This window comes from Periplaneta americana, chromosome 7, assembly GCF_040183065.1.
Source record: "Periplaneta americana isolate PAMFEO1 chromosome 7, P.americana_PAMFEO1_priV1, whole genome shotgun sequence".
NCBI lineage: Eukaryota > Metazoa > Arthropoda > Insecta > Blattodea > Blattidae > Periplaneta > Periplaneta americana.
Genome location: NC_091123.1, coordinates 168,379,214 through 168,667,571, shown reverse-complemented (window position 1 = coordinate 168,667,571; position 288,358 = coordinate 168,379,214). Strand labels below are relative to the sequence as shown.

Here is a 288,358-nt window from a genome sequence, read left to right as displayed (position 1 = left end):
AAAATTTTTATTTTAAAAAATTTTGAAATTCTTTTTGAATTTTTTAAATTTTTTTAAACTTTTTCAATTTTGAAAAAAACATTTAAATTTTTATTCTTTTACTGAATTTTTTTAAATTTTGACGAATTTTTAAAATTCTGTAATTTTTTCAAATTTTTTTTGAACTTGAAAATTTTTTAAAATTTCGAATTTCTTTTTAATTTTGAAAAATTTTGAAAATCGTTGAAAATTTTGAAATTTTTTTGATTTCGAAAAATTTTGAATTTTGTAATATTTTTTAAAAATTTAAATATTTTTTAATTTTTTAAAATACAAAAATTTTTGTAATTTTTTTTTAATTTTCTGAAAAATTTTAAAATGTTTTTTAATTTTGAAAAATTTTGAAATTTTATTGGAATTTTGGAAATTGTGAAAATTTTTTTATATTTTGTAATAATTCTGAATATTAAATTTTTTGTATTTTGAAAATTTGTGAAAATTTTGATATTTTTTTAATTTTAAATTTTTTGAAATTATTTTTTTTGAATTTTGAAAAATTTGGAAATTTTCAAATGCTTTTGAATTTCGAAAACTTTTGAAAATTTTAGATAATTTTCAATTTTTTGAAGTGAATCAGTGAAATAATCTGAGGGTGAATTAGAAGTGACTGAGAAGTGAATCATGAGTGAAGAAGGGGTGACATGGGAGTGAATCAGGTTTGATTTAGAAGGTAATTGGGAATGAGTGGGATTGAACCATGAGTGCCTCAAAAGTGAATCAGGAGTGACTCTCAAGTGAATTAGGAGTGACTAGTGAGTGAATAAGGAGAGACTCGATTTAGGAGTGGCTCCCGAGTGAATCAGGGGTGAATCGTAACTCTTGAGTGAATCGCGAGTGAATCGGGAGTGACTCGAAGTAACTTCTTAGTGAAACAGGAGTGTATCGGGAGCGAATAAGTAGTGAATCGCTAGTGACTCGGGAGTGAATCAGGTTTGGCTTGGGAGTGAATCAGGAGTGACTTGGGAATATAACTGGAGTGACTCGGGAGTGTATCAGTATTGACTCGGGAGTGACTCTTGAATGATTCAGGAGAGACTTGGGAGTGACTATGGATTCACTCGGGATTGAATGGGGAGTGACTGGGAAATTATCGTTAAACACTCGGGAGTGAATGGTGAGTGACTGGGGAATTAACAGAAATGACTCCGGAGTGAATCTGGAGTGGCTAGTGTGCCAATTAAGAGTGACTCTGGAGTGAAGCGTAAGTGAATTGTGAGTGAATCAGGAGTGACTCGGGTCTGAACCAGGAGTGACTCGGCTCTGTACCAGGTGTGACCCGGGTATGAACCAGGAGTGACTTGAGTCTGAACCGGAGTGACTCGGGTCTGAACCAGGCGTGCCTCGGGTTTGAATCAGGAGTGTCTTAGGAATTCAGAAGTGACTCGTGAGTGAATAAAAAGTGACTGGTGAGTAAATAAGGAGTGACTGGGAGTTTATTAGAAGTGGCTCGGCAGTGAATCAGTAGTAACTGGGGAGTGTATCGGGAGTGACTGGAATGTGGCAGAAGTGACTCGGGAGTGAATCAGGAGCGACTCGTGTGTGAATCAGGAGTGACCTAGCAGTGACTCGGGAGCGAATCAGGAGTGACTGTTGAGCGACTCAGGAGTAATTGGGAGTTTATCAGGGGTGACTCGGGAGTGAATCAGGACTGTTTGGGGAGTATATTATGAGTGACTGGGGAATGTATCGGGAGTGACTAGGGTGTGAATCAGGAGTGACTAGGGAGTGAATCAGTGACCCGGGTGTGAATCAGGAGTGCCTCGCAGTGAATCAGGACTGTCTCGGATTTGAATCAGGAGTTATTCGGGAATGACTCGAGAGATTTGGCAGTTATTTGGGAATGAATCAAGGGTATGGAGTGATTCTGGAATGATTAGGGAGTTTGTTACATGGGAGTGACTCGAGAGTGAATTGGAAGTGACACGGCATTGGACCGAGAGTGATTCGTGAGCGACTCGGGAATAAATCGAGAGTGAATCTTGAGCGACACAAATGCCTCGGGAGTGACTCTTATTTTATAAAACTTAAATATTTTGAAATTTTCAATTTTTGAAATTTGAAAAATTTTGATATTTTTTTTTAATTTTTAGTAAATCTTAAACATTTTTCAGTTTTTATGTTTTTTTTTAATTTTAAATTTTAAATTTTTTTTATTTTTTTTTTAATTTTTAAATATTCCGAAATTTTGAAATGCTTTTGAATTTCGAAAAATTTTGCAAATTTTAGACAATTTTGAATTTTTTGAAATGAATCAGTGAAATAATGAGTGTCTGGGGATTGAAAAAGTGACTGGGCAGTGAATCAAGAGTGACTGGGGAGCGAATCAGGGGTGACTTGGGAGTGAATCAGGTTTGTTTTTAGAGCTAATCGGGAGTGACTGGTGTGAACCATGAGTGTCTTGGGAGTAAATCAAGAGTGACTAGCAAGTGAATCAGGAGTGACAGGTGTGTGAATCGGGAGTGACTCTTGAGTGAATCGGGAGTGAATCAGGAGTGATTAGGGAGCGACTTTCGAGTGAATCAGGAGTGACTAGGAAGTGAATCTGGAACGACTCGGTGGTTAATAAGGAGTGACTGGTTCAAGAGTGACGAGTGTGTTTCGGGAGTGACTGGGAGGGAATCAGGAGTGCATCAGGAGTGGCTGGTGATTGTATCAGGAGTGAATCGTGTGTGAATCAGGAGTGAACCAGAAGTGACTCGGAAGTCAAACAGGAGTGACTAGGGAGTGAATCGGGAGTGCATCAGTGACTGGTGAGTGATTCAAGAGTGACTGGGGAGTGAATTAGGAGTGAATCAAGAGTGAGTAGGGCGTGAACAGGGAGTATGGAGTGAGTTGGGAGTGAATCAGATATGTCTCGGGAGCGAATCAGGAGGAACTCGGGAGTGATTCGGGAGAGAATAATGAGTAACGCCAGAGTGAACCAGAAGTGACTTAGGAGTTTATCAGGAGTGAGTCAGGAGTCAACTAGGAGTGACTGGGTGAATAAGGAGTGACTGAGGAGTGAATGGAGTGACTCTGGTGTGAACTAGGAATGACTTGGGTTGACTCGAGTGAGTCAGGATTGAGTCGAGTAACTAGGGATTAGGGAGTGAGTCGGTAGTGAATCAGGAGTGACTGGTGAGTGAATAAGGAGTGAGTCAGTAGTGGCTGGTGATTGGATCAGGAGTGAATCGTGTGTGAATCAGGAGTGAACCAGAAGTGACCCGGGAGTGAACCAGGAGTGACTAAGGTGTGTATTAGGAGTGAATGTGGAGTGAATCAGTGACCGGTGAGTGAATCACGAGTGAATGAAAAGTGAATTAGGAATGAATCAAGGGTGACTCCTGAGTGAACGGGGAGTGAATATGAAGTGAGTCTGGAGTGAATCAAGAGGAACTCGGGAGTCATTCGGGAGAGAATGAGTAACGCCAGAGTGAACCAGGACTGACTTGGGAGTGTATCAGGAGTGACTCAGGAGTCAACTAGGAGTGACTGGGTGAATAAGGAGTGACTGAGGAGTGAATGGAGTGACTGGAGTGAACCAGGAGTGACTTGGGTTGACTCGAGTGAGTCAGGATTGAGTCGAGAGTGACTAGGGATTCAGGAGTGACTAGGTAGTGAATCAGGTGTGACTGGTGAGTGAATAAGGAATGACTGGGACTTTATCAGAAGTGATATGTGATCCAATTATGGATGAATTACGTATGTAATCCAAATCTGTATGGAATACATGTGTAATGCAATTGTAGATGGATTACATATGTAATCCAAATCTGTGTGGATTACACATGTAATCTGATTATGGATGGACTACATATGTGATCCTATAATGGATGGATTACAAATGTAATCCAAATCTTTGTGGATTACATATGTGATCCAATTATGGATGAATTACATATGTAATCCAATTATGGATGGATTACATACGTAATCCAAATCAGTGTGGATTACATATGTGATCCAATTTTGGATGGATTACATTATGGATGGATTACATACGTAATCCAAATGTGTGGATTACATATGTACTCCAATTATGGATGGATTACATACGTAATGCAAATCTGTGTGGAATACATGTGTAATCCAATTATGGATGGATTACAAATGTAATCCAAATCTGTGTGGATTACAAATGTAATCCTATTATGGAGGGATTACATGTGATCCAATTATGGATGGATTACATACGTAATCCAAATCTCTGTGGAGTACATGTGTAATCTAATTATGGATGGATTACACATGTAATTCAAATCTTTGTGGATTGCATATGTGATCCAATTATGGATGGATTACATATGTAATCCAAATCTATGTGGAATATATATGTAATCCAATTATGGATGGATTACATACGTAATCCAAATCTGTGTGGATTACATACGTAATCGAATTATGGATGGATTACATGTGATCAAAATACGTGGATTATATATGTGATCCAATTATGGATTGATTGCGAATGTAATCCAAATTTGTGTGGAATACATGTGTAATCGAATTATGGATGGATTACATATGTGATCCAAATACGTGGATTATTTGTGATATAATTATGGATGGATTACATACGTAATCCAAATCTTTGTGAATTACTTATGTAATCCAATTATGGGCGGATTAAATGGATGAATTACATGAGGGGCTGAAAACGAACGTGGACCAAGTCCACCAGTGGTCAGTTTGTGGATTAATGCAATCTCGGCAGACGATAACTTATTCATTCCCGTAACAAAGTCCGTAACTCATTCGTTACTCCACGGATAGCATTACATGGAATGTGAAGGTTGCTGAGCGTGACCCGGGAACCTCAACGCTCAATATCTCAGAACTATTGCAGATGGTTGTGAACCCCTCACATGTTATCCAACTTAAAAACAAAACTTTGAAGGAAAGCGTGAATTTTGAATTTTTTTGAATATTGAAAACTTCTGAAATTTTTAGGAATTTTGAAAAATCTTTGCAAAATTGGTAAATTTTATGAAAATTTGAAATTATTTGAAAATTTTTGAAAATTTTGAATTTTTTTATTTTGAAAAATTTGGTATTTTTTTTAAATTTTGAAAATCTTTGAAAATTTTGAAATTTCTTTGAATTTTTTAAAATTCTGAAATTTTTTTAAATTGAAGGAGTGACGAAGTGACTGGGGAGTAAACCTGGAGTGACTGAGTGGGAGTGTATAATTATTGACTTGGGAGTGAATAAAGAGTGCCCGGTGAGTGAATCAGGAGTGACTTGAGTGAATCAGGAGTGACTTGAGTGAATCAGAAGTGACTCGGGAGTGAATAAGGAGTGACTGTAGGGATTCAGGAGTGACTCGGCAGTGAATAAGGAGCGACTGGTGAGTTAATCGAGAGTGACTGGTGTTTCGGGAGTGACTGAGGAGGGAGTTAATCGAGAGTGACTCGGGAGTGTATCAGGAGTGGCTGGTTATTGATTCAGGAGTGAATCGTGTGCGAATCAGGAGTGAACCAGATGTGACTCCGTTGTGAACCGGGAGTGACTAGGGAGTAAATTAGGAGTGAATCTGGAGTGCATCAGTGACTGGTGAGTGAATCAAGAGTGACTGGGGAGTGCAGCATGACTGAACAGGGAGTGAATAAGAGTGACTCGGGAGTGAGTCGGAAGTGATTAAAGTGTGACGTGGGAGTGAACCAGGAGTGGCTAGGGAGTGTATGAAGAGTGACGCATGAGTGAACTAGGAGTGACTAGGTGAATAAGGAGTGACTTATTGGTGACAGAGTAGTGACCCAGGAGTGACTGGAGCGAATCAGGTATGGAATCAGAAGTGAATCAAGAGTGACTGGCTGAATCAGGTGTGACTGGAAGTGTATAATTAGTGAACTGGGAGTGAATCAGGAATGACTTGGGAGTTAATCAGGAGCGAATCTGGAGTGTATCTGGAGTGACTCGTGATTGAATCAGGAGTGACTCGGAACTTACCAGGAGTGAATCGGGAGCGAATCAGGAATGACTGGGACTGTATCAGGAATGACTCGGATGTGAATCAGGAGTGATTCGTGAGCGAAACAGGAATGAACCGTAACTGACTAGTGAGTGAATCAGGAGTGACCTTATGGAATCAGGAGTGACTGGTGAGTGTATCTAATTTTAATTCTTTTACTTTAATTTATTTTAGTTTATTTTAATGTAATTTAATTTATTTTATTTTATATACATGTTGTCCTTTAATTTCATATAACGGGTTTATTTTTATTCATTTACTTTTTATTTATTATTTCTTATTTATTTATTTATATATATTTATTTATGATTTTGTTTCAAGATTTCTTTTTCGTATCAGGTGCCCGATCATCAATTTGTACTTTTTTTGTTTCACTGATTACTTCGTCTAGTCTGTATGTCTTTTAATGACACTTCACCACTTGCCATCTGCACCAGCATGTGAAGAACTGCTACGAGAGCTCTGAATGAAGAGGACTCCATAAGTGAAAGCTTCTACAATACTGATGCCATGGTAAATAAGGAATGGATGCGAGCAGAATATGAACTGAGGCACGTAGTGATCCATGGTTTCCACCATCGCATCTGCACCAGGAAGTCTTTCCACCAGGCCTGCCATGAATGTATATGTGTACCGTGTAGTGAACAGTGTGACACTTACCATGCCTTGGAATGTAACAAGAGATCAGTATCGCTGATTCACTTCTGTACAGACTGGATTCACTGCAGTGAAGAGTGTGACACTCAGTGTATATCTAGACTAGAGTCATATGGACTTTTGCCCATTGGGCGCTTTACATTTTATTAGTGAGAGAAAGAGAAAATCATCGAAATGATAGCCGTCCAAATCTTGGATTTAAAATATCGGCATCCGAATCAGTTCAAATGAACAAAAAAGTAAATGTACATTAATGTAAAAAAATACATATGAAATTTTAAAAAAGAATATTCTTGTGACAAGATATGGTAGCTATAAAAACGATAAAAATTTATTGAAAATAAATAATATACATTGAATATTATAAAGATGAATAGAGATGGTCATTGATGATGTTCAATGAAGATTTTAAAATGGTTGATGCAATTGTCTGAAGAGTCTTATCAGGAACCTTTAATTTTCTGAGGATCTCCAATGTAATTTTGGGAATTGTTCCTCGCGCACCAAACATAAGTCCAATGACATTCCAATCTTGAATATTATATTTATGACTGAGATCATCACAGCATGGAAGGTAAATAGTGCGTTTCTCTTCATGTACCTGCTTTGGTTGATCTTCATTAATTTCGAACCTTACAGTGGGGTCAAGAATGAGACCAGTTTTTTTATCTCGGTCAATTATTAAGATGTCAGCACGCCGTGTAGATCCTTCCGTATTCACCATGTTCCCTTAATCTGTTCGCAATATTGAGCGGACTGTGTTATGTCTGTCAATTCGCAGTAATTCCCCCTGAGGGCAGAAACCTAGCACGTGGGGTAACGTTTCATGCTCATTGCATCTCCTGCAATGAGTATTGCCAAGGCTTCTATTGGGGGATATCTAACTGCGATGACATTGGTGCTCATTTTAATGGCCTTGGTCCATTGGCCACAAGACAGACTTTTCTTATTGCTAATCCAGGTGTTACCTTTTTTCCAATAAGAATCACTGCCAAGAGCAATTCACTCACTGCAAAGGATGAAAAATGCACAGCTGAAGAGAACAAGTCTACAAAAACGTGCAACAGATTTTCTCTATTTTAATGGTGATTATTAGTACACATGCAGGGCTGCTACATCGAAAAGGACAGGTCTCTGAGCCCCTTCGTTCACCTTGAGTAGAGAAAATTCTGTTCTCGAAGGTCAAATTGATCGTTTTTTAGAAACTTTGCCGGACAATACCGTTCATACGCCTGGGAGCAAAGAGTAGTGCTTCACAATACAGATACAGATCGTGCAGCTCTATCCGCGGCACTAACCAGCTTTGTTCTCACTACACATATGGCAGAGTTATGGTGGCGAGAATGATAGCGGAATAGTAGTTAAAGCCATGGTATTTTTTCTTCATAATCAGTTTGTCTTCGACATTCCCATTTTGATGATATGGTGTCCGAAGTAAGTCAAGGGGGATTAAAAGAATAAATCCAGTTCCTCGATATGACCACTATTGTCGAAAATAATGCACATACTGAGGAACTGGATGGGGAAATGTATTCCCCCTTGATTCACTTCTTTCAAGATAGCATCAAAATGGCAATCGCGAACACTTTCTGATTCTCGAGACATTCCACCGACATTCTTGCTGCCATAACTCCGCAGTACTTGTAGTTAGAACAAAGCCGATGAGTGCGTTGAATACAGTTCGTCGAACTCCATCTTGAGTATAAAGGACAACTCTCTATCCCTGCGCGTTTGGATGGGAGAGGCCGCCAAAATTAAAAAAAATGGCCATTTTCACCTTCCAAATCAGACTTTTTTCTACACAAGGAGAACGAAGCGGCTCAGAGGTCCGCCATTTTAACTGTAGCATCCCCGCATCTTCCCTAATAATAACCGCTAAAATCCAGCAAATCCGTCGCACTTTTTTCTAGCTTTTATTTTAGGGATACCTAAAATATCTGAGTCTCTAATTCCAGAAATAATGGCCATACCGAGGAACTGGATGCGGCCCTGTATTCCCTCTTGCCATACTTCTTACACAATAGCATCATAATGGCAATCGCGAACACTTTCTGATTCTGGAGACATTCCGCCGACATTCTTGCCGCCATAACTCCGCGGTACTTGTAGTTAGAACAAAGCCGATGAGTGCGTTGAATACAATTCGTCGAACTCCATCTTGAGTTTAAGGACAACTCTCTATCACCGCGCATTTGGACGGGACAGGCCGGCAAATTTTCAAAAAATGGCCATTTTGACCTTCCAAAACAGACTTTTTTCTACACAAGGAGAACAAAGCGGCTCAGAGGTCCGCCCTTTTAACTGTAGCATCCCCGCATCTTCCCTAATAATCACCGCTAAAATCCAGCAAATCGGTCGCACTTTTTTCTAGCCTTAATTTTTGCGTTCCTAAAATATTTGAGTCTCTAATTCCGGAAATAATGGCCATACCGAGGAACTGGATGCGGCCCTGTAATCCCCCTTGACATACTTCTTACACGATAGCATCAAAATGGCAATCGCAAACACTTTCTGATTTTCGAGAAAAAAACCACAATTCCGCCGACATTCTTGCCGCCATAACTCCGCAGTACTTGTACCTAGAACAAAGCCGCTGAGTGCGTTGAATACAGTTTGTCGAACTCCATCTTCAGTATAAAGCACAACTCTCTATCCCCGCGCGTTTGGACGGGAGAGGCCGGCAAAATTTAAAAAAATGGCCATTTTGACCTTCCAAAACAGACTTCTTTCTACACAAGGAGAACTATGCGGCTCAGAGGTCCGCCTTTTTAACTGTAGCATCCCCGCATCTTCCCTAATAATCACCGCTAAAATCCAGCAAATCCGTCGCACTTTTTTCTAGCCTTTATTTTAGGGGTACCTAAAATATTTGAGTCTCTAATTCCGGAAATAATGACCATACCGAGGAACTGGATGCGGCCCTGTATTCCCCCTTGACATACTTCTTACACGATAGCATAAAAATGGCAATCGCGAACAATTTCTGATTTTCGAGAAAAGAACGGGAAGGGGAACCACCATTCCGCCGACATTCTTGCCGCCATAACTCCGCAGTACTTGTAGTTAGAACAAAGCCGATTAGTGCGTTGAATACAGTTCGTCGAACTCCATCTTGAGTATAAAGGACAACTCTCTATCCCCGCACGTTTGGACGGGAGAGGCCGGCAAAATTTAAAAAAATTGCCATTTTGACCTTCCAAAACAGACTTTTTTCTACACAAGGAGAACGAAGCGGCTCAGAGGTCAGCCCTTTTAACTCTAGCATCCCCGCATCTTCCCTAATAATCACCGCTAAAATCCAGCAAATCCGTCGCACTTTTTTCTAGCCTTAATTTTTGGGTACCTAAAATATTTGAGTCTCTAATTCCGGAAATAATGGCCATACTGAGGAACTGGATGCGGCCCTGTATTCCCCCTTGACATACTTCTTACACGATAGCATCAAAATGGCAATCGCGAACACTTTCTGATTTTCGAGAAAAAACCACCATTGCGCCGACATTCTTGCCACCATAATTCCGCAGTACTTGTATTTAGAACAAAGCCGATGAGTGCGTTGAATACAGTTTGTCGAACTCCATCTTGAGTATAAAGGACAACTCTCTATCCCCGCGCGTTTGGACGGGAGATTCCGGCAAAACTTCAAAAAATAGCCATTTTGAAATTCCAAAACAGACTTTTTTCTACACAAGGAGAACGAAGCGGCTCAGAGGTCCGCCCTTTTAACTGTAGCATCCCCACATCTTCCATAATAATCACCGCTAAAATCCAGGAAATCCGTCGCACTTTTTTCCAGCCTTTATTTTAGGGGTACCTAAAATATTTGAGTCCCTAATTCCGGAAATAATGGCCATACCGAGGAACTGCATGCGGCCCTGTATTCTCCCTTGACATACTTCCTACACGATAGCATCAAAATGGCAATCGCGAACACTTTTTGATTTTCGAGAAAAAAAGGGGAAGAGGAACCACCATTCCGCCGACATTCTTGCCGCCATAACTCCGCAGTACTTTTAGTTAGCACAAAGCCGATTAGTGCGTTGAATACAGTTCGTCGAACTCCATCTTCAGTATAAAGGACAACTCTCTATCCCCGCGCGTTTGGACGGGAGAGGCCGGCAAAATTAAAAAAAATGGCCATTTTGACCTTCCAAAACAGACTCTTTTCTACACAAGGAGAACGAAGCGGCTCAGAGGTCCGCCCTTTTAACTGTAGCATTCCTAATAATCACCGCTAAAATCCAGCAAATCCGTCGCACTTTGTTCTAGCCTTAATTTTTGGGTACCGGTACCTAAAATATTTGAGTCTCTAATTCCGGAAATAATGGCCATACCGAGGAACTGAATGCGGCCCTGTATTCCCCCTTGACATACTTCTTACACGATAGCATCAAAATGGCAATCGCGAACAATTTCTGATTTTCGAGAAAAGAACGGGAAGGGGAACCACCATTCCGCCGACATTCTTGCCGCCATAACTCCGCAGTACTTGTAGTTAGAACAAAGCCGATTAGTGCGTTGAATACAGTTCGTCGAACTCCATCTTGAGTATAAAGGACAACTCTCTAACGCTGCGCATTTGGACGGGAGAGGCCGGCAAATTTTCAAAAAATGGCCATTTTGACCTTCCAAAACAGACTTTTTTCTACACAAGGAGAACGAAGCGGCTAAGAGGTCCGCCCATTTAACTGTAGCATCCCCGCATCTTCCCTAATAATCACCGCTAAAATCCAGCAAATCCGTCGCACTTTTTTCTAGCCTTAATTTTTGCGTACCTAAAATATTTGAGTCTCTAATTCCGGAAATAATGGCCATACCGAGGAACTGGATGCGGCCCTGTATTCCCCCTTGACAAACTTTTTACACGATAGCATCAAAATGGCAATCGCAAACACTTTCTGATTTTCGAGAAAAACAGGGGAAGGAGAACCACCATTCCGCCGACATTTTTGCCGCCATAACTCCGCAGTACTTGTAGTTAGCACAAAGCCGATTAGTGCGTTGAATACAGTTCGTCGAACTCCATCTTCAGTATAAAGGACAACTCTCTATCCCCGCGCGTTTGGACGGGAGAGGCCGGCAAAATTTCAAAAAATGGCCATTTTGACCTTCCAAAACAGACTTTTTTCTACACAATGAGAACGAAGCGGCTCAGAGGTCCGCCCTTTTAACTGTAGCATCCCTAATAATCACCGCTAAAATCCAGCAAATCCGTCGCACTTTTTTCTAGCCTTAATTTTTGGGTACCGGTACCTAAAATATTTGAGTCTCTAATTCCGGAAATAATGGCCATACCGAGGAACTGGATGCGGCCCTGTATTCCCCCTTGACATACTTCTTACACGATAGCATCAAAATGGCAATCGCAAACACTTTCTGATTTTCGAGAAAAACAGGGGAAGGAGAACCACCATTCCGCCGACATTCTTGCCGCCATAACTCCGCAGTACTTGTAGTTAGAACAAAGCCGATTAGTGCGTTGAATACAGTTCGTCGAACTCCATCTTCAGTATAAAGGACAACTCTCTATCCCCGCACGTTTGGACGGGAGAGGCCGGCAAAATTTAAAAAAATGGCCATTTTGACCTTCCAAAACAGACTTTTTTCTACACAAGGAGAACGAAGCGGCTCAGAGGTCCGCCCTTTTAACTGTAGCATCCCTAATAACCACCGCTAAAATCCAGCAAATCCGTCGCACTTTTTTCTAGCCTTAATTTTTGGGTACCTAAAATATTTGAGTCTCTAATTCCGGAAATAATGGCCATACCGAGGAACTGGATGCGGCCCTGTATTCCCCCTTGACATACTTCTTACACGATAGCATCAAAATGGCAATCGCGAACACTTTCTGATTTTCGAGAAAAAAACCACCATTGCGCCGACATTCTTGCCGCCATAACTCCGCAGTACTTGTATTTAGAACAAAGCCGATGAGTGCGTTGAATACAGTTTGTTGAACTCCATCTTCAGTATAAAGGACAACTCTCTATCCCCGCGCGTTTGGACGGGAGAGGCCGGCAAAATTAAAAAAAATGGCCATTTTGACCTTCCAAAACAGACTTTCTTCTACACAAGGAGAACTAAGTGGCTCAGAGGTCCGCCCTTTTAACTCTAGCATCCCCGCATCTTCCCTAATAATCACCGCTAAAATCCAGCAAATCCGTCGCACTTTTTTCTAGCCTTAATTTTTGCGTACTTAAAATATTTCAGTCTCTAATTCCGGAAATAATGGCCATACCGAGGAACTGGATGCGGCCCTGTATTCCCCCTTGACAAACTTCTTACACGATAGCATCAAAATGGCAATCGCAAACACTTTTTGATTTTCGAGAAGAAAAGGGGAAGGGGAACCACCATTCCGCCGACATTCTTGCCGCCATAACTCCGCAGTACTTGTAGTTAGAACAAAGCCGATGAGTGCGTTGATTACAGTTTGTCGAACTCCATCTTGAGTATAAAGGACAACTCTCTATCCCCGCGTGTTTGGACGGGAGAGGCCGGCAAAATTAAAAAAAAATGGCCATTTTGACCTTCCAAAACAGACTTTTTTCTACACAAGGAGAACGAAGCGTCTCAGAGGTCCGCCCTTTTAGCTGTAGCTTCCCTAATAATCACCGCTAAAATCCAGCAAATCCGTCGCACTTTTTTCTAGCCTTAATTTTTGGGTACCTAAAATATTTGAGTCTCTAATTCCGGAAATAATGGCCATACCGAGGAAGTGGATGCGGCCCTGTATTCCCCCTTGACATACTTCTTACACGATAGCATCAAAATGATATTCGCGAACACTTTCTGATTTTCGAGAAAAAAAGGGGAAGGGTTTAAACCACCATTCCGCCGACATTCTTGCCGCCATATCTCCGCAGTACTTGTAGTTAAAGCAAAGCCGATGAGTGCGTTGAATACAGCTCGTCATACTCTATCTTCAGTATAAAGGATAACTCTCTATCCCCGCGCGTTTGGACTGGAGAGGCCGGCAAAATAAAAAAAAATGGTCAAGTAGGTCAAATAGGTCAAATACAGGTCAAATAGTTCAAATACAGGTCAACTAGGTCAAATAGAGTTCAAATTGGTAAATAGGAAAATAAATAGATAAATAAATAAATAAATAAACAAATGAAAAAACGTAAAAATAATTGAAGAAAATTGTTTCAAATAAATTTTCAATAGAAATAATTTTCAAAAAAAAATTTTGGAAAAAAAAAATACTTTGAAAAAGAGTTTAAAAAAAATTTAAAAGATGTTTAAAAATATGTCTTCAAACAAAAATTTCTAAAACAAATATTCAAAAAATTTAAAGATTTTCAGAAAAATAGAAAAAAAATGTTTCAAAAAAATTTTTTTTTTATTGAAAAAAAAAATTCAAAGAAATTTTAAAAAATTTAAAAAGAATTAAAGAATAAATTTGAAAAACTTTTTCAAAAAAATTTTGAAAAAAAATTCTGAAATAATTATTTTGAAAAAAAAAAGTTCAAAGAAAATTTTTAAAAATATTTTCCCAAAAAAAAAATTCGAAAAAAATTTTAAAAAGTTTTCAAAAATAAAAATTATCAAAAAATATTTGAAACAATTACAAGAAATTTAAAAAAAAAAATTTCAAAAAGAAAAATGAAAGGGAACAATTTCATAACATTTAAAATAAAATTTAAAATTGAATTTAAAAATGTAAAAACAAAAAAATGGAAAGAATTAAAAAAATTATTAACAAAAAATTTTCCAAAAATTTTTCAAAAATTTTTTTTTTTAGATTTGAAAAAAAATTTCAAATATTTCGTCTTAAAAAAGTGTATTTATTTATCTATTTATTTTCCTATTTTCCTATATACCTATTTGACCTCTATTTGCCCTATTTGACCTATTTCACCTCTATTTGGACTATTTAACATCTATTTGACATATTTCACCTCTATTTGACCTATTTGATCTATCTGACCTCTATTTGACTTATCTGACCTCTATTTGTACTATCTGACCTCTATTTGACCTATCTGAACTCTATTTCAGTTATATTTGACCTATTTGACATTTATTTGACCTATTTGACTTCTATTTCAACTCTATTTGACCTATTTGACTTCTATTTGACCTATGTGACATCAATATGACCTATTTCACCTATTTGACCTCTAACTGACCTATTTCACCTCTATTTGACCTATTTGACCTCTCTTTGACCTATGTGACCTCTATTCCACCTATTTGACCTATCTGACCTCTATTTGACCTATTTGACCTCTATCTGACCTCTTTGAAATCTATTTGGATTATGTGACCTCTATTTGACACATTTGACCTCTATTTGACCTACATTAGACCTATTTGACCTATTTCTCCTCTATTTGACCTCTCTCTGACCTATTTGACCTATCTGACTTCTATTTGAACTATCTGAACTCTATTCCACCTAATTGACCTATTTGACCTCTAATTGACCTATTGACCTCCAATTGACCTATGTGACCTCTATTTGACCTATTTGATCTATCTGACCTCTATTTGAACTATATGACCTCTATTTGATCAATGTGACCTCTGTTTGACCTATCTGACCTATATTTTACCAATTTCACCTCCATTTGACCTATTTGATTTATCTGACCTCTATTTAACCTATCTGACCTCTATTTGACCTATCTGACCTCTATTTAACCTATCTGACCTCTATTTGACCTATCTGACCTCTATTTGACCTATCTGACCTATATGACCTATATTTGACCTATTGGAACTATTTAACCTCTATTTAACCTATTTGACCTCTATTTCACCTATTTGACTTCTATTTGACCTGTCTTTGACATATTTCAACTCTACTTGACCTATTTGACCTATTTGACCTCCATTTGACCTCTATTTCACCTATTTGACCTCTATTTCAACTACTTGACCCTTGTTTTACCTATTTGAACTATTCACCTATTCAGCTATCTATTTATTTATCAGTACCTGCTACATTACAAAGAAATCCACATTATAATTAAAAGTTCATTAGACACTCACGCAGTTAGATGAACACACAACCCTCATGAATATAGCTTAACTCACGTAGTACGTATTTCCGTGAAATTAACACACAGCGATAATGTCTGCTAGTCCCTATTGAACATTAGTAGCTTCGTTTTCCCTTTTATCTCCAAATCGTCTGGACAGCCGACTGGTCTAAAGCGTTATCCAAAAGTGTCACTGCGTGGGTTTCGTTCACAACTTCAGCAGGTCGATTCCTACCCTCAGCAAAGTCATAATAATAAAATCAGGGTAGACACTGTGAGCAGGGGAGGACAGAGGACGATGCCGGAAACAAGAACGAAGTTCTAAACTTGCTTCACAGATGCCGCTGGCAACCTGATTCTTTTTAAAAAATTTACTAACCAGAACAACTTTGGTCCTTAAGAATCTACAAGGCACATCAAAGAAAATTTCAAATACAGCAATAGTTGACAACAACATTCCAATAAATATACAATTCGTTCATAATATAAAATCTCAAATACAAAATTTGCTAAGTCTTCCCGTCAAACATGATATTGCTCAAACTTCGTCCACAGAAGTAAAAACTATAATCTTCGAAAGTAAACAAAAGAAATCACCTGGACCAGATAAAATCACAACTGAAATGTTAGCTCACCTTCCGCAATTGGCCCTTACACATCTTACAAAAATTTATAACGAATGCTTGCAACATAAATATTTTCCTGGATCCTGGAAACATGCTCATATTGTTACATTTCCTAAACCGAAAAAGAACCCAACAATTCCTAAAAACAGACGGCCTATTAGTCTGCTAAGTATTCCCGGAAAAATTTTAGAAAAAATCATTGCAAGACGTCTACTTCCTCTTCTTCAGACACCATCAAGAACTCATCACCAGCAGTTCGGTTTTAAGAAACATCATTCCACAGCTCATCAGTTAAAAATAATCACTACTCACATCAAAGATCATTTTCACACAGATCAGCAAAGAATGGCAGTTTTTCTCGACATCGCTCAAGCTTTTGATACAGTCTGGCACTCTGGTCTTCTCCATGAACTACAAGTACTCACCATAGACGACGGACTTATACATATAATTCACAGTTTGATAAAATGGAAAATGAACTTTCAGCAGTTCAAAATATTCACTCAGGAGTTCCACAAGGTTCCATAATTGCACCACAACTTTATTCTGTCTATGTTCACGACATGCCACGCTCTGCTAATTGTAAATTAGGATTATATGCAGACGATACTGTGTATTACACAAGTGACTTCAACATCAACAATGCCCACATCAAGTTACAAAAACAACTCAATGCTCTAGAAACGTGGCTTACAAATTGGAGAGTAAGAGTAAATATTGAAAAAACACAAGCTATCATATTCACCCATAGGAAACCTAAAAAACCAGATTGCCTTCGTCTCTTCTCAGAAAACATTGACTACAAGAATGAAGTTAAATATCTAGGAGTGATTCTCGACAAACGTCTGCGCTACAGTGAACATGTAGAATATGCAAGAAACAAAGCTCTGGCCAGATTTATTCACTTATACCCACTGATTAGATCCCCGTATCTCAACCTTCCCCTCAAAGTAAGGCTTTATACATCCGTCATAAGACCAGTGATGACATATGGTTGTGAAGTTTGGAATTCCGCTCATCCAAGAATCATCAGAAGACTACATGCGATCCAACGATCAGTCTGCTTAAAAGTCATTGGTGCTGACTACACCACATCAAATGCACAGCTCCAAGAGATGTTAGAGATTGAATCATTTTATGATTTCATCAAAAGAATTTCAAATAACTTTTCTCGAAAGTTGCTGTATCATCCTAACCCTCTCATTCGAGCTCTGGCTACCTCACGCGAAATTTGATTAATTAAATGCCTTCAGAAAAGAATAACTAAGTTGGAACTAAAAATCATTTTAATATCTGCTTATATTACTTTAAAGTAAAAGCCTTCTTTATATATAAGGCTGAAACTTATGTACAAATCAACATCATGACAATAAAAAAAAAAATTTTTACCAAGGCTTTTAATTTAAAACCACCATTCCACCGACATTCTTGCCGCCATAACTCTGCAGTACATGTAGTTAGAACAAAGCCGATGAGTGCGTTGAATACAGCTCGTCGAACTCTATCTTGAGTATAAAGGACAACTCTCTATCCCCGTGCATTTGGACGGGAGAGGCTGGCAAATTTTAAAAAAATGGGCATTTTGTCCTTCCAAAACCGAACTTCTCTACACAATTAGAACGGAGCAGCTCAGAGGCCCACCCTTTTAACTGTAGCATCCCTGCATGTTCACTAATAATCACTGCTACAATCGAGCAAATCCGTCGCACTTTTTTCTAGCCTTATTTTTTGGGTACCTAAAATATTTCGGTCTCTAATTCTGGAAATGATGGCCATAGCGAGGAACTGGATGCGGTCCTGTATTCCCCCTTGACATACTTCTTACACTGTAGCATCAAAATGGGAATCGCAAACACAAGCCGATTTTCGAAAAGAAAAAATGGAAACTCCTCCGCCGACATTCTTACCACCATAACTCCGCAGTACGTGTACTGAGAACAAAGCCGATGAGTGCGTTGAATACAGCTCGTCGAACTCTATCTTCAGTATAAAGGATAACTCTCTATCCCCGCGCGTTTGGACGGGAGAGGCTGGCAAAATTTCAAAAAATGGTCATTTTGACCTTCCAAAAGAGACTTTTTTCTACACAAGGAGAACGAAGCGGCTCAGAGGTCCGCCCTTTTAACTGTAGCATCCCCGCATCTTCCCTAATAATCACCGCTAAAATCCAGCAAATGCGTCGCACTTTTTTCTAGCCTTATTTTTTGGGTACCTAAAAGCTGGCTGTAAAATCATCATCATTACTATTATTATTATTATTATTATTATTATTATTATTATTATTACTATTATTATTATTATTATTATTACGTTTTATCCTAATTATTTTGTAATGAAATAGATATTAACATACTTCTAAATGTGATATAAGCCTAAATCTGCACTGTAAATATTTTGTAATAAAATAGATATTGACGTAATTTAAAGTATAATATAGGCGTAAGCCTACATCTAAGTACATATTTTCTGTCCAGTTTTTTCGAACAATGTCCTCCTTTTTGAAGCTTTGCGTCCTCTTTCTTATCGATGTGAATCTGGTCACCCTATCTATAAGCCTATCCACTTTAATATTTATTATTATTTTTGCATTGATGTCCTTTGAATTTATTAATTTTGGATAGTGGTGTCAGTGTTATAATTTATTTATCTTAGGTTATGGTATACCTATATATCAATTTGTTGTATTAGATTTATTTTATTATTTATTTTTATTATTATCAACGTATACCTGGAATTTGCAAGTGTAGCCTACTTATCCTAACAAAAAACAAGGAAAGAGTGTGCCGTCGTGGTGCCACGGTTTTGCCCTGTGGCAAAAAAAAAATCTTAATGTTAAATACTTACACTAAACAATTACAAACTAAACACTCCTAACTGAATGTCCATATTCTGCCAGCAAAGGGCTAATGGACACAAAGCTATAATTGTGTAATACAACTGACGACCACGACAAAGCGCGGAAGGGGCCTAATGGGAGGGCGGAGGGCTTAAAACTAACTTAAGACTATAAAAAAATAAGTTTCCACAGGGTATCACCGTGACTTAAGTCTAGAGCCCTATGCGATTACTATCGGTGCCGCAGCGGAGAACTACTACCGGTGACACAGTAATTGCCCAACCAATCTAGGGTCGGATTGGAAGGGCACACTTATGCCATGCTATGGCGTGCAGACCCACTACGGCTGCCGGGTTCAGGTTGACACGGACGGCACCAATACTCACTGTTTCAGATGAGAGGGTTGACTGGCACAGGATCAGAAGGGCAAACACAGCGGCAACTTCGCTCCACTTTTCGTTCGTGTACACAACACCAAGTTCATGAATGCCACTCGACTTGAGTACCGTCACAGTCTGCATCAGTGATGTAGCATTAGCTGAAAAGTTAATGACATTAAATATCAATAATTCAGCAATATCTTTATTACCTGTACTTTCAATCTAGTGCCAAGGAGTACCACTTCATAGCTTTTATCTACATCAGAACTAAGTACCACCACAGTCTAGTATATACAATCGCGAAGCTTGGGGTGATTTTATGAATTTCTCGCGATAGTTGCTAGCTGCTTGGAGCGCTGTGTGTACTAGGAACAATAGACTGTGTCACTGCCATCATGATCTAATACAGGCCGTAACCAATCACGAAGGGCGGCGTTTCAACCATATAAATTAATTGGAATGCATAAAAAGTAACATATATTTCTCTAAAATGTAGTGTAATTGCATTAATAAAATTGAAAACAATGATTAGGAGACACTTCAGACATAATTCCTTGCGAGTTAAGGTGTAATATTATTTTTGGTGTGAAAATTACGTTGTTCATATTTGTAATAGACCTACCTGCCGTTATTTCGATTAAATATTGCGAAATTCTTATACATTCATTTATGCACGATTCAATAATTTTCAGTTGCACAGCACGAATATTTAGATATGTTGAAATTATAGGTTATGTTTACTGTACCAGTTGCCCCTTTCTGTCTAATTTTAGTGGTCTCCAATGCCCTGCCATTCATATGGAAATATTATAGTTTATGTTTACTATATCTTATATTTCTAAATTCGCAATTATACATTATAATTAAGCATAATGTCATGTATGATACTCCGCACATTCAATTTGTCTGTATTTTAATACTACAATTGAGTACTGAATTATTGTATTTATCTCCTACCTAAGAGACGAAGTAACAATCGTACGTACACTAATTTCATAAGAGTGGTATGATAAATTTTCTGTCTTTATCAAGGAAGGTACATGTGCTATATTAAAATCACTATATAAATTATTTTTTATTAAACCTCAAAATAGCTTCCATTCTAAACTTAAAATGTTGATGCAAAAAGATTATGTTAACATGTAAAATTCTCTTCACATTAAAATAACACAGTTTTGTAATTATTTCTGCAACATATTATGCAACAAGAAGTAAACGGAACTTATGGACACATTACACTGAATAAAACTTAGCAATGATTCGCAATAAAGTTATAATAATTCACTGAGCTCCATACACTGAAATAGAAAACCCGAACATACATTACGGCCTGGTCTAGATCGAAAAGGCATTGACTGTGCTGTATTTCGCATTGTTGTGAAAAGTTGTGTAAACTGTGAAATGTTTGTTATCGGTTGTAATAACTGTAAATGGCTAAAATACAATAATTTGAATAATAATATGGGACAAGGAGACGTTTGTTGCACTATAAATTCTAAGAAAAAGAGGTCAGAGTTATCCTTCCGAAAGATCCAGGAAGGTGAGTTTATAAAATATAATATATACTTTATGAAAATAATATATAAACCTTATGTACTTCGTATTTCAATAGTGGAAGGAAGGTGTTAATTTTTCAAAAGAATACGATATCAAAAGCACAATACATTTTATCGTCTGCTAGGGAAGGAGTCTGTGATGAGGCGATTGTAGCGATCCTGGTGGCTAGCAACTATCTATGGATGCATATTTCAACTGTCTATGTTTGCATATTTAGTAAGTATTGAGCTTCATAACTGTATATACTAAACTGTGGTACCACTATTCTGATGCACTTGAATTGTTAGGGCAAACATCTAAAACTAAACAGTCTTTAACATTCTCCCCAACTGCGAATGGTTCCATTCTGTCAGCAATATATTTTGAAATGCATAGCTGGCATGAACCAGTTTTTGTGCTGCTCACTATCTTGTGCGATTTTTTTCAGTATTTTGCCTTTATGTAATTTCTAACAACTACTTTCTATCGTTCCCTCTAATAGATAACAGATCCTTATGTTGATTAGAATTACATTACACTAATCATTAAATTTATTAGTAAACGATCATTTAACGTGGCTAAATATTAACTCATGTTACTTCCGTAATTTATTACATGTTTATTTTATTAGAGTTGCAATAATTCTACAGAAATGACATTTCATAAATATTCGTAATACCTACAATTACACTTTTTCCATACATCTTGGTATGCTTCGTATTGATGTGTCGTCTGATGTTAAAATGTGCAATAAAGCAAACTGCTACACAACATATCAAACAAAACACTTTTTCATTTTGTTCAACACAAAAATAACCCAAGTCCCATTCCTTACTGAAAGATTATTTTCTGTCAGTGCCATACTCCTTAGGTAACCTAGTACATCACTGATTGCTTCAAAACTATGTAATATTATATAAACAGTACATGTAGCGGGGTGAGTTTGAGAGAGTGGTAAGAAGGGGTAACGGAGGGAAAATATTTTATGCACTCATTGAGTACCAGCTTGCAGTCGCTGGTCTGGCATCTCAGTTCTGAAAACAAGAAATGTCACGTTATTTTAATTTCTTTAATACAACTATGACCAAATAAAGAAATTACGTAAAATCTGAAGAAGGAATTCCGAACTGGCTATACCAACAGCTTTGCACTGAATGGGACTTAACGACAGCTTAAGCTTTAACTCTTTATTTTACTTCGGAATATTTATGATAGGAACTTTGTGTTAAATATTATTCACGTACCTTGTTAACATGTTTCGACTTATTTTCGGTCATCTTCGGAACTGGTCGTTGTTGGTCTTGGCGCCTCTTGTTTCCTGTGTGGGTGCGTTCGCAGTGTAGAGTCAAAGAGTGTGTGTGTTTTGAAATTGAGTTGTGTGTTGAGAATATCGTTGGGGTGTGTTTTCGTGTGTCTGTATATTTCATATTGTTCTAGTGTGTTGAGTTTCTGGCTTTTTGGTTGGATGTGCAGTATTTCCATGTCTGTGTTGATGTCTCTGTAGGTGTGGTTGGCATTTGTGATGTGTTCTGCATATGTGGAGGTGTTTTGTAATTTTGTTATGGCTGTGATGTGTTCTTTGTAACGTGTTTGAAATGATCTGCCTGTCTGTCCTATGTAGAAGTTGCTGCAGGTGTTACATTTGAGTTTGTATACGCCTGTGTGGTTGTATTTGTTTGTTTGTGTGTTGAGATGTTTTTGTAGAGTGTTATTTGTTCTGTATGCGATGATGTAGTTCAATTTCTTGAATGAGGTTGCAATTTTATGTGTGTTTTTCTTTCGTATGTTAGTGTGATGTATTTTTTGTGTTCTTGAATAATATTTAACACAAGAAAGTTCCTATCATAAATATTCCGAAGTGATATAGTGTTAAAAGTTGTGTAATCAAGATGTAACTTTATTTTATTCCACTTTTCTTTTTACATCTATGAAATAATATTGAATTCCTTAACTTCTGCATTATACAGAAGCTTCCAATGAAGAATATGCATCATATTTCAAAGCAGTCCTTCGCAAATTGATTTTCATAATATATTACATAAGATTTTCTCAGTTTTTTCTGAAATTCTTGCTCGAAATTTATACCTGGCTCGAAGGACAAAAGCATTCTTAACATTTCATCACAACATTCAACTTCATAATATTCACTGCAAAGTTAAGCTTGCTGTTCATACTAAGACGAGTTTTTACGAAGACAAATTCCCTGATGAGTACCTACGTGAATCAATATTTATCACAATTTCACAGAAAACTCTATTAAAAAAAAACTTACAATCAGTGCATTTGGAATCTCAACGCTGAGCAATCAGATGACATCATGATGTTCTGAATTTCAGCAATGACGTCATTGATGCTCCAGAGCTGTAGCAGAACTTGCATCAGCATGCAGAGGTGGTGGCAGTATCCATCAGTGAATGTGATGAGTTCTTGTGAAGGACTGGAATTGGCAGACAAACGACATTGTACTCTCTTGTGCCCTGCTGTGTTTGTAATGAACACAACATAAAAGAATATGTTAATGGCTTATGAACAAACATGTCAACGGACCAGTTATTACTACTGGTTCAAGAAATAAATTGTTTGTGCTCTCTTTTCTTTGAGTGAAATGACACTATGAACATTTCGCTACATCTTCCTACCATAGCACATACAACAACTCCTACTCCTATGATAGCCTTTGAACCTTCCAAAAGTTTTGTTACGCCTACTATTTTGTTGCAGCATGACGTCCACAGGTCCAGTGACGTTCGGAATACGGTACAGACTTATTCTACAATATCTAATCAATATGTTTTTTCCTACCATACCCCATCCACATGTAATCCTAACTTGCAACAACATGCCCGTTTTCCTTCAATGTTTATCAAACTCAAACTCCTATGTTTCATTTTCATAATATGCTTCATCATCTCGTTTTTCTTAACATGCCTTACAAGCATTTTCTCCTAAAATGACAAATGAAACTTATTCTATAATGCCCAATTGATATGTTTTTCCCTACCATACCTCTTCAGCATGCATTCCTAAGTTGCCACAGCAGGACCTTTTTCCTACAATGTTTTATCAAGCTCTAACTATTGTCCTTATTTTCATAATATGTCTCATCAGCACGTTTTTCTTAACATGCGTCACAAGCATTTTCTCCTAATGTGACAAATTATATTTAACCTACAATCTATAGGTTTTTTCCCTACCATACCTATTCAGTGTGTATTCCTAACTTGCCTCAACAGGACCTTTTTTCTACTATAACACAGGCATTGCAAAACGTCACAAATTCATGAGGCAATATAAATACTACCCGCTACACACAAAGTGAAGACAAGGAGTGGGGAGCATCGGTCGCAGTAAGCTAGACAGCAGAGGCGGTTTGTGATCGCCACTACCTTCCGTGTTCATAACTAAGAGAAAGAATGAACGCATATGTTTTTAGGATTATAACTTACTATTTTTATCTGCATTACCAGTATATTATTTTTTTTATTACAATATTTCCATTCGGTAAGATCTCAAAATTAGAGGTTGCCTCATAAGTAGCTAATTGTGCACGAAGGCTGACATCTGTTAAGCATGTCCTTATTTTTTATTTAAGTATGTTTAATTTAAAAAAAAACTGTACACAAATATACGTAGAACCAAACATAGCTGCGACTGTGGCACAAATGATCTAAGACATGGATATTTAGAGTCAATATTTTTAAATACTGTAGGCCGCATCTAAACCAACAGAATCCTTATGCTGGCTTTTCACAACAGTGTCAGCAACCTCACATTGTAAGTCTGGTTGTAGCTTCAGAATGGGTGCGTTAAAACAATCTGCAAATAGAGAGCTATCATTTTCCATTTGGTCGACCTGGTTGGCAAGTTGGTATAGCGCTGGCCTTCTATGCCCAAGGTTGCGGGTTCGATCCCGGGCCAGGTCGATGGCATTTAAGTGTGCTTAAATGTAACAGGCTCATGTCAGTAGATTTACTGGCATGTAAAAGAACTCCTGCGGGACAAAATTCCGGCACATCCGGCGATGCTGATATAACCACTGCAGTTGCGAGCGTCGTTAAATAAAACATAACATAACATTTTCCATTTGTTTAAAATCATAAAATTTTCTCTAAATTCTGAAAGTAATGCTTCTTCCAGGATGTTGCAGTATTTATCTATTCTTGAAAAAGAAACATTTGAAAGTGACTTCAGAGCAGCGGCGGGTTTCGCTAATATTTTACCAGAACACAGCATGGCAGTAGTAATTCCAGCTGAATTAAGATCAAGACAAGTTATAGCAAATGACGAACATTTTTCCTTTTATATTAATTTTACTATTCATTACGACTAAGATGGTGATGCCCGCTTGCTATACTGTAGATAGTACAAATAATTCGTACTGAAAAATAACAGGTATAGTCGACATCAGCAGCCTGCAGTGTCTATGGGAGAGGAGTCAGCTACATCACTCTACTCCCTGGTAACCATGACAACAGCAGTTCAACCAATAAGATAGCTGGTTAGCAGAGTGTTTAAACTTGACTAGAACATGTAAGGGGAGCCGAATTTGGAGACGTCCTACCCACCGCTGACAACTGTACTGCTTACAGTATCAGCTGTATTGGGAAGCTCTCTCTCTTCCTCTCTTCTTGGTTTTAGAAATTCAAGTCACGTGCTGTTAGTTTTCTCTCCCTGTGTAGAAAAAACTTATGTTGTTAGATTTATCTCTTGTTTGCAGGTGTTCCTGTTATTTTTTTCTTTTGTGTTACGAGATTTAATCATTAATACAGTATTTTAAATATATCGAAAGTTTAGAAACAAATCCAGATTTGTCTCTAGCTTCTTCTAGTAGCAGTTGTTCAGTATGTTGTGACCTAATTGATCGGTTTGAGAAGAAAGAGGATTGTAGAGTTGATTTGTTGTAAAATTAGACTATGTAATAGGTTCGAATCAATTTTGTTGCTATCTCGTTACTCTTGAAATATTGCTTTTCTTGTTCGTTTTATGTAGCAAAGAGTAACGTTCTTAAATTCATTATGACCTAAAAATACCTAATTCGTAGGTTAGGACTTAAAATGTCCTAAAGAGAGGCAATGTTTACCAAGCCGTTGTAATATATTAACAGTATGTTGTTTATTTTTTTTTTCCCCCCGTAAAATCATATAAATTCCTAAACAAAAGATTTAAAATCCTAAAACATAAATTGAAAACCTAATTTTAGTTTCTTAAAACCTATAAATTCTGTGCTTAGTGATGAGGTACATCACAGGCCTCATATTTTTATATTCTCATCAGTCACGTCTTGGCCTCCTCAACTTTCAAACCTATCGTCCACTACTGCTTCAGACAAGAAAATTGATGAAACTCATTTTCTTTCAATTGCACTTTCCAAAACATTTATCATCATGGAAAAAGATTTCACCGCGTCATACATGTCAACTATGTTCTGACCACGTCCTTGAAGTGGGCAGTTTAGTTTGGTCAGCTGTTCAGAAACAGGCCTCTCTGTTATGAATGCCAACTCACTATTCAGACAGTAGCCTGCTGGATAGCAGAATGAGCCACTGCTGACAACACTAGAGGAAGGGGTTCAGCACGGAGAGGGGTGTTGTCATGTGGAACTTAAGTCAGAATTCAGGCGCTGTTTCACGAAACAAAATTGTGCGATACCTGCTATAACAAATCAACATCTTTGGGATATGTCGTGTTTTCTCGGCCATGTATAGCAAATGTTCCCGCTGTTTCTCTCGGCCGACCAGGGACAAGTCCTCCCACTACTGCAACTGCTTGCATACCACTTCACTAGTGGGAAGAAACTGTGTGATAATGAAGGAAAGACAATCTACAGTTTAAGGAAATGGTGTGCAAGTGGCAAAGGAAATTGAAAAGAAAAAGGATGTAGAGGGGTGGGGGGGGAGGGATGAGAGAAGAACATACTTCTATAAATAATGTGTAAACAGAACAAATGAAAATAATGAAGTGATGTAAGAATTAAGAGACGTCAGGGTTAAGGTTTTGGAGATTTGTGAAGGCAAGGAAAGAAGAAGAGGGGGGGGGGGGTTAAGGAAGTAAAGAAGAAATTGAAATGTACTGCAAAGTGAAAAAACAGTGAAGAGTTATTAATGGTAAATTATGTGAGTGAAAAAGAAAACGTAGAAAGAAATGTAAAAAGAAATGAATACGAGAAAAAGGTAGGAGTAGAAGTAGTAAATACAGTGGCATCAAAAACTTTTCCCTTACATTTTTATTGTACCTTGTTTTTGACTATACCATGCAGGCTTTGCTTAATCGTAACTTTTAGTTGCCATGGTAATATTTTACACTGCAAGGTACAATCAGGACACAGTTAAAAATGCAACGAAAAAGTTTTTGAAAAAAATAAAATATGGTTTATTTAACGACGTTCGCAACTGCAGAGGTTATATCAGTGTCACCGGTGTGCCAGAATTTTGTCCCGCAGGAGTTCTTTTACATGCCAGTATTAAATCTACTGAAATGACTCTGTCGCATTTAAACACACTTAAATGCAATCGACCTGGACCGGGATCGAATCCGCAATCTCGAACACAGAAGACCAGTGCTATACCGACTACACTACCGAGGCCCACAAAAAAATTTTTGATGTCACTTTATAAAGGGAGAGTATAAGTTATATATATATATATATATATATATATATATATATATATATATCCCATAAATATATATAGGCCTATTAGAAGTAGTAGTAGAGATAGCCTCTACGATACAAAGGAAGTTTCCGAAAACCTTCAACATCGGAACCGCTCAGCATAAAAGAAATGCTTATAAAACCGTATTTTTTCTTTATTTTTAAAGCTAGAAAAATTATAGTATTAAGGGCTAAACTAGTGCTGAAGTAGTTTCCTTCGTACTCTTACTCCGCTATACACCTTGCATATATGAATGTGCGACAGGGTAGGTTTGGTTAGTTTATATGCCTTGCATATACTATCAACTGCATTTCCGTAAAAAAGAAACCTATAAATTCAACAATTTTCACTTCCGAAATCACTAGAACTACCTCCGCGCTAGTACTACCAAAGTAAGTTTGCGAAAACCTTCGACAACATTGGAATGACGCTCAGCATAAAAAAAATGCTCACAAAAAAGTAATTTTCTTTATTTTTAACTGACAGTCTTTGTATATAATTACCTAAAATAGCGCTAAACTAGTGCTAAAGTAGTTTCCTCCGTACTCGTACTCCGCTATTTTGGAATAGACACCGACGTACTTAAACTGCCAACATAGAAAACAAAAAATCACACTCAATCGCTTTCACCTTCATCTTGATGGGATAATAAAAGCCTAAACTAACCTAACCTAAGTGCGTCGGTATCTATTCCAAAATCGGCGGAATCCGCTTTTCTTCAGTGTAATAATGTGGTGGAATTCTATATATAATATTTTACAGCGAACGGGAAGATGATTACTCTCCAGTTCACGAATATTTTATCGTTTTTAACCTCTTTTACCAACTTTAAGACTTACAAGACCTAAGCGGAGTTAAAAGAAAAATTACGTTAAAACATATTTATTAACACATTTCTCGGTTTCATGATGAAATTTATAAGGAGGTGCCGGAACGCCGCACTGCTCGACATGAGACATGCTAAAGAAGCCTTTAGTCTGTACAACAAATATTACTTCACCTATTTCCTAGTTTTCAAATTCTGCGTCAACAGAGCCTTGATGGCAGATATATCATCAATCTTGTCACAAAAACATTAATTTTTACATTTATTACATACCTGCAAAACTAACGCCGCCACATCTTCATAAAACGCCAATGTAGCCAACATAACAATGCAGTGTTGCCAGGTTTTTACGAAAGAAAATCCCTCAGATGGGCTGAAAAATCCCCCAAATTTAGAAAATAAATCCCTCTTGGGGTGTATGGTCTAAACTCCAAAATGTTCATTTTAAAAACTAAATAAATAATAAATTAGAACAAGACAATGCTCCTAATGAGTATCACAGTGCAACAGAGTACTCACTCTCGGATCGGCATTTTATTGATGATCCTCTTCACGTTCTTCTTCTTCTTCCTCTTCTTCAGCAACCGGCAGCCCAGCTATTTTGTTCTCTCTTTAATCCTTGCTGTAGGCTACATATTTTCATTGGACAGTTACAACATTTCGTCGGTGATTGGATAGTTGTAACACTTTTTGTTCATGTTGCTCATGTCAAGTCACCCGCACTAGAGACGACACTGTTTTTGCTGATAGTTTATTTCTTTTCTTCGTTTTTATGTCGCTTGGGGCTATTAACTGTCTGCCCCGGCAGGCTCTGGGGCTATTCCCTGTCTGCCCAAGCAGGCTCTGGGGCTATTCCCTGTCTGCCCCGGCAGGCTTGGGGCTATTCCCTGTCTGCCCCGGCAGGCTCTGCGGCTATTCCCTGTCTGCCCCGGCAGGCTCTGGGGCTATTCCCTGTCTGCCTGGCAGGCTTCGGGCTATTCCCCTACTGCCCCGGCAGCCTCTGGGGCTATTCCCTGTCTGCCCCGGCAGGCTTGGGTCTATTCCCTGTCTGCTCAGGCGGGCTTGGGACTATTCCCTGTCTGCCCCGGCAGGCTCTGGGGCTATTCCCTGTCTGCCCCAGCAGGCTCTGAGGCTATTCCCTGTCTGCCCCGACAGGCTTGGGGCTATTCCCTGTCAGCCCGGGCAGACTTGGGGCTATTCCCTGTCTGCCCCGGCAGGCTCTGGGGCTATTCCCTGTCTGCCCCAGCAAGCTCTGAGGCTATTCCCTGTCTGCCCGGACAGGATTGGGGCTATTCCCTGTCAGCCCCGGCAGGCTTGGGGCTATTCCCTGTCTGCCCCAGCAGGCTTGGGGCTATTCCCTGTCTGCCCCGGCAGGCTCTGGGGCTATTCCCTGTCTGCCCCGGCAGGCTCTGGGGCTATTCCCTGTCTGCCTGGCAGGCTTGGGGCTATTCCCTGTCTGCCCCGGCAGCCTCTGGGGTTACTCCCTGTCTGCCCCGGCAGGTTTGGGCTATTCCCTGTCTGCACCAGAAGGCTCTGGGGCTATTCCCTCTCTGCCCCGGCAGGCTCTGGGGCTATTCCCTGTCTGCCCCAGCAAGCTTGGGGCTATTCCCTGTCTGCCCCGGCAGGCTCTGCGGCTATTCCCTGTCTGCCCCGGCAGGCTTTGGGCTATTCCCTGTCTGCCCCGGCTGGCTCTGGGGCTATTCCCTGCCTGCCCCAGCAGGCTATGGGGCCATTCCCTGTCTGCCCTGGCAGGCTCTGGGGCTATTACCTGTCTGCCCAGGCAGGCTCTGGGGCTATTCCCTGTCTGCCCCGGCAGGCTTGGGGCTATTCATTGTCTGCCCCGGCAGGCTCAGGGGCTATTCCTGTCTGCCCCGGCAGCCTCTGGTGCTATTCCCTGTCTGCCCAGGGAGGCTCTGGGGCTATTCCCTGTCTGCCCCGGCAGGCTTGGGGCTATTCCCTGTCTGCCCCGGCAGCCTTGGGGCTATTCCCTGTCTGCCCCGGCAGGCTCTGGGGCTATTTCTGTCTGCCCCGGCAGGCTCTGGGGCTATTCCCTGTCTGCCCCGGCAGGCTCTGGGGCTATTCCCTGTCTCCCCCGGCAGGCTTGGGGCTATTCCCTGTCTACCCCAGCAGGCTTGGGGCTATTCCCTGTCTGCCCCGGCAGGCTCTGGGGCTATTCCCTGTCTGCCCCGGCAGGATCTGGGGCTATACCCTGTCTGCCCCGGCAGGCTTGGGCCTATTCCATTACTGCCCCGGCAGGCTTGGGGATATTCCCTCTCTGCCCCGGCAGGCTTGGGGCTATTCCCTGTCTGATCTGGCAGGCTTGGGGCTATTCCCTCTCTGCCCCGGCAGACTATGGGGCTATTCCCTGCCTGCCCCGGCAGGTTCTGAGGCTAATCCCTGTCTGCTACGACAGGCTTGGGGCTATTCCCTGTCTACCCCGGCAGGCTTGGGGCTATTCCCTGCCTGCCCCGGCAAGCTTGGGGCTGTTCCCTGTCTGCCCCGGCAGGCTCTGGGGCTATTCCCTGCATGCCCCGGCAGGCTCTGGGGCTATTCCCTGTCTCCCCTGGCAGGCTTTGGGGCTATTCCCTGTCTGCCCCGAAAGGCTCTGGGGCTAATCCCTGTCTGCCCCGGCAGGCTTGGGGCTATTCCCTGTCTGCCCCGGCAGGCTTGGAGCTATTCCCTGTCTGCCCCGGCAGGCTATGGGCTATTCCTGTCTGCCCCGGCAGGCTCTGAGGCTATTACTTGACTGCCCCGGCAGGCTCTGGGGCTATTCCCTGTCTCCCCCGGCATGCTTGGGGCTATTCGCTGTCTGCCCCGGCAGACTTGGGGCTATTCCCTGTCTGCCCCGGCAGGCTCTGGGGCTATTCCCTGTCTGCTCCGCCAGGCTCTGGGGCTATTCCCTGTCTGCCCCGGCAGGCTTGCGGCTATTCCCTGTCTGCCCCGGCAGGCTTGGGGCTATTCCCTGTCTGCCCCGGCAGGCTTGGAGCTATTCTCTGTCTGCCCCGATAGGCTTGGGGCTATTCCCTGTCTGCCCCGGAGGGCTCTGGGGCTATTCCCTGTCGCCCCGGCAGACTCTGGGGCTATTCCCTATCTGCCCCGGCAGGCACTGGGGCTATTCCCTGTCTGCCCCGGCAGGCTTGGGGCTATTCCCTGTCTGCCCCAGCAGGCTTGGGGCTATTCCCTGTCTGCCCGGCAGGCTCTGGGGCTATTCCCTGTCTGCCCCGGCAGCCTCTGGGGCTATTCCCTGCCTGCCCCGGCAGACTCTCGGGCCATTCCCTGTCTGCCCTGGCAGGCTCTGGGGCTATTACCTGTCTGCTCCGGCAGGCTCTGGGGCTATTCCCTGTCTGCCCCGGCAGGCTTGGGGCTATTCCCTGTCTGCCCCGGCAGGCTCAAAGCCTATTTCTGTCTGCCCCGGCAGGCTCTGGGGCTATTCCCTGTCTGCCCCGGCCGGCTCTGGGGCTATTCCCTGTCTGCCCCGGCAGGCTTGGGGCTATTCCCTGTCTGCCCCGGCAGGCTTGGGGCTATTCCCTGTCTGCCCCGGCAGGCTCTGGGGCTATTTCTGTCTGCCCCGGCAGGCTCTGGGACTATTCCCTGTCTGCCCCGGCAGGCTCTGGGGCTATTCCCCGTCTCCCAGGGCAGGCTTGGGGCTATTCCCTGTCTGCCCCAGCGGGCTTGGGGCTATTCCCTGTCTGCCCCGGCAGGCTCTGGGGCTATTCCCTGTCTGCCCCGGCAGGATCTGGGGCTATTCCCTGTCTGCCCCGGCAGGCCTGGGCCTATTCCCTGTCTGCCCCGGCAGGCTTGGGGATATTCCCTGTCAGCCCCGGCAGGCTTGGGGCTATTCCGTGTCTGCCCCGGCAGGCTTGGGGCTATTTCCTCTCTGCCCCGGCAGTCTCTGGGGCTATTCCCTGTCTGCCCCGACAGGCTTGGGGCTATTCCCTGTCTGTCCCGGCAGGCTTGGGGCTATTCCCTGTCTGCCCCGGCAAGCTTGGGGCTATTCCCTGTCTGCCCCAGCAGGCTCTGGGGCTATTCCCTGTCTGCCCCGGCAGGCTTGGGGATATTCCCTGTCTGCCCCGGCAGGCTCTGGGGCTATTCCCTGTCTGCCCCGGCAGGCTCTGGGGCTATTCCCTGTCTGCCCGGCAGGCTTGGGGCTATTCCCTGTCTGCCCCGGCAGGCTCTGGGGCTATTAACCTGTCTGCCCCGGCAAGCTTGGGGCTATACCCTGCCTGCCCCGGCAGGCTCTGCGGGTATTCCCTGTCAGCCCCAGCAGGCTTGGGGCTATTCCCTGTCTGCCCCGGCATTCTCTGGGGCTATTCCCTGTCTGCCCCGGCAGGCTTGGGGCTATTCCCTGTCTGCCACGGCAGGCTCTCGGGCTATTCCCTGACTGACCCGGCAGGCTCAGGAGCTATTGATTGTCTGCCTTGGCAGGCTCTGGGGCTATTCCCTGTCTGCCTCGGCAGGCTCTGAGGCTATTCCCTCTCTGCCCCGGCAGGCTTGGGACTATTCCCTGTCTGCCCCGGCAGGCTCTGGGGCTATTCCCTCTCTGCCCCGGCAGACTTGGGGCTATTCCCTGTCTGCCCCAGCAGGCTTGGAGCTATTCCTTGTCTGCCCCGGCAGGATCTGGGGCTATTCCTGCCTGCCCCGGCAGGCTCCGAGGCTATTCCTTGTCTGCCCCGGCAGGCTCTGGGGCTATTCCCTGTCTCCCCAGGCAGGCTTGGGGCTATTCCCTGTCTGACCCGGCAGGATTGGGGCTATTCCCTGTCTGCCCCGGCAGGCTCTGGGGCTATTCCCTGTCTGCTCTGGCAGGCTCTGGGGCTATTCCCTGTCTGCCCCGGCAGGATCTGGGGCTATTCCCTGTCTGTCCCGGCAGTCTTGGGGCTATTCCCTGTCTGCCCCAGCAGGCTTGGGGCTATTCCCTATCTGCCCCGGCAGGCTTGGAGCTATTCCCTTCTGCCCCGGCAGGCTTGGGGCTATTCCCTGTCTGCCCGAGCAGCCTCTGGGGCTATTTCCTGTCTCCCCAGCAGACTCTGGGGCTATTCCCTATCTGCCCCGGCAGGCTCTGGGGCTATTCCCCGTCTGCCCCGGCAGGCTTTGGGCTATTCCCTGTCTGCCCCGGCAGGCTTGGGGCTATTCCCTGTCTGCCCCGGCTGGCTCTGGGGCTATTCCCTGTCTGCCCCGGCAGGCTTGGGACTATTCCCTGTCTGCCTCGATAGGCTCAGGGGCTATTCCCTGTCTGCTCCGGAAGGCTCTGCGGCTATTCCCTGTCTGCTCCCACAGGCTTGGGGCTATTCCCTGTCTGACCCGGCAGGATTGGGGCTATTCCCTGTCTGCCCCGGCAGGCTCTGGGGCTATTCCCTGTCTGCTCTGGCAGGCTCTGGGGCTATTCCCTGTCTGCTCCGGCAGGCTCTGGGGCTATTCCCTGTCTGTCCCGGCAGTCTTGGGGCTATTCCCTGTCTGCCCCAGCAGGCTTGGGGCTATTCCCTATCTGCCCCGGCAGGCTTGGAGCTATTCCCTTCTGCCCCGGCAGGCTTGGGGCTATTCCCTGTCTGCCCGAGCAGCCTCTGGGGCTATTTCCTGTCTCCCCGGCAGACTCTGGTGCTATTCCCTATCTGCCCCGGCAGGCTCTGGGGCTATTCCCTGTCTGCCCCGGCAGGCTTGGGGCTATTCCCTGTCTGCCCGGCAGGCTTGGGGCTATTCCCTGTCTGCCCCGGCAGGCTCTGTGGCTATTCCGTCTGCCCCGGCAGGCTTGGGACTATTCCCTGTCTGCCTCGATAGGCTCTGGGGCTATTCCCTGTCTGCTCCGGAAGGCTCTGCGGCTATTCCCTGTCTGCTCCCACAGGCTTGGGGCTATTCCCTCTCTGTCCCAGCAGGCTTGGGGCTATTCCCTGTCTGCCCCGGCAGACTCTGGGGATATTCCCTGTCTGCCCCGGCAGACTCTGGAGCTATTCCCTGTCAGCCCCGGCAGCATCTGGTGCTATTCCCTATCTGCTCCGGCAGCCTCTGGGGCTATTCCCTATCTGCCCCGGCAGCCTGTGGGGCTATTCCCTGTCTGCCCCGGCAGGCTCTAGGCCTATTCCCTGTCAGCCCCGGCAGCATCTGGGCCTATTCCCTGCTTGCCCGGCAGCCTCTGGGGCTATTCCCTATCTGGACCGGCAGCCCCTGGGGCTATTCCCTGTCAACACCGGCAGGCTCTGGGGCTATTCACTGTCTGCCCCCGCAGGCTCTGGGGCTATTCACTGTCAGCCCCAGCAGGCTTTGGGGCTATTCCCTGTCTTCCCCGGCAGCCTCTGGGGCTATTCACTGTCAGCCCCGGCAGGCTCCGGGGCTATTCCCTGTCTGCCCCGGCAGGCTCTGGGGCTATTCACTGTCAGCCCCGGCAGGCTAAGGGGCTACTCCCTGTCTGCCCAACAGCCACTGGGGCTATTCCATGTCAGCCCCGGCAGCCTCTGGGGCTATTCCCTGTCTGCCCCGGCAACCTCTGGGGCTATTCCCTGTCTGCCCCGGTAGGCTCTGGGGCTATTCCCTCTCAGCCCCGGCAGCATTTGGGGCTGTTCCCTGTCTGGCCCGGCAGCCTCTGGGGCTATTCCCTGTCAGCCCCGGCAGGCTCTGGGGCTATTTCCTGTCTGCCCCGGGAAGCTCCGGGGCCATTCCCTGTCTGCCCCGGCAGCATCTGGGGCTATTCCCTGTCTGCCCCGGCAGACTCTGGGGCTATTCTCTGTCAGCCCCGGCAGGCTCTAGGGCTATTCCTGTCTGCCCCGGCAGGCTCTGGGGCTATTCCCTGTCAGCCCCGGCACGCTTGGGGCTATTCCCTGTATGCCCCGGCAGGCTTGGGGCTATTCCCTGTCTGCCCCGGCAGGCTCTGGGGCTATTCCTGTCTGCCCCAGCAGGCTCTGGGCCTATTCCCTGTCTGCTCCGGCAGGGTCTGGCGCTATTCCCTGTCTGCCCCGGTAGGCTTGGGGCTATTCCCTGTCTGCCCCCGCTGGCTTGGGGCTATTCCCCGTCTGCCCCGGTAGGCTCTGGGGCTATTCCTGTCTGCTCCGGCAGGCTCTGGGGCTATTCCCTGTCTGCCCCGTCAGGCTCTGGGGCTATTCCCTGTGTCCCCCGGCAGACTTGGGGCTATTCCCTGTCTGCCCTGGCAGGCTTGGGGCTATTCCCTGTCTGCCCCTGCAGGCTCTGGAGCTATTCCCTGTCTGCCCCACCAGCTCTGGGGCTATTCCCTGTCTGCCCCGGCACGCTTGGGCCTATTCCCTGTCTGCCCCGGCAGGCTTGGGGCTATTCCCTGTCTGCCCTGGCAGGCTTGGAGCTATTCCCTGTCTGACCCGGCAAGTTTGAGGTTATTCCCTCTCTCCCCGGCAGGCTCTGGGGCTATTCCCTGTCTGCCCCGGCAGGCTCTGGGGCTATTTCCTGCCCGCCCCGGCAGGTTCTGAGGCTATTCCCTGTCTGCCCCGACAGGCTTGGGGCTATTCCCTGTCTGCCCCGGCAGGCTTGGGGCTATTCCCTGTCTGCCCCGGCAGGCTCTGGGGCTATTCCCTGTCTGCCCCGGCAGGCTTGGGGCTATTCCATGTCTGCCCCGGCAGGCTCTGGGGCTATTACCTCTCTGCCCCAGCAGGCTCTGGGGCTATTCCCTGTCTGCCCCGGCAGGTTCTGGGGCTATTCCCTGTCTGCCCCGGCAAGCTTGAGGCTATTCCCTGTCTGCCCCGGCAGGCACTGGGGCTATTCCCTGTCTGCCCCGGCAGGCTTGGGGCTATTCCCTGTCTGCCCAGGCAGGCCCTGGAGCTATTCCCTGCCTGCCCCGGTAGGCTCTGGGGCTATTCCCTGTCTGCCCTGGCAGGTTCTGGGGCTATTCCCTGTCTGCCCCGGCAGGCTCTGGGGCTATTCCCTGTCTGCCCCGGCAAGCTCTGGGGCTATTTCCTGTCTGCCCGTCAGGCTCTGGGGCTATTCCCTATCTGCCCCGGCAGGCTCTGGGTCTATTCCCTGTCTGCCCCCGCAGGCTTGGGGCTATTCCCTGTCTGCCCCGGCAGGCTTGGGGCTATTCCCTGTCTGCCCCGGCAGGCTCTGGGGCTATTCCCTGTCTGCCCCGGCAGGCTCTGGGGCTATTCCCTGTCTGCCCCGGCAGCCTCTGGGGCTAACCCTATCTGCCCCAGCAGCCTCTGGGGCTATTCCCTGTCTTCCCCGGCAGGCTATAGGCCTATTCCCTGTCTGCCCCGGCAGCATCTGGGCCTATTCCCTGTCTACGCCGTCAGCCTTTGGGGCTAATCTCTATCTGCCCCGGCAGGCTCTGGGGCTATTCACTGTCTGCCCCGGAGGGCTCTGGGGCTATTCACTGTCAGCCCCGGCAGGCTCAGGGGCTATTCCCTGACTGCCCCTGCAGCCTCTGGGGCTATTACCTGTCAGCCCCGGCAGGCACTGGGGCTATTCCCTGTCTGACCCGGCAGCCTCTGGGACTATTCCCTGTCAGCCCCAGCAGGCTCTGGAGCTATTCCCTGTCTGCCCCGGGAAGCTCTGGGGCTATTCCCTGTCACCCCCGGCAGCATCTGGGGCTATTCCCTGTCTGCACCGGAAGGTTCTGAGGCTATTCCCTGTCTGCTCCGACAGGCTTGGGGCTATTCCCTGTCTGCCCCGGCAGGCTTGGGGCTATTACCTGTCTGACCCGGAAGGCTTGGGGCTATTCCCTGTCTGCCCCCGCAGGCTCTGGGGCTATTCCCTGTCTGCCCCAGCAGCCTCTGAGGCAATTCCCTGTCTGCCCCGGCAGGCTTTGAGGCTATTCCCTGTCTGCCCCGGCAGCCTCTGGGACTATTCCCTGTCTGCCCCGGCAACCTCTGGGGCTATTCCCTGTCTGCTCCGATAGGCTCTTGGGCTATTCCCTCTCAGCCCCGGCAGCATCTGGGGCTATTCCCTGTCTGGCCGGGCAGCATCTGGGGCTATTCCCTGTCAGCCCCGGCAGGCTCTGGGGCTATTCCCTGTCTGCCCCGGGAAGCTCCGGGGCCATTCCCTGTCTGCCCCGGCAGCATCTGGGGCTATTCCCTGTCTGCCCGGCAGAATCTGGGGCTATTCTCTGTCAGCCCCGGCAGGCTCTCGGGCTATTTCTGTCTGCCCCGGCAGGCTCTGGGGCTATTCCCTGTATGCCCCGGCACGCTTGGGGCTATTCCCTGTATGCCCCGGCAGGCCTGGGGCTATTCCCTGTCTGCCCCGGCAGGCTCTGGGGCTATTTCCTGTCTGCCCGTCAGGCTCTGGGGCTATTCCCTATCTGCCCCGGCAGGCTCTGGGGCTATTCCCTGTCTGCCCCGGCAGGCTTGGGGCTATTCCCTGTCTGCCCCGGCAGGCTTGGGGCTATTCCCTGTCTGCCCTGGCAAGCTATAGGCCTATTCCCTGTCAGCCCCGGCAGCATCTGGGCCTATTCCCTGTCTACGCCGTCAGCCTTTGGGGCTAATCTCTATCGGCCCCGGCAGGCTCTGGGGCTATTCACTGTCAGCCCCGGCAGGCTCTGGGGCTATTCCCTGTCTGCCCGGCAGCCTCTGGGGCTATTCACTGTCAGCCCCGGCAGGCTCAGGGGCTATTCCCTGTCTTCCCTTGCAGCCTCTGGGGCTATTCCCTGTCAGCCCCAGCAGGCTCTGGAGCTATTCCCTGTCTGCCCCGGGAAGCTCTGGGGCTATTCCCTGTCACCCCCCGCAGCATCTGGGGCTATTCCCTGTCTGCCCCAGCAGGCTCTGGGGCTATTCGCTGTCTGCCCCGGCATGATTGGGGCTATTCCCTGTCTGCCCCGGCAGGCTCTGCGGCTATCCCCTGTCTGCTCCGGCAGGCTTGGGGCTATTCCCTGTCTGCCCCGGCAGGCTTGGGGCTATTCCCTGTCAGCCCCGGCAGCCTCTGGGACTATTCCCTGTCTGCCCCGGCAACCTCTGGGGCTATTCCCTGTCTGCTCCGATAGGCTCTGTGGCTATTCACTGTCAGCCCCGGCAGGCTAAGGGGCTATTCCTTGTCTGCCCCGGCAGCCTCTGGGGCTATTCTCTGTCAGCCCCGGCAGCCTCAGGGGCTATTCCCTGTCTGCCCCGGCAACCTCTGGGGCTATTCCCTGTCTGCCCCGGTAGACTCTGGGGCTTTTCCCTCTCAGCCCCGGGAGCATCTGGGGCTATTCCCTGTCTGGCCCGGCAGCATCTGGGGCTATTCCCTGTCAGCCCCGGCAGGCTCTGGGGCTATTCCCTGTCTGCCCCGGGAAGCTCCGGGGCCATTCCCTGTCTGCCCCGGCAGCATCTGGGGCTATTCCCTGTATGCCCCGGCAGGCTTGGGGCTCTTCCCTGTCTGCCCCGGCAGGCTCTGGGGCTATTCCTGTCTGACCCAGCAGGCTCTGGGCCTATTCCCTGTCTGCTCCGGCAGGGTCTGGCGCTATTCTCTGTCTGCCCCGGTAGGCTTGGGGCTATTCCCTGTCTGCCCCGGCAGGCTTGGGGCTATTCCCTGTTTGCCCCGGCAGGCTCTGGGGCTATTCCTGTCTGCTCCGGCAGGCTCTGGGGCTATTCCCTGTCTGCCCCGGCAGGCTCTGGGGCTATTACCTGTCTCCCCCGGCAGACTTGGGGCTATTCCCTGTCTGCCCTGGCAGGCTTGGGGCTATTCCCTGTCTGCCCCGGCAGGCTCTGGAGCTATTCCCTGTCTGCCCCGGCAGGCTCTGGGGCTATTCCCTGTCTGCCCCGGCAGGCTTGGGCCTATTCCCTGTCTGCCCCGGCAGGCTTGGGGCTATTCCCTGTCTACCCTGGCAGGCTTGGAGCTATTCCCTGTCTGACCCGGCAAGCTTGGGGCTATTCCCTCTCTGCCCCGGCAGGCTCTGGGGCTATTCCCTGTCTGCCCCGGCAGGCTCTGGGGCTATTCCCTGTCTGCCCCGGCAGGCTTGGGGCTATTCCCTGTCTGCCCCGCCAGGCTTGGGGCTATTCCCTTTCTGCTCCGGAAGGCTCTGTGGCTATTCCCTGCCTGCTCCGACAGGCTTGGGGCTATTCCCTGTCTGCCCCGGCAGGCTTGGGGCTATTCCCTGTTTGCCCTGGCAGGCTTGGGGCTATTCCCTGTCTGCCCCGGCAGGCTCTGGGGCTATTCCCTGTCTGCCCCAGCAGCCTCTGGGGCAATTCCCTGTCTGCCCCGGCAGGCTCTGGGGCTATTCGCTGTCTGCCCCAGCAGACTCTGGGGATATTCCCTGTCTGCCCCGGCAGGCTCTGGAGCTATTTCCTGTCAGCCCCGGCAGCATCTGGGGCTATTCCCTGTCTGCCCCGGCAGCCTCTGGGGCTATTCCCTATCTGCCCCGGCAGCCTGTGGGGCTATTCCCTGTCTGCCCCGGCAGGCTCTAGGCCTATTCCCTGTCAGCCCCGGCAGCATCTGGGCCTATTCCCTGTCTGCGCCGGCAGCCTCTGGGGCTATTCCCTATCTGCCCCGGCAGCCTCTGTGGCTATTCCCTGTCAACACCGACAGGCTCTGCGGCTATTCTCTGTCTGCCCCGGCAGGCTCTGGGGCTATTCACTGTCAGCCCCGGCAGGCTCTGGAGCTATTCCCTGTCTGCCCCGGCAGCCTCTGGGGCTATTCACTGTCAGCCCCGGCAGGCTCTGGGGCTATTCCCTGTCTGCCCCGGCAGGCTCTGGGGCTATTCCCTGTCTGCCCCAGCAGCCTCTGGGGCAATTCCCTATCTGCCCCGGCAGGCTCTGGGGCTATTCCCTGTCTGCCCCGGCAAGCTCTGGGGCTATTTCCTGTCTGCCCGTCAGGCTCTGGGGCTATTCCCTATCTGCCCCGGCAGGCTCTGGGTCTATTCCCTGTCTGCCCCCGCAGGCTTGGGGCTATTCCCTGTCTGCCCCGGCAGGCTTGGGGCTATTCCCTGTCTGCCCCGGCAGGCTCTGGGGCTATTCCCTGTCTGCCCCGGCAGGCTCTGGGGCTATTCCCTGTCTGCCCCGGCAGCCTCTGGGGCTAACCCTATCTGCCCCAGCAGCCTCTGGGGCTATTCCCTGTCTTCCCCGGCAGGCTATAGGCCTATTCCCTGTCAGCCCCGGCAGCATCTGGGCCTATTCCCTGTCTACGCTGTCAGCCTTTGGGGCTAATCTCTATCTGCCCCGGCAGGCTCTGGGGCTATTCACTGTCAGCCCCGGCAGGCTCTGGGGCTATTCCCTGTCTGCCCCGGCAGCCTCTGGGGCTATTCACTGTCAGCCCCGGCAGGCTCTGGGGCTATTCCCTGTCTGCCCCGGAGGGCTCTGGGGCTATTCACTGTCAGCCCCGGCAGGCTCAGGGGCTATTCCCTGACTGCCCCTGCAGCCTCTGGGGCTATTACCTGTCAGCCCCGGCAGGCACTGGGGCTATTCCCTGTCTGCCCCGGCAGCCTCTGGGGCTATTCCCTGTCTGCCCCGGCAGGCTCTGGGGCTATTCCCTGACAGCCCCGGCAGCATCTGGGGCTATTCCCTGTCTGACCCGGCAGCCTCTGGGACTATTCCCTGTCAGGCCCAGCAGGCTCTGGAGCTATTCCCTGTCTGCCCCGGGAAGCTCTGGGGCTATTCCCTGTCACCCCCGGCAGCATCTGGGGCTATTCCCTGTCTGCACCGGAAGGTTCTGAGGCTATTCCCTGTCTGCTCCGACAGGCTTGGGGCTATTCCCTGTCTGCCCCGGCAGGCTTGGGGCTATTACCTGTCTGACCCGGAAGGCTTGGGGCTATTCCCTGTCTGCCCCCGCAGGCTCTGGGGCTATTCCCTGTCTGCCCCAGCAGCCTCTGAGGCAATTCCCTGTCTGCCCCGGCAGGCTTTGAGGCTATTCCCTGTCTGCCCCGGCAGCCTCTGGGACTATTCCCTGTCTGCCCCGGCAACCTCTGGGGCTATTCCCTGTCTGCTCCGATAGGCTCTGGGGCTATTCCCTCTCAGCCCCGGCAGCATCTGGGGCTATTCCCTGTCTGGCCGGGCAGCATCTGGGGCTATTCCCTGTCAGCCCCGGCAGGCTCTGGGGCTATTCCCTGTCTGCCCCGGGAAGCTCCGGGGCCATTCCCTGTCTGCCCCGGCAGCATCTGGGGCTATTCCCTGTCTGCCCGGCAGACTCTGGGGCTATTCTCTGTCAGCCCCGGCAGGCTCTCGGGCTATTTCTGTCTGCCCCGGCAGGCTCTGGGGCTATTCCCTGTCTGCCCCGGCACGCTTGGGGCTATTCCCTGTATGCCCCGGCAGGCCTGGGGCTATTCCCTGTCTGCCCCGGCAGGCTCTGGGGCTATTTCCTGTCTGCCCGTCAGGCTCTGGGGCTATTCCCTATCTGCCCCGGCAGGCTCTGGGGCTATTCCCTGTCTGCCCCGGCAGGCTTGGGGCTATTCCCTGTCTGACCCGGCAGGATTGGGGCTATTCCCTGTCTGCCCCGGCAGGCTCTGGGGCTATTCCCTGTCTGCTCTGGCAGGCTCTGGGGCTATTCCCTGTCTGCTCCGGCAGGCTCTGGGGCTATTCCCTGTCTGTCCCGGCAGTCTTGGGGCTATTCCCTGTCTGCCCCAGCAGGCTTGGGGCTATTCCCTATCTGCCCCGGCAGGCTTGGAGCTATTCCCTTCTGCCCCGGCAGGCTTGGGGCTAATCCCTGTCTGCCCGAGCAGCCTCTGGGGCTATTTCCTGTCTCCCCGGCAGACTCTGGTGCTATTCCCTATCTGCCCCGGCAGGCTCTGGGGCTATTCCCTGTCTGCCCCGGCAGGCTTGGGGCTATTCCCTGTCTGCCCGGCAGGCTTGGGGCTATTCCCTGTCTGCCCCGGCAGGCTCTGTGGCTATTCCGTCTGCCTCGGCAGGCTTGGGACTATTCCCTGTCTGCCTCGATAGGCTCTGGGGCTATTCCCTGTCTGCTCCGGAAGGCTCTGCGGCTATTCCCTGTCTGCTCCCACAGGCTTGGGGCTATTCCCTCTCTGTCCCAGCAGGCTTGGGGCTATTCCCTGTCTGCCCCGGCAGACTCTGGGGATATTCCCTGTCTGCCCCGGCAGACTCTGGAGCTATTCCCTGTCAGCCCCGGCAGCATCTGGTGCTATTCCCTATCTGCTCCGGCAGCCTCTGGGGCTATTCCCTATCTGCCCCGGCAGCCTGTGGGGCTATTCCCTGTCTGCCCCGGCAGGCTCTAGGCCTATTCCCTGTCAGCCCCGGCAGCATCTGGGCCTATTCCCTGCTTGCCCGGCAGCCTCTGGGGCTATTCCCTATCTGGACCGGCAGCCACTGGGGCTATTCCCTGTCAACACCGGCAGGCTCTGGGGCTATTCACTGTCTGCCCCCGCAGGCTCTGGGGCTATTCACTGTCAGCCCCAGCAGGCTTTGGGGCTATTCCCTGTCTTCCCCGGCAGCCTCTGGGGCTATTCACTGTCAGCCCCGGCAGGCTCCGGGGCTATTCCCTGTCTGCCCCGGCAGGCTCTGGGGCTATTCACTGTCAGCCCCGGCAGGCTAAGGGGCTACTCCCTGTCTGCCCAACAGCCACTGGGGCTATTCCATGTCAGCCCCGGCAGCCTCTGGGGCTATTCCCTGTCTGCCCCGGCAACCTCTGGGGCTATTCCCTGTCTGCCTCGGTAGGCTCTGGGGCTATTCCCTCTCAGCCCCGGCAGCATTTGGGGCTGTTCCCTGTCTGGCCCGGCAGCCTCTGGGGCTATTCCCTGTCAGCCCCGGCAGGCTCTGGGGCTATTTCCTGTCTGCCCCGGGAAGCTCCGGGGCCATTCCCTGTCTGCCCCGGCAGCATCTGGGGCTATTCCCTGTCTGCCCCGGCAGACTCTGGGGCTATTCTCTGTCAGCCCCGGCAGGCTCTAGGGCTATTCCTGTCTGCCCCGGCAGGCTCTGGGGCTATTCCCTGTCAGCCCCGGCACGCTTGGGGCTATTCCCTGTATGCCCCGGCAGGCTTGGGGCTATTCCCTGTCTGCCCCGGCAGGCTCTGGGGCTATTCCTGTCTGCCCCAGCAGACTCTGGGCCTATTCCCTGTCTGCTCCGGCAGGGTCTGGCGCTATTCCCTGTCTGCCCCGGTAGGCTTGGGGCTATTCCCTGTCTGCCCCCGCTGGCTTGGGGCTATTCCCCGTCTGCCCCGGTAGGCTCTGGGGCTATTCCTGTCTGCTCCGGCAGGCTCTGGGGCTATTCCCTGTCTGCCCCGTCAGGCTCTGGGGCTATTCCCTGTGTCCCCCGGCAGACTTGGGGCTATTCCCTGTCTGCCCTGGCAGGCTTGGGGCTATTCCCTGTCTGCCCCTGCAGGCTCTGGAGCTATTCCCTGTCTGCCCCACCAGCTCTGGGGCTATTCCCTGTCTGCCCCGGCACGCTTGGGCCTATTCCCTGTCTGCCCCGGCAGGCTTGGGGCTATTCCCTGTCTGCCCTGGCAGGCTTGGAGCTATTCCCTGTCTGACCCGGCAAGTTTGAGGTTATTCCCTCTCTCCCCGGCAGGCTCTGGGGCTATTCCCTGTCTGCCCCGGCAGGCTCTGGGGCTATTTCCTGCCCGCCCCGGCAGGTTCTGAGGCTATTCCCTGTCTGCCCCGACAGGCTTGGGGCTATTCCCTGTCTGCCCCGGCAGGCTTGGGGCTATTCCCTGTCTGCCCCGGCAGGCTCTGGGGCTATTCCCTGTCTGCCCCGGCAGGCTTGGGGCTATTCCATGTCTGCCCCGGCAGGCTCTGGGGCTATTACCTCTCTGCCCCAGCAGGCTCTGGGGCTATTCCCTGTCTGCCCCGGCAGGCTCTGGGGCTATTCCCTGTCTGCCCCGGCAAGCTTGAGGCTATTCCCTGTCTGCCCCGGCAGGCACTGGGGCTATTCCCTGTCTGCCCCGGCAGGCTTGGGGATATTCCCTGTCTGCCCAGGCAGGCCCTGGAGCTATTCCCTGCCTGCCCCGGTAGGCTCTGGGGCTATTCCCTGTCTGCCCTGGCAGGTTCTGGGGCTATTCCCTGTCTGCCCCGGCAGGCTCTGGGGCTATTCCCTGTCTGCCCCGGCAAGCTCTGGGGCTATTTCCTGTCTGCCCGTCAGGCTCTGGGGCTATTCCCTATCTGCCCCGGTAGGCTCTGGGTCTATTCCCTGTCTGCCCCCGCAGGCTTGGGGCTATTCCCTGTCTGCCCCGGCAGGCTTGGGGCTATTCCCTGTCTGCCCCGGCAGGCTCTGGGGCTATTCCCTGTCTGCCCCGGCAGGCTCTGGGGCTATTCCCTGTCTGCCCCGGCAGCCTCTGGGGCTAACCCTATCTGCCCCAGCAGCCTCTGGGGCTATTCCCTGTCTTCCCCGGCAGGCTATAGGCCTATTCCCTGTCTGCCCCGGCAGCATCTGGGCCTATTCCCTGTCTACGCCGTCAGCCTTTGGGGCTAATCTCTATCTGCCCCGGCAGGCTCTGGGGCTATTCACTGTCAGCCCCGGCAGGCTCTGGGGCTATTCCCTGTCTGCCCCGGCAGCCTCTGGGGCTATTCACTGTCAGCCCCGGCAGGCTCTGGGGCTATTCCCTGTCTGCCCCGGAGGGCTCTGGGGCTATTCACTGTCAGCCCCGGCAGGCTCAGGGGCTATTCCCTGACTGCCCCTGCAGCCTCTGGGGCTATTACCTGTCAGCCCCGGCAGGCACTGGGGCTATTCCCTGTCTGCCCCGGCAGCCTCTGGGGCTATTCCCTGTCTGCCCCGGCAGGCTCTGGGGCTATTCCCTGACAGCCCCGGCAGCATCTGGGGCTATTCCCTGTCTGACCCGGCAGCCTCTGGGACTATTCCCTGTCAGCCCCAGCAGGCTCTGGAGCTATTCCCTGTCTGCCCCGGGAAGCTCTGGGGCTATTCCCTGTCACCCCCGGCAGCATCTGGGGCTATTCCCTGTCTGCACCGGAAGGTTCTGAGGCTATTCCCTGTCTGCTCCGACAGGCTTGGGGCTATTCCCTGTCTGCCCCGGCAGGCTTGGGGCTATTACCTGTCTGACCCGGAAGGCTTGGGGCTATTCCCTGTCTGCCCCCGCAGGCTCTGGGGCTATTCCCTGTCTGCCCCAGCAGCCTCTGAGGCAATTCCCTGTCTGCCCCGGCAGGCTTTGAGGCTATTCCCTGTCTGCCCCGGCAGCCTCTGGGACTATTCCCTGTCTGCCCCGGCAACCTCTGGGGCTATTCCCTGTCTGCTCCGATAGGCTCTTGGGCTATTCCCTCTCAGCCCCGGCAGCATCTGGGGCTATTCCCTGTCTGGCCGGGCAGCATCTGGGGCTATTCCCTGTCAGCCCCGGCAGGCTCTGGGGCTATTCCCTGTCTGCCCCGGGAAGCTCCGGGGCCATTCCCTGTCTGCCCCGGCAGCATCTGGGGCTATTCCCTGTCTGCCCGGCAGAATCTGGGGCTATTCTCTGTCAGCCCCGGCAGGCTCTCGGGCTATTTCTGTCTGCCCCGGCAGGCTCTGGGGCTATTCCCTGTATGCCCCGGCACGCTTGGGGCTATTCCCTGTATGCCCCGGCAGGCCTGGGGCTATTCCCTGTCTGCCCCGGCAGGCTCTGGGGCTATTTCCTGTCTGCCCGTCAGGCTCTGGGGCTATTCCCTATCTGCCCCGGCAGGCTCTGGGGCTATTCCCTGTCTGCCCCGGCAGGCTTGGGGCTATTCCCTGTCTGCCCCGGCAGGCTTGGGGCTATTCCCTGTCTGCCCTGGCAAGCTATAGGCCTATTCCCTGTCAGCCCCGGCAGCATCTGGGCCTATTCCCTGTCTACGCCGTCAGCCTTTGGGGCTAATCTCTATCGGCCCCGGCAGGCTCTGGGGCTATTCACTGTCAGCCCCGGCAGGCTCTGGGGCTATTCCCTGTCTGCCCGGCAGCCTCTGGGGCTATTCACTGTCAGCCCCGGCAGGCTCAGGGGCTATTCCCTGTCTTCCCTTGCAGCCTCTGGGGCTATTCCCTGTCAGCCCCAGCAGGCTCTGGAGCTATTCCCTGTCTGCCCCGGGAAGCTCTGGGGCTATTCCCTGTCACCCCCCACAGCATCTGGGGCTCACCCCCCACAGCATCTGGGGCTATTCCCTGTCTGCCCCAGCAGGCTCTGGGGCTATTCGCTGTCTGCCCCGGCATGATTGGGGCTATTCCCTGTCTGCCCCGGCAGGCTCTGCGGCTATCCCCTGTCTGCTCCGGCAGGCTTGGGGCTATTCCCTGTCTGCCCCGGCAGGCTTGGGGCTATTCCCTGTCAGCCCCGGCAGCCTCTGGGACTATTCCCTGTCTGCCCCGGCAACCTCTGGGGCTATTCCCTGTCTGCTCCGATAGGCTCTGTGGCTATTCACTGTCAGCCCCGGCAGGCTAAGGGGCTATTCCTTGTCTGCCCCGGCAGCCTCTGGGGCTATTCTCTGTCAGCCCCGGCAGCCTCAGGGGCTATTCCCTGTCTGCCCCGGCAACCTCTGGGGCTATTCCCTGTCTGCCCCGGTAGACTCTGGGGCTTTTCCCTCTCAGCCCCGGGAGCATCTGGGGCTATTCCCTGTCTGGCCCGGCAGCATCTGGGGCTATTCCCTGTCAGCCCCGGCAGGCTCTGGGGCTATTCCCTGTCTGCCCCGGGAAGCTCCGGGGCCATTCCCTGTCTGCCCCGGCAGCATCTGGGGCTATTCCCTGTATGCCCCGGCAGGCTTGGGGCTCTTCCCTGTCTGCCCCGGCAGGCTCTGGGGCTATTCCTGTCTGACCCAGCAGGCTCTGGGCCTATTCCCTGTCTGCTCCGGCAGGGTCTGGCGCTATTCTCTGTCTGCCCCGGTAGGCTTGGGGCTATTCCCTGTCTGCCCCGGCAGGCTTGGGGCTATTCCCTGTTTGCCCCGGCAGGCTCTGGGGCTATTCCTGTCTGCTCCGGCAGGCTCTGGGGCTATTCCCTGTCTGCCCCGGCAGGCTCTGGGGCTATTACCTGTCTCCCCCGGCAGACTTGGGGCTATTCCCTGTCTGCCCTGGCAGGCTTGGGGCTATTCCCTGTCTGCCCCGGCAGGCTCTGGAGCTATTCCCTGTCTGCCCCGGCAGGCTCTGGGGCTATTCCCTGTCTGCCCCGGCAGGCTTGGGCCTATTCCCTGTCTGGCCCTGCAGGCTTGGGGCTATTCCCTGTCTACCCTGGCAGGCTTGGAGCTATTCCCTGTCTGACCCGGCAAGCTTGGGGCTATTCCCTCTCTGCCCCGGCAGGCTCTGGGGCTATTCCCTGTCTGCCCCGGCAGGCTCTGGGGCTATTCCCTGTCTGCCCCGGCAGGCTTGGGGCTATTCCCTGTCTGCCCCGCCAGGCTTGGGGCTATTCCCTTTCTGCTCCGGAAGGCTCTGAGGCTATTCCCTGCCTGCTCCGACAGGCTTGGGGCTATTCCCTGTCTGCCCCGGCAGGCTTGGGGCTATTCCCTGTTTGCCCTGGCAGGCTTGGGGCTATTCCCTGTCTGCCCCGGCAGGCTCTGGGGCTATTCCCTGTCTGCCCCAGCAGCCTCTGGGGCAATTCCCTGTCTGCCCCGGCAGGCTCTGGGGCTATTCGCTGTCTGCCCCAGCAGACTCTGGGGATATTCCCTGTCTGCCCCGGCAGGCTCTGGAGCTATTTCCTGTCAGCCCCGGCAGCATCTGGGGCTATTCCCTGTCTGCCCCGGCAGCCTCTGGGGCTATTCCCTATCTGCCCCGGCAGCCTGTGGGGCTATTCCCTGTCTGCCCCAGCAGGCTCTAGGCCTATTCCCTGTCAGCCCCGGCAGCATCTGGGCCTATTCCCTGTCTGCGCCGGCAGCCTCTGGGGCTATTCCCTATCTGCCCCGGCAGCCTCTGTGGCTATTCCCTGTCAACACCGACAGGCTCTGCGGCTATTCTCTGTCTGCCCCGGCAGGCTCTGGGGCTATTCACTGTCAGCCCCGGCAGGCTCTGGAGCTATTCCCTGTCTGCCCCGGCAGCCTCTGGGGCTATTCACTGTCAGCCCCGGCAGGCTCTGGGGCTATTCCCTGTCTGCCCCGGCAGGCTCTGGGGCTATTCCCTGTCTGCCCCAGCAGCCTCTGGGGCAATTCCCTATCTGCCCCGGCAGGCTCTGGGGCTATTCCCTGTCTGCCCCGGCAAGCTCTGGGGCTATTTCCTGTCTGCCCGTCAGGCTCTGGGGCTATTCCCTATCTGCCCCGGCAGGCTCTGGGTCTATTCCCTGTCTGCCCCCGCAGGCTTGGGGCTATTCCCTGTCTGCCCCGGCAGGCTTGGGGCTATTCCCTGTCTGCCCCGGCAGGCTCTGGGGCTATTCCCTGTCTGCCCCGGCAGGCTCTGGGGCTATTCCCTGTCTGCCCCGGCAGCCTCTGGGGCTAACCCTATCTGCCCCAGCAGCCTCTGGGGCTATTCCCTGTCTTCCCCGGCAGGCTATAGGCCTATTCCCTGTCAGCCCCGGCAGCATCTGGGCCTATTCCCTGTCTACGCCGTCAGCCTTTGGGGCTAATCTCTATCTGCCCCGGCAGGCTCTGGGGCTATTCACTGTCAGCCCCGGCAGGCTCTGGGGCTATTCCCTGTCTGCCCCGGCAGCCTCTGGGGCTATTCACTGTCAGCCCCGGCAGGCTCTGGGGCTATTCCCTGTCTGCCCCGGAGGGCTCTGGGGCTATTCACTGTCAGCCCCGGCAGGCTCAGGGGCTATTCCCTGACTGCCCCTGCAGCCTCTGGGGCTATTACCTGTCAGCCCCGGCAGGCACTGGGGCTATTCCCTGTCTGCCCCGGCAGCCTCTGGGGCTATTCCCTGTCTGCCCCGGCAGGCTCTGGGGCTATTCCCTGACAGCCCCGGCAGCATCTGGGGCTATTCCCTGTCTGACCCGGCAGCCTCTGGGACTATTCCCTGTCAGCCCCAGCAGGCTCTGGAGCTATTCCCTGTCTGCCCCGGGAAGCTCTGGGGCTATTCCCTGTCACCCCCGGCAGCATCTGGGGCTATTCCCTGTCTGCACCGGAAGGTTCTGAGGCTATTCCCTGTCTGCTCCGACAGGCTTGGGGCTATTCCCTGTCTGCCCCGGCAGGCTTGGGGCTATTACCTGTCTGACCCGGAAGGCTTGGGGCTATTCCCTGTCTGCCCCCGCAGGCTCTGGGGCTATTCCCTGTCTGCCCCAGCAGCCTCTGAGGCAATTCCCTGTCTGCCCCGGCAGGCTTTGAGGCTATTCCCTGTCTGCCCCGGCAGCCTCTGGGACTATTCCCTGTCTGCCCCGGCAACCTCTGGGGCTATTCCCTGTCTGCTCCGATAGGCTCTGGGGCTATTCCCTCTCAGCCCCGGCAGCATCTGGGGCTATTCCCTGTCTGGCCGGGCAGCATCTGGGGCTATTCCCTGTCAGCCCCGGCAGGCTCTGGGGCTATTCCCTGTCTGCCCCGGGAAGCTCCGGGGCCATTCCCTGTCTGCCCCGGCAGCATCTGGGGCTATTCCCTGTCTGCCCGGCAGACTCTGGGGCTATTCTCTGTCAGCCCCGGCAGGCTCTCGGGCTATTTCTGTCTGCCCCGGCAGGCTCTGGGGCTATTCCCTGTCTGCCCCGGCACGCTTGGGGCTATTCCCTGTATGCCCCGGCAGGCCTGGGGCTATTCCCTGTCTGCCCCGGCAGGCTCTGGGGCTATTTCCTGTCTGCCCGTCAGGCTCTGGGGCTATTCCCTATCTGCCCCGGCAGGCTCTGGGGCTATTCCCTGTCTGCCCCGGCAGGCTTGGGGCTATTCCCTGTCTGCCCCGGCAGGCTTGGGGCTATTCCCTGTCTGCCCTGGCAAGCTATAGGCCTATTCCCTGTCAGCCCCGGCAGCATCTGGGCCTATTCCCTGTCTACGCCGTCAGCCTTTGGGGCTAATCTCTATCGGCCCCGGCAGGCTCTGGGGCTATTCACTGTCAGCCCCGGCAGGCTCTGGGGCTATTCCCTGTCTGCCCGGCAGCCTCTGGGGCTATTCACTGTCAGCCCCGGCAGGCTCAGGGGCTATTCCCTGTCTTCCCTTGCAGCCTCTGGGGCTATTCCCTGTCAGCCCCAGCAGGCTCTGGAGCTATTCCCTGTCTGCCCCGGGAAGCTCTGGGGCTATTCCCTGTCACCCCCCGCAGCATCTGGGGCTATTCCCTGTCTGCCCCAGCAGGCTCTGGGGCTATTCGCTGTCTGCCCCGGCATGATTGGGGCTATTCCCTGTCTGCCCCGGCAGGCTCTGCGGCTATCCCCTGTCTGCTCCGGCAGGCTTGGGGCTATTCCCTGTCTGCCCCGGCAGGCTTGGGGCTATTCCCTGTCAGCCCCGGCAGCCTCTGGGACTATTCCCTGTCTGCCCCGGCAACCTCTGGGGCTATTCCCTGTCTGCTCCGATAGGCTCTGTGGCTATTCACTGTCAGCCCCTGCAGGCTAAGGGGCTATTCCGTGTCTGCCCCGGCAGCCTCTGGGGCTATTCTCTGTCAGCCCCGGCAGCCTCAGGGGCTATTCCCTGTCTGCGCCGGCAGCCTCTGGGGCTATTCCCTATCTGCCCCGGCAGCCTCTGTGGCTATTCCCTGTCAACACCGACAGGCTCTGCGGCTATTCTCTGTCTGCCCCGGCAGGCTCTGGGGCTATTCACTGTCAGCCCCGGCAGGCTCTGGGGCTATTCCCTGTCTGCCCCGGCAGCCTCTGGGGCTATTCACTGTCAGCCCCGGCAGGCTTGGGGCTATTCCCTGTCTGCCCCGGCAGGCTCTGGGGCTATTCCCTGTCTGCCCCAGCAGCCTCTGGGGCAATTCCCTGTCTGCCCCGGCAGGCTCTGGGGCTATTCGCTGTCTGCCCCAGCAGACTCTGGGGATATTCCCTGTCTGCCCCGGCAGGCTCTGGAGCTATTTCCTGTCAGCCCCGGCAGCATCTGGGGCTATTCCCTGTCTGCCCCGGCAGCCTCTGGGGCTATTCCCTATCTGCCCCGGCAGCCTGTGGGGCTATTCCCTGTCTGCCCCGGCAGGCTCTAGGCCTATTCCCTGTCAGCCCCGGCAGCATCTGGGCCTATTCCCTGTCTGCGCCGGCAGCCTCTGGGGCTATTCCCTATCTGCCCCGGCAGCCTCTGTGGCTATTCCCTGTCAACACCGACAGGCTCTGCGGCTATTCTCTGTCTGCCCCGGCAGGCTCTGGGGCTATTCACTGTCAGCCCCGGCAGGCTCTGGGGCTATTCCCTGTCTGCCCCGGCAGCCTCTGGGGCTATTCACTGTCAGCCCCGGCAGGCTCTGGGGCTATTCCCTGTCTGCCCCGGCAGGCTCTGGGGCTATTCACTGTCAGCCCCAGCAGGCTCAGGGGCTATTCCCTGTCTGCCCCGGCAGCCTCTGGGGCTATTCCCTGTCAGACCCGGCAGCCTCTGGGGCTATTCCCTGTCAGCCCCGGCAGCCTCTGGGGCTATTCCCTGTCTGCCCCGGCAGGCTCTGGGGCTATTCCCTGTCAGCCCCGGCAGCATCTGGGGCTATTCCCTGTCTGCCCCGGCAGCCTCTGGGGCTATTCCCTGTCAGCCCCGGCAGGCTCTGGGGCTATACCCTGTCTGCCCCGGGAACCTCCGGGGCCATTCCCTGTCAGCATCTGGGGCTATTCCCTGTCTGCCCCGGCAGCCTCTGGGGCTATTCCCTGTCAGCCCCGGCAGGCTCTGGGGCTATTCCCTGTCAGCCCCGGCAGGCTTGGGGCTAATCCCTGTCAGCTCCGTGAGGCTCAGGGTTACTCGCTGTCAGCCCCAGCAGGCTTGGGGCTACTCCCTGTCAGCCCCAGCAGGCTTGGGGCTAAAAGAATTTCCTGCTCTCCATAACGGCCACACGACCGACCTGTTTGTAGCATCTTCTTATCTATCTTGAAAACAGTATCTGCAATGACTGAAGAGTTTTGTTGGTCCCCCGGTTCACACACGCCTCTTTCAACACAGTGATTCTACACAAATCGTGGTGGCTTTTTGCTATGTTCTATTCTCTGTTTTAAGTGATATTACAGTTGTAACTTTGGTTTTTAACGTCATATACCAAGTGTTTACTTTTTATAACATGTTCCATTCGACCTACACGACCTGAAGATGCCAATCAAAATTGGCGAAAACGTTTGTTTTTAAATCTGTGTAAACGTTATTATAACATGTTTTATTGTGGTATGTTAAGTATTGATTGAAAGAACTCATTTTTCAATTAACATTGAACTTAACGGAACCAATATGCCTTTGAAATTAATATATAATAGAGTTTTCAGTGTTAAATCACTTATGTGCTTTTAATAAAAATTAAGAAACTCATTTTTTATCTGAAAAATAAAACTATTTTGAAAAATATTTAAAAAAATGAAAAAATTGGAAAGGTGAGTAAATCCTTACATTTTGTGTCATTCTGTCGAAAAAACCCTCAATCTCTTTTCGACCAAAAAATCCCTACGCTGAGGGATAAATCCCTTAACCTGACAACACTGTAACACTGTCGCCAACATATCGCTCTGCAATCTCGCTAACTTTTCAACAAAAAGTAGCTTAAATCTCTACAAAGTTTGTTTTAAAAAATCCCCAGAAATGTCGCTAAAAATTAATAATAAATATCACTATATAAAAATAAGAGAAACATACACATGTGGAGAAAAATATAATTTCGTCGTCACCTTCTGCCGAGTCTGGTTGTACTGTTGATGGCTGTGATGTTGAGATGGAAGGTGTGGGAACAGCTGATTGTGAATACCACAGTCTAGTATATAGTCATGAAGCTTGGGGATGATATTTTGCATTTCTCGCGATAGTTGCTAGCCGCTTGGAGCGCTGTGACTACTATACTTGTTTTTTTTAAGATGGGACATGACACTTAAGCGGCCGAGGTTGGAACTACAGTACCATGTTGCCAATATAGACTACCATGCTGCCAGCTGATGAAAGCTAGCAATTGACGTTAAAACATTCATTGACAATTGACGCGAAGGTAAGAAAACAATACAAAAATCGACAGAGAATCAAAGACGAAACGTACCAATGCTCACATTATGTGCACAATAAATGTCGCCAAGAGAGCTATTAAGCACTCGCCACGTGTGAACTGTAAGTTTGGCAACTCAACCGTTGTTACCATAGCAACAGGCCTACCAAGCTGTGTGACATTCAGTTGTTTTTCCGATTGCAATGCTCCTGTCATGTCCCATCTTTCAAAAAACCAAGTATATGAACAATAGACTGTGTCACTGCCATCATGATCTAATCAAGAGCATATATATATATATATATATATTATTACTAGTCCTCTTTGCCATAAGGCAGACCATGTGACTCGCTTAACCCAATCATGAAAGGCGGCGCTTGAACCATATAAATTAATTGGAATGCATAAAGAGTAACATATATTTCTCTAAAATGTAGTGTAATTGCATTAATAAAATTTAAAACAATGATTATGAGACACTTCAGACATAATTCCTTGCGAGTTAAGGTGTAATATTATTTTTGGTGTGAACATTACGTTGTTCGTATGTGTAATACCTGCTTTTATTTCGATTAAATATTGCGAAATTCTTGTACATTCATTTATGCACGATTCAGTCATTTTCAGTTGCACCACACGAATATTTAGATATGTTGAAATTATAGGTTATGTTTACTGTACCAGTTGCCACTTTCTGTCTAATTTTGGTGGTCTCCAATGCTTCGTAACTGTGCTGAAAACATGTCGCCATGTTCGTTGTTTTCCAACTAAACCTGTTTTTTCTATACTCTTAAGTTTCTAAGAAACAACAATTAAATGTCGAACTTTAGCTGTTTTGCACTTCTGGCTTAATTACCTTATTACGACATTTACTATTGTTAATGTAGGACTTTAGTTGTTTTCCACTCATGGTTTAGTCTTTTTTAACCATGAGTGTTGGTAACAGATGAAACAGCAGATGATTTTCCAATTTGAACTGAGAAAAGAGTGAGCTCTGTGTGAACACCAAGCATCACCGTAGCCACCACGGCACCAAGCTTGCTAGTCACCTTGGAATCCATCACGGAAACAAGCACCGTCTGAACCAGGCTATTCATCCACAATACAGTTCACTACTTTAATGACACTTCTGTTTTGATCAATAAAAATACGCTGTTTCCTTTCAAACAAAGCAGTACAAATTAAGAAATGCAGTAATAAATACTGTTTTAGCCCAGGAAGGAGTGCTTAGTAGTGTAGTGGTTAAGGCATTGTCCCGCATAAGGCAAACCTTCTAGCCATACAATGTCCTGGAATTCACTGAGCCTCTAACGAAAATGATCTTTGGGAGTAAAAACAGCCAGCACATAGGAGTGTCTAACAATGCCTTAATAGCCCACTATTCTGTGGATCTTCAAACGAATATCACTGTCCTGACAGTTCCCAAAAGAAAAACGTCGTGTTTAAATTATTTCAGTCCAAAGGAAATTACAAGTTTAACCCTGCAATGCTCCCCGGGGTGACACGTCACCTCAGATGACTTCATTTTCTTCTGTAGTTTAGTCTAATAATAGCTTGGGCTATTCAACGACAATAAAAGTTTCAATTACCTGTAGTGGAGGGAGGAAAGAAAAGTGATGAGCAGTCCAGGGTTAAAAGTCATTGTATACTTCGTGACAAAACATAAACTGGAAGGAAGGTCATAAATACAGCCATTAAACTACGGTTGAAGAGGGGAGAGTAAAATAAGGGATGAAGCATATGACCAAGGAAAAAATTATCGTGACAGCATTGTATGCAACATATTATAATAATGAATGTCGGTGGTTTCAAAGTAATGTTAAGGAAAGAGTAAATAATTAGGTTTCGACAAGAAATTGCAGAAACATAATACGGTACTTCATGTTTATTAACCACATACAAAGCAACAATATGAGTATCAAAGTCAAGGCACAACTTACACAACAGAGATTCGTACAATTCAATTACCAATATGTGGTATAACAAATAAGTTAAGCTGACAACAGCCATATGTGTAATACAGAGCACTGTTAGAAGTCTGGGACATTGTTAAAGTTTTGTTATTCGAGACAATAAGGTTCTTCGTTATTAAAGCCTGGTTATAGCAATTATGATTCTGTCAGACTGGTTTTTCTAATACTTTTAGCACTGCTGATATCGATCATTGATAATATGATGATTATGATTGTGGAGGAGGTGGTAATGGTAATGGTAGTGGTGGTGAGGAGGTGGTAGTGATGAGATGACACCATTATTCAAATAACGATAGTACTGGTTTTCCAGATTCAAACCTCAGCAAGTACAAGTGGAATATGTGGTAGACAAAGATGGTGTAACACCAGAATTTTTCGGCAACTTCCATTTCCCCCTCAATGTTCTCAATTCTCCATTATTCATGAAAGAAAGAGACAGCCAAAGTCTCGCTGTCACGTGGATGTGAAAGGATCACAAGGCAATAGAGGAGCTGAGATGGTGGTGGTGGTGACCCCTGAAGATGAAGAGAAAAGAAGGATAAAGAGTTAAGAACACAGTACTGGGGACAGTTTGAAAACTCACCAAGATTCTCGGAAAAAACTTTTATCTAAACGAAGCTGACATGGCTATAGCAAGAATAAATGCGATAGAGAAAGAAAATTCCATAAAACATAACAAAATCCATGAAATTGACTACATTATGTTTGAAGAACTTCTAAGAATTAACCTGCCTCAATTCAATGTACACTTAGCGTCAAAAAGAATGGGTCGGCCGACAATTTCTAAGTTCCAGAGACATAACGTTGCGCATGCTCGTCTCGTCAAAGCTGTAGTTCACCAGGTAACACATAATTAAACCATTTAAATTTGCTGTATTTCGTTTAAGAGTCTAAAATATGTAATAAAATCGAATTGCGGGTTCATTCTAGATACATCAGGGCCCTTGAAGAGTGAAATAATAATAAAATTGATAAATACAAAATCAACCGGAGCAAATATGAACAGGAAAACCACGTATTATGTCGAACCGATATTAACAGTCACAGTTGTTATGGCATTGGTCTATTGAACAAGTTGGTAGTAGTAGCTCAAGGTTCGAATCTCTCCCAATCTTCTTTTTTTATTACAAATTTGCCATCATATGTGTCTCACAAAGCTATAATTATGTGGCGATATCTCTTAGAATATGCCCAAACTCTAATAAATAATAAACCTCCCTCTCTCTTTCAAGCAATACTGCTATCTGTTAATACAACATTCTGTCTTGTCATTACACTTGAAGTTGGCACAGAAACAATAACTCATTGCCCTGGTTCGCATAGATTATTCTGCATATGCTACTCTCCGACAGTACTTCGATTGGAGAAATGTCATTTTCTCCTACCAGGTAATTGTCTCTAGTTGCATTCTGCGTATGCTACTCTCCGACAGGACTTCGATTGGAGAAATGTCATTTTCTCAGATGAGGTAATTGTCTCCAATAGCAACTATAGTACTGCCCTAGTTTATTGTATGAATGGCCACCGATACGATGAACGCTTCATGAGACGAATTATTAACATGTAGGGTTGCGTGAGGGTTGCGTGTTGAGGGTGGATGTCATACGATGGGGCAGGACTTCTGGAACACATCCACAGGCGATTTACGGCAGAAGTCTATGAACACATTTTGGCAAATGTAATGATCCCTTCTGCCCAAAAACGATATCCAGAAGGAACACTTTTCTTCCAGCAGGATAATCATCCGATACACACCGCCAACCGGATTCAAAGGTAGTTTACGAGGAGGCGTGATGTCGACCCAGTCGACTGGCCTCCAAATTTACCAGATATGAATCCGATTCAAAATTTGTGGGCTGCAGTCAAAAGGATCCTACGCTCTAATTGAGCAGAACAACCACCCATTTGGACACCTGAGTAATTGTGGGACAGAGTTCTAGATACGTGGGAGGAGATGGCCAAGAATTTAGACCTGTTCCATAATCTTGTGGACTCCATGCCGCGCAGAATGAGAGCAGTTGTTGACGCAGGTGGTTTGTGGACGAGATACTAGTCCCCACCACAGGCCTTGTTTTGTTAATATATTAAAAAATTGTTTTTGTTAATTTAATTATTTATTTGTGTTTGACATGCGTCCGGTTTTTTAGGATGTGAAACAAGTATTTTTGTTTATACAGACCAGGTCTCGCCTATTAATAGCCCACAGGTGATGGGCAATAATATTTTTACAAGGCAGGCATAACGAAGTTTGTTAACAAATACATTTCACATTTAAACTAATAAATTAAGTAAAAGTTAGAATAAAAAAAAAATAATAATTTTACCGTACCGGGAGGCGAACTCATAACGCCTCGTACGGACGTCAAACTTCTTACCACTGGGCCACACACTGCTCGTAAGGTTTACTACATTATAGACGGACGACTTTCAATGAAGAGACGCCACAGCAATGCCTTGCAGTGGGTTACGTTTACACGAGTGGACCGCGTGATAGAACTTAGCATTTCTATCGACCAAGAGTCGGCCCATTCTTTTTGCCGCTAAGTGTACAAGAGCTAAAAAATAATGAATACAACACTGAGAATAATATCAGAAGTTCTTCTAGAAAAGGAGCAAAATGGTTTCAGGTTTGGCTGTTCAACATGTTTATTTTACAGTAGATATTGGAAATGAGAAAAGAATTAATCTTGAAAGTCACACTGCATTTGTAGGCTTCGAGTATTTGGAGTAAAATGATGGTTAACAATGAAATAACAAGGATAAACATGCATATAAACTCCAAAATAATAAACATATAAAAGGGAAAAACAGAAGAAATATGTGTTTGGGAAGGTTGTAGGATGTCTCCAATCCCATTTAATATTAATTATTTAAATATTATCCAAAAATGGAAACAGCTAATAATCCAGGAATAAAACAAAATAAAGAAACAAGATTAAACGTTTTATTATATGGTGATGATATGGTTGTACTACAAAAAACCGAAAATTATTTAAATATTTTCTCCATTTTTCAAACCAAGTAGCAAAAAATCATTATTTTAAAATCTCAAAAGCTAAAACTAAAATGAAAGCTTTTCGGGGAAAAATGACAATAAGTAACAAATTTACAATATTGTTGATTGACCTTCGGAACAAGTCTCAAATTTTAAATATCTAGATTGCAAAATTAATACTCATTTTAAAAACTTGAAAGATATAAACATAAAATTATCTTAATTTCAGATCCATAGAAAAACACTAGGACCATTATCTGGAAGTGGGGCATGGATGACAACAATTAAAACTAAAAGCACAGCAAGGTGTTTTCTGAGAAGAACTAAAGGCTGCACAAATTAGAAATTACGAAATACGAAAAAAGTTAGGCCAGTTACACACAATGCCGAGAGATGTGTAATATGATCTGGAGAAAGAACTAAGGAAGAGATTAGTAAAGTGTTTTGTGTGGAGTGTAGCATTGTATGGGGCAGAAACATGAACATTACGACAAAGTGAAGAGAAGCCACTAGAAGCATTTGAAATGTGGATATGGAGAAGGATGGAGCTTGTGAAGGGATAGACAGAATAAGACACGAAGCTGTGTTGAAAAGAGTGGATGAAGAAAGAATGATGCTGAAACTGATCAGAAAGAGGAAAAGGAATTGTCTGGGTCACTGGCTGAGGAGAAACAGCCTACTGAAGGATGCACTGGAAGAAATGATGAACGGGAGAAGAGTTTGGGGCAAAAGATATCAGATGATAGACGACATTAAGATATATGGATCATATGAGGAGACAAAGAGGAAGGCAGAAAATAGAAAAGACTGGAGAATGCTGGGTTTGCAGTGAAAGACCTACCCTTGGACAGAATACTATGAATGAATGAATGTGTAATGTGACATGTGCACCGTGAAATCGAAAGCAGTGTTTTAAATGGAACGTCACACACTACAACGACTTTTCTCGCTCACTCCAAGCGAGGTCAACACATTCCTCACTCTGCTAGCCCAGCGAATTTTCAAGACACATTCAGCCTCTGCCAACAATCACGATCATACACAGAGATCAAGAAAACATTCTTCACCTGTTTCAAATTCATTATTTGGAAAACATTGCAAAATGTTTTCTATTATGTCAGCGGCTCATTGAAATTGTTCAGTGTCATATGACATACGAGACAATAACTACAAAAATACTGAATTAAAAGAAACAATCTGGACACAGATATCAATCGATTTAAACATCAGACATTATATTAGGCTTCTGATTTGCAACATACAATTGGCTATGAATGAAATTATGACTTTATTACTAGAAAATATAATATGATGATTTCATAATTAGATATTACTGTATGCTAGTCAACACGATAATTTATTAAGGATTTAGTATTCTTCATTGTACCCGCGATGCAGGGGTTGAATTACCTGAGTGAATATTGTTCCTGTTCATCAAAATGTGAACATTATCATTCCATACTATTTGCTGCATGCTAATGAATACAATGAGGGAATAACGTTGTTTCTCCAAAAAAGTTATACCAAAGAAGACACAATTTTCTTTTGCTTCACTGGCTTATGCGAAATATATATTGTGGTAAAAATGTAGCTTTAGTTTGCAGCCACAAATACTTTCAGGACAAAAATCTTTTGATACTTGTGTATTCCAATGCACTGTTATAGTCCCCCCCCTACACTTGTTACAAATGGGTAATACTCGATAGGTCCAAGATGCAATACTACAGAAACTGGCCATTTCCCTAGTAATTCGTCCTGGATCTCTCGCATGATATGTTAATAATTTTTTCAAATATTTTATATAATTGGTGTCATGAAAGAAACTCTATCGCCTCCTATACTATGGCCACTTAGTCATAGTTACTAAAGGCCGTGAAAAAAAAGAAAAAAAAAAAAAACAAATGAAAACGCATAGTTCACATTACACATTTCTCACCTCACTCGTCATTTCACATGATACAACTTGGTATAGTGTGTAACCAGCCTCACAGGAATTTCAGATTAATGATAAAATAGATCATTACCATAACTACGTCATGGATAATTAAAAACTACCAAAAGCCATGTGTAATTATTAACAATCAGGAAAGCAAAATGTGGGACAACTGGAGAGATGTAAGGACATGCTGTGATAACAAAACAGGTAGTCTGCCTATACCATGAAATGTAGAAGAAAAAGAAGTGAATAGAGTACCTATGGAGAACTTGATCTTTGTCCACAACATATTCCACTTGATTGTGGGCTCTTGTTTTGCATTGCTCGGCAACACACATGAAGTACACCGTGTTTCAAAATTATGTTAACAATTTCGGAAGATTATCATTAAGTTAATAATACAGTAACTTGGTGCATATAATTTAATAAACTCTCAAAGTTTTTATTGGCACACTATAAACACTCGAACCAGGAGCTCATTGTTAAATGGCACACATGAACACGATAGTCAAATTCTTGCCATACTCTCTCCAACACATCTGCAATTGCAGCAAGTCTTATGGTAAAGGTGACACATAAACTGCATCGTTCATATAATCCCAAAGAAATAAGGCACATGGTGTCAAGTCTGGTGACCTGGGAGGCCAAGGACAACAGACCAGATCTGCAGCGGCAGCAGTATGTCCAATGCAATGATGTGGTAGATGGTCAATTTTAAACATCTACGAAATAATAAAGAAGTCAGGAGATGCATTATTGTTAATGAATTTGTTTTCACAAGCTGCAGAATGCAAAACGATTTATGTTGTGGAGTTGCCATTTCCCAACAATGTCTCCCACGGCACCAGAAATAAACGTTTTCCAAAACTTAAAATTTGAAACTTGATTATTAAATGACTTGTACCATGTGAATTTCTCATGAATACTTACTTAATAAAAATCATATGAAAGTTTTACCATTATTTTGAAACATGGTGTATTTGACAATGGAAGTTTCTGTGTAATTAGTTGAAAATCAAGTTTCATTTTTACATAGCCTGTCCAGTGAATGGGGATTATAAAGAATGGACACTGAGCGAATTTTCCTGTGTTTTGTTTCTCTGTGCGCCAGCGTATAGTTCCACTTTCAAGCGCTAGAGGTTAGTGTAATCGAGCATATGCTAAGATAATAATTGAGAATAGAGTTGAGACACAGGATCCAAACATCGCCTACCTTATTGCATAATCCAGTAACGCTTTGCTTCAAATAAATTCAAGTTAACAGCTTTTCCTTATTTCTCAGTGACAAACTAGTTGTAATAATAATATTTTATATTTCAGATATCATAAATTATATTATAAAATAATATAATACATTATAATATTAAGTATCGAATTCGTTTAATATTTGTATATAATATAATATAGGTATATGGTTTTACTTCTCGTAAGAGTTTTGTTTTTCCATTTTCAGCGCTATCAAATCATTACATATTTTAATTGTTGTTGGGGTCAACGTCTCAACTCTCATTATAAAGGAACTCTACAGTCTAGACATTACAGTTAATGACGGATTTATTATTTTATGGATCCAATTTATTTTATTTGAGTACATAATGTACCTAGATGTATTAATTATATGTGTTATATTTCCGCTGTGTCGACTGCTAGCTGGTGTGATGTCAGCGCCAACTCTAGGGAGAAAGCAGAATCTCACGCTTTAGCTGGCTTGAAGGTCATTGAAATCAGTCCGGCTACATCAAAGGTACAGACGCGAAGTGTCCATTCTTTATAATCCCTATTCGCTGGCCTGTCCATATTATATTCTATGATGAATAAAGATGCCATCATTCTCAACATGTAGCTCTGCAGCACACATACTATACATCACTTGTCAATGTTAAGTAACTTGATTAGGGAAAACATAATTTCCAATGGCACTTCCATCGTTGCAATACTTTTGCCATAATCTATGCTGTATGTCACTGCAGACTTGTACAACATAGTAAGGCACAACATGTTTAAGGCAAGACAACTGAGAATAAGCTGTCACTACAGCACTTAATGTGTCTTTCAAGCTATAAACAATTGGAATATGAAAAAAATCATATTTGTATCATCAATATCCCCTGACACATACACGTAGTCCTTGTTGGCCGTAAGTCCAAATTGCCTGAGAATGACAATTTTTTTTTTTCAGATGAAAAGTAAAGCTGAGATTTCTGAGAGGAATATAGAATAGGGTCTGGGTTCGATCCCCAGCCAGGTCGTGATGGAATATGTAGTGGACAAGCAGAAGTTGCAGATGGTTCTTTCTGGGGTGCTCCCATTTCCCTCTATCATTCCACCTTCTCCTCATTTCATCTATCATTCTCTTGTGGATGAAGGGTTTCCGACGCTGATTGGAAGGCTTGGGGCTTCAGATCCTGGAGCTTATCAGGTACTCGTCTAGGGTTGGAACCTGCTCTGTCAGGGTTGAGGCAGGATGATCCACTTGTCAGCATCGGATTCACGAAGCCACTTGTCGGACTTGGTCAATCATCGCATATATAGGACAAAGCAAGTCTAACTGCGATGTCCAGTCAACCTCTACTGAGCCAGCAGCTGGCTGGTAAGGGTTGAACCTCCATTTGTACATACATTGCTGATGGCAAGTAACTATTGTGGATGATAGGAAACCTGCACCAATAAAGTAGATATTCATATATATGAGGTCTCGCCATCCTCATTGAAAAATCACGACTACTATTTTGTGTTGGTAGTCAACATGTATATTACCTAATAATTTGAGAAAAATTCGTTCCGGCACTGGGAATCGAACCCAGGACCTCTCAGCTCTACGCACTGAGTGCTCTTTCCAACTGAGTCATGCCAGGACACGAACCATGGTGCCGACCGACGACACAATGAGAACAGTTCAACCGGCATGGCTCAGTTGGAGAGAGCGCTCAGTGCGCAGAGCTGAGAGGTCCCGGGTTCGATTCCCAGTGCCGGAACGAATTTTTCTCAAACTATTAGGTAAAGTAATGAAAGTTGAAAACGACCTAAGTACTTCCCCAGGAATCTGAATTTCATGTTCCAATCATTTATAGCTCAGATATGTATACTTACCAACAGCTCTGTATGCTACGTCCTAACACAGGGACTCATACTTCTTTCTTCTCTTTTCTTAGTTCCCAATTCTTAACCTCAATGGACACTTGAGAGCAACAATAACAGAAGAAAAACAGAATGCTATTTTGCTGCAGTGATCCTGAAAAATAAATAAAAATTTAAGGTGTCTATTAGATAAATAAGACACATACTGCTCGACTGTGAGGAGGCTCCAGATATTTGGAACCTTTCCATTGGATAGTACGGAAGATCCTTACATGGAGATGAAAGTCCTGGAGCTTGGTAAAAACCCAGAACTGGAACCTCTATGAAAGGTAACAGGGTAGCACAATAAGCCTTGAGGCTGACATGAGAGAGTCAATAAGCTCTTAAATAACCACCACCATAACTGTCTTGTTGACGGCTAACATGGTACTCTTAGCTTGCTATTAAACACAACATTGTCATTATACATATAGTAGGATCGTTTTTTAGATCCACAGTTAAAGACAGAGGCTACCGCACGCTGAGTGGTTGCCTTTTGAAGTAAGACGGTCCCCTCAACCTTTTCTGTCCACTCGGGGATGGGGTAATCTCTGTTTCCGCTTTCTGAGGCAAACATAAATGTTGCCAATTCTCCCCTGAATGCTAACTGCAGTCTTTCTTAATATGTTCAAACAATTCACAAGTGTTTCTGTTCGCTGTTTGAAAGTCTTCTGTAATTTTATTATTATTATTATTATTATTATCATTATTATTATTATTTCGTGGAGTGTATTGTAAATTACTTAGCTTTTTTACAACCCCAAGATTGCAATGATATTTGAACAGCAATTTTAAAGACATAATTAACTTTATTAGGACAATAATATAACCCTCCCCAACCCCATACCCATCAAGGGAGTTATGTTGCATGAAATGAAATCAGCCATGCAGTAAGAAACATGCAATGGAGGAGCTCGCAGCCTCATATGGACACGTTGTGTTACAACTTCTTCCGTACCACTGTGTTCTAAATCCTTTGTAAATGTTAAATGTTATGTTTTATTTAATGACGCTCGGAACTGCCAAGGTTATATCAGTGTCGCTGGTGTGCCGGAATTTTATCCCGCAGGAGTTCTTTTACATGCCAATAAATCTACTAACATGAGCCTGTCGCATTTAAGCATATAAACGCCATCGACGTAGCCCGGGATCGAACCCGCAACCTCAGGCATAGAATGCCAGCACTATACCAACTGCGCCAACCAGGTCGACCTTTGGAAATGATCTGGCATGAACTGAAGTCTAATGTTAGGAAAAACAATATTACCCCGACTTGAGTCTAGTGCGCCAACTACTGCGTGATGGAGCTGCAACAATCGGTCCTCATAATTGGTCCTCCTGTGCTTAATATGCAATTAAAACGGACCAGAGAGAGTGACGACGAATAGAGGTCAGAGAAGCAAAATGTTGTCATATTTTATTACATAACATTTCAGATTTCGCTGCGGATTTAGACACGAAACACAAATTGATAATATTCTTTCGGTGTTGGTGTTATTATTATTATTATTATTATTATTATTATTATTATTATTATTGATATAGGCTAAGTATGAAAATATATTAGTTTGAAGAAGTTGACCGTACAATGGTTCTATAACGGATCTTTATACCACAGTAACTCAAAATTAACCATTCATTAATTCGTGATTGATTGAATGAAAGTACAATTTGTTGTACAGAAATAAATATACGATTGTTTCATACAATGTGGCGAAGTCAATGTAAAATGTGACAACTGCGTGCCTAGAAATTTCCGCACGCGTCCCTTAATGACCGGGGGTGGACTGTGTGGCCAAGTTCTTCTAGCAACAAAAGAGACCGACTGAGGATCCTTTGAAAAATCCTACTATACACCACTGCTAACGCTGTACATGCATTTCAATAAATTCACTTGCGATGAGAAGTGTGAGTGAGTCAATTCAAACACTTGCAGTGCCTTTGAAAGGAATTTCTAGGAATCATATTTTAATGGATATGAATGGTGTGTTGTAAGTAAGGTATGCACATGTTCTCACTATCTCATCAAAAAATTCCAACATCTTCATTTGACATAAGAAGCTGCTACTGTACAGCTGTCATCACCCATTGCAGAGCACTTGGCAACCTCAGTAATCCTAATCCCAACGCACTATGAAATGTGCATACATACACCCAGTTGGTAAGCTAAGACGGCCAAGCCACAATCCAGTTTTGTATCTCCACAGTTCTGAAACAGGCTTTTGTTTCTGCTAACATATTTAAAAAAACTTTTCCAATGTGCCACTTCAGCACACTGCACAAAAGTACAGAAAAATCTCCGTATCATCATTTCAAACTGTATTATGTCCAAGAACCAATTTTCTTCACAGGAAAAATGAAGAATTGAATTACCCGTAAACCAGACTAGTTTAAAAACATCATGTTACAACGCTTCAGATGTGTGTATAGGAACTTAAAAAAATTAAATCATTTCCTATTTATAGTTAACAATTTTATTTTTTTAATTGGGTTATTTTACAACGCTTTTTCAACATCTAGGTTATTTACCGTCTGAATGAAGGTGATAATGCTGATGAAATGAGTCCGGGTCCAGCACCGAAAGTTACACAGCATTTGCTCGTATTGGGTTGAGGGAAAACCCCGGAAAAAACCTCAACCAGGTAACTTGCCCCGACCGGGATTCGAACCTGGGCCACCTGGTTTCGCGGCCAGACGCGCTGACCATTACTCCATTAACAAAATTAAAGGGAATGTTTTGGACATAATTACATTACGATCCATATATGATATAGGTAATTGCGTCATCAGAAACCTATAATAAGACAACTACATAAAATAATGGATCATTATCATCACAATTAAATAGTAATATTACGTATTAATATCAAATGATAATTTAAAATTTTAAAATTTTGTTATACAGAATGTTCATAAAATATTTTCTACTGTCAAAAGCCTAGGTTCATGAAATTTCAACCTTCTTCAAATTATTCCAAAAGGAAATAACATTTCAATGGATACCTAGTCATTGTGGCATACCTGAAAACGAGGAAGTCGATAATATTGCGAAACAGGCAACATATTTGCAATCAAGACCTCTTCAAGTGATATCTCTATCCAGTGCCTTTGCTTCAGTAACGTCTCATTTCATAAGCTTATGGATCAACAATTGGCTCTCTTCTGACAAAGAAAAAATTTCACAGTCCGTTCAAAAGAAACCAAATGACCTGAAAATGTACAAAAACTTGCCCAGACATATATATTATTATAATGTACCGAAGTACATATGATATTTCCATGCAGATATTCTGCGTTATCATACGATAAAAGAGTAATGGAACGGAGAAAAATTCTCTCCGGCGCCGGGATTTGAACCCGGGTTTTCAGCTCTACGTGCTGACGCTTTATCCACTAAGCCACGTAGAGCTGAAAACCCGGGTTCAAATCCCGGCGCCGGAAAGAATTTTTCTCCATTCCATTACTCTTTCATTGTATGATAATGCAGAATATCTGCATGGAAATATCATATGTACTTCAGTACATTATAATAATATATATGATATGCGTAAATCACTTCGTGATTTAAGACGGTGCTTATTCCGTCGGATCCCGGCCAACTAGTCACTCATTACGAGTGCACCTCAGCACATGTGTGGATGTCGGTCCTAGGTTCATAGACATCTATGACGTAGTGCAGAGGGCGGCCACTAGAGGGAACCCAAGAGTTGGAACTTAATACTGAGACGATTCTTCCGACGCCGGGGTGGAATTCGGTGTGGCTTAGTGGATAAAGCGTCAGCACGTAGAGCTGAAAACCCAGGTTCAAATCCCGGCGCCGGAGAGAATTTTTCTAAGTTCCATTACTCTTTCATCGTATTGCCAAGACATGTTCAAACATTTTAACAAGAGCCAGAACAGGTCACATTGTCACACAATTGTTGTTGTTGTTGTTTTCTAATGCCAGGCGTTTGACAATAAAGTCATTTGACCTCTTGCACTCCAATATTTTTCAAAGATATTATCATGGTCAGCCACTGAAGCACAGATTTTGAGGTTGTGAAAATGGCAAGTTGTAGCCGATTTAAGTGAACACCATATTTTAACGTTTTGGTGGCTACTTCATTCACACACAACCCCCAGAATGTCTGGAGGACCACACCTGCTGTTGGTCGACGGGTCCATTGGACCTAGCTGGGAGATCTTGTTGATCACCAGCTTTCCCTCCTTAAGCCACTGGAGGACGATTTGTGCCACAGCAGGTCAGCACTAGGAACAGAAAAGTAGAAAGAGGAGGAAGGAAAGGGAAATGAACCCCTAGGCCTCGAATGTTCTGATGCCGTCGGGGTCGAAGAAAGTAAAAGTTCAGTCAGAGGACTGGATAGGAAAGGGTAAAGAGGGAATTAGGTATTGGATAGAGGAAAATTATACCAAATTCAGTCATTAACTCATCAAGCTGACCAGTGCTAATTGATGAGTAGCCCCTCTCTTTAGTTCAGCTTGTAAAATTACGCTTACTAACAGCTGCACCACGGGAAGGTAGGGATGGGACATTGGGTATTAGTCCAGGTTGGTTCCTTAAAACCTTCAATGGGAAGGATTAATGGCTCTCCCCCCTGTATCCGACAGATACCCGTTTGCAGCCTGTCACACAATTGTACCTACACCGATTTCACATTTCTGATAATCCTACTTGTTTGTGGTGTAATAATCATGATGAAGATCTGGAACACATTCTTCTATACTGTCCATCCATAAACCACAAAAGAAGTAAATTAAAATCATCAGTACCGGTTGCAGAAGACACAGCCCTGCAGTATATATTGACTACACCCCACCTCTGGCTACTAGCAACAGGCATCTATAATGAACACCGATCAAAATACCCCTCATTTTTCATGAAAAACATTCCATTACCCTTTCATCGTATGATGACGCAGAATATCTGCATGGAAATATCATATGTACTTCGGTACATTACAATAATATATATGATAAGTGTAAATCACTTCGTGATTTAAGACGGCACTTATTCCATCGGATCCCGGCCAACTAGTCACTCATAACGAGTGCACCTCAGCACATGTGTGGACTTCAGTCCTACGTTCATAGACACCTATGACATAGTGCAGAGGGAAGCCACTAGAGGGAACCCAAGAGTTGGAACTTAATCTGAGACGATTCTGCCCAGCGCCGGGATGGGTATCCAGTGTGGCTTGGTGGATAAAGCATCAGCACGTAGAGCTGAAAACCCGGGTTCAAATCCCGGCGCCGGAGAGAATTTTTCTCCGTTCCATTACTCTTTCATCGTAAGAACTGAAGACTACAGTGGACTATAGTGGACTTTATGTTGTCAGCAAACAGCTGCATACATTGATTCTTCCTCTGGCCAGTCAGTCACAACCCTCATCCTCACAGCCTGTAACCACACTTTTTGAATTCATGATATTAATATAGAAATTTGAGTCAATTATGCTCCTTCATTCATTCACAAATTGTTTACTTAATAGATCATTCACATCAGTCTTCTTTGCTCTGTGGTACCATAATTAGTGAGGCTTCAGGAACAAGACACATTGCTTTCCTTTTTGTAAGAATGGTTATGAATTTCTTTCATGGGTTATCACACCAATAGGTTGGCTCTATTTTTACCCTGTTACAGTTTCATATTTGATAGACTTTTGAACATAATTCGTTTTATTTCACTGATGCCATCAATCATTCTTAGAATATTCACTCAGTGTTTTGTAGTTCCTCATATTCCATTTTTTACTGAAAATTTGAAAACAATACATTCATAAATATTATGGTAATCTTTAGGTGTCAGCATTTCAAATTTTTTCGAAGGTGTTTTTCCAACTCAATACAATTGATCATGGACATAATACAATTTGATACACTTTACAGGACCGAATATGATTTCAAACAACATTCACTTGTTTTCACGCATTACAAATATGATTTAAAACGAAAAGCCTTCACAGCATTAAATATTGATTAAGAAACTACACGAAAATGTATGAAACTCAATTTTGTTCGCAGTGGACTTCATACAGCTTGAAATGATGCTCCTCATATTTACTGTCGCATTCCCGAAGGGAAACTTGATGAAAACCTTTTGCTCTTTTGTAGTTTTTGTGACTACACTCGTCTGGCATAATGCACAATATAATGAATAGGTATTGCATCATTATTAATACTGAAACATTTCACCTTACTTCTCAGCCGCCCCAGTAGACTAGTTGTTTCCAACTATGGAGGTCCCCTGTCCATAACTACTAATATTAATTTATCCCAAGAAAGTCCAATATCTACAGCCTGCTCAGTACCCTTCCTTGGAATGAGCTCTAACATCTCTTTTCTCATCTGGGAATTCATATCAAAACCTCTGATGAATACTGCTCTTGGTGTACCATTCTCTCCACGAAGGAATACATGTACAAGATGCGGATCTCTCTCTGAACACTGTCTCTGTATCTGTAACTTGCAAGAGCCACTGCGATCTGTGCCCAGCATTGACAATGATGCCCTTTGCCCAAAATGCTGCTGTAGATAATTGTATCAGAGGGTTACAGAAGTAAATAAGCGCGCACACGCGCGCACGCGAGCACGCACACACACGCACGCACACACACACACAGATATATAAAATAAGAAACAGTATATTCCTCGTCCAACCATTCATTCCAGTCCACAATTAATAGACTAATGATTATGCTACCTTTGCACGGTCAAAATACCGCAGCCCTTCAAAACCAATCAGTGGGCAGGTCATATTTCATATTAAATACAAGAAAAGATGTTTTTGATAAAATATATATAATTTGAACTGGTAATGGAAATTACGGAAAAACGGCTGAACGGATTTTAATAAATGACTCCTCATTTTGAAGCTTGGAACTCAAAGTTTTTCAGAAAAATAGTAGTTTTCAGTGAAATGTCTATTTTTCAATATAATTTTCCTATTTTCCAAAATCCATCTGTCGTCAATTTTGAGAACTAGCTAATTGCATTTCAGAATAAAGCAAAACACACACTACAGTAAACAATATTACACGAAGGCCATGATCTGCAAGAATGCTGACATATTTAGAGCTCAAATTAAATTGGTTATTAAAATCATAACTTACTAAAAATAATTTACAGGTTCGATTCTGTGGTGTGTAATTTTCTGGGTACAGCTGTGTATGGGATATTAAAAACTACAAAACTTGAGGTGGTTTGATGACATTATTACCATTAGAAATGAAATATTATTGTAGTTAATGCCATGATGTGACTATTTTTCATTAATTATACATATTAATGCTATATTGATGATATCAAAGTGAAACGTTTTGGGATTATATAAATAGATGTACCTAATGCAAGAACTTCAAATAGAACCCATTATGCAGTTCATCAGCAAATATCAACTTCAGTGGAAGGGTCATCTCGAACGAATGAATCGATGCAGAATTCCAAAAGCACTGCTTCATTACCATCCATATGGCAAAAGATCTCTAGGCCGTCCAAAGAAGAGATGGACTGAAAATTCTAGTTTGAGACCGTAACAGGCCACTTGGCCTAATACTTGTTAGGAAGATGATGATGATGATGATGATAAATAGATGTAGAGAATAACTTAAATTAGATTTTGATTTCTGTATTTTACTGAGTGGCAGCTATATAGTATATAAAGTACATGTTACTGAAAGCTATAAAACGTACGTAAGATAATAATATTATTAAAAATCAAATATTTTTATAGTTATGAATCAAGTGGGGTTGTGTCTTCTTCATATATTTTATGGCAGTGTGGTGTAGATATTTATATGCGTGGTTCTCTTCAGTATTGGCTCGAGAGAGATTATCTTTCATTATTATGGAAGCAAATAACTTTCTGAATGTCTGGTGTTCTTCATTGAAAATAAATCTGAAAAATGTTTATTTGAACTTCTTATGGGCTCAGTTTGCAGCATTTGCTGCACAAGCCACTAGTATGTGTATATATATATATATATATATATATATATATATATATATATATATATATATATATATATATTATGATGAACCCAATAAATTATAATCATAAATTTATCATAAAGCACAACAGAGCTGTTACGAAAAACAGAAAAATAGAAATTTGTTTTGTTTGTTCTGATTTTTACGTGTTTCATTAGTAAATAAATGTTCCTTATAATAGAAACAAGCAACTTACCTTCGAAGAATCTCGTCAAAAAATGGTTTCCAATTTCCATTCCAGCAAAGAAATAGAAGTTCGAAAGAGCAGACATCATGAAAAGAGGTGTAGCTATAAAGGCATGAAACCGTCTGATGTTCTGCGGTGTTGACAACAAAGATTTCTGCAAGAGATAAGAGAATGCTCTGGTTGAAATATAACCTTTGGATGACAGTCTTCCATTGCAGTTCAAATGACGCATGTTTAAAAATACCCCAATTGCCGACTTCCGTCCATATTACAATATGAGTTAACACAGAGCAGACAACATTCAACTTTAACTCTCCTCATGAATTGTCCTGCTTAATTTGTTTTATACCTGCTGTGTTCATATGCTACTTTTCACATTTTAGAAAAAGTACTTTTACTATAAAGCATATACAGTAGAACCCCGATTATCCGACACCCTATTAACCGATTGACGGATTATCCGACTGTCTTTCGCTCACTCTCCTTTTATTTTTATTTTTTTTTGCTACAGAAACATATGAACTACTGCTGTACGTTATATTAGTACGTATTTTATTTTTTTCTAGAGAGTGATATTACAACCATTTACTCTCCAGTTTGTCTACTGTTCGAGTTGTCGTACTGTACTACGTCTACATAACATGTATTCCATGAATGTCAAAAGAAAATTTTTGTGATAAGTATCGAAAAATGCATATAATTCAGTGATTTGGGGAAAGAGAAACTGTGGCTCATCTCGCATCAGAATACGAGACTGATGTTACAACCGTGCGCGATTTAATAAAAATTAAACATAAAGTGTATAGAGTATATAAATCTACAACATGAGACCTCTACTATTTCTATCTTTCCGCTTTCAGCCATTACAAGGAGTTTCCTTGCCCCTTAAAAACACGTCCTTGACAACCGAACTTAAATTAGTGAACTTCTGATCCACTACCTAGCATGTTAAAAACAAGAGTACGGAGGAAATTACGAAACTTCATGAATTATTCACTTTATTTACGAAAATATTTTATGGTACAGATTATCCGATTTTATTGATTGACCGTTCAGTCCACCCCCTTCATTACCATGGATAATAGAGGTTCTACTGTATTAAGTAATTTTCTGAATATGTTAATTCTCAGGAATGTTTTTCATCTCATCTTCAGCCTTCTTTGGCTAGATTGCCTGCTAATTGTTTTCAAAAATGTTGGTATGTGATAGTATCCATGAATGATGACCACCACCACCACCACCACTTCAATTTTCTGTTGATGGACTTTTGTCAGGGTACAACATTCGAAACATAGATGTCCATGACTTCATACAATTTCAGTTTTGTTTCGGGATAAGTATATTTAAGCATTCTTTTAATAAATCTACAAATTTGACTATAAACGTAAAAAAATCAATACCAAGTTCTCCCATTATGGGATCCGAAACGCACTTACAATGGTGGGATGTTAAAGCTCTCTCTTCAAGAGGAAATCAGCACTGATCAATCTCAGTCCCATGTGCTGGACCACCTTTCTTCCGGCTTGTAGAGTAACAACCTAACTACGATGCTTCTGACTATAAATGTATTTATCCAAAATAGATAATATAAAGTATACTGCAAGGATCATTTATTGATATATTCACAGTCCAAAATAATTAAAATGACGCTATTACTTTTCATTCAATAATTGTAGGATTCTAAAAAAACTGACGGACACAGTTGTCAATAAAATATGGCTTAAATCCCTAATTGTGGCAAGAAACAACCCAGGCTTTCATCTCACCATAACTTCCGAAAAAGTTCTGAGGATCAATCTGTTTCGTGAGAGTGAGTGTCACTGACTGACGTGTGTTAATGGGTGTCAGTTGATTGATGCTACATAACTCAACAATTCTCATAATATATCACTGCACTGCCTCACCTCACACAGCTGGTAGCGACGTGTTGAGCCTATGGCTTTGCAAATGATCTCAATACTGACGCCGGCGTAATTAAGGGCCGACCATATCAGCACGAACAGAAACACTTTGTGCCAAGCGTACACGAAGCTGAAACAGACGAGGGAAGCCAGCAATCTGCGTGCCAGACTGGGGCTAGCACCAAGAACGGGAACGTACATGTACCTGAAATACAAACACCACACGAAAACTCAACCTGATAAAGTTAATATGACATTGAAGGTACCTTCAGCAAAGGTATCAATCCATTCACATCATGCATTAAATGCCAGGACAAGCGTGCTTGAATACAATTCTCACAGGCCTACATGGTCACTGCATATTTCTGTAATTCTCTCTCGGCTTCATTTCCTCTTACCAAACGAGGTTTTACTCCACTGCACAGTGGATGAAAGCTTCTCAATCGAATAACAGGCATTTCCCATATTTATTCTGTGTTTAATTTCCTCCCAAGTGTCATTTATATTTGTTACTGTTGCTCCAAGATATTTGAATTTTTCAACCTCTTCAAAGGACAAATTTCCAATTTTTATACTTCCATTCAGTACTATATTCTGGTCACGAGACATAATCATATACTTTGTCTTTTCGGGATTTACTTCCAAACCTATCTCCTTACTTGCTTCAAGTAAAATCCCCGTGTTTTCCCTAATAGTTTGTGAATTTCCTCCTAACATATTCACGTCATCTGCATAGACAAGCAGCTGATGTAACCCGTTCAATTCCAAACCCTCTCTGTTATCCTGGACTTTGCTAACGGCATACTCTAGAGCAAAGTTAGAAAGTAAAGGTGATAGTGCATCTCCTTGCTTTAGCCCGCAGTGAATTGGAAACGCATCTGATAGAAACTGACCTATACGGACTCTGCTGTACATTTCACTGAAACACATTTTAATTAACTGAACTAGTTTCTTGGAATTACCAAATTCAATTACAATATTATATAAAACTTTTGTCTTAATGAAGTCATATGCCTTTTTGAAATCTATTCTCAGTTCTTCCTTGCTCATACTAAGTGTAAGGGAGGGGAGGGGAAATAATGTCCTAGAGATTCAAGAAAAAAGGATTGTACAGGTATAAGCAAATCTTTACACAGCAATCTTATTCTGCTTAAATGAACAGATGATGTGAAGGCAACATACTTGCGCAGGAAGAAGTAAAGTCCCTGGTCGAAGTGTCTCCACATGTCAGAGTAGAGGTGGATGCGGCTGATGCACTTGGGGTGGGCGGGGGCCTTGATCTGTTCTGCTCGTGCGACAGTACAGCTCAGCCCGTAAGTGACGACATACTTCAGTTGAAACATGATCCCCATGCTGAAGCCCATCCCGTAGTGCGCCCACACTCCAAGAATTCTAACATGCTAGAATACACAACAAAACATCTGAATTATTTCCAAGATGTGTGTTACGAAAAAAAGAAGGTGTATGCAAACTTTCAAGGGATTTACCATTCTTAACTCTATTTCAGACATTTAGCATAACATACATTTACAGGCTTACACATATAGTTGCAATAAAACCATTCATACCAAGGAAAACATGAAGCATAGCTGACGTCACTCTTATTTAACAGATGATCTTGCAGCCTGAAGTAATTTTGTATTTTTTTTATTCTCCAAGATGTTATTATCGAATGCCGGGCTTTGGCAAGGAAGCCATTAGCGCTCTTGCTCTCTGTGGTGGATCCAACAGGTAGAACTTCACAGGTCTGTAGATGTTCTGCAGTCATTCCTTCTTCTTTATGGCATAGAGAACAATTTGGATTCATGTAAATTCCTATTTTATGCAAGATAAATTCTTTGCATGTCTGACTGAAGATGATAAGATGATAACCTATTACATTCATACAGTCCTCTCTGTAGATTGAAAACTCAAAAAAGTTTCATATCCATTGTTCAAGAATTAAAACAGGAAATCAATATCCCGAATTTAAAAGAAAACTTACAAATTAAATCAAACCCTTTAACTCTATTACATATAGAATATAATCTAAATTTAACAGAAGAAATACTGAAATCAGAAGTAAATACTGAAATACTGAAACAATTGTCTTTAGAGACAATTAATATTAGGTACCCTCCACAAAACTGGCTTCATTTATACACCGACGGATCCTTGATCTCCAGAGAAAAGGTGCCGGTGCAGGTGTTACGTGCTGTCTCTTCTCACTTTATAGATCTCTTGGATATGGAACAACAAGTTTTGATGGAGAAATCATTGCAATAAGTGAAAGTCTCAGGAATCTTCTATGCCACATCAATAAATTTAAGAATGCAGTTATATTTTCAGACTCCAAATCAGCTATTCTATCAATCGTCTCTAAACACACACCTTCATCTCAAACAGCAGAAATAACTAAAATGCTCTCTCAATTAATATCACTCAATAAAAGAATTGTATTCCAATGGATACCATCCCATTGTGGAATCCTGGGAAATGAGAATGCAGATGCTTTAGCAAAGAAGGGCAGCACTGCTACTTACAGACCTGTTACTAAATCTACGTATTACTCTGTGAAAAGATTTATTAAATCTACATACTTAGACTTCGGCGGCCGGGTAGCTCAGTTGGTAGAGCAGCTGGCTACGGACTGGAAGGTCCGGGGTTCGATCCCAGGTGGTGACAGGATTTTTTCTCGTTGCCAAACTTTCAGAACGGTCCCGAGGTTCACTCAGCCTCCTATAAAATTGAGTACCGGGTCTTTCCCGGGGGTAAAAGGCGGTCAGAGCCTGGTGCTGACCACACCACCTCATTCTAGTGCCGAGGTCATGGAAAGCATGGGGCTCTACCTCCATGCCCCCCCAAGTGCCTTCATGGCATGTTACGGGGATACCTTTACCTTTACCTTTTACTTAGACTTCAACAAACAAAATTTGATAACACAATCTCAAGGGAAAAAATGGAACTCTCTGCATCAAAATCCACAGTTAATTCCCGATTTACCACGAAAATCGTCTGTAGCTGCATTTAGATTGGCAACAGGCCATGATTGTTTGGCCAAACACCTGCATAGAATTGGAATATATCAGTCCCCTAACTGCCCATTGTGCAACTCAAACCAAGAAATGGATTCGGAACACCTCAAAATCTGTGCTTCAGTGGCTGGCCGTGATAATATCTTTGAAAAATATTGGAGTGCAAGAGGTCAAATGACTTTATTGTCAAACGCCTGGCATTAGAAACCAACCAACATTCCTGTCGAAGGGCACAGAGGGTACACGCAATAAACTTAGAGGATTGATTTACTACATAACTGGCCACATAATACAATAAACATGTCAATCCACGCAGCAGGGGTGGTATTCACCAACTCGGGCACCAATTCTTCTATCTCCCCCAACTTGAAAGAAATTGTGAGACAAGGAAAAACACTATTCTTCACTAGCAATTTCAAGGTATTTTAGTATAATGATGCATGTAATTTCTGAAAAAAATACACGTAGTTTGTAATACTACTGCATGTCTGTGAACTTACAGCTACGCATGGTAATTAATGTAGTTGTGGACATATTGTCGATGTTATGTATGTACACAATATAAATACGGAGGCATATTAAATTTATATCTATATTAATCTAACGATAAATTAATTTCATTTGATGATCCGTGAATTTTTTCTCGAGTTGAAAGGGATCCGCGATAAAAAAAGTTTGAGAACCAACTGGTCCAGGAGAAATAACAGACTGCCGGCATGCCCAACCCACAATTCTGTTCTTAGAGATGAGTTTTGGAATGACTGTAGATCTCCATGCTTATAGCAAACACTTCTTCAAGTTGTCCTTTGCAGCCTGTTTGATTACATACTTCGGAAATCCGAAACAAGGTTCCAGGCCAGTAGATTGGCTGTACTGTACTTTATTAGTTCTGAAAATGGTTGCCGGGATAATTCTACATTCTTTGTCCTGATTTTTACTTCATGCAGACTCCATGAACCCAGAGCAGTCTGGCTATCAGAACAAATGTAGATATTCATGCCTCTACATTATCTGCATGCTGAGAGGCATAAACCTCTAGCCGTCAGTCTTACAGCAGTGTTTAACCCTCATTTTATCTTCAAATGAAATTTAAAAAAAAGTGAAAAAATTGCTTTTGAAATGTCATTCCTGTACACACCTTCAGGTCCATCTGCAGGGCACCGACATAGATGAAATGCAGGAACAGTTCCAGGAAGCACATCCACCACACGTATCGAAGGATGTTCAATAGAAAAATCTTCATGCGCTGCACAGTCCAAGGAGCATACGGCTTCAGAATCTGGATTAAATAAAACACAATATTTTAATCATAACATAACCTCTCTCACAGGCAGACAAGTATTACTGCTCAACTACCAGTTCCATATTAAATCATCATATTTATCTCATTGTAAGTCATCTTATCTTTCCTGGTTCACTTTAAAAAAAATTACTCCTTGGCTTACTTATTGGTTTCATTCATGCCAAGTCGGTAAAACAAGTGACTAACACTGCTGTTATTTTAGCTACAAAGGTTGGATAAAAAGTAATGGCAACTGTTCGATATTTCTGACATGGCTTTATTCACAGGGGTACAATATTTACGTACTTTCAATATAGTATCCCCCTTATTTATTACCTTTTTCCAAATGTTTGGAAGGCGTCATACACCATCAGCGCATCCATCTTTGTTGATGTTCTGTATTGACCGCCCTAAGGCACGGATAAGTTCATCTCTGGTATTGTACCGGGTCCCTCGCAGTGGTTCTTTCACTTTGGTGAAAAGATCATAATCGCACGGATCATATCGGGTGAGTACGGTGGATGTTCCAGAATATCCCATTGCCAGCAGCGCAAGAGGTCGACTCCTTGCATTGTCATAAAGAATGATGGGATTCTGTACCACTAAGTATTGTCATTGTCTCCTGAGTGCTGGACGAAGGTGGTGCTGCAGGAACCTGCAGTAGTAGTCCGCATTTACCATCTGGCTTGGAGGTACAGCGTGGTGCAGTATTACCCCATCAATGTCATACGCCACAATGAACATCTCCTTCACAGCACTTTGTGTAGGGCGCACTTTCTTTGGACGAGGAGAACCGGGGTGCTTCCATTCATTTGATTGGCGTTTCAAGTTTGGTTCATACGAGCGAGTCCAAGTTTCGTCCATAGCGACGATTCGTACCGGTCCAACAAGGCCTTCCTGGAACGCTTTAACCCATCACGCCACTGTGCGATATGGCAACGCTGCATCGCCACATGCTTCATGCAGTCCCTGAAAACATTCTTGTGCACTACGACCTCGTGCCATTTCAATTTTGATCCAGGAACGTTGCTCTAGTTTTGTAAACGTGGTCTTAGGGCGCTCGCACTATCCCTGTGAAAGTAAACGTTCTACACACTGCAGTAGATTGACAGAGTACTATCACTGCTGGCTGTAGTAACTCATCTAACAGTCCTTGTTCATGTCCACAGAGCTGGCAGCTCTCGAACGCACCATTGTCATGTGACAGCAGTGTTGCCATAACTTTTTATCCAACCCTTGTATTATTATTAATTGTAATTATTGTGTAATTAAGTTACCACTGCCACAGGAGTGTTTGCTCACTTGCAGTGTAAATAAATAAATAAATACATAATAACTTTACAAGCTTCAATATCTAGATCATAATTGCGTGTATAGAATCTTCGGATATATCAATAGGATGTGCACTATTGTGATTCTGTTTCTATTGTCATAACATGTTACATTATATGGCAGGATGATTAAGGCAATGATGAATCGTGGTATGTAAATTTTCTATTTGGCATTGTGAGAGGGAAACCATAAAAACTTCAATTAGATTGGCCAACCATAGAGTTTGAACCCACGACCTCCCGAATGTGAATCTAGTGTGTTACCACCGAGTCACTTGCTAGTATTATTAATTTTATCTTCGTCTTTGTTATCATCCAGTATGTTCAATAACTTACCCCAGCCTCGAACTCTTCAAAGAGCACTAGTGGTCCAAGGAACAACATGGGAAGATAGAAGCAGTAACCAAGCAGCAGTACCAACTCCGCAACACTAACGCTGACTTTGTTAGACATCAGTCTGTCCAGACAGAAGCTCTGACTGCGCATGTATATCCAAGCTGACGAGATCGTCAGCATGTAGTGTTGGTCGTAGAATAAGGACATCCAGTTCTGCAGAGTAAACAAATGTATGACTACCAGACCGTAAGATAGGAGTTCCCAACACAAGCCCTATCCCGTGCACATGTTTTTTGTTAAGTATTGATGCAGAGAGTTTATTAACAGCCCTGTAGCCTTAATCAGTTTCATTAGTTTATTCTCAATCACTTTCAGTGGTACTCACTGTTCGAGAATGATGGCACCAAACAATAAAATGAGGCTTAGTGAAATCACATTATGTATAAAGATGCAACAAAACCAATGTGAAATACAAACATTCCATGACGATTAATCCAACAATTACACACATCATATTCCAGAAGATTTAAATTAGGTTACATGAGGAGTAGTGTTTACTTCTTCTGTTGTATTTGGTTTGTGTTAGTGTAGGGCAGAGTGAGGTTGAGTTGAGCAGATTAGCTTTGATGACTGGATGCACTTGGAATGAATCTTCTAATATAATCACCAAGACTAACTCAGCCTCTCTCTGCTAACCTCACTATGTCAAGAGTTCATTTCTGAGATTCGGGCTTGTGTAAGACGGACTGCACTAACAACGTACATTTAACACATAAAATCCACAAAATACGACAAAATTCCGAAAGAAACACATTGAAGGGTATACGAGAAAAATGAACAATGTCACATTTCCATTAAAGGTGAGATAGTGATCTATATCAGTATATTACTGCAAAATTTATTGGTGTTTCTACTTGAAATGAAGGGAATGATGAGTGTACCCGTGGTTTCAATTTTCCTTTACCACTTTTGGTAAAAATAACACTAAAGTTCGTAGTAATACAGTGAATTAGATAATGACATCACCCTTAACACCATTGTGACATTGTTCGTTTTTCCCATGTACTCTTCATTTACTATTAGCATTACAAACGATCTGTAGTGGGATAAGATGGTGCGTAGGCACAGCAGCAAGCTTCAGTCAGACCAATAGGAAGGCCAAGATACTCATGCGGCAGTAATTCTTATATATCCCGCAGTAGGTAGTGAGTTGGGTTGCGTTCAAAGGCAACTCAGTGCGAAAAGCTACAAGTTAGTCACATGAATTGATTGGGTTTCAGCAAGAGGATATTCAATTCTGCCTTACAAAAAAATCGTTACAATTGTTTCACCAGGATCATTTTTACATTCACTAAACTGGTAAATTCTTTATGCTCGACCATGCCGAAATGTAGTAATTATACACCTGGTAGCAGCCCTTTAATGCATGTCATTAAAGTACACCTATTTATTAAAGTACAGGTTTTCGATTATTCTCGGATATGCAATCCAAAGACAACGAGGGAAACGTCACGGAGGCTGGAAATCCAATACTGTCGCAGAAGGTTATGTTCTGTTACTATAATAATTAGCGTTAATTGTAAATAATATTCAAATAAATTCAATTTGTCATCTCGTTTTTCAATTCTAAATCAATTTCCAGGTTATATCAAAATTAGTTCATGTTATTCTCTAGATTGGCGGCCGGGTAGCTCAGTTGGTAGAGCAGCTGGCTACAGACTGGAAGGTCCGGGGTTCGATCCCAGGTGGTAACAGGATTTTTCTCGTTGCCAAACTTTCAGAACGCCCCAAGGTTCACTCAGCCTTCTATAAAATTGAGTACCGAGTCTTTCCCGGAGGTAAAAGGCGGTCAGAGCGTGGTGCCGACCACACCACCTCATTCTAGTGCCGAGGTCATGGAAAGCATGGGGCTCTACCTCCATGCCCCCCCAAGTGCCTTCATGGCATGTTACGGGGATACCTTTACCTTTTACCTTTTTATTCTCTAGATTACATCAAGGTCAATGACATTATTGTTCCTCGGAAAAAATCAATACTTTCGCGTCTGCGCACATCTCACAATTTACGAGCTATGCACAAGGTCACTTCCGATCTTCAGTCAGATACGAATAAAATGAATACTTCTGAATAATTTCAAGTTAGAAATATGGTCGAGCATAAAAAGTCGTATGAAACTTCCCTATAATGGTAATTAAGACGCTCGTATGAAAATTATGAAACTCGCTTGCGCTCCTTTTATAAACAAACATACTCGCGTCTTAATTACTATCATTATAGGCTCGTTGCATAATGTACTATTATAGCTGCATTCGTTATAAAGGCAATCTTTTTACATTAAAAGTATAGGGAAAAGGCACAGACAAATACAAAAATTCGCAAAACTGAAAAATTCGTTACTCTGGCATTCATTATAACAAATTTTACTGTATTAAGAACTTTATAACGCCTGAAAACCTGTTACCTCTGAACTGAACTGGATGATAATCATGGTAAACCCACTGTATCATAATAATGTCTATGCCAGACTGTGATGGAGCATGAACTGGGCCTAGAGATATGGTCTAGACAATAGATTACCATTCTGAAGTCCATATTGTGCAGGACGAGAAGGAACAGTCCTGCGATGTATACCACAGTTCGACTGCGCAGTTGCAACAGCAAGTACATCAGGCAAGGTTCGGCTGCCAGGGACATCGTTGCTAACAAGCCAACGTGTTGAAGCAAGTACAGCATGGAAACTGTCAGGTACCATATGGGCAGCAGCTACAATCAAACAAGATAATAAGCATTATTGCTTTTATTAGTGAGCTCTTAAACTACAAACACCAATGAGTGACTGAGAACTCACTGCAGGGATGCTCTTAAAATGTATTGTTTCCAGTCGTTGAACAATGGCCTGAAGTATTAATACTTAAGTGTCACAGTTCTTCAGTTTCCTAATATAAACCTGGAGGTAATCTGTGTTCACAACGCCATTATTGTAAAAGGTGCAAGTCATTATTCTAATTATTCTATTGAGGTGTCCATTAAAACTACTTCTGCAATATTACAGTTATAAAATTACAAAAGTTATAAATTTATACACAGTGTGGCAAGTGGAAAATGTGACTGACGAATGAAATGGTGCTATACTAAAAGCCAGGTTATGAACCGACTAAACTGGAAGCAACGTTCTGTTGCTCTCTTTCTGAGCTCTGTTGCCACATAGTGGCGCGAGTTTCAAAGCGTGTTCAGTGTTTGTCACCGATATGTTTAAAATAACTGTCGTAGCTGTGTTTTCAATTACTAGGGTTGGATAAAAAGTAATGGCAACAGTTCGATATTTCTGACATGGCTTTATTCATAGGGGTACAACATTTACGTACCTTCTATATAGTCGCCCCCTTATTTATTACCTTTTGCCAAATGTTAGGAAGGCGTCGTACACCATCAGCGCATCCATCTTTGTTGATGTTCCGTATTGACCGCCCTAAAGCATGGATAAGTTCATCTCTGGTATTGTACCGGGTCCCTCGCAGTGGTTCTTTCACTTTGGTGAAAAGATCGTAATCGCATGGATCATATCGGGTGAGTACGGTGGATGTTCCAGTAGTCCGAGTTTTCCGTCTGCCTTGGAGGTACAGCATGGTGCAGTATTACCCCAACAATGTCATACGCCACAATGAACATCCCCTTCACAGCTCTTTGTGTAGGGCGCACTTTCTTCGGATGAGGAGAACTGGGATGCTTCCATTCATTTGACTGGCGTTTCAAGTTTGGTTCATACGAGTGAGTCCAGGTTTCGTCCATAACAACGATTCGTCCAAGAAAGTCGTCACCTTCCCTTTGGTACCGGTGCAACAAGGCCTTCCCGGAATGCTTTAACCCATCGTGCAACTGTGCGATATGGCAACGCTGCAACGTCACATGCTTCACGCAGTCCCTGAAAACATTCTTGTGCACTACGACCTCGTGCCAGTTCAAATTTTGATCCAGGAACATTGCTCTAGTTTTGTAAGGATGGTCTTAGGGCGCTCGCACTATCCCTATGAAAGTGAACATTCTACACACTGCAGTAGATTGACAGAGTACTGTCGCCGCTGGCTACACTAACTCATCTAGCTGGCAACTCTCGAACGCACCATCGTCACGTGACAGCAGTGTTGCCATTACTTTTTATCCAACCTATGTATTAATTTAATAAAGAATTATATAACGAATTCAAACATTTCAGTTAAACGAACGGACAACGATTCGATTCAAATAATAATAATTATAATACTAATGATAATAACGATAATAATATAGTATTATCTAATTTATATCAACATAATTATGGTAATTTTTATTTTATTTTCAGTCGTCGTTATAAATCGAATTAACTATTTGGCTATTTTTGTACATCGATAATAATTTAAATGGATATGATTTTAATTTTATATTTATACTGACTGAGTCATGTATATTCAATTATTATTATTATTATTATTATTATTATTAATTCTCATATATATCAACAAACTAATATACGAATTTATAAAAAAAATCATTTCTGTCTCTCCAGACTTAAAAATCCGCTTCCTTTTTGTATCGTAACATTCGGGAGAATTCAGTACTCTATTTCAAGTACTACTGTATATAGTTATCGATAACACTATCAATAATATTAGTAATTAAAATTACTGTTTTAAGAAAGCACCAGCTAGTGACGCTGGTACAAAATGAGACTCGTAATCCACGTGGTATTGCAAATGAACTGGGAAGTTTGGCTGCACTGTCTCAGTGATTCCATTGCCAGATTTTCGTTAACAGACGACATTTTCACGTGAGGTCCAATGAAAAGCTCCGTTCTCCTTCTCCCCTCCACCCCCCACACTCAACGTGTCATCGCTGCACAGGCTACCCCTCTAACCCGCACTTTCCTCTCACCAACGCTACTACTTCCTGTTTAGTCGGTTCATAACCTGGCTTTTAGCATAGCTGGTTGGGTTGCTTCCACAGTGCTGGAGCCACCATATGAGACTGAACTACAAAAGGAAGACTGCAACAAAGAGCGAAATTTAAAAGTTTGTGTTTAAATGGTTTGAATGATATGGAGATAATGTCTGCTTTGTATATGTGTTTTGGAAACAAATGCAACTTCCTGAATTGGTCTGAATTTTCTGTTCTTCCTCCTCTTTCCAGGATTACATTTAAAAACTTGTACTAGCATTCTGAGATATTCAGTTAAACATTTTTAAAGGTTTTACTTATGTGCACTTAAATTTTACACGGAGGAATTATTTAATAATCTTTCAACATGGAGGACCTGATATGTTTAAGGGTGCAACTGATAGAAATTTAAATTACAACAATACATGTAAGTTATTCTTTCCTGGTTTGACAATAATGTTCTTTTTTTCTTGTACAGAGGAGGACCCAAAGGCCTGCATCGCGCCAGAGGCTTATTGTGCCTACCACTCCTATTCTGTGAATGTCGAACGGCTGCGCTCTTGTACAAGTACAGCATGTCGCACCGTGAACTTAACCTGGGCTATTGCATGGATGATGATGATGATGTGAATTAATGCTGGCGAAATGAGTCCCAGGTCCAACGCCGAAAGTTACCCAGCAATTCTGCTTCAATTGGTTGAGGGAAAACCCCGGAAAAAAACCCAACCAGGATTTGAATCCGGCCTGCTCATTTCACAGTCGGACGTGCTAACCACTACTCCATAGCGGTGGACTACAATAATATATTACACATATTTCGCCATTAAAAACCTATCATACATTTCACATGCATTGAACTTTCACATTTTCAAAAAATTAATTAATCAGATTATGTCAGTTTATACAGTATCGGCAACATACTGAATTGTATCATTCGCAGAGCAGCACATATACCTCCTTGCAAGCATACCGCACAACCTCGGCCACCAGAAGATGAACGCACACCCAGGGAGCAGCAGTGCAGAGGAAGGGCGACCAAATGGCCCATTCAAAATCTGATACATCTTTCTTCTGATTGAGAAATGACCAACCAGGAGAGAAAATGCCGCCATTATTGTATTTGTAATCTGCAAAACAACAATACACAATCAATCACCAGTTTTAATAATGATTTATAAATGATACAAGATTTATGTTTGTATTTTTATTTCATATTTTAAATAAAGAAGAAAGGATACCATTCAAGTAGCTTTTCTTTTCATTTAATTTACTGTAACAAAAAAATATGTGAACACGTGATTTCTACCTTTGCTTGCAATAAATAAATTGGTCCTCAAATTTTGAGCAAGTGGTAGCATTTCTGACTACATGTTGAGTGGAAAAGGATTAGATTCTAGGCAAGCAAAAGACAATGAGCAATCAAGGAACTCGCTATTAGTGATATCTAGCATTGGTTCACAGTTCTCAATGACACAATGGGCCAAGGAACCCCCAACCTTGAAAAAAAAAAGTTGGTAAAGAGGTTAATTCATTCAGTGTTCTGCCCAAGGGTAAGTCTTTCACTGCAAACTCAGCTTTGTTCAATCTTTCCTATTTTCTGCCTTCCTCTTGTCTCCTCATATGATCCATATATCTCAATATCGTCTATCATCTGATATCTTCTTCTACCCCGAACTCTTCTCCCGTTCACCAGTACTTCCAGTGTATCCTTCATTAGTCAGTTTCTTCTCAGCCAGTGACTCAGTCAATTCCTTTTCCTCTTCCTGTTCAGTGTCAGCATTATTCTTTCTTCACCCACTCTTTCCAACACAGCTTCATTTCTTATTCTGTCTGTCCACTTCACATGTTCCATTCGTCCCCATATCTACATTTCAAATGCTTCTAGTCGCTTCTCTTCACTTCTCGTAATGTCCATGTTTCTGCCCCATAGAATGCCACACTCCATACAAAACACTTCACTAGTCTTTTCCTTAGTTATTTTTCCAGAGGTCCGCAGAAGATGCTCCTTTTTTCTATTAAAAGCTTCCTTGGCCATTCCTATCCTCCTTTTGACTTCCTGGCAGAAGCTCATGTTACTGCTTATACTATACCCCATGTATTTGAAGCTGTCCACTTGCTCTACTGCCTCATTTAAAATTCGAAAGTTTATCTTCTGCATTTAAGAGTCATAATTACAAAACTCCACAGTACAATCTATTCCTCGATTATATAAGGGAAGAGTGGCCGCCGCACTTATCAGAACAGACTATTTGACATATACATAAAATAGATAACAGCCTAGAGAAAAAAAATAACTCTACAACGTAAAAAAATACGTACATATATACAAACATTTTGTTTAGGATATAGGCCTAGCTCTTTTACTATGCTGTTACAATAGCAATGAATCAAATAAACATAGGAATATAACAAAATTAAAACATAAAATACAATATTACCAGGTTATCATTGAAACATTGGTACTTGTTTACTTTAGAGGCACCAATTTACTCATCCCCTCATCTAACCCACTCTAACCCTGTCACATTCCTCAGCCTCATGTCACCTAGTTATCCTCTCACAAACCTAACATTTAACTAGGGATCCCAGACGTCCCATTTCACCCAGGACAGTTCCACCAATGGATTGGTTCAGAAAACGAACTGGAACTCTCTTAAATCCCTTGGTGATTTGAACGTTAAGGAAATTCTACAGTAAGTTTTTCATTAATAAAGAACAGTGCATCTAAAAGTGTTGCAGCAAGATTGCAGCAAATTTTTGCCCACTTAAATAAGATAATCTTGACTTATAATAAAGATATTCAAGTGTTATTTACTAGGGCTAGGATTTTGATGAAATTGCATCTTTTTTTCTAGTAAGCCAGAAACATAGCTGCTTTAATATTTATGTGTCATATGATAAAATGAGTGTTTTAAGACATATTTGTTAGGGCATTTTTTGCCTGTTTCAACTCATAAGAGCATCTTTTGTTTTATTCGGTCTTTTTTTTTTTTTTTTTTGGCCATAAATCCCCCATTATTAATGTAAAATAATATTTCCTTTGATATTTTCTTTACATATTTTGTCCATTAATACTCATTATTTTGTATAATATTTTAATCGTTTTTCTACACAAATATTGCCATTTTAACATAGTACACCCCACGTAATGGATCAGTCCAACCACCCCTTCAATATACACTCCTCTATCCTGTTAATTCCGGATAAGAGAGGGCTTGTGGTAGACACACGGAAACTAAAAGTAAAGTAAATCCATGGCGCTACAGCCCATGAAGGGCCAAGACCGACCAGTTGACTGCTGACCTCACGTCCACATACCGACGCAGAGGTGAACGATCTTACATGGAAACTACATCAGGTAAAATAATTAATTAAAGTGTACCACTTACAAAAAATTATGTAAAATTTAATTTAATTAGTAGTCTAAATATTAAGCAGTACAAAACCTCTTTTCCTACTAAGCCAATTATGTAAGATCAATTCTTAGGGCATTTTTAAGGGCATTTTTGAAAGATTTTTAGGTCATAAATGCATTGTTTTCAGAACATTTTTTCATGATTTATAAGTCATCAAAATCGTAGCCCTAGTTATTACCCTTCTGCTTGAGCCTACCTGGCTCAAATGATCCCTTTGAGAGATTTTCTTCTCTCACATGAACAGTTTGTGGTCCAAAGAGGAAAACAAGCTTCTAGTAAATATCGTAAAGACAATTTTGTTGTTGAAAACATTTTACAAAGACCTTACTTGTCTGAAGTGTTTGGAATGGCATCTTCTTAATAGTTTGAAGTGTTCATTCTTCCGAGAAATAACACAGCCCTTCAGATACTGAAAGTGTGAGGAATCCCTAATTTAACTCGCAATATTTACGCACCAGAAGAGGGCAAAATACAGTGCGATATGTCAGACCTACCAGTGATAGGCCTTTGTGCCAAATACAGAGCCAATAAAGTAAGCAAATCAATTAAATGTATTAAGTCTACTTATCTACGTAATCTGCAGGAAATTTAAATTACAGGAGCTGGGAGAATACGAATGAGAACGAAACTTCTACAGTGACTCTGAGAGCACTGGGCCTATAAGCCAGGGGGCCCGGGTTCAAAACCAGCTCCACTCTGAATGTATAACTTGTGTTGGGCTAAGTTCGTGGCCAATACAACACAGGTTTTTTTTTCCGAATACTTCGGTTCCCAACAATCTTTCATCATGATTCATCACGAGTGTAATGTGGATTCCCCACCCATGGTGCACTCTGGGTAGTTTCTGACGAACTAAGTGGTCCACGCTTCTCGGCACAAGCGCCATCTATGGGCCTACTCGTAGTCAAGGTCCAGCCACTGGACAAAAAAATAATACATATCTTACAACATAAAATATTAAATTTATCGGCTACCAAATATCGAATTACTTCAGGTCAATGAGCGTTCGACTTTGCCCAAGAGGCAGTGCCCAGTATGGGCCGGTATGCACTACCATCTAAAATAAAAACTCGCTTTTACCATACCAGCAGAAAATATAGACTGGAAAACTTTCATTATGTTCAACTAGTCTTTAATACACTTTGAAATCCAGGATGTAAGATGTCTGAAACATTTGATTTTGATATTTGGCATAAACATAAGAGCTGGCATCTCATATTCTTTGCTTAAACACTTGTAAATTCGTTGTTTTATCGAAAACCATGATTTGCCACCCCAAGAATAGTTGTAATCTATTAATTTCAAGCTTGCAGACAGTCGTGATATTTCTAATGAATAGGCTTACTAACCTGATGGCACAGCGCCTCAAGGCTCAAGCCTCCAATGATAAGTAAATAAGGATCTAAATACCAAGTTCAGCTAAAATTACTATGTCTGTTGATTTTGTAGGATATGGTAGTAATCTGTGATGACATTATGAGAGATCTAACAATTCCAGGAGCTTAAAAGCATACTGTACTGTTAAGGTCTTAGAATCTATGGTACTCGCCAGAATTTTATTTATGTTGAGGAGGCATTCTCTGCTTCAAAACAGAAAGTTTTCACAGTAGGACAAAGATAGTTGACATAAACTCTAGTCAATTTGACAGAAGCTTGGCAGAAAACTTCATGCAGAGGCTTATCAATCCCATACAAACATCATACTTACATTCCCAATTTAAGATTAATACAAAATGGAAGACAGGTAAAAAAAAAAGAGATTGTTGAAAGATTTAACTTGTAGGCCTAAACACAAACATAACATAACCTGTAGTGATACATGCATCTCAAACTTGTATGAACATTTCTATATTGAATACAGGCGAAAGTACATTCAGGCCTTCGGGGATATACTGACTTCAATGTGAAACCACCAGAGCTTTGTAGTTTGTTATATATAATAGATTCTATTCAAATTTCGACTTCAGAATGCGAATGCGCATTAGTACAATGAACGATATCTGGACTAAGAAAAGAAATACTCTTCTTAGTAAAAGAAGTTCTAGGCTTTTGTCCCCAAAAATGTAGTGTCGGTATTTAATCCCTTGCCTTATGTGCAATTATTGTGGCTGGGATCTGGATGGAGGTCTGCATAGGCGACTGCATGCCGATGAAATAACCTTGAAAAAGAAGTGCAGTACGAGTCCTCATGGAGTCTATTCTAACTAAGAAGATTTCAACAGTACCCTCTGAAATTTTTTTCCAACTAATTACAGCACTGCCAAGAGGGTAACTATTTACTTTAGTGATATCGCAGTTCTTGACGTACCCATTGTGCCACAAGTGAAACCAACGGGTGAGGCTGGGAATAGGGGGTTTCGGGTGGGGAGAAACTTGAGATATCTACACAACAGTGAGGTGTTGCATCATTCACGTAGTGCATTGTGTTTGTGACATGGCATCATTTAACATATAGATAACTAACCTAACTTCAAAAGCATGGATGGAAGTTACACAGAAAGAAGTGGGAGAAATAATGAATACGAACGGTATCGCTAAAATAAAGAATTACGTAAACATATAACCACGAAGCACTAGATAACTCAAGTTTTTCTTTCCTTGGACATTACTTTAATTATATTGACAACACATGTCTCATTGCCACAAACATGGACATGACCAGCTTATGAGAGACTGCCAATTGACTTAACCTTTACCAAAAAGTTTATAAAGTACTCACAGTTCCCTGCCAAGTACACGTTATACAATGAATAAACAACTCCTGAAACCCAAATCACGAAATATGTCCATATTTCAAGTTTAGGTAAATCACAATACATTTTAAATTATCTACTACCGGCAAGATTTATCATCAACTTCACAATGTACCGCAACCATATAATGAAAGAAATAAAAGTACTGAGCCGAAATATTTTATGTCAATCATTTCCTTGTGCTCTTTCCCTTATCTCTTATCATAGAAATAACTCCACTCTACATTTCTTTAAAAACATACACACTATAACAATATCAAAACAAGGTTGGTAATGTTCGTATCTCCACGGTTGACTTGATGCTCGCTTCGCGAAGCATCAAATTGGCCGTGGTATCACATCACAGCTGCACATGGGTGTCAATATTGTCACTTCACAAATTATTTTTCACCAACGTTTGAACAATAAAATTTTCATATTTCACCAACTTCATTGCAGGGCGAAATTATTGTATGCAAATGTGAAAGCTCCTGTATATGTACCGTGTTTTTTCTTACTACAAACATACAAAAAGAATTAAAAAATTCACCAGAAATCCATTATAGAAAGGTTCACACTATTTAACGACCAACGATTTTGGCAAGGTGGATATTGTCATATCTGGCAACACTGATGCATTCTGAATAATCTCTTTTCGATCCGTGTGATTCGTCCGATGCGTGCGATTAGTGAACGCTTCGTGTTAAAGGCCACTTCCCAACGGTTTTATCTATGACACCAACTGAACAACTGTGAGCAGAGATCTAAGCGGAACAGTCAGCAGAGCGCAGCAGCCAGCAGGTTTGAGCTTTATGAACTGAACGGGTCGTGCAGAAAGGAAACCGAATCAAGTCATAAAGTGAACAAGAAAACCTATATTTTTATGTTGTATATTTTTGGGAGTGAAATTATTCAATTAAGGTTTCGAAGGCCAGCGCTGTAATACACTTTTGGATACCACATCAAATCCTAGACAATGGCTGATTGGGAAACAGTTACAATTCTTAGAAAAAAGCCTCCAAAGGCATCTGCAATGAAATCAGAACAGGTATGATTAGTCTCTTAACCTTAATGTTGTTGCACTTACATACATTGAGATAGGATATTCCTTGCCGAGTCAAATTATTCCATATATTAGTGATATGCAATTTGTCAGTCTTGATGCCTCTGGGAAAGTAACGACTTTAACCTTTATTTAAGTGTATTAACGATTGAAATTATTGCACATTATTTCAACAATTTATTTCAGGCCATCAATGCAGCTCGTCGCCAGGGTTTTCAAGTGGATACTCAGCAAAAGTGTAAGCGGACTCGGCCTAAGACTGAAATAATTTGATTATAATCAGTGCATTCAATTTTACCGGATATAAAAATCGTTGTAACATGTTAGCTACTTGCACAATTAAAAAAACACGTGAAAGACACATTATATGTTTTCCGAAGTAATCAAGATGTATAAAAAAATACTTTTCATAGATATTCCGGTGTTTTAATAATTGGAAATAAATCTAACACATCCTGTTGTAATGAACATGTAAAACGCTTCAACAATTAGCAGAGTTTACATGACACTGTTTTTTTCAGGGGGAGCTGCAACAAACAAGCAGCACGTCACCACAAAAAATACAGCCAAGCTGGACAGAGAGACCGAAGAACTGAAACATGATAAAATTCCGCTGGACCTTGGTCGAATGATTCAACAGGGACGTCAGTCGAAAGGATGGAGTCAGAAGGAACTGGCAACTGTAAGATTTGTATATACCGGTCTAGTGGTTGTCTCCATATTAGCTTGTCGATATTATCTAGAAACAGTCTCATTTTAAAACTTTTAACATTTTTTTTGGTTAAACTAGTGCTGAGTTTGTTCCTATGATTTCGGAAACACACCTTCAGCTGTCTCCTCTGTAATACCAACATAACTTGGTGACATTACGAAAGTTTTACGTTATGTACAATCTGCATATATGAATCTGTGACAGGTTAGGTTAGTTTAGGCTTTTATTATGCCTTGCATATACGCTGAACGAAAGCTGATTTTTTTTTTTTTTTTTACTTTTCTTATGTTGTCAGTAGTAAGGTAGTGTAATGGCGAATTTTCCCTTCCGAAATTATCGGAACAAACTCAGCGCTAGTTTCTCCCATTTTTTTTTTATTTATTTATAGAAAGTAAATGAGAAGCCGCAAGTCATCAATGATTATGAAGCTGGACGTGGAATTCCCAACCAGGTTGTTATTGGGAAGATTGAGAGAGCTATTGGTAAGTGTATTTCCCTGTTACAACAGTTGTTAGGTGGAAATATGTCACTTAATTGCAGATGTACTCCTCCTTACCCGATGACAACCTGAAAAAATTAATTTTTTTCATTTAGTCAACGAGATTTACACAGTATACTTCGTTCGTATGATATGAAAGCTAAAAATAGCCTGACAGTAGAGTGCTTTCAGAATAAGGCATATAAGATGGAGCTAGTTCAAGCCGGTCTCTGTCGACTAGCCAATCCTAGTGAGGCAGTCTTGCCTAGTAAAGTCCAAACAAAGTCTCTCTGACACGTCGCTTTTTCCTTTCTTGCGCGCCCCATATTTATACACAGGATTGTATTTTAAGCTGTGTCATTCGATAGAGATACGAAATCTGAATCTGGCAGTACAAGAACTGAATTCGTACGTCGCCTGGTTCGCATGTTATCGCTTCAAGACTAAACAATGATATTTCCAAGCCTTAACACCAAATGCTAGTGTGAAGTCTCTCGCTATAAACAGAGATAGATTTAGATTTTTTTCAAATTCAGAGATGGACTGTTTTCTGTGTGTACTGAAGAGCCTTTATTGAACAATAATAATTACGTACAGTAGCAATGTCTCTTGAAAGGATTCAGGTGGGTCTAGTGTTTCGTCTGTTACACGCAAAAGGAAAATTCTACACTCACAGGCGAAGGTGGGCTATGGTACGATTTTCACTTCTCATCGTAATATTACACACAGTGTAAGAAGAAATATCGCAAAAAGTATGAGGTAATTGGTTGATATTGTAAAGATCAACACCGTCTTCTCTTTTTCAATTATTAATTATAAGAAAGAGTATTAACATGCCTCCTTAAGAACAATGGGATGTTTTAAGATGAAGCAATAATTAATTACATTTCCAGGGGTGAGGGGGTAAGATTTACCCCCAGAAATTTATAGATGTAAATAGTACAGTTTTTACAGTCCTAAAATATTAGAGAGCTTTATAGTATAATTTTACCTTTCTTTGTGACCAAAATTTCAAGTTTATAATTTTTTATTATTTTAATGAGAAATGTTAAATGTTAAGTTTCATTTAATGACACTCGCAACTGCAGAGGTTATATCAGCGTCACCGGATGTGCCGGAATTTTGTCCCGCAGGAGTTCTTTTACATGCCAATAAATCTACTGACATGAGCCTGTCGCATTTAAGCACACTTAAATGCCATCGACCTGGCCCGGGATCGAACCCGCAACCTTTTTAATGAGATAAAAGAACTTCAAAGTCATTTTACTATAGTAACAAAAATAACAAAATTCGAACCACTGAGGCAATGACAGGAAATTAATGTTGTTTTTGTGTGTTCAAAACATCACAACAATGAATTGAACGGAGTTATGCAATAAGAGACCAACCACCAGAAACCTGTTTTCGAGATATTGACCATTGAAGTAAATCTGGTTATTTATTAAACATTTTACGCAAGAAGTATTGTAACACTCGTACTATTGAAAAAATAACACAATAATAAGAAAATGCTGATTTTTAATATAAGACCAGCAATTGATTTTTTATAAGTACTAGCTTTTGGTTTTTTATTTATCGATTGAAGTATCATTAATATTAAGCTGCTGTTATGTAGAGGTCTGTCGCTAAATTATTTCAAGAACACAAATGTGATATGTAATTATTTAAATTGGTAATAGTTGCGTGAAATAGAAGTACTTATAAGTTAGATTTACTTTTGCTTATCGTAGGCGTTATTATAGAATAGTTTTTAATTATAGTCCTAGGTTTATTGCATCTACTATTTATAGATTTACGTTTATTTCATTTACGTTTATTTTATTTTATTTCATGTAATTGTAATTACTGTATATTATATATCACTGCCACCGGGTGTATACCCAATTATAGTGTTAATAAATACATACATACAAGTTTTTTCAAAAGAAAATGACAAATGGAAAAGAACGGTAAGACCATACATTAATATATAGGCTACTCTTCACTTTGTTCTTATCAGAGGTGGGCATTTTGTAATTGATTACACAATTACTAAAGCTGTTATTTATCAGAAGTGCGAAGGAGGTAAAAATATGAGTTTTAACATCATGTTTTAATTTATTTTATTGTTTACTATAAGCTTTATCAAAATTAACATATAACATAATGCTTAATTGAAATAAATTTCATAATATGTAACTTTTTTTTTTCTTCTTCCGTAATTCAAATTTGCTCATTATTCAGCCTCTGTTCAAAGTTTTGATCTAAGGGTCTATTGGCTTTTGGACTGTGTGTCATTGTGGCGAATGAAAACAGTTTTAAGTTAATCTTGGAATGTACGCATCCTAGTTTTAAGTTAGTTGATAATATAGCATTGTTAATCTCCCCCCCCCCCCCATCACAATGATGGTAGGAATTGTCCTGAAAATTGCACAAGACAAAATTCTTACCTCTGCCCTGAAACAAATAAAGAATTCGTTAATTGTAGCAGTGCTGTAATGCCTGTTCACACCCACATCTATTTTAAATATATTCCACGAGTTCATAAGAGGCTAAGCTGCCATAATGTGCATGCACAACAGTACAGTGCTTTTTTTTTTACATCAAATCCTGTGTCTGCGTGTTTCTAAATAATATTATATGAGGTGAGGTATGCATTAATAATATTGGAAGCAGAGTCATTAATACTGATCATTGAAGGTGGCAAAGTGCTCATAATCCAGCAGATATGGGTCCATACTTCAGTGCTCTGAAGTGTAGAATAATTCTTTATTGATAACAGGCACTCGTGTTGTAGTGTAAATTAGTTACATATGTCTAATTATTGTATATATGACAGTGTAAATTAAGATACACATTTTTGCCCAACAGGAATAAAATTGCGTGGAAAGGATCGCGGCAAACCAACCCTGCCCCCTGGGACCAAGAAGTAAGCCCGTCCCTGGGGGCAAGAAACTCCAATGCACTCTGTCCTTCTAAAGATAAACGCTGAAATTGCAGTGCGATCTCCTCAAGATGAAAAGTCCGAATCCATTATCATCTTAACACAATGCTGCAACAGTACATTCTGAATGGTGGGAAAACAACATTTTGTTCGGAATATGTAATTTCAATTGCATGGACTAAGCCAAATTTTTTAATGGTTAGGTAAGAAATACTGTAGGATGTGTGCATTAAAATAAAATTAACAAAGAATGACAAGTTAAGTTTATTTCCAATGGATGTTACACATTGCAAACTAGGGAATTAAACAATAATGAACTGCGCGGGCTTTGAACATGATAGCATAACACTGGGAACAAAGGTGGGCAGTTAGAGTTTTTTTTTATGGGTTGTATTGTTATTTTAAACCTTACGGTTGAACACATTGTTTTTTCTTTATTTGTTCTGTTTTTGGGTAAATTGATTTTTAATGCACTGTTTGTAAAAAAAAAGGAAAAAAATTATTTCATGTAGTTATTAATAATTCATGCCTGTGTGTAAGGATTTCTGTATTATTAATTACATGGATATGGTTTCTTAATCACGAAATGAGTTTAATTTGTCGTATGTACCTTCATCTCTTACCTCTTAAGAATGTAAGTCTGAAAAGAAAAAGTCGGTAAATATGGTCTTGTGCATTTAACTTAGAATTCAGGAGGAAAGACTACAGACTACAGGTGTTAGTAAATGTATAGGTCTAAATTCGTAGTTCTATCAGAAATGTGATACAAGGTGTCTTAATACCACTCAAATTACAACAGCATCTTGTACCTTTACCATTAGGCCATACAGAAGCAGATTCTACGTGGAAAATTGTAGAAAAAATAATAAATACATCACAAAATAACAAAGGTACTAAAGAAATTATGTAAAACATGACAAGAATAAAATGATTAAAATCTTTATAAACTAATTAAATGTCCCATTTAAATGACATTAAACAAATGATATTGACTACCAATCCTGTATCCATTACTGTACTGTTACTGGCAGAACTTAGTCAAAGCATATGTGCAAAGTTGCTATGATATTTCCTTATACAAAATCCTTTCTTTCTTGTCCCATCTGTCAACTGATCAGAGTATCGGTTCAACAAGATGAAGTGAATCTAGTGGACAAAAAATTAAATATATACAGAATATTTTTACTTTTACAATTTTCTAAAAAAATTGGTAATTATCAAGACTGAATATGTATGTAAAAACAAACTTGTTATGAATATGCAATTAAAATTAATACACAATGTCCTGTAAAATGGAATCCACCTTTCAATCCTAATACCACAAATCAGTGCACATTGCTGCTACCCTCCCAACACATTCTGCCTCCTTCACATCATCATCTTCTGCCTCTCTGTTGGCAGCCGCCAGATACTTTCTTCACTGTCCTTTCACCTGCATTCATGTTACATATTCAAGCCACCTCAACCTGTTAGCTTTTATTTCAGATACTATATCTGGTTTTTATACCCTACATCTCTCGAAATTGCTGACATAAAACTCTTACCCTAAGTTTACTTTCACTTAATAAAATCCCAAAGTTATGGATCTATGCTTGGATGCATAACTAGCATTCTATTAATATTTCAACATTAAAATAAATTCCTTTTGTCCCATATTATGTTTTATAACTAATTTTTTGGTGTGTTAAGACTGATCACACACACACTTTCATAAATATAAATTGCAGGAATTTAAATCTGGGGACTTGTACCTTATAATCCTATCACACGGTTATCAAATACCTTTCTACTCTTGTCACTGAAAAATTTGAATTGTGACCGCATTGTTCCCCAAGAAATAGTCTGTAAGTTTTCTTTTCTTTTGCCAGCTTGCTGAAGAAAGAAGTCTATCAACATATCATTGATAATAATTATCTCCTCAGGGAACATCAGTCTGATTATTCTATACACACTGATCACAATTTTCACATACATTACTCATGAATGGCATACAGGACCAATTGAGGCATTCTCTGGAACAATAACTTAACTAGAAAATCTTGAATTTGAAATACAAAGCATCAGACATTCAAATGTTTCTAGAGGGCACTGTGTTTGTTAGAGGGGGAGGAATATTTTGTGAGTTGGGAAATATACAGCATATGCTGGAAACGTAAAAACGACGTAATGTGGGTTAAGTCATTAGTCCAGGAAATGCCTCAATAGTTCTGACTGTTAATGTAACTGCTGAAGTAAAATTATTGGAATTCGTCAGTATGAAATGCTATCTGCACCTAGTATCAGGAGTTGCTGAATCAGGTGCTTAATTTTAACAATTTTATAGTGGATTTTGATGTTCTTCATTGGATACTGACTTTCTCAGACCAGCTTCTTAATCTCGTCCAATGTTTCTGTAATTGTAATAAGCCATTTATTTTGTTGAGCATTCATCATGTTGCATATATTTTGATATTTACTTGCTAATATGCAATTCAGATATTTCCTATTAAATTTCTTTAGTGTCACTACCCACACTTCATGAAGTGCCACTTATACAGAATTCTCTGGCTTGTCCCAATAAGTCTAGGCTGATTCATGTCTACTGTGCAGTTTTTTTCATATCATACTACTCTCCAGTTCACGGGGCATTGTTGTTCAACAAACAGTGACAATATATTTGCTTTTTTTTGCTGCTATTGCAGCACCTAATGAAAGTGGTAAGATTATTTTCTTCAGCGAGACTTCACCTTTCTACTCTATTACATAATGTCCTATATGTTCATATTTACGTGTTCATTCTAGTAGTTAATTTGATCCAGTGGTGCTGAGAAGCCAATTGGCATTGCTATATAAAGAGACAGTTCTAGCAGCCTCCAAAAGAGTAGATAAATTGATGTTCTTTCCGCAGGTTATCTTGGTAGCTGAAAAAAAGATGTGCAGGGAGAGAGATACAATGCAACTTCGAAATACTGATTTTTCTTGGTGTGATATTTCGAATTTTTTAACTGCAATCCTCTCAATGTTTCAATATTTGTATTGCAATTAAAATATCCCCATTAAAGAAGCACATTATGTTGGTACTATGATTTAACTCATCTTGATATTTTCCTTTAATGCGCTGACAATTGCTGGGCAAACTGCTGGGATTATTTCTCCGATAGCCTGTTTTGAAATTCGCAAAAGGTATTGAAGGCTTGTAAACGAATCCCCTGTCACCAAGAATCGTAAAGTCAGTGCGAACCTAGAATATTTACATATACAATCAACAAAGAATAGTGTTTTACATGCTTTGTTAATTACACAATAACATTCTTCAAAGAATGAATTAATTTTAGTACAATAAATACTGTCCTATCTTGACTTGAGATTGGTTCTCGCATGTTGGTGGGTGATTTTTTTAAACCTTGGTCCAATTTTCATGAATAATTCTCCAGAATTGGTGGATATCATCCGAGTAGTCCTAAGGTTTTTATACTGGCCGCTTATTTCTTGAAAGTTTACAGCACTTAACAAATTACTCCTTAGCCGCTTCTTGTACAATTCCGTAGGTCTACGCTTCTTTCTGTTGAGAATGTATCCTATTACTACCAAAGCGCAAATAGCAGTTAGCAAAGCTTCCTCGTTTTCCATGGCCGTGCATCGTGCGAGATAGAATGAAGCTAGAAAGGTGTTCGAGGTTGCGCGCTGCTCAGATGGTTCGTATCGTGCGCACCGCTTGTTCAGAGTGCACAGTTTACTCCGTGCATTACATGTAATGCCGCGTTACTGCCGCAGGGCATCCTTGTATTCCGGGCCTTAGGTATTCACAGTTAGAAGAGGGAAATTTACAAGATCTGTGGTTGCCTATTAATATTAATAAGAAGATTGATTTGGTTTAAAATTTCTCATCCATGAAGATGGTGAGAGTTTTGTTTAGTTTAATTTCTATATAGAACACGGTTGAATGCTGAATTGAGTAATCCTAAGCAGGTATTGTCACTATTGTATGTTTGATGACAATGTCTTAAAATTTCTTAATTTTGTTTTATTTATTGTATTTCATTAATTATACTGTATTGTACATTTAAAATAATGAATTTATTTTCCATTTATTTGTTTTCTTGAGAAAATATAAAGATACATCTCCCATATCCTTTCCCACCACTACACACCAACATATATTTATATATTGTTATACTATACACACAAAACACGCTGTGTAGTAAAGTTGCATGATGGAGCTCCTGATGAAAGCTGCTCAATCAACCAGTCTTTGAAAGACGAAGAACAGATCTTCGTTAATGGACAATTTCGAACTGATGGAATTGCAAACATACCTAAAATAGTACCTGATGATATTTTTGTAACAGTACAACTGCTAAAGAAACTCCAGGTTCAAAAGAGAGGCAGCTACCAAGAAATTTGCATGGACAGTAATATATATTATCCTGATTATGAATGCTGTAAGCAGTTCTAAAACGTTGGAGATATTCAAATCCAAATACCCAGTGTTCATCTCAGAACTTAATCTGTCGCTGAAAAGTGATTTATACGAGAGTGACAATGTATTACTGGTACATATAACTAAAATTATTTTTTATTGGGTTATTTTACGACGCTGTATCAACATCTAGGTTATTTAGCGTCTGAATGATATGAAGGTGATAATGCCGGTGAAATGAGTCCAGGGTCCAGCACCGAAAGTTACCCAGCATTTCCTCGTATTGGATTGAGGGAAAACCCCGGAAAAAACCTCAACCGGGTAACTTGCCCCGACCGGGATTCAAACCCGGGCCACCTAGTTTCGCGGCCAGACGCGCTGACCGTTACTCCACAGGTGTGGACACTAAAATTATTACGACTTTACTGCGTACAAATAGTCGTTGCTTTAACCAATTATATTTTCTAAATAAACATTGTTTAGTCAACTGTCCGAAGACAGGTCTGAACCTCACAAGGCACCACTTATGAGGCAACTAGGCTAGGAGATAATGGGGTAGGGTGGTCAGTTCCTTTCCCCTCCATTGCATACATCAGGCTCGGTTCAAAATAGGGTGCGTCGAGTGAATAAACGGGTCTTAACTGAGGAAACATTAAATGAAATAGGTTTTCGATTAGAACGAAGCCCTCAGAAATCTTTGCGCAGATTAGCGTAGGAAGCAGAGGTGTCAAAAACCTCAGTTCAACCACACCACTAAATTGTTGAAGTTAAAATCGTACAAAATCCGTGTAGTGCATCACATAAGTGAAAGTGAACTACAGAAAGTGTCCGGGAATGTGCTGAAGCGATGTCGAGCAGCTTGAATGCCGAAGATCACCATTTCCAGCAATTACTACAATAAGGTAAGCCTTTTATTTCAGTATTATGAGTTTTTTGTCGCAATTTACGGTCACCGTTTGGCGGGAGACGGACGACCCGTATAGCATGTGGAGAGCGGACGTGTTGGCTCGAACGCGCTGTATTTACGCATAAAACTTGTGGCCAGACAGACTACAGCCTAATACAGATTTTTTTATTAAAGATATTACCAAGTTTAGCAAATTACTTATAGATAACTACGTCTTTGAGAGATATAGACCTATAGCCCTTCGTGCATTCTCAAGTACTTTCTCCGTTCATCAGGTTTACATCTGAGCTCTTGCAACAAATTAAGCCCGGTTCAGACGGTGCGTGTTTTTTTGCGCTGATGGGTAGCCTACTTGCTCATTTGGCGGAAGTAATGCGCTCTGGTGGCTCCTTGGATGGCTAGCTTGCTGGATTTCGAGGGTAGGTTCCTTGCTACTTTTCGTGATGGTTTGCACAGCGAATAGGGATTATAAAGAATGGACACTTCGCGTCGGTACCTTTGATGTAGCCGGACCGATTTCAATGGCCTTCAAGCCAGCTAGAGCGTCAGATTCTGCTTTCTTCCTAGAGTTGGCGCTGACATCACACCAGCTAGCAGTCGACACAGCGGAAATATAACACATATAATTAATACATCTAGGTACATTATGTACTCAAATAAAATAAATTGGATCCATAAAATAATAAATCCGTCATTAACTGTAATGTCTAGACTCTAGAGTTCCTTTATAATGAGAGTTCAGACGTTGACCCCAACAACAATTAAAATATGTAATGATTTGATAGCGCTGAAAATGGAAAAACAAAACTCTCACGAGAAGTAAAACCATATACCTATATTATATTATATTATAAAAATATTAAACGAATTTGATGCTTAATTTTATAATGTATTATACTATTTTATAATATAATTTATGATATCTGAAATATAAAATATTATTATTACAACTAGTTTGTCACTGAGAAATAAGGAAAAGCTGTTAACTTGAATTTATTTGAAGCAAAGCGTTACTGGATTATGCAATGAGGTAGGCGATGTTTGGATCCTGTGTCTCAACTCTATTCTCAATTATTATGTTAGCGTATGCTCGATTACACTACCTCTAGCGCTTGAAAGTGGAACTATCCGCTGGCGCACAGAAAAACAAAACAGGAAAATTCGCTCAGTGTCCATTCTTTATAATCCCTATTCGCTGGTTTGCAGGCTGGAACCAAAGATGATCATATAATATCACCACTGAAACCATGTCGCCATGTTCGTTGTTTTCCAACTAAACCTGTTTTTTTCTATATTCTTTGGTTTCTAAGAAACAACGATTAAATATCGGACTTTAGCTCTTTTGCACTTATGGCTTAATTACCTTATTACGACATTTACTACTGTTAATGTAGGACTTTAGTCGTTTTCCACTCACGGTTTAGTTTCTTTTTGACCATGAGTGTTGGCAACAAATGAAACAGCAGATTATTTTCCAATTTGAACTGTGAAAAGAGCCAGCTCCGTGTGAACTACCACCATCATCGTAGACAACACGGGAGCCAGCAAGTGAACACGCAGGGCAGTCATCAGCCCAGCCACCTCGGAATCCATCACAGAAACACGCACCGGCTGAACCGTTTATAATCCCTATTCGCTGGTCACATCTTGTGTATCTTAGTGGCAATGCTTAATGACGTCATACATCGTGACTGATGAAAGTTCATACGTGACATCAGCTGATTCAAAGATTACGTAGTAAATAATCACATGTAGTGAGAAGTAAACAAACATGAAGAGATGATGTTTATATTAAATTATTGTAGTTAACAATGTACTCATCATGGTTTAGTAATTTTACTATTTATTGTGATAATTTGTCGCTGTATTATGTTTGTACAATTTTGTTGTCATTCGTGGCAGTTTTTTTGACATGGTGGCTCCGCGATGTAGAACCAAAACACACTCAGGATGATGCTAAAGATGTATGTCGAGCATAAACTTACGCTATATTAATAATATTTAATATATATGTTGCATGTTTGAATTATACATCTGTGAAGTAGCTTGCAACAGATACAGATATTTATACTATTTACAATATCCCATAGGTCTATTTGATATTAGTAGACTGGACTGATTTGAAATTAATTTGTTACTTGATTCGTGATCAGTGTTTGCATTCTTAACTTTGATAGTAGTATTTAGTACATAATTTTGTATATTGCATGGTGGCTTGAGAATGGAGAACCTAAGACGCTGACATTGTAAGGAATGTAGGTCATATGAGGAGCAAATATCCAAAAGAGGCTTTGTCCTTCAAATAGAATTTGATGGTATGAACAAAAAATGTATTTTATTACCTTTCTAATTTCGGAATATGTATGAGGCCTATGTGTCTTTCTCATGTTAAATTTTAAATATTGCGGATAGAGCTTAGTGTTTTTTGGGAGTCCAGCTTGCTACTAAACGTGGCCCTACAATACAAGTTAAATACATCAGTGCGACACATTGACAGTAGACCTAACAAGTGACGAGGCCATGTGGAAAATTCAAAAGACAGAGGGAATAATAATTTGCATTTTATGAGAAAGAATGAACTATAGACCTACAACTGGCAAAACTCCGTTGTAGGAGGTTACTAAACCTTACCACTGCGCTGGAGGTGGAGTCTGGAGTTTCCCTCCATTAATCTGAACCATTGTCGCTACTGATTGACAAGTCATCTGATGCATCACTGCTATCAGTACGCGCTACTATTGGCTGACAATTAGGAAGTAGGAGGCGAATAGTATAGTGTGTCACTCTGTAAGATTGACGCATGAGCAGACCAATGGAGTTTTGTAAGTCATTGCTCTATAGTAAATTCTGTTCTATTAATGATGATAGCTATTATTATTCAATACAGTGTTTTTCAACAATTCTGATTTCTCTTTTAAACACATGTATACAGACGTTTTTATAGAAAAATCTTGGATTTCCTCAAAACATATTTCAAAAACACTTGTACTGGACAAAATCACCTGTAATGTAAACACTTGTTAGAGAATTTACATGGAAAGAGTTTTTTCATTACAGATTGACTACTTGACGAATTCGAAAATAGTAAAAAAAAAAAAAAAAATTACTAGTTTAGCTTATTGTAATTTCTTATAGTTTTATTAGGAATATATGTATATTCTGAGTGTTGCAAGTGTAAGTTATGTAAAAATCATTAATGGAAACATAGGCCTATATCCCAGTAATGCTTTACAACTCCTCTCTACACGTCATTTATTCCATTAATCTCCAACATATCCATGTAAATGTGCATTTCAGTTAAGTACGATATTGCAATCGGTTACAGAGCACGCAATGGAACGATTCTGAAAAAGAGAATGAAAATGAAAGCATCCTATTGAAAATCAAGATGTCCAGACAAAAAGCTATTGTAGATGAACTCTCAGCTGGACTGACAGAGGAGCAACTACAGCAAGAGAAAGAGTAATGTTTGCTTTATGTATCAAAGTACAAACTTAATTACATGAATGTTGCAACTGTCGAATTATATTTAATCAGTTAAATTTTCATCACTTCAGATATTTTGCTGAAAAAAAAATTATTTAGTAGCTTTGAAAACAAGCATAAAGTAAAATCTAATTTAGGGTTAAGTAATCAAGTATTAAGTTTAAAAAAGCACTGTCCTATACAAGATGGAAATTAAGTGCCACAAGGGAAGACCAGGGCGTATTGAAGGTGACAGAAATACCACACTAACACAACAGTTACAGAGATACTCCGTGAAGATCCTGCGGTCAGGGATATATCGATGAAATTAGAGTTCAGTGCAAGAAACGAATCATCAAAAGTGATTACAATAATCTGATGTACTGACAGGTAAGAAGGTTGGTCTTCAGCAGAATGCGTGACAAGTTCCCTGCATCCAAGAGAATGACTTTTATCAACTCTTAACTGCAAGACTTTTAGCAACTAATTACAAGTACGTAACCCTGGGACAAGTAAGAATCTTCTCAGTAGAATGCATAGCAAGCTCACTGGAAAAAACTAGCAGAAAAAGAACCAATTCTGTATCCAAAAGAATTACTTATAGGAATTGTAATTACCCTCAAATCAACGAATTACCTACAATTCTGCATCCTTAACGTACTGCATAGTAGCAGTAGTAGTAGTGGCTGTTGTAATGTGTAGTAGTAGTAGTAGTAGTAGTAGTAGTCAGTGGCGTAGCATGAAATTTTGAGCAGGGCTAACTCAAGTTGTCTTTCATGCAATATGAGAAAACGTATTACAAAAATACAGCCTTAAAATAAATAGTAGTCAATGTCAAGTCAGCAGTCGAAGATTGGTTGGAACCTCGTAAGTAACACCAATAAGGCATGGCCTCAAATGATACGTAGTAAAATATGATTTCACGGTTTACACATATCTCTTAACAAATAGACACGTATACGTATAACATTAGCTCACTCCCTGTCATACTTAGAGAAATCACAATATTAGTATCATTACGTAAGTATGCGTCTGTCTTTTGGTTGTGTCCTTCATTGACAGCAAGGGAGTCGGTCATTTGTTTTTTAAATCACACTTTTGTTCGTAAGTCGGTCTTGATAATACAATTGTCCTAAAAAATTCAAGTAAATTGGTGTCAGGAACTGTTATTTCGCTCATTATTTATTATATCAGCCACAATGCACACTAACACTTCAACTGAACACAACTGACGAAAAGGGATAACTCGGAAACTACTTATTTTCAATGTCAAAGCTAGCTTCTTGGCTTCTTGCGAGCCTTGAGAGCTTTAGGGTAGTTAGTTACAAAGGGATGGAAAATCTGCGGGGTGGATTACACAGAAGAAACCAGTCTGCTTGGAAGCTGGTGTGTGCAGACTTCTTGTTTACTGCTGCATCACAAATCATCCTGAGCTGCCGCATCACTATATTTAACGCGTAAATATAAACTCTATTAAAATTAATAAATAATTTTCTCCATAAACTGCAGGTTTATTATGAAATTATTATTAACTGGGGAAGCTAAGCTTTTTAGCTTACATTGACGCTACGCCACTGGTAGTAGTAGTAGTAGCAGAAGAAGAAACTAATATTAGTATATCTTTGTGAGTTCCTTTTTACACTTGAAATTCGCCATGGATTTTTACATTATAAATGTATTGGGGAGCTGATTTTCAAGAAATGTTTTGTAGCCCATCTGTGCTGCATCAAACCGTTATTCCTAGCAAACTGACACTTAAACAAACGAAAGAGAAATTTGGGAGGAAGAAATGATCGACAAGAATATGTTAATTTGAGCTTAAAATAGGACAGCATGATTCACAAAAATAGAATTGCAGTAGAGATAGATTCCTACCTTGTTTACGTTTTTTTTTTCTGATGTGATACATCTACAACGCCCTTGCCTTTACTTGCGGTATTCAGTATCCATCCTTTTTGAATGATTATTTTCATAATTACGAGAGCAAACATAAAAAACAATTTGCGAGTATACTAGTTGCAGCTCTTCAGTGTAATTATACCGATATTCGATTGTTGCAGGATGGAAAGGAAACAACTGGAAGCCATTTTTCAGTTGTTGAAGGAACAACAGGATAAGTTTCACGTGAGCTCCATGGAAGAAGTAGAGGACCAACTTCGATTGTATCGCTGATAATTGTATCACACATCTCTCCAGACAGAGTTTTAAACACTTTAAATACATGTCATAAAAAGGTTTTAATACATAATCAGTGTCTCCACAATTTGTATAAATGAATTTAATGTAAACATACGATTGCTAGTGATCTCAAGAATTACTTTGTTCTCTTGCAATGGTGTTGTTTTCAAAATTTCAACAAATGCATTAATCTTAAACACATCGTCATTTCTCGTAATATATTGTGCTCATAAAAACAAAGAAAACTGAAACTTTAACATTTAGGTTCGTTTACATTACAAAAGTACTCATTTAAATTCATGCAAGCTGGAAGGAAGAAGCAAGACTACTGCTGACTGACCAGCATATTTTTGCTACCATATAAAAGCCATAAAATATTACTGTAATACTATGACTATTTTTTAAAGAAACTAGTTTTATAAATCCTTTTGTAGTCTCTTTTGAACAAGACAATTTGGATGTTTCTCTATTAGCGAAATTTAGTTTGAAAATTAACAAAGAATTCAGATAACATATTCTTAAAATAAACTAAAAAAATCTGTGTACATAAGTATCAGTGTGTCTTCTATAGCACAATGTAAGTCTGACTTGATGCTGCATTATAACGTATTTGTATTGTCAGATAGTTCAACTCATGCTGTAGTGTCGTGGCCTAGGACTAGTGTTATGGAATGCGCGCTGGTTCGATCCACATGGGGAAGGAATTTTTTCATGAAATTCGGTCAGTGTATGGGACCAGTACCCACCCAGCATCATGATGAATTTGGGAAGCTACGATAGGTAGCGAAATTCGGTTCTGAAAGCCATCTGTAATGGCTGGTGGGATCAGCATGCTAACCACACGATACCTCCATTTTGGTTGAATGATCGTTCACCTCTGCTGAGGCATGTGGACGTGAGGCTGGTCGGCCATGGTCCCTTAATGGGATGTCGTGCCTCGGATTTATTTATTGCCAACACAATAGAGTTGCTGCAGTTACTCTTTTACTATCCAAAGAATAATTTAGATTTTGATTCTCTGCCAGAGCAAAAGAAGCAATTCTGTTGTTTTTGTATGTTTCACGTTGTATTAACATCACTGGCAATTTTAGTGTTGGTATGTTAGAAATGTAGTTAATTTCTTTACTTAAAATGAGATGACACTTAAGTAATTATAAATTAATTTGAATTTGGTCAAATATGTATTTGAAAAATTTGTGAATATGAAATTTCATTAAAGTATTAAAAAAATATAATCGTAAAAAGTGAAAAAAGAAATGAAGAAACAATAAAATCTATTTCAGTATCATTGATATTGAAAAAGTGGTTTTTGGCATTCTGTGTATTGCTGGAGTTTCTTCTAAGTGATGGACAGATTTCGCTCTTATTCGGAATTAAGTCAATTCAGTTAGGAATGATCTACATGTGATATAATCATTTTTACTAAAAACCTAAGTGATCTTTAAATAAAAATTAACATAAAATGGACTTATTTGAAATCGGCTTTTAACAATAATATGTTTGAAAATTTTGTTCCTCATATATAATCATATATGAAATGCTGTAGACATTATGTCCCCAAACCCCCTTTTTTGGAGAAATTAATTACTATTTACATAATTATAAACTTCAGACAACAAAAATCACAACAATGATTTCTGTACGAAATGCTTTCAAAATTAACATTAATTAGCAGTTGCAAAAGGAGTGCATTGTATTATATACTGGACTTTAAGATGTAAGAATACAAAGTCACATTGCTGTTCATAAAGTAATGAATTTAATTTATTCTTCGTCTTTTGCGACTAGTAATTAAGAAGAGACCGATAAGTTTTAATGTCAGTGTCATACCTGAATAAATACGTAGGTACTAATTTTCCTGGTTGCTGGCACCATAATTCCTCATTTATCAAACTTGGAGCACTAGAGAAGCAACTATATTTCCAGATTTTGTGTTGAAACTGTTTATCATTATTAAATGCAACGAATTCTCGTGACTGAACATCGTCTTTCATCTGGAAATCTAAGGGAAGTGATCACGTAACCTCTCAGATCTGAATGGATAATGAATGAGACAATAGTTCTGAAAAGTTATATCGTATTATAAAAAGGAAATGCACTGAGTGGCACAGATAAAAGTAGCCCGCCTCCTGTTTGAATGCAATATTGTGACTGCTTGAAATTCCATTATTGTATTCTATCATACCGTATCATAACGAAATGAGTAAACAACTATAATGGACAATTTTATACAATAAATTAGTTTTGACATTCATCCTGTCAGTATTTCATCAGTCGAATTACATGGTCTGTTCGCATTCTGCAAAATGACTTACTGGATACAAGAAAGAGTGGAAATTGTGGAAGCATATGTGAGAACAGGTTCGATTAAGAAAACTCGCGAAATTTTCAGGGACAAGTTTCTGGATAGAGGATAACTGGCAACGAGAGCAATTCAGAGTTTGGTTAGAAAGTAGCGCGCTACAGGATCTGTGCAAAATGCAAAAAGAGAAAGAGTTCCTTCAGTTCCCAAAGTTATTGAGGCTGGGTGTATCTGAACATGACTAGAGTGCACAGCTTGTATTGATGCTGCAGGGAGTCACTTTCAAATCATCTATAAAAAGTGAGTGCTTTTTAGCACTTTGCTTCTGTATTTACTCTATACTTACACGGGCTACTTTTATCTGCACCACCCTGTATAGAGCTCTTAGAGGATTTAAAATGAATTCTGTGGCATTTCCTCCAATTCTGAAAAACTATTTCTATTCTTGGTTGCTTCTCACCTGTATTTTTAATTCCAGTCATATTTGAAATATGCAACTTTATAACAAATAACATTTAATAAAATCATTATTTTATGAACTGGCTACCATATCTCCTGGCTTAGTTGCCTCATGAGTGTCACTTATGAATTTCCGAGTCTTCGAACTGCTGACTAAACATACATTCATTCAAACAGCGATCTGCAGTATAGAATTTACTGCTTATGTAAGAGGAATATAAATATTTCACTCCAAAAATATTTGAAATTCTGAAATAGTCACTTCTATAACATGCCTAACACTGTCAAGGTTGCAAAGTAACTTTAAATCTATGAACAGTATTATCATATTATGTAGAACGTTTATGTACACAACTAAAGCATGACTTGAACTGGACTAAGTGTAAACTCGTATGTGCATTGTATGGATTGAGAAGTGGTAAAAGTAACCCATGCCATCCTTTCTGCCTTAATATTACACTTTTACTAGTCCTTAATGTACAATAAGTATGTAATATTTGTGGGAAGAATATATATAAATATATATTTTATGTCTGTTTACTGCATTTTAAAAAAACATATATATACTGTAAATACAATAATAAGGAAATAAATTCATGTTACCATATCTCACTGGAATTGTTTCTCAGTCATATGCTTAGTGTTCACTTACTTACTTACTGGCTTTTAAGGAACCTGGAGGTTCATTGCCACCCTCACATAAGCCCACCATTGGTCCCTATCCTGAGCAAGATTAATCCAGTCTCTACCATCATATCCCACCTCCCTCAAATCCATTTGAATATTATCCTCCCATCTACGTCTCGGCCTCCCCAAAGGTCTTTTTCCCTCCGGCCTCCCAACTAACACTATATGCATTCCTGGATTCGCCCATACGTGCTACATGCCCTTCCCATCTCAAACGTCTGGATTTAATGTTCCTAATTATGTCAGGTGAAGAATACAATGCGTGCAGCTCTGCATTGTGTAACTTTCTCCATTCTCCTGTAACTTCATCCCGCTTAGCCCCAAATATTTTCCTAAGAATCTTATTCTCAAACACCCTTAATCTCTGTTCCTCTCTCAAAGTGAGAGTCCAAGTTTCACAACCATACAGAACAGCCAGTAATATAACTGTTTTATAAATTCTAACTTTCAGATTTTTTGACAGAAGACTGGATGATAAAAGCTTCTCAACCGAATAATAACACGCATTTCCCATATTTATTCTGCGTTTAATTTCCTCCCGAGTGTCATTTATATTTGTTACTGTTGCTCCAAGATATCTGAATTTTTCCACCTTTTCGAAGGATAAATTTCCAATTTTTATAGTTCCATTTCGTACAATATTCTGGTCACGAGACATAATCATATACTTAGTCTTTTCGGGATTTACTTTCAACCCTATCGCTTTATTTGCTTCAACTAGAATTCCCGCGTTTTCCCTAATCATTTGTGGATTTTCTCCTAGCATATTCACGTCATCCGCATGGACAAGCAGCTGATGTAACCCGTTCAATTCCAAACCCTCTCTGTTATCCTGGACTTTCCTAATGGCATACTCTAGAGCAAAGTTAATAAGTAAAGGCGATAGTGCATCTCCCTGCTTTAGCCCGCAGTGAATTGGAAAAGCATCAGATAGAAACTGGCCTATACGGACTCTGCTGTAGTGTTCACTAGTCTCATTATTTTATACAGTACTGTTTGGATCTGTGAGGACTGTCATGGGATCATTGATAGGGTGTTGTATCACGTGCACGAGTTGGAAGTTAATGAGCTAGAAGAGACGCATATGGAATCTATAAAATGTGGTTCACTGAGCTTTGGAAGACGAATCAGTTGAATGATATCATAAATACATTGACTAGTAAGGACAGATAACGTCAAGGTTAGAACATCAGTGCAGGCCAATTTAGTTCACAGCAATGCAGTACACACCAATCTTCATTTATGATACTGTATTACAAAGTGGGTAGGGGGAAGTGAGAAAAATCGGCTGTTTAAATAAAAGACGGCACATAAATCGCATTCTAATTGAAGATGACTACAACTAGGAATTTTAGGTGCAGTACCTTATTTTTTTTTTCTGCTATTAAATTGCCAAAATTCGCTTATCCTGCAAAGAAAACAATAAATAAACACACCTAACTGTGCTTTGGTTGCACCGTTCTGCACTTTACCGCTCTTTTTTTCACTCCTTTGCCACGTTTTATTCCTATAAAAATTAAACATGGAAAACCAAATATGTACGGCTTGACATGTTGTTTTCTAATGCCAGGCATTTGACAATAAAGTCATCTGACCTCTTGCACTCCAATATTTTTCAAAGATACTATCATGGCCAGCCACTGAAGCACAGATTTTGAGGTGTTCCAAATCCATTTCTTGGTTTGAGTTGCACAATGGGCAGTTAGGGGACTGCAAAAGGGTATCTGTCGGATACAGGGGGGAGAGCCATTAATCCTTTCCATTGAAGGCTTTAAGGAACCAACCTGGACAAATACCCAATGTCCCATCCCTACCTTCCCGTGGTGCAGCTGTTAGTAAGCATAATTTTACGAGCTGAACTAAAGGGAGGGGCTACTCATCAATTAGCACTGGTCAGCTTGATGAGTTAATGACTGAATTTGGTATAATTTTCCTCTATCCAATACCTAATTCCCTCTTTACCCTTACCTCTCCAGTTCTCTGAACTCTTACTTTCTTCGACCCCGACGGCATTAGAGCATTCGAGGCCTAGGGGTTCATTTCCCTTTCCTTCCTCCTCTTTCTACTTTTCTGTTCCTAGTGCTGACCTGCTATGGCACTAAAATCGTCCTCCAGTGGCTTAAGGAGGGAAAGCTGGTGATCAACAAGATCTCCCAGCTAGGTCCAATGGACCCGTCGACCAACAGCAGGTGTGGTCCTCCAGACATTCTGGGGGTTGTGTGTGAATGAAGTAGCCACCAAAACGTTAAAATATGGTGTTCACTTAAATCGGCTACAACTTGCCATTTTCACTCCAATATGAAATGAGTACCATTAAGGTAAAATTACAGCTTGACATGTGCTTCTATCTATAAACGCCATCCAGTCACCTCAATCAAGTCTCCTGCTTTAGGGTGGCACCACATTACTTTCACTTCAGTGCAGTTGTGTTTCGAATTACTTTGAGCCTCAATGAACTCCTGTTAGGCAAAAGGTCCACAAACTAATAAATTAGAAAAAATCTAACATTGCAATGGATCTGTATCACATTGTGGAACAGATGATAATGAGAATGCCTATATGTTGGGCCTTGCTAACCCGTGAACATAGGCCACTTAGACATGTTGGCAGAAAAGAGGTTCAAATCAAACAAAAAACTTCTGAATAATTTTCATGATTCAGTCAAATAAATCATAAAAAGTGAATAAAAATTACATCTGTAAAATAACAAGGATTCCTAATGGATGAAGATCATACATAATCCTTACACAATTTCAGAAGTATCACAAAAGCAACGGTTGCTACCTTTCATGTTATTACCAGTCATGTTACCAGCATCAAGCTGTACAGGAGGATTTGAAGATGGATTCAGATGTTGTCACCAATTACTGAGAAGGAAAATGATTTCACTGTCAAAGTTATACATACATTCATGCATACAGACGTGGACAAATTATTAGACTAAATTAAATATATGTGGAACAAAGCTGTATTTGTCGGCAGAAATGAACAAAAATGTATTTTGCACAGAAATAATGAACATAAAATTGAGTCTGAAGGTTACTAATATTTTGTGAACATTCCCTTATTCTTTATTAACACATTGGTTTTGTCAGGGATGCTGGAAACCAAAGCTTGACACTTTCTTTAAATATCAGCATCATTTAGCCAGATATCAGACAGTGCTTAAATGAGTCCATGTTTTGTTGTAAGCCTCTTTTTGTTCACTTTCTTCTACAGTATAGATCACAGATTTTCAATTTCGTTCATGTCCGGTCTTCTTGCAGGCCATGGGAGAATATCTTCTGCAGTATATAATTAAAACACCAGTAGTACCAACACAGCCAGACAAAATATACTTAACCATTAGAAAAATATACCAGAAGATGTAAACAATCATATTTACAACAACAGAGACTCTGTGAAATACACTGATAGTTGATATGACGAATTATATTATGTTTCCAAGAGAAATGTTTTAGTCTAATAATTTGTCCACGTCTCATTCATACATACATACACACTGTAAATATTATTTCACAAGTTTATTTTTATTTAGTTTTATTACACAAAATTCTTGTCAAGTTCCATCGCATTTTAAGTCTACAATAAGACCAACTGTGGAGTTATACATCAACGGAATAAAACTTCCAGTGAAAATAAAAATAGTTTACCTCTCAATCAGGTAATGTCATTAAACAGGCAATAATTAATATGATACATATTAAATATTTGTCAATAACTTACATGATTTGCATAAGAATTTCACAATTCTACTCCTTTAAATTTTGGCAACAAATTAAAATCAAAACAGATTGGTACTATACCTCAATATGTCCCACGAATGTGTAAGCATAAATACCATCATTCTAGTGTGATAGGATCACCTGATGAACAAACTGTCTGACGCTGGAAAAGATCCAGAGTGATAGCACTCAAGAACACGGGCATCGAATGCTGGTGCTTCAGATGCAGGTTGATGAACTCTTCAAGTGTCAGGGAATACGGAGTTTCAAGTAACTCAGGGCTTCCATTTACAAGCTGAAACATGAACAAGAGAAAATTATTTATAATGCAGTATTTTCTATATTCATTAATTACATTTTAATGAAACAGTATATTTAATTGCAATGTAGTACTAAACAAGAAATGATATGGTCCTACATACCTTGAACATGAGGAAGTCGTCTGGGGAGTCTGCATACATGCTAGACAGTCTGTATAAATTAGGTTTAATGCGGTCAATCCTGTAGCCTAACAGTATGTAGCACACTTCTCTGTACTCTTGGCTTGTAGATTTGAAAGCTTCTTTCAGTCTTTGCAGTTTTGTATCGTAAGATTTTATCTGTTCCCGTAACTCTGAAATATATACAGTAAATTGCTATAAGAATGTGTTATCAACTTGCATTACAGCTCTCTGGAATGCTGAAGTGAAATCAATTATTTGAATAGATTTAAATACATGCTAAAACATTTAAACACATATTGCTTCTCTTCCCACCTACTTCAATAACGGAGCCTCATCTTGTTTGCGCTGCAGAATGAGTCACACCCAAGTTACCAAGCCAAAAGGTTGCTTTTTGATGGCTTTTCGCAGTCAGTAGTTGTCTCCTTTAAGCCCAACACAACACAATGCATGGATTTTCCTTATTAATTGTCTGTAGGCTCAACACTAAACGACATTTCAAACAAGTTGAGAGGATGTGAAGGCATTTCTTTCCCCTTCTACTTGCCCTGAGTCCGTCAGTAACAGAACGGTAGCTGTTACCTCTTATACCTGGACCCCCCCAAGTTGTACACACAAGAAAATAAAATGTTAAATAAAGCACATAAGTGGATATACAATACAGTGACACACATGTTTGACGATTACATGTTTCAGTATATTTTGGTGTCGTTCTTACAATATTTTCAACTAATAATTAATTAAATTAAGGGATGCTAGTTTGTATTATGAAGTCAGGGGGAGTGATACAGTGCAGATTGTCCTGTTGTGTATGCTTAGAGTAGCAACTAGCGGTGAAGAAAACATTTATCTTCTGCTGTCAGTAGCTTTTTAATGTGCCAGTTGATATAAACAGCGATAAAATGAAATACAATCGCTTACTATAGATTACCGGTAAACATTTTCAATAATAGGAATTTTCACTATGTTCAAAGTCAATTATTCAAATGTTAGTAAGATAGACAGTAGCATCTTCCCCTTCACGGATAGTAAAGAGTGTGAGTAGAAGGGAAGGCCTAACCAAACTGAAATGGGGATTAGAGCATTAATCTTCCATTCAGACGGTACGGATTAGATTCCCGGCTGGGTTGTGGTGGACAAAGACACTGCAGAGGATTTTTCTCGGGGTACTCCCGTTTCCCTCTACACCTCCCTCTCAATTCGTCTATTGTGTGTAGTAGTTAAAAATAGATTGGGGTGAAGTCTTGGGGTACTACAGGTTTCCGATGCTGATACAGGAAGGGACTCACTGGGGCTTATCATCTGTGCATGCTATGCGACAAACAGTGTGCTGAATTATTAAAGAGAGAGAGAAAAAAAAAACTCATCCGGCCTTAATTAAGGATCACCACGAGGATCCGGAAATTAATAGCAAACAAATATAATTAATTAAATATGAATATTGTTATAAAAATAAAGTGTAATAATTAAGCACCATTGAGTATCAATTATAAAATAAAATCTTAGAAGATGACTATAAAATTATACTGATAAATAAAATATTTTATGTAAAATTAGCATATCCTTAATTAAGGCCTTCTGAGTAGTATAAATGAAATTGTATAATCTGCAGGGAATCTTTGAGAATCTGCGAGATGATTTTTTGAATTTCAAAAGATGATATTGATAATTGTTTTAAAAAATGATATGTAAATTTTGGTAAAGAACTCCGAGCACCAAAAAATAAACCTGTCACTGACCAATTGAAGAGAGGGATGTTATACTTGGCACTAAGGTAGGGAATACAAGGTTCATAAATGGCCCTCTTTTCCTGATCAACCTGATGAGCTTGGTTTAGATCTCTCTCCATGCGTATAGTTGGATCTATGATAATAGCCTTTTGTTGTTGCCTGTTTATTGCTATCATATCCGCTCTTCTGTGAGAGTCGTCTTCAGAAATGCAGTGGACCTCTTCATGAACTTCCCAACAGGAAGAAAACAGGTTCCACAGAAACATTGTACAAAGCTGAACACAACTGTTATGACATTTTTTTTTTTCAATAGATATGTTTCAATGAGAAAAATGCGTTGTTCTATTGTATATCTAAGTATGGTTAAAAATACATCTTTCTCAATACAATTCGATAGACTTGGAGGAAATAACTAACTGGGAAATTCAACACGGTGCCAATAAACCACATCTTGTCTCAAAAGAATGCCATTAACTTGGGTTTGACTCATTTTATAAATGTAAAGGTAGTTTTAAATCTAAACATTGCTATTGAAAAAGATATGCCAACAAAATGTTAAAAAAAAATTGTAAGAGCAACAGCACTTGTGCACACTGTATCAGCTTCCATTAGTATAACATGGGAGATTAAATAGTTACAGAAAACTATCAAGATCAATAATCATGATGAAGATCTTGAACACGTTCTTCTATACTGTCCATCCATAAACCACAAAAGAAGTAAATTAAAATCATCAGTACCAGTTGCAGAAGACACAGCCCTGCAGTATATATTGACTACACCCCAACTCTGGCTACTAGCAACAGGCATCTATAATGAACACCGATCAAAATACCCTCATTTCTAGTGAAAAAACAACAACTGAATAGACTAAAGTGGACTTTATGTTGTCAGCAAATAGCTGGATACATTAAGATTGATATATCGCAGTTTTTCTTAAAAATTTAATCTCTGCTGCTCTTATTCTCGATTTATATCAATTTATGTAACATTTATATGAATTTTTATAAAGGAAGATCAAAATTTTTTAAGTTTTCTATTTCATAATGTGAGCTTATACTACATTTGACACTAAAAGAATTAACTTTCAACAAAACAGTAAAAATCCATCCATGCATGTTCTCCATTGTGTTCAAGCGTGATATAAAATAATATACACTTCAAATACCTTTGACTTCTTGAGAACTGGAAGTAGCCAGACGGAAATTGACGGCCTCTGTTACATCCAGTGTCTGTCCCCCCTCCAGCACCCGCACTCTTTCTTGCAAACGTTCACACTCCTGCTTGAGTTGTGCCACCTCATCCTGCTGCTCCGCTTCCGCTTTTGCTGCTGGGTTCATCCTGCCATCGCATAAAATCTACTACAGCACACTCTAATAAAAACCACTTACTTGCCACATAACATAAAAGATGCGTTCGTACAGCTCATATTTCTGCCAGGAAAGCTACATTTTTTTTTCCCCTTTATACAACGGAGGGGCCTGAAGACTAGCACCCCCCCCCCCCCAAGGCTTGTTGTGTCTTGCCACTCCTTGAGTTAGGAATGACTGTTGAGTTCAAAGAGCCACTTTCTTCGTGGACATCATGACTGAGCTATCCCTCTCGTGGGTACTCACCTTGTCGTGGTGAGGGGCTTAAACTTGAGGTACCCCCAGAAGCTGCATTAACACCAATGCAGTCCCACTATATTTTTCAAAGTAAATTAAAATCATCAGTACCAGTTGCAGAAGACACAGCCCTGCAGTATATATTGACTACACCCCAACTCTGGCTACTAGCAACAGGCATCTATAATGAACACCGATCAAAATACCCTCATTTCTAGTGAAAAAACAACAACTGAATAGACTAAAGTGGACTTTATGTTGTCAGCAAACAGCTGGATACATTAAGAAGATTGATGACTGAGCTATGAAGTACCATCTTAGCCAAACCCCCACCAGAGAGGCCCTCTGCTCCTCTCAAAGTAAGCTACACCCGCCACTTGTATGTCAGTCACATGCCACACCATTTTGGGTGGATACTATTGAAATGAACAATGACAATGGAAATGAAAACCCTGAGGAACCACAACTCTGTCAACGTTGGGATTAAACCAAGGTTCGCGTCGCTCTGCCAGCTGGCTACTGAATACTGAACACTAAACGAAGTGCTCCAGCTTCTGCATCTTTTAATATGGAATATGAGCAAACTTACGACTCATAGCATATACAGAAAAGAAGCTCAAGGAAGTGAATTGTTAAAGAACTGGAGCAATACACACTAATGGCCAACTCACTGCACAAGATCCTAACTTGGTGACACTATTACTCTTTGCAATGGAGCATGGCAAATTCAAATTTATTTTGAGAGATTTGGTATACTTATGCAATGAAATGAAATTTCGGGAGGAGGGCACTATGAATCAGAAGTGCACCCTGAAAGCCCCGACAGGCTTGGGGCTACCACACTGCCAGCACCAGCAGGCTCGGGGCTACTCCCTGTCAGCCCCGGCAGGCTTGGGGCTACTCCCTGTCAGCCCTGGCACGCTTGGGGCTACTCCCTATCAGCCCCGACAGGCTTGGGACTATTCCCTGTCCGCCACGGGCAGGCTCTGGGGCTATTCCCTGTCAGCCCCGGACAGGCTCTGGGGCTATTCCCTGTCAGCCCCGACAGGCTTGGGGCTATTCCCTGTCAGCCCCGGGCAGGCTCCGGGGCTATTCCCTGTCAGCCCCGACAGGCTTGGGGCTATTCCCTGTCAGCCCCGGGAAGGCTCTGGGGCTATTCCCTGTCAGCCCCAGGCAGGGTCTGGGGCTATTCCCTGTCAGCCCCGGGCAGGCTCTGGGGCTATTCCCTGTCAGCCCTGGCAGGCTTGGGGCTATTCCCCGTCAGCCCCGGGCAGGCTCTAGGCTATTCCCTGTCAGCCCCGACAGGCTTGGGGCTATTACCTGTCAGCCCCGGGCAGGCTCTGGGGCTATTCCCTGTCACCCCCACAGGCTTGGGGCTATTCCCTGTCAGCCCTGGGCAGGCTCTGGGGCAATTCCCTGTCAGCCCCGGGCAGGCTCTGGGGCTATTCCATGTCAGCCCCGACAGGCTTGGGGCTATTCCCTGTCAGCCCCGGGCAGGCTCTGGGGCTATTCCCTGTCACCCGCACAGGCTTGGGGCTATTCCCTGTCAGCCCCGGGCAGGCTCTGGGGCTATTCCCTCTCAGCCCTGACAGGCTTCGGGCTATTCCCTGCCAGCCCCGGGCAGGCTCTGGGGCTATTCCCTGTCAGCCCCGACAGGCTTCGGGCTATTCCCTGCCAGCCCCGGCAGGCTTGGGGCTATTCCCTGTCAGCCCCGGGCAGGCTCTGGGGCTATTCCCTGTCAGCCCCGGGCAAGCTTGGGACTATTCCCTGTCAGCCCCGGCAGGCTATGAGGCTATTCCCTGTCAGCCCCGGCAGGCTATGAGGCTATTCCCTGTCAGCCCCGGGCAGGCACTGGGGCTATTCCCTGTCAGCCCCGGGCAGGCTCTGGGGCTATTCCCTGTCAGCCCCGGGCAGGCTCTGGGACTATTCCCTGTCAGCCCCGGGCAGGCTCTGGGGCTATTCCCTGTCAGCCCCGGGCAGGCTCTGGGGCTATTCCCTGTCAGCCCCGGGCAGGCTCTGAGGCTATTCCCTCTCAGCCCCGGCAGGATCTGGGGCTATTCCCTGTCAGCCCCAGGCAGGATCTGGGGCTATTCCCTGTCAGCCCCGGGCAGGCTCTGGGGCTATTCCCTGTCAGCCCCGGGCAGGCTCTGGGGCTATTCTCTGTCAGCCCCGGCAGGCTCTGGTGCTATTCCCTGTCAGCCCCGGGCAGGCTTTGGGGCTATACCCTGTCAGCCCCGGCAGGCTTGTGGCTACTCCCTGTCAGCCCCGGCATGCTTGGGGCTACTCCCTGTCAGCCCCAGCAGGCTTGGGGCTACTCCCTGTCAGCCCCGGCAGGCTTGGGGCTACTCCCTGTCAGCCCCGGCAGGCTTGGGGCTATCCCCCTGGCAGCCCTGGCAGGCACAGGGCTACTCGGACCTTTCACGACCTATTGCACTAACCGTGAAGCTATACAGTAAGGTTCGCTGCATACCCAGGTTTGAAGCCAGCAACTCCACTCCTCCCTAAGCCAGCCGGCATTTTGGGAATCTACAGACCGATAATGAAATGGAGAAATGTTGACAGAATGATGTAGATGCCTAATATGGGGAAATAGAAGGACCCGAGAAAACCCAACTGCTATCTTATCCGTCGCAAGTGTCACTATGGATTTTTCAATGAAAAATCTCAGATCTGACCAAGGTTCGAACCCAGACTGTCAACATGACATGTTGAATGTCTCGACTACTCAGCCAACACAAGACTTTCGGTATAGTTATATCAAACAACTGCTTTTTTATGAGTATGAGACAGTTAACATCTACTATTTGAATGTTAAGCAATGGTGGCTTCACCAGCAGATGTGTTACCTGAAGTGCAAAACCCTGGTCTTCAGAGGGTTAAAATCGCCCTTCAGTGCCCTCTGCTCCAGTTCTATTTCCAGCTCATCTCTGCGTTTTAACAATTCTTCCTTCTCTTTCTGGAGCATGTTTCTCTCTTCCTCCAATTTCATGATTCTTTCAGTAGTCTGCAAGCCCCCTGCAAGTTTTAACACAGCTAATTAATTAATCAATCAATCAGATGCTCAGAGCATTGGGTTTCCTCCATTTGGTCTCTAATATGCCAGGGAACATCTGTGATGTCATTAACACTCCTATCTGAAATGCTGTAGTATGTGGTGCTTGTCATACTTGAATCTTCTTCTCTACAAAGAACACATTTTGTTGATTCATAAATTCCAATTGTGAAGAAAACCCAATGTCTTCATGGAAAAGAAAGGAAGGATTTATTAAAGGAAAGTAAAGTTACTGAGCTCACAAATAAATTCAATTTTGGCAAGTATGCATTTTCTAGATTCACCGATAATAACATATTTGACTTGGTTAGAAACTATTTAGGTATTTTTGTATTTCTAAATTTAATAGTTTTGATGGTACGACAAAAGAATGCTATGAAATAAAATTAAGAAATGAAGGCTTACCAACGAGAGTGCTTGTATGAACTGTATAAGTATTTCTGTAACGAAAGAGGGATGGAAAATACTAGAATAAGAGAAGATTTAGATATGCTGGCTGCACATTGCAGATTGAAACGTGAAGTACAACTGAGGAACGTGAACAAATACTGATTGAAACTAAATTCTAGAATGAGTTGAGTCTTGTACAAAACTAAAAGCAAGTGCAAGATAAAACAAAATTTTTGTTTATTAAATACGTAAATTGTAGAAATTTTATTTAAATAATAGTATATCTTTGTGTAAAAATTATTATAAAGTGTGTAATGTAAGGGTTCAATTGATTACTTGTATTTACTTTGCCTGTGAACTATAATATAATAATTATCATATCTAGACTTCGTTGAATTGCCACACGCAGCATGCAATCAGGTTGCCGATGTACGGTAGTAAAGAGGAGGTGAGCGACCGCCCGGTCTCTTAGTATAAGCAGTTCATGTTAAGAGTTGTGACCGGTCCAAATAGATAGAGCAGCTACAGCTAATGTATACCTATGTAAGCACTTGTTTTTGCATTACTGTGGTTGGAATAGTCAAAGCTTAACATTTGTTCAGTGCAGACAAGAATTCAATCACACATACCACAATGAGAGTGTTGCTGTTCCAAGCAATTGCCCCTGGAATACCCTTACCCCCGCAGCCAGTCTTGATCCATTGGGGAACGTGGTTGGATGCTGTTAATTGTTATGCAGAATATTACGGCAAAATAATGGAGGTAATTGGTGCATTGGATAGTACAGACAGTTCCGCTGTTGCAGCTGTAAAATCATTGCCTTCTGAACAGCTATTAGAAGATATTCTGTTCATTGATTCTAATTTTAAAATCGTGTCCGAAAGCATTATCCTGTTAGAATCGTTTAAACTACAACTCTCAGAAGCCCTTAATATAGTGGATAAAGTATCACAAACCGTTATCCAAAATAACAATTCACTAATTTCAGAAAAAGTGAAATGTAAGTTGAGAAACATTATTGCAAAAAATTCTGCCTATCCACAACTTCGTATTATAAATGATGTACCATCAGGTCACGGCAAGACGTCTGAAGTTGGTGTACTAAAAAGTAGTAACTTTCCGTTCTTCAAATATGTACGTATTACATCGTGTGATGTTGAACATACATTTTCCCAATAGGCTATAAAAACTGTTTGAGTGACCATCGGAGGAGGTTCACTTTGCAGTCTCTCAAAATGTACGCAACTCTTCACTGCAATGCACATATTCAAAGATGATGTGAGTATCTTACATTAAATTTTAAGAGTTAATATATCTCACTATAAAATAATTGTGTATTTACTTGTTTAGACATTTCCTACTTCAATGATCATTCATTATATTTCTTGAATGCAGGATACAGGTTTTATTGTAACCGCAGTATACTGCTCAGTGTTTACATCAGAGGCATACTCGATCCGTTGCACGTCCCCTTCTCATACAGTCTATACCGCGTGCGTAGTAAACCTTACGATTCTCGTGGCAATTCCACGAAGTCTAATCATATCATATCATGGAAAAGAATACAAAGGAAATAACGATATTTTACCAATGGGAATAGCTTTATCCGAATTATTTGAAAAGGATGTAAAACGTATTAAAACTTCACATCATTACCTGAACCTTTTGATGCTTTCTCCAGGTCTGACTCCAACTTTTCAGCTAATTCGCGGTATCCTTCAACTGTTTTCTCCAGTGCTTCAATCCGTGACTTCTGCTGTTGCTGCTGGGAGGTCAGCAGTGCTGACGTGGACGTCACTGTTAATTCTTTCTCATAAAGGTCCAACTGTGACCGATAACTGTCACGTTCCTGCAATAAAACACATTATTATGAGCTCAAAAGAGCCAAGACCATGCAGTGAGGTTACCAGACTTCCTGTTTTCTGGAGACAGTTCCAAAAAATTTCATCCCTCGATTTAGCAGTGGCGGCTACTCCCTATGTGCTAACGTGCTGTAGCACGCCATAAAATTATCGTCGAAATAATATTGTTAAAGAAAACGCACATAATACAAATTTTACTTATAATAGTTAATTATTTTCGATAATTTGGTGCTATAGACTCAATGGAATCCATCCTTACTCTACATGCTAATTCCCAATTCAGTCCGGCTAGCAGTGTCTGCTCATGCGCAGAACAGCACTTCACCTCGCCCCTCCTTGATATTTTGTCCTGCTTTTCCACACAACCCCGTGCTCACTATTGTGCAGCGCGGTACGCTCTTCTTCGCTTTGTTTTGGTGAAACTTTCTCTCTTCCCTTCTATATTCTTTGGTTCATACAGTGCTACCTAGACAGCGCTAAAGATATAACTTTGAAATAAAGAAAATACGTTTTATATAAATGTTAAATGTTATGATTTATTTAACGACGCTCGCAACTGCAGAGGTTATATCAGCGTCGCCGGATGTGCCGGAATTTTGTCCTGCAGGGGTTCTTTTACATGCCAGTAAATCTACTGACATGAGCCTGTCGCATTTAAGCACACTTAAATGCCATCGACCTGGCCCGGGATCGAACCCGCAACCTTGGGCATGGAAGGCGAGCGCTGTACCAACTCGCCAACCAGGTCGACCGTTTTATATATGTAGCTTATTTTTGCTTTTTGTGTTTTTCATAAATATAATCATATTGAAATACATTTTTGAACGTTTGTGTAAACAGGTTTACTTTTATATAATCTCAGCAGATAGTTTGAGTTTATTATCTACGTGTTACGGGGTCTATGTTGGCATGCATTTTTGCGGGAGTCCGTTAAAATAGGGATTATTTTCCACTTTCAAAACAGTGTGTGCAGGTTTATGGGATTCATTGTAGTTATATCATGATGAACTCCATTGATTCATTACTCATAACTGCTTTCTCCAAGCAGCCATAGAAGTTTAAATTAGAATTAAAAATCTAGGTCGGCCAACACCAATATTGTGCAGAAAGTAAAGGATGGTAAAAACTCTGTGTACACTAGGACATGTAACAGAAGAGTTCATGACAACAGCGACTGGATATGTGGATGCGAAATACGAAATGCTCTGTTCTGCTTCCCTTGCCTCCTATTTAGTAGTGGTGATTCGTGTCAAAGATCTTGGTCTCTGAATGAATATATAAAGAAACATTCACACAGCAAGAAACATAAACTCGTTTGATCTTTGTACGATTGGCACTGCAAATATTGCAGTGCAGCTAATAGACCTTATCAAGAATCAGCACAGAAACATGAAAAAGTCGAAAAAATCGATATATTTTATCGAAAATAATTGACTGTATTAAATTTTGTGGGAAATTTGAACTAGCGCTACGTGGCCATGATGAGACGGAAATGTCAGATAATCTCGGTGTGTTCTGATAACCAGCGTGAACAGTGTAGTGAGAGAACACATTGAAAATAGCAAAGTGTTTAAAGGCAATTCTAAGTCGATTCAAAATGTCGACAGATGGATTTCACCTTAAAAAATTAGGAGAGTCTAAAAATATTTTTAGCACGCTATTATTTTCAGGTACGAGCCACCACTGGTCCCCAGATATTCCTGGATTTTCAGTGTTAATTATTATTATGGTTTAATGATCCTTGCACATTGCTGTGGATGAATTTTGGTAATGCGACTGTGCTGCTTTTTCATGATGCCGTAATCAAAACTGAAGATGAGGACATAGCTGTAGTCGAGTCTTCCATATTGTTATCAAGATTAATAGAAAAACTGAACTCCGGGGAAGAAGAGAAACTTATTCCATTGTCAATTTATTAAGCAACTTATGACATATTTCTTATTCCATAATAGAATTCTCAGTGTCTCTTGTGAATTCATGAAAATGCTGTTGAACATCCCGTTGCTGAATAACATTTGTATGGAATGTCAGCCAGCATATTGCTGAGATCTCCTCCACAAACAGAAAAATTTAAAGATGGTCAATCATTTTTCTTCAAAATAAATGTACATGGACTTGATCAAGATAAGATAATTTGTTTGATAAATTTTTTGCTTGAAGAAATATGTGACTTCAGAGAAAGTACGAAGCAAAGTGGAATGAAGACAACTCTATTTTTTGCTCAAAATGAATTGAGTCAAATTTTTAAAACTTTCTCTGAGAATATGCTTCCCTTTGCATAACTCTAGGAGTTGACTGAACTGTCTCTGAGTCTTCCTGATGGTCTTTGAGGGTTGTCATTCCTTAAGGAGATTTAAAAATAACTTAAAAGGCTGTGTACAAAAAGTAAATTAAAAAAAATACATTAAATTACTTAAGGTGACATGTATTTACTTAGCCTGATGAGCTATTCCCTTGGTTTGAATTGTAAATTAGTTTGAAATAGCTTGTAGACATGTTTAGTTTAATGTTGTTTTCTAATGCCAGGCATTTGACAATAAAGTCATTTGACCTCTTGCACTCCAATATTTTTCAAAGATATTATCATGACCAGCCACTGAAGCACAGATTTTGAGGTGTTCCGAATCCATTTCTTGGTTTGAGTTGCACAATGGGCAGTTAGGGAACTGATATATTAAAATTCTATGCAGGTGTTTGGCCAAACAATCATGGCCTGTTGCCAATCTAAATGCAGCTACAGACGATTTTCGTGGTAAATCGGGAATTAACTGTGGATTATGATGCAGAGAGTTCCATTTTTTCCCTTGAGATTGTCTTATCAAATTTTGTTTGTCGAAGTCTAAGTATGTAGATTTAATAAATCTTTTCACAGAGTAATACATAGATTTAGTAACAGGTCTGTAAGTAGCAGTGTTTAATGTAGTTCTGTTTGTAAGTATGAATAAGGGTGTAATAATTGTTTGTTTTATTTGAAGTGAGGTGAGTCAGTGAAGTTATGGTTTACAGTGGCAGTGAATAGTTTCGATCATTGATAATTTATAGTGTCAGTGAAATGTGTCGTAGTGCCAGTACAGTGAGTGAGATGAGAGTAAAGTTAAAGATTATTATCAGTACCATTGTGAAAATTATGTAGGGCCTATACATATGTAGGTTGTAATGGAAAATTAGGTTCACTTATTAATTACATTATTTTATGTATTATTATTATTAATTGTAATTATTGTGTATTAATTTTTATTATGTGTAATTAAGTTACCACTGTCACAGGGTGTTTGCCCACTTGCAGTGTAAATAAATAAATACGTACAAACATGAGTTTTTTCTTCAATGAACATGATGTGGACATCCCAAAATCCAGAATGAGTTTAGAAACTGTTCAAGCCATGCTTATTGTTTTAACCAATTTCAACATGACCTGGCAAGTATTTGCTGCAAAACTGAGACAAAGAAAAGACCTGCCTAATAAAATTCTGAAAAATACCAACAGTTTAAATAGTAGCTAAGTAAAATGAACGGGTAATTTGAGTGTGTAAAGAGAATGAGTATTTTATTTCTTTAGTATGAAAAAACAGTACAAATGAATGCCAAACTAACAGAATCGTTAAAAGTAGTTTTTCATATCTGTCTTCAGAAAATGTACAAAAAAATTTGTAACCATAAGTTACAGAAATGTAATGTAACTTACGCGTGAAACTAGCAAGAGTTTCTTCTGCAGACGCTTAATAAGGTTACTCTGTTGCTCTTGAACACCCTGTAGCTTTTCTATCTGCTTCGTAGCCTTTTCCAGTTCCATCTCAGTTCTGGATTTGCCATTCTGAGCTGCCTTCAACCTAAGCACATAAATGTGACATTGCGATAAACAAATAAGACACACACACACAAAATTAGGTCAGGAGATCAAGAGAACCACAAACTATTTGTAATAATTCTATCCCCAAATAGTGAGCTATTTGCATGGAAACATGACTACCAGTATGTGCTGTGACAAAAGCTACTTCAAAAAGAGCAAAATTATGTTATCTCTGTTACCTCGCCAAAAAAAAAAAAAAATGAATTAACAGTTTGCAGCATCACAACACTTTTTTAATGGGAAAGTAAAAATGTATTTCATAACCTAAGTTGGAAAGTTCAGATCAGAATGCTTTCCATCATCAACAGCACTTACTGAGAGTCGAGCTGTCCCTTGTCTGCGGTGAGTATCAGCTCCTTCTGCTGCAAAGTTTCAATCCTTATCCTCAACAATTCTGGTCCTGAAATTGCCTTTTCAGGCGGAGCTCCAACACAATGGTCTCGAGCAAGCCGATGCCACTGCTCTAGCAAGTTCTCCAGCTGGCCTTGCGTGGCCTGCAGCTGGGTCAGCTGCTGTTCACGCTCTTCATATCCTGCCTGACGCGATCGCAGATCCATCACCTCTTCTTCCAGTATAAGTTTGTTGTGCACAGCATCCCTGAAAACCAGTTTTCTGGTACAGAATGCAATATGAAGTGAAAACTGTACTTAAGTATTATAATCACACATAGCCCTGTTCAGTCTTAAAGCAGGTGTGAACTGTACCATCCAGTTGCCTGCCCATCTGTGAACATCAGACTACACAGTGGAAAATTCTTAATGCATTAACTTATACGGTTCTTTGATTTCATTGATAGCTAAAATTTGCTATTCCCTATTACCATTAGTAATACTGCTTTCACACATAGCTCCAATTTACTTAAACAGATGAAAATTTATTTGCAGGTTTAATGGGTCCGCATCACACAAATACAGGGTGTATCTAAATTGGTGTCAAATATTTCGGGGACATGTTCCTAACACCAAAACATTACAAAAAGTTCCTATGAACATTGGTCTCAAAATAATTTATTTCAGAGTTACAAGACAAAATTTAATGTTACAAAAATTGCTCGAAGTGGCTTCCTCCTGCTTCGATGTGTCCCCTAAACCTGCTCTGGCATACTCTGTTGAAAATTCCTGGAGTGTTTCGTATTTCGTGAAATCCATTTGGATACGCTCTCAGAATATCAACATTAAGTACAGGAGTTGCATAACCCAGGGACTTTAAATGTCCCCAGACGAAGAAATCCATTGGATTCAAATCAGGCGATCGAGCAGGCCATGCAATGAATCCCCTTCGACCAATACATCTTTGGGGAAATCGATCATTAAAAAAATTACGAACTATCAGACTGAAATGAGCTGGAGCAGCATCGTGTTAAAACACATTCGTTGGATGACGTCCAGAAGCACATCATCAATTAAATGATGCAAATCATTTCGTTCTGTTCACTCACAGAATACATTTTCTTCTGATTTCTTTGCTCTACAAAATACAAACGAACAAAAAACCATCAAACAATCAGTGGTCAATGAAGGGACAAATCCTTTAATAACACCCTAACGAATGGTTTTCAGACCCATGTTCTTATTAACTTTTTTAATTGTTTTGATGTTAAGAACACGTCCCCGAAATATTTGACACCAATTTAGATACACCCTGTATATACAAATTATTGTGGGTCGTCACTGTACTACGATGCAAGTGCGTTATTTGAATAGTTCAACAACAAATGATGTACTGTATTGGGAAGCAATAAAAGATTTTATGAAATTTTAATAATCAATTCGATAATGTAATCTTCCACTTTCCAATCTGCAAATTTCGAGCACCCAACTCGTACTTTGATAATAATAATATTTTAATTATTTAATTTGTTTAAGGAATTCGCCACTGTACCACATTATCTCCTGGCATAGTTACCTCATGGGTGATGCCTTATAAGGCTCCAACCAGTCTTCGCCTATCGACTAAACATTCAAATGGTATTATTTTGCTTCTGCAGCCATTATTTTATTTTTATTTAAAAATCTAGCCGTACTCACGTGCTTTGCTGCACTTATACCTGTCATATTTCCAAATACAGCTTTGTTATTGTTAGTTCATAATTCATTTATTGTCAATTATACATAGTTTCTTCTGAATTACTACTTTTAAGCTTGGTATTATGTTAGACCTAACAGCATCTGAAATAGAAGGTTGTTAGTCTCAGCTCAGTATAGATTCCGTTTAAGAAGTGTTGCTTCTAATAGCATGGATGGCACTGAGAATGTCAATTTGTGGAATGATTGCCAGTTTGAAGACGAATCCAGTTCCAGTTTAGATGAGATGATAGGAGAAAAAGCAGGACACTGGGAAAACAATCAGAAGAGGATGTTGCTAAAAACTGAAAATAGTTTTAAATTGTAAGTTTTTCATTCTATAACACTGTCAAAGTGTATGTCATATTACATTCCAGGTCTTAACAGATTCTGGCCAATATGGTAATTCGTAAATACTGAATGACAATAAAATTCGTCTGCCTAAAGGTGTATGGAGAAAAAATATGTCATAAGCAATACTTTTCTTTATCAAGAATACAGAAACCATGTTTCAAAAATCTTCTATTACATAATTTTTATTGTTCTAACACTTAGAAACTAGTCAGCCAGGTAATTTCCTAATGTTAACACAGTAAAGAAGTTATAAAGTTGCTTCAAATAACGTGTTATGTGTCCTTTCTCGTGTTAAATTTTACATTACTCGTTAACATGTTTCAGCCTGTTAACGAAACATGTTAATGAGGTAATGTAAAATTTAACACGAGAAAGGGCACATAACACGTTTTCCGAAGTGATATAGTGTTAAACATTGTGTAATCCAGATGTATTATAAAGTTAATCAGTGATTACATAATTTTTTTTAAATATTGCAATACTTCATAATTCGTGTAACAAAATAAAATAAAAGTTCAATCTTTTTAATTTGCTATTATTACTGCAAGTAGGCCTAGTCAATTGGAATTATTAATATCATTCTGGAAAAAAGATGACTAGAGAGACAGAAATGAAATAACTTACCTAAGATTCCTGTTCTCTTCTCTCAGAGACGTTACCTCACGCTCCAAACTGGGAAGTCGTGTAAGATTCTGTTGCTGCTTATCCAACAGCTCTCTTGCCTCCTTCCCTTTTTCTAACTCCAGTTCCAGCTCCTGCACAAAATAATATAAACATCAGTTATACTAATAGTGCATCATTTAATTTTAAAAGTGATCAAGTGCTGCATGAAAGTCCAAAATCAGCAAATTAAATATCTAATACTGTAACTGCTTTTAAGAAATGAAGTGAAGGCTCTAACCTTAAAATTACATGATTTAATTACTTTCAAATAATTACTTATCAATAAAACTTACTGGTATGAAACAAACGAAAAATTTGCAACTGATAGCCAAAATAACCGATCACAAACAATATGTTGTTGTTGTTTTCTAATGCCAGGCATTAGACCTCTTGCACTCCATCTTTTCAAAGATATTAGTGACAAACAATATAAAACAATAAGTACTTCTGTCTGATTTGCAAGAACAGCAAGCCGATCTTTTCCAATCTAGTGTTTTGAATCCTTATTCACTAAATATATATAGAGAAAATCCAATATCAGGATAGTGCCCTTACGGATTACGAAAATGATACAGCCTACTGTTTAGTACATTGTAAAGGATGTTGTTGTTATTGTTGTTTAGTCAAATACTCTTTCCGAAGACAGGTCTGAACCTCACAAATGATACCAAAAAGGCACCACTTATGAGGCAACTACGCCAGGAGATAATGGGGTAGAGTGGCCTGATTCTTTCCCTCTTCATTGTATAGATCGCTGACTAGCTACATATTACACTAATCAGACTTCAGATGTATACAAGCAATTATTCTTCCTCGTCAAGTGAGACGTACTGCCTGATAAGAGATGTAGGCTACATATCAGCCAGAACTCAATCATAGAATAATAATCAAAATACGCTAAGAATATTTAACATTTATAATAAGAGATTAAATAAACAATAACCAGTTTTAACATGTACTTGTATATGAATATGGCAACTATTCTCATATAAATACAGTATTTATATATGATATGATATATATTTGTCATTAAGCACTTTCTTCCGGTGAGATGGCACTTCACATATTTGTATACAGTGCCATCCACCTTATTACATACCAAATTTATGCAAGTCATAACTTACTTCCGTCTCTTCCACTTATGTCCTCTTTAAATATATCTCGTCACCTCTCCTTCACCGGCCTATCCATCTATATTTCCCCACTTCTCCATTGCTGACCCCCACACTTATATCCTCCCTCACTTCACTTCACTTGCTATTGATATCTTGACCCCCTCCTACTATTTTCTTGTATTTTCCTCCACTACTTCCCCACTACACCAACTTCTTAAATCACAATGTTTCTTTTTACTATTCGCCTTTATTCCTTCATCACTGCTACCTGAATCCGTTCCATTGTATCTATATATATATATATATAATTTGAACTGGTAATGAAAATTACGGGAAAACGGCTCAACGGATTTTAATAAATGACCCCTCATTTTGAAGCTTGGAACCCAAAGTTTTTCAGAAAAATAGTAGTTTTCAGTGAAATGTCAATTTTCCTACATCATTTTCCTATTTTCCAAAATCCATCTTTCGTCAGTTTTGAGAACTAATTAATTGCATTTCAGAATAAAACAAAACACACACTACAATAAACAATAGACTATTATACGAAGGCCATGACCTACAGGATTGCTGACATACTTAGAGTTCAGAAGGGTCAGATTCTTTCACATCATAATGCCAATATGTCGATCTTCATTTGTGTAATTTTTTGATAACGTATAAAAATAATTTACAGGTCTGATTCTCTGGTCTGTAGTTTTCCGAGTACAGCTGTGTATTGGATATTAAGAACTACAAAACTTAAGAATGTTTGGTGACATTATTACCATTAAAAATGAAATATTATTATAGTTAATGCAACACATAATGGTATACTGATATGAAAGTGAAATCTTTTGGGGCCTTAAATAAGCAGACACAGAGAAAGAAGAGTTTATATTAGATCTTCATTTCTATAATATACTGAAAACTACAAAACTTACGTAACAGCGTGGTCGATCAACGGATGTTGCGTCAACATTTGTTGAGACTATAAATTAGGAATGCCTATAACATCGACATCAACGTGAAGTTTCGATTTTATCCACACAAACGTATAATCTCATAAACTTCTTTCCATCTGACTGTAGATAATTATTTGAAGAGAAGTAATATAATGACGAGATACTAAGGTTATTGTTATGAATTTAACATTACTTGTATTAAACTTGTAGGATATGTGGAAATCAAACCACAGTATAGAGGACATATCTCTATACTGTGATCAAACACTTGTTTTCTTCCTGCTCACAAGGAAGTAATGCCATTGTTTAAAACTTCTGTCGTATGTAATTTTGACGTATAATGGATAAACAATTGATCCTCACTACTTTTCCCACCAAGAGAGCACCTCCTTCTTCTAGCTATGCCTCCGTCTTTCAATTGCTGACTATAGTAGTCGTGACAGCAGGTTGCAACTTACACGCTTGGCCAACTTATTATGAGATATAATTATTTGGAAGTATACGTCATATTTACGTATCAATAGTATTAATAGAAAATGTTCTGTTAGTGCAGTTTATTTATTCCCTTAAGTGTGTTTTATCTAACAAATTAACACTGGATGAAAACTTACGTGGTGATCGACACTACTCTGCAGATCATAGATGAAAGTTCAGATGATGATGCTGATGATGACGCTGAAGGCAATATAGAGATTGAATATGAAACTTGTAACAAAGACAAGGATCTAAGATACAGTAGGAAGATCGAGAATCACGTAGAAAGCATGCGAATGGAGAAAGAAGGCAAAAAAACAAGAAAACAGGAAGAAAAGGAAAGGAGAAGGAAAGGTAAAGGAAACGAAAAGGAGAAGGAAAGAAGAGAGAAGAGAGGGCAGAGGGCATGAGGGCACGAGGGCATCAGGGCACGGGGGCACCAGGGCACGAGGGCATCAGGGCACGGGGGCACCAGGGCACGGGGTCATCAGGGCACGGGGGCACGAGGGCACCAGGGCACGGAGGGCACCAGGGCACGGGGGGCACCAGGGCACGAGGGCACCAGGGCACGGGGGCACCAGGGCACGAGGGGAGAGGGAAGAGAGGAGAGGATATTTTCATAAATCTAACCTACAATCCACAATAACCTGAAATAGCTATTGCTTCACTCCTACATGTAAAACTGACTGATCGTTCTGACATTGTTACTTGCGTTTTCGCACTGGAACTCAAGAACTGAAGATGTATAGGTAAATAAAAAGTATTTAGCAAGAAGAAAACCATTCAGAGGGGTAGGCCTATGTTTCATTATTATGGAAGCAAATAACTTCCAAAATGTCTGGTATTCTGCATTGGAAATAAATTTGAAAAAATTTAATTTGAACGTCTAATGAACTTAGTTAGCAGCATTTGCTGCACAAGCCACTAGTATATTTTATTTTCCACTTAAATCGTGTTATATAAATGATTATGCAGAATAAGCAACGAATCATGTATAACTTGACAACCAATGTCTTGCAGCACTGTCAATCTTTTAAACACATTCACTGTAAATTTTGTGATTGCACCTCGAGCACCAAAAGAGAGACCCAAAACTTCCCAGTTATCAATACTATATCACAACATGATTCCTTGTGTTGCTTCTTTTCTTTAACAACCTGTAGAATTTGATCTGTAGACTTTTTAAAACGTATTGTGTGCTCTAAGATGCAACCCTTATTCTTTCCTCTTTCAATAACCACAATGTCTGCTCTTCTAGATGATCCAGTGCAGGCCGCCTCTTCATAGACTTCATGCTTCTTAGCAATCGGCAATGTAACGCCTCACTCTGTGGTGCCTGTTATTCTTCTTTACGGCAAAAGCCAAGTAGGCCTACCTGTGGGAGGATTATAATTTATACAACAAGGATACGAAGTGACTGATTTTTATATGCACGAGATGTTTTTTAAAAGAGCTGTTAGGCAGGTTTAAAAATCTCAAAAGTGAAAAAGATGATTCACTTTGTGTCGTTGTATACACAACTCTTTCCACTCCCAAGAATTTAAAAATTTTAAACAAATTTGAAGAATGAATTTTTGTAGTTGTGAAGATTACTGAAATGGCAATAGAAGCACGTTGCTATGATTTGTTTGGTTACCAGTAAGTTTACAGAATTGTAATTTAATTAATATGAGTGATGAAAGTGTTTAAAAATGTTATATTAGATATTCCACGAGATATAAAGGAATCGGCAAATAATTTTATGTTAGAGCTCCTTCCCGAAAAATTAGACTTCAATATGAGGAAGAGTATGAAGAATTTGTAAGTTGGCAGCAGGAAAAGAAAGTCAAGCTGATGCCTGCTAAAGTACTTGCTTATCATGGTGGAAAATCTAAAGTGTATAAGTCTTCAACCCTGAGGTCGAAGTTCTCTGTTAAAATAAACTTTAGCTCTGAAGGAAAATAAAGGTGTAAGTACAGTGAAAGCACTTCTTAAAACACAAAGTGAAAATTATAAACATAAGTAATGTCTTCAACAACACAATTACTATAAATTTGTTGTTAAAATATGAATAGTGATGTTGTATTTTATATTGAATAACATGCTTGAAACATAGTTAATACTCTTTTCTAAATTTAAATTGTTTTACATGTGCAAAATTTGTCAATTTTTAAACGGTGTACAAAAATAACACACTTTGGACACTTGAAACAAGAGGGCTATAATAGGAGAGAGGGATTCAATCCAATCTTTTTCCTGTTAATCTCTTTCAACTCAAAGCAGCCTTCACTGAGAGTGCTAACATCATTTCTTACCAACCTTTCCGTAACACCAGCGACGGAAAATGCAGCAACCGGAAAAAAGAGAAACTTGAAACATGCCTCGGGGCTTTGCGGGAACAGCCCCAGCGCTGGAAAACGCACCAACCGGCAAATTGGGGCTGTGCGGGGGTTGCCCCAGCGCCGGAAAACGTGGCAACCAGAAAAATGACAAACATGAAATATGCGTTGGGGCTTTGCGGGGGTAGCACCAGTGCACATATGTTATCAGGCAGTACATCTCACTTGGCGATGTGTCAGAGGAAGAACAATTTATTGTTTGTATACATCTGATTAGTGTAATATATATCTTGTCAATGGAAGAGAAAAGAACTGGTCACCATACCGCATTATCTCCTGGTTTAATTGCCTCATGAATTATGCCTCAATGGCATCACTTGTGAGGTTCAAACCTGTCTCTGGACAGTTGAACAGCAACAACATGCACATATATTAAGAATATTCAAGAGAACATGATGGAATGTTATGCAATTTCTTGGGAACTCACCTGTGATTTAAATCAGTTGAGTGCCGGAGAAACAATAAAGAGGTTTATGATTAAAGCTGCCACATTAATTTTTCCATATTAAATAAAACTTTTCGAGAGTCTTATGTTAGCCAGGCTCTTTCCTAACAATTCACCTATGACCACCTTAGCGATTATAATAAGGTGATTCAGGTCACAGTTTATATTTCCCATCCTGCTCTGGAGTCCTAGCAGACAAAGTATTTCAAATCTAGTGCCTCACATAACAGAAAATTATGTCCAAGGTGGTTTAAACCAGCCAATCCTGTTAACTACTGCATATTTCGGAGTATTTAATGCTAAAAGTTTTATTGTATGAACTAGTTTACATAATTTTTCTCTGTAACCCTCTAGTTTTACAAGTGCTGGATATTACATTCAGAATGAATTTATTCTTGAGAAATATTTGTATGTATATAATTTAACCAGTAAATGGCTATTCTTGGTACAGTTTGTAATGTAAAAGTATTATGCATTAACTATACCTTTATCCTCTGTGATGCTTCATTCAATTGCAGTTCAACAAGCTCCAATGTGTGTTTTAGACTTGCAACTTCGGTGGCTTTCTCCCCTAGAGATTTCACGTGGTTTTTGAATAACGCCACTTCTTCCATTGAAAGTTTTAATTCTGCTTCCAATTCCGATATTCGGCGTTCTCCTCCTGTACTTTTCTTATGGAGTAGAAGTTCCACCTATGTGATTAATGAACATTAGACTACTCCACGTAACTATAATTACATTTAATACATTCTACATTAAACATAAATCATAACCCATAAATCTTGCAGCATGACAAAATGTGTCACATATAAAGCTTTGCACTACAATGTTCAGATTTTTTTTCATCCCCTACATAATTCTACCCAAAAAATTTGCCAGCAAAATATAACACTCTACACTGTGGCCACTTATCTCCAGACATTTTCCTATTCACGTGGCTAATATTCACTCACAGCTAATCAACATTAGATATTTCTTGCAGTCAAATACATTGAAGGTGATACCTGACAGGAGCAGGAACAAAAAATGGCAGATGAACATATATCCAAAAAGAAAACTTTTCCGTGACAAATGGCAACACTTTTATTCATGGTGTAACAGCAACCATATCAGTTACAGTGTGTTCAGATCCATAGTCATATCAGGAACAAGCGGAGATGCTACTGAATGGGAATGTTTGAAGGCACATTTCCTCCTAGACAGCAACAACATCATTAAATATTTGCAGCCTGTGTAAGACGAGAGGGTGATGCATCAACAACATGCTCTGTAGCACTTTGCAGAGCTGATCTGCATGAACACACTGTAACTGGTATGAAGGACTGATGTCATGAATAACAATATTCCCATCTATCATGGAAACTTTGTTCTCGGACATATCTCAATAGTAGAATTAATACAAATTATAACTTCATTTGTAAATATTTGACTTTTACATAATACTGTAGAAATCGGTTTCCCGCATTAACGTTCACCGACATGACACTTGAGGACCCCGGCATTTGCCTGAACTATGTTCCCATAGCTTGTACTGAACACGTTCAATTATTTATTTGTTTGTCCTTTTGAACTACCAACACCCCACTGGCTCACTGCAATATGCTAGTGGACTCTTCCAAACCGAAGTCCCAGGATCACGGTTCCTTTTCAGTACCTACATTGTATGTTTCGTGTCGAAACTTTCGTTTATATGTTGAACCAAAATGAAATATTCAATTTCATAATAATAAAATTATTCCAGTTGGAATAATTTTATCCTCAATCTCTATACTAGGCTTAACATTATGTACATTAGTAATTAATATCTTTTAAAGGCTTTAAGTTAACTTTAAACTAATATCCTTCAAAGCTATAAATAAAGATTAAATTTCTTTAAGCCCTTTTCGTTGTCGTTTGTCTAGTAAATTCTGTTCATTAGTGGTTATAGTTTAACTGCACAATGGACAAGTACAGGCATGAGTCGGGAGCTGAGAAGCACAAGGAGAGACAGAAAAAATTGGAAGATATTAATATGGGTCCTAGACTGCGTGAAAAATATTATGAAGACATTAACAAAGAGATCAGTGAAGAGCCGAAATATTTAAAATCAATTCATGTCTCTAATTTAGGGCCAACCCCACTGAAACCTATGAATCTCCTAAATAGTCTGAGGGAATTAAAACTGGAAAGTTTATTTCTAAATATTTGTATAGCCATAGAATATTCTATACAATTCCTGTGACAGTTGCTGATTCTCAAAGATTCTTCAGCAAAATGAAGGAAATAAAAAAATGTATTCAAATAAACAATGTGTCAAGAACAACTGAGTAATGTTGGCCTCCTTAGTCTAGAGAGCGATCTTGCTAGGTCTTTAAATTTTGATGATATAATTGATGATTTTGCATCAGTGAAGTCAAGGACAGTTGTTTGTTGATGTTGGACTGCAAGTTAGAAATTACTGGTGTTTTATGAATATAATATATTGTGCTAATGTGAAGTTTTTGTAAAAGTTTTCAATGTAATAGAAGCGTATTTTTTTAGGTTCGTATCTGTGTATGGGGTTACCTTTTATTTATTTTGCAAATAATTATTACGGTTAGAATAACTGGTAACTTGTAATTGTTACTTTTTTCAACGGGGTGTGAGTACAGTATTGCATAGTGGCCCATAAATTCTGTCGGTGGCCCTGCTGTTCAGGTAGAAAACTTAGTTTTGTAGACAAATTTGGAGATTTAAACTCGCAAAAACAACAAAAAATATTTAAAAATGTAATGGAATCACCCATACAATCACATCGTTTTTAAGTGCATTTGTTTCTGATATCTATTACTTTACATGGATATTGATGCAATGGACTTATTTCTCATACCCTGTGGATATTTACAGTATATTCTTATACAAATAGTGGAGTTACTTGATCTACGAGATGAAAATACTGTCTGTACATATTACTCTGATAGCCATCTTTATTTCTCACTCCTGTCAACTTAATAGCTGCTTTCAGTTTATAAAATATTTACAGTTTCATGAACTTTGGACTCCCATGTAACAATCAATAAAGGAATTTGAGCTCTGCAGAGATTTACTTTTAGGGTGTGGGTTGAATTGCCCTAGTATAACATTGCTAAATATTTCTATATATATATATATATATATATATATATATATATATCTGGTGTGGATTAGTGGATAAAGCATCAGCATGTAGAGCTGAAAACCCGGGTTCAAATCCCAGTGCCAGAGAGAATTTTTCTCCGTTCCATTACTCTTTCATCGTATGGTGACGCAGAATATCTGCATGGAAATATCATATGTACTTCGGTACATTAAAATAATATATATTTCTATACTTGCCTGTTTCAACTGATCCTCCAATCGAGCATTTTCTTTCTCGAGAAAAAATATTTTCTTTTCAAGATTAAATTTACTGGATTCATTCTGCTGCTTGTATTGGGATAGTTCTTCTTTGGCCTCCGATTCTCGTTTTCGTAATGTATTCACTCGATCTTCCAATGCTTTAATCTGCACACATAGATAAAATCATAGTCAATAGAAATAGAATGTGGGATCACTTTGCTAGAACATAATTTATTATAGTTCGGAGCAATGCTTCACACTGTGATATTATGTATTTTATGCTCGACCATGCCGAAATATAGTAATTATACACCTGGTAGCAGACCTTTAATGCATGTCATTAAAGTACACCTACTCATTAAAGGTCAGGTCTTTCAGCCAATGACGACTCAGATTACAACTGTTCAGCCAATGACAGGTCAGCTTTCTACCGTTATAAAACCGCAAGTATCGATTATTCTTGGATATGCAATCGAAAGAGAATTAGCGAAAAGTCACGGAGGCTGGAAATCCAATACTGTCGCAGAAGGTTATGTTCTGTTACTATAATAATTAGCGTTAATTGTAAATAATATTCAAATAAATTCAATTTTTCATCTCGTTTTTCAATGTCTAATTTAATTTGAATGTTATCTCTGTAGGTTCTTATGGCCTAGCAAGGTCAATGTGGACATCTGTTCCTCGGAAAAAATCAATACTTTCGCGTCTGCGCACATCTCACAACATACGGAACATTGCTCAATGTCAAATACAAATAAAATTAATAATATCAAGTTAGAAATATGGTCGAGCATAAAAAGTCGCATGAAACTCGCCTATAATGGTAATTAAGAAGCTCGTATGAAAATTATGAAACTCGCTTGCGCTCGTTTCATAAATATCCATACTCACTTCTTAATTACCTTCATTATAGGCTCGTTGCATAATGTACTATTATAATATACCAGTTGGTAGGTATTTAATTACTTCTTTGCTGTAAAGGAATAGTTCATATAAATACAAAGTGAACAGTTAGCTGTCTTTCATTACAAGACGATTCACCTGTCTGCAAGTGTTTTAGCATAGGCAGTTGCGTTATGATCAAGGCACGGCCATCATGAAGTTCCGGCCTGATTTCCTTGATGTTCTGCTTGTATGACATCACACGAGGTGTGCTTTTGGTAAGTATAGAAGCATGGAGTTTGTATTAAGTATGTGATGTGATTGTGATTTAAAAGCAAACCTTAAGCAGTTTCTCCAGGTTTTAAAATAAAAGTCATTAATGTAAACCATTAATAAAACATTATATTTTTTTTAGGAGAACACTTCGACCAAGGATGCCTCACCACTGATGATGTCTACTAGTAGCAACACCAGTAGACCATGGCATCTTAGCCAGGAAGACTCGTATCACGTAGACACCGGCCATGAAAGCCTACATGCTAAGGTATAGGGATTAACCTACCCGAATGCAAGGCATAGCACATATATTGTGACGTCACAATGCTGGTGTAAGGTCATATATGTTTTACCTAATCACAAAAAGATAAAAGGGATCAATGAAAATATTATATTTCAAAAGGTGACTTTACGTAATTCCTACAAGGAGCCTATTCCACAAACGCATGGTATAATACATTATTAGTTATTAGTACAAGTTCTTGTATAGTATGGAGTTGTAACTTTCTGTTTCACAAAATAATGTAGTCTTAGAAAAACGTTTTGTCACACAGATACCTTACAAGTCCCAGAAAGCAGGCAGTGCGCAAGATCGCACATACAACGAAACAAAACTAATTTTATTACCTCAAGTACTCCTCCTCTTGTGAACCAGGTCGCTTGTCCTCTGATCATGAGCGTTGCCTCCTTTCTGGACTTACAAAGTACCTGTGCAACACAACTTTTTTCTAAGACTGTATAACAGTTGTATAATAATATGAAGTTATTGGTCTAAAGGATAATTATTACAGCACAACAGAATAGCAGTGAAGGGTTTCAGAAAGTGCTGTGCTTCTAATAATATGGACGGCAGTGAAGATGACATTTTGTGGGAGGATTATCAATTTCAAGAAGAATCCAGTTCCAGTTCAGAAGATGAGGCAATGGGAGGACGAGAAGAAGAACCCATCAGACTTTGGAACAATCTGTGAGAGGATTCCACAAGAAGACGGGATAGATGGAGATCGCTATCTTCCACAGGTGTGACAACTTATCTTTGATATACAAAAAGATTACAATCTTAATGTTGAAATCTACATAAATGAATTTAGTTTGTAAAAATGATACTTTTGTCCTAGTTTTAAACAATTTCCAATTCGTCACAACTTTACCGTTTCTCTATCCCGAGCTTGCTGTTTCAGAAGGCTTGTTTTCTCATTTTCGAACACCAACTCCAACTCCTTTCTCAAAGCATGTAATTTTTTCACTCGTTCCTCTAGTATAATATTTTGTGCTTTTGATTCTGCCAGATCTGCCTTCATCCGTCTTGTATTCCACGGTGAAGCTGCAATTTAGAGTAGATTCCATTTTTTATCTATGTGGATTGCAAGAACTACAATATTATTGTTAATCAGAACTGATTACCATGGCAACTGAAGACAGCATGGAAATTATGTAGTAAGCATTGGCCAAATGCTGTCTTCCAGCGATAGAGATCCAGACTACAATACCATTATACACATTTATAGTTTTAATTAAATTTTCAACGTTTTCGTATAATTTACATACTGTCAGACTCTTTACACTCTATGTGCCTGGACCTCTACTGGGGGAAGATAGCAGCCTGGCCAATACTTACTACATAACATCAAACACATTTTTAACAATGATACGACATGTAAAAGCTATTGAAATTAGTTTGTGATTATGTGACATTTCAAGTTCAGTCTTATGAATGTATTGAAATAGACCTACATTGTAATAATATAAAAAGAAGACTGAAGGAAAATACGATAGCATTAAAATGTAAATGCAGATCCACAAAACCAATACTTATTACATTAAAAAATTTAACATATAAAGGTAGAAAAATATATGCGTGTATGTATATGTATATATATATAGGCCTATATATGTATTGGTAATTTGGTAGAAAACGTTGGTCATTATGGCAGACAACATCGAATAACAGTAACAAGTTAGGTTTGATTTGTTCAGGGTTTTTGTATGACTACCAAAAAACGTATATGCAAGGCACACCAAAAACGTCAACAAACCAAACCTAACATGAAACTGACGAACGTTTTCTACCGAATTTCAGTAAAATATATTAATATGATTGATTTCTAACTATAATGTGTACGACAATAAAAAATAGGTAAATGAACTTAGGTACTTCAGTTTTATTTGCAATGGAAGTGATATGAACAAAATTTAAAAACCCACAATTCGGTAGAAAACGTTGGTCAATCAGATTCAGATTAGGTTTGGTTTGTTGAGGTTCTTGGTATGCCTTGCTTATACGTTTTTTTGATATGCATACAAAATGTCTGAACAAATCAAACCTAACCTGTCACTGTTCCTTGATGATGTCCACCATACTGACCAACATTTTCTACCAAATTACCAGTACCTATTTTACTTTATTGTTGTTGTTGTTTACTCTAAGTTCTGAACCTCGCAAGTGATGGAACAATACCGATTTTTGTTGATACCCGATACCAACATTTTTACACCAATACTCGATACTCAGTTGTTAAAAACATCTTTGTAAATTCTCCAGATGACGCAAAATGTACTGCGCACTGTTGAATGGCTAGACACAAATGAACTACACACTGCAGTATTGACAGGAACACTATAACCTGCTGAAAGGAATCTCCAAGCTGAGAAGGAAGGGTTAGGGAAAATATAATGTGGTATATCTTTTGTAGTGAATTCTAATTATTTTGAAAACCTTAAGAATAGCACCCTTTTTTTCTTCTTCTCCCAAGTTATTGTAGGTAGCTAGATAGTACATCTCTTCTCACACCATCATTTTCACCCCTCACATAACTACTTTTATTTTAAATTACAAATATTGTAACTAGTTCTACGAATCTACGGTTTATTCTTCTTTAATATTTACGGTATTGCGTATATAGTTATTTATAACTTCAGCTGTTTTGACAAGTTGACAGCTATCAGTTCAAATGTCGATACTCTTCCCACACCACCAGTTTTTGTTATTCAGTATATTCACTAATTGAACTGATTGGCAATAAGAAAAGGGTAGAGGCGACACATGCATTGTATTGGACAGAAAACAGGTATAGGCCTACTTATTGTGTGTGGATAAGCTTCAGGGCTTCTACCACGTTGTCTTGGTGTTATTGGCTGACGTTTCGACTGCTGTGTTGTGGTCATCTTCAGAGCAGTTGTTGGATAAGGAAATAGTCTGCCACCTCGTATATATATAGTAGTCTCGATGGGGGGAGTAGTTGAGGTGATAGGTCGTAGGTTCTCCTTCTGGCATCTGATTGGTCCTACGTTGGCCAATCCGGTTGAGGTCTGTATGAAGGGGAGTATTCATATTAAATACTGGCCCTCATAAGGTCCGAAAGAGTGACCTTGATACCGTGCCCGATGTCCGGCTGAAGGGGGGGGGGGGGAAGGCGCCAACTGCTCTGAAGATGGCCACAACACAGCGGTCGAAACGTCAGCCAATAACACCAAGACAACGTGGTAGAAGCCTTGAAGCTTATCCACACACCATGTACACCAGCCGCGGAAGCCTACGCGAACAGGTATACTTATGTTTTCTAGTCACTAATTGAGGGAACTGTGCATGCCAGGTACAATGATTTTTGCCTTTTGGAGAGATGATCTTAACATGATCATTACGTTCTGAAATTTTTGGATTTAAGATTGAATATTATTTGAAATGCAGAAATTGAAAGTATCGAAAGGTATCGAGGACTTATCCCGATGTATTAGACATGCTTTGATACTACTGAGTATCTTAGGTATCTCATATAGGCTATATTATTATGACGTATAATTTTAAAATATTTTTTTAGGGTTGTGCCAGTAGAAAATGAAAGCCTTAGCAGGTTAAACGTATCTCTAATAAGAAATTATTCCCTATTTTAAAAGTGCCACCAGTTTCTTTTCCCTGCTACTCAGTAAAATGCTTTACTTAAGACCAACTCTTACACAACATTAGGCCTAATATTAAAATGCCAGTTAGATTTTAATCAGGCTATAATTCAGGGAGTCAGTTATCACCATCGCCTTAGCCATTGGCATAGCTCAGGTGGTAGTGCATTTTCCTATTGTTCCAGAGTTGCGCTCAGGCGTGGGTTCCATTCCTGCTTGGGTTTTTCCCAGGTTTTCCCCAACCGTAACGCGAATGTCAGGTAATCTATGGCGAATCCTCGGCCTCATCTCGCTATCACTAATTCCATCTAGTTAATAGGCCTACAGCATAGTTAAATAACCGAGTAGGCTAAATAAATAATAACGTTCACCCTCACCAGCACAACAGCCTACTGAGAGACATGGTCTGCCTGCCTATTCCAACAGCTTGGTCCAATCATCTCTGGTACGAATGACACACAATTTCGAGTTCCTAAAGCTATGAATTCATCGAACTCTACCTCTAGTTTTCGACTGACACAAAATTTCGATATCTCCCCACTCTACACATGGGAGAGAAAACATATTTAAGTCATTGAAACCTTTTCAGATTCCTCGGTTTCATGCCACTTAGATATCCCTTCAATTAATCCACTAAACTTGTCGCATACATGGGACTCATGCCACATATCAATCCTTTCATTCTTACATCTAAATGTAATGTCTGACATGTTATACAAATTATGTAACTCTTTTTAGTATTTTAAGACATAATTTGGTAGGTGCAATCCATGTTCTAAAATTTTCCCCTTACTTCATTGTGGTACCCCAGATAGTTCTCAAAACCTTTCAAAAAGTTTAATTCTACGTTCAAATAACTTAATATCGACACCAAAGATCATCTTATGCTTATATTAAGATACCGGTAAGCTTAAAAGCTTTTAGTTCATAAAGTCCAAGATGAGTTCTGATCATTTCAGAAGACGTCATGCTATTTTAATGTGGAAAAGCAAACTTACACAGTATAGACATATCTGATGTATCCTGCGAATCTTGTTCGACACTAATAGAAAGTGGACTGTCAGAACATTTTCTCTTCTTACTACCGTAGGTAGAGTCGTCAAATTGTAATCTTGTCGGGATTAATTCCTTCGTTTCGAAATTAGTTAGGTTAGGAAGTCTCTGAGGGTTACAAGATCTAAATTCATCTAGCATTTTAATGACACAAGTGGGATCATCCGTATTACTGTTCGACATTGTAATTTTTGGCGTTTCTTAAAATCAAAATTCTTAACATTAATCTTTAACACTTCCCCACTGCTCTTAAACACGAACTTTCGCGGGTCCACAGACATGTACATTTATCCATAAAATCCAAAACTGACATGGAGAAAATGAATACGAGCAGAGCCTATAGTTGACCCAACTTCTTCTTCTTCTTCTTCTTCTTCTTCTTCTTTTGTTTTCTGACGCTATATCGATCCTAGTCAACGAGTAATCGCCAAAGAGTACTGAAACTGTCAGTATAGCCAATTTAAGCGACTTTAAACTGTTTTCCGCGAAAATTTCTTGTAACTTTTTCAATTGCTTACAACAGCGATTTAGTGACTTTTTCAGCACCATCTAGTGACAAAAATGAAACTTTTTCTACGGAATGTAGCGACTTTTGAACTACTGCTTGACGACTTTCAGTACAGTTCAGTTCTGCGGAAGTTAATAACTGCGGAAGTTAGTGACATCTCAAACTCTGTGCATATTGTGCGCTCTTCTCTTTATTATTATTATTATTATTATTATTATTATTATTATTATTATTATTATTATTATTATTATTACTATAGTACAGTAGAGTTGGTAGCGCTGGAATTGTACCAAACGGAGACAAGATAGCAACGAGTTACAGAGATTTCTGTAACTCGTTGCAAGATAGCGCTGAGTTGAGTGAAATCGTGAACTGCAAATGCAATCGAATCCAAAACAATATGGCGACTGGTTTTTACGGGCAAGTTGTGTGCTAGCTACTAAATACCGATCAAGTAGTAACTAGACCAAAGGATATTAAGTTTTGAATATAGCTAGCATATAATTAAATGAAATTGTTTGTATGCAATGTCAGCTGCGTTGGTGAGAGAAAGCTTGGAACTAGTCGAATCATCAGGTAATTGAACACTAAAACTTCTTGTTATTCAACACTTTCACACAATATTACTTTGTAAGAATTCTGAAACATTTAATTGAACACAATGGGGAAACATGAGGTCGGTACCCCAAAATATATTGCGAATAAAATCAAAGCTAAAGGCCTTCAGAAACTTCGTTGGTATTGTCAGATGTGCCAGAAGCAGTGTCGTGATGAGAATGGTTTCAAATGCCACATGATGTCCGAATCACACCAACGGCAGCTGCTTTTGTTCGCCGATAACGCAGATAAGTACATCGATGAGTTCTCGAAGGAATTTGAAGAAGGTTATTTGGAATTACTCAAACGTCAGTTTGGAACTAAGAGAGTTCACGCAAATCGTGTGTATCAAGACTATATATCAGAGCGTCATCATTTGCATATGAATTCAACACAGTGGGAAACGCTGACAGACTTCGTAAAATGGCTCGGAAGAGAAGGAAAGTGTGTGGTGGATGAAACTGAAAAAGGATGGTATGTGCAGTATATCGATCGTGATCCTGAAACAATTGCAATGCAAGAGGCTCTTGTTCGAAAGGAAAAAATGGACAGAGATGATCAGGAGAAAATGATGGCATTCATTGAGAAGCAGATTGAAAAGGGAAAGGAATGCACCAAGAGTGAGCCTACAGTTTTCACAGAACTTGTGCGAACAAACGAGGAAGTTAAAATAACTGTCAATTTAAGTTTGGGAGCAAAGAAAAATGAAGAATCTAAAGCCAAAACATGTGTATCAAGTAATCCATTAAAGAATGAAACTAAGGGAGAAATGTCAAGTAAAGATAAGAATAAGACTGACTTGAATTGTGAAAAGTATAAAAAAGATAAGGGAGAGAAAAGAAAAGCATCTGCGCTAGACGAAATTATACAGGCTGAAGAATCTAAAAAGGAACGCTTGAATAGGAAAACATATTGGTTAGTAGAGGGAATAGTTGTGAAAGTGATAGCAAAATCTTTGGGTGATAAGTATTACAAGAAAAAAGGCGTTATAACGGAAGTGCTAGATAAATTTGTGGCAGCAGTGACCATGTTTGATAGTGGACATAAATTGAAGCTGGACCAAGCACATCTTGAAACTGTAATCCCAGCAATAGGCCGCCCAGTGACTGTTGTGAACGGAGCGTACCGTGGGTGCACTGCAGTCTTAAGAGAACTAGATCAGAAGAACTTCTGTGTGACAATTGAGATTTCTTCAGGACCCTTGAAAGGCAGGATAATTGAAAAAGTGCAATATGAAGATATTAGTAAATTACATACTTCAGACACCTAAATACTAAGCAGGATTGAAAAAATTGTTGTATATGAAAAAACAAAGAAAAAATATGTTTTCATTAGGCTTACTTCACTTCAGATTCTGAAACGACAATAATTTAGTGTTGCTACAGTCTAGTATATACAGTCACGAAGCTCAATACTTACTAAATATGCATCCATAGGTAGTTGATAACCACCAGGATTGCTACAATCACCTTATCACAGACCCTTTCCCTAGCAGACGATAAAATGTATTGTACTTTCGATATCGTATTCTTTTGAAAAAATTAACACCTTCCTTACACTATTGAAATATGAAATACATAAGGTTAATATATTATTTTCATAAAATATAGGTATATTATATTTTATAAACTCACCTTCCTGGATCTTTCAAAAGAAGGATAACTCTGACCTCTTTTTCTTACAATTTATAGTGCTACAGAAGTCTCCTTGTCCCATATTATTATTGTATTTTAGCCATTTACAGTTATTAAATCGATAACGAACATTTCACAGTTTACACAACTTTTCACAACAATGCGAAATGAGGCACAGTCAATGCCTGTTCGATGTAGATGCCGTAATGTATGTTCGAGTTTTCTACTTCAGTGTACGCAGCTCAGTGAAGTATTATATTATAACTTTATTGCGAATCATTGCTAAGCTTTATTTAGTGTAATGTGTCCATAAGTTCCGTTTACTTCTTGTTGCATAATATGTTGCAAAAATAATTACAAAATTGTGTTATTTTAATGTGAAGAGAATTTTACATGTTAACATAATCTGTTCGCATCAACATTTTAAGTTTAGAATTGAAGCTATTTTGAGGTTTAATAAAAAAGAATTTATATTGTGATTTTAATTTAGCACATCTACCTTACTTAATTGTAGACAGAAAATTTACCATACGACTCCTATGAAATTAGTGTACATACAATTGTGTTACTTCGTCTCTTAGGTAGCAGATAAATACAGATAAATTGAAAGTGCGGGGTATCACACATGACATTATGTTTAATTATAATGTATAATTGCGAATATAGGACTATAAGTTAAATTTAATACACATAATCTATAATTTCTATATGACATAACATACATAATTATGTAATGACAGGGCATTGAAGACCACTAAAATTAAACAGAAAGGGGCAACTGGTACAGTAAACATAACCTATAATTTCAACATATCTAAATATCCGTGCGGTGCAACTGAAAATTATTGAATCGTGCATAAATGAATGTACAAAAATTTCGCAATATTTAATCGAAATAAAAGCAGGTATTACACATACGAACGACGTAATTTTCACGCCAAAAATAATATTATACCTTAACTCGCAAGTGAATTATGTCATAAGTGTCTCATAATCATTGTTTTAAATTTTATTAATGCAATTACACTACATTTTAGAGAAACATATGTTACTCTTTATACATTCCAACTAATTTACATGGTTGAAATGCCGCCCTTCGTGATCGGGTTAAGCGAGTCAAACGGTTTGTCTTATGGCCTCTATTAGATCACGATGGCAATGGCAAAGCCTATTGTTCATAGTACTCACAGTGCTCCAAGCGGCTAGCAACTATCGTGAGAAATGCAAAAAATCATCCCAAGCTTCGTGACTGTATATACTAGACTGTGGTGTTACCATATGCTGTTCACTTCACTAGCCTCTCCTAAGTGTATTATTATTATTACTATTATTATTATTATTATTATTATTATTATTATTAATTGTTATAATTATTCCCAACATGAACAAGAAATATAGCTAATTTATATTTTAAAGTCGTCAATTTTCGGAAAATCATAAGAGAAAAACAAGAATGGAAATTAATTATTGCAGAAGAGTTGACTAAACTTCCATGTAGGCTGAATAATTATTTTTAATACAGTGTTTCGAATCACTCCATAATAACCTAGTATTTTGTTAAAAAGAGATTCGTCAGTAACACTCTTAACTTACCGTATCATGTTTTCTACTTGAATATATTCGTGAATGTGTTTCACACATAATTTTGTTGTATTTTAATTTAAGTTTAGGCCTATATCTAACAAGTAAGAGGGGTTAGAGAAACAGAATAAATGCTAAGTAAACGAAGTATTGAAAATATGAGTAATAAACCAGAAATGTCAAACTCATTTCTGAAGTAATTTATTGACTTGTTTATAACAGGTGTAGACTAATTCTTTTCCCCATGTATAAGCCTATTTTCGGCATTTAATTTAGTTTAGTTCTAAAAGATGCAGGGCAAACAATTGTTTAATATCTGAGAGGGGCCACACATGCTGTAAAAATCTACTTGCATTGTACTTATGGTCATCTGTAAGTTGTAAATCTGAAGAAATAAATATGGTAGGTATGTTGGAGCCAGCTAGATTGAGAAATTGGTCAGCAGCTTATGATAGTAAGTCACATCCCTGCAGCTAAATGAGGATGTGGGAGTTAACTGGCTTAAAATTTACGTATTCATCCTTTTCACAGAAAATGCTGTATATGATGTTTTTTCTCTCACATATTTTGTATCTTCTCAAGAAATTGTCATTCACATGCATCAGTTCTTTTCTAACACCCAGTTATTACAAAAGTTATGCCTATTATTGTAATCTTAGGGCTGTAATTTTGTATGGTTTTAGTTCAAATAATTTTGTTGCCACTAGACTCTTGCAAAGACTACACTCCAGTGCCATCGGTTTTTTCCTCCATAAGAATACAGAACTTGTGTGTCATTAGCCACTCACCTCAGTATTCAAAAGTTCTGGCATTAATCACTGAAGCAGTATTTAAATGCCCAGTAGAATGAAATTTATATGATGTCACTTTTATTTCTGTTTTCGAAATGATTAAATGTAATACAACCATATAGCAGTGAAAATCAGACTCTCTGCAATACACTCGAAAAAAACTGCATGAAAATATCTCTAATAAACAATGAACTGTGACCAGTTTTATGAAGTCATGCATGATGCGTACACATGTGTGCAAAACCACTACAGAACTGCATATAAACACACGGAAAAATGCCCTCTGGGGTTAAACACCCTGTTTCATTGACTCCATCAAATAATCTTAGTATGGTAGGCCTATATCTAGAGGATACTGTCCTGTTAGGAAATGTACACCTGGTTGTACCACAAGATTTCCTATTCTTCAGGCCTATTTATGTATAAGGACTTGAACAAACTAGTCGTCTGCTTATCTGTGACAAGTGAAAAAATTCTGATGTTTTAATTGCATTTCTGTAGTGCGACCTGCTGACTAGTGAAATTTTTTTCCTGCCTGTTAAGTCGCCATAAAAATTGTTAAAGCTCTGTGTATAACTGTACATTCCCTTTCATTGGCACACAACAAATGACCCGCAGTCAATCACAGCCAAACTGACACGTTTCACTGTTGAGTGCTTCTTGCAGCAGACTTGTAGAAACCTGTTGGATAAGTGACGAACCAATTTCCTGATCTAGAGGCTGCAATATCTGATGTATATAGTATGTAATGGCAATTTGTATGCCTGAGTACTCACACTAGCTACTGGAGTCATTTTAAACAGATTTTATAAATTTTAATTTCCAGTTTTCTTGTACCAGTCTGAATAACGTACTGTGTTGTAAACAAACCAGAATTCAGATATTGAATTAAGAATGGTTTCAATTTAAAGATTGTTTTTTATAATTTACATTTCTAGCAAAATGTCTTTTAACTGTAGAAGAATGTGATGTACCATATGTAAACAAGGCATATTGTATATTTACAAGATAAAATAAATAAATAAATGTCTGTAAGACATGATGCATTTTCATTTCTATCTTCTCTGTATATTTCCTTCACATATACGTTATTTAGACTTTAATACAGCACTCCTGAACCATCTAGAGCCAGAAATTGGTCAGCCGCTTATCCAATAGAAAGTCAGGCTGCATTGTGTCAGGAGTTAACTGGATTAAAACTTAGGTGTATATAGCACAATATCATTCAATACTCAGTCTGCTCATAGAAGATGCTGTATGTGGTACTCATTTTTTCTCACACATACTTTGTCTTCACTGGCATCATTTCTTCCATTGTAATGGACGTAGAACTAATTGCTCTTCGTATATTTCCTGTAATTTTGTTGGCACTCCTGCAGAAGCTTTACAAATTCATGTCTCCTGTGCTAAACATCTCAAAGCCTTGCGAAGACCATGCGCTTAAGGCCATTCCAATTTCATAGATTTTTTTTTCCTTACGAACACGGCTGTTGGTTTTCTTTTTCTATCATTTAAAGAACCTGTTTAACTGAGACTCTCAAATAATCTTAACATTGTAAATTTAGAAGATATTGGCCTGTCAGATAATTTTCGTCTGGTTGAACTATATGATTTTCTGAATAATTTCAAGAAAAAATTGTTCCGGGGCCGGGTATCAATCCCGGGACCCTTCGCTTAGCGCGCGAACGCTCTACCAACTGAGCTACCCCAGGAACCATACACGACACTAGTCGGTAGAGCGTTCGAGCGCTAAGTGAAGGGTCCCGGGATTGATACCCGGCCCCGGAACAATTTTTCCTTGAAATTATTCAAACCTGCTTTACAGGGAGCTATCGCCTGAAAGCCAGATTTGCACTATATGATTTTCTATTTATACACACATTGTATAATATGTATATACTGTACATTCCTTAATGAATATCTGTTTACTATTGCCACAGAATAAACGACCTCTTAATACTGTCACTGTTCATGCTGCCTCTAGCAGCAGACTTTTGGAATAAGCAGTTGACCAACTTCCTGATCTAGATGGCTCAACGCACTGTATTTAGATAGTAATGCAAAATTTTACGTACTAGGGACTGTTGAGACTGAGAAGAAAATAAATTACAAGGTATAGATTATATTTAATTTGCATATATAAAATTCAACTGATATGAAACCTGAAGGTTTTTCTATTAAAAAAAAACTTCAAAACGACACGTCAAAAGACATAGGTTGCTTAACAAAAAAGATTCCTTATTGTTAGATCTATCACCCCTCAGAGTTTGTCGCAGAGGTTTTGAATCACCCTGTATAATTCCAGTCAAAATGAGTGCTGTTAGAATTTAACGAGTTCCTCTAATTAACAGCTGATTGGTATGAAAATAATTTAATTATCAAGTTGTGTCAGTTGCCATCAGTTCCTTTCCACAATGTCTCATTGCTCCAGTACAATAAAATACATTAAAAGAAGCTCAGAAAGAAATGTAGCTTGCCCTTACCAAGCTTGCATGAGAAGTACAAAACACATCATGATGTAGGTGATGATACTGTTAATTTTTATATGCAGGAAAGAAAAAGTCCAGTCGAGAAAGTGATGGTAAAATTTTACATAAAAAGAAGAAACAACATTCAGTGGTGCACAAGAAGCTGAAACAGAAAGGTAAGTAAGAACTGAACCTTGTACGTGAGGACTCCTCATATTAAGTTGTGCAGTCTGAATAAATTTACTGGCAGATTTAAACTGCTTAAAAGATCGCCATTTGTGATAGAAGTACAATGTTGCCACTTTTTGAAATGTGTGTCTTGCTACCCAAGCTTGTAACAGCATGTTTGAAAACATTAGAAAATAAGACTTTCTTTAAATTATGATAACAGCAGAGTTGAATCAATTTGTGTTACTGATAGCGATGGAGGGTGGGTTGCATCTCTCTCTCACTATAATTCTATATATTTTAAATTGGTTATTTAACGACGCTGTATCAACTGTGACATTATCTACAATCAGTGAAATTGGTGATAGCAGGATGAATCTGAGGAATTTGCTGTGCGATTTTTCTACAGTTGGAAAAACTGACTAGGTAATCAGCCCAAGTGGGGTTCGAACCCATTCCCAATGCAACCTCTGACCAGTAGGCAAATGGGCTACTACCGGAGCTACAATGATGGCCAGAAATATGTATAAATGAAAGTATTATATCTTAATTAACTAACCCACAAAGTTAATTTTACAATATCAAGAGACTTTCTTGGTGGTGCAGTTTCACAGAACAAGATTGTGTAACATTAACTGTATAAAAAAAAAAAAATACGGACTGGAAGGTCCGGGGTTCGATCCCAAGTGGTGACGGGATTTTTCTCGTTGCCAAACTTCCAGAATGGCCCCGAGGTTCACTCAGCCTCCTATAAAATTGAGTACTGGGTTTTTCCCGGGGGTAAAAGGCAGTCAGAACGTGGTGCCGACCACACCACCTCATTCTAGTGCCGACGTCATGGAAACATGGGGCTCTACCTCCATGCCCCCAAGTGCCTTCATGGCGTGTGACGGGGATACCTTTACCTTTATCTTTTTCTTTTTATTATCTGAGTCATGGAATCACTATCACGTCTGTGTCGCAGTTTAGTTGTGCATTCCTCTCCCAAACAACATTGAAAGCAAGATGACACGGATTCCTGCTATTTTTCCCCGTAGACCCTTGTTCGTCTGTAATATTCAGTGCACTTACGTCTGTGTTATGTGCACTACTGTACTGGCTTTATTTCTAACACGCATAGCATATTTGATCATTTTGCGGATGATACATGTAGACCTCCCACAGTATTAACAGTTGTTTTAGAGCACCTGAATGATTCAGAATGCTTCAGTGTAGTACAGTGCTTTAAGTGAAGAGGATGATGCAGCTCATTACTTGAAAGTTCTGACAAACACAAATGAATGTTTACTACTAGTAGAAATAGGCTACATATAAGTTTTAGTAATGCAAATTAAAATAATTATTTCTATAATAAATTTAATTTCGTTTTAACTATCAGACATGCATACGAGTTATATAATTAATTGGTGTTAAAAGTATTATAAATCTGTGCATAGTAAATATAATGTATTGAAGAAATGACAATTTACTGATAATTCAGCAATACAATACCTTATAGGCACCCACATTACACTAAATACTTGTATAAACGTGCAGAACTGAAGACGTCCCAGCAACAACAGACTTCACAGCAGAGACACTAAGACAAGTGTCCTTTAATTTTTATGCACTTATCCAAGGAAAAACTACAGGCTTCTGCACATGACCTGTGGGATAGAAAGCTAGAACATATGTACTTATTTTATGTGTACTTTCACAAAAATTTAATTAAAGAAACCTAGGTAGGATATTGATGTAAAAACTTCTTGTAGGTGATATGATATTACTTCTAAAGGAAAATCCTGATTTATTACCTGTGTTATGTGCTTGGTAACATTTGTCCATTCTTTTGGACTGCTACCCTAACTTCGTCTTGCTGCTCATTCCTTAGCCTGTTCTATGCCATTACAATACATTTTCCTGCAACTGCTTCACTGTCCGACAATTCTGTAACAAGTGAATCCTTGATTGCTCCTCTTCCTTGGTCCATCTGAGATGTTGAGTAAATATAAACATATACCGATTAATCTTGTTTGATGCAGTTGCAAGCAGTGGTGGGAAGCAACTATCCATAGAAGATCTACGCATGCGATTACGTGTGCATGAAGATCGTACCGAAGGAAACGTACGTCTGCTGCAGAAGCTTGGAGACAGAAGTACGCTGGACGAGAATGCAGTTAGCAAGGTCAGCCAATTAGTCACTATTTTAAACTGAACATCATTGTAATGAAGTTGAATTAATTTTTAAGAGTGAAATATTCTCTTCCCTTGGTGTTATTTGGTTTGTTTTGTAGTGAAATGTTCAAAGTCATCGATTAATTTCATTATAAAAGTCACAGACTTCAGTCAAAATCCAAAGCCAGCAGGCATTATCCAATAGACTACTACTAGTTGAAATGCTGCTGTCAGTGAAAGAAATAATTTTAATATGTTCTACTTCTACAGTACTTATCAAATTATCACAATTTTTAAATATAATAGTAGTAGTAATAATAATAATATGGAGAACTGCAACCGTGGTTTGTTGAAGATTGTTCCAAGGTAGTAGAAAGAAGGAAACAGGCAAAATTGAATTTCTTACAGGATCCAGTTGAGGAGAATAGAGAGAATTATTTCAATGAAAGACGGGAAGCAAGTCGTACACTTAGGAATAAAAAGAGATTACTTGATGGAAAAACTGAATGAGGTAGAAACAAGTAAGAATAAAAACATTAGAGATTTATATAAAGGCATAAAGGAATTCAAGAATGGATATCAACGTGATCAAGGATGAGAATGAAGACTTGCTTGCAGACACTCATTTAATCCTGAACAGATGGAAAATCTACTAAATGTACATAGGCCAAATAGAAATGACCGAGACCAAATTCAAATACAAACTGCTGAGCCATTTATACCGGAACCCACACTTTCTGAAGTCGAAATTGCGATAGAAAATCTGAAAAGATACAAGTCTCCAGGTATCGATGAAATTCCTGCAGAATTAATACAAAAGGGGGATTTAGCGAAATTTATAAGCTTGTACTTACTATTTGGGAAAAGGAAATTGTACCAGAACAATGGAAGGGGTCCATAATTGTACCTCCCTTTAAGAAGGAGGAAAAGACTAACTGTAGTAACTTTCCAGGAATATCACTTTCGTTGACATACAAAATTTTGAGGAGTTGAGGGAGGTGGGATATGATGGTAGAGACTGAATTAATTTTGCTCGGAATAGGGACCAATGGCGGGCTTATGTGAGGGCGGCAATGAACCTCCGGGTTCCTTAAAAGCCATTTGTGAGTACGGAGAACTATAAACTCACATATTAGATCAGTATCTTTAATGCTAATACAGGTCATTAACAAACCCGTACTATTATTTATTAATGGAGAAAAATTCTTTCTAGACTATTATATCTAAATATTTTCTCTTTCCAGATTTTCCAAAGAGCTGTAAAGAGTACCAAAGAAGTTCCTTCTTCTGCACCTAAAGAAGAAACGACAGTGTTCACTGAAGAAGATTTCGAAAAATTCGAACAAGAATATTTTGTGAAGTAGTGATAAGTGTGGGATGGAACATTTCTGTGATAGTGCGCAGTTCTGTTAAGAATTTCACATAGGACTGTTTAATACTGTGCAAATGTTACATAACGGAAGGCATTACATTGCAAAACAGATAAGATATGTGTTGAACAAACATCCAACTATTACTATTAACCAGTTATTGTTTGTGAAGATTCTAAAGAACAAACTACGCTTCAACAAATGGCAGATTTTCTTTTGACAGAAAGTGCTTGGTTATTTTTCTCGAGTAGGCTAGAATGTGATAGCTGTCTGTGAATCGTACTCAAACTGTGTGCATTTAGTGATTTAAGACGAATCAATAATCAAAATAGCATGTCTAGGAAGTTGTTACTGGAATGATGAGCGATCAAGTCCTAGGTAAGATTCTGCTTATTATAAGCTGCCTTTCTTTTTGCTATTACACGGCATGGGTTATCATGCTGCCCTTCTCTGACCCTGCACATGCTATTAATCAGTTTTTTCCTCCTGTTCGTTATGCACTTCTAGTTCCTGCTTTTATGGGTTTGGCTTTCATTGGTAGCTTGATTGTGTTCACAGTGTACCACATAAGATATGATGAAGTCTCTAAAGATACAAGGAATCTTCCTCTACCACAGACGACGTAATGACTTGGACAACTGTGTTACCAATATGTCACATTTTCCTAAACATTTCAAGTAAATAATAATTTATTTTAATCATTCGTGGTACGGAAATTATATTTGTACACTTATGGAAGTTTAAAATGTTGCTATTGATTATTTTGGGAGACAACAATAATAATAATACAAATGCATGGTTTAGGTCTGTTCTCAGAGTTTAAGTATCCTTCATATTTTCTAAATGTCACAGCATTCCGTTTTTCTTTTGGTTTGTAACTATTTGTCTGAAATGAGATCTGAATTGGATTTTCTTGATGGATGGAAATGGCTGCAAATTATGGTCTTCTCAATAATTAATTCAGTTGTCTTTTTTTAATCTCCATTTTCACTTTGTATTGGTTGTGCAATATTGAAACTATCTGAAATTTATTCGTATTAAGGAAATAACGGTTACAAATTATGATATGATCTTTACCGAATTTAAGGCAAATACTTTTAAACGTATATTCCGATGTAATGTTAAGTTACTTCCAATAGGCAACACTGCAGGACTATCGTGGTGCTGAAAAACGTATTCCCTGTACAAAGACGGTATTGATTTCGCACTGTAAAAGATACGAGAGGATCTGTTAAATTAAGAATAATGTAAAATAAAACACAGTCTCTGTAATAATATAACTTCATGACATTGTGTACTTCTCTTTTCTATGATTAAATTATTTATCAACGTTTTCCTTGACTTTCTTTTCAGGGATATTACATGAAACACGTATCAACACTAAAATATATTTGCTGAAACTTGGATGCATTTATAGCCAATTCCATTCCTTCGGTAGAGACAATTTATTTAATATAATTTTCGACATCAGTAAGGTAAAGTGATTAACGAGTTGATCACAAAAATGTGGCTAATAATTGGAGTGTCTGGAGCCACATGCAGTGGCAAATCAACCCTGGCAAAGTCTCTTCACAACGCATTGCCTGGCTCGTTGCTGATATGCCAAGATGATTTCTTTCTGCCTCTTGATAGTGAACTTCATACTTTCATTCCAAATCTGAAGCACTTCAATTGGGAAATCATGAGTAGCTTAGACATGGAGAAAATGCATTCAACTGTTGAAAATATACTGTCCACCAATAATGCTAAATCAGTTTTGCTTAATGACTTAAAAGACGCTGTTGGCAAGGTGCTTGGTTCGAGCCTCACGAATGACGAAACAGAGCAGGGTAAACTAGATCCAATCAGTCAACTTAAATCAAGCAGGCCAAGTGATCAAACTGCGCTAAGTATTCGTATTCTTATTATCGAAGGATTCCTTATCTTCAATGACAAGAAACTATCTGAAATGTGTCGTCTTAAATACTTCATGACGCTCTCACGAGAACAATGCTGGGCAAGACGAAGTGTCCGAACGTACGATCCTCCAGATGTGCCGGGATACTTTGACCAGTGCGTGTGGCCGGAATATGAGAAACATCGTGACCAAGTTTTTACTCAGGTTCCAAATGTAACTGTAATTGACGGAACTTTAGACAGGAATAATGTTTTGAAGAAAGTTCTGTTGGATGTTCTGCAAGCTGCACAGGAATTGCGCTGATACATCCGTTCTTGTTAATGCTGCCTCATAGAATCAAGAACTTCATGCAAACCACTGCACGGATAGACAACAGTTCACTAATGTGCTGATTTCTATCTCTGTTTTTTCCTTCTCATAGATCTTGGTGAATTTTGGTGAAGAATTTTTTTGCAGTGTTCTTTAATCATGAATGAAATACGAGTTTTTCGCTCATTGCTTGGAAATATTTAAGCTTTCAGTTAAAATTGCTCTTTCTTTCTTTTTGTATTGACTTCTTTTTTTGATACCACCACAAAACTTGTTTCATATCAAGCCTAATGAGTAAAACCATTTTAAGGTGCACAAAACTCTCTCGAAATTATTTTATATTGATTTTCTTGTATTCTAATTCTCACCTCCCCTACTTTTTATAAACTCTTAAATAATTCGATGTGGAACAAATAAAAAAGAGTTCAATCTAGAGAGAGATAACATCGAAATATGAAACATTTACATGTGAAAAAATTGTTGATAGAAAGACATAAGAACAAGGCGCATGTACAGAAAAGTGATCTGGTCAAGAATAGCACATACAAATTAATCTCTTAACAATATTATCATCGTCTAGTTTAACAGAAACCAAACATATAATTAAATGAAGAAAAAATGAAATATTAAAATCACAAAATCACGCAAACCACAAACATTAATATTAAAATATGTGGTTAGCTTGAAAGGGCCTTTACAGAATCCCATACTCTGTAATCTCGTTCACTTGTAGGTAATATAATGTATATATTTTTAAGAAATGTTAATTAGTACGTAATATATTTTGAATCTGAACCTGTAAACATAATTTGGTTATGTTAAATAGGCCTATTACATTTTAGCAAATAAGAAAAATCTTAATTGATGTAATTAAAAATTGTGATATTAACTGGGCACAATTTGTATAAGTGTGAATAAATTTGTTGCATTTGTTAATTTAATTTATTATAAATAAGACTCTCAATTTTATTTTCCTTTGTAATCCATGAAGAGCTGCAAACATTCTCAGACACTGCATACGAATTGTATATAAAAGGGCAGAGATTGTTACTACAACACAAATGGTTGTAACTTGATATAGAACATCGTAAGATGAAGATTAATATAGAAAGATTCGTTAATTCAAACGCAGCAAGAGAGAAAAAAACATACAGAACAGAGCAATTTTATTCAGTAATTATATCAGACCAGTTTAATTTTCACTACTGGTCATATAAACATGCTGTGTTGTTAGGAAAAAATTTTTCTTTTTTTTTAAGTGAAAGCAATATCGTGAAAAGTGAAGTATGGTATCCTAAAACTTACTTGTAGTTTTAATGAAATCTTGCAGAAAGAATGTAAATTGTTACGTTTATTAGACAAAATATCTCAAGATAAATCCAAAGTCGAGGGTCTAACATGTGGTGCATATCAGTCAGCACACGAAGATGCTGAACTAGCAAAATGTGGCACTTGGAGCATCACTGCATTTCTTCTAAAACCCCAAGATGACGTAACTCTAGCTTCTAAGGGTATGTTTGCATATCATACTGTAAGACAGGGACAAAGTTTTCGCTCAAATTATTGCACATCTTACTTACTTACTGGCTTTTAAGGAACCCGGAAGGTTCATTGCCGCCCTCACATAAGCCCGCCATTGGTCCCTATCCTGAGCAAGATTAATCCATTCTCTATCATCATACCCCACCTCCCTCAAATCCATTTTAATATTATCTTCCCATCTACGTCTCAGCCTCCCCAAAGGCCTTTTCTCTCCGGCCTCCCAACTAACACTCTATATGCATTTCTGGGTTCACCCATACGTGCTACATGCCCTGCCCATCTCAAACGTCTGGATTTAATGTTCCTAATTATGTCAGGTGAAGAATGCAATGCGTGCAGTTCTGTGTTGTGTAACTTTCTCATTCTCCTGTAACTTCATCCCTCTTAGCCCCAAATATTTTCCTAAGCACCTTATTCTCAAACACCCCTAACTTATGTTCCTCTCTCAAAGTAAGAGTCCAAGTTTCACAACCATAAAGAACAACCGGTAATATAACTGTTTTACAAAATTATTGCACATCTAAATTAATAAATAAACTGTTAGACCTAAAAAATTCTTCTGCCTGTACCAAAAGTGAGGCCATATTGTTTAATGTGGTAGGGCCTTTATCTGAAGAAGAGTTGATTAAGATTTGGAGAAATGCTGCAGTAAGTGTTGACACATCCAATGAAGGTGCCGAAAAACTATTTTCTGTGTTAGTAAGATTTTTTCTTCTGAATGTGCAGCAGAAACTACAATCAGAACTGAATACAGATGTAATTGGTGTTGGTTGCAGCACACATAATGTGCACAAACAACGGTAGATTGTTTACTGTATGATGTGGAGAGCTTCACTGTTAAAGTGTACAAGTGCTTTTATATTTACTCTCTTTGTGTGAGGAAGCTACAAGAGTTTTGTGAATTTGCTGGTGTTGAATATGCTAGACTTTTAAAACATGGCAACACTCGCTTTTTGTCACTAGGACCAGCGTTGAGGAGAATTTTAGATATTTTTTGCTGGACTGTAGTCTTATTCATGTCACAGGAAAAGGCACCTATGTTCATGAAAAACTTTTCAATGACCCTCGTTTCGAATTGTATTTAACATTTGTACATGATCAATGTTTGAAGAAACAGCAACTGTTACTGAGCAGGATCACACAAGTTTCAGTGCACATTTCCTCATTAACAAGGAAAGTGAAAGGTAAGCAAGGGAAAAAGTTCCTTACTACTGAAGTGAAAAATTGCTTGTTAGATTTAGAAGAGTCTGGTGACATTAAAAAGGAAGAATTCCCATCAATGGCAGACACATTTTATAATGTCTGTCCAGAATACTTTCAAAAATGGGAAAACTGTTATGGCAGGACAGAAAATTTTCATGGGTACCAACATGATCAGATATTCAAATTAGCATTGCTACGATTCCAGAGAACTTACTAAAGGCTCACATCATAGCTAATTCTGACAAAAAACAAAACTTTTCGATCAGTGGCAGTGGGCAAGAGAAATCATTATGCTTTCACAAGAAGAATGGAAAATAAAAAAACTTCCAGTGGCAGAGAATGGGTGCAGGGTCTTTAGAAAAATGGAAATACAAATTCTCTACGGTACTCTTCAGAAAGTGGTACAAATGGTGTTATGCTTACCAGCAAGTCTACTCCAACAAAACGTGTATTTTCGATAATGAACAGTGTTTGGACAGATGTACAATTTCGTCTCTCAGTTTCAACATTGCGACCTATTTTGACAGTGAGAGTGAATTTCTCTCACAGCTGTTCAGGGTTTTATGACATTATATTGAAAAACAAGGTTGTTATTCGAAAAATTGGCATATCAGAGATATATTTCTGGCATCCTTCTACTTGAAATTCTGAACAGGAAGGATCAACTAGCAAGCAGTTGCGACTGTATGAGGAATGGTCGTCAGGTTTGCTTAATATAATTATATACTAATATAGTAAAACTAAAATTATGGCCTTCTGCGGAAAATACCCCATGCCTAGCAAAATATGTTTAGATTCAAAAATATTAGAAAGGATAAATTATTTTACATATCTCGCATACACATTATATTTATTCGATGAAGTATACATTTCACATAAAATTTCTAAATACACCAAAACAATGGGAATAATTAACAACATTATGAAACCTTCCCTAGTACAAAGGCATACTCGAATTCGCCTTTACAAGACCTTGGCGAGACCTGTACTTTGTTACGGCAGTGAGGCATGGACATTGAGGAAGAAAGACGAAAGCAGAATAATGACTAATGAAATGAAATTTATGAGATATACAGCGGAATATACGAAATGGGATCACAAACGCAATGAAGATGTAATGGAAGAATTACAACTAGAACCTGTAATTAATCACGTAAAACATTATCAGAACAACTGGATAAATCATCTGCATTGCATGCATAGAAATAGAATCCCAAAAGTCATGCTCCACTATCGTCCAAACGGGAAGAGATCTCTCGGTCGTCCAAAGAAGCGCTGGATTGAAAATTCAACTGTGAGATCGTAACAGGCCATTTGGCCTAATACTTGAAGGGAATAAGAAGACTAATATAGTACTCTACTGAATGCTGTTTAATTGTGAAAACTACATTAACATTATGGAGGTTGGAAGTCGTAGCATTTTTATCTGTTGAAATCTTATATTTTAAAATGTTCCAGAGTTGTTCTTGTTTCATCACTGGTTTTGTTAATAGAATGATTAACAGTCCACACGCTGTTTTAGTATTACTGTTGGTATAACAGGCAGAACACTCAATTATGTTTATGCAAAAACGTCATAAGTTTTTACTGTAATTTCTAGGTGTCCCGTTTTCAACTGATAACATTATGGTCAGCCAGATAAATTTGTTGTGTAAGCTTGTGCCAAGACTGCATAGCTCATGTAGCACGACCTTTAAGTCTGTTAAATAAGAAGAAATGAGGTTGCAGATGTACGAGGTGTATTCAGTTGCTGGCCACTGTGTTGACGTCATACCTTGGAAACTTCTGGTTTCTGGACCTAACTATATTAGGACTTCTTGCCTCGTTTCATTGTTCCCGTACATTGTGAAGCACCCGGTATATCATAACAACATGCCACTGAAATTAATTTATGTTTATTAAATTTAATTAGTTTCATTCTGTATCTGCAAATCTGTATTGATTTTATTAAATTAATACAGGGTGATTCAAAAGTCTCTTGACATTTTCCTGATTCGCTAATGCATGGATTTCTTTTATATATAATTGGAAAGAATCCTCACCATACAAGAAAGAATAGCAGTCGTTTCAGCTCGACTACGTGGAATGACATACGAATAGGTCCAGCAAGATTTCGAGAGAAGATTCAGGAAACCGGGGCTTAGCAGGCAAGCTATCTGAGATCTGGTAAAGAAATTCCAACGAACTGGCAATGTTGCGGATGAGGAGCGTTTGGGGAGACCGGCTAGAACACCACAAACAGTGCAAGCCATACAGGATGCCATCACACAGAGTCCCACCGCTTCTACCAGGAGACTGAGCAGATAGCTTGGTGTTTCACAAAGCATTGTATGGCGTACCTTACACTATATGCCACATCACATCCAGATAATGCACAAGCTTGAACCTGAGGATTTTGCAGCTCACAAGCAATGTGTTTTGACTTGTTAGATGCAGTCGAGAATGAAAACCTGATGAACAATGTGCTGTTCAGTGGTGAAGGGCCGTTTATGTTCTCATAGCGAACTACAGGCAATACCTACCTTGACATGCTACAAACTTCTTGCTACTCCAGCTGGAACAGGATGGAATAACAGACACCGTTGATTTCCAGCAAGATGGTGCACCACCCCATTTTGCTTTAATTGTAAGAGAATACCTCAATGAGCACTTTCCCAATAGGTGGACAGGTCATGGCTCACCAAGAATTTGGGTGTCCTGCTCTCCAGACCTGACGCCCTTAGACTTTTTCGCCTGGGGGTTCATTAAGTCTAAGGTGTCTGGATTACGGGTCGACACCCTGTAGGAATTATGACAGCGAATAACTGCAGCAGCAGACAGGATGACGCATGCTATGATGAACAAAATGTTCCAATCTACGGAAGAAAGGTGGAGGCTCTGCCTAGAAGTAGAGGGCAACCACACTGAAATGCACTGAACGTAGTCTTTGGTATAGTATGTTTCAGAGGTATAGTAACTTTTGCAATTGCATGCCATTTTCCATAAAATGTCAAGAGACTTTTGAATCACCCTGTATTTAGATCATGATTACACATCATGACTTTCAATTTCTCTCTCTTCCCAGAATGAAACTTGCAAATGTAAAGCATAAAGGTAGACTGATTAAAAATAGTTTTCTTTCGTACAAGACAATGGTTTATTTCAGTATTATGCTCTGTTGCGAAATAAATGAAACATACATAAGGAGTGAATGAAATTACAACGATTGCCAAAAGTAAAATTATTTGTAACGTCAAACATCTTAATTCTTTCTTGCCTAATGTACTCTGCACTCACACAGTCTGTCCTGCTGGAGAATTCTATCAATAATTCATCATTTTGATTCAGTCATGTATTAACTCAAAGAAATCTACCAAACATTATACAAAGACATGCATAATGTAATATCACGGTATTTGAATTCTTTTGTATCACATATGTATGGTCAATAGCTTGATACAATATGGAAAAAGCTGATTCCCTGAACTTTTTATTCATGTTTAATATTCTTCCCTGAAGTTACTCTACTAATTACAGAAATAATTTTATCGATTATGTTAGCAAATATGGCAAAAATGTACAAGGCAGGAATAAGAAATATTCTTTTACAATTTAATGGTGTTATGTGATGGAAATGTTTTCCATACTATGTTTGATGGTGTACAGTACAAAATGTTGGGGCCCATAGTTAACACATCTGACGATCTAGAACTTTTTGACTTAAGAATTATTGATGCAACAAACCACAGGAAAATTGGAAGTGCATAAAAGGATTGATCCAGTGTTGAAAAATTTTGTTAGTTTTCTCTAGAAAATTACAACTTCAAAACTACTTAAACTTTGTTTACCTATAAATTAATATAACAAACCATAATAGCAGAACAGTGTTAAAAAAAAAAAAAAAAGATAGGCGATTTCGTCTCTGTTGTTATCTTTACAGGCTCTAATTCCAGCACAGTGAAACCCCAATGTAATAAATATTTCTCGTTATAAACAGATACAGTGGTATTGTTCCATCAATTAGTGATTCTTAATTATGTATATTAAAAAATATATATACTGCATAAAAATTTACAACTTCCAGCACTACATCTTGAGTAAAATGATGCTGGGAACACGAAGCCTCCCTTGAGACCATTTCTACTGTCATAATTATACTTGGCATTGACAGGGGTGAACAGAGTAGCCGATATCAAAGTAGAATGCTGTCTGTATTCTGTGAATTTCAGATAACTTGACGAAATAATGCAGACATTTTATAGCCACAATTAATGAAAACCTTGAGTTTAAAATCACATATATATTCTTTAATATAATTAAATTATTGAGGTCTCACTGCAATCATGTTCTTACCTTCCACATCATTCATTATCAGCATATCACACAATATGCTTCACTGTCGGACCTGTAATAAGTATGAACTACTTTTACCCTTTAGGATTAGTATGGAAACGTTCACTGTGCACGAAATAACAGACAGTGTATTGTCTTTGCCATCAGCACAATGCCAACGACTTACTAATTCTGTTCATCACAAAAGTAAATTCCGTCCTATGTATTATGTTAGTTACAACTTCACATGGAATAAGTGGTCATTTTGGTACCCTGTGACGGTGCTGGAGGCAGATCGTCATCCGGTGCACCACATGATTTCTTCACATACTGTGGGTTCACCATAATATCTTCTTCCATGGACTGCATCTTACGATCCAGATCTGTGCAAACAGCCATCTGCAAAAGACAATAACAAACACCACTATTAACATCCAAGTCTACACAGTGTATTTAAAATTACAACTACTGAGTTACTGGATCAATTTTATTAGTTTCTCAATTGTCTATGAAATAGGGAATGGATTTTTAGGAAAATAAATATTTTTTTCTGCTTGTAAATAAATTACTGCAACTAAGAATAAAATTCAAAACAATAAGCCATAAGTTTATATATCAAATTCTGTTCTACATAAAAACACACATTTTTACAACTTTTTAATGTAAATACATATGTATGTACAGTGAAACCTCTTATTTACGGACATCAAAGGGACGTAACAATCTGTCCGAATCTGAGAGGTGTCCTTTATTGGGAGGGAGGCTCTCCAATCTAACAGTAAATTTATAATATGCATTATGTATCCCTTCACGCTTTAAATGAAATGTATTACTGTAATTTAATTCTAAATACAGTCTACTGTATTACAGTAAATTCTTTGCAACTTTGAACTACAGTAGATAAGACCGAAAAAGGAAAATACAGTACTGTGCCATGCAATTTTATTCTAGGTCTACAGTTATGCAGTAGGCCTACTGTTTAAATTCTTGTTTATTGTTAGTAACTTACAGTTTTCAAATTAACCTTTACGTTCAGGTGCAATGTCTGTCGAAACAGAACAACTGATTGAAGTGAAGAGAATAATCCTATTAACCCTATCATGTGTTGTTGAATACAATTTCACGATCGCGGAAACCTTGGACCCATCAGACAGATTAAATTTTATAAATTTGTTTATCCACCCGCTTCCAGCTAACAAGGGGTAGCCGGCTGGGCTAATGGTAGTCTACGAGACACTTATTGTCTTCTTTCATGTTAACGAATTTCTGTACAGTTCTCAAAACTAAATTTTCCATTTTTGTAACACATTAGGTCTTGAAATTCAAGTTCTGTCCGCAGTCAGGAGGTAAAGCAAGCTTTAGGACTGTGAAACAGCTGTCCATGTCCGTGTCTGAGAGTGTCCGTAAACGAGAGTTAAATTTATCATTATTTCTATATTATTTCAGTTGGGACATAAAAATTTGTCCATATATGAGGAGTGTCCGTATCTTGGGGGTGTCTGTAAGGAGAGGTTTTACTGTATATCCATTAATAATTTCGCTATAAATACATGTTTTTTTTCTTCAATTTTTAAAACTAAATTAAAAAAGTTAATTTTAAATATACATAAATGAAAGTGAACACAACGTGAATGTATTTCATAATGTATGATTGTGTGAGTCCCCTGCCTATTGCACCACACTCGTGAGCTTGACCTTGACTGCACGTGGCTAACTTTTCTGTGTGGAATCCCTTGTTGCATCGTGTGCAATATGTGTTGTCTTGATTAGCTGACGGAATCTACAGAAAGTGAGTGATAAGCCAAGCATTATTTCTCGTTTGCTGAGTTTAAAGGAAAAATTATAAGTAATGGGAAAGTTTTATACTGTAAAAAATGTGGAAAATATATAAAAATAGATCACTGATCTCAAGTCGCACAGCAATGAAGGTCAAGACTAGTGAAATTGTCAACGACATTCCTTTGCACGACTAACTTTTGTGATGCAGAGAGATATCATGCATAGTACCATGACAACGGATATCAACTGTGGAAAATTTGGAGGAAGTATTTCACTCATCAACGTCTCATCTTAATCGATAATAGTTTTTACTTTACACATAAAATTAGTGTGGTTAAGTAATACTAAATCAAAATATTTTTAAGTTTTTGATACATAATTTTCTAATTTTCATATGTACAAAATCAATATTTCAAAGTTTTTAGCACCTACAAATCCGTTCCCTAACATAATATAACAACATATTATACATGATTACCGCTTGTTCATGTATTTAATTTGTACTTCTTATATGCTAAATTTCCAGATAAATTAAAAAGTGTTATAATTGTCCCTATTTTCAAATCAGGAGATAAAAAATGCATGAACAATTACTGACCAATATCTTTACTCTCATGTATATCTAAACTCTTATAAAAATACATAAAAAGTCCTCTATTAAATTATTTGGACAAATATAACGTACTTTCTTCAAAGGAATTCGGTTTTCGAAATAAACTTGGCACAGATGATGCTATTTCATGTGTTACAAACAAAATCATATCTGAGTTAGACCGAGGGAATAAATATAAATCCACACCAGCTGACTACACTAAGGTTCACTGCATATCCAGGTTTCGAGCAGGCAACCTTACACATCCAGCTGGCATTCAAGGAATTATGGTGGAATGGAGAATGTTGATGGGATTAAACAGATGCCTAATATGTGGAAAACATGAAAACCCCAACTGCGACTTTGTCTGCCATAAGCTTCACTATGGAATGAAGAAACCCAGGCCTAACTGAGAGTCGAACCCAGCTGAAGGTTTGACCGCTCTCAATGCTTTGGCTTTATTGTCTGCACTCATGACGATTAGCTCTTGTACTTCCTTTCACCATACTGATATCAACAGTTTACAACAATGCAACGCAGTGAAAAGAGTAATAAAAAATAAAACGAAAAAAGTCTACATCCGCAGCAATCAGGAGAAAGGCCCATTTTGAAGATTTGGGAGCTTTATCTGCTCAATGTAATATTGTAAGTTAGCCTACTGTTTCAATACTTGGTGGGCTTGTCTTCTAGTCAACGTGTGCATCTCCTTTTCATGCAATAAAACCATTTTCAAAAGAATATGTAGATCGGTCTCTTTTCTACTGACCTACATTTTAATGGTCAAGGTATCAACAACTGTGCTTTACTGAAAAAATCCTTGTCTTTAACTTACCTCCTCCTCCAAGCGCCGCAACATAGCTGGACTATTATATTTCTCGGGATCATCATGGAAAATCACCATTCCATCTTTCTGGTTAATTGTTGCGAAGATTTCACCATCCTCAATCTACACAGAAACAATACAATTAAACCTCGTCAACTTATGCTGCCCATCATTTATAATTTACATATATGAAAAAAAGAAAGAAAGAAAGAAACTGAAAAGTATGGTGTAAACGAGAACTTGACAGGGCATATCTGGGTCAATTATCCACAAATCTGGTCCCTGTGAATAACACAAAGACAACTAATAACTATGCGAGAGTACATTAAGTTTGGTAAACGAGATCCTGTCAAGTAGGGAGCTACACAGATGTGAAGCAGAGGCTTTTGCACTGTAGAGATGGATTGCCTTAAATTACGTTGCTGTGCATCAAGGTAGAAATAGTTCAAAATACCACCATGATGGAGCAATGCTACAGCCAGATCAGGATGATGCCAGATATTAATGAATCCCCCCCCCCCCCCCCAAAGATGAAAGCAACAGGTAAGTAGTGAATCGCCTGAGAGGAAGCACAATCCACATCATGACGGAGAAGTGAACGGATAAAGATTCATGGGTCAACAGAAGGACCAGGCACCAGTTCACTAGCAGCAAGGAAGGAAGAAAAAAGGCGAAGAATACACCTAAGTAAAACATATCTTCTGAGGAATCTCCAACTTGTTAAGGAACTGGAGGAATTAAAGATTATTAACACAAAAACACAACTAAAAATACATCACAAAACTCCAATGGAAATAACTATGGAGAAGACATTAATGAAAATTCAAGACGAGAACAAAAGGAAGAGGAAGAAGAAAAAGAAAGATAAACATATCATAAAACTCAATGAAAATAATTATGGAGGACAGAAATTGTAAAGGCACTACAGGGAGTTAAAGATAAGGATAAAGAAGACAAAAAGCCAATTCAAATCACATGACAACACTACAATGAAAATTACTAGACTGAACAAACTTTGTGAAGGCACCAAGGGAAATTAAATATGACGAAGAAGAGAGAAAGAAATAAATCTCAATCAATAATTATGATTATGGATAACTGTCACTGCTCCTGACCAAAACAACTGAAAGTTATTTCATTCTAATTCTGAACTCGAGGCCTAATTGGATTTCACTACACTAAACTTTCCACAGGTTAATACTTTACTTTACTGCTGAGCTTCATATTCAGTTAAAAGCAGTGCAGTTTCTGTATTGAGCTTCAAATAACTTTTTAATCAAATTTGTTCATGTACAAATGCGAATCTTAATGGTGTACTCTGCTTTTATTCAAGAGCAATCAATAGAAAAGTAGAAAATGAAACTAGTTGCATTTAGTACTGACCATGTTAAGAATGTACTTTTCAGCATCTGAAGGACCAGACAGCTGTACTCTGCTGGCAACGTCAGACAACGACAACGTAAGGAACGTCTTGGTGAGGCGCTGGATGTTCTTCTTGTACAGAGATGCCAGAACTTGTTTCGCCAGGCCCATGTTATTTTCTCTGCACATTAATGATTACTATCACAGCCCAGCTTATCAACAAACATTACATTATTACCATGTTATTTATTTATTCACTTTAATTTTCCAGTTTACCTGTCAACATGTCTCCTACACCTCACAATAATTTAAACTTTACTGGATTCCATTCATTAAAAAACAAGAGGTGTCAATTTACTTGACTTATTATTAATTAATAATAAAATAATCCGTGGCACTACAGTCCACGAGGGGCCAAGACCAACCAGTCAGCTACTGGCCTCACAGCTACATGCCAAAGCAGAGGTGCACGATCATCCAACCAGAACTGAGGTATTGTGTGGTTAGCACGATCAGCCCCCCAGCCGTTATAGCTGGTTTGCGTAACCAGATTTTGCTACCTATCGTAGCTCCCCAAGTGCATCACGATGCTGGGTGGGCACTGGTCCCATACACTGGCCGAAATGTCATGAGAAAATTTCTTCCCTCATAAGGACTCGAACCAGCGCGCATTCCGTAACGCGAGTCCCAGGCAGGATGCCTTAGACCACGACGCCACGGCGCGGGACTATTATAGATTAGGGCAAAAAATTTAAGTAAAAACTGAAAACACATGACATTCAATATTCATAAATATTCTGCTATCGCAACAAAAGAATAGACTTCTGGCATTTCTAGTAAAACATGTGAAAGGTATAGGCCAGAGAAGGTATTGAAGCTTGTAGTATCTGCCCTGCCCTCATCTCAGTGGGGCAGACAGAAGAAAGTGTTCACAATATGACATCTGAACTAAGGATCTATGTGGCAACACCATCTTCGCTTTCACTTGCCTTATGGTGCCAGAAAGGCGAGTTTCTATTGGCTCGGCAAAATTATGTTTTAAAAGCACACCACACATTATTGTATGATGCCGACATGTTAAGCATGAGGCCGCGGTGATAATATATGTTTTTACTTTTTTTGTATCATTCGTTAATACTTACACTAATTTTTATTATTTTCAATTTCTACTTGTATGTTCAGTTGTTTTTTATCATATTCATTTTGTCATACATTATAATATTAATGTATAATTTGACTTGTAGTTGCATTGCATTTCTGGTGGTGTGGAAGAGAAGGCCTGAGGGTCTTGACTCCACTAGAGTAAATAAATAAATAAATTGTTTGTTCTACTTCTCAATTGTCTCTTTCTTTAGTTCTGTTTTAATATACGAAATCAGTCATGACATTAAAAGCATAAAACAACAGACCAAAAGAGTTTGTATTGGAATTACTTCTATAATTTCAGAATTCAAGTAAAAGGTGTTTACTATGTTGAGATGCTCAATACCTTCTCTGTTAAAAGGAAATGTAACCAAGCATTGCTTTACCTCGTGAATGTATCTTGACATTTATTGATTACAGAGCGCAATTCATCTGGATTGTTAGATGAATAGGCTGTTGCTAGGTCGTGGTAGGGCTGACTTAATGGTTTGATAAATCGACCAACCACTTGTGACGTATACTTCGGAATGTTCTGGATCTGTAATTAAGAAAGTTGTTATGTACATCTCTTTATATGAAGAAAAGTTTAAGTTTCAGTTTTAATGGTAACCCCTTACCTTTCCATGCAGTATCAAAGAAACTAGAATATACTTCTTATAGGCCTCCAGCATGATGTGAGACACGGCCATGGCCGGCGTTGTGATAGCGACTTCAAAGAAGTACAGTGCCCTGTCGTAATTCTTCAGTGCTGCATAGATCATGCCTCCATAGTAGTAATACAGTAGGAAATGTTTGGCATCGAACTGTCCTCCCTACAACAATTAGCAGGCATTATAATCTTCCTACATTAAAATAATAGTAGGATAAATTAATTGACTGCAACAGTTTGTTCTCAAAAGGAATGTTCAAAGTTCCCAAAATTATAATACAGCATCCAAGTGTAGTGCTGAAAGGTACTTCTGCATGTATAACATATCATATATACTCGTCAGTTCAAGTTCGAACTTAGGGTTAAGATACAAATTAGATTTACGAGGGGGATCCAGGTAATAACGACCGTTCGCGCATACCCGCCACGCAGCTGACTCCCCTTCCTTGTTTGAAGGTCAACTGGCTTCCTTAACATGTGTTCTCATAATGTTGTGAGTACTGGTTGCAACAAGTCGCCATTGTGCATTTTGTGTTACTTCAAAATGAACGACGTGATTGATAATCCCACCGACTGTGAGGTGAGGAGTGTGATTCGATTTTTGAATGCCCGACATTTGAAACCTGCAGAAATTTACCGGCAATTGTAAGAAGTGTATGGTGATACTGTAATGAATGAAAGAAATGTGCGAAATGTTCAACAATGGGCGAACAAATGTCCACAATGAAACTCGACCCGGACGCCCATCACTCATCACAGAAGACTAAAGTGAACGACAGAATCTTGCAAGACAGGCGCACATCACTCGACGAATTGCATATTGCCTTTCCTGACATTTCTCGTTCTTTGCTTGGTGAAATTGTGTCGCAACATCTTGGCTACCACAAAATCTGTGCCCACCCGCACACTGCTGCTTCAACTCGAGAATTGCTGGATCAATTCGGTTGGGAAATCTTTGATCATCCGCCCTATAGTCTAGACCTTGCTCCTAGCGATTTTCACCTTTTCACTAAGCTGAAAGACTTTCTGGGTGGTACGCGTTTTGGAAGTGATGAAGAGTTGAAGAAGACAGTGAACACCTGACTTAATGAACTGGCGGCAGAGGAGTATAACACAGGAATTCTGAAGCTAGTGAACAGATACGACAAATGTTTAAATGTAGGTGGTGATTATGTAGAGAAGTAAAGGAAGCTTCAGTTATATAACAGACTTTGTTTTTTCAAATAAATATATTTTTTTTTTTATTATTACAACAAAACGGTCGTTATTTCCTGGATCCCCCTCGTACTTTAAATGTTATTTTAAGTAATTGTGTTTCATTTAATTTAGGATGCTCTTTGTTAATATTACTATACTACTGGTGCCAGCAGTGGTTATTATTTATTATTAATTGTGTTTATTATCAATTATTGAGTGTATTAGTTACCACTGCAACTGGATATTTACCCATTTGCAGTGTGAATAAATACATACATACAAATTATCCCTTGTAACAACAGAAAGTTGAAAATGAATTCTGAAATGAATAATTTTTCTCCTCAGCGGAGTAAATGAACACACTTATACTGGAGAGACTCGAGGTTTAAGCAATGTAATCTTCAACTTAAGATCATCAATGGCTATTTCTAACTTACAATTAATATAAGAAATTGTAAATACCTCTTGACTAATACTAGTGATGTCAGTATTGAGGAATTCCAGAGCTGGCTTAAAACATTTAGCAAGAAGACACAACTGACACAGATCTGCATGCACTGAAGTGAGCTGTGAGTCAAACAGCTGAATTTTGCGAATAGCTCGACGTATCAAGTCAATGCCTCGCAGCGGCACTTTCAAATCAGCCAGGCTGTGAGTCAACTGGTGGCACAATTCCGCATCTGGAAAATAAAGTAAACCTGTTACTATCTGGAACTCAATCATTCAGACGTCTTGTAATAGTCGAGAACTAAAAGATGATTTACACAACTTTTCCATTGCTGACGAAATAAAGAAAACACGTTTCAAAGGTTGAATCTACCTCAATTTTCAGGTGAAAAGAGGAAGACATTAGTTAAAAATGACAAATGCATCTACTGTCATGTTATCTATATTTTGTCAACACTGAACACAGTAAATAAATATACTAAATAAATAAAATAAATTCTGTGCTTTGAATAAACCTACCTTAAAACTCTTCTCAAACAAGCCCCATTTTTTCCTCTTGTAGATCAATATTTGAAAATTGATATTCAAGACAATAATTACATACTACAAAAAAATATTTTCTCAACAGTATTTGTAATTTTCTACATGGTCTTCTCAACGACACACGAAATTATGTCTCAATCAGATTTTTTTCTAATGTTGCACATGTTGATGTATGTGTCATTTGTGCTTTTGCCTATTTCATTGTTGAGATGAAAAATCCTATTCTGAGGTAGCAGTACCCATTAGTCGGATTCTGCTCATCCCATATGGTAGGATGTCGTTAGTAGCATGGACGAAGATGAAGGCAATAATGACGATGAAATGAGCCTGGGTCTGGCACTGAAAGTTATCCAGCATTTGTTCTTAATGGGTTGAGGGAAAACCACAGAAAAGACCTCAAAACAAGCAACTTGTCCCACTAGAATTCGATCCAGGCCTGCTAGTTTCGTAGTCCAAAGCCATGTACTATCACATATAACTGATGCAATGGCAGTTCTTTAAAAATATTCCGAAATAACTAAACAATGATTTCTGAACATTATTATGTATATTCAGAATGGATTAAATGTTATTTCCAACAACTCAATACATGAAAAGTAGATTATTATAAGATTTATAAGTAGAACGAAACTGCAAAAGTAGGCCTAAATGGAAGGTCATGGAATAAAATTTCAAAAGTTTCTGTGGGAAAAGTTATTTACAATGCATAAATCAGCAGCGGTTCTTCAGTTCGCTGTTGATGAACAATGCTTACTCCCCTTTCAAAATGTGAATGAAGGACGTCTAGAAACATTTTCCATATCACTTATGTACCTCAGAGATAATGTATGGCAAGTCCAAATTTTTCAATTTTGAAACTAGAGCACTACTGAATTCCCTAGGTAAGATCTATCTGAAGTCCGTAGTCTATTCTCTGTTAACCCAATCGCCTTGTCTGACGCTGTGATCGCAGGAAATTTACCACACTGAAAATCTTAATCAGAAGTGCAGACTTTCGGCATAGCCCCTGACAAATTCTGCATCAAAAATCTTGAGTAGTTATTGATTTATCAATTTTTTTACATCACACTGCAAACTGGACATTAAATCCGAGTGCAGGGACTTTAAATAACTTAAATGCGAGTCAATTAGGTTAAGTCCTAAGTATGACTAATTTCGGACTTAGGCCTAATGCTTTTCTTTTTTCAAAAGAATATAATCATATATTGTCCGACCATGGGATCTATGCCCCTTCAGCGCTGTCGTCGTTCTTGGAAAAGTTAGCGCCTCTAGTCACCCCATTCCACCCGTTTCTCTCCCACTACGTCAAACAGCAGGCCACGAAACTTGCCGAATAGGGATGTTGCCAAACTTCCATCAAACAGTGTCATGTCTCTTGAATATTGCTTCTAATACTGTAAGGTTAATTGTTACTTATTCATAATTTAATTTAAGTACAGTAGGTCTAATGACGCTGATTGACTTATGCAAAATGCTATTACTTGCTTAATATTATTTCTTTCACCACTCCGTGCTACAGTATTCATGTTGAGTTGACAACACTGAACTGCAAGTGCAAATAAACTGTCCCGCAAGAAGGCTCAAAATTGTGAGTAGTGGGGGAGAGAAAGGGAGAGGGATAGAAAAGAGAGAAATAGGAATGCAGGGAGAGAAATGAATTGCCGAGGCTGAGAAGGAATTAGGGTTCAGTTCGCATATCTTACGGGGCACAGATCCGATGGTCAGACTATACTAGGGCTATACTAGACAAGTCCCACAAAACTCTGTTTATTTCTCTGCATGTCTTATAAATCTTATTATTTTCAAGGTAGAATATGGTTCCACAATTCCAAAAAAAGAACAGGTTTGTAATTTTACCAGCTTTGAAAGAAAAACAAAACTGAAATTTGTTTTTTGCCTGTATCCTAAAGATGATGAAACAGACTCATCATGCAATACCTTTCAGGTACAGATTTAATATCAGACATTGTCCACACCTGTGGAGTAACATTTAGCGCATCTGGCCACGAAACCAGGTGGCCTGGGTTCGATTCCCGGTCAGGGCAAGTTACCTGGTTGAGGTTTTCCCTCAACCCAATATGAGCAAATGCTGGGTAACTTTCAGTGCTGGACCCCGGACTCATTTCACTGGCATTATCACCTTCATCTCATTCAGATGCTAAATAACCTAAGATGATAAAGAGTCGTAAAATAACCTACTTAAAAAAAAAAAGAAGACTATCCTGAAGAGCATAACACAAGTTATCGCATGCATAGTCAGAGGCATGCTACAAGTGGAAACCAGATACAGTAAAACCTCTGTTAACTGAAAACCAGTTTAACAAAACACATACATCATGTAACTGAATTTTTAAACAAAAAGTTAACACACTGACTGTCAGCGTGTTTTTATGTACTTTAGTCCTTAGAGTGAAACTTGGTGCTGGCGCATTACGTGTGTACCTGACAGAGGACACTGGTGCCCTTTGTGGCAGTTAGGTATAAAAGTTCCGCAGGGACAGGTCACCCGTCTTTATTTCGGTTAACAGAGGTTTTACTGTATGTAGTAATACTCACATGTGTCCGGTGCGAATCGCACTTGTTCTCCATTACATCCTGTAATGAATTCTTGGACTTGTGCGAATAAGAGTTCATGGTGGTCGGGCGTTGCCGCTGGTGCAGGAAGATTAAATTTAACACAGAGAACTGCAAGAACGCCTAGTGAGTGCTGCTGCAAATCCAACGTTTCCAAAACATTGTCTAAATGCTGACCATTCTTCATGAGCACTTCTGTCGATTTGCTCAGTAAATCACACAGCTCTCGGAAGTTGCCTTGAATACAAACAGCACACAGTCAATGAAGGATTGGCACAGCTTGATACAGCCAACAAAAGAGGAGAGCTCAATCTTAGAAACGATCTTGGGGAAAATCTTGAGAAAAAAAAAACAGGCAGATTTACATTTTGAATTTCCCTCCTCCCCTCCCCCCCAAACGATACGAAGTAGGCCTATGAAGAGAAAGTATTGTAATACTCCAAAAATAGATTTATAGATTTTCGAGGAAAAAGTATGTTCTCAGCACTCTGATACAGAAAATGTGGTTTGGGCCTGCCATCTGTCTGTACAGTGACTATTTCTCCAGATTTTGTTCATATTCTGCATCCACAAGTCAAATGTTGCACAAAGGAGAAGTAAGTCTTTATTTCAAATCAAAAAACAGATCGGCAATCAACTCAAAATTGGCTCTAGCGAATTTATTTATATTGTTACTTGAAGACAGAATGGAATGAGCTGAGCAACATGTTCCTAGATGCCCAAATTTTCAAGGAAATTAAATGTTATAATATATAGAATTATTTTTTCCATTTTATGTTTTGTCAAGAGTCTGCAAAAGTCCTAACAATGCTCCAGGCTAAGTTAGATACAGTTACATTATTAAAAGATTAGACTTTTTTGTCACAAACACACTGCTACACATGAGTAAGTTTTATATCATATTCTTATTGAATTTGTATTCCCAAGAAACTAGTGCAATTAATTAAAATGTGTCTCAGTGAAACGTTCAGCAGAGTCCGTACAGGTCAATTTCTGTCAGATGTATTTCCAATTCATTGGGGCTAAAGCAAGGACATGCATTATCACCTTTACTTTTTAACTCTGCTCTAGAGTATGCCATTAGGAAAGTCCAGGATAACAGAGAGGGTTTGGAATTGAACGGGTTACATCAGCTGCTTGTCTATGGGGATCACGTGAATATGTTAGGAGAAAATCCACAAACGATTAGGGAAACACGGGAACTTTACTTGAAGCAAGTAAAGAGATAGGTTTGGAAGTAAATCCCAAAAAGACAAAGTATACGATTATGTCTCGTGACCAGAATATTGCACGAAATGGAAATATAAAAATTGGAAATTTATCCTTTGAAGAGGTGGAAAAATTCAAATACCTGGGAGCAACAGTAACAAATATAAATGATACTCGGGAGGAAATTAAACACAGAATAAATATGGGAAATGCCTGTTATTATTCGGTTGGGAAGCTTTTATCATCCAGTCTGCTGTCAAAAAATCTCAAAGTTAGAATTTATAAAACAGTTATATTACCGGTTGTTCTTTATGGTTGTGAAACTTGGACTCTCACTTTGAGAGAGGAACATAGGTTAAGGGTGTTTGAGAATAAGGTGCTTAGGAAAATATTTGGGGCTAAGAGGGATGAAGTTACAGGAGAATGGAGAAAGTTACACAACACAGAACTGCACGCATTGTATTCTTCACCTGACATAATTAGGAACATTAAATCCAGACGTTTGAGATGGGCTGGGCATGTAGTACGTATGGGCGAATCCTGAAATGCATATAGTGTGTTAGTTGGGAGGCCGGAGGGAAAAAGACCTTTGGGGAGGCCGAGACGTAGATGGGAAGATAATATTAAAATGTATTTGAGGGAGGTGGGATATGATGGTAGAGGCTGGATTAATCTTGCTCAGGATAGGGACCAATGCCGGGCTTAACTTATGTGACAGTGGCGATGAACCTCTGGGTTCCTTAAAAGCCAGTAAGTAAGTATGCCAAGGTATATGTACTAGATAAATATTAGATGATGGTAAATGAGAAATAATTTCCAATTGAGAGCATATAATTTTAACAAACGTCGTCTAAGTTTAGACTTCAATAACTTTTTTCAGCGTAATTGTGGTTTAGGCAACTCTGGCACTGAGCCACTAAATTGTACCTTGTGACAAGAGTGTGAAAGGGAGATGACACATGAGAGAGAATTAGAAAAAAAAGGAAGATGAAAAGACAGTTCTGGAAGAGTTGATGCAAGTGAATTACTAACAAATTTTTCATATTATTTCTAGTTCTTTCATTTCTTCAAAGACAGCTGGCATTCTACTCCCTATAATCTTCCCCTTCTTCCCACGCGACTGGTTTGGGAGTTCAGGGATGGGGCTTAAGGTGGTTCATTCTCTCTAAAGTTTTACCGATATTGCTTCATATCTCCATTCTATGTAACTTGTGTAACAATATTACTGGAGTAGGCTACGTATTGACAATTAACATGCTCGACTGAACTTTCACTAGGCTAAACTGCATTCGCCTAAATGGCTAAAATAACACAGTTTCGTCATTTACAATGAAATAACGTTTTACTTAGTTTATCACTATTCTGATGCAGTGACATAACTTCAAAACAATGTTACCTTATTTTAAATACAGTACTTGCTTGCTGATTATGAACAGTACATCACAGTAAAAGGTGAAAATTTTGGTATCTCCCCACACTACACAATTCCTCGCTCTCATATCAGTTAAATAAACCCCTCAACTAATCTACTAACCTTGTCACATACCTCGGCTTAATGTCACTTAACTATGCCCCCATTAAGTCAGACATCGTGTATGGTGTGAGGTGATATCGAAGATTGACATAGTAAAATCCGCGTTATAAAATGTAAAAAGATCAGTTGCAACGTTAATATTAAGTGCTAGGAAAATTTCCAAATTAATGTGTGATAAATCTTTTTTGAATCTATAATTTTGAGGTTAGGCATAATTCCATGACTGACATATATAATGAGAAAATTACCTTGAGCCGAAAATGTTCTAACATTGTTCACGAACTGTTCCAATGCGGACGCCATTGCTTTTATAATTTAGCAAAATGATATCATAACTTTCCAAAGTCAATATATACACACAAGCCTTCCTTCACCCTCCACAACGTTTTACAGCAGCAACATTCACTGAACTACCGCAATCTGAATTAATTGAATCAACGAGGTTCAGTGTTGCCAACTCGATTCTTAAAAATCCGCTGTGAAGCCGTACAGAAACCGCTAAATTGTCAATGTAAAATTATATTATTTTGCAGCTGTGATTGCTAAAAATACCCGCTAAATCCCTATATCAGCAATACAAATTTTCATAAATTTTACCCGCTAAACTAACGCCGAAAAACGCTAGATCTAGCGGGAAAACCGCTGAATTGGCAACACTGACGAGGTTATAAGAGACACGGCCGACTTGATGCTTCTTCGTTTCTTTGTAAAGGAGAAGAGAAGCGAGCGTCAAGTCGGCCGTGTAAGAGATAATCTCTTTCCTGAGAGGAAACCAAGGATCATTATAACGGCAAAATTAAAGAAATATAATTAATATGTATACTTCTTTCAACAAAACCATAACAAAACAACCATTTCCCATGTGCGTTAAGCCCGATTCAGACGGTGCGTGTTTCTGTGATGGATTCCAAGGTGGCTGCGCGGATGGGTCGCCTGCGTGGTCATTTGCCGGAAGTAATACGCTCTGGTGGCTCTGTGGATGGCTAGCTTGCTGGATTTCGAGGGTAGGTTCCTTGCTATTTTTCGTGATGGTTTTCAGGCTGGAAACCAAAGATGATCATATATCACCACTGAAACCATGTCGCCATGTTAGTTGTTTTCCAACTAAATCTGTTTTTTCTATATTCTTTAGTTTCTAAGAAACAACAATTAAATATCGGACTTTAGCTGTTTTACACTTATGGCTTAATTACTTTATTACGACATTTACTACTGCTAATGTAGGACTTTAGTTGTTTTCCACTCACGGTTTAGTTTCTTTTTGATCATGAGTGTTGGCAACAGATGAAGCAGCAGATGATTTTCCAATTTGAACTGTGAAAAGAGCCAGCCCCGTGTGAACAACTACCATCACCGTAGGCAACACGGGAGCACTCAGGCTACCCATCCGCACAGCCACCTTGGAATCCATCACAGAAACACGCACCGTATGAACCAGGCTTTAGAAAGAGAGAAAGATACGCCTCAGGTGTGACAATAGTACGGAAGTTACACGTCACTTTTTTTTTTTCCAGCATTTCTCTACTGGAGTTGTGTATCCAGTTTATAATGTTGAGATCACTGCTACAGAGGACACAAATGAGCACGCCATGTTTTAATTTCATACCTATAGCCAACAAATGAAATTACAATTACCCTAACATTTGGATATTGACAATGTTGGCTACGGAAAAGATGAACTAGCCTTGTTGCCATAGCAACATATTGTTTACGCAATCGACTGTGCATGCGTTTGAAAATACATGCCCAAGGACTATTGTTGTAACTTTCTGATAAAGTAAAATACGTAAATAGTGAATCTTTGAAGTCGACAGTATAAAACAGATACAGTACCAGACCTATTAACGATGTCAAACGTAACATACAATAAACTCTGGGGAGAGGCTCAGAACACTATAAATGGAGCAACTGAATACGACACAGTACTTCATGCAGCTCCTTATGAAAAAGATAAAAGGGCAGCACAAATTTGGGTCAGTGAATTATATGTTAAATATGTAACCGTAGTAAATAAGTTAGATCAATGCTATGACCAAATTGTGCATCCCCAGAAAAGACTCGTGATTAGAAAATTACTGGATGCATGCATCGGCAGAGTTCTTGAACTGAAACACGAATTAGTAAATCTAGACTTATCAGAATTCAGCTATTATGATGATGTTCTATTAAAGTTAAAAATCTTGCCTATGGAAGTGGAGATCAATGTCCCAAATTACTACAGAAGAGAAAGAGAAGACGAACTCAAAAAGAGGAAAAAAGCAATGGATGATATACTAAAGAAGTTAGGATTTTACGAAGAAGAGATAATAGAGGAAGAAATGACTGAGGAAGAAGCAATACGCCTGATACAGAGACACGAGCGTGCGCGACAGGTAGCTTCATAGTTATTATTTGGTATAATAATAATAATAATAATAATAATAATAATAATAATAATAATAATGACAATAATATTCTGAGTTGTTTACTATTGCTCTTGATTTTACTAACTTAGCGTTGATATAGTACGATTTCAGATTAAAACACCTTTTTTTAATTTAACGTATCATTTAATAAAAATGTCATTCTCGTACTTGCACCACTATTTCATATATTTAATTTTTTTTGTTAGTGTTCAGAAATATATTGTTGCTCAATAAGGGCATTTTGAACTAATCAAGTAATGAACTGCTAATTTTGTTCAAGAGCCCGTAATTTTAATTTACACATAATTACGTACTCATTTTAATTTTTTAATGTGGAACATTTAAGTGGCCACATATTCGGGAAAAATGTCCGTTACCAGTTCTGTAATACTCATTGCGCATCTTGCTCTTCAATGGGAGTAATCAATGCAACCCGCAACATACCATTGCTCCTTAGAGTCAGTGGGCTGATGCAACCCGCTACATAACATAAAGGATACAAATAAAATACCGGTAACTCTTAATAATGCAAGATGCAAAATGATCTTCAATTTATTTCATGCACAACGTAATCTACATCATTTTATTTTTACTTCAATTTTTTATTGTACCTCAGTTTTTTAATGTACTTCACTCCCACCCCTTCTACTAATGAAATTCAACCGTCCTCCAAACAGATCCAAGATCGCATATACAATCATAGTAGCCTTACGGTCATAGTAAACAGTACATTCCAAAAATATGTTCGCGTTTTCCAGTGACGAAAGAGCTTTCAATATTGCATCCCGGTTTCCCCCACCTGCTTCTATTCGCCTCTCTGTAAATGCTAGTTGCTGGGCTGTCTTAGCTCTTTTCTGGGAACATTAATTTCTATTAGGAATTGGACGTCTATGTAATATTATACCCATACAATTGTTTAAAATAACTTAAATAAAAGGGCCTCGTTAAGTAATTAACTGTCACGTGATTTCCTCCCTTTCTACGACGCTGCGACATAACCACTTGGACGGACAGTAGATAGCATGTCTGAGTAATTTTATCTTTTCGGATCGGGCAGAAGTGAAGATTGAATTTACAGTACGTAAGGTCTCTTTTACAGAGTAGATACAGAATTATTTCAACATGAGTTACTGATACGAAGTACGAACCTGGTAATTGGAATTACGTGCAATAGTCTATAGTGTGATAATATGGACATTAGAACTGAAGCCTGTATCGAAATGAACGGCCACCATTTACAAAAATGTGTTTAAATATCCATATTATGATTATTTTTTAATTTCACTTCATTCTCTATATTGTACGCTAATGTGCTGTAGACAGTATAATATACACTGCATAATGAATACGTTTGCACGGATAACTCAGTTCGTGAGTAAAAACACTCATTGTTAATACTGTACTGTATTTTGATTAAACAAAAACCTAATGAAAATTATCAAACTCAAAATCGGATATTTCCTAGTTTACGTAAATGGATGAACTACTTTTCTTCCCTCCTATACCTAGTAAAGTGATTTGTTTGTATATTACGCCAGTATCATCGAACTCCAGTCGTGGAAGGGGGTAGCAAACGGTGTTTCCGGTTCTTAATCGTTGATCCAAATGTATAGTCAGGTTAATATTAGAAATGTTAGTAAAAATAAAATGATGTCCCTGTATAAACATCCAAATCCATACAATCATACAACCACCAACATTTAAACATCCCATACAATTCGTACAATCCCCTGCCACCCCTGCTTGTAATCATTAAGAAGGTGATTTATTTTATTATTCTTATAACTTTATTTTATTTAAGTTCTGTATCACCACAACACAAAGGTTAACATACACAGTTTTATTTTCAAGATAGCTGGCCTTGGCTATAAAGTACAGCGTGACAAAATACCTATATCCAAACTGACTGTAATAAAGAGCACGATATGTCTAATATGCTGATAATATTGCAGGGTCGGCTACGTTCTCAATTCATGAAAGAGATTCGCCTTATGAAAGAAAAGGGGAAGGCAGAAGTTCCCGAGAGCAAGGCGTTTGATATCTCACTTGCTGCCATCAAAATTCAGAAGACGTGGCGTGGCTACAGCACGCGCCACAAGATGAAGCGCCGCAAGTTGGACGAGATGCTGCTCATTGGGATGCTGCAGTCCAGCTTCACAGAAGTGAAGGCGCGTCGAAGAGCTGAAGAGGTGTGAGGTTCAGTCCTGCATGACAGAAGTTAAATTTCAGTCTTGGTTATTCTTAAGTGATGAATTATTAGTGTTAGGGATTTGCAGCACTCATTTAACGAACCCAGCCATGTAACTGGAGTATTCTGTTCTTTCTTTTCATACTCAAATGTTGTTTTGCCATAAGCTGCTTTTACACTGAAATCATAGTCACATACCAAAATACAGCAGTTAAAAATCCATAAATTTTCTAGACATCACAATAACAAAAGTAGACAACAAACACACATTCAAAGTATACAGAAAACCCACAACAACAACAACACACATACACAACACAAACAAGCTGCATTCCGAACAATGGTACACAGACTACTCAACTTACCAATGAACCAACAGGATTACAACGAAGAGCTAAACACAATCAAATACATAGCACAAGAAAACGGATACAACCCTAACATAATAGACAACATAATACATAAGACAAAACAAAACCACAAAAAACAGAAGAATATAACACAAACACAAGAACACAAAAAATACATCACACTAACATACGAAAACAAAAACACACATAAAATTGCAACCTCATTCAAGAAATTAAACTACAACATCGCATACAGAACAAATAACACTCTACAAAAACATCTCAACACACAAACAACACAAACAAACAAATACAACCACACAGGCGTATACAAACTCAAATGTAACACCTGCAACAACTTCTACATAGGACAGACAGGCAGATCATTTCAAACACGTTACAAAGAACACATCACAGCCATAACAAAATTACAAAACACCTCCACATATGCAGAACACATCACAAATGCCAACCACACCTACAGAGACATCAACACAGACATGGAAATACTGCACATCCAACCAAACAGCTAGAAACTAAACACACTAGAACAATATGAAATATACAGACACACGAAAACACACCCCAACGATATTCTCAACACACAACTCAATTTCAAAACACACACACTTTTTGACTCTACACTACGAACGCACCCACACAGGAAACAAGAGGCGCCAACAACGACCAGTTCTGAAGATGACCCAAAATAGGTCGGAACATGTTAACAAGGTACGTTAAAATTTAACACAAGAAAGTTCTTATCATACATATTCCGAAGTTAAAAAGAACTTGATTTTGACAATGGGACCATTTTGAAATATGGCATTTCAATATGAGAGGGAGCGGTAGGGGGGAGAGGAGGAGAGAAAGGGAGGGGACGGAGGAGGAGAGAGGGGGAGGAGAGAGACTATGAAGATCGTCACACACAGTAGGCCTAATCTAACAAAAACTGTGGGTTTGTAGTTAGTTGTAAGGAACTCGCCACAAGTACAGTAAGGCGACAGAATTTTTCTTTCAGTGTTGCAACAGCGATAATAAATGTTCACGCAGATAGTATCACCTACTTTCTATACCATAATGTAAATAAAGTTATGTTGCTGTGTAGAAATAGTCTTAAGTCTGTGGTATTGCTGGAAGACTAAACAGGAGAAAAATTCAGTCTCAAAACGAGAACTTCTGGAGAAAAAACAGAGAGCACATGCAGTGCTGGCACGTCACTAGTTTAAATTCTGAAAGAAGAACAATCGATTGGGCAAGAGCTTACTGAAGGTGACTTACGTCATTCAAGCCTCGAAAATCCAAACAGGTAATCAGCCAAAATTTGATTCGAACCCATGCTCAGAGTACGAATCACGATCATTACCACTGAGCTCTGCCAATGGCAGTAGATTATTACTGGCTAAAGTAAAGTCTACAATGTTTTGTGGTACCGGTACCGGTATGGCAGGACCTTAGCTTACCCCTATGTTGCCTCTAGGCCACGGACTTCCCCAACACAAGTTCTAAATTTAGGGTGCATCAAGCGAGATTTTAACATGGTCCACCTCGCTTAAGGCACTGAGCCACCAAGTTTAAATTCTGGTACTATGATTAATTTTAAATCTAAGTACATTCTAGATGCAAAACAGAAACAAGATGAAGATCAAATCTGAAGAAGATTTAATTAATTGTTTAACTAGTGGACTTACTCATGTTAATTATGTAAGTCTGTGCGGCTTACAGCTGTTTCGGTGCTTCATCACACCATCATCAGAGCCTACTAGATCACGGCGTCATCTCAAACTTCTCTGCCTGTTGTGTGGGTGCGTTTGATTGTTGAAAGGTGTTTAAAAGTGGAGTCAAATAGTGTGTGTGTACTGAAATTGATCTATGTGTTGAGAATTTGATCAGGGTGTGTTTTAGTGTGTTTGTATATTTCATATTGTTCTAGTGTGTTGAGTTTTTGGTTCTTGGGTTGTATGTGTAGGATTTCCATGTCCGCATTTATGTTATTGTATGTATAGTTAGCATTGGTTATGTGATCTGCGTATGTAGATGTATTGTGTCCTCTGGTTATTGCTTTAATGTGTTCTTTGTATCGAGTTTGGAATGATCTGCCTGTCTGTCCAATGTAGAACTTGTCGCAACTATTACATGTGAGTTTGTATACGCCTGTGTGGTCGTATTTATTTGTTTGTGTTTTTTGTGTGTTGAGATGTCTTTGTAGTGTGTTTTCTGTTCTGTAAGTTAATCAGTTGCTTATATTCAAGTGTTAAAAGTAGTGTACGCAAGATTCAAAAAAAATATTTAATTCATAAACCTGAATGTTGCTGGTATATGCACAGCAATAAGGAAAGTTTGAAGTAATTGCCAAGGAAAGCTGTGAGCTGAAAACAACAATATTTAAGTAAATTAGCCTGGAAGTGCTCTGGAATACCGTAAGTTTTATCTGCTCTTGAAATATGTGTGGGGTTGGGGAATCGGACCAGAGGAGCTGGCGCAAGTTAACTTTGGGTGCAGAATCCTCCTATGGGCATACAAAGACAATGACACCAAACATAAGGAACAATCTGGAAGTTGTATGACTGCAAAGGGCTGGTAGGGCTTACTTTCTGCAAATTTTACACTGCAGACGTCTTAACAGGCAAGTTCTACGAGTTATATACAGCTTAAATAAGATATACATGCACAATATATACGGTATATTGTAAAAATTCAATCTTGAGGTAGTCAAAATATGTTATTTAAATATTTATAGGAAACTTTTCCTGTCATCCAAGTTAAACTGCAAGAACCAAAGTCTAAGATGCAATTCTACATACAATACCGTGTCTCTATGGCATTATAATAGAAGATACGAAATTTCACAGTTTAATCAATCAATCTTCTTAATGTATCCAGCTGTTTGCTGACAACATAAAGTCCACTATAGTCCACTTTTCACACTTTCAACCACTCAGACACTATATATTACAAAAGGATCTAAAAAATATTTAAAATTGCAAGCCTCATCCAGATCTCAGATGTTCTTCAAACTGTCAGATGATATCCTGTGTAATTTCTATAAAATAAAAAAAGAAGAAATACCAATCTATATCACAGACACACTCATTGCTAAAACTCCAGTTGTGAACGAAATTCCTCCATGGAAATGGGTAATTCTAGAACATAGCATACAAATTCCAGGAAATCATTCCAAAAATGATCCTCCATACATTCTTAAGTTAGATGCCATGGAACTACTCTGCAGTATATATAAGGATCACCTTCAAATTTATACAGATGGATCTCTAAATCCTAATAATGGGACATCAGGGGCAGGGTATTATATTCCAAAATATCAAGAAAGTTATTTCATACCATGTTCATCCTCCTCCAGTCTTGACACTGAATTGCTAGCTATTGATGCTGCTCTTCAGTGTGTTACTCAAATTTCTGAAAAATCTATTTGCATACTTACCGACTACAAGGGGGCTATATTTAATATAATTTCACGGTTTAATGACATTTATTAAAATACCTAACTGAATTTCACTAAAGTATAACAAAACTCCGTTAGAAATTCCGCCCTAAACACTGAGGATTACTAATCAACCAAAATTCCTTCGTCAATTTCAGAAGTCCTACGCGCACAAAGCCACTCTTATTTCATATTTATATCCCACCTAATTTAGCAATATTCTTGGCAACAAGAAATTTACTTAGGCAATAAAATTATAGCTGCTTTTCTGATTGTATTAAATCCATGTAATTCTATTTTACGTATAAACTCTATAATTGACTATAGAAATGCTAGTATTTTGTCATATAAAATAAGATCTAAGTAAGTTAATTTGTATGCCTGTTTCATAAGGTGAAGGAGATTCGACGTAAACTACAGAAGGAATACCAGACTGAATATGAGGAGATGCTTATCTCAGAGAAACAGCACATAAAGACGTGGCGAGGTGGTCACATGAAAGAAGACATTGGAGACGAAGTAAGGACTCTCAGTTCCCAACAACAGTAGTGTAGTGTAACTATATCATAGATCACACTGGGCATCATAACTAATCAACGTCATATCGAGTGTGTGTTGTATTTCTGCTTGGCAGGTGCGAACATGGATCACAGACTATTGGCATGAGACTGGAAAGTTCCCTGATATGCCTTCAGAGGAATCAGGAGGATCGACTTTGTTCTTTACAAGGCAGGCAGCAGAAAGTGAAATAAGTAAAACAACTACCTCTTCCTCCAGGTACACAGTATTTATTAACTGTTGTTTCTTAAATTATAATACTGCCGAAAGAGATTTTTCACTACTATTAATGTTCTGAACTGACAATGAGTTACAGACTACAATTATTAGATACAGCAGCCTCTACAACATGACCTTCAGCTGATCACAATTGTTTAAACTACAATGTATAATTTCTGCTCTGTCAAAATTGAATATCACAGCTATTGATGCTATCAACTGGTCAGGTCGTAAAATTCGTAAACATTTAAGAAATGACGCATTCCAAACTTGGACAAACCATACCTTGCGCGTGGTAAAGGGGTTATTGTTTATAGTGATCTCCCCAAGGCTAACTCATGGGTAAGGGCCTATCTTCCTCAGAATGGACCAATGCTTTAAAAATGTCAAGCAATATTTTGGCGGTTCGCGCAATACCGGGCAGAAGTCTAAGCACAACCCGCTGCCGTCATCCAGACTGTAGCGAGCTTGAAACACTTGGACACGTGCTTGGACAATGCCCCAAAGGCGAGCTGCTGATCAATGCTAGACATCATCGTGTACGACATGCTTTGGCGATATCGTTAAAAATTTTAAATTGGGAGATTCATGAGGAAGTACATTGTGTATCATCAGATGGTTCTTTCAGACGGGCAGACATTATTGCTATTAACAGACTCTTAAAACGGGCTCTTGTTCTTGACCCTACTATCTGTTTCGAAAGAAACCTCAATCAGGCCACCGAAGTTGATATTGAGAAGAAGTCCATATATGAACCTTGTCTGCCGTATCTTTCTCAAAAGTACAACGTCCCTCTTAAACAATGGTCTGTCATTGGTTTGCTGTTTGGCAGTAGAGGTTCAATCACAAAATTCACATGGAATTATCTTAAGGAACTTCACATTCCTTTTAATTATGTAATGTCTAGTCTCATAAATATTATCAAGGATTCCCTTCAAATATTACATCATCATCTCTATTTCAATTAATCCACTTATATTTGCCTTCAACAATTAACTTTCTTTTTTCTTTAATATATCACATCACATTATATTGTACATGTTTATTGTATTCAGGACCCTTGTGGTCACTCAAATTCTTTGAACTGATGTCTATAATTTAGAATTATATATATACTTCCAGGAGAATCTGAATCCTCACCGACATTCTGTGACCCTGATGATTACCAACAACTGACCAAGAAAAATATTAAATAAGAAATAAATTTTAACTGTCATTTGCATGAAAAATAGAATTAATGAAAAATTGACCTAGAAGGTGCAAAATTACTTTAAACTAACGAAAAAGAATTAGAAAAATGACCATCAAACCAAAATGATAAGTACAAAAATCAACATAATAATTGCATAATTTTCTCAGTTTAAATGTAGAATGGATTTATATACTAATGGACATCGTTCTGAAGTTTTTTTCAACAACATTCGTTCCCATATTATTTATCTGTCTTGTTCTTGATAGATAACTGGGCGTTGGTAACTCCAATATTTCATTTCTTTCTGTGAATGTATGTATTACAGAGAAGGAAAGGGAAAAAAAGACAAAGGGAAGAAAGACAAAGAGGAAGGAAAAAAGAAGAAAGATGACGAGGAGGACGACTTAGGCTTCAAGATGCAACCATCAAACTTCCTGGGAGACATACAGGCTGCCAGTACAGAACACGAGGCAGTGTGGCGCTACAGAGATGAGTCGCAAAACCCTTGGCAGCACGCTGACGTTGAGATTATTAAAGAACAGAAGACGGCTCAAGTGGAAGCTGAATTAAGAAGGTACAATCCACATAACTTGCTGTTATACTCCATAGTATTACAATATTGTCTGAAGTTAAATATCTAATATAGGTCTGTGTTGCCAACATCCAAATTCGGTATTATAATATCAGTTTTCATTTTCCTACTTAATTCAAGGATAATGAGGGAAGTATGAACGCAAGATTAATGCTTTTCACAATCAATGGCAGCTGCCGCCCTCCATGCGAAAATAATTTAAAATAGTTTTTGCTCACTTGTTTCAGTTCAAATAAGGTAAGCGGATATTCTCAATACATTGCATTTGTCATTATGAAATTCCAACGTCTTTATTTGATGTCTAATTATTTATAATTGAGCCTCTCCATGATTAAATTTCACGGATCTGCATTGTAAACAAGCCCAGGTTAATGAAAAATTATTGTTTTCAAAAACGACAAATCTATTAGTTATATGATTACTAACCAATACAAAATATTGAAAAGGTGCTATTTGCACATCTATTGTATAAAAAACTTAATTGGTATTGATGATGATGATGATGATGATGATGATGATGATGATGATGAAGAAGATGAAGATATTCAATTATTTACTTTAGGTCATCATCTCTCAATATCGAACAGATACCATACTATGGACAAAGTCAAGTACGTACAATAATAATACATTTAAAAAATTAGAAAAAATTATTTAAAAACGAAATCAATTACACAATAAAAACTTTCCTGTATTGGTATAATATAGAAGGGACTTGCAATTAGCCAGCTCTTTAAGACAACATTAAATCTAGTAAAATCAACAGGAAGGACATCAAATAGTAATTTTTTAATCAAATCCACAGCTGTTGAATTACATCAAGTTTTAGATTTGACATTGGGTGTAATGACAAAGTAGTTGTGCCTTGTTTGATAATTATTAATTATGAACCTGGGATTTAGAATAATACATATTCAAATTTCTTCTTAATTTAATTAAAAAAGACTAAAAAATACATAAATTTGTAATTATCAGTATTCTTTCTCTAATAAATAAAGGCTCGCAGTGGGAATCATAAGAACTGCTTATAACGCATAAAGCCTTCTTTAATAATAATGATGATGACGACAATGATGACAATGATGATGATAAAATAATAATTTATTTTATTAACTTATTAATATTAATGTCCTAATCAACAGCTACTGGCCAATAATAGTCTAGTACAATCGATACTATAATAATATAGTAATATAAATTGAAAGCAATATTTACAATAATAATATTTTATTGAATTATTTTAGTAGGTTATTTTACGACGCTTTATCAACATCTTAGGTTATTTAGGATCTGAATAAGATGAAGGTGACAATGCCAGTGAAATGAGTCCGGGGTCCAGCACCGAAAGTTACCCAGCATTTGCTCATATAGGATTGAGGGAAAACCCTGGAAAAAACCTCAACCAGGTAACTGGTTGCCCCGACTGGGAATCGAACCCGGGCCATCTGGTTTTGCGGCCAGAAGCGCTTACTGTTACTCCACAGATGTGGACTATAATAATATTTTAAATAAGTAAATTAATAGATATAAATAAAAATAAAACAATTTTAAATGAAAAATTCATCTCTAATCTGTTATAGGCTATATTATACTATAAGAATACTAAGATAGATTATACTGAAAATTAAAGACTATTGTTTACAATAATAAATAAAAGATTATGTCATCGCCGTGAACAAACTAAGTCTGTGCAATATTTGTACACCAAAAATCTATTACATACGAGCATTACACTTTTACAAAGGAAATAGTGGATAAAATAAATTTGCAGAGTACAGAATATTGTAATAAATAAGCTTTTCTTTACAAGAAGAATACACAAAATGAGTTTATGGTGATAGATAACAGAAGTACAATATGGCGAACAGGGTCCCCTTCCTCCCACAAGACCAATGCATTGGTACCTCATTCGCACTTTCCATATTTTCTTCAATTCATTTAAAAGGAATAATATGCCGAAAATATTGGAGGAGGCCAATTATATATCTGAAAACAAGTTAATAAATTATTTTGACTTTTCAGAGAAGTGGATCAGCTGCTAAGGGCAGAATTAGAAGTCTTACAGGCTGCCCTTGCACGTGACCTTGCAAGCAAGGGCAAGAAAGTACGTAAAGCAAGCAAGAAAAAGGGTCGTAGCGGTAAGAAAAGCAAGAAGAAGAAAGAAAAAGATTTGACACCAGATCGAACTCTGGAGTCTCTATTTGAAGAACTCATTACTAATGGCATCATTCGCAAGTATCCCGAAGTACAGCTGTCCGAGTTCCGGGGAGAACGCTCATACGCTGCAGACGACCTGCGTAAGCTGGGGAAGGACCCGCTCCCCTCCCTGGGGGACATTCGCCAAGTCATCTTGGAGTACTGCATTCTGCCACTGGGCTCCAAGGCAATTCACCAGACGGCGCCCTTAGTGAAGTCAGTGCTACTGGCTGGGTCACGTGGCAGTGGCAAAGACATGTTGGTGCACGCAGTGTGTACAGAGACGGGTGCAGTCTTATTCGACTTATCGCCTGCTAACATTGTTGGCAAGTATCCGGGGAAGTCTGGCCTCATCATGTTGGTAAGTTACTCACATTAAATGACTGGTAGTTGTTCACCTCTTTTATCGAGTTGTAATTAATTACATTTTGTCAATAAATTAAAATAAAATGCATTTCTCACTAAATTTACCAACTACTTTATTTAACAGAGTCTTAAAATTTTGAAGAAATTTGAGAAAAACAGTCATAACCCACTTACTCTTAACGATTTCATAATTTCAAAATCAGAGAACAAAAGCATACAATATAGTACATTATGCAACGAGCCTTTAATGGTAGTAATTAAGTCGTGATTATATTTATGAAACAAGCGCAAGCGAGTTTCATAATTTTCATACCAGCGTCTTAATTACCATTATGGGCAAGTTTCGTACGACTTTTTATGCTCGACCATATTTCTAACTTGAAATTATTCAGAAGTATTCATTTTATTCTTATGTGACTGAAGAGCGGAAGTGACCTTGTACAATATCTCGTAAATTGTGAGATGTGCGCAGACGCGAAAGTATTGATTTTTTCCGAGGAACAAATGTCCACATTGACCTTGATATAATCTAGAGCGTAAACTAAATATTAACATTGGTATAACCTTGAAATTGAATTAGACATTGAAAAACGAGATGACAAATTGAATTTATTTGAACAGTATTTACAATTAACGCTAATTATTATAGTAACAGAACATAACCTTCTGCGACAGTATTGGATTTCCAGCCTCCGTGACTTTTCGCTAATTGTCTTTCGATTGCAGTTTTATAATGGTACAATCAGTACAATGGAGATTTCTCATTGGCTGAACAACTGAATTGTAATGAATAGGTGTACTTTAATGAAGTGCATTAAAGGGCTACTACCAGGTGTATAATTACTACATTTCGGCATGGTCGAGCATAAAAATTGTAGTAGCTTGCTTTGGGAGTGCAATCCACTAACAGGCTTACTTGGTGCAGGTGCATCTTGTAAATAAAGTGTCTCGCTTACTCCAGCCTTCAGTAATCTATATGGACGGTGCTGAGAAGCCTTTTCTGAAGAAAGTTCCTAAAACAGACAAAACTGATCCTAAGAGACTCAAGAAGGACCTACCAAAGATAGTGAAAGGCATCAGTCAAGATGACCAGGTACAAGATTATACTACTAAATTAATTTAAATATTTAGAGTGAAATTTGTGCTTGAGATTGCACTTCGATTCACCAGAACTAGTTCTGCACAATAACTACAGTAATAGTATGAGTTGCCTATGCAGAATAAGGAAGACGAGGCAAGTGTTCCTGTCTAAACTATTACGGGAGAGCCTCAGTTAGAGAATTAACTAGCTATCGTCATCAACAACACGGCCCATTCTGTCCCACTAGAATTGCTGACTCCACTGTTGTCTTGGAGAACCTATATTTCTTCTCCCTCATGGAACACACTGAAAAACTTTCTTCGGGTGCAGTCTTCTTCCATCCTGTCTATCTTCTATGCATTGTATGCATACCAAATTTGTCCCTGATTAAAATATATGGCACCGAAATTCCGTTCAGTGAATCAGTAAAGAATTTAGGTATTTATATGGATAAAAGTTTAAATTGGAACATTCAAGTTGCAGAAACCTGCAAAAAAGTATTCTCATTAATCCACTCGTTTAGGCGATTGAAGAATTTTCTATCCTTTTCCATGAAAAAAAAAAAAAAAATGTTAGTGCAAACACTCGTGATGCCCCACTTCGATTACTGTGATATTCTGCTTACTGACCTAAGCGTTACTTCGGCGCAGAGACTACAACGTGTTCATAATATGTGCGTCCGTTTCGTCTGCAATATTCGCCAGGCTGATCACGTAACACCATCCCTCGAAATGTTGTCCTGGCTCCGTCTAGAAGATCGTAGGAAAATCCACTGTCTTTCCCTTCTCTTTCACATATTACATTTCTCTACTCCTGTCTATCTTGCGTCTCGTTTTCAAAATTTATCCACCCATTATAACCTAGACACACGATCACAAGACTCCTCAATATTATCCATTCCCTCCCACCGAACATCCTCATATTCATCTTCTTTCACTGTGGCTGTTCCTCGACTTTGGAATTCCCTACCGAGTAATGTCAGGGACTGTCAGACATCAAACCAATTTAAGAATAGGCTAACGAAATATTTTTCTAACAATTCTTGTTAACAATAATAGCTGTTTGAGGTTTCTCAATGTTTAATGGTTATATATATCACAGATAAATATCTAAATTATCTCATTATTATTATCATTATTATTATTATTATTATTATTATTATTATTATTATTATTATTATTATTATTATTATTGTAACTATTTCTTACCAATGTTTATTATTGTCACACTAGCATTACTTATCCAACTTTCATTATTTACTTTCATGTTGTTTTATGGTCTAGATATTAATGTAATAACTATGTAAGCAATTGTATTCAATTAGAATTAGAGTCTAGCTGGGCGGAAGAGAAGGCCTACTGGCCTTAGCTCTGCCAGATTAAATAAATAAATTATTATTATTCCTTCATCTGTAGTTCCTTCACTTCGTTTGATATTCCTGCCACTGAACATAGAAACTTCATCTCCGAAGCTTCTACTTCTTTTCGACTAAGTCCATGTAGCAGTGCTGGTAGTGCCACTGTTTTATAAATCTTCAGTTCAGTTTCTTTTGATGTTTTGTTTCTTAGGTTTCTTATTATGCCACATATACCTTGATATTTATGCAGTTTTTTTCTCATGTCCATATTTTTCTGATTAACTATTATACATCCTAAATATTTAAAGATGCTTACTTGTTTCATGGTGATTTCCTATAAATTCCATTGTTTTCGTTTTTGCGCTTGATATTTTAATCCATGTTTAATCCACTAATGTTAACCACACATACAATAACATAAATACAGACATGGAAATCCTACACATACAACCCAAAAACCAAAAACTCAACACACTAGAACAGTATGAAATATACAGACACACCAAAACACACCCTGATCAAATTCTCAACACACAGATCAATTTCAGAACACACACACTATTTGAGACCACATTTCAACACTTTTCAACAATCGAACGCACCCACACAACAGGTAGCGAAGTTCGAGATGACGCCGAGATCTAGTAGGCTCTGAAGATGGTGTGAAGAAACACCGAAACAGCTGTAAGCAGCACATGCTTACACAATTAACATGAGTAAGATCGCCATTTAATCAATTATTGATATTTTAAGATTATATTCCTTAGTTACGAAATATTATATAATTTGTAAGCAGCAATTTGAAGATGCTCCTCTGAATTCGCTGTTACAACTTGGTCATCCGTGAAAAGTAAACAATCCATGACTGTCCCACTATTAATAAAATCATGATTTAAAATATTAAGCCATGTTTCAATGGCATCATTAAGATATACAGTATATTAAAAAGGATAGGTGATGACGGATAGCCTTGTCTAATACCACCACTAATTTCTGCTGTTTGTTTTCCTGGTCTTCTTCCCTTATCAATGCATTATATTGCTGTTGTAGTATAAATTTTGTATTGTTCTTTTGTAAAATGTTCTTCAACCTCCAATCTACAAATTAAAAAATACTGTAAAATAGTATTTTTCGCCCTTTATGCATATTCGTAGGTGGGGGAATTTCGTCCACTCATTTATCATGAGGAATGTCTTACAAGGCTGACTATCAGAGCGGTATTAGAGAGGGAAACTATCAACTTTCATTAAAAGCCTGGACACAAACTGGTAAAAAATGAAGGCTTTCTTACAAGATCCTCAATATTGCACTGAATGTGCAATTAACCATACCGATACTATTACTGTTAAGTTGTAATTATGACGCATTCCTTCGTGAAACAAAATAACCTTAGATTTTCCTCCTTTCAGAAACATTTATGGTAAGATCCCAATCAAAGGCAGTACCGGTATAGATTTAACACAGATTGCAATTGCAGATCATCCTCATCGGTGTATCCAGATGTCCTTGGGACTGTGATCAGAAGGCCCTTGCTCAAACCTACAGCAAGATGATACTTATTCCACGGCCTGATTACGGCAGCTTGTCCTTTCTGTGGAAGGAGCTGCTCTTTCAGTTTGGTGGAGTCAGCCGCCAGTTTGACACTGCAGCCATGACGAAGGTACTGCACCGGCATGCAATATGAAATTTACGCGTCCTCGTAGTTAAACAAACAAATTCTGAATAATGCATTTCATTACAAAGCATTAAAAAAATGCAGATCAAGCAGTGGCGGTTCCTCGGGGGAGGGAAGGGAGGAACGTCCTCCTTACATTTTCTTCTTTTGAAAGTAAATACCAAATAAAATATGTGCCTTGAAATTGAAGGAAGATTCGATAATTTTAAGTTCACAGCTATAAGAAAAACTGGGTTGATCGAGTTTTAAACGATGCGCGCTCGTGTGCTGTATAAAACTGTGAGAAAGATGCGAGATTGTCTGTGTAGAGGAAAGGCACTCCATTCCTCCTCTACTGCTATATAGACAACAGCGCACTAGCGGCCATAGAAAGAAGCAGAGTTTTAAAGCAAGTAAATGAACGGAGAGGGAGAAGAAATGTTAAATGTTATGTTTTATTTAACGACGCTCGCACTGCAGAGGTTATATCAGCGTCGCCGGATGTGCCGGAATTTTGTCCCACAGGAGTTCTTTTACATGCCAGTAAATCTACTGACATGAGCCTGTCGCATTTAAGCACACTTAAATGCCATCGACCGGCCCGGGATCGAACCCGCAACCTTGGGCATAGAAGGCCAGCGCTATACCAACTCGCCAACCAGGTCGACGAGGGAGAAGATCCTCCTCTGAATCAGTCACGGGCGGGAAATAGAACCGACTGGTCGTGCAGCAAGCTCGCTACCGCTGCCACCTAACGATGTTGCATTCAACCGGACTATAACACATCTAGGAGGAGGCACAATAAAAACAGTTTTAACGCAATGCTATGAAAGACACCATGTAAACTCTTTTTTTAATTATAAATCAAAAATATTATTCATTGCACTTTATATAGGCTACTATTCAAGGTTTGAAACTTTCGTGGATATTTGAAAGTTAAAGTCAGGTTTATGTAAAACAAAGAGGAAGTAGTTTTACGAAGTTGGCCCCTGAAATTCACTTCTATTCATTGTTTACTACAGGGAAACAGCCATGTTGTCAGTTTTGTACAAATATATTTGAAACTGAAAGTAGGTACTCTAAACTACATCATTTTTAACATAAAAAATTAATTGGCCACCGGCAGCTTTGAACAATAATGATAGTATGACTTTACAAGAACTGACATTCTTCAAAAGCATGTGATACTGAACTTGTAAAATGTACATGTGGCAACACAGACCACGTGCAGTGGTGCAGTGTTCTCGCTTTCCTCAGATTATTTCCCATTTCCATTTTTCCGTAAAACGGTTCCAGTTACGAGTTAGTAGCCAGTTTCTTCCAACACGTGCGATGCTGTAGTGTGTGTGAAAAATGCTACGAGGTTGTGAATTTCCTTGTAATTGTTAATTTGCGCAATTATTCAACAATGAATGGAAGTGAAAAAATAATATATTTTGGACAATTTAGGAAACTCAGTTTACAAGAACAGATTATTGCTATACAGAAGGGAAGGCCAACCCCAACACTACCTGGTCTTACATGTATGCATGTAGGCTAATTTGTAGCATGTTTCATTCAAGAAGGTGTCATTTAGTGCTGTTAATTTCTTTCCTCCTCTTAAGAAATATGCAGGAGCCGCCACTGAGATCAAGCAACAAACCTTGATACATTCTGGGTGTCATACAAGTAGATACATTCACAAGTTCTTAATAACGGATCCAAGAGCTAGGTTTTCCTGATCATGACACTCATATGTAGCTCTAAAACGTTGGATGTCTTTATATCTGTGACATGACGTAATCTTTAATGACTCACAATTCACTGAATGTAAAGAGAGCAGGCAGTATGAAAAATTAAAAAAATAAAAATGTCTAATAAGATGTAATATATCTAGTTTAAAACTTGCTTAAACTGAATTTGCGAGACATCACAGAGCAAATTACATGACAGAAATACGTGAACACCTCGCAACATGTAAATAGTCTAAATGGACATTAATTAATATTATTTGTATTCAGTTTTAATACACAGTTACCGTACCGTACCAGTATATTCATTTGCAGGATAAAATTTCATATTTTCTATTTTTATAACTTCCAGACATGTTTTCAAACAAGTTCCCATTTATAATTTAACGTGGCTGCAGAACTCTTTCCACAACATCAATCAATCAACGTTCCCATCATTCCATGTGGAACATAACACAGGACTCTCAGAAACTCCTCCATGTAACTCTGTTCTTAGTGCCGTCTGGGTTATGCTTCAGGTGATTCAACTGTTATCATCCAGACCTCCTCTCTAGATGTACAGCAGTTGATTTGAGCATTTCCTCAAGATGTTGAAAATGCTTATTGTGCATCCATAAAAATCTAGTTTTGTAGTACCATGATAATTATGTCTCTGATAACGAAGTATAGAATATAAAATGTACTATATTGCAGGTATCAGATGGTTACACAGTTGGTTCGATCCTCGAAGTAATTAAGGAAGTCATGACATGCAAACGGGCCCTGCAGCTAAGAGTGCAACCTCTGACACATGCAGAGCTCATCAACTCACTTTGCAAGATGGAACCCGTGTACAAAGAAGAGGATGAAGCATTTCTGCAGTGGTTTCTCAAGACGCCCATTGGACGGAGGAAAGCTCGGCAACTGGAGATTGAAGCAGAGCTCAGGGCTGAACTCGCACCCAAGACTAAGAAGAAGAATTAGCAACAGCATACAATTAATAATTGAACATCACAGTTATGGTTTATGTCGTAGTATATTTTGCTATCTGAATATTCCTGGCTCATGAAGCAATGTTATTAGAAGCCTGAGTAGTTAAAAGTCCCGCACCACCTAAATAACTTCATAAGCATGTGATTCAATGACATGAAACTTGGTATGTGCAGATAACCATAGACTAAGAATTCAATAATGGTATATTACCGACTTTTTTCTACTTCCGGTTTAACTGGTAGGAACTCCAACTATCTTATTTTAAATGAAACACCCAGCGGGGTACCCCAAGCCTGTCGGGGCTGCCTGGGATTAGCCCCAAGACTCCCGGGGCTGATAGGGACTAACCCCAAGACCCCCGGGGCTGATAGGGACTAGCCCCAAGACTGCCGGGGCTGATAGGGACTAGCCCCAAGTCTGCTGGGGCTGATAGCGACTAGCCCCAAACCTGCCGGGGTTCATAGGGACTAGCCCCAAGACTGCCGGGGCTGATAGGGACTAGCCCCAAGACTGCTGGGGCTGATAGGGACTAGCCCCAAGACTGCCGGGGCGGATAGGGACTAGCCCCAAGACTGCCGGGGCTGATAGGGACTAGCCCCAAGACTGCTGGGGCTGATAGGGACTAGCCCCAAGCCTGCCGGGGCTAATACGGACTAGCCTCAAGCCTGCCGGGGTTGATAGGGACTAGCCCCAAGACTGCCGGGGCGGATAGGGACTAGCCCCAAGACTGCCGGGGCTGATAGGGACTAGCCCCAAGACTGCTGGGGCTGATAGGGACTAGCCCCAAGCCTGCCGGGGCTGATAGGGACTAGCCCCAAGACTGCCGGGGCTCATAGGGACTAGCCCCAAGCCTGCCGGGGTTAATAGGGACTAGCCCCAAGACTGCCGGCGCTGATAGGGACTAGCCCCAAGACTGCCGGGGCTGATAGGGACTAGCCCCAAGACTGCCGGGGCTGGTAGGGACTAGCCCCAAGACTGCCGGGGAGGATAGGGACTAGCCCCAAGACTGCCGGGGCTGATAGGGACTAGCCCCAAGACTGCCGGGGCTGATAGGGACTAGCCCCAAGCCTGCCGGGGCTGATAGGGACTAGCCCCAAGACTGCCGGGGCTGATAGGGACTAGCCCCAAGCCTGCCGGGGCTGATAGGGACTAGCCCCAAGACTGCCGGGGCTGATAGGGACTAGCCCCAAGCCAGCCGGGGCTGATAGGGACTAGCCCCAAGACTGCCGGGGCTGATAGGGACTAGCCCCAAGCCTGCCGGGGCTGATAGGGACTAGCCCAAAGCCTGCTGGGGCTGATAGAGACTAGCCCCAAGACTCCCAGGGCTGATAGGGACTAGCCCCAAGACTGCTGGGGCTGATAGGGACTAGCCCCAAGCCTGCCGGGGCTGATAGGGACTAGCCCCAAGCCTGCCGGGGTTGATAGAGACTAGCCCCAAGATTCCCGGGGCTGATAGGGAATAGCCCCAAGACTGCCGGGGCTGATAGGGACTAGCCCCAAGACTGCCAGGGCTGATAGCGACTAGCCCCAAGACTGCCGGGGCTGATAGGGACTAGCCCCAAGACTGCCGGGGCTGATAGGGACTAGCCCCAAGACTGCCGGGGCTGATAGGGACTAGCCCCAAGAATGCTGGGGCTAATAGGGACTAGCCCCAAGACTGCCGGGGCTGATAGGGACTAGCCCCAAGACTGCCGGTGTTGATAGAGACTAGCCCCAAGACTCCCGGGGCTGATAGGGACTAGCCCCAAGACTGCCGGGGCTGATAGGGACTAGCCCCAACACTGCCGGGGCTGATAGGGACTAGCCCCAAGCCTGCTGGGCCTGATAGGGACTAGCCCCAAGCCTGCCGGGGTTGATAGGGACTATCCCCAAGACTGCCGGGGCTGATAGGGACTAGCCCCAAGACTGCCGGGGCTGGTAGGGACTAGCCCCAAGACTGCCGGGGAGGATAGGGACTAGCCCCAAGACTGCCGGGGCTGATAGGGACTAGCCCCAAGACTGCCGGGGCTGATAGGGACTAGCCCCAAGCCTGCCGGGGCTGATAGGGACTAGCCCCAAGAATGCCGGGGCTGATAGGGACTAGCCCCAAGCCTGCCGGGGCTGATAGGGACTAGCCCCAAGACTGCCGGGGCTGATAGGGACTAGCCCCAAGCCAGCCGGGGCTGATAGGGACTAGCCCCAAGACTGCCGGGGCTGATAGGGACTAGCCCCAAGCCTGCCGGGGCTGATAGGGACTAGCCCCAAGCCTGCTGGGGCTGATAGAGACTAGCCCCAAGACTCCCAGGGCTGATAGGGACTAGCCCCAAGACTGCTGGGGCTGATAGGGACTAGCCCCAAGCCTGCCGGGGCTGATAGGGACTAGCCCCAAGCCTGCCGGGGTTGATAGAGACTAGCCCCAAGATTGCCGGGGCTGATAGGGAATAGCCCCAAGACTGCCGGGGCTGATAGCGACTAGCCCCAAGACTGCCGGGGCTGATAGGGACTAGCCCCAAGACTGCCGGGGCTGATAGGGACTAGCCCCAAGACTGCCGGGGCTGATAGGGACTAGCCCCAAGAATGCTGGGGCTAATAGGGACTAGCCCCAAGACTGCCGGGGCTGATAGGGACTAGCCCCAAGACTGCCGGTGTTGATAGAGACTAGCACCAAGACTCCCGGGGCTGATAGGGACTAGCCCCAAGACTGCCGGGGCTGATAGGGACTAGCCCCAACACTGCCGGGGCTGATAGGGACTAGCCCCAAGCCTGCTGGGCCTGATAGGGACTAGCCCCAAGCCTGCCGGGGTTGATAGGGACTATCCCCAAGACTGCCGGGGCTGATAGGGACTAGCCCCAAGACTGCCGGTGTTGATAGAGACTAGCCCCAAGACTCCCGGGGCTGATAGGGACTAGCCCCAAGACTGCCGGGGCTGATAGGGACTAGCCCCAAGCCTGCCGGGGTTGATAGGGACTATCCCCAAGCCTGCCGGGGCTGATAGGGACTAGCTCCAAGACTGCCGGGGCTGACAGGGACTAGCCCCAAGACTGCCGGGGCTGATAGGGACTAGTCCCAAGATTGCTGGGGCTGATAGGGACTAGCCCCAAGACTGCCGGGGCTGATAGGGACTAGCCCCAAGACTGCCGGGACTGATAGGGACTAGCCCCAAGACTGCCGGGGCTGATAGGGACTAGCCCCAAGCCTGCTGGGGCTGATAGGGACTAGCCCCAAGCCTGCCGGGGCTGATAGGGACTAGTCCCAAGATTGCTGGGGCTGATAGTGACTAGCCCCAAGACTGCCGGGGCTGATTGGGACTAGCCCCAAGATTGCCGGGGCTGATAGGGACTAGCGCCAAGCCTGGCGGGGCTGATAGGGACTACCCCAAGCCTGCAGGTGCTGATACGGACTAGCCCCAAGCCTGCCGGGGCTGATACGGACTAGCCCCAAGACTGCTGGGGCTGATAGGGACTAGCCCCAAGACTGCCGGGGCTGATAGGGACTAGCCCCAAGACTGCTGGGGCTGATAGGGACTAGCCCCAAGACTGCCGGGGCTGATAGCGACTAGCCCTAAGACTGCCGGGGCTGATAGGGACTAGCCCCAAGACTGCCGGGGCTGATAGGGACTAACCCCAAGCCTGCCGGGGCTGATACGGACTAGCCCCAAGACTGCCAGGACTGATAGGGACTAGCCACAAGCCTGCCAGGGCTGATACGGCCTAGCCCCAAGCCTGCCGGGGCTGATACGGACTAGCCCCAAGCCTGCCGAGGCTGATACGGACTAGCCCCAAGACTGCCGGGGCTAATAGGGACTAGCCCCAAGCCTGCCGGGGCTGATAGGGACTAGCACCAAGCCTGCCGGGGCTGATAGGAACTAGCCCCAAGACTGCCGGGGCTAATAGGGACAAGCCCCAAGACTGCCGAGGCTGATAGGGACTAGCCCCAGAACTGCCGGGCCAGATAGGGACTAGCCCCAAGCCTGCTGGGGCTGATAGGGACTAGCTCCAAGCCTGCCGGGGCTGATACGGACTAGCCCCAAGACTGCCGGGAACACATTGGGACTGGCCCCAAGCCTGCCGGGGCTGATACGGACTAGCCCCAAGTCTGCCAGAGGTGATACGGACTAGCCCCAAGCCTGCCGGGGCTGATAGGGACTAGCCCCATGTCTGCCGGGGCTGATAGGGACTAGCCCCAAGACTGCCAGGGCCGATAGGTTTTAGCCTCAAGACTGCCGGGACAGATAGGGACTAGCCCCAAGACTGCCGGTGCTAATAGGGACTAGCCCCAAGACTGCCGGGGCTGATAGGGACTAGCCCCAATACTGCCAGGCCTGATACGGACTAGCCCCAAGCCTGCCGGGGCTGATAGGGACTAGCCCCAAGCCTGCTGGGGTGATAGGGACTAGCCCCAAGACTGCCGGAGCTCATACGGACTAGCCCCAAGACTGCAGGGGCTGATAGGGACTAGCCCAAAGCCTGCCGAGGCTGATAGGGACTAGCCCCAAGACTGCCGGGACTGATAGGGACTAGCCCCAAGACTGCCGGGGCTGATAGGGACTAGCCCGAAGACTGCAGGGGCTGATAGGGACTAGCCCCAAGACTGCCGGGGCTGATAGGGACTAACCCCAAGCCTGCCGGGGCTGATACGGACTAGCCCCAAGACTGCCAGGACTGATAGGGACTAGCCACAAGCCTGCCAGGGCTGATACGGCCTAGCCCCAAGCCTGCCGGGGCTGATACGGACTAGCCCCAAGCCTGCCGAGGCTGATACGGACTAGCCCCAAGACTGCCGGGGCTAATAGGGACTAGCCCCAAGCCTGCCGGGGCTGATAGGGACCAGCACCAAGCCTGCCGGGGCTGATAGGAACTAGCCCCAAGACTGTCGGGGCTAATAGGGACAAGCCCCAAGACTGCCGAGGCTGATAGGGACTAGCCCCAGAACTGCCGGGCCAGATAGGGACTAGCCCCAAGCCTGCTGGGGCTGATAGGGACTAGCTCCAAGTCTGCCGGGGCTGATACGGACTAGCCCCAAGACTGCTGGGAACACATTGGGACTGGCCCCAAGCCTGCCGGGGCTGATACGGACTAGCCCCAAGTCTGCCAGAGGTGATACGGACTAGCCCCAAGCCTGTCGGGGCTGATACGGACTAGCCCCGAGCCTGTCGGGGCTGACAGGGGGTAGCCCAAAACCTGCCGGGGCTGACAGGGAGTAGCCCCAAGCTTGCCGGGGCTGACAGGGAGTAGCCCCGAGCCTACAGGGCTGACAGGGAGTAGCCCCAAACCTGCTGGGGCTGACAGGGAGTAGCCCCGAGACTGTCGGGGCTGACAAGGGGTAGCACCAAACCTGCCGGGGCTGACAGGGAGTAGCCCCGAGCCTGCCGGGACAGACAGGGAGTAGCCCCGAGCTTGCTGGGGCTGACAGGGAGTAGCCCCGTGCCTGCCGGGGCTGACAGGGAGTAGCCCCGTGCCTGCTGGGGCTGACAGGAAGCAGCCCCGAACCTGTCGGGGCTGACAGGCGGTAGTCTCAAACCTGCCGGGACTGACAGGGAGTAGCCCCGAGTCTGCCGGGGTTGACAGGGAGTAGCCCCGAGCATGCTGGGGCTGACAGGGAGTAGCCCCGAGCCTGCCAGGGCTGACAGGGAGTAGCCCCGAGCCTGTCGCGGCTGACAGGGAGTAGCCCCAAGCTTGCCGGGGCTGACAGGAAGTAGCCCCGAGCCTGCAGGGCTGACAGGGAGTAGCCCCAAACCTGCTGGGGCTGACAGGGAGTAGCCCCGATACTGTCGGGGCTGACAAGGGGTTGCCCCAAACCTGCCGGGGCTGACAGGGAGTAGCCCCGAGCATGCCGGGACAGACAGGGAGTAGCCCCGAGTCTGCCAGGGCTGATAGGGAGTAGCCCCGAGCCTGCCGGGGCTGACAGGGAGTTGCCCCGAGCCTGTCGGGGCTGACAGGGGGTAGCCCCAAACCTGCCGGGGCTGACAGGGAGTAGCCCCGAGTCTGCCGGGGCTGACAGGGAGTAGCCCCGAACCTGCCAGGGCTGACAGTGAGTAGCCCCGAGCCTGCTGTGGCTGACAGGGAGTAGCCCGAAACCTGCCGGGCCGACAGGGAGTAGCCCGAGCCTCTCGGAGCTGACAGGAGGTAGCCCCAAATCTGCCGGGGCTGACAGGGAGTAGCCCCGAGCTTGCCAGGTGTAGCCACAAACCTGCCGGGGCTGACAGGGAGTAGCCCCAAGCTTGCCGTGGCTGACAGAGAGTAGCCCCGAGCCTGCAGGGCTGACAGGGAGTAGCCCCAAACCTGCTGGGGCTGACAGGGAGTAGCCCCGAGACTGTCGGGGCTGACAAGGGGTAGCCCCAAACCTGCCGGGGCTGACAGGGAGCAGCCCCGAGCCTGCCGGGACAGACAGGGAGTAGCCCCAAGCTTGCTGGGGCTGACAGGGAGTAGCCCCGAGCCTGCTGGGGCTGACAGGGAGTAGCCCCGTGCCTGCCGGGGCTGACAGGGAGTAGCCCCGAGCCTGCCTGGGCTGACAGGGAGTAGCCCTGTGCCTGCTGGGGCTGACAGGGAGTAGCCCCGAGCCTGTCGGGGCTGACAGGGGGTAGCCTCAAACCTGCCGGGACTGACAGGGAGTAGCCCCGAGTTTGCCGGGGTTGACAGGGAGTAGCCCCGAGCCTGCTGGGGCTGACAGGGAGTAGCCCCGAGCCTGCCAGGGCTGACAGGGAGTAGCCCCGAGCCTGTCGCGGCTGACAGGGGGTAGCCCCAAACCTGCTGAGGCTGACAGGGAGTAGCCCCGAGCCTGCCGGGGCTGACAGGGAGTAGCCCCGAGTCTGCCGGGGCTGACAGGGAGTAACCCCGAGCCTGCTGGGGCTGGCAGGGAGTAGCCCCGAGCCTGCCGGGGCTGACAGGGAGTTGCCCCGAGCCTGTCGGGACTGACAGGGAGTAGCCCCAAACCTGCCAGGGCTGACAGGGGGTAGCCCCGAGCCTGCCGGGGCTGACAGGGAGTAGCCCCGTGCCTGCCGGGGCTGACAGGGAGTAGCCCCGAGCCTGCCGGGGCTGACAGGGAGTAGCCCTGTGCCTGCTGGGGCTGACAGGGAGTAGCCCCGAGCCTGTCGGGGCTGACAGGGGGTAGCCTCAAACCTGCCGGGACTGACAGGGAGTAGCCCCGAGTTTGCCGGGGTTGACAGGGAGTAGCCCCGAGCCTGCTGGGGCTGACAGGGAGTAGCCCCGAGCCTGCCAGGGCTGACAGGGAGTAGCCCCGAGCCTGTCGCGGCTGACAGGGGGTAGCCCCAAACCTGCTGAGGCTGACAGGGAGTAGCCCCGAGCCTGCCGGGGCTGACAGGGAGTAGCCCCGAGTCTGCCGGGGCTGACAGGGAGTAACCCCGAGCCTGCTGGGGCTGGCAGGGAGTAGCCCCGAGCCTGCCGGGGCTGACAGGGAGTTGCCCCGAGCCTGTCGGGACTGACAGGGAGTAGCACCAAACCTGCCAGGGCTGACAGGGGGTAGCCCCAAACCTGCCGGGGCTGACAGGGAGTAGTCCCGAGTCTGCCAGGGCTGACAGGGAGTAGCCCCGAGCCTGCCGGGGCTGACAGGGAGTTGCCCCGAGCCTGACGGGGCTGACAGGGGGTAGCCCCAAACCTGCCGGGGCTGACAGGGAGTAGCCCCGAGTCTGCCGGGGCTGACAGGGAGTAGCCCCGAGTCTGCCAGGGCTGAGAGGGAGTAGCCCCGCGCCTGCTGAGGCTGACAGGGAGTAGCCCCGAGCCTGCTGGGGCTGACAGGGAGTAGCCCCAAACCTGCCGGGCCGACAGGGAGTAGCCCCGAGCCTTTCGGAGCTGATAGGAGGTAGCCCCAAATCTGCCGGGGCTGACAGGGAGTAGCCCCGAGCTTGCCAGGGCTGACAAGGAGTAGCCCCGAGCCTGCCGGCGCTGACAGGAAGTAGCCCCGAGCCTGTCGGGGCTGACAGGGAGTAGCCCCGACCCTGTCGTCCTGACAGGGGGTAGCTCCAAACCTGCCAGGGCTGACAGGGAGTAGCCCCGAGCCTGCCGGGGCAGACAGGGAGTAGCCCCGAGCCTGCCGGGGCAGACAGGGAGTAGCCCCGAGCCTGCCGGGAGTAGCGCCAAACCTGCCAGGGCTGACAGGGATTAGCCCCGAGCCTGCCGGGGCAGACAGGGAGTAGCCCCTAGCCTGCTGGTGCTGACAGGGAGTAGCCCCGAGCCTGTGGGGGCTGACAGGGAGTAGCCGCGAGCCTGCCGGAGCTGACAGGGAGTAGCCCCGAGCCTGCTGGGGCTGACAGGGAGTAGCCCCGAGCCTACTGGGGTTGACAGGGAGTAGCCCCGAGCCTGCCGGGTCTGACATGGAGTAGCCCCGAGCCTGCTGGGGCTGACAGGGAGTAGCCCCGAGCCTGCTGGGGCTGACAGGGAGTAGCCCCGAGCCAGCTGGGGCTGACAGGGAGTAGCCCCGAGCCTGCAGGGGCTGACAGGGTGTAGCCCCGAGCCTGTCGGGGCTGACAGGGAGTAGCCCCGAGCCTGCTGGGGCTGACAGGGAGTAGCGCCGAGCCTGCTGGGGCTGACAGGGAGTAGCCCCGAGCCTACTGGGGCTGACAGGGAGTAGCCCCGAGCCTGCTGGGGCTGACAGGGAGTAGCCCCGAGCCTGCCGGAGCTGACAGGGAGTAGCCCCGAGCCTGCTGGGGCTGACAGGGAGTAGGTCCGAGCCTGCTGGAGCTGACAGGGAGTAGCCCCGAGCCTGCTGGGGCTGACAGGGAGAAGCCCCGAGCCTGCTGGGGCTGACAGGGAGTAGCCCCGAGCCTGCTAGGGCTGACAGGATGTAGCCCCGAGCCTGTCGGGGCTGACAGGGAGTAGCCCCGAGCCTGCTGGGGCTGACAGGGAGTAGCCCCGAGCCTGCTGGGGCTGATAGGGACTAGCCCCAAGACTGCCGGGGCTGATAGGGACTAGCCCCAAGCCAGCCGGGGCTGATAGGGACTAGCCCCAAGACTGCCGGGGCTGATAGGGACTAGCCCCAAGCCTGCCGGGGCTGATAGGGACTAGCCCCAAGCCTGCTGGGGCTGATAGAGACTAGCCCCAAGACTCCCAGGGCTGATAGGGACTAGCCCCAAGACTGCTGGGGCTGATAGGGACTAGCCCCAAGCCTGCCGGGGCTGATAGGGACTAGCCCCAAGCCTGCCGGGGTTGATAGAGACTAGCCCCAAGATTGCCGGGGCTGATAGGGAATAGCCACAAGACTGCCGGGGCTGATAGCGACTAGCCCCAAGACTGCCGGGGCTGATAGGGACTAGCCCCAAGACTGCCGGGGCTGATAGGGACTAGCCCCAAGACTGCCGGGGCTGATAGGGACTAGCCCCAAGAATGCTGGGGCTAATAGGGACTAGCCCCAAGACTGCCGGGGCTGATAGGGACTAGCCCCAAGACTGCCGGTGTTGATAGAGACTAGCACCAAGACTCCCGGGGCTGATAGGGACTAGCCCCAAGACTGCCGGGGCTGATAGGGACTAGCCCCAACACTGCCGGGGCTGATAGAGACTAGCCCCAAGCCTGCTGGGCCTGATAGGGACTAGCCCCAAGCCTGCCGGGGTTGATAGGGACTATCCCCAAGACTGCCGGGGCTGATAGGAACTAGCCCCAAGATTGCCGGTGTTGATAGAGACTAGCCCCAAGACTCCCGGGGCTGATAGGGACTAGCCCCAAGACTGCCGGGGCTGATAGGGACTAGCCCCAAGCCTGCCGGGGTTGATAGGGACTATCCCCAAGCCTGCCGGGGCTGATAGGGACTAGCTCCAAGACTGCCGGGGCTGACAGGGACTAGCCCCAAGACTGCCGGGGCTGATAGGGACTAGTCCCAAGATTGCTGGGGCTGATAGGGACTAGCCCCAAGACTGCCGGGGCTGATAGGGACTAGCCCCAAGACTGCCGGGACTGATAGGGACTAGCCCCAAGACTGCCGGGGCTGATAGGGACTAGCCCCAAGCCTGCTGGGGCTGATAGGGACTAGCCCCAAGATTGCCGGGGCTGATAGGGACTAGCGCCAAGCCTGGCGGGGCTGATAGGGACTACCCCAAGCCTGCAGGTGCTGATACGGACTAGCCCCAAGCCTGCCGGGGCTGATACGGATTAGCCCCAAGACTGCTGGGGCTGATAGGGACTAGCCCCAAGACTGCCGGGGCTGATAGGGACTAGCCCCAAGACTGCTGGGGCTGATAGGGACTAGCCCCAAGACTGCCGGGGCTGATAGCGACTAGCCCTAAGACTGCCGGGGCTGATAGGGACTAGCCCCAAGACTGCCGGGGCTGATAGGGACTAACCCCAAGCCTGCCGGGGCTGATACGGACTAGCCCCAAGACTGCCAGGACTGATAGGGACTAGCCACAAGCCTGCCAGGGCTGATACGGCCTAGCCCCAAGCCTGCCGGGGCTGATACGGACTAGCCCCAAGCCTGCCGAGGCTGATACGGACTAGCCCCAAGACTGCCGGGGCTAATAGGGACTAGCCCCAAGCCTGCCGGGGCTGATAGGGACTAGCACCAAGCCTGCCGGGGCTGATAGGAACTAGCCCCAAGACTGCCGGGGCTAATAGGGACAAGCCCCAAGACTGCCGAGGCTGATAGGGACTAGCCCCAGAACTGCCGGGCCAGATAGGGACTAGCCCCAAGCCTGCTGGGGCTGATAGGGACTAGCTCCAAGCCTGCCGGGGCTGATACGGACTAGCCCCAAGACTGCCGGGAACACATTGGGACTGGCCCCAAGCCTGCCGGGGCTGATACGGACTAGCCCCAAGTCTGCCAGAGGTGATACGGACTAGCCCCAAGCCTGCCGGGGCTGATAGGGACTAGCCCCATGTCTGCCGGGGCTGATAGGGACTAGCCCCAAGACTGCCAGGGCCGATAGGTTTTAGCCTCAAGACTGCCGGGACAGATAGGGACTAGCCCCAAGACTGCCGGTGCTAATAGGGACTAGCCCCAAGACTGCCGGGGCTGATAGGGACTAGCCCCAATACTGCCAGGCCTGATACGGACTAGCCCCAAGCCTGCCGGGGCTGATAGGGACTAGCCCCAAGCCTGCTGGGGTGATAGGGACTAGCCCCAAGACTGCCGGAGCTCATACGGACTAGCCCCAAGACTGCAGGGGCTGATAGGGACTAGCCCAAAGCCTGCCGGGGCTGATAGGGACTAGCCCCAAGACTGCCGGGACTGATAGGGACTAGCCCCAAGACTGCCGGGGCTGATAGGGACTAGCCCGAAGACTGCAGGGGCTGATAGGGACTAGCCCCAAGACTGCCGGGGCTGATAGGGACTAACCCCAAGCCTGCCGGGGCTGATACGGACTAGCCCCAAGACTGCCAGGACTGATAGGGACTAGCCACAAGCCTGCCAGGGCTGATACGGCCTAGCCCCAAGCCTGCCGGGGCTGATACGGACTAGCCCCAAGCCTGCCGAGGCTGATACGGACTAGCCCCAAGACTGCCGGGGCTAATAGGGACTAGCCCCAAGCCTGCCGGGGCTGATAGGGACCAGCACCAAGCCTGCCGGGGCTGATAGGAACTAGCCCCAAGACTGTCGGGGCTAATAGGGACAAGCCCCAAGACTGCCGAGGCTGATAGGGACTAGCCCCAGAACTGCCGGGCCAGATAGGGACTAGCCCCAAGCCTGCTGGGGCTGATAGGGACTTCGCTCCAAGTCTGCCGGGGCTGATACGGACTAGCCCCAAGACTGCTGGGAACACATTGGGACTGGCCCCAAGCCTGCCGGGGCTGATACGGACTAGCCCCAAGTCTGCCAGAGGTGATACGGACTAGCCCCAAGCCTGCCGGGGCTGATACGGACTAGCCCCGAGCCTGTCGCGGCTGACAGGGGGTAGCCCAAAACCTGCCGGGGCTGACAGGGAGTAGCCCCAAGCTTGCCGGGGCTGACAGGGAGTAGCCCCGAGCCTACAGGGCTGACAGGGAGTAGCCCCAAACCTGCTGGGGCTGACAGGGAGTAGCCCCGAGACTGTCGGGGCTGACAAGGGGTAGCACCAAACCTGCCGGGGCTGACAGGGAGTAGCCCCGAGCCTGCCGGGACAGACAGGGAGTAGCCCCGAGCTTGCTGGGGCTGACAGGGAGTAGCCCCGTGCCTGCCGGGGCTGACAGGGAGTAGCCCCGTGCCTGCTGGGGCTGACAGGAAGCAGCCCCGAACCTGTCGGGGCTGACAGGCGGTAGTCTCAAACCTGCCGGGACTGACAGGGAGTAGCCCCGAGTCTGCCGGGGTTGACAGGAAGTAGCCCCGAGCCTGCTGGGGCTGACAGGGAGTAGCCCCGAGCCTGCCAGGGCTGACAGGGAGTAGCCCCGAGCCTGTCGCGGCTGACAGGGAGTAGCCCCAAGCTTGCCGGGGCTGACAGGAAGTAGCCCCGAGCCTGCAGGGCTGACAGGGAGTAGCCCCAAACCTGCTGGGGCTGACAGGGAGTAGCCCCGATACTGTCGGGGCTGACAAGGGGTTGCCCCAAACCTGCCGGGGCTGACAGGGAGTAGCCCCGGGCCTGCCGGGACAGACAGGGAGTAGCCCCGAGTCTGCCAGGGCTGATAGGGAGTAGCCCCGAGCCTGCCGGGGCTGACAGGGAGTTGCCCCGAGCCTGTCGGGGCTGACAGGGGGTAGCCCCAAACCTGCCGGGGCTGACAGGGAGTAGCCCCGAGTCTGCCGGGGCTGACAGGGAGTAGCCCCGAGTCTGCCGGGGCTGACAGGGAGTAACCCCGAGCCTGCTGGGGCTGGCAGGGAGTAGCCCCGAGCCTGCCGGGGCTGACAGGGAGTTGCCCCGAGCCTGTCGGGACTGACAGGGAGTAGCCCCAAACCTGCCAGGGCTGACAGGGGGTAGCCCCGAGCCTGCCGGGGCTGACAGGGAGTAGCCCCGTGCCTGCCGGGGCTGACAGGGAGTAGCCCCGAGCCTGCCGGGGCTGACAGGGAGTAGCCCTGTGCCTGCTGGGGCTGACAGGGAGTAGCCCCGAGCCTGTCGGGGCTGACAGGGGGTAGCCTCAAACCTGCCGGGACTGACAGGGAGTAGCCCCGAGTTTGCCGGGGTTGACAGGGAGTAGCCCCGAGCCTGCTGGGGCTGACAGGGAGTAGCCCCGAGCCTGCCAGGGCTGACAGGGAGTAGCCCCGAGCCTGTCGCGGCTGACAGGGGGTAGCCCCAAACCTGCTTAGGCTGACAGGGAGTAGCCCCGAGCCTGCCGGGGCTGACAGGGAGTAGCCCCGAGTCTGCCGGGGCTGACAGGGAGTAACCCCGAGCCTGCTGGGGCTGGCAGGGAGTAGCCCCGAGCCTGCCGGGGCTGACAGGGAGTTGCCCCGAGCCTGTCGGGACTGACAGGGAGTAGCCCCAAACCTGCCAGGGCTGACAGGGGGTAGCCCCAAACCTGCCGGGGCTGACAGGGAGTAGTCCCGAGTCTGCCAGGGCTGACAGGGAGTAGCCCCGAGCCTGCCGGGGCTGACAGGGAGTTGCCCCGAGCCTGACGGGGCTGACAGGGGGTAGCCCCAAACCTGCCGGGGCTGACAGGGAGTAGCCCCGAGTCTGCCGGGGCTGACAGGGAGTAGCCCCGAGTCTGCCAGGGCTGAGAGGGAGTAGCCCCGCGCCTGCTGAGGCTGACAGGGAGTATCCCCGAGCCTGCTGGGGCTGACAGGGAGTAGCCCCAAACCTGCCGGGCCGACAGGGAGTAGCCCCGAGCCTTTCGGAGCTGATAGGAGGTAGCCCCAAATCTGCCGGGGCTGACAGGGAGTAGCCCCGAGCTTGCCAGGGCTGACAAGGAGTAGCCCCGAGCCTGCCGGCGCTGACAGGAAGTAGCCCCGAGCCTGTCGGGGCTGACAGGGAGTAGCCCCGAGCCTGTCGTCCTGACAGGGGGTAGCCCCAAACCTGCCAGGGCTGACAGGGAGTAGCCCCGAGCCTGCCGGGGCAGACAGGGAGTAGCCCCGAGCCTGCCGGGGCAGACAGGGAGTAGCCCCGAGCCTGCCCCGGGAGTAGCGCCAAACCTGCCAGGGCTGACAGGGATTAGCCCCGAGCCTGCCGGGGCAGACAGGGAGTAGCCCCTAGCCTGCTGGTGCTGACAGGGAGTAGCCCCGAGCCTGCTGGGGCTGACAGGGAGTAGCCCCGAGCCTGTGGGGGCTGACAGGGAGTAGCCGCGAGCCTGCCGGAGCTGACAGGGAGTAGCCCCGAGCCTGCTGGGGCTGACAGGGAGTAGCCCCGAGCCTACTGGGGTTGACAGGGAGTAGCCCCGAGCCTGCCGGGTCTGACATGGAGTAGCCCCGAGCCTGCTGGGGCTGACAGGGAGTAGCCCCGAGCCTGCTGGGGCTGACAGGGAGTAGCCCCGAGCCAGCTGGGGCTGACAGGGAGTAGCCCCGAGCCTGCAGGGGCTGACAGGGTGTAGCCCCGAGCCTGTCGGGGCTGACAGGGAGTAGCCCCGAGCCTGCTGGGGCTGACAGGGAGTAGCGCCGAGCCTGCTGGGGCTGACAGGGAGTAGCCCCGAGCCTACTGGGGCTGACAGGGAGTAGCCCCGAGCCTGCTGGGGCTGACAGGGAGTAGCCCCGAGCCTGCCGGAGCTGACAGGGAGTAGCCCCGAGCCTCCTGGGGCTGACAGGGAGTAGGTCCGAGCCTGCTGGAGCTGACAGGGAGTAGCCCCGAGCCTGCTGGGGCTGACAGGGAGAAGCCCCGAGCCTGCTGGGGCTGACAGGGAGTAGCCCCGAGCCTGCTAGGGCTGACAGGATGTAGCCCCGAGCCTGTCGGGGCTGACAGGGAGTAGCCCCGAGCCTGCTGGGGCTGTCAGGGAGTAGCCCCGAGCCTGCTGGGGCTGACAGGGTGTAGCCCCGAGCCTGTCGCGGCTGACAGGGAGTAGCCCCGAGCCTCCCGGGTCTGACATGGAGTAGCCCCGAGCCTGCTGGGGCTGCCAGGGGATAGCCCTGTGCCTTAAAGAGCTGCGAAGGTGGGTGCCCCGAGCGGTTAGCTCCGAGGCTGTCGGGGCTGCCAGAGAGTTAGCCCGAGCCTGCCGGTGACAGTTTAGGTTAGGTTTCATTAGATGTGTATTATTTGACACGGTAGCTTAGGTTTGATTACGTTAGTAGTAGGAGTAAGGTTAGATTAGGTGTGTGTATTATGACTATGTTGGCAACACTGAAATCTAGTGTTATATTAAAGAAATATGGCGGTATTCTTCGTTCACGCACGACGATTTTCGTATATAAGTAAGGGACTTATTTAGGATGGGCTAGGTGGGCTTACATCTCTCCCAGTGATCACATCAATTATCTACTACTCAAGACTTTAAATGCAAGGCATTTTCAAGGTATTTGTTATTTATTTATTTATTAGTGGCTGGGACATAAGAAAAATTCACCAAAATTACTGATATGTTTAAGTGTGTGTTTATTTTATTGGAGCAATGAGTGATCCTCAAGAAGAACCGTCCACGCCGAAAAAGAAAAGTGAAATCAGGAAACAGTTATCTAAAACTGAGAAATCTTGGCGGAAACAATATTCGTTGAATCATGGTTGGAGGAACCTTATTTTAAGGTTGGATGGCTAAATCTAATGATCTCCATAAAGTAAAATGTTAATGTTGCAAAAAGGAACTATCGGCCGGTAAGAGTGAATTAGAAAGACACAGCTCCACGCCCTCACATAAAAAAATGCATTACAGTTGAAAAATGTCTCCAGAATTACCAGTGTTTTACAAGAGAGCTAACTGATGACAAAGTAAAAGTTCAGATTACGATGTATGAAGTCCTATCAAGTAGCTTTCAATGAGTCCTTGAAAAGATTGCCCCTTTAACAAGATGTTCTAAGTAATTTTACTTTTCTAGATCCAAAAATTGCATTAGGTGTCAGAGTAAGATTGTTGAAAGGGCTAATATCGCACTTACTTTACTAGTTGATAAATGTAATTCAAAAGTAAACCAAGAATCAGTATTAAATGAATGGAGTCTTTTACCCAATTACTTTTCTTCTGAAGAGAAAACTGCTTATCTAAATTTGCCCGTACTAGAATTTTGGAAGAGAATAGAAGAATGTTACAATTTCAATTCTGAATTTTTTTTTCAAAAATTTAGGAAAACTAGCCAAAATATGCTTTTCTTTGCCCCATTTTAATGCAGCTGTAGAGCCCATATTGTCAATGGGTAGCGATATAAAAACTAAGAAAAGAAATAAACTATCAGCAAAAACAGTGTCGTCTCTAGTGCGAGTGAAACTTTACATGAGCAACATGAACAGAAATTGTTACAACTATCCAATCACCGACGAAATGTTGAAACTGTTCAATGAAAATATGTAGCCTTGAACAAGGATTAAAGAAACAACAAAATAGCTGCTAGTTGCGAAAGAAGAGGGAGAAGAAGAATGTGAAAAGGATGGAAAAGGATCATCAATAATAATATGCCGATCTGAGGGTAAGTACTCTGTTGCATTGTGATATTTTTTAGGAACATTGTCTTGTTCTAATTTATTATTTTAATTCGTTTTTAAAATGTGTTTTTTGGAGTTTAGATCATACAACCCCAAGAGGCATTTTTTCCAAATTTGGGGAATTTTTTAACCCATCTGGGAGATTTTTTCGTAAAAACTTGGCAACAATGTACGTGGCAAATGCAGAGTTTATTGCTTGACCTTGATCCTCAGTTCGAATTGCGCTGACAATAATCAGACTTAAGATGTATACAAACAATATTGTTCTTAGTTTGACACATGGCTAAGTGTGAAGACTATTTATAATGCTGGTGTAAAAGTACAAAAAAAATTACTTTATTCTATCCGCAGCGATCTCTATTCTGCATTTAAAGACGGCCGTGCATGATAATGTGCCAATATTTTAAAAAATTGGCGCCAATAGGCGAAAAGAATTAGCCAATAAATCAATACTACATTTCTGTCCAACTATCTAAATTAAAACAAACATTAAAAATTGAATATTTATATTATTCAGCCAAGAAATGGACGCGATTTCATTAAATTTATGTGTATGCTGTAATAATGTGTAACACTCTTTATAAACTCTAAGTAGTGTGCTATAAGTTCTTTTTAAAATATCCCACCTTATTTTAAGTTGGTCACACTGGAATATCATACAAGTTGAAAGACCTTGATGCTCAGCTGTTTTAACCTGTTCTAAATTCGCATATAGGTTATTTACAGGCACAAGAGAAAATATGTCCAAGTTACTGGCTTTGGACAAATTAAGCAATTTGTTTCAAATAATTAAAACAAATGGAGGAATTACTGGGTGTTTGTATAAGCTGTTTAGGTATATTGCAAATATTACAGAGGTAGATCAGAACTTGATACCTAACGAAATACGGGGAATAATTAAAATAATCTTCTTTCCAGGCAGGATGATGTCAAACTGGGCACACTTATAGGAGAAGACAAATACGGGAATAAATATTATGAAAACAATATGTATTTTTATGGTTAGTTATCAGATTTAGTTTATTTTCTACATTCCATATGTATAGTTAGTCTTCATTTGCTATATTGCTAAGCTTGTTGATAGATTCGGATTGGATTTAACTTAATTGAACTGGTAAAATGTATGATTATATATTTATAGGACGAAATCGATGGGTGGAGTATGCAGATAAAGTATTCCTGGATTATGATGGCAGCCAAGTTCCAGCAGAGTGGTATGGCTGGCTTCATTACAAAACAGACTTGCCGCCCCACAAGGTAAAGAAGATTTATGTTAATACATTATATAATCCGGAAAAGTAATTAATTTTACTCTGGTTTGCAGATGTTACATGCACAATCAGTGTTTAAGCCTAAACCTATTTTATTTCTTTATTTTATAGCAGTAAAATGATAGCATGTTTCTAGATGTATTTAAAGATTCCCCTTCCCCTTAAAACAATTAAGCAGAATCTGATTACAGAACATAATCATTTCATGTGAGGTGATAAAATGGTTAGCACTGTAATTAGGAGTTATTTGGTAATTCTTCAGAAGGAGTGAACCAAAGGCGAGACAATTTATTTAATTATTGCCTTCTGCAATGTCTATTCACACGTAAATAAGTGATTTTACTTTCTGCTTGCAAGTACTTTCAACTTTTCCGAGAGGTCCAGGGCGAATCACTGGATAATAGAAAAATTTCAGATCACATATGCTGATTCGTTTATTTCCACACAATTAAGCAATCTTATGACCAGGGAAAGGATTTATATGTAAATACATATTTACTTATAAAGCTAATATAATTTATATTTTGCATTATCTTTATGTTTCACAATGTGTAGGGTTGAAAAATCCTACTTTTATTTTCCATATTTTTCCATATTTTAGAGTTTAGTACATATTTTCGTTAATTTCCATATATTTTCCATATTTCATATAAAACAGTCCATATTATATTAGGTTTAACAATAAAACAAAACAAAATTCCATTAACTTTTAAAAATAGATTTCAACAATAGAGATTTAAACACATGTTCAGTAATCCCTTTAACATCAGAGTTATTTGAAAATTAGCAGTCCTATCAACAATGGGAAAGTAAGTTACAAAACTGTATTAATTTAATTTAAAATTTTTAACAGACTTCAGTTGTGCAGCTCAACAGTTAAATGCCAGTCAGAGTACACATAGGTTCAGTTTTGTAAATCATACTATAAAGACGGTAAATATGCCAAAAGTACGTCATTCAGTCAATTTAAAATCAAAACTAACAAGTTACATTTCAGAATTTAAAGAAGATGGTTTATCAACTGACAATAAAATATTATTTTGTAATTTGTGTCAGTGTGCAGTATCATCTACACAAAAGTTCCTGGTGCAACAACACATTACAACTAGTAAACATCAGGCCAACAAACAACTAAATTCCAAGCAGAGACAATTGTTTTTAACACAACCAACAACATCGAATGTAAGATCTGAGTTTAACATCGACCTGTGCCGTTCTCTCATCTCTGCTGATATTCCTCTCTACAAACTAAAGAATAAGGTCTTCAGGGAATTCCTTGAAAAATATACTCAACATACAATCCCGGATGAGTCAACACTTAGGAAGACGTATGCTCCATCCATCTACGATGAGACAATACAGAAGATAAGAGATGAAATTAAAGATAGTTCAATTTGGGTTTCCATTGATGAGACTCCCGACAAAGAAGGTAGACTTGTTGGTAATGTAGTTATCGGTTTGTTAAGTGAACAATATTCTGAACGAATTCTTTTACATTGTGATGTTCTAGAAAAGTGCAATAACAAAACTATAGTTAAACTGTTCAACGAAGCTATGGGTATCTTGTGGCCAAAGGGTATTATGTACGATAATGTGTTATTCTTTATTAGCGATGCTGCCCCTTATATGGTCAAAGCTGGACAAGCATTATCTGTTGTATATCCTAAATTGACTCATTTTACTTGTGTGGCGCATGCATTTCATCGTGTGGCAGAAGTGGTCAGAGACAATTTCCCTAAAGTAGATTTGTTGATTTCATCAGTGAAAAAAGTATTTCTCAAAGCTCCCAGTAGAGTTAACGTGTTGAAAGAAATGTACCCTGAAATTCCATTGCCACCAAAGCCAATTTTAACTAGATGGGGTACATGGCTAGAAGCAGTTGAATATTATGCCGAACATATAGACTCTATTAACAATGTTCTCCTTGCATTGGACTCTGAAGATGCAGTCTCAATTGATACTGCGAAAACAGTTACCTGTGACATAAGTGTGAAGAATGACTTAGCTCACATTCAGCATACATTTTCATGCATCATAAAAACGCTCAAAAGTCTCCAAAATAGGCACCTTTCACTATCTGAAAGTTTTGAAATTATAAATAGTACTGTGGAACAACTGAATCGTGGTAGAGGTAAAGTTGCAGATGCAGTAAGAGCTAAGGTGGACACTGTACTTTCAAAAAACCCTGGATATGAAGAACTACAAAAGGTTGTTGCTGTGATGAGTGGTGAATCAACAGTGAAGATTAACTTGGACTTATCCCCAGCAGACATTGTGAAAGTGAATTATGTACCAGTTACTTCTTGTGACGTCGAACGCTCTTTTAGTCAGTATAAATCTATCCTCAGAGACAATAGAAGAAGATTCACTTTTCAGCACTTGAAAGAAATGTTTGTAACCTATTGTTATGGTAACAGACAATAAAAATTGTGTTTTGTTGAAACTACATTGGAAGATAAGGTACGTCCATTATATTTTTTGTTTAGTTTGATTAAAATGTACCAATATTTAACGTACATAGTCATTTTTTTATAATTTTAAGTCCATATTTAATTCCATATTTTGGTAAAAATCCATATTTAATTCCATATTTTGGTAAAAATAACTACATATATATTTACATATTTCATATATTTTTAGTCCATATAAATCCGTTCCCTGCTTATGACATTTTTCACACCAGACTTCACCTTCCTCTTATTACTCATAATTCTCTTTCATTACGTCATTGATAACTTTATTCCTCCATTGAATCCCCCCCCCCCCCGGACCTCTTGTGGCGACAACATAAGCAATCACTTTCTCAATCGCTGAAATGCTTTTTGTGGTGGGGAACATGTAACTGGTTCACTTCTTCTGAAGAATTACGTTTACAATAACATTTTACGGACTTCAATAACTTCGTCTATTTCAGGATCCTCATCGACCAAAATACCCGTGGATGGCAGATCACACAGAAAATTTATCTGGGACTGAAGGTGCGTACATGCCATACAGCACCACAAGACCCAAGATAGAAGCCTGGGTGCCACCCAAACCCAAGTCGTAGACATGCAGCTGCACTTCCAGTGAATATGACGTAATAGACATTTGTAAATAAGTGGAAGTGCCGCTTGTAACTTGTATTGTATGCATGGTAGTCACAATTAAAACCGTTATCTTTGAGAGGAACTTTATGCAGTTTTTGGTTATAATTTTCTTCTGATTGCATGTAAGTGGAACTAAAAATAAATATTTTGTTAATGGTTATTTAATGTCCTAGTAATAGTTTTTCCAAACATCATGAAGTTGTTATAAAATCAACTTACACAAAAAATACCGGTACCAGTACTTGTTACAGAATTGTGAAATATATGACCTTAACTACCGTATAATTGTATCTTTTTGGCATGGGTCAGAAAAAGAAATTTTATAACTTACTCGATGTTTATCATTTATAAAAATTGCAATTTACTAAATGTGTTGTTGTTTTCTAATGCCAGGCATTTGACAATAAAGTCGTTTGACCTCTTGCACTCCAATATTTTTCAAAGATATTATCATGGCCAGCCACTGAAGCACAGATTTTGAGGTATTCCGAATCCATTTCTTGGTTTGAGTTGCACAATGGGCAGTTAAGGGACTGATATATTCCAATTCTATGCAGGTGCTTGGCCAAACAATCATGGCCTGTTGCCAATCTAAATGCAGCTACAGACGATTTTCGTGGTAAATCGGGAATTAACTGTGGATTTTGATGCAGAGAGTTCCATTTTTTCCCTTGGGATTGAGTTATCAAATTTTGTTTGTTGAAGTCTAGATTTAATAAATCTCTTCACAGAGTAATAGCTACGTAGATTTAGTAACAGGTCTGTAAGTAGCAGTGCTGCCCTTCTTTGCTAAAGCATCTGCATTCTCGTTTCCCAGGATTCCACAATGGGATGGTATCCATTGGAATAGAATTCTTTTATTGAGTGATATTAATTGAGAGAGCATTTTAGTTATTTCTGCTGTTTGAGATGAAGGTGTGTGTTTAGAGACGATTGATAGAATAGCTGCTTTGGAGTCTGATAATATAACTGCATTCCTAAATTTATTGATGTGGCATAGAAGATTCCTGAGACATTCACTTATTGCAATGATTTCACCATCAAAACTTGTTGCTCCATAGCCAAGAGATCTATAAAGTGAGAAGAGACAGCACGTAACACCTGCACCGGCACCTTGTTCTCTGGAGATCAAGGATCCGTCGGTGTATAAATGAAGCCAGTTTTGTGGAGGGTACCTAATATTAATTGTCTCTAAAGACAATTGTTTCAGTATTTCAGTGTTTACTTCTGATTTCAGTATTTCTTCTGTTAAATTTAGATTATATTCTATATTTAATAGAGTTAAAGGGTTTGGTTTAATTTGTAAGTTTTATTTTAAATTCAGGATATTGATTTTCTGTTTTAATTCTTGAACAATGGATATGAAACTTTTTTGAGTTTTCCATCTACAGAGAGGACTGTATGAATGCCAATTGTTTCCTGGTAATCTGATAAGTTTAATTTACTAAATATGATTCACATGAAATAAAGACATTTACACAATACTCAAATAAATCATTAATTACAGTTTATCAGAGTAAAGGAATTTCATGTTGAAGGTATACCGATAAGCTATCACAATTTGACTATAATTATGTATGTGTATTCCGCCTTTGCTTATCATACAATTAAATGAATAAATTAATTAGTCATATTTTTCATTAACGTTTTCGGTACGTAAATTGTACCATCTTCAGATGTATGTATATGATGCTAATTGTTAACCAAGCCTATGGGTACATGTATCGTAGACTTAAATGATCAGTGTTTTTGTGCATACTGTGCTATGTCGGTGAAGTGTTGCCATGATTACATAAATGATTACCTTAACTCTTATATACTATTTGCTGGTACAACACATTATCAAAATTAAATTAGAATGTTTCAGTCAATATTTAAAACACTCTTTAAAAACACTTTTTAAAAAACACTGTTTAAAACTGTTTAAAAAGCACATAGTTTGTACATCACTTTAAATATATGAAGTATGTGATCACTTATTGTGTGGTGTTTGCCGATGTGAAGTTAAATGAGGCAGTTGTGGTGATCTTGTTATTTAGCGTTGAGCTGGACGCAGTATCGTTAACATGGCTATGTTTGCTAAAAGTGATGTTGAGACACTTCCATTGTTCCATTGCATGTGAATGCGTCTCGTGTATTGCACGGTATTATTATTTAATTCGTAAACATATGTTGCGCGTTTAATTAGCTTCGAATTTGTCTCTTGCTACATTCTTTATTTCCACAGCGATATCCTCATTTGTTCATCTTCTTGGAAGAGACAGTACTTCCATCGGCCCGTACCTCTCGCCCCCTCAGTGTGCCTACATACACACGTCAAAACAGACAGCAACGCCACCATTGGCTTTCGGTAATCGTTTCTTGCGCGAGCTATACTAAACATATAGTCCCTAATTTGATCATGGGCTGTATGTTCCAGAAAATAAACAACTCTTGAAATGAAGAAGAAATAATTTTGCGCATCTTAAAAAAAAAAGACAATCATTGTTTTCTTGTTATTCATTAAATATTCCTGATATCTAGGCATTATTCAACCAAAAGACAGTTTGACCAGTAGGGGAAGTTTCTACCTATTTCTGTTATACCATCAGCTACAGACGCAGCAGTCTCAGTGAGAGTTTTAAACTCTTGAATGCATAAAATAAAAACTATCGTGTACTGCAGAAATTGTTGTCTAGTTTTAAACTTACACTTTACGAGACAAGAAATTAAAACGAAAAACTCATTCTCCTAGTACAGAACTCCAATATCATGTTTCACTAACACTGGAGGACTCTGTAGTTCAGAAGCATGAACACTTACAAGTGGAGAGTAATGGTGGACATTCTTTAATTGCAAGTGAAAACCTTTCGAAGTTTTCATACAGTTTTTGTGGGCATACGTGTAACACGGTTTAATGAAATGCATCAGGAAGAACAAGACAGGAAGTGATTATCAGTTTTTGTGAATAACTCCGGATTTGCGAACTATACATATCAATGTACATAAATACATACTTGCATAATAGTAATGCTCATAGTATGTGACATATATTTTTTGGTGATATTTCATAATTATAACATAAATACTGCAGCAAAATCTCGCCAACATTTTAAAGTAACTGTGCAAAACCGTGTCACAAAGTTGACATATTTTTTATTCTGTGTTTTGTACCGATTCACATTGCAAATGATATTACTGTTAATTAACTGAGTTTACTAATAAGCGCATTCTTTAAACCAATGTTCCGCAACGGGTGTGCCGCAGCACACTGATGTGCCTCCGCAAGGTGAAAGGTGTGACGCGAACTTTTACCTATTATTGTAAGAAATAAATAAAATTAATTAAAATTAAATTCCTCTCTCTGCTGACACAATTAGCCACCGAGTTAGTGACATGTCCAGTGACATCCAAGACATTATGAAGGAGAAAATAAAGAGCAGTCAGAAGTTCTCACTTCAGATCCACGATATTAATGGTCACGCACAACTTTTCTACATTCGGTACATTCATGGGGATGTAATTGCATTTTTTTTTTTTGGTGCAGAGGAGTGCCAGAGCGAGCAACCGATGAAGGAATATTTCGTACAATTAATGAATATGTGGTCCGTAATGAATTAACATGGGAGGATTGCGTTAGTGTTTTACAGATGAAGCCGTTTCTATGAAAGGTTTCGTGAATGGATGAATGAATGAATTAGAGGGGAAATGGGAGGAGAAATTTTAAAGGTACTTGAAAATACGTCCTTGCAAGTGAGGAGTTGGGGCTGTGAAAAACTGAATATGTGAGCTCAAAGCCTGTTGGCCACTTGTCTCAGTTCGAGTTTCGCCATGTGGCTAAAGTACATGAAGTATTATCATAACATACAGAGCGACCATTGTTTCATTCACCGCAAAGCCATGGTTGCTAAGTCTTTGCCATCTCCTCTGAAAATTGTGATGCACGAAGTAGTAAAAGTTAATGTCATTGTCATTTTCAAGTACATATATGTGTGAACTGGGCTTCTCGACGTTAACTAAAGTTAAAACATTAAAGAGGGAGAGACTCAAATTCATCGATGAAGAAATGAGGCTTGCACTGACAACAATTCTGCCGCGGATCAACCACCTGTGTGCAGCTAAGCAGGTTCAAGTATCACATTGAAAGTATGAGTAGAGTTATTTACTTTAATATTGGTAATAGAAATGTGTACTTTCTACAGTAAATTAAAGTTCATAAATTGTTAATAAATGCAAAAGTCAATTTCTGTTTGACAATAATAATAACAGTAAATTTGATTACATTACGTAATTATATTAAGAGAGTCACTTCATATATTTTTGAGAGGATTAACATTTTGGTGTGCCGTGTTGAGTCTAATTCTGTCTAGGGTGTGTCATGAGTAAAAAAAAGTTGCAGAACACTGCTTTAAACAACAGAATTAAGACTTCATTTATATATTGTGTTGTTTAAGTACTGGTGATGTACTTACAGTAAAACCCCCATTTTAACATTCCCGTTTTTAAGGAATAATCTGTTGAGTCCCAGCCAAAGTACCACAAGAATGATGCAATAATTAATTCCTGGTTTAAGGAAAATCCCATTTCTAAGGAATGCTTTTCGAGTGAATTTTGTGATAATGAAATCCGAAATTTCGACAAGACTTTCAATAATAAATAATCAATAGTATCGCCATATTCGATAGTGCATCTCAATCAGTAGTAATGTGGGGCCACGTGGCAGCGTTATTCTTCTTTGCGTTGCTTTCACAGAGTGGCTGCTTTGCTTGCTTTGTTCTCGTGAGTTGGGTGGATCCAGTTTTCAAGTTGTTTTTTTTTTTTTGTTAGTTTATGCATCATTATAAATGGAAAAAATTAACTATGGGACGAAAAGTGAAAATAATAAGGGATGTCAAGGTTAATCCTCACATAACACTATCGCATATGGCAAAACGGCATGGTTTGTCAAGTACTTCATTATGAGGATAAGGTTCAACCAAACGGAAAAACATTCGTGCTTCACCATTTGAAGAGTTAGAAAATATTACAATGAAGTGTATTGTAAATAATAATTATAGGCCAAATTAAATAATTACAATGTTTGGTATATAACACACGTCATTACTAATTATTTTACCCTTTCCTTCCCATTTTGTGTAAACCCCCTTTCAAGGAAAACCCCTATTTAAGGAAAAACAAGTAACCCCTCCGAGATTCGTTAAAAAGGAATTTTACTGTAATTTATTTTGCACAAATTTACATAAAATGGCTACAGAATTATTCTTATAGAACAGAACCCAATGTCTTGCCTACAGTTTACAAACAAATGAAGGCAAAATGATAAAATTCGCAGACTTACCTTGGTTCATGTGAAATACATGCACATCACATCAGGTGCTGGAAGTGACTGCCATTCTCTGCTACGAACATTTCGATATGGCCCTTTATGTTTTCTTTTACATCAAAACATCAATGTTCCTGATTTCCCTAGAGATGATGTCCTCCAGCTGTTCCAGGGTTTGGAGCCTGTCATGGAAAACCCTATATTAAGACAGTCCCACAAGGTGAAATCAATCATCTCACTATCACCAATCTCATTGACGCAAAATAACCTCGTAGTTGATACAGCGTTGTTAAATAACAACTTTCTCCAAAAACTTTGTGACCATCTTCTTGTATGCATTACTGTCAACCGTACCCTGGAAAAAAATTGGCCCAATAATCTTTAAACAGATATGGCGCACTGTACTCTCCTGGGATAGTCGACGTTGAGGCTTCTTAGGTGAATTTGTCACACGTCTTCTTCAATGGAATACGCCATCTTTATTGCCTTCCGTTTTTCAATTGTTGGTGGACAGCAACTGTTATCTGTTGATAAAATACATGTATGGTGGCATTAGGTGCACTTGATTTTGTCATAGTTTCCATTCTGTAACAAATAACTAATTTATCGGGTTCAGTTTTATAAGAACCAGCCTGTATATGTACACCATGATAGTTTTCTGTTTACTAAAAATCAACTTATAAAAGCAATATACTTAAAATGACACAATAGATTGTACCTTGCTTCAGTGGTTCACCAATGTGTTTATGACAAGGAATACTAATCCTGTAAGAGTACTAATGATTACCTGAGACTTACAAAGTTCACAACAAAAAGAAACAAGTCTGCTCTGAAACGTAGAGATTTGGGTGCACTGCCTATCTCATTTCATTTCTTTCTTTAACTTATGTAAGAAACAAAAGTTAAAAAATAAGTTATAACGGCTCATTTGAAGTAAATTATCATTTTGCGTTTTTGTTTTCAAATCAAGAACTGTTCAGTTTTAGTAATTATTATAATTCATGTAGTACATCATCACTCGCAGTTCCTGAATATGAACAAATCCATACAATAGTTCAGGGGAAATCTGTGTACACAGATGAGAGATGGCATTCCTTCGATTTCAGAAATGTTGAAAATATCTATTTCGAAAAAATTTGAAAACCAATTGTTTGCAGCACCATGATACTTTCTCTTTATATATCATATAACGAAAAAGTGAAATGAAATTTGGTGAGATAATATATTAGCGGCAAATAGACACACTATTAGTGGTAAAGTTAGGTAAGCGGATAGATTAGTGAAATGTTAGTGGTAAGGTTAGGTAGGGTTTTATGAGGAGGTAGATTAGTAAAAAGTAGACTCACTATCAGTAAGAAGGGACTTACCATATTTAATAATGGCGATCAGTGATAATTTAAAATGCAATGGCATTAGACTGCATGCGTAACATTCTCCTACTGAGTTTATAAGAAAGAAATTTAATATTAAACTGTAATGATAAAAAATTACAACAAATTTCATTTATATTTCAGATATGATTTAGTGTTAAAGTAAAAGTGCATATACATACAATATACACATAACAGTTTATGTATTGGAAGAATATAATATTTCACAAATTCAGAAAAGAAAATATTCACTACAATCTCCCTCGCACACTTCTACTTATACATTTTCCTTCATCTTCAGCCAGTCTTTGTATACACATAGAAAGTCAGCTGCTGCCAGGTGCTTCACATGATTTCACAACACCTGTAACAATAACATAAAATACTTTTTTCTATTTGTAACATTTCAGTCATCAGCATGAAGAAAATTTAGTGAAGCTATACTGGGACGCCAGAGAGAAAAGATGTCTAAATTGCCATAAGAACAACAAAACTTTTTTTATCATTTATTTCAATATTGCAAAGCCATGTGGCAATATTAAAGGCTGCATAGAATGGTTAGTAACATGTCAGGTATTTTTTAAGCAAATGGCCTTCTCTCCCTCTCTTTTTCTCAGGCTCTGTCTTCCAAATAGAACCATATCTGAAACTTTCCAATTTCAAATAGTTATGCCAGATATAAATTAGATAAACCTTATGGATGATTTATAGCCTGAATTTTCGTATCTTTTGTTTATAACGGAGGAAAAAAATAGATTTAATTTACAGAATAATGAATTGGTTCTTAATTGTAAGTCAACATCGTTCAGCAGCAGTACATTTGCTTCCTCGAAATTCAAGGCTGCCTCTTGAGAAAGATTAACAGTCAACTTGATTTACGAAATTATTAACAAATGAATTTATACAGAGACTCAATAACAATGGCATTTAAAATGCAATTCCATCCTCAAGTATGTTAATAACATTGCTACCAATAGAGGACACTCTGCAGCTATCGCAGAATTTTGTGGTCGTCACAATGAGTCCTTTCCATCCCACTTCATCAATGTAAAATGATTTTTCTTTTTCAATCCCCCAATTCACATTTAGAATTGGACACATTGAAAGACACTCTTTCAGCTTTCCCAATGACGGGACTGCCTCTTTGGACAAAGCATAATAAACATATTGAGAGAAAACAAAAACAGACCACAAAAGAGAAATGAGGGGAACGAACAAAAGGGAAAATTAAGTACAGGAAAGATAATAGCATGCATATAACAGGCCTAAACATAGTAAACAAACAGATTAGATATTCGAGCAAAATTCTCTCTTTTTAGGAAACAAAGTACAGATGGTATTTTAAAATGGCAAGTGATCCTCTGATAGCGGCAAGGGAAACATCACGAATAAAGTCGTCGTTCAGCTGGAACTTCTTGCAGAAAGTGACAAAGAGGCGAGGTATTGTGTCCCTAGCGCCGACCATTAGCCCAACTACTTCAATGGAGGTGAGGCGATATTTCTCCAAATAGAATGGAACTGTGAGCTCATAAATTCTGCATTTTTCTGCGTGGCTGTTGTTCCTGTGCCTCGAACCTGATAGTCGGGTCGATAATGTAGGCGGATGTAGAGCCTGGTGGAATGCAAGCATGTCAATTCGCCGACAGGATCCCTCTTGAGAGATGCCATGGACTTCTTCGTGCACAGTGAGACCTTTCTTCCTCAAGGCTTCGGCAATCATGGACCTGGTTCTGTGATGTCTAGAGTTCCGCAGTGTCTCGCTGAAAGGACAGGCACCCAAAATGTGGCCAAGAGTTTCAATCTCACTGACGCAACGACGACAGTGGTTTCCGTCTCGGGACCTTCCTGGTATAGCACGCAGCGGACAAACATTAGCTGTCATTTTAAGAGCTAGTCTCCATTCACTGCTAGTGAGACGATCAGGTTGTCGGATCCATTTATTGGCGGGAGTGAACTCCTTATAGAGGATGACGCCTTTCCCTTTCTGATTTAAAGAGCACCAAGATTGAAATGCTCGCTCCCTGAGCTCTTGTCTCAATTTTTTCACTTGAAGTGAATCAGAAGAGATGTTTTGAAGTCCAAGTTTATTTAAACAAACCCCAATTTCATTAGACAAGTTGCGACAAGCGTTTACATGGATATATTGGGATCGTTGTAAGCTCTGACATGCTGCAAAAAAGCTTCCCAGCTAGATTTAAATAGTCCCAATCCCTTGTATTTTCTGTCAGCATAAAGCATGTTGTCTGGTGTGTCGGTGGGAAGCTGAAGTATTTCCTTCAATGTGGTTTTAATGAGAACATCGGCATCAGAAAGAAATTTGGCTGGTATTTTATTCAGTGGAGTTGTCTGTTGTGCAACTCAAACCAAGAAATGGATTCGGAACACCTCAAAATCTGTGCTTCAGTGGCTGACCATGATAATATCTTTGAAAAATATTGGAGTGCAAGAGGTCAAATGACTTTATTGTCAAACACCTGGCATTAGAAAACAACAACAAACAAAAACATATAAATTAACATGGAAAGTACAGGAATTTTGCCAGAGCTTAAAAGTGTGAAGTTTACTGTATATACATCTTCATTATAATTGAAGTGCGCCCACATTCATTGTGCGTGCAATCTGAACAAAATGAGCAGGCTGCAGTTTTCCTGTATGTCAGCTCACAAGAGAACTGTTATGAGCTCAAATGATATTAATTGTAAGATGTAAATGCTGCTTTGCACTCTTTTCCTTTGTCATCTCACAGCTTGTAATATGGCAAAGATGAGCCTTGTCAAACTGGACTCTAATGCTCACACATTCTCGTAACAAATGGACAAGATGAAGATTGAAGGAGGAACAAGTTCGAACTCCATCTTCGACAGCCTCAACTTCACACCAGAACAATGACTTTCCTCACACTTATTCTCTCTCATCCTGCATAAATGTATTATTTTAAATTTACAAAATTTCATATAAAAATATGTCACACTGGCAGTTGAAATTCGATTTATTGTAAGAGAAGTAAAGATAATTTCTTTTAATCTGATTACCTTCCAACAACTTGCTGAATGCCATTGTGGCAGGAGAATCTGGTACATCAGTTAAGAAATTGGTTCCTTCATCACAGCTGCGTGCCAGGCGAGGGTCCAATGGTATTCGTCCTAAGAATGGAACCCCCAGCTCCTGAGCCATCTTACTTGCTCCGCCTGTCTTTGCAGGAAAAATGTCTGTTTCCGTCTAAAAACACAAACATTTTCTTATTAATGTTTTGTCAATTCTTATAGTCACGTAACAATAAATTCATATTACTCTACTCATCAATAAAATATCAATATCAACTCATCAATATTCATAAAATAATACAGAGTGTTAGGGAAATGTGCAAATATTTTTTTTAAGAACAAAAGAGTAATTACACAAAGGGAACATAAAAATAACTTACGCATTTAAGCACATCTCGTACACAGTGCTGGTTGTAGCTTGAAAAGTATCACAATTTATTGTGCGAAACAGCCTAAACCTATCCATCCCCTGCTTGCTTTAGATGGAGGGAAACTGAGGACCATACTTCTTGCGAGTTAACAGCTTTTATTGCAACATTTCGTACTCCATTATTACGCAAGTCAGTTACATATTATTGCAATGGTTCACGTTCAATAGCTGCATACTTGCCACTTCCTGGACTTCTAAATGCTTTCTTGATTTGTTTGGCATTTCTATTTTCGCAATTACGCACATTGCATTCAGGAACTGTAAACTCTTGATCAACAGCCCTATTTTCGCGAATTTCTGAAAATTTAATTACTTTTAACTTGAAATTTGCCGAGTAACTTGTACATTTACACTTATTGGGGTTTATTATAAAGCAACAGAACAGAACTGAAGCAAGCTACGCTACAAGAGAACAATCGACTTCACTGCAATACTGCTCATAGCATGTTGAAGTTTTTCAACTATTAAAAAGAACCAATGACGACCCATTTTTACATTTTAAAAACAACCAATCATATTATATTATATTGTTGTACCAATACCACCGCGTGCTTGCCCACTTGCAGTGCAAATAAATACATACATATGAGTAATGATAAATTAACTCTGTGTTTAAAAAATTTAAACATGGGAAGTGCATCCAACATTACGATTGTATATACATTATGCGGCGATTTTTTCCCCTACGTATTAGTCAAAAACTGGGAAGCATACATTATGTGATGGTGTCTATTACGTGAGTAAATACGGCAAATAATTAATGAAGGCACGACACTGACAAAGCAGCTATATAAAGTAGGTGTGTATGAGAAGCTCACCTTCAAGAGGTTTGAAGTCAAGGGATGAGTACTGCCCGTATCTCACGTCCTGAACCGAGAGTTCCACTGAACAAAATTATTGAGACACTAGCTCTCATTTGTCTGTTAATTATTAAATACTAATAAAATATTACAAGGATTCCGCAGTTACACTTTAGATTAAAAGGGGTTTCGCGGTGGAAAAATGTTTGAGGAACACTGCCACAGAGGAAAGAGTTTACGGATGTGTACACGTGACAACTGTAATCGCCATTAAGTCGATAATCTCAAGTAGAGACTGTAGTCTACAACTGGTATTAGTGTTTAGTTACAGGAATTGATGAGTAGGACATAATTTGTTTTATGAGGGGACAGCCTATACATTCGCTTGTCCATGGCTGATCTTGCTCCATAGCTGACGAAAGTAATCCTGAAAAGGCCGATGTGTTGAACGTAGGGTAGTAGGCACATGCGGTACCCAGCACCTCCCACTCACCCCCTCTGCGTCTCACCCCGCAAAGAAACAGCTCAGGAAGTGAGGCACGGGCAGTAAGTATGCTATCTTTCAACATGACAATATGCACTTCCTTAAAACACAGAAATGAGTATCAATGTAATAATTCCACACATCTTTTTATGTTCTGGATTAAACACCTATGTACGTAAATAAAGACGTAATTTTATTAAGCCAAAATTTGTGTTAACAGCTTTCTTTTTATTAAATAAATAACACTCTAAGATAACAATAACAGTATGTTTAACAGGCACTAAAGACAATTGAAAATAAATAATGATACTTCTTACCTACGTTACAACAATATCAATAGCAGCAGGAGCAGCAACAATAACAACAACAAATAATTATAATAATAATATGTAAAAGAAAGAAAACAATTTTGTGATACAGTTGTAGTGGAACTTCACAGTAAAAGAGATGAGAACTGATGCAACCAAAGTCCCTGTTGGCAGCGTATCTTGCAAGCTGCATAAGTTTTGCATTCATTTGAAAACATTATAGTCTAGTGCACTGTTAAATATTGGACAACTATTAGAGTAAGGAAAAAGTTGTGGAGGGATTTTCAGTTCGTGCAGATATTACCTATCAGTTGTCACAATATTTGCCTTATTTTCCCAACACCCTGTATGTATTCTACTTTTCTGAAAGCTATGAATTCAGATTCTTAGTCTCCATTATTCTATTATTCAATAATACTTAAACTCATGTACGCAGTTACAGTGAATATATAATTTTCAAGACATGTAGCATTACCTTGCATTTTGGACAGACGAAAGCAGCCATGTTTTCTACAACACCGAGTATAGGAATGTTGACCTTCCGACAGAAATCAATTTCTTTCCGCACATCCAGCAGTGCCACTTCATGCGGCGTTGTCAGTATTATGGCGCCAGTGAGATCTGCGGCTTGCAGGTACTGTGCTGCCGACAGATGTTCGTCAGACGTCCCCGGTGGCGTGTCAATGACGAGGTAGTCCAACGAACCCCAGTCCACTTCACTCAAGAACTGCCGGATCATGCCTCAAGGAAAATATACAAGAATAATTCTAAGATGCTTGAAAAATGTCTGATCTATATCCAAGTATAAAAGATCACAATGCTAAATAACCACCAAGCTATTCCATTAAACAATACAGTAATGCCAATAGAATGGGAACAATCTACCAATTACGGTCACTGTTACCATTTAAACCTTCTAGTGTTAAAAAATAAGATCTTTTAAAATGCTACTTTGTTAACTACGAGCTTATTTAGCCTCATAGTAGTATTCAGCCCAAGAGACATTCCAACCTAGGAGACCAGCTCCTATATGATACATGATAGTGACGACGATTGAATTTAGCATTTGTTGGAAAATTCCGATACGAACTGATAAAGAAATACCAGCCAACAGACCAGAGATCGTAGAGACTGTTACTAGAACAGAATCTCCAGCATATATTCATGGACATCTGTATCAGACACTTCAAATTTTCAACAGAAATACAATGAAGTTAACGAGATTTGGAAACGAAACAAATTATAGTCATCTCGGTTATATAATAATAATAATAATAATGTTTTATTTTCGCTGGCAGAGTTATGGCCATAAGGCCTTCTCTTCCATTCAACCAGCCTTAATCAATACAATACATAAATTTAAATTACAAATATTTTCACTACACTTAAAAGGTTCTCCAGCAATAATCTTCACTACACATTTATTTAAATTTAGATAAATCTATAAGGTAAAGTAGTAACTTAATTTATGAGCTAATTTAATTCAATGAATTATAATTAATTTAATATAGGTATATCTATGCTAATAATAAATCTGTAGCCGAAATTTTTCTGGTAATTTTCGATTTTCCAAAAATAATTGGTCCTAACATATATAATTAATCACCCTGAAACCAAAATTCGCTTTTTTGAAATTTTTGTTTGTATGTCTGTCTGTCTGGATGTTTGTTACCTCTTCACGTGATAATGGCTGAATAGATTTTGATGAAAATTGGAACATAAATTAAGTTCGTTGTAACTTAGATTTTAGGCTATATGGCATTCAAAATACTTTATTTAAAAGGGGGGTTATAATGGGGCCTGAATTAAATAAACCGAAAAATCTCGCTTATTATTGATTTTTGTGAAAAATGTTACATAACAGAAGTTTCTTTAAAAATGATTTCAGATAAGTTTTATCCCAGGCAAAATTTTGATAGGACTGATATTTAAGTCTGTCTGTCTGGATGTTTGTTACCTTTTCATGTGATAATGGCTGAACAGATTTCGATGAAAATTGGAATATAAATTAAGTTCTTTGTAACTTATATTTTAGGCTACATAGCATTCAAAATGCTTTATTTAAAAGGGGGGTTATAAGGGGGCCTGAATTAAATAAACCAAAATATCTCGCTTATTATTGATTTTTGTGAAAAATGTTACATAACAAAAGTTTCTTTAAAAATGATTTCCGATACGTTTTATCCCAGGCAAAATTTTGATAGGACTGATATTTAAGGATATACAAGAGTTTTAAAATAACAATACAATACATTTCCACCACCGCCTCAGATTATAGTGTCGTTGTTCCGTACCTTCTATGTGCAAAATATTAAATTTTTAGTAGGAAGAAAAACAAATTTATTCATTCTAGGGCAGTAGTGCATAGGAGGTCGTGAATTCTTACATTTTCGAAAGAAAGAAATATAATTAAGATATATATAGTAGATTGTATTATTTGCTGCATCACTATTTAAGTTATTTAATAGAGAAAAAATCTGAAAATCTATATATATGACATAGGAGTTATTGCAGGAATGACAACGATGGCTACAATGAAATCAAAACAAATGACTTTGTCTATTTAAAGCGGCCTTGACGTTTATCAATATTAATATACAGAGAATATTTTGTGTGTTTGTATGAAGTAATCTCAGAAGCTAATTAACCTTCACTATTTGAAATTTGTAGTTTCTCTAGATGGATGTAATGCTACAAATGAGGACTGAGGTAAGATGAAAAGAAATCTGTACTCACAGAAAACTTGATATTCTGCGAAATATTGTATAACTTGATTATTGCAACTTTATTTGGTCCACATAAAATAGTCTAATTTTATACGCTCATTTTACCATAGAGATCACTGGAGCTGAGTTTTTTTAAAAGGTGTCATGAAATGGCGTTCCTGTGCTCATAATTTACCCATATTCCTTTGCTGTGTTTCTTAAAATAATATTTATGTAGGGTACCTCATTTTTTATTTGCATTAACAATGATATACAACCGAGCAAGTTGGCTCAGGCGGTAGCATTTGAGACACGCATTTGGGGGTCCCGGGTTCAAACCCCGTGGCCGACCAATCTGACTGGGGTTTTTCATGATTTCCCTTAGTCATAAAGGCAAATGCCGGATTGGAAAGATACATGCCATTATTCATCACCGCCTCAATTACCAATAAGATGAACATTAATCAAAATCTATAATCAGTTACATGAACACAAGCCATCTACAACACACAATAGAAACAGGAACTCTACAAGAGTAGAAACGGCCTGCTGGTATACCCACACATTCTAAACACGCGACATGACCACAGATGTTAAGGCGTGAATAAAATAAACTTAATAAAAAAAATGCACAGTAAGGTTAAGATAAAAATGAGCTTGTACACAATCAACTCTATTAATTTGGAGTGATTTATTAAAGGATGCATTCAAGACTAATTTAGAAAAATGTTAAACGAATTATATTTGCACCTAATGAGTGATCTCTGGACCAAATGATAGCACTTTAATGATTTAAATACAATTTAAATTAAGTAGCATATTAAACGATTTATTCTTCTATCAAACACGAATGTTCCCTGGACCCAATGTTCTATTTTAATTATGTAATTACTTTATATTTATTTCTAATAAGTGCAGTGGAGCGCACGGGTACAGCTAGTAATTTAATAAAAATCTCAAGAAAGTGAATCTACTGTATCTAATATCTACACCACAATATCCAGAAAGCAGTCATAATAAATGTATGTTATACATAACGCTATTAACAAAGTTTTCAATGAACAACATCAATCTTAAATCTGTACTCACAAGGATATTAGCACACATCTAAAACAAACACACAGACTACGTACACTGCAGATATTACAAAGTGCCGTAATCTGTAAATGCACTGGGTTTAAGGGCATGCAATTGTTGGGCATACTGTAAAATAATAAACCAACAATTAGATTTGAGAAATACAATTCCTTATTTAACCAATACAATAAATCAAAGCATACCATTCTTTTTTGGCCCTCTCCATATAATGGCATCGTCTGGACTGGACAGCAAGAAGCCAATGGACATGACAGATAGGTTGTCCTCCACATACTGCAACAGAAAGTTTTCATCAGACAATTCTCACACAAAAGTGGAGTATGAAATGAAAGCTACAAGTAGGCTAACATCTAATAAATATCTACAGAACTTCTACATCATATACCCTAAGCATTCTTCTTTTTGTAAGGAAAGTCGTCAATGTGTAAATCAGAAGAATTTCTATTCACATCCACATTCTTCCACTTCCCCGGACACGAAGTCGAAATCAGCATAGAATGTTACATTTAAACAAGTCTTCTTCTTCTTCTTCTCCTTCTCCTCCTCCTTCTTCTTCTCCTTCTTCTTCTTCTTCTTCTTCTTCTTCTTCGATTCAGACCTCTACACCTGTTTCCACATCAAGAACATTTATCTGTCCAGCTGTTAGGGGATGTCCAACATCTCTTCTTCCTTTAGGTCTATAACCTATTAAGAGGGATTATACTAGGTTCCATCCTTTGGCTATGCTGGTACCAGTAGTCTGTAGTTCATCTATTCTTTTCTTGTCTAGAAGTGTTACTTTCGCTACTGAACATACGAACTTCATGTCTGCTGTTTCAATTTTCCTTCATTCCTAGTGGTTAAGTGTCCAGTTCTTACTTACATAAGTTAAAATAGGTACTGCCATCATTTTATAAAATTTTAACTTTGCAGTTTTCAATGTTTTGTTTTCTTAAAGTTCTGTGAATTCTTCCACACATTTTATAAAATCTGTTTAATTTTATGTAAGTTATCTTCTTTCAATTTAAATACGTAATATATGAATTAAAAAGTTGAGAGGTTTTTCTTTATTTGACGTTATATACAAACTACAAACACTGATAAATTAATCACATAGCAATAATGCCAATAATAAAAAAAAATGTTTCAATGGAAATGAAATAACAAAACAAGGTACGAGTATTTGAAGGAAACCTTCACAGAAACATTATCCATCATAGTCTCACAGGATAGGGCTAGCTGAGATAATGTCAGTAATACGTAAAATAATACTACTATTAACAGATGATCATACACATAATGACAGATAATGACACTGTTCAGTTAACTCTTACAAAATAATACGTTTTCTTGCATCTAATTTACTAGGGATTAGATAATTCTTAAGCTTCACTTCTAGGAGTAGCTCAAGTGTTTTAAATTTAGCATTACAAGAGTTGAGTTCTGTATTTGAGATTAAGCTACTAGCTCGTCAATGTCCACTTATTTTTGACGAGACACTAGTTTTTTCAGTTTATCTCAAGTGATTTATGTATAACATGAAATGTGACAAACTACCCCACTCTACACTACACTACCCTCTTATAAGTGAATCTTATAATAGTCTCTAACCTATAATAAAGCACAAAAAAATAAACATTAGGAAGATACTAATAATGCTATTTGCATGTAATTCTTTAATTGATTCTGTATCTAGCATTTGAATCAACTCAGTTTCAAATATAGAAGTGTTAAAAATATTATAATTAAGTTCAGTAAGCCATCTGAAACACTGCAACACGGCAGCACTGAACTACAGTTCATGAAACAGTTTTTAAGCAATAAGCAACACACAATTCAATGAGGCAGAAATTGCAATATTATTTATATGCTTGGCCAGATGATCATGTTGAGTAAGAAGACAGAATTTTAGTATATTAGACATTCGAGGTAATAGATTCATCACTGAGAAGATATTTCCAACATTTACGTGATGCAGCATTTTTTGTATTTGGAGACAAAAAGTAAATATACTGTATTAATCAGGATCCCATCAATATTTCCAAAAATTCAAAACAGCTGATATTTTTCATAACAATTGTATGTGTTATAGATTTTAGCTTTCTTGTTTCATGCACTACAAAGTAACACCAGAGGGATAGATCACTGTAATTATAATCCTGTAGATCCGGGTTCGATCCCCGGTACATTCCCGATTTATAACTTGTGTTGGACAAGTCCATGGTCCAGATAACACTACGGTTTTCTCCAGGAGCTCCAGTTCTCCTTTGGCACCTCAAATCATCATCATCTCCTCCCACCAGGGGTGTAGCTCAGATCAGCCTCTTATAGTGCACTCTGGGCAATGACTGTCGGTAAATTGGTCTATACAACTGGCTGCATATGGGTGAATGACGAACAGTTAAGTATAAAAAAATTATAAATAAAGTAACATAAAAATATATAAATAGAATATCACCTTTAATTCTATTCTATTCTAGAAGAAGAAAGATTCAACTTACAACTGGAGACCATCCTGAGCCACTCTGGTGTACCTGCTCACCCATAACGCCCATCACACGTGGCATTGAAGGTCCGCAAATGTCAATATCAAGAACAGCAACCTACATGTACAACAAAAAACACGAAATATAAATCCTCAAGTTATCTTCGTTTAATAACTGCACAACACAGTGTGTGGCTCTCAAATATTCATAATCCACCATTCCAGCTGAAGATTATTCTCGAAACTTACTATGTTACTACTTACTATTTATAATAATAATAATAATAATAATAATAATAATAATAATAATAATAATAATAATAATAATAATAATATAGGGCAGCTAAATTTGTTAAAGGTAAAAGATACGATAAAAGAACTTAAATGGGAAACTTTGGAAAACAGACGTAGGAAAACTAGAATAACATCATTGTATAGAGCACATCTAGGTCAGAAAGCATGGGTAGACATAACGGCTTGGTTAGAAAAGCCAACGTACTATGGTAGGAAGGATCATGATTTTAAAATCAAATGTAGGAAACAGAAAACAGATGTAGGTTAATTCTCATTTTTAAATAGAATTATAAATGATTGGAATTACCTACCTGCAGCGGTCTTTGAGGGCTGTCCTTCCTTAATGAGATTCCAGAAGAACTTAAAAAGTTGTGTATAAAGTGCAAATTAAAATTAAGGTGACATTTAACATTTAATTTTTTAAGATGACATGTATTTTATTTAGCCTGACGAGTTACTCCCTTGGTTTGAATTGTAAATTATTTAAAAATAGCGTGTAAGAGGGCCTTAGACTAGAAATGTTTAGTTTAAATGTAGTTCTGTTTATAAGTATGCATAAGGATGTAATTATTTGACTTATTTGAACTGTTGTATCAGTGAAGCGAGGTGAGTCAGTGAAGTTATGGTTTTACAGTGCAGTGAATAGTTCCGATAAGTGATAATTTATAGCGTCAATGAAATGTGTTCTATAGTGTCAGTGAAATGTGTCGTAAAGTGTCAGTGAAATGCGTCATAGTGCCACTACAGGGAGTGAGATGAGAGTAAAGTGAAAGACTATTGAAACTTATGTAGGGCCTATACAAATGTAGGTTGTATTGTAAAATTAGGTTATTTTATGTTTTATTATTAATTGTAATTATTGTGTTAAACTGTATTGTGTATTCTTATTGTATTGTGTATTGTATAATTGTATTGTGTATTGTAATTTTATTGTGTATTGTTTATATTGTGTATGCCACCGGGTGCTTGCCCACTTGCAGTGTAAATAAATACATACAATAATAATAATAATAATAATAATAATAATAATAATAATAATAATAATAATAATTATTATTATTATTATTATTATTATTATTATTGTTATTATTATTATTATGAAAGTTTGTCGACAAGCACTAAGTTATGTAAATTAAGTCACGGACATTGCATGTCCAAATGACATAGGAATGAGAAATTCTGACAGGCATGAAGGGAATGGGTTATTGATCTTCGCCACTCACACAACACAACCCTTTACCAAGTACAGGGAGAGTTCAGGTTCCTCACATAGTTTAAACGTGAAGTTTGCACGAAAAAGGACACACTGGCCGCCAGACCTGGCCTACTTAACTAGCAAACAAGTGACATTTGGGAAGCAGGTAAGAGGTTAATTAATCTCTAATATTGAATTACTGTCAAACAACTTGGCTTTGATTTCAAAAAATTAAACTACAAACATAATTTTGAATGTATATATTACGGCATAAAAATATTATGTTCAACAGGAACATGAACTTCCATGATTATAACATGAAATGATTTCATAAAACTAATTACAGAAGACTTTTTAGTTGTGTAATTTCACAGACTGGCACTGCAAAACGTGTTGCAAACAAAAGAATATAACATACAATTTTATTAATACCTATGAATAATGTTATTAATTTATTTCTCTATACTCGTTAGTGCCATGCCTTGAAAGTACTTTGCAGTACACACACCTATTTGTTGTATTTTAACTTCTAGCATACAAAATATATTACTTATGGGTACAAATGCAACAATAGAACACGTTAACTTATATGATGTGAAGAGACAGGTCTGTTGCTTTAGAAATTGCGAAGTTAGACTCCGCTTAAAATGATTTCAAATATATTTTAGTATTCGTTTTGCCTACTCAATTCATTTCATAGTAATTAATAAGACTTTAAACAATTTTTCTTCAAATCTGTGTTATCTATTTAATTTACTTTATATTAATCTCTAAAACACATAATTCTTTAACACAAAGTTGTTATATTTTAAAACATACTAGCGATACAAATATTCTGGACAATTGATAACTCTCTTACGATTTTTTCCTCCTCACAATATGCAATCAAACATTTTGAGAATAGTTCATCACCATCAATCAAGTTTACAGTTTCATAAATAGATTAATTTCGTAAATGTAATAATTATCTATATTTAAAACACGTTAACAATATTTTGTCTAAGATTATACAGAACCCCATACATAGTGTCATGTTCATGGGCCCAAAAAAGTTTTGCACACACCACCAACTAACAAATTATGTAAATCTTTGACATTTAGCAGTGAAACTTAAAAAAACGCATGTAACAACAATTTAACATAAATTACTACCTGCGAAATAGGAATATTGTCCTTAACTAAGTGCCGTGTCCAAAATTCAGAATAGAATAGAATGTTTTATTTTTGCTGGCAGAGTTTTGTATTGTATTTATTCATTCCCTGTACAATCTATTACAGATTATAGGTTCGTCATTAGATACAAACACAAAATACAAACGCAAAAAAAAACACACACAAATAATTTCTAGTATGAATTTAATTGATTTCTAGTATGAATTTAATTTTAACACTCTTAAGTTTTCAAAGAATAGTGAAACTGCCAAAAGATACAATAAATAACAAGATATATAATACATTTTCCGTTTGCAAGACATTAAATAAATAAATTAACAGAGATTAGGTAAAAACAAGATAGTCCTACATTATTGTTAATATTGTTTGGAGAAAAAATTATGTGCAACAGTAATGAAGGCAGGTATTTTGCTTTATAGCTTTAATGCAAGAAATCAGTGATTTCGAACAGCATGGACTGGAGCAGAATAGTTTTCACCCTGGTTTTGAAACCTTCATAATTTAAAAGTTTAATATCCCAGGTATCTTGTTATAAATAAGATACCTGTATGAGAAGTACTGTTGAGACTTTTGGTAATAGTGTGACAGTTTATATGCAAGTTGTTGGCAGTTCTTGTGCTATGGTTGAGAGTTTCAGAGTTCCTTTTAAAATAGTTAAGATTCTTATGTATAAAGCAAACAGTTTCTTGGATGTAGATGCAGGGGAGTGCTAAATATTTAATTCTTGAAAAATTTCTTTGCTTGGAGTGCATAAGGCATTCTCTTCCACTCAATCAGCCTTAATCAATATGATAAGTGACATACATATTTAAATTTTGAATATTTACGATACACTCAAGATTCTCCAGCAATATTTTCTTCGGTTAAATTTTAAAGACTAGTACATGTTTATTTAATCTGAGAGAAAGCCTACACGAAAAAGTAATAAATTAATTTATAAGCTAATGTAATTCAATTCATCTACATGCAATATGTAAAGAATTATAATGAAGTTGAGGTAACTATAGTGGTTAAAATAATGAGAATTAATTTAACAGTAGTTTACTAGAACTATGTTATAGGGAGCAAATACAAATCTAAAATATATTGATATGATGAAGATAATATTATGAGATTTTGCCATTAGAGTTTTGTATTCAATTTAGAGAAATTAACGGTGATAATAAGAATGGGCAAATGTTAGTTTCATTTCAGTCATAAATATTAATCAGTAATTAACCTGTTAAACAAAAATTTATGTAATTTATGAAGTTATTGTACACCACTCGGAAGCGAATTCCAATTTCTAGCAACTGACACTGTGCAGGATGAAGAATATAAAGATGTCTTGTGGCAGGGTGTAATGAGTAAGTTGTTATGATGAGACCTGTACTTAGCTCATGATATGTGGATAAACTTTGAAAATGAGAAGCCAAATAGATTGGGGTAGCGGTGAGCAGAATTTATCGTAAGAGAATAAGAGAATGCAGGAATCGTCGATCATTTAGCCTTAACCAAGACACAATAATGAAATTGTAACGAATGCACACTTTGCAGCCTACTGCTCAAATTTGCATTTAGGTTACTTAATTTGACACAACGCACATTGATCACCGCAAACAATCTAACACAATAGTAGCAACAAAATTAATCAGTGAGGCAGCAAAGAATGGTTTTCATTAGCTAGCACATGAACATTCTCAAAGTCAGATCATGATCTATTGCAGATGATTCAAACATTCCTGAGTCTGACAAGGTCGATTTTTTCCTCAACATTTTGTCGCCCCACAAGGTTTGGGCCCATGTGTAAATACAGGCCTGATTATACATATATTACAGATTCAGCTCATTCGTGTACTTTTAGTTCACGGGACAGAATGACTTGATTCAACTTAAAATTGTAAATTCACATGTTACCGGTTTGTTTTGCCACTGATACGTAAAACTGAGTTCAAAACATCTCAATGTAAGCTTAAAAGACCGAGAATCTATATATAATTTGAACTGGTAATGAAAAATACGGGAAAACGGCTGAATGGATTATAATAAATCACCCCTCATTTTGAAGCTTGGAACCCAAAGTTTTTCAGAAAAATAGTAGTTTTCAGTGAAATGTAAATTTTCCTATATCATTTTTCTATTTTACAAAATTCATCTTTCGTCAGTTTTGAGAACTAATTAATTGCATTTCAGAATAAAACAAAACACACACTACACTAAACAATAGACTATTACACGAAGGCCATGACCTACAGGATTGCTGACATACTTAGAGTTCAGATGGGTCAGATTCTTTCACATCATAATGCCAATATGTCGATCTTCATTTGTGTAATTTTTTGATGCCGGAGAGAATTTTTCTCTGTTCCATTACTCTTTCATCGTATGACGACGCAGAATATCTGCATGGAAATATCATATGTACTTCGGTACATTAAAATAATATATTGGAGATGTATATGTTAAATAAAAAGTATTTAGCATGAAGAAAACCATTCAGAGGGGTATGTTTCATTATTATGGAAGCAAGTAACTTCCAGGATGTCTGGTATTCTTTATTGGAAATAAATTTGAAAAAATTTAATTTGAACTTCTAATGAACTTAGTTAGCAGCATTTTCTGCACAAGCCACTAGTTTTATTTAAATATTTTAAATTTTTTAATGCTTACTCAAATCTGTAATATAACACGATACGAATTCCACACATCAGCAAACTACGCAACCAGTTACCAGTACTGTGCACAGAGATATTAAGAAGTATCACTAATCATAATATGTATTATTTTGAAGTAAGCACGTAATTGTGTATTTCTCTGGAAAAATGAAAGCATATAAACATATAGAACCGTTAATCTTTATTACGATATAAATGATGACTGAAGAATGTCAGAAGCTCCTAACTTCCACAAAAATAAATGCTTTATCATATAATTATGTATGTAATTCTGATTAGTTTAGCATTAAACAAGAATATGACACGTTCGTTTCTAACCAATAAATGAATTTTATAATTTAACAAACAAATTCCGCCTAAGACCATATAAAGTCAAAATAAGTACTAGATTACATTTTTTATATAAAAGAATGTGCGTTTTTAAACTTCAGGCCTTTTAAATGAATTACAATTTCACATTTATTGATGAATATGTCATCTGTAATGATTTATGTAACTGGATAATATTTGTAATGTGAGTATCACATTATTGTAAACCTTCAACAGAAAACAAGTTTGTGTCTATTTTCTTAAATCAATTACACCTTTTAATAGTAGAAGCAAATTAAGAAATAACTGAAATAGTTCAGTGAATTCTGTACTTTGAAGAGAGATGTTACGTTACAGGGACCTGCATGCCCGCCCACTCCACGTGGTACTAGGGGGAGAAGCAATCAATAACTGGAGACAGAACGTCCTGACACCACCACAACCCTCCCAACATTCCTTGCTTTGTTAGTGATGGAAACGATTTGGCTGGATTTTTAATCTTTCGTATTGTTGTTTAGTCAAATGTCCGAAGACAGTCTGAACCTCACAAGTGATACCAACAAGGCACCACTTATGAGGCAACAAGGCCAGGAGATAATGGAGTAGAGTGGTCAGTTCCTTTCTCCTCCCATTGCCTACATCGCCAATTAGCTACATATTATACTAATCAGACTTCAGACGCATACAAACAATTTTATTTTCTGATACATGTCAATGTTTAATGTTATGTTTTATTTAACGACGCTCGCAACTGCTGAGGTTATATCAGTGTCACCGGTGTGCCGGAATTTTGTCCCACAGGAGTTCTTTTACATTACTAACATGAACCTGTCGCATTTAAGCACACTTAAATGCCATCGACCTGGCCCAGGATCGAACCCGCAACCTTGGGCATAGAAGGCCAGTGCTATACCAACTCTGCCAACAAGGCTGACGATACATGTCAATGTTTCACATATAATAACTAGGGGGGGGGCGGATGTTGATGACCTAAAAATCTACTTAAAATGATCATTAAAATGTCCTTAAACTAATGGCAAAATGACATAAAATTAAAAGAAAACGACATTTAAATATGTTGTTGTTTTCTAATGCCAGGCGTTTGACAATAAAGTCATTTGACCTCTTGCACTCCAATATTTTTCAAAGATATTATCGTGGTCAGTCACTGAAGCACAGATTTTGAGGTGTTCCGAATCCATTTCTTGGTTTGAGTTGCACAATGGGCAGTTAGGGGACTGATATATTCCAATTCTATGCAGGTGTTTGGCCAAACAATCATGGCCTGTTGCCAGTCTAAATGCAGCTACAGACGATTTTCGTGGTAAATCGGGAATTAACTGTGGATTTTGATGCAGAGAGTTCCATTTTTTCCCTTGAGATTGTGTTATCAAATTTTGTTTGTTGAAGTCTAAGTATGTAGATTTAATAAATCTTTTCACAGAGTAATACGTAGATTTAGTAACAGGTCTGTATTATTCACCGTACTCGCACCACAACTTCTTAAAAATGAAATCTGGAGATCGCGGAGGCCACATTGTTGGAAAGTGCCTTCTGATGACTTTGGTTGGAAAACGATCCTCATTACACAACGCTTTATCATCTTATGTTATTTAGCGTCTGAATGAAATGAAGGTGATAATGCTGGTGAAAAGAGTCCGAGCCGAGGTCCAGCAACTAAAATACACAACATTGCATACAGAACACAGAACACACTACAAAAACATCTTAACATAGTCACCGAAAGTTACCCAGCATTTGCTCATATTGGGTTGAGGGAAAATCCTGGAAAAAACTTCAACCAGGTAACTTGCCCCAACCGGGAATCGAACCCGGGCCACCTGGCTTCCTGGCCAGACGCGCTAACCGTTACTACAGAGGTGTGGGCAATAATGGAATAAGACAGACTTATGGTAAATGGGAGCGCTACTACAGCATGTTATAGAACTTCGTTAACCCTAGAATGAGGAATCACGATATGGAAAACATAATCTTCATGCAAGATGGCGCTCCACCCCATATCTTTATCTCCGCAAAACAATTAATTACGCACAAGTTTGGCGATCGTGTCATCAGTAGGCACTTTCCAATAATGTGGCTTCCGCGATCTCCAGATTTCAATCCGGCCGACTTTTGGTTGTGGGGTTAAATTAAAGAACGAGTTTTCCTGACACATCCAACAACCCTACTGCAACTGAAAGATGCCATCTCGCAAGAAATGCCAATATTCCAAGACATTGTCTGTAAAATGCTGTACATGGTGTCACAAACAGAATGCTGTACGTTGAACAAGAGAACGGCGGACATCTTCCCAATGTTTTGTAAACCCCGTTGTTTGCTCAACATTGTGATGTTTTTGTTTTTTCCCTATCTCAAATATTATAATATTTATAGCGGTTTAATATTTAAATTGACTTTTGAAATACCCTATACATCTTCTACATCATATTCCCCATCATCACCATTATCATCATATTTGAAATTGAGGTAAAAGCCATGGTGGATTGGGGGACATATTCCATTAGCTTCATTACATCTGTAAGTTTGATTTTCTTTATTTTCACAGGTCTCACATTTTTCTGTCTACAGTCATGGTACTTGCGTTCCCTTTCTTCCAAGAAACCTCTTCAAACTCCATATTCATTCTGTGATGTAGGTTGTTTTCAGGACAATTGAATGAAGATCTGCCGTGATCTGACTCTTTTTCTTCTTCTCGTGGCAAAATGGGTCTACTGTCATCTTGAGGGAAATGTATTACTGATATAGTTGAAACAATATTTAAAAAATGAATATTTTTTTCAAGTAATAAAATACCGTATTATAAAAGTCAAATTAGTTCACATGTTTATATTACTCAGAAATGTACTTGATGGTAATTCGATAATATGGTAATGCACTCATATAAACATTAAATATTTAGGACAAGAGAATGCCAAGCAACAATTTTAAATTTAAGAATATCTTGACTCGCATAAGGCAATAAAAGGAACAAAATGTTAGACATTAATGAACAGTATCATCACTTTAAATAAATAATGAAAACACAATTAGAAACATATTTTTTGAAATGAAATGCATACTTTGTCCAACCAACACATCTACATTTAACACTCTGAGGGCAATATAATGCCAAGCAACACAACTGTTTTTCAGTTTTTGATGTTAATTCTTCTTCAGAAAGTGGCAAATATTAGAATCAGAGCTGGAATCACTGCCTTCATCATGTGATTCATTAGAGAACTTCAGCTTCCTCCTATGCACCATTCTCTCCAAACTACCTTTGTTGCCTGATATTGTCTTGCCGTTATAGAATGCAAGAAGTTTTAGGGCAAGAACATAAAACGGATAATAGAGCCATCTGTTAGATTTTCTGCAGAAACTCTTGACACCATAATTTTAAATATATTATTTCTCATGAGATGGCATGATTAGTTCAATTTGGCCAAAAATGTGGCTTGGCACTTTCTTGCCAGGACCCTCTCAATTCAACCTACGCAGAATACGTCACAAATTGCCAATCACAACTACAGCAACATAGACACTGACATGAAAATACTACACATCCAGCCAAGAAACCAGAAACTAGACACTCTAGAGTAATATGAAATTTACAAACACAAAAACACACCCACAGTACATTTTGAACACTCAATTGAATTTCAAAACACACAGCCTTTTCGACACAATCATGAACACATCCCACTACAACAGGAAACCAGAAGACAGCGCAGACCTCACTAGACTTCAGACAATGACGAATACCACGTTGAAACTAGTCAGCCAGGTGATTTTTATAATATTATCACAGTAAAGAAGTTATAAAGTTAATCAGTGATATTTAGACTATCAAATTATTCCCTTATTCTTTATTTACAGTGGTATAAAACACAATATTAATGCAAAGAATTTAAAATAACCGAATTTATCTAAAATAAAGCTAAATACAATTACTGACAGTGACCCCAGGAAATTATTAAGCTCTGCTGTATATTTTTCACTTCAGCTGTGATAAATATTATAACAATTGATTTGAGCGTATTTGAATTTCCTTTTATCTCATTAAAGGAAAATCTTTATTTTAATAACAGGAAGAAGTGAGGAGGAGAGATAACATTTCACTTCAGACTTTCTGGCTGGCTTTGGGCCACAAACTAACCTTACCAATGCCAGTGTTCCCCAAACTGTGATAAGCAGATCCAATAGAACATTCTTTTCAAATGCCAGTGCTGTAAAGACATTGCACTGCAAGCCAAAAGGTTGCAGGTTCGATTCCCAATGGAGTCTTGGGTTTCCTCCATTGATCTCATCTTTTTGGCTGCACTATGGCTTAGGATTTACTCAGGCTCTAAACTGAGTACCGAGGGATAAATGCTGCAAGCGCGCAGGACTGATATCCCTACTGCTACTAACGCCGATTGTCTGGAAAAGATGGAAGCCCTAATCTCCTGCTACCCTGTGAGCCTCCACAGCCTACAACACAGATACCAGCTTTACATTTCTGTATTTAAATTAATAAGCCAGCATACTGTGGTTTTTACAACTTCCAAAGTATGTAAGTTGCAAAATCTTTAGTGAACTGGAATATTTTATGAAAAATCATTTCTTTGCTTCTCATAGCTTCTTACGTGTCTATGATCACTGTTATTTTTCTATATCATAAATAAATATGCTAAAGACAGATCTTGGTATTCTCCATAGAAACCACATGAATATATGGAATTGTAGTTAATTACGTACTGCTAACATTCTCCAACTGATAAAAAAACGTAATACTGAGTATTCATAATGAGAAAATCTCCTGCTATTCTTTTATACATATCGAGGCTGCTTTTATTCTAATTCTCTGTGCACAGCACGGGTAACTGATTTAGGTATGTTGCATAGTTTGCTCATGTGTAGAATTTGTATCATATGCTATTACAGGTTTGAGTAAGCATTCTAAAATTTGTAATATTTACATAAAAATCTCGGTCTTTTCAACTTATAGATATTTATTTATTTATTTCATCAATCATTGTTCACGTCATGGCAGATTAGATGTATTCCAGTTCTTAATCCACCATCACTCTCTATACAAATATAACAAAAAATTAATACATTTGAACTTATAAGTATCCTCTGTTTACAATAATAATACTACTAATAATAGAAATAATAATAATGATAAAAGTAATAATAATAATCATCAACTAATAAGTATATCTCTTTTACTTAAAACTCCTACTCTCTTAAGAATTATTCTATTACTTCATTGACTACTCTTCTTCGTAGTTTCTTATCGTGTAACTACTCAACATTTATAATTCCATCTCCGTTAGAGCTTTGACTTTCTCTTCCCATCTAATTTTAACTCTAAACAGAAATTTTCCTAATTTATGCAGATTGCTGGCATTAAGGGGACCATTCATTTTTTATAAGCTACTATAGCGTTTATTTGTAGAAATTTTTTATCCACCCAACCGTTTTTCAAATCATTTGTTGCCTGACACTTTAACGCAAAGGACATTTATCCTTCTCTACGTTCCCTCTCCTATTCTTGAGTCTCCAGATACCTAATCTCCACCATGCCATTCCCGTTCTCTCTTCCCTTGAATTTAGTCTAACATATTCTTCCTGTTCCCAAAACTGTTTCACCTCCCTATAGTATTTTAGTGATCCTAGGTTTTTAATATTACTAAAAATTTCTTGTCTTGAAATTTCGTTTGCCCTCTCTTTTACTATTCTTCCAATAGATCTCGTGTTTATAGACCCTAGTTCTCTCCATAGCCAATTTAGACCTAATCTGTTTATTTCTCGTTCCAGCTCTTTCAGCCAATTCGATTTCCAATTAGCGGCTTCCATACAAAAGATACATGTTTTCATAATTGCTGAATCATTCCTGAACAGAATATTAGGCCTACCTAAATATTTGGTTTTTCTTTCTAGAATAATTCCCAGACTCGAATCGGTTCCCATCTCTAGTAACGCTGCCAGGTTAGAAGCATTCTCCAGTATTCCTAGAAATTTTTTACACATTTTGGCTCTTGCTTTATCGATTATAGATATTCGAATATTTTAAACTCAACTTTAACAACTGAAACCATGTGCACGTGCAAATGTAGACACTGACACTGTTGCAACAATACACAAGAAATCTTGAAATGCTGAGGCTGACATTGAAGCCGATTTTTCGAAACATCACTAATCTCTCTAGACTTCAAAAACTCAGAAAGATAAACAACAACTGAGATTTATTAATATGTACTTCACTGGTACTCACATTTCTATCAGGGTCACTGGCAGCCAGACCACGTGCAAGCAAAGCTGTGAATGTGCTCTTCCCTACTCCACCTTTGCCTGATAATACGAGAATTTTATATTTCACATCTTCTAGCTTGTTACGGACAAGCTCAATACCTGTGAACGAGAAAATGTAATTACCACCAAATCATTTCTATATATATAAAGTGTAAAGTCCAGCCAGAGTACATACAGAACTAATTTATGGACTGAAGCTTCTCTTCCAAAAGACTGTATTTACTGTACAATATACATAAAATGACGCAATTTTAAGAAAAATTAATTATACGATAAAGCCAAATTGTAAAATTCCATTTTCATACAGATTTAAAAATGTCTAGTACTTCTAGTTCAATTTTGTAAGGTCATAAGGACTTCCTTTAAAACACAGAATGATTTGCATTGATATTAAGATTGGTTAATATTACAGAGACAGGTTTCCTTACAACAGTTTCGTAGAATTTCTTAGAGACTTAGCAGAATGAGATGGTCTTTCTTTTAAACTTCTTGTAACATGCAAATGGCAGATGGTTCAATTTTGTAAAGTAAATAAATCTCTTTGTGTCTATTCTGCTTATTTAAAAATATAAATATTTTTCTCCTTTAATATTTTGAAGATCTAATTCTAGAAGTGAAATACGTTCTTTTTTCCAAGGCTCTGCAAATTACGTGATGAAATGTTGCTTATATCTACAATGTTACATCATAATCTTTGACGTGACTTTTTTTTTTCATAAATTATAATTATGCTGCAGAGTCATATGCATTAAAAAGCATGAAAACCTGCTCAAGTTAGGGAAATGTGCATTCAAAATAGAAAATATGCACAGATATATAATTTTCATATTTTCTTGGCTTCATATTGAGTAAAGGCTGAATACTGTTTTTCGATGCATTTTTTATGTAAGATGCAGTCTGCAAATGCTGACCCACTTGGAATTTTTATGCAGTTCACCTATTATTTAAAACAATAAGCTTTAAAATACGTGTCTTTGTAAACGAAAATAATTTAATCCATGGAGGTACTCAGAATATTCTTTGAAAGTTTACTTGTTTCGAACAAACTTGACGAAATACACCTTTTCCTTCTGTTATTGTCTTCTCACCCTCAATCCAGCTTTTCAGAGGGGAACCAGGGCAGTTCTTATCCTTACCAGACATCTGGTTTGACACTCAGATCCCGGGTCCCACTCAGTTTGTCAACTGTCTGAAAAAAGTCCACAGCAGTAACAAATACGAATGGTTTCAATCAGCTGACAACTAGGTTTCTGCAGTAAAGTAATTTTTTTCTCCTGTAGTAAAATATGTACAGTAGTGGCAAAAAAAACCGGACCGACCCTTGTAGCAGATTTCAGAGCCTTGTTCACTCCAGAGCGTCAGTGCACATTCCTTGGACCCGAAACCACCTGTGCAGTTGAACAACAGCCACGCAGCTGGTTACTGTTTTCGTCTTCGTTGAATGGCTCAGGTGCTCGGGGCGTGCCGCTATCATGCAATCGGTCGCAGTTTCGATTTCCGTGGCAGGCATTTTTTTTTAAGTATACGGCAGTAATATTCATTGTCACAGCTCATGGACCTAATTTCATTTTAGTAAAAAAAATGGTGGATTATTATCTAGCCTAAAAAAAATAAAGATTTGGAAGATGCATCTGGTCTTCCTCTAACAAAACAAAAAATATATTTTTAAAAAAATTTTACAAAAAATACATAAAATAATTAAACAAAACAGGCTATTGAACTACTAATATTTTGTCCAATAGCTTTCAGCTTCTCTGACAGCTTCTGCTCGCCTAGGCATGGAATCGACAAACCTCCGAAAATAGTCAAGATCCTGGGCGATGTCCTCCCAGGCGTCAAGAACATGTTCCCAGAGCTCGTCACGATTCCGAGGTGGTCTGTCTGCAATCAGTTCGCGCGTCCTTCCTTTTAGTCGGCCCACGCATTTTCGATGTGAAAGGGGAGGCAGAGTAATCTCTTCGATCTCTGGCCTCTCCCACAACCATCTCTGAACGCCCATCGATTTGTGTACTGCGTAATTATCCTGCGGAAACAATAGTGGTCCATCTGGATAACGTTCACGGGTGGAAGGGTAAAACACGTGCTGTGAAATATGAATATACTGATCCGTGCACAGAGTCCCATCTATCCGCTGTAGCATTCCTGCTCCGTCTCGAGACATCCACCTCCAGAACTTGACGCCCCTGCTTTGGGTTTGAAGCCACATAAGCACGACTGTGCCATCGGCCAGCCTCGCGATAGACATGAACAGGTTCTGCATAACTAGTCGAGATCTGGGATTCGTCGCTGAAGATGACTCTTCCACAATCGACCCCATCTAGACAGCATATGCTAAGCGGTCTATGGCTTCTCCTCTGTAAGAGTTTGTTTACGAGCAGTCCTATAGTTCCTAATACCCGCAGCCTTAAGGCAATTGCCAACCGTCTTACGGTCTCCAGGGAATCGAGAGGCAGTTCGTAATTGACTTGCAGACATTACTTAGCAATTTGGTTTACATGGATGCATTGCAAAGGGTGTGTGAAATAACGCATGGAAATTCTATGTCTTAAACAAATTACTGTACCTGGATCAGGCCCTCTTGCTGCACCTGACGAACATATTGACTGATTTGGACAACCCTGACAGGCTGATACTTTCCCAGCTGTCTCACTCTGGGTTCCAGGACAATCTGTAAAAAAACATGCTTTTAACACTAGTTTGAAAAGTGTTGTAGTTACTGAGTAATGTAAATTCTTAGACTTAAACTTAGTAGGAAGATATAAAAAATAATTTATAAAATCCTTGAATAACTGTCTTAGTTTAATTAGCCTAATGAATGATACAAATAAAGACCATTACGTCATATTCACAATTGTAATGTGACGAGCACTTTCACCATGTATGGCATTGTCAGGTCTAAAAGCATAATGTGTGCAATATTGTGAACATAAAAACATGAACAATGTACAAAGTAGTAAGAACTTGCAAAATATATGACAAAATATAAAATCAATAGGTTAAAAACAATGTCATAGGACTGACTGTACAAGCACAGAATTGCGAACAAAAAATCAATTGATGAATGTGCTAATATATGATTCAATATTTTAAATTTAAGCAATTAATATTCTTACAAAGTCAATGTATTAAAATGCCAAATAGCATACATAAAAATGGAAGTCTTAAATGATTACAATGTTCGATAGAGATGCAAAAAATAACACAGCTGAAGTTGAATAGGGCAATGTTTTGTAGCAGCCATCACGACGCAAAAATTATGAATACATATTGAAAATCTGGAAAGATCAATGAAAAAGATTGAATAAATATTTAGAAAACTCTATGCGATGCTTTGTTTCGACTCCATTGTTCGTAGCTCGCCATTCTCGTTCCCAACTCCTCATGCTCTCTCCTCGTAGTGTCTTCAGTACTTCGGTCTTCGGCATCTTGTTGAAGGATACGGGCTCTTCACTTCTGGCAGCTTGGTTAGCAAGGTGGTCTGCTAATTCATTGCCATATATACCGATGTGAGCCTTGACCCACGAGAATGCTACTGTCCAGTTGTTGCTTTTCAGATAGCTCAATACCTGCCTGATGTTTTCTATTAAGTAGTTGTGATTTCTGGTATTTTTTAGCGAGTCTAGTGTAATTTTGCTGTCAGAGCTAGAGTTTTAGGAAAATTGAGGTTCTGTTGCATTTCTGTTACTGTTTCTAAAGCTTTCAGGATTGAAAGTTGTTATGCCTGATTGTTCGAGCATTGTAATCTAGCTTATATTGCAATTGTTGAGATAACTGAACATTGAGTAGCACCACGATTCCTGAGCATAAGTCAAAAGCAATGCATAATTTCCATAAATTTAAAGACGTTGGTTGGTCCAGAGTTATAGTGATATCTCACTAACATACAAGACTAACAAATTGAAAATAGTACCAGAGCTCAGTTACCGGTAAGAAAAACCAGCGAGTTATCAAGCAGCAACTAATCAACTCTTTTCCAGAAGGAACTTAATGAAGTTGAATCTCTTTCCCCAAAGAGCTGCCTTATACAACGCTCTAAACAACTTTCAGTCATTTTTGTATTAGTTTCGGAGGCTTCGCAGAATGAGGGTGATTGTGGAATATTCATTTTCACCATCACCCTCGCGCTTCCGAACAGGGGCAGCGGCATTTCCTCTAAGGTTAGAGCCCAGTTTAGGTGTGTGTGTGTATTAATCGAAAATTAGGGGCTAGAAAATATTGAAAATGGGACGCATGTTTATACTACATTTTTTCGATTAATACACACACACCTAAACTGGGCTCTAACCTTAGGGGAAATGCCGCTGCCCTTTTCGGAAGCGCGCCCTACTGTTATTACGATTTAATGCTAATCTTAACCCAATTTGTCATACTATGTAATGATCGCAACCCAAAGACCTATTAGGTAGTCCTCTAAAATACTATGAAACGACAAACGAAATATTTCACTTTCCAAAGAGTTAAAACTATGACTACTTAGTATGTGTACTTTAATTTCACTTTTCTTAATTTGTACAGCGTTATTCATTTCCCGTGCATAACCGTTCAGTTTAGGTTAGGTAGAGAATTGGAATGTAAATTTCCTTACGAATATTCAGTATATTTCAGATAACTTTTCCGAGAGATTACTATTCACCGAACATTAAACCGTATGCATTAAAACACATGTCATTGATAACGAACCAAGATAACAGTATTAAATTACAGCTTACGTTCGGGAGCATTACTAGGTATGTCCGCCATCTTCATACGCAGTGTTGCCAACACATACATTGTATCCCCGTCAGTGCAACACCTGGAAACCCGACAGAATCCGTCAAAATTAAAAAAAAAAAAAATGACCCAAAAAAAAAAATATATATATATATAGAGAGAGAGAGAGAGAGAGAGAGAGAGAGAGAGAGAGAGAGAACGGAACAGGCAGGGCTGTTCAAATAAAAAGTAAAAGTACAATCTCCCAGAAATTAAACAATTAAAAATTACAGTAGCTAAAAATGTCAAAAGACGATGTAAATCTAATTTCCGCCAGAAAATCCGTCACCCGTCAAAGCCATTTCTTTCCCGTCCGCTACGTTGAAATTCCGTCAATTTTGACGGAATTTCCGTCCTGTTGGCAACACTGTGGTAACGTAAAACGTCACATGATCCCAAGAGGAGTAGAATACTCCTCCTCTTGCCGAAACCTGATTACGATTTGACCAAAGATAATACAAAGAAAGAGACTCAGTGATTAGCATAGAAAAAATCCTTTTATAAAAATGGTTATGACAACAATATATAAAAAAAATTAGTATAACTCACTGATTAGCATATAAAAAATCATTTTGTAAAAAAAATGGTTAAGACAATGTATGTATAATTTGACTGAAATATTTAATATATTATTTTGTAAGATTCATTGCAACTGTTAAAGCACATTTTTGTTTTGGAGGTAGGTTTTAGCATTAATTAAAAAATCAAGGAAGGCATTGAGCTCTATAATGTTGAGATCACTGAAGGAAGGTAACGCTCCTTGTCTCTCCCGAAAATATACGAAGAGGAAATATCTCTGACATCGATAATCTTTGTGTTGCTATGACAACAATGTACATTAATGTAAATCGGGGAAATACATTGAACGTCTTGAATTGGGGTTAAAATTATACACTGATAATTTAAATTTAGGAAATGATAAAGTGCTGCTGCAAAAATGATTCAACAAGAACCTATCATGTACTCGGTAAGTTAATTTCCTAGACTAAATATTGGATATCAAAAATGCCTCGCTAGCAGCAGATTAGAGAAAAACGTATTTACTCTTCCCAAGCGCCTGCAAATAAATCATTTTACAGTAATTAGTCTAACTGTAAATAATAAATAATATGTTGTCTAGTCCGAAAAAATTATACATTTTTAAAACTAATTTGTCCAGTCTTATACCATATGGCATACCGAAATTTTTGCTATTTGTTCACTCTTCGACTAGCACACTAGGAAGTACATATATAACGGTGTTGTTTGTACAGTTCTATTTTCCAAACTAATGTGTCTTATGAAAATATATACCTAATTTAATTTCTTTTCATATGAGAGTACTATATATTACACATGGACTTTGGAATATATTAAAGTCAAATAATGAAATACAAACTTCTGAATACATCAAACAAAATGAAATAAAATAAACAAAAACATGTCCAATTTCTATGTGACAGTCTTGTTCGTACACTTTGATTATTTACAATAATTGTGAAAAGCAATTAATATCTTGTAGCATAACCTTCCGACTTTATTATTGCTTGGCATCTCCTTCTCATTGATTTTACCAAGTTGTTACACTGTTCTGGTTTGATTTTAGGCCATTTTTCTCTCCTACACGTTTCAATTCCTCTATGGTTGTACATTTCTGTCTTATCAGGCTCCTTTTCAAAATTTTCCACAAATGTTCAATGGGGTTTAAGTCTGGTGATTGGTTGGCAGTTACTGAGGTATGTCCCATATGAGCCAATCCTTATTGATTTGAGCAGTATGTTTACTGTCATTGTTTTGTTAGAATACGTACACAGGTGGCATTCCTATTTTTTGTGCACTGTGCCTAACATTTGACCTTAAAATGTAATTGTACACATACTTATCCATAATCCCATCCATGAACTCAATACTCTCCACACCATTTGCAGACATACATCCTCACAACATTATGCATTCCCCCCGTGTTTCACTGTAGGTAATGTGTTGTTTCTGTCGCTATCTGTGTTGGGCTTCCTCCATATCCTATGAATGCCATCAGAACCATAAAGATTTATCTTCGTCTCATCTGACCAAATAACCCTGTTCCAAAATTCCTCATCCTTACCAACAGGTTTTTTTTATCGAAGTCCAATCTTCAAGTTCGATTTGTCTGGCCTCTTTTGTGGTCTTCTGCCATAGTAACCATTTTTCCATAACACATGCTGAATAGTTTGATTACTGATGTTCGTGTTTGAAGACTCTTAATCATGACTTGAATTTGAGGAACACTTATTTTTGGATTTTTAAGAACTTGATTAACTATAAATCTCTCGTCATGTGCATTTAGCAATTTTTGCTTCTTTTTTCTTGCCAAGTTGTTCCAAGTTCCATGATTTCGAAATTTTTCTAAAATGTGTTTTATGTACTACTTTACCTATTTTTCTATATGAATAGCCTTTCAGAACCAGGCGAACAATAACTTTCTTTAAAACGGAACTGAGTTACTAATGACGCTCCTTTGTACACAATTCTGAATGACAGACTAACAGCAAGTGACCTCCAATGAAAGACAACCCTGTGCGCACTGCATGCTTGTATCTAAACGTAACTACCCTCTCTCAGTGGGGTAAGTGTATGAACAACAGTGTTACAAGAATTTCACGGAATATGTCATTTTAAATTTTTATGTAAGTAACAGATGTATGTAAATTAATTTTATTCATGTCACTGTGATCGTGTTTAACTCATCAAACATAATGAATTTATGATGATGGATGAGTGGAACAGAGAAAATTCTCTCCGGCACTGGGATTTGAAGCCAGGTTTTCAGCTCTACGTGCTGATGCTCTATCCACTAAGCCACACCGGATTCCCATCCTGATGTTGGATTGAACCCTCTCAGTTTAAGTTCCACCTCTTGGGTTCCCTCTAGTGGCCTACCCTCATGCACTGCGTCATAGATGTATGACAGTGGCACAATGTCCACACATGTGCAGAGGTGCACTCGTTGTGAGTGACTAAGTGGCCGGGATCCGACGGAATAAGCGCCATCTTAAATTACAAAGTGATTATTTTTCGCATATTATATATTATTACGATGTACTGAAGTACATATGATATTTCCATGCAGAAATTCTGCGTCATCATGTGATGATGGATGGGTGGAACAGGATCCGGTATGGCTTAGTGGATAGAGCGTAAGCACGTAGACCTGAAAACCCGGGTTCAAATCCCGGTGCCAGAGAGAATTTTTCTCTGTTGCACTTATCCATCATCATATGATGACGCAGAATTTCTGCACGGAAATATCATATGTACTTCGGTACATCGTAATAATATAATGAATTTAGTTTTATTGATATATTTTTAATTTTAAGGTCATTTAATATATGAGGTGTACAAACAACACTGCTTTATACTGGGTATGTTGGGATTTCCATGATGTAGCATTAGACCTTCACTAGTGACAATACAGGCATCACTTAAACAATGAAAAACCATTGCAGATGAGACTCGAACCCACATTGTAGTTTTTATGCAGCATCAAATCTGCACCTTAACAATATTGTATTTATCACAAGTGACAAGATTAAATCACAATATCTTTCGTTTCTGTTAAGGGTATATGTATGTGAACGACTACAAATATTATCAGAAAATGCAGGCTCTAAATTTCTAAAATTTTATAAGAAAATGAACTCACAATTGGACAAAAATTAAAAGGTACCACAACAAGACTTATTAGAACTTAAATATTTGATAAAAGCGTAAGAAAAAGTTACTAATAATATTTTTCAAACCAGTTTTATCAGAGTATGAAATAAAAAAATAAATTCTGCAGTTACATTTGGTAACCATAACATTGTTATGGTCTCTCTGACATCTTTAATATTTTTCCTGCATGTAATAAACACTTATTTCTGAAAAGTAGACTACTCTCAGACATGTAGAGTTGTTTGTTTTAATACAATTAATTTTTTATTTGTCCTATATGAAATATATTAAAATTTACATAGTGTTTTGTCACCTAATTTTTATATTTTCAGAGAAATGGGCATTATTGTAGTCTACCTTTTGCATAAATTCATGTTAAATCAGTGTACAAAATTTCAGAATTCTATCTCTAATGGTTGTGGAGTTATGAAATGATATGTGTGAAAATTGTCAAATTTTGGAAAATTTAATTTAAAGTAAAAATTGAATTCTTAAAAATATTATTAGTAACCTTTTTTATGCTTTTATCAGATATTCAAGTTCTAATAAGTCTTGTTGTGGTGCCTTGTATTTTTTGTCCAATTGTGAGTTCATTTCCTTATAAAATTTTAGTACTTTAGAGCCTGCATTTTCTGGTAATAATTGTGGTTGTTCACGTATACATACCCTTAAAAAATCATATTTATTCAAGCAACTTGTATTTTACGTTATCTTGACCAAAGGAAAAGCAAGTCTAAACATGGTTAAAGTACAATTTTTCTCGCTTTCTGGCGTTGTCCTTATTTACTTTTGCTTTGTTGTCTTCGTTTTAAATATTCAGCAACTGCAACCGTGGAGCACAGTGGGTGCTGCGCCTTGTATGGAACAAGTATCAGGGCCTCCTGTACCAACTAGAATCGGCAATTACTACCAAACACCACGGCCACATCCATGGAGACCTACACTTGGCTACGAGAATGTCGAGGTTGTGCCTCTGTAAGTATGCGTAACATTCAGTAGCGTGAGATTTCTGGCTGAAATACATCACATGAAGCTAAATGACACTAAGTTCAGAGAAGGTACTTAAAAGAAGATATAACACTCATCACTTATTTTAGTTGTAAAATACAATTTCACTATATGTACCCATTAAAAGACCATGTATTGTGGGTCCCTATCACCACAGCATGGCACGTCCTCAGGTTGCGGATTGAGGAGACGGCCTCCAGATATGGAGGGTAGCTGTGAATATATTGAATAAGCAGTCGTGGACAGCTGATAAGGGGTGGTCCTCCAGCTTGGGGGTTGGGCGAAGGGCTAACAACCCATCACCGTAAAAAACAGCTTGTTACGAAACCTCAAAATAAGCCTCGGAATGGGACTGATTCTCTGGCACAACCACAGCAAAGGAGTAAGGTTTTGAGATTTGGTACTTGGAATGTTACAAGTCTATATAGAACAGGAGGGGTAACATTAGTAGCAAAAGAACTAGCTAGATATAGAATAGACTTTGTGGGAGTACAAGAGGTTAGGTTAGATGGGAATAGCATAACACAAATAGGAGATTACTTGTGGTATTATGGGGAAGGAAACGATAATCACCAATTAGGAACAGGATTCTTTATTCATAAAAGAATAAAATCATCAGTAAAAAAGGTCGAATTTATCAGTGATAGGTTATCGTATTTAGTACTTAAGGGTAGATGGTGCGATATCGTAGTTATAAATGCTCACGCCCCTACAGAAGAGAAAGACGACCATATAAAGGATAGCTTCTATGAGGAATTGGAACAGACTTTTGATCAGTTACCTAGATATCACATGAAAATTTTATTGGGAGATTTCAATGCTAAAGTAGGACGGGAGAATATTTTTAAACTAACTATTGGAAAAGAGAGCCTACACGTAACTAGTAATGATAATGGAGTTAGGCTAGTCAACTTTGCCACATCAAAAAATTTGTCAAAAGTACAACATTCCCCCATAAGGATACACATAAATATACTTGGACTTCTCCAGATGGACTGACACATAACCAGACAGATCACATCTTGATAGATAAAAGAAGACATACTAGTATAGCAGACATTCGAACCTTCAGGGGGGCAGACTGTAATTCTGACCATTATTTAGTAATTGGAGAACTAAGAGAAAGACTATCAGTAGCCAAGCGAGTAGAGCAACAAGTTAATATTCTTCTCTCTATCCAGGACTGAACACTGTGATTCAGAAGATAAATTATGAAAATGATATAGTAAATAAATATTTAATTTTTTCATGCTGTTAAACATCAAATTACTGAACAAAATAACTTGCAATTCCTTGAAAATTTAAAAAACAAAATATTTATATAGCTACCATGAACTTAAATACAAACTTTAAAACCACGTATTAAACTGTCATGATAGATCTAGATGATGACCTGTCTGTTATTACATGCTGTACTTGTTTTCAGCCCAAGCCAGCCAGTGACGAATGCACTGATAGACCCGTGCTACACTCCAAGTGGCATGGCCACAGAGCCACTTCGCTTCCCGAACTTGGTGACTGGCTTCGAACGTAATCCGTCTCATGCTGCTCGCGCTGCGCTTTATACCCGCTACACGCCGTATGAGTGGACGCAGAGTAACGTTAGTCATTACAATGAAGCAGACACCAACCGCAACTTTTCTGAGCGGCTCCGTAGCGATGCCATCAGGGTCATGAGGTGAGACAGTAAAAAGCAGGCCAGCCGCATTTTTTAAAAATAGACATGCTTTGAATTTTGTAAGGTCTAATTGGAAAGACAAAGTTAATGGATATACAGCCAAGCAATGAACATCCATGTGCCTCTATAATTTTCCAATATTTCTTTCGTAAATTAACACTTTTTAAATAGATTTCATCAACTTTAAAAATAATATTTAAGAAACTAGAACTTATGTTGGTGTTGAATACTTTGGAATAGAGGAAAAAAATTGAGTCGGTATCTAGTAGAGTTTCTGGGTAGCTCAGTTCGGTAGAGCATTGATGCGCTTAGCCAAAGGTCCCGGGTTCGATACCCGGCCCCAGAACATTTTTTCCCTTGAAATTATTCAAATCAGCTTCATAGGAAGCTACACTGAAAGCTAGATTTGCATATGTTGTTGGTTATTAAAATTTTCTTTTTAGTATTTGACAAATTCTGCATTATCCCCATTCTCATTGCTCCCTGGAGAAAGTCTGACTTTGACGGTGAGTAAAGCAGCAGAATTTCTGACACAAAATATGACAGCTACTTAAGCTGAATACATATTAGAGAATTATAATACATAAAAGTCATCATATCTTAAAATCAACAATGGGGAAAACTCTCAGCAGTCTAATGGCTACCAATGTGACGTGGCATGGGTTTAAATCTGACTGCCGGCAATGAATTATTAGTTCTTAGCATGGCATTTTTAAGAAATAAAGTAAATTAGGAGATACTACGTTAGCTATAGATTTATAGCACCCTTTCCCTAAATGATAGGATTCCAGACAAAATTAACAGACTATTTTCCAGTGTAGTTTTCCTGTTTCACGGACACATATTTTTTAGACTTGAATTCCACTTACTATCAGAAAAATAAAAAATTAGTTCCTAGCATCATTGCGACAGTTTTGAAGGCTTACATAAGGTTGTTAAATTTAGCACAGAGAAATGAGGTTATAAGATTGTATGCTTCCACAATGATTGTGTTTAGGAGAATTTTGGATTTTCCAGTGTGTTGGGACTTAACATCTTTCAGTATTTTTGGAACTTCCATTTTCAGGGCAATATAGCAATACTCTGTTATTCTGCACTACTCAAGATGGAATGCATTTCTGACATACTGGAAATGTTACATTCCAGCACACGGTGGAATCCCCAAACGTCTGCTTCTGAGAAAATGAATTTTGGTTAACAGTGTTTGTTTTACAGAGAGACAGACGAGAAGACAGCAACTGGTCAGCGTGAGTCAGGTCGGCGTCTGGGTGAACGCATCACTGACACTACCTTCTGGCGCAATGAAGTGTCCACTGAATTGGAACGGATGCTTGCTGAAACTAATCTGCTTCAGGACAAGCGCAGAGACTTGGAGAAAGCCATTCAGGACATTGAAGGGCCGCTACATATTGCTCAAGAATGTTTATACCAACGCGAGAACAGGCAAGGTCCGGAATAATCATAACCAGGACCAGCTATACTGTGTCCACGATTATACCTTATATACCACTATGAATATGTTTTTCTTATATAAAATTAATAAATCGAATTATACGAGTTTTACATTTCTTTCATACATAATAAACATTTCAATAAAATCGCGCATTTACGTAAGACATATTTATTCTTCTCAGACATCAAAATGTCTGTGCACTTTATTTCACCATAAGTTTAATTTATATCGTATGATGTCTTGCTACTCTCTGTGCATATGCAAAGACAATCAGACTGTTGAACATTTGATTTTTCACTGTCCAGTGTTCGAAAGGAAAAGACACTTTCTAAGATATCATATCTCGGACTGCAATTTAAATTACTGCACATCCCTTTACCATTTGCTTAGGAAAAGATGTTGTTATAAACAATTCACAGAGTTTATACACCACATCCACGCAAGACTGTAGCTATTAAGTGTATGTAAATTAATGATGATATAAAATCCTAATGCACTATCTAATACAAGGTGCCTCTCTTTGGGACATAATAATAGTAATAACAACAATAACTATGTTTGTATTATAGATTTTACTATTGTTCAGTATTTGATGACAGGTATATAGTTTGTAACCGTAAGTAATTTTGTTTTTATTTCTTTACTATCGCAAATCACCTATATAATAGGTGTTTAATTTGTAACTAAGCCAATTTTTTGCATTATCTCTTTACTGTTGCTTAAAATTATGTATAAAATCGCAAATTTATGTCATATTCTTGCAATCTCTCTACTCCTTCGATTATAATTTCTAATTTTATTTAATTTTGTTTTAACTGAATGTAATTATTGCATAACGTATTTAGTATTGTTTACTGTCTATTAATTAGTGTATTTATATTGTAACTATGACTCATGCCTACTACTACTTCTTTAAAATTGTGTATTATCTCTACATAATGTATTTCACATGTAAAAAACTACAACCCTAATATATCAAAGGTAAAATAGGGTTTCAATATTTGGATAACAATAATAATAATAATAATAATAATAATAATAATAATAATAATAATAATAATAATAATAATAATGTCCTGCTACTCATTTCCCTTAATTTTAGTTCTATTCCTCTACTCATGCCACAATTCCTAAACAATCTGCTTCTTCCTTTTATCTGCAAATCCAATTCATTTCACTGCTATGGTGAACACAAATAATTACATATTTTTATGTTTTAGTTTTTCCTGCAGTGAAGAATAGTTTAGTTTGATGCTACAATATAAAATAGTAATATTACTCACATCAAGTTGTGCGTTGGTATTTATTTCACCTTCATGATGTCGTTGGATCTGGATGGATGAAAGACATACAGATTTATTATTATTATTATTATTATTATTATTATTATTATTATTATGTTTCAATAGGTAGCTAATTTATTAAACTTCTTAATACAGAAAATTAAGACTAATACTGTTATACTTATACTTCCATTTTATCGACTGAATACCGTCTTTATTGCACAGGAATTGATCTGGTACATGATCAGGTGGAACAGTCTCTATTGTGTGAAGTAGAAAACCTCCGCTCCTGCCAAGATCGTCTCAGAAATATTCACGAAAAAAGTATACAACAGGTACCTGTCAAAATTACAAGTATGACCTTGCTAGCAAATTATAATGGTACTTAGCTATTAAAAATGTCTAAGGCGAGAAGATACTATATGGACAGCTTTTCTACTATAAGAATTCCCTTTTCTTCACTCTTCGTCTATCTCTACAATTTTTATTAGATTATCATTCTCTTATATACGAAATACTAAATAAGTAGCATGGAGAAATATTACTATAATGTTGAGATTCTCATCGTTTTTTATAACTTGCGTCCTCTCCAAAATATTTCAATTTTATGTTGCCTTCAGAAAAAAAGTGCAAGTAAATAGACGTAACAACAACATTTATAAATATAGGGTGATTCACGTGCTTTAAGAATCAGTTATATAAGTCATTTGAGCATAAAATGCCATATGAACATGGTTCTGATTACCATTAGTTTGAAAGTTATTCATAAAAATCCAAACGTCATACTGTGAATCAGGCTTTGGAGTTGCTTGCATCATAATACAAACATTGGAATGTAAACTAAGCAGAGGTTTGCACTGTAACGTGAAGCACGGGGGAGAAGGGTAAGCTAGGTCTGGTCATATCAGCTGCGCTCATCAGGTACAGCCATGTCGAGGTACAAAACCCTAAGTGCCATTCACATCCGTGCAACCAAATGCATTGAAGTGGAAGGAGGGATATTTGAAAATCTGCTTCCAAATTGAAGTATGTTTATTTTATGATTAACACAGTATTTTTAATTAATATTTCTGTGTATTTTAAGTGAATAATTCTTAGTTCTGCTCAAAACCATAGCTACTTCCGTAGGATTCAATCAGCTGTAATTCCTTAACGGTCGATAATCGGACCCATGTTCATAAGATATTTTATGCTCAAAATGGCCCATAGAACTGATACGTAAAGTGGGGGTCATTAGTCGTGAAGCACCCTATATACGTACAGTATTCAATACTTTAAAATAAAGTGTCACGCTGCAATTAAAAGGATGGACATTAATGCTCCTTTGAATATAACTTGTAATATTGAACCTATTGTTCAGAAAGGCATCAAAACTAATTTTCCACATTTAGAAAAAATTGTTTTTGTTGTGGGACTGTCACTGCTGAAAATCTGGTTTCACGCAGTGAAATGTTATGGGAAGGAATGTTAAAAGTTTTCTATTGGAGTCAGGAATAGGTCGAAGAAATTGCCTCTGTTTTGGGTAAAGTTATGAAAGATGAATGACAGCATATACTATATGGTGTGAAAGAACTATTAAAGACAGTGCTATGAAAATAGATACTGTGTTCCATACTATTTATTCATCTGTTCATCTATTTATTCATTTCTCCCTCAAAGTTTTAGTGACCAGTTTCCTGTTGTCATTAAATTAAATATGCTTCAAGAGCACCGAAGATAAAATTTGGAACGACCCAAGATTTCTTGTATCGAAAGTTTTGTTGGATGTGATGAATGAAGGAGATGTACATATTCTGAAGACGTGAAATTGTCTAAATGTATCCAATTTAAAATATTCCCCATTGACATCAGTTTCTGTGAAAACATATTTTACTGCACACAAAATTATAGAAACAAAGGGTATAATTTGACAATAAAAAACTTAAAGTACAAAAATAATAGTGATAGAAATGTTATATTGAAAACAAAATTATAAATCAAACATGCCGTAATACTACTTATATCAAGAAATAAATTATCTCCAGTTTTAATGGTATGGATCTACAGATTTGTTTGTTCATTTAAAACATCCATAACATGATAAATATTGTTTTAACAGTACACGTTATACATCTGAAGTCTGATTAGTGCCATGTGTAGCTAACAGGCGATGTGTGCCACCCTACCCCATTATCTCCTGGTCTAGCTGTCTCATAAGTGGTGCCTTGTTGGTATCACTTGAGGTTCAGACCTGTCTAAACAACAACAGCATACATTTAAAGATCTAAAATAATATACATGGAAAATATACAGCTCTCTCTTCTCTTCAACTCCAGTCATTACAGAATTTATTTCAAGTGCCCAAATTTAAAATTTTCTTTTAGGATCTGTAAACCCAAGATGTAATGTACAGTATATCAACATGTAAGTATTTTCGTATGTTAAGCAGTCAATCATTGAGGAATAAAGGAGGAAGAGCGAGCTAAAAGCTGCATCTCTTGGGGGTGATTAAAGTATGTATGTAATGATTGTGAAGTATATTCTGTCATTTATTTTATTATCTAAAATTCTGAGGCACTACGAGTTTGAATTTTCGGTACTGTCTGATAAATGTCTCCCACGAAATAAAATACTTAAGTTTCTTCATATTTTGATGCAAAAAAAAAAAAATAAAATAAAATACATGAGTATCCTCGAAAAATTCTTCTCTATCAGGACAGACACTATTACAATTATTTACATGGCGAAATGCATTTAATCTACTGTTAAAACTGTTCTTTACCCCACAGTTGAGAAACAATCGAGCAGCTCAACATGAGTTGGAGCGTGACCTGAAGGGCAAGGAGTCTGCCCTTGGCATAGACAACATGTGCCACCAACTGAATAACTTCTCACGTGGCATCAATTACTATGGCGGCATTGAGAAGTTTGATCCTACGTAAGTTCACCTATCACGATCCAAAGTGATAGAATTTGTCTTTTCAATTTATACAATACTTGCTGTATTACACAAAATGTAGGTCATGTTTCTCATCACTCCTAACCCACGAAATCATAATTTTTAAAACTAAGGTGTGGTTTATATAACAACTATATTAAATAAATTTAAATGTTCTTGGGGAAACAAGCATAACGGGTTTTATTCTTGAAAGTTCGAATATTTTCAGACATGGCATATAGCTAAATGAGACCTCTATTAATGGAGCAGATGAAGAGCATTTTAACAGAATCCAAACATTTGTGTACACAGGGTTAGTGTGCCGGAGTCCTGGGCAGAGAACAGCAATCGCATTATCCAACGATCGCAGAATGAACGCTCCAAATCAGCACAGCTTCGAACCGATTCAGATAACCTTATTAATCAAACTGCTAATGATATATGGAACGCATGGAATGCTTCTAACAATGCTCTGTCACGCAGAGCATCGGAGATCTTAGAAGCGAAAGCTAAGCTACAAATGCATCTACATAAGGTAAACGATAATAATTAATTGGTGGAATTTCTTATATATAACTTAATAATAGTAATTTTATTTATTCTGGCGAAGTTAAAGCCATCAAGCCTTCTCTTCCACTTAGCCAGAAACAAAAGAAGCTGACACAATTTGCAATGAGACAAGTTAATAATTATAGACTAATATTTAAAGAACACTCAAACATTGATGTAGTCATACAAGCACACATTGAGTAAAATAATGCAAACATACTAAATAATAGAATAACTCTTCTCGGGTTCTCAGCTTGGAGATTAGCTTCCAAGCTAATCTCCAACTCACCTGGCTGAGAACCCGAGAAGAGTTATTCTATATCAAACGCCGGGAAAGCCTGAAATCATACATACTAAATAATAACTGCAAAATAATATGAGGCTTAGAAGTGACACTCAATGAATATGCAAGTGGTAAGTGAACCAATGTTACAAATTCAGACGTACGGTAAATTATAAGTATACAACACTGAAGAATATTACAAGTACAGTAGTGGCAAAAAAAACTGGACCGACCCTTGTGGCTGATTTCAGAGCCTCGTTCACTCCAGAGCATGATAGACTGGTAACTAAGACTTTCGTGGTTCGAATCCTGCCTGGGAAAGAAACCTTTTTTGTTCCTTATTCAAATTTATTCCCAATACTTTTCGATTTCAGCGATATTTGACTACTTAATTAACTTATACTCAGAACATGAATTTTACCAGCATTTCTATGTCTGCACCTTTCACCCAAAAATTTAATCACTCCACGTAAATCTGTTTTGAAAGAAGACGGTATTTGGTACTCTTCGTCACCTTATAAAAACTGGCCTACTGATACTGCTACATAATTTAACAAAGTCTTTAATAGTAGCAACTTGGGCAGGTTTTATTTGAACCACTCTTGTATTTTACATCTATGTTGTTATGAAATGTTAATGGTAATTTTTAGTTTAGTTTTTATATAAAAGTTGGTCTACGACTTCATTTGAGTGAAGTTCTATTTATGATGAGGTTATACTATGTGATATCTCGAAATACTGGGAAGCAATTAAGATTTTATTGTTGTTATTAGAGACAGCTCTTAAATTATCATCATGGAGTAGAAGATATCATTGGGGAGATGTCTCATAGAGTATAGAGCTGATGATGATTCCATTGCAGTTTCAATGTTTGGATGTGGACAAAGTAACTTTCTATGTTACTGAATGTAATATGTAAAAATCTTCATATCGATCACTCCATTATTTCTATTTCACGTTACTTCATTCTTAAATAATCCGTATATGTGTGTCACTAAGAATCTGTTTGTTGTTCAGATCCAACAAGAAATATTTGACGTTGAGAAGAACATGGAATTACTGCGCAAAGCAATCATGGACAAAAGCAATCCTCTGAAGGTAGCGCACACGCGTCTGGAGGCAAGAACACATCGCCGGGATGTGGAACTGTGCAGGGATGGCGTGCAAGCAAGGTTTGTAATGTCACACTATGGAACACACAATAAGGAGCAAGCGAGATTCAGACTCATGGGAGGAAGTAACACAGACAAATAAATTTCTCTTTAAATCATCCATTCAAAACAGTTATTCCTATATATTTCATAAGACTAATGAGAAGAACATGTGAAGACACATAAAAACAAAACAAAATTATTTCACACATAACAATAAATATTGCGCACAGACTGAAGGATTACCAATGGGCTCACCTATATCAAGCATATTAGCTGAAATCTTCGAATATAATATAGAACAAAAACACATACACAACACTGACAACAACAAACACGTGGAGAAAATAATGTACTGGCATCGATATGTAGATGACACAATAGTCTTATATAATGGCAATAGAAAACCTACATCAACTACTCAACAAAATAAATCCCGAATTAAAGTATACAACAGAAACAGAACATAACCAAAGTATACAACAGAAACAGAACATAACCAAACTATAAACTTATTAGACATCACTATAACCAAAACAAACAAACACGAATTCAAGATATACAAGAAACCCACAACAACCACAACACATACACAATTCATCAAACATGCAGTTTTCCGTACAATGTACCAATGAACAATGACAACTACATTGAAGAACTAAATACAATAAAATATAAAGCAAACAAGACAAGGGATATAATCCTAACATAATTCACCAAAACAGAACAAAATTCACCTAAATGGAGCTGTCAACATACTTCCAGTGAATCACATATTTCGTGCGAAAATGAAACCATTCTTAAAACATTTCTAGCAATGAAGGAAACCGGGACACAGTGCCAAATAGTGGATGTCTGGTCACCCTGCTTCTGCTACAGTTTTACATATTTTGGTTTTTATTTCTTTTGTAATCCTTTATTCCAAGAAACACTATTCTTCATCATCATTATCATCGTCCAAACAAATATTGGGCCTAATAGTCCGTTACAGTCTCAAGCCATCTGTTTAAAGGTCTTCTCTCTTGGACAGTAGGCAGCAATGCGAGTCCTTTCCATGTGGTGAACACGTTGCTGCCAGTTAGTTCTGTAACTATAGATGTAATCCAAAATAGAAGATGTTTCAAGCTATTGAAGAACATCTTCGTTCTTTTTGCAGTCTAACCTTGTATAGCCAGCTGTTTAATGTAGAAATAGTCAACTATCAGAATTTAATTGTTAATTTCATCAGCATGTTTCCCATCATTTGTTATTTTCACCCCTAGGTACTAGTACAGTATATGAATATTTTGTTCACACTCTTTTTTCCGATATCAAGTCTTTGTGTGTTCCTTCTATTGTGTTTACATTACAACAGCATCTAAGTGTCTACCCAAACTGTGCAGTACAGATAGCCTGCGGCATCACGATATGCAGTATATACATAAAGAATAAGTCCATTCAAGGCTGTTGTGCTATATTTCGGACCCCTCCTCCATACAACAAAAAAAGATTCAGTTTTTTATATTGCTATATCAATTTTGTAGTAATGTAGGCCTATTCTTCGTAATTCTGAGCTAAAATTAACTGACAGTCATCAAATTGTAATGCTTATATAATATTATCGTCTATTGGAATCTTCATTTTTTTTCCTCCATATATGGAGAGTTTTTCCATATAGCTTGTAAATAGTATTGGTGACAAACTATCATTTAGTACTGTAATACAGTTTTAATGCTATTCTAAAAAAAAAAAAAAAACTGGAGCTGCGTAGACTGAGAAAGCAGGAGGTCCCAATGCCTATGGTACGAAGTTTGAACACATTTCACGCAATCCTTACATAGTTTGATTCCTCCCTTGCACCGGTGACTCAGCAACGAAATATGTGTTGTCTGTCCCCTCACGAGAACAGAATAAACAAGCAGGAGTTCTTTAAACACAGTAAAAAACTTGTATGTGATAACAGAGATATATTGTGTGTTAATAATCATGTTCCTACAGACTGGTGAAGGAGGTCCAGGACATTGGAGAAAGCATCGAGTATCTGCACAGGAAGCTGCAAGAAGCAGAAGCACAACATCAGCAGCTGCTGAAGACTCGCTCCAACCTGGAGACAGAACTGCAGATCAAGGTGAACTCACTGTTCATTGACAGGGAGAAGTGCCTGGGCATGCGTCGTAGTTTTCCCATCAGTGCTACCATCAAGTATTAAATTAGGAACAACTTACCTTCAGTTCAACTACTGAAAGCAAGAGCTTGAATGAACTTCCAAATGAAAGTGGTAATGATGAGCAATTTGCCTTCGTAAATTAAATTCTGATGTTACCTATAAAGCTACATGAATTTGGAGAATAAATATTTTCTCAAGTCTGGAGTTTCATTGACATACCGCAACTGAGAGAAAAAACGGAAATATGTTAGTAATTATAGAAGAACATTAGTTTTGCCTGCATATAATATTAAAGCTTGAAGATCAGATCTAAATGCTTCTCATTTCCTATGGAAAATTCTCTATACTACAATAACACCATTCAAAGTGTGGCATACAGTACAATAAAATATTAATCATTGACACATGAGGTGGGCATTATCTATCAATCCAAAATATATTAAAATAAAAATTAAGGAAAGTGGAATTTCTGTACAGTCTAACGATTTTCATTAACATATTTTTTGATACTCTTCAATTTCATTTGTTTGATATATCTACTACAATTAGGGAATAAATCAAGATTATGATTAGAATATCAATCATCTTGTTTAAATCTATGCACTACATTTACCGTAATTATTGTAGACTAAATAGAGATCTAAAACATTCATTGAAGTAAGATTAATTAATTATTATCTTTCAAAGAATTCAAGTGGGCTTGAATTTCTGAAAAGACAATTGATGCCCTGCTTTCAACTACTGCAACTGAGAGAGTGTGCACGTAGTTTAGAAAATGTTACTATAGAATGGGCAGGACTGTGACAGTTGGAATCATTAAGGGTGCAGTATGGATATGATATTTGGATTTCATGCACAAAAATAAATTAAAAAATCAAATCAATTGTAGACATTGCCAAACAATTGCATTAGACTTTTCAATTTACACAGTAACGCAATGTGTGGCATCTTACTCTGAACAGATGTTGCTGTAACATGATTATTTATGATTATTAGTATCTGATAACTATTTCATGAATAAGACTGGATCTTCAGTGACATGAGTCAAATATAATATGAACAATCATAACACCTAAACGTCTTGTAATACAGAATGGCCGAGAAGTGGACGTACCCCCTTTATTTTCGACACTACGTGGTTATGATCCAATTGATGGTGTAAGGGTCCAGACCATCACTGTCTGTGCCATGTTCTGTGGAGATTATCTGGGCCATGGCGTGAAGGCATCTTTCTCAGCTCCTCATAACTCTTCCATTGTGCGATACTGCTTATTATTTCCATTGCAAGGTTGCCAACACAAATATTCGCGAAATAAAGGGAAGTACGCCCATTTCTCAGCTGCTCTAACTTCATTCATGTATGCATTGAATAGTCCACAAATTATTATATTTTGGAAAAGAGTTCTGGTATATTTTATTCATTTGTTTTATGACTAATGACTTCATTTGTTATTTATGTGAGCAATTTTATGTTAATTTATATGTCAGTGTATTTGTTCAAGGATCATTTAAGACAAATTTATAAAAAAGAAACATTGTCTTGAAAGCTTTGATCCTCTTGTTACATTTAAGACGTTAATAATCTCTTGAACTTCAATAGGGCCTAAATTATAGTGACAAGTGTGATACAGGTTCATTATCATCATTGATGCATTCTTAATGTCACCCATTTTATTTAAAATATCTTTAAATTACTATTAATATCCAATTTTGTACATGAAATAGTGTCATTAATTAGTAAAAAATTAGTTACCAGCAAAAAACTGGAGAATTAATACTTATCGCCTATAGCACAACAAGCCCACAAATACAGTAGGCTATAATACATTTTGTATTTCTCAAATGCGTTAGACCAAAGATGTATTCTGCAGAATAACAGCAGCATGACTCCATCGTGAAAACATTCATTACAATGAGCAATGAGAAAAGAAATGAAATAGAAAACAGGTAAACATTTTCTGTCTACTGAAATCAGAAGATTAATTCTGATATATTTCATACTGAACAATCAAAACGAACAGCTTGTTTGAAGTCACAAGTAAAATTTCATATTAGAAGAATTTTAAATGTTTATTTTATTTGTTAATTTGTATATTAGTATTATTGCTCGATGTACAATTTTATTATGAGATTTATATAGTATTTATCATAGTGGTCATTAAATATGTAGATTTTATAGTCTAAGATGATTGTAACTTATGTTGGCATCTTATCAATTAAGAGTTTATTGTAATGTTAGATGCATCAGAACTTATAAATATATACTGCTTTACACACACAAAACGGTGTTCGAGATATTCTCTGAAATAAACCAACCCTCTGTCATTGTACAATAACAAAATAAGAGTTATGACTTTTCATAGAAATATTATGGAAGAAGTGTGCAACAATGAATGTGAAAAGTTTTGATATTGTTGATATTTATTTATTTAATACTTTATATAATATTTGGTATATTGCCATTTGTCTGTTGGTTTGCCAATAAAGTTGTCTTCCCCATGATAAATAATAAATACAATGTTATGGCACAAAGAAAACAGTTTCATCCTAAAATTTACTATCACAGCTGGACATTTTACATAATTACGTACATAATCTGTTGTTTTTTATTACAGAGGAATATTCAATAAATAAAATCACGTGTCAGTTCACACAAAATTCAGTTATGGATGATTTAGTCCTTTTTATAAGTCAAGGTCGACCTCGCAAGAGACTTCTACATTAATGTATTAACAGGATCAAAACAGGTCATGGGGCCTACATCCCTAATTGCCTTATGATGATGCTGATGATGATGATATTCTAATTTCTTTCAGAATGATGCCTTTTTCAATTTTCACTTTACTTTGTTTCTGCAACACATATCGGCCTATATGCAATAAAAATTACACACTGTTTGTACAAAATTCAATATTTATTCTTCCACTTTATATATAGATTTGCGAAAGTAAATAAGCTAGATTTCTTACACCTCAGTCAGACCAGACTTCTCATATTTTATAGGCAATAGTTTCTTAAATTATGAGAATATCTTTTCCATATCATTATTAATCTACTATACTTTGTTTCATTATGTGCGCAATACTTGTAATTAAATAAATTCTGATTTAATTCAAACATAAACAGAGATTATAATACTATACTTCCATAAAAATTCAAGCCAGAGTTTCAAAATGTTTCAAACTGTGTGTTACCCTTCTCAAAAATAGCTACTACCTAATTTTGATAAAATAGTCAAACTATAAGCACCTGCAAGAGACTGTTTCAAATTTCCAATGAAGTAACAAGAATAGGAAAGTCATTAAAACGTGTCTGTGCATATTTATCTAAAAACCGCTCAGTCCTATGTTTACATATCAAAACCTTGATAAGTAAAGGCAGCAGCTACATATCACATAATGATGACGTGGGAAGCAGTTTTATTTCCTCAGATGGATCGAGAAATACACGCACTTAAAACATGTTTCATTAATAACCTTTACTGAATCTTAAATGGAAAAAAGTGATCGATTTTTCCATATATTTTCTTTTTCACTTAGCTCTTTATACAATCGAATTTCTTGAGAGATACATAACCTTTATCTCGTGTGCATTCCTTTTCTTTAATTTCGAATTTGGTTAAGGAGAAGAGTATATTAACCTCTACTAGATACAAAAATACGAACATTTTTGTTTTCCCCAAAATTGGGGACATTATTTACATTAAAGAAGACTATCTATTACATTGTACTACACTGACGATGGCGGGCTTATGTGAGGCCGGCAATGAACCTCTGGGTTCCTTAAAGGCCATAAGCTTTTTTTTTAGTTTATTTAACGATGCTCGCAACTGCCGAGGATATATCAGCGTTGCCGGATGTGCCAGAATTTCGTCCCGCAGGAGTTCTTTTACATGCCAGTAAATCTACTGATATGAGTCTGCCGCATTTAAGCACACTTAAATGCCATTGACCTGGCCCGGGATCGAACCCACAACCTTGGGCATAGAAGGCCAGCACTATACCAACTCGCCAACCAGGTTGACTCTTTGATGTATCTTTAAAACCAAAATGCACAAACTTTATAACAGATGACAATACAGAAACCAATTATTACTCTCCTTACCAGAAAATGCAGACATTTTGTCACTCTTTTAATTGTATGATACATATTCTGACATGGGTCTTAAAACACAAACTGTCCATACAAAATACGGATGTATTGCAACCCTATCTTCTGCCCTGATAAGCTCCTGGCCACATGTATTATTTATTGTTTCTTGAATACATAGAGAACTGAGGTTCATAATGAATGAGCTGTTAAGGGTTTATTTAACAACATTGTTAGCCCCAATAAAAACAGACTTCTGTTCTCCAAATGTCCTTGTAGTATGGCTCCAACGTTCGTAACAGCTGTGTTCACTTCCAACCAACTAAAGTAACTACACTTAAAGTATCTTCTGCAGACTATTTTCTTCCAGTCTTGTGAATGTATTCCACTGTAAATGAAAAGGAAAAGCTATTAAACTTCTGTTTATTTAATATGCACGTATTTATATTTTCTTTACCGTCCATTTCTTGCCCATATCAAAGTTCAACTGTACCATACATCTTTACTGCCTAACTTTCTAACAATGAGAGAAATAAATTGTCTTAAAACAGCTATATTCGTTCATTCATAGTTTTCTCTCAAGGGCAGGTCTTTCACTGCAAACCCAGCATTCTCCAGTAGCTATATCTCAGAAATTAATTTTCTACAACTTCAGGGAGGTCTTAGTCATACAAAGAGGCAATGGAAACCAGCCAATCACCTAACCATATTTTTCTTTCTAGGTATTCTGTAGTCATGCCAATCTTCATTCGATTTCTATTATTGGTGGCAATAACAAATGTTGTTACTAATGCTGAGTTCTTGGCAATAAAACCATCAACTCTCTTGCTCTCCAGTATTTCTCACACACAGTGAGTTTAGAAGAAAGGGCTGGACATATGATTCTGATCCATTTCTTCCTGAAGACTGAATAATGGACAAAGTGGTAAAAAAATTCATCTGTAACACGCATCAGTGATGAAAAATTATAACTATTATTACTTATATTCATGTAGTAGCTACTGATATAGCAAAGATGAAAGGGAAGCTTATGCATAAAAATTCTTAAATTTTTTTAATAACTCTAAGGGCCATATTCATAGATATTCTTAGTGCGGGCTTACAGTGGATGATCAGCGAACTAACGTTTTTCGTATTCACAAATGAGTGTTAGCGATATATGATATGAATCCTGTACAAGCAATCACTCGATAGCCAGGGCTAGTTTAGCACGCTCGTAGCGCAGACTAGCAAAATGTCTATGCACAGCACCCCTAAAAGTTTTCTTTGGACTATTTATTATTATTAGTAATCTGTCCTAATATTGGACCTACGTTCGCAACCACATGAATTAGATACAGTGGAAGAGGAGGAAGGGGAAGATATTAATTTAAAACATTAAGATTTGTTACCTCAATCAACTTCCTTTAAAATTACAACTGTTACGTGTGGAGGATTCCACAATCGAGAAGTTAAGCTCCATTCTAGTAACTGTGAATGAATTAATCAGACGTACCATTAGGAAATGATAAGAAAATGGAGACAAAAAATTATATAGTATAGGTACTGTGAATGACAAAGGAGCTTGTGCTGTGCAGTTGTTAGTAATAAGCAGTCTCTGCAAATATTAGCTTAAACTACAACTTGGCATTGAAATAAAATAAATCTTCTTGACACTATAAGAAAATTATAATAATCTATAGAGAGGAAACTATTAAATGATGAATACTCCTCAATCAGGGAAGTGACAACTGCAACATAATGAGATAATTACAATGCAAGATGCTCTGGCCAATGAAAAACACTCAATCAGTCAGTACATATGAATCACTACTTCTGTAATCGACCCTATTGATTTAGCTTCGAACATGAAATCTGAGAGCAGTCTAAGGGAAGGGAAAGCAACAGTGAATTAGTTAGGAGAGGTGTAGATTGGATTTTTTCCATTGCTGGTAATTGAAAGAAAACCACAATGTTTCGAAGATGAAGATAGAGCCAATTTTCGAAACATTTCCTTTTCATTACCAGCAATGGGAATTTCAACCTGCGCCTCTTCTAAAGAAATTTAAGATATTTAGGTCCATTATCACTAAATTTACTGCAACCACGAACTTAACCCTTCAGTAAAGTAGCCATTGTAGGCTTCATCTTTGATCTTCAATTTATTTTATGTCTATGAATAACAATATTTGACTTCTGAATATTTTATTTTAAGAATTTCGTCCAGAATGGGACAGCAATCACTCAACTTGAAGGAAGAGGAAGAAGAAGAATAAGATTTTTTTTATTTCACGACACTTTATCAACTGCTATGATTATCTAGCATCTGAGTGAAATAAAGGTGATAATGCCAGCGAAATGAGTCCAGGGTCCAGCGCTGAAAGTTACCCAGCATTTGCTCTTACTGGGTGGAGGGAAAATCTTCAACCAGGTAACTTTCCCCAACTGGGATTTGAACCAGGGCCCGCTCATTTTACAGTCAGCCGTCCATAGCAGTGGACAAGAAGAAAAATTCGGCCAATATACAGCAGTATTCAAGTTGTCCTCAAAAATTTCCAGCACTTGAATAAAGTTTATCATATCCACTAATTCCAGCCTTTCGTTAAGTATGCAACTCTTGAAACATATATCACACAATTTACAAAAGTTTCAATACGATTATTTCATTCTCTAATACCGAACTGAAGGATCGTAGTCCATTAAATCCAGTACTAGAAAAGAAATCCACACTTCAATCCAAAACTATTACCGGTAATGTTATCAGGAATCAGTTTACAAAAAATAAAGAAGGTAAACTTGCGAATTCTAAGTGAGGCAGTAGAGCAAGTGGACAGCTTTAAATACTTGGGGTGTACTATAAACAGTAGCATGAGCTGCTGCCAGGAAGTCAAGGAAGCTTTTAATAGAAAAAAAAAGAGCATCTTCTGCGGACCTCTAGAAAAAGAAGTAAGGAAGAGACTAGTGAAGTGCCTTGTGTTTAGTGTGGCATTGTATGGGGCAGAAACATGGACATTATGACGAAGTGAGAGAAACAACTAAAAGCATTTGAAATGGGATATGGAGCGTGTAAAATGGACAGATAGAATAAGAAATGAGGAAGAGTGGGTGAAGAAAGAATGATGCTGAAAATGATCAAGAAGAGAAAAAGGAATTGGCTGGGCTGGGTCACTGGTTGAAAAGAAATTGCCTACTGAAGGATGCACTGGAAGGAATGGTGAACAGGAAAGGGGCAGAAGAGGATATCACATGATAGGCGACATTAAGATGTATGGATTATAACTGGAGACAAAGAGGAAGGCAGAAAATAAGAAAGATTGGAGTGCTGCCCTTGGACATAACACTATGAATGAATGAATATGAATATAGCTGAAATTGGAAATTATATGCATCCATGTGACTGTGGAATTTTAATGGAATATAAATACTTTGGAGTTAACCACTGTTGAAACTCATTTTCTAGATTTAAAAAAAACGTAATAGTTGCTGTATTTACCTTTCAGAAATGTTAAACTAATCACTTCCTTATAAATGACGGAACAGGTAATTTTAATCCCTCCTTTGCTTCAAAGAAAGTATAGGAAAGTGTAAGTGTGTCCACAGTCTCCATCTTTGGATCTTCTGCAAACTCAGGATCAATGTAGAAAAACACTGGCATGTCCACCTGAAATTAACAGTGTAACATTTATACAAATGCGAACAACATTCTTGTTGCTAATGACAAATGTACTAATATCTGCAATCATAATTAACAACTGTTATGCCAATTCTCTTCTTCAAATACCATATTTAATCGAAGATGAGGGAACATCGCATATAAGGACTATGATTAATGTATAGAGGACTTATGGCAACAGCTGAAGGTCAATTTTCTGAACACCTGAATCGCAGGAAGCTCAGTGCCTCTTCACTTGATGACTTTCGTCGTCAATCTACTAGAAGTCATAACCAGAGGGATAAGGTTTTGTGATAATACAGTTCTGCACTCTGAGGAGTAGGAGAGTGGATGGAAAGAAACTGTACAGCAGAACTGAGGTAGAGTGAATGCTCATCATCGTAACCTCTGTAAGAAAGAAAGATTCTCTAGCACTGCGACCTCTAAGATCTATTAGACTCCTGTTGGTCCTATTTCTGTATCTGTTCATGTAATACGAACGTTATAAGTTTGTCTTTACCCTACAAAGACGTCCACAAAACATTCAAATGACCTGTAACATCACACACAAATGCAAGATCTGATATCAAAAATGAATCCATGAGTTCAGAATGTGTTCGTCTTTCATTTCAAGTAACAACCTGGTCTCTTTTCTAAAATGGAAAAATAGTTCAGGAGTCATACCGCAACTCAACTACCTTATGGCACAAAAATAAAAAATCAATATGTGGCAAATCAGTATCTTGTAAAAATTACCTAAAGTTCCGGTGACTTACTTCTGCAGATCTAATAAAACTGTCTTCACTACAGTTTTCATAATTTCTTCATATTGAAGAACTTTGGCACAATAATTTTCCAGACGAAATGCAGAATGTACTGACAAAATACTCTAACCATATGCTAGTGATTTAAATTGCAAACGGAAAAAAAAAAACTCTTTTGCCAATCATAGCAAAAGCTCTCTCTGTAGCAGCAGACACAAGTTTTCCCATGACAATTATATTTTTATGGTGTCTTCAACCGCTACGAAAATATTTTCCCCATTTAAAGGAATTGCATACAAAAATTTCTCCATCATACAAAATTGCTTGTCCACGCCTTGAATGAAAATGACTAATTGTGCATTACCAATAATATTCGTACTTTCATGGAAGGAAACGGAAAATGCTATGACTTCTTTCATTGTTAATGATAACTGTCATTCACCATCTGAACTAAATTCTTCCATACGGCAAGTCACAACGTCGAGCTAAGAGGTTGGTCATGTTGAATTTGGCAGCTCCTCCTGGAGTTACCGCTCAGCAGTTATTCACAAGCACGGTTTCACAGAAAGTCCTTCTGACAGTGAGAATGGTCGACATTCTCTCATAATTAAGTAATACTATGCGACTGTGTAGGTAGCTAGAACGGTCACCTTGTTCCAAGTCTGTAAGTCCGTTTCCTGTTTGAAATGTTAAAAAAAATAATAATAAAGTATAACAGTAAACCATTAAGCTACTAAATCTATAAGTAAACATAAATCAAAGTAAACCATTAAACTATTAAATATATAAATAAAAATAAATCGAAGTAAACCATTAAGCTACTAAATCTATAAGTAAACATAAATCAAAGTAAACCATTAAGCTATTAAATATATAAATAAAAATAAATCCAAGTAAACCATTAAGCTACTAAATCTATAAGTAAACATAAATCAAAGTAAACCATTAAACTATTAAATATATAAATAAAAATAAATCCAAGTAAACCATTTACTTACTTACTTACAAATGGCTTTTAAGGAAGCCGGAAATTCACTGCCGCCCTCACATAACAATTACTTCTATGTAAATAATAAATGTTGTATAACATGGCATCATTGCAGTATACTAAAATAACTACAGATATAGGTAGGTTAAAATTTCCTACCTGTTCGTGTGGATTCAGCAACTGCTCTTCAAAACAAAAACATTGAATTTTGTTGAAATACTGTCCAGCTTCAAACGGGATAACATTATAAGTACTTATACCAGTGACAGGAACATCGGTTGGATTGCATGCTGTATAGAAGGCCAAAGCAGTTTCTCCAGGAATAACCTGAAAGTATTAAAAAACAGATGTATAAATAAATTATGTGAAATGAACCACGAAACGTAACAACGCAAAAGAATTCACAAATGCACAGCACTAATAGCATTCAACAAGCCTTCCTCCTCAACAGGTCTCGGTGTACTGATGGCAACTGTGTTGATTAGAAAGGGGAACATAAAATGTAATTTACGATTGAGGAAATGCTTTAACTTCAATTATCTGCATTAACGATCACTGATTGTTATCTAATCACACACTGGTTATAAAATGTGACTTCGGTATCTCGCACTGCAAAGTAATTGGCTGCAGCTGACACATTCATAATTCTTGGCTTGACTGATTACATGATCAGATGGAACCAAGCTTCAAAAGGGAAAAAATCGACCTGGGATCAATTTCCTTATTCTTAATGTTTCCTAACATCCATTACAAAATAGCTGTCTAACGTTGTGTCGAACAGGCTAACACAGCATTTCTCAAACTTTTCTGAAGTGGGGACCACTTTTTTAAGTCAGAACAGTTCTGCGGACCACCTTACAAAAACGAAATTTATCATTTATATAGCATATTTTAATATCAATATACTTACATTTTAATGTAGAAATAATAATTAAAATTAATTTAATTCAATTAATTTTATATTAGTATTAACTACTTAAGTTAATGTTAATAGAAGAAAATTTCATATATCCTCATCTCCAAAAAAGAGAAATAAAAAAAATTAATGCAGAAACATGCCCGATTTTCAACAAGTAAAGATGCAATTTTGCATGTTCTATTATTGGTGTACGACGTACAGTACGTGACCATTTCAATGTGCAAACTATTAAGAAAGTCATAAATACGTGAAAAGGTTCGGTACTTCGGTCCTGTTATGAATTCGGGTGGTCCCTGGCTGGCTTACAGGCACAGCGCCAGATGTGCACGGAAAAGATAGCGAGAAACACCACATTCATAGTGCTTTAAATCCCTCTTTTTTTTGTTAAGAATAGAGTGGGAAGTCGGTAGACGGGTAGGGTAAATAAATTTCGTAAAATGTCAGTACTGGGAGAAAAAATGAAAGGCGATTGTAATGTGTCATTTATAAACTCTGAGATTTTCAGCTATAATGTGATACGCAATTCGTTTGAATTTTATTTTTTCTTCAGTCTTTTTTGAAGGACCACAAGGGCAGACCTCGAGGACCACAGGTGGTCCACAGACCATAGTTTGAGAAACGCTGGGTTAACATATGCAGAACATTTCACAGTACATTTTCAGCAGCAAGATGTCACAGCTCATACAGTTAATGTATCCATGATGGAGCTGCACCAAGCAGTAGTAATGCGGGTCTTACCACCGGCCAGCCGACGTTCGACACACGCTGCATTATTACAATTTATTACGGGTTTAAGACACTAGTATGTAAAATTACTCGTAACAAACACGTTTAGGTGTCTGCCTCTCCAAAACTATGAGATGAATTTGGACATACTGTGTGTGAAATACATATAGAATCACGATATTTCAGAATCAGCAATCAGACTCCATGCAATGACAGCAAATGAATTGTTACTATTTGCTACCAAGTGACAGTGTTTGACATAACACCACGTTAAAATGTCTGGCAAAGGTAATGCAGGCAGAAGGAGCAGCATACAGAAAATGCAAAAGAAAAAAAAGCCAAAATTTATTCACCTTAATTTTAATCCCATAGAGTTTATTCACGGAAAAGATCCTCGAAACTCTGGTGGAACATACAGAATTTACATGCAGAAATCACTGTTTAAATTGTCAAGAAATAGTCAAAGTTATATATTATGTACTATAATATACAAGTTTGTAGGAAATTATATGTTTATTTCTTTACTAATTTAATTTCTAACTTAGCAGAAAATAATACTTTGTCTCTATGAGTAGCACATAATTCTATAGGCTGCAGGATAAAGTATCTAATTCCAAAGAAGCTGTTTGCAACATTTTACATTCTCACCCTTGTAGAGCGAGTTCCAATTTAGTGGTAATGATGCCAATTGTTTTGTTTCACTCCTGGCCATAGATTGGAGATTCCTGCTCTACAAATTCAAAATGCTGAGTCTAACCTTGATCTCTGCCTGCTGTGGTTTGAAGTTCCACCTCATGCTAGCAGCGGTGTCAGCATTGAACCGCACACTGATTACTCTGTCTCGAATCTTCGACATTGCCTCAACTTTGTTGGCATCATGCCCAACACCTGTTGTGCCTCCATAGCTATAGGCCTGGAAGAAACAAGCAAAATAATTTACTATGCAACAATTCACCTCTTCATTATATTCACTTTCTTAGTACCCAACTGCATAACAAGTAAATGTAAAAGACAGTTTAAAATCAATATAGCATAAAATAAAATAGTATGTTAGTACGACATTTTAAGATTATCACTTCATCAATACTGCACGTGGGATTTCTGTTACTTCATATGCATCTTAAGGTTTCTCTAACAATATAACACATTTTTATGTACCCTCCTTGCATTGGTCCAAAATGCATAGAGATACAACACAATTTCTGTTAGATTTCTTGCTTACGATTTCCATGGGTGTATGTATTATCTCAATTAGCACACAAAATAATCCATCTGTTCTAAAAAGGCAACTGAGTCTGGAATTTATCAGGTAGGCACCAGTACTGAGTATTATGATTCATGTATTTTTTATAATTATCTAAATTACACCATAAAGTAAGTTCCACTTTCCAAAATTTGTTATGCAAATACTATGGCACATTAGGTTATATGTTATGGGTGATTCTTTACAATTGCGTTACCTACGAAAGCAAAGTGGATATCTATCCAGAGCCACCTACCCGACCAAAATGTGTATAAGGCATTCCAAAAACATGAACCAACAACCGAGACTAATACTCACTTTACGAACACTTGCTTTCTATCTATGGACAGCTGTCAAAAGAAGAAGTGACCACGCTCTAGAGGCTAAGTTCCCTTTGGATTTCTTCACTACAATTGAGAGACAGGCAATGTTACATGTTGTTGGACCACATGGCCTGATATCTACAGTTATAATTGAAGTGTTCTGCATGTTACTATTGTAGTGTAGTGGTAGCATTTTGGGCTGGTATTCATGAGGTCATGCATTCGAACACAACCTAGTGCTTTTTATGTTATTTTGTTTTTAAGAGAGAGAGAAAATATAAATTGCTCCTGTCTCTTTCATTACTGTTTTAGTAATTAACATCAGATTCATGAATGTATTATGTCATGATTTTATCATTATTTATTATGACATTATGGCTGCAAATAGAAAAAAAAAAAAAGATTTTATTCTCAACAAAAAATATCTTCCGTGGTATAAACAAAACAAACTTACTGGCGTCTGCCTTACAAAATTCGAACAATTAAAAGTTGCAAAACAAAAAGCCACGATTCAATATTCAGTCCATCTTTCTCCCATCTTGCAGTTAAGTGGGTATGGAATCGACTAGTGTTTTCAAATAGCGAATGTTCTCAGCCATGACATCCCAGGCATCCTGGACAAGCTTCCACAAATCATCAGGACGTCTTGGTGGGGGATTGGGCCAATTTTTCCGCACATGTTCTTTACTTGTGTCCCCATAGCTCAGTCGGAAGAACATTGGAATTTAGAAGTCAACATCTCAGATTCAAATCCTCGTCACTTCTTTTCATTTTATTGTGTTACAGGATAGTACAGTGAAGTTAGTTTGGGGACGAAAACTCAAGCGTCCCCAACTGACCTCACTGTATAATGTAATAATACTGTATGAGAAGAAGAAACTAACACTAGTGTTCTGCAGCTGCATTGTTCCAAATCTAACATTAAATTTATATTATTTATACCACTAAATAACAGAATACAAATGATAACTTGGATATTATTGATATTGCTAAAGAACTATAACAGAATATAATGGTAACTTGAATATTAGGGCGTGCTTCTGTACAGGGGCAGTGGCATTTCCTCTAAGGTTAGAGCCCAGTTTAAGTGTGTGTGTGTGTATTAATCGAAAAAAAAAAATGTCATATAAACATGCGTCCTATTCTCAATATTTTCCAATATTTTCTAGCCCCTAATTTTCGATTAACACACACGCACGCACGCACACACACACACACCTAAATTGGGCTCTAACCTTAGAGGAGCGCGCCCGAATATTAGTTATATCGTTAAAGAACGATAACAAGATATAAATGATAACTTGAATATTATTTATATCACTAAAGAATGATAACAGAATATAAGTGATAACTTGAATATTATTTATATCACTTAAGAATTATAACAGAATATAAATGATAACTTGAATATTATATATATCGCTAACGAATGACAACAAAATAAAATGATAACTTGAACAAGGCCCGAACTCATAACCTTCGGGTCACTAAGCTAGCACTCTACTGCTGCTCTACAAGACGCAGATATCGAATGACTTCTGCCTGAGCACTATAGTTTCGAAACTGTTTCAAGTGAGCCTCTACAAGAGCATGCATCATGTAACACCACCGTGGTCCGAAGTGGATTGCAATATGTTTGCTGTTCACGAGTGCAGTCACTTTTTTTTTTATGGCTGTACCTAACCTACCAAAAAGCCTTACATACATCCCATCTCTCTGCCAGCTACCCTTTCACAGCAATTTTCCACCCTTATTCTGGTGCGAAATTGGCGTCACCGCTCAATTTTTCTTTTGTTCATGACACACATAACTCGACTAGAAGCCAAGTATGTACAGTACCTGGCAACATTATTATAATCACTCACATTTTTACTATATTTTACATATTACTTCCTCATTTGAACTCTGGTTTCCTTTCTTAAGCAGAATTCACATTACATATTTAATTTTTAAACAATATTAAGTATAATTACAATTATAACAATGTTAATTCAAGAAATATTGATAAATAACCAACCACACCTCATTTTTACAGAAATTTCAGTATTTCGTACGACCTCCTTTGGCTTTAATTACAGCTTCATTTCTCTTTGGCATGCTTACAATACACTTCTGTATTATTTACTGGATCCTCTCATTGTGATTCCAAACATGTATCAGCCTTTCAATAAGTCGAACTCTGGTAGTAATAAATTCTTTTGCCATCTCTCTTTTTACGAGTTCCCAGACATTCTCAATAGGATTCAAGTCCGGTGAGTTTCCTGGCCATGGCAAAAGTGGAATGTTTTTGGAAGCCAGAAACGTTTTGACTTTCCTAGCAGTGTGGCAAGGTGCACCATCTTGCATAAAATATATTTATCCCCATTTGGGAACCATTCGTTCAGCTGAGGGATAAGCCTGTTTTCCAAAACCTGGATATATTGATCTAGTTTCATTGTTCCCTGAACAATGTAGAGTCGTCCTGAACTTTTGCCTGATATCACAGACCATATCATGACTGATATTGGGTGTTTAACTGTGGTGACAGGCATCCAGGAGCAAAATTTTCTCCCTCTCATCGACGAACAAACATTGCTTTGTCCATCAAACACTGAAAGGTTGATTCATCGGAGAAGCAAACCTGAAAATTGTCAAAGAAACTGATAAAAATTCTAAATTAAATACTGTATTTAATACTTAAAGACTAAATTTAGAGTTTTTATCAGTTTCTTTGACAATTTTCAGGTTTGCACGCTCAAGACATTCAATGGTAATTGCTGGACGTCCGGTAGACACAAACAACCGTACGCGACATATCCGCACTTGCAAAACACAACACTTCTGCCGCATTGCAGGAAGCAAAAAGCTTTCTCTTATACAAAGTGTCATTATTGCATACAACGCCACTTGCGGCCAACTGAAGTGGAATGAAAACAAACCCGGATGGAGTACCTACCAGGTAATGAGCCGTTCATTTACTGAAGGTGGAACTTTCTTTAGGCCTTTAGACATGGTGTACAGCTCAGTACAGCCGACCTATAACTAGCCTAGTGATGTCAGAAATTATTTATATTAATATAGAATTATTGGTTAGTAATACCATGGTAATTTCATTAGATTAGGTTAGGTTTATTTGTGTGCATTTAGTGTCCTAAACTTATTCTATAATCTAACAATTAGGACTAAGCTTCCTGAATGGAATTCCACAGGCATACTTGGTTGAACTGCAGGCGCACTGTTCACACAAATAAATAAGGCTGCTGTCTACCGGGAGTGTAAAAAATACAAAATATCAAGCTTCAATCATCTACACAGAAACGTTTACCTGACAAAACATTCTGTATAACGGTACAGCAGCATAACTTAGTCCAACTGCAAGAACAGCTGTTGCGGCTATATAATACACTGTAGATCTTAATTTTTTCTGTCTTTCTGTCCAACCACTAGTTTCTTGAAACGGTTTGTTTTGCTGTTGTCTTAAATTGCACGACACATTAGTATGGAATTGATATGTTATTATTTTCCGTCTACGTGGAACGTTACTATTCCTACCTAGTATTCTTGACAAGTGCGGACAAAATATTCTCACAAGTAGCATTTTCTTTCAAACTGTACATTGAAGTTGGCTCAAGTCCATAAACTCAGCTCACTTTATTATTTATTGTAATCACGGCCACTTTGATGGTACTGTACTAATTTTCATATTCTGATGCAACTTCAGCGTACATCAGTCACTCCAACAGTGTTGCCAATTCAGCGGTTTTCCCGCTAGATCTAGCGTTTTTCAGTGTTTAGCGGATAAAATTTACGAAATTTGTATTGCTGATATAGGGATTTAGCGGGTGTTTTTAGCACTCACAGTAGCAAAATAATCTAATTTTACATTGACAATATAGCAATTTAGCTGTTTCTGCACGGTTTCATAGCGGATTTTTAAAAATCGAGCTGCCAACACTGCACCCCAACTCTTGGTTTGAAGAGAGATTACAGAGCAGTGTTGCCAACTGATCGGAAATTCCGTCAAAACTGACGGAATTTCAACGTAGCGGACGGGAAAAGAATGGCTTTGACGGGTGACTGATTTTCTGGCGGAATTTACGATTTAAATCGTCTTGTCACTTTTTTAGCTGCTGTCATTTTAATTGTTTAATTTTTGGGGGATTTTACTTTTTCTTTGAACCCTGGCTGTGCCGTAGCCTACCATATTGAAGAATCCCGTTTTAAATTTCCTCGTAATCAAGTCAAAGGTTGACGAATTATTATTTTAATCAAAATTTTTAAGTAAGTTGTGTTAAAATTTGGTTTTTATTTGTATATAGATATATTGAGTGGATCTTATTTTGACGGATTCTGATGGATTTCCAGGTGTTACACTGACGGGGATACAATTTATGTGTTGGCAACACTGTTACAGAGTGGCAAGTTGCCTTGTACAGCGCAGTAATCTCAACATTCGCATGAATGAATATCCGTGCTGCAGGTTTCCTATGTTTTGACTTCTCAATATCATTTTGTGGTTATATTCGCATTATTAATAAACTCATGCGAAAGCTTACTTATCTATTATTTGCTTTTCTGTCCTAACTAGTATTCAGAAATTGGCATTATTTTTACTATAAAGCTTTTAAAAACGCCTATATACCAAAATGAGGTTAAACGAGCGTTGAGCGGATTCCGCAGATTTTTGAATAGACACCGACGCACTTAGGTTAGGTTAGTTTAGGCTTTTATTATCCCGTCAAGATGAAGGTGAAAGCGATTGAGTGTGATTTTTTGTTTTCTATGTTGGCAGTTCAAGTACGTCGGTGTCTATCCCAAAATCGGCGGAATCCGCTCAACACTCGTTTCACCAAAAAATGAATTATATCTTCAGCAAATGTACCCAGACTGTGTTGTGCATGTAGTAACTGTTACAAATAATTTATTTTCATCACATCTAACATTAAAATATATCCAAACAATAAAAGTATCATTGTCACATTTGGATGGCAACACTGGTCGTAACCACAGCAAAAGTTTCAACAAAACCA

General features: G+C 40.0%; 11 protein-coding genes and 3 long non-coding RNA genes across 18 annotated transcripts; 7 read left to right on the top strand and 7 right to left on the bottom strand.

Moving 5' to 3' along the window:
* Nucleotides 1–19,267: 19,267 nt before the first annotated feature.
* LOC138702751 (uncharacterized) lies at nucleotides 19,268–28,864 on the bottom strand. 2 transcript variants are annotated; one of them, XR_011332896.1, is made up of 3 exons: nucleotides 28,764–28,864; nucleotides 23,287–23,451; nucleotides 19,268–19,636 (listed from the first exon to the last, which is right to left on the bottom strand). It is a non-coding gene; the product is annotated as an uncharacterized lncRNA (long non-coding RNA). The 2 variants fall into 2 exon arrangements; XR_011332895.1 differs by lacking the exon at nucleotides 28,764–28,864 and adding an exon at nucleotides 26,664–26,806.
* Nucleotides 28,865–68,588: 39,724 nt separating this feature from the next.
* On the bottom strand, nucleotides 68,589–90,798 carry LOC138702813 (protein-cysteine N-palmitoyltransferase Rasp-like). Its single transcript, XM_069830110.1, has 9 exons — nucleotides 90,300–90,798; nucleotides 85,119–85,291; nucleotides 81,831–82,016; nucleotides 79,254–79,466; nucleotides 77,443–77,583; nucleotides 74,473–74,690; nucleotides 73,294–73,495; nucleotides 71,399–71,543; nucleotides 68,589–68,614 (listed from the first exon to the last, which is right to left on the bottom strand). Exons 1-9 carry the CDS (start codon nucleotides 90,397–90,399, stop codon nucleotides 68,589–68,591), a joined length of 1,404 nt encoding a protein of 467 aa, XP_069686211.1. The 5' UTR covers nucleotides 90,400–90,798.
* A 263-nt stretch (nucleotides 90,799–91,061) lies between these two features.
* On the top strand, nucleotides 91,062–99,554 carry LOC138703698 (endothelial differentiation-related factor 1 homolog). The gene is made up of 5 exons (XM_069831800.1): nucleotides 91,062–91,360; nucleotides 91,562–91,613; nucleotides 91,897–92,057; nucleotides 92,476–92,569; nucleotides 95,416–99,554. The coding sequence occupies exons 1-5, from the start codon at nucleotides 91,289–91,291 to the stop codon at nucleotides 95,475–95,477; spliced, it is 441 nt and encodes a 146-aa protein (XP_069687901.1). The 5' UTR covers nucleotides 91,062–91,288; the 3' UTR covers nucleotides 95,478–99,554.
* Nucleotides 99,555–102,461: 2,907 nt separating this feature from the next.
* Nucleotides 102,462–109,805, top strand: LOC138703696 (uncharacterized). Of its 2 annotated transcripts, none has more exons than XR_011333230.1 (3): nucleotides 102,462–102,758; nucleotides 104,120–104,256; nucleotides 106,320–109,805. It is a non-coding gene; the product is annotated as an uncharacterized lncRNA (long non-coding RNA). The 2 variants fall into 2 exon arrangements; XR_011333231.1 differs by lacking the exon at nucleotides 102,462–102,758 and adding an exon at nucleotides 102,806–103,109.
* A 3,603-nt stretch (nucleotides 109,806–113,408) lies between these two features.
* Nucleotides 113,409–144,768, bottom strand: LOC138703690 (mitotic spindle assembly checkpoint protein MAD1-like). Its single transcript, XM_069831792.1, has 12 exons — nucleotides 144,367–144,768; nucleotides 140,623–140,795; nucleotides 138,311–138,478; nucleotides 135,463–135,669; nucleotides 129,583–129,713; nucleotides 126,857–127,138; nucleotides 126,377–126,521; nucleotides 122,486–122,678; nucleotides 120,234–120,402; nucleotides 116,949–117,121; nucleotides 114,033–114,223; nucleotides 113,409–113,905 (listed from the first exon to the last, which is right to left on the bottom strand). The coding sequence occupies exons 1-12, from the start codon at nucleotides 144,602–144,604 to the stop codon at nucleotides 113,729–113,731; spliced, it is 2,247 nt and encodes a 748-aa protein (XP_069687893.1). The 5' UTR covers nucleotides 144,605–144,768; the 3' UTR covers nucleotides 113,409–113,728.
* Nucleotides 144,769–145,240: 472 nt separating this feature from the next.
* Nucleotides 145,241–158,839, top strand: LOC138703693 (nicotinamide riboside kinase 1). The gene is made up of 5 exons (XM_069831796.1): nucleotides 145,241–145,505; nucleotides 152,084–152,176; nucleotides 154,190–154,332; nucleotides 155,567–156,070; nucleotides 157,046–158,839. The coding sequence occupies exon 5, from the start codon at nucleotides 157,197–157,199 to the stop codon at nucleotides 157,890–157,892; it is 696 nt and encodes a 231-aa protein (XP_069687897.1). The 5' UTR covers nucleotides 145,241–145,505; nucleotides 152,084–152,176; nucleotides 154,190–154,332; nucleotides 155,567–156,070; nucleotides 157,046–157,196; the 3' UTR covers nucleotides 157,893–158,839.
* Nucleotides 145,504–150,574, top strand: kin17 (kin17 DNA and RNA binding protein). Its single transcript, XM_069831795.1, has one exon. The coding sequence runs from the start codon at nucleotides 145,591–145,593 to the stop codon at nucleotides 146,794–146,796; it is 1,206 nt and encodes a 401-aa protein (XP_069687896.1). The 5' UTR covers nucleotides 145,504–145,590; the 3' UTR covers nucleotides 146,797–150,574.
* Nucleotides 158,840–163,755: 4,916 nt separating the features above from the next.
* CSN3 (COP9 signalosome subunit 3) lies at nucleotides 163,756–179,250 on the bottom strand. The gene is made up of 8 exons (XM_069831794.1): nucleotides 179,055–179,250; nucleotides 176,046–176,300; nucleotides 172,962–173,179; nucleotides 171,271–171,465; nucleotides 171,040–171,191; nucleotides 169,532–169,691; nucleotides 168,158–168,271; nucleotides 163,756–165,353 (listed from the first exon to the last, which is right to left on the bottom strand). The coding sequence occupies exons 1-8, from the start codon at nucleotides 179,107–179,109 to the stop codon at nucleotides 165,198–165,200; spliced, it is 1,305 nt and encodes a 434-aa protein (XP_069687895.1). The 5' UTR covers nucleotides 179,110–179,250; the 3' UTR covers nucleotides 163,756–165,197.
* Nucleotides 179,251–180,633: 1,383 nt separating this feature from the next.
* Nucleotides 180,634–199,330, top strand: LOC138703695 (dynein regulatory complex protein 11). Its single transcript, XM_069831798.1, has 9 exons — nucleotides 180,634–181,178; nucleotides 183,164–183,400; nucleotides 187,585–187,710; nucleotides 187,826–187,968; nucleotides 189,486–189,734; nucleotides 191,775–192,309; nucleotides 193,240–193,407; nucleotides 196,230–196,412; nucleotides 198,830–199,330. Exons 1-9 carry the CDS (start codon nucleotides 180,654–180,656, stop codon nucleotides 199,097–199,099), a joined length of 2,436 nt encoding a protein of 811 aa, XP_069687899.1. The 5' UTR covers nucleotides 180,634–180,653; the 3' UTR covers nucleotides 199,100–199,330.
* Nucleotides 183,280–195,529, bottom strand: LOC138703697 (uncharacterized). The gene is made up of 3 exons (XR_011333232.1): nucleotides 195,069–195,529; nucleotides 193,231–193,327; nucleotides 183,280–183,415 (listed from the first exon to the last, which is right to left on the bottom strand). It is a non-coding gene; the product is annotated as an uncharacterized lncRNA (long non-coding RNA).
* A 16,808-nt stretch (nucleotides 199,331–216,138) lies between the features above and the next one.
* On the top strand, nucleotides 216,139–220,010 carry LOC138703694 (probable NADH dehydrogenase [ubiquinone] 1 alpha subcomplex subunit 12). Its single transcript, XM_069831797.1, has 4 exons — nucleotides 216,139–216,325; nucleotides 216,409–216,491; nucleotides 216,632–216,747; nucleotides 219,676–220,010. The coding sequence occupies exons 1-4, from the start codon at nucleotides 216,231–216,233 to the stop codon at nucleotides 219,808–219,810; spliced, it is 429 nt and encodes a 142-aa protein (XP_069687898.1). The 5' UTR covers nucleotides 216,139–216,230; the 3' UTR covers nucleotides 219,811–220,010.
* Nucleotides 220,011–226,639: 6,629 nt separating this feature from the next.
* Nubp1 (NUBP iron-sulfur cluster assembly factor 1) lies at nucleotides 226,640–254,597 on the bottom strand. The gene is made up of 8 exons (XM_069831789.1): nucleotides 254,487–254,597; nucleotides 252,341–252,445; nucleotides 249,740–249,876; nucleotides 237,872–237,973; nucleotides 235,574–235,664; nucleotides 232,064–232,329; nucleotides 229,555–229,741; nucleotides 226,640–226,886 (listed from the first exon to the last, which is right to left on the bottom strand). Exons 1-8 carry the CDS (start codon nucleotides 254,545–254,547, stop codon nucleotides 226,849–226,851), a joined length of 987 nt encoding a protein of 328 aa, XP_069687890.1. The 5' UTR covers nucleotides 254,548–254,597; the 3' UTR covers nucleotides 226,640–226,848.
* A 439-nt stretch (nucleotides 254,598–255,036) lies between these two features.
* On the top strand, nucleotides 255,037–271,523 carry LOC138703685 (tektin-3-like). Its single transcript, XM_069831784.1, has 9 exons — nucleotides 255,037–255,493; nucleotides 259,019–259,173; nucleotides 260,633–260,884; nucleotides 262,100–262,332; nucleotides 263,846–263,955; nucleotides 266,389–266,537; nucleotides 266,850–267,072; nucleotides 268,387–268,541; nucleotides 270,498–271,523. Exons 1-9 carry the CDS (start codon nucleotides 255,464–255,466, stop codon nucleotides 270,706–270,708), a joined length of 1,518 nt encoding a protein of 505 aa, XP_069687885.1. The 5' UTR covers nucleotides 255,037–255,463; the 3' UTR covers nucleotides 270,709–271,523.
* On the bottom strand, nucleotides 265,556–287,060 carry Cox11 (Cytochrome c oxidase copper chaperone COX11). Of its 3 annotated transcripts, none has more exons than XM_069831787.1 (5): nucleotides 286,654–287,060; nucleotides 282,541–282,696; nucleotides 280,298–280,465; nucleotides 278,228–278,395; nucleotides 265,556–265,854 (listed from the first exon to the last, which is right to left on the bottom strand). In XM_069831787.1, exons 1-4 carry the CDS (start codon nucleotides 286,924–286,926, stop codon nucleotides 278,249–278,251), a joined length of 744 nt encoding a protein of 247 aa, XP_069687888.1. In that variant the 5' UTR covers nucleotides 286,927–287,060; the 3' UTR covers nucleotides 265,556–265,854; nucleotides 278,228–278,248. The 3 variants fall into 3 exon arrangements, with proteins under 3 accessions (XP_069687888.1, XP_069687889.1, XP_069687886.1); XM_069831788.1 differs by having other exon boundaries at nucleotides 265,556–265,850; XM_069831785.1 differs by lacking the exon at nucleotides 265,556–265,854 and adding an exon at nucleotides 271,550–275,143 and having other exon boundaries at nucleotides 286,654–287,059.
* Between the last annotated feature and the right edge of the window lie 1,298 nt (nucleotides 287,061–288,358).

Bases quoted from the DNA above. Each gene is read 5' to 3' on its own strand.
- LOC138703694 (XM_069831797.1), top strand. From the start codon at position 216,231: ATGTCCAAGTTACTGGCTTTGGACAAATTAAGCAATTTGTTTCAAATA. The intron at 216,326-216,408 runs GTATATTGCAAA...TCTTCTTTCCAG, and splicing joins TGTTTGTATAAGCTGTTTAG to GCAGGATGATGTCAAACTGG. The intron at 216,748-219,675 runs GTAAAGAAGATT...CGTCTATTTCAG, and splicing joins CAGACTTGCCGCCCCACAAG to GATCCTCATCGACCAAAATA.
- Nubp1 (XM_069831789.1), bottom strand. From the start codon at position 254,547: ATGTATGTGTTGGCAACACTGCGTATGAAGATGGCGGACATACCTAGT. The intron at 237,974-249,739 runs GTGAGTACCAGT...TTGTACATGTAG, and splicing joins CCAGTGACCCTGATAGAAAT to GTTGCTGTTCTTGATATTGA. The intron at 229,742-232,063 runs GTAATGCTACAT...TTGTGTTTTTAG, and splicing joins TCGTCTGTCCAAAATGCAAG to ACGGAAACAGACATTTTTCC.
- LOC138703695 (XM_069831798.1), top strand. From the start codon at position 180,654: ATGTCAAACGTAACATACAATAAACTCTGGGGAGAGGCTCAGAACACT. The intron at 181,179-183,163 runs GTAGCTTCATAG...ATAATATTGCAG, and splicing joins GACACGAGCGTGCGCGACAG to GGTCGGCTACGTTCTCAATT. The intron at 187,969-189,485 runs GTACACAGTATT...TATGTATTACAG, and splicing joins ACAACTACCTCTTCCTCCAG to AGAAGGAAAGGGAAAAAAAG.
- CSN3 (XM_069831794.1), bottom strand. From the start codon at position 179,109: ATGGCGTCCGCATTGGAACAGTTCGTGAACAATGTTAGAACATTTTCG. The intron at 176,301-179,054 runs GTAATTTTCTCA...TTTGTATTCAAG, and splicing joins TAGAACATTTTCGGCTCAAG to GCAACTTCCGAGAGCTGTGT. The intron at 173,180-176,045 runs GTGAGTATTACT...TTTATTTTCCAG, and splicing joins GCGATTCGCACCGGACACAT to ATGCGGAATTGTGCCACCAG.
- LOC138703685 (XM_069831784.1), top strand. From the start codon at position 255,464: ATGATTCAACAAGAACCTATCATGTACTCG. The intron at 255,494-259,018 runs GTAAGTTAATTT...TTAAATATTCAG, and splicing joins AAGAACCTATCATGTACTCG to CAACTGCAACCGTGGAGCAC. The intron at 268,542-270,497 runs GTTTGTAATGTC...ATGTTCCTACAG, and splicing joins AGGGATGGCGTGCAAGCAAG to ACTGGTGAAGGAGGTCCAGG.
- LOC138703690 (XM_069831792.1), bottom strand. From the start codon at position 144,604: ATGTCGAACAGTAATACGGATGATCCCACTTGTGTCATTAAAATGCTA. The intron at 117,122-120,233 runs GTAACACATCTG...ATGCGATGGCAG, and splicing joins ACCAGGGTTTTGCACTTCAG to GATGAACCCAGCAGCAAAAG. The intron at 113,906-114,032 runs GTATGTAGGACC...TTCATGTTTCAG, and splicing joins ACGACTTCCTCATGTTCAAG to CTTGTAAATGGAAGCCCTGA.
- LOC138703693 (XM_069831796.1), top strand. From the start codon at position 157,197: ATGTGGCTAATAATTGGAGTGTCTGGAGCCACATGCAGTGGCAAATCA.
- Cox11 (XM_069831787.1), bottom strand. From the start codon at position 286,926: ATGCTACTTGTGAGAATATTTTGTCCGCACTTGTCAAGAATACTAGGT. The intron at 282,697-286,653 runs GTAAACGTTTCT...TGTTTCTTCCAG, and splicing joins TATACAGAATGTTTTGTCAG to GCCTATAGCTATGGAGGCAC. The intron at 280,466-282,540 runs GTTAGACTCAGC...TAATACTTTCAG, and splicing joins CACAGCAGGCAGAGATCAAG to GTTATTCCTGGAGAAACTGC.
- LOC138703698 (XM_069831800.1), top strand. From the start codon at position 91,289: ATGGCTGATTGGGAAACAGTTACAATTCTTAGAAAAAAGCCTCCAAAG. The intron at 91,361-91,561 runs GTATGATTAGTC...AATTTATTTCAG, and splicing joins CTGCAATGAAATCAGAACAG to GCCATCAATGCAGCTCGTCG. The intron at 92,570-95,415 runs GTAAGTGTATTT...TTTGCCCAACAG, and splicing joins GAAGATTGAGAGAGCTATTG to GAATAAAATTGCGTGGAAAG.
- LOC138702813 (XM_069830110.1), bottom strand. From the start codon at position 90,399: ATGTATTGTGATTTACCTAAACTTGAAATATGGACATATTTCGTGATT. The intron at 74,691-77,442 runs GTGTGTACAGGA...TGTGTATTCTAG, and splicing joins CCCTGCAGATGGACCTGAAG to CATGTTAGAATTCTTGGAGT. The intron at 71,544-73,293 runs GTGAGGCAGTGC...TATCTCTTGCAG, and splicing joins GTCGCTACCAGCTGTGTGAG to AAATCTTTGTTGTCAACACC.
- kin17 (XM_069831795.1), top strand. From the start codon at position 145,591: ATGGGGAAACATGAGGTCGGTACCCCAAAATATATTGCGAATAAAATC.